This window comes from Zeus faber (genome assembly GCF_960531495.2).
Source record: "Zeus faber genome assembly, chromosome: 8".
Taxonomy (NCBI): Eukaryota; Metazoa; Chordata; class Actinopteri; order Zeiformes; family Zeidae; genus Zeus; species Zeus faber.
Genome location: NC_137195.1, coordinates 28,282,556 through 28,570,913, shown reverse-complemented (window position 1 = coordinate 28,570,913; position 288,358 = coordinate 28,282,556). Strand labels below are relative to the sequence as shown.

General features: G+C 43.7%; 3 protein-coding genes across 3 annotated transcripts in view; all 3 read left to right on the top strand.

Annotated features, from left to right (window-relative positions):
- LOC307233770 (exostosin-1b-like) overlaps positions 1-33,333 on the top strand; it is a gene marked incomplete at its 5' end in the record, with an annotated part of 58,323 nt that extends 24,990 nt beyond the window's left edge. The window contains 10 exons of the mRNA XM_080005183.1: positions 12,477-12,570; positions 20,492-20,599; positions 21,309-21,428; positions 28,384-28,516; positions 30,115-30,233; positions 30,689-30,784; positions 31,372-31,461; positions 31,630-31,790; positions 31,887-32,058; positions 33,083-33,333. Coding sequence (XP_079861309.1) covers positions 12,477-12,570; positions 20,492-20,599; positions 21,309-21,428; positions 28,384-28,516; positions 30,115-30,233; positions 30,689-30,784; positions 31,372-31,461; positions 31,630-31,790; positions 31,887-32,058; positions 33,083-33,268 — 1,279 coding nt within the window. The 3' untranslated portion in view covers positions 33,269-33,333. The remainder of the gene's footprint in view (positions 1-12,476; positions 12,571-20,491; positions 20,600-21,308; positions 21,429-28,383; positions 28,517-30,114; positions 30,234-30,688; positions 30,785-31,371; positions 31,462-31,629; positions 31,791-31,886; positions 32,059-33,082) is intronic.
- A 23,278-nt stretch (positions 33,334-56,611) lies between these two features.
- LOC307234006 (double-strand-break repair protein rad21 homolog A-like) lies at positions 56,612-72,829 on the top strand. The gene is made up of 14 exons (XM_080005537.1): positions 56,612-56,748; positions 58,336-58,519; positions 58,942-59,071; positions 64,615-64,714; positions 64,978-65,084; positions 65,188-65,385; positions 65,550-65,675; positions 66,073-66,198; positions 66,316-66,539; positions 67,933-68,086; positions 68,798-68,943; positions 69,064-69,240; positions 69,383-69,466; positions 72,385-72,829. The coding sequence occupies exons 2-14, from the start codon at positions 58,376-58,378 to the stop codon at positions 72,574-72,576; spliced, it is 1,908 nt and encodes a 635-aa protein (XP_079861663.1). The 5' UTR covers positions 56,612-56,748; positions 58,336-58,375; the 3' UTR covers positions 72,577-72,829.
- An 845-nt stretch (positions 72,830-73,674) lies between these two features.
- Positions 73,675-159,117, top strand: LOC307233746 (eukaryotic translation initiation factor 3 subunit H). The gene is made up of 8 exons (XM_080005154.1): positions 73,675-73,826; positions 106,186-106,342; positions 132,315-132,482; positions 136,731-136,830; positions 140,040-140,189; positions 148,916-149,036; positions 157,086-157,218; positions 158,851-159,117. The coding sequence occupies exons 1-8, from the start codon at positions 73,725-73,727 to the stop codon at positions 158,946-158,948; spliced, it is 1,029 nt and encodes a 342-aa protein (XP_079861280.1). The 5' UTR covers positions 73,675-73,724; the 3' UTR covers positions 158,949-159,117.
- The last annotated feature ends 129,241 nt before the right edge of the window (positions 159,118-288,358 follow it).

The following is a 288,358-nucleotide window of genomic DNA, read 5'->3' as shown; positions in this document are numbered from 1 at the left end:
GGCGCAGGAACGGAGGTAGAGGCTTGGCCCTATCTCTAACAGGAAGTATGCTACTGGCAGTTTCACAGCATTCCTTCTAGCAACGGGGACTTCGCTCTGATTAATCTGCTCAACTCTCCCCTTTGTTCCTGATAGGATCATATCCTTGCTAGCCCTCAATTTTCTGAAGATGTTAAGCTTTCTGCTGCTTTTTTTGAGAGCAGTGTGGATTATAATGGATAGTCAGGACTGGAGGATCCACAGATCCTCTCAAGCCACTTGTTAAACAGGATCCAGAATATTATCTGTAGGAATATTGCCACTCTTGCAAGTGGACAGCAGTATGCCTGAAACAAATCTTGGGTTCGAATATGATTCAACGTCCTTAACAATTTCATTTTTTATTTTTCTTCATGGCTAGCACAAAACCTATTCTAAGGTACAGCCCCCGTGAAACACAACTCAATTCTAATGCAACACGTGATTGGAAACCAAGATTATTTACATCCTTTGCCGTTCACTCTCTATCCCTCAAGAGTCAAATGGTTTGACCTGACCCGAGTGATCTGACATCTTTATGTTTCCTGCATTTTACAGGCTAGCTCTGGCATTCCGACGCTAATGGCCGTTCCATTAACGGCAGCAGCCATTTCATTATCTCCAGGACCCCCCTGTTGTGGTTTATGGCATACACAGAGTGCTTCAAAGAGTCTCCTCTTTGCAACCTCCAGTGTTACTGGTCGATGATTTACCGCCGATTAGGGATGGGAGAGGAAGCGCCCAAACCTTTTCCCGATGCCCCCCAAACCTCTTTGTTCATTCGACTCGAATCAGTGTGAGTTTTATCATCCGAACATCTGTCAGGTGTTACAGTGACGGGTCATACTTTATATATAAAGAATAAAAAAACTGAGCCCTCTGGTGCTCTTCCTTTTTTTTACCGTTGCAACTGGAGGAGGAAGATCAACGGTGATGAAAAGTGGTCTTGAGCATCTTGATTCTCTCTCCGAGAAGGAAGGGGGGTGGAGGTGGTGGGGGGGAGCCACAATGTCAAAGAGAGCGAAAGGTACTGGAAGATCTGTAGCTTCGTAATTAGGTGAGTTAACCTGGGGGGGTCATTCAGAGTGGTAGCGTTGTGGCAGACCCGGCTCCACGTCTGTAAATGTTTTATGTCCTTCCCTTTGAACCGGCTGAGCAGAGATGTGAGAAGGTACGAGCCATTGGTGCGCAGAAGAAACCTGAAAAGGATCTGTATTCTGAGAGGCCGGCCTTTCCACTAAGATCGGATTTGCTCCATTGACTCATAGAATATGATATGATACATGGAAAGTTCGCCTTCATGACAGTGATTTCTTAGGGCTGGGCCTATACAATTAAATGTTTTTGTTTTTTTTGCATTTGAGGAGTTTTACATCATCAAAAAATTTAAGTTGTCGTCAAAAGCAACTATTTGTATTATAAATTAAAAGATTGCTCGTGTGAGATCTGAAATATCAGATTTGGAGAACTAGAGTTCATGAGTAGATATATTGATGCATATGCCTATAGTGTAAAATTCCCTTTGCTGCTTATGGTACTAAATTCCTCCATATTACACTTTTGTGATTTTGAGATCATGATTTTGACGCATACATTTGTTGGCTCTCTACTGCAAAACATTTTTTGGGAAAGTACTGACCTCACATATCCTAGCCATCAGGTCATTCTTGAGTACAAAGGAGGTAGAACGTCATTTGGGGTCTAATTGGTTGTAAAACATCTAAATAAATGCATCCCTTGTTACCAAAAGTTAAATCGGGATTTGCTGCAAATGTGCCCCTTTGTCCAATCGCATGACTCCCTCAGTACTCTCCATAATATGTTAATTATACTTGGTCATGTTGGAGCCCACAGGAGCCGCCAGAGTGTCATTGCAGACGACGGAGGGAGGCCTCTTTCTTTCTTTCTTTCTTTCTTTCTTTCTTTCATTCTGAAACGTCCTTATTTGGCCCCTTCTTTCGGGATGCCGTCTGAAGTCATTCCGTTGTGATTGGCTCGGGATGTTTCCATTACAGGAACTGTTTTGCCAGCAAAGGGCCCACCGTTCAGCCCATTTCCATTTCGATTAAGGAAGGCTGTGGGCACACAGTGCCAGGACACACTGGAACAATGGCTTGAATAAGATTTGTTTTTTCCTCTTCTCCACCAGTAATCCAGTGACCAAAGCTTTCCGCGATGCTCATTCTCACAACAGAATGGCCCCAGCCTCCGCCTTTCAGGCCCATAATGCAACCCAGCCCTAAGACATAAAGGTCAAGTCTATACAGCCAAGCCTATGACACAATGCTGACATATTTTTGATTATACGTATGCCCATGGCCATTTTTTTCTCAACTACATTTTTCTCCTATCCTCAATTAGGACATTGTTGTCCTTCTCGCAGAACTCGAACAATTTGCTCAACCATCATGGCATCTAAGATATAACGGTTTCCCTTTAAGCTCTCAGTCAAGAACAAGCTTGTACTGTTGAAAAACACTGAAGGAAGAAATATATCTGAGGCTTCTACCCTCAAGGGGCCTGGCCCCCACTTTCCCCCATCATGATAAATTTATTTTATTTTTTTTTGCATCTGGTTAAAATTCTTAGTTATTGACTGATGGCCTCAGGAACCACAGTCATATTTAAATCTCGGCTTCACTTTGATTCATTAATTTTCTTTACAGTTTGTGCACACATGCGCACACACACACGCGCGCACACACACACACACACACACAAGCTTGACAAAACCCCAGCTCGGGTCTAACGTTTCCAAATTCCTTTGGGAATCCTGTCCTGTCTGGAATCCGCCTGTCTCGGTTACAGGCTCTCTTAGTGCACTCTCTCTGTACTCTGGAGACTCTGACTCGTCCTGAAACTGTGTGTGTGTGTGTGTGTGTGTGTGTGTGTGTGTGTGTGTGTGTGTGTGTGTGTGTGTGTGTGTGTGTGTGTGTGTGTGTGTGTGTGTGTGTGTGTGTGTGTGTGTTCCAGGGACTCTCATTTCCCCAAATTTACCAGTGATGTATTAAATTGCCCAAGATCATGATTTACAAAGCAGCCATGTAGCGAGGGCTTATATTGGGGAGTAGACCTGTGGTTTTCTATTAGTACAGCTGTGTGCAAACTTGGCTCCCCATCGCCTATGCATGCTTATGCCCAACATACAGTAATCGGGAAGCTCGCCAGGATGAAGATGATGTCACTGTACCTGATCGTGTTCTCTGGTTTGCGTGCGACTTGGAATACAAGAGCGCACCCTTGCTAACCGCTGTCTCCCACCCCCTCACCCTGCCTCCCCCCTCTACGTCCTCTCATATGATGACATTCTCTTTCCCTCGGTGACTTTGAGGCCGAAATTCCTTTGCATTTAACTCACAGCAGCCATGGCAGCAGTCGACTGCCCGTCAGTCCCTTTTCTCTCCCCTACCCATCCACCCCTTTCTGAAGTGGAGCCTGCCTGATGTTTAGGACGCTCGCGCTAAACTTGTAGATACAGCTGATTCACCCTTGTCAGATGTTTCGACTTTTAGGGTGGTAATTTCCTCATTTTGCCGATGTGAAACTGGTCTCCAAAGACAATATTTCCTTCTTTTATGTTCTCCAAAAATAGAGCTGGTCCCTTCTCTCCAACAAGGCTTTCCAACACATTTGAGTAATAAAGCAATTGTTATTTTTCTGGCAAATTGTGCGATTTTTATTTCACTGCTCCGTTGGAGATCCTACTTGAATCCTACTTCGGCGAATTATAAGTTTACAAGGGAATAATAGGTTTGTTATAAATAAATGCAAAAAGCACAAAACATTCTACACAGCGCAACCGCATATACTGTATGTTAGATATATTAACTGATCCTTTCAAAAGAGAGACTCCTTGGTCTGCCTTTTTAAAAATGTGTACAGAGTAATCCACAGAAGAGAACCAAATTATTAAGTAGTTATCCCCCACAATCAAATTCTTTGATCACCGCTCATTTAAAGCTGTGGTGTTAAAGTGATGTTTCTACATCCTTTCAGCTACTGCCTGGTCCTGTTTTTTCTCCACAGTCACACTCCTTTTATAAAAATAAAATACAAAAATAGCTCTTAATTAAGCCAAAATTGTATTTATTTAGTCTTCTCTGTGTACTTTGCTTGGAAAATATAGTTAAGCAGAATTGGAGGTCGAAATTGGATCAAGCAAAAATATTATGTATATTTGGGAATGCATGTCTTAACCTAAATACTAGGGAAAGTAAGGGACAAATATGTCAAAAAATACTTTTACTGTCTTATACTGGAAATACTGAGTTTTCTCCCCTTTGAGAGTTGAAGTTTCAAGTTACCGCCATAAATGCTTGATTGTCCACACTTTAAATTTGATCTTCCCTAGTCACTCAGTCACTCAGGGTTGCTTACTCTGGGCACCATCTTTGCGAATCTCTGGAGCAAGACCGGACTCCGATATCTTTGAATGAGTCGTTTTTTATATCCGTCATACATATCAAAAAACTATATATATATTTAAAAAAAGCATCAAGCGGAAGACAACGTCCTAAAGCTTTGCAATTTTTCCCATTATAATCTGATGGAGTGCTCTGTGTCCATTATAATACAACTATTTCTAATGATTAAAAGCAAAAACATAATAATTAGTCAAAGGATACGGGAAGTCTTCCCAAGTAATGTTTTATTTGGACCATGCGGTCAACAGAATGACCTTCTGGGAGAACAGGAGAGGAACTGGTAGACAGTGGAAGAATGATGATGGTGTCATACCGCCAAGTTCAAACAGCCAAAAACATTTTTTTCCACCAAAAAGAAAAAAAAGTTTAAATCCCACATCTTTAGGGCATCTTGCATGATCAGCACCGAATATTAACATTTTTCACACCCCTGGATTGCGTCTCTGTTTCAAGATTCAGCATATATGTATGAACGTATGTATGTATGTGACAAATATGTACCTGCGGCTGTTGAAGCTGAGAAATGAGAGCGCTTTGAAGTTTTCCAAAATGCTCACTGAGCACTTACAGGTAGTTTCATACACCATTTCCTGTTTACACGGCAAGGTCACTTGGCTCACGATGCAGCTTGGGCAGAAATCTAAATTTCCTGTTTTCCACATGTTCGGACCTCCGAATAAACATATCTATTTTATCTTGCTATTAAGTGGATCGAAGCGAAGTCCCCTCTAAATCCATCCGTCTTGATGTCTATTTGGACAGAGAGCCTTGCTAAAAAGGATTAACATAGTATTAGAATAAGCTGTTAGCCGCCCTTTCTCTGTGTTCTCCTTCGGACTCTCCCTCGGAAGTCAAACGTTAGACGATCGCAAAACTTGACCAGGAGTATCTACAGTATACTGTGTATTTTGAAAGGATACTGGTTGATCTTTTTATCGACCCAGGTCACTTCCTGTTGTTTTAGCTTCTGTCAAACTCTCAGTATAACTCTGCCATTGGTGTCTACGGAATGAAACCAGCTTTGAAAATAAAACTTGTGCCTGTCTTGTGCTTGACAAAATTCTGTGAATATGTGAATTAATACTCAACATTCGAAAGAATATTGAAAGGGGACTTTGTATTTTGCTCTCATAGCGCACAAGGGTGGCTTATGTTTTCTCTTCACTTTCTTTCTTTCTTTATATTTTGTCTTAAAATCTAATCAAGACACCCAGAGACTAAGATTACTGTATCTCGAGCCTTGAGGTCGCTGTGATTAATCGTTGGTCAAAGCTGTGGTGTTAAAGTGATGTTCCTACATCCTTTCAGCTACTGCCCGGTCCTGTTTTTTCTCTACTGTCGCACTCCTTTTATATAAATGAACGGCAAAAATAGCTCTGAATTAAGCCAAGATTGTATTTATTTAGTCTTCTCTGTGTACTTTGCTTGGAAAATATAGTTGAGAAGAATTGGAGGTCGAAATTGGATCAAGCAAAAATATTATGTATATTTGGGAATGCATGTCTTAACCTAAATACGAGAGAAAGTAAGGGACAAATATGTCAAAAAATACTTTTACTGTCTTATACTGGAAATACAGAGTTAAAGGTCATGTTCTACTTTAAAAATAGAAGAATCTTAGCCTGTCTTGCTTAAAAACAAAGAGAAAATGAAATGCCATATTTTTTCTGACTGTAGAAACCTCTTTAGTGTTATTCTCGGCTGATAGTCACTGAAGAGATGTTACTGCTTCAGGTCATGAAATCTGTTTTGAATGCCAAAGAACGTTTAGATACTTGATTCTATGGATGTGGTTCGGTCAATACTGTAAAAGTATAGAATTTCAATACCCAACCCTTAAGGACAATGGTTTAACTGTTGACATAGATATTTACAATGGAAAGCCCAACCTCCACTGCTTGCAGATGACTCACAACCGACATTTCCTCTCCGAGATAAGCCATGACTGCGTTTTAAGTTCAAAATATTGCACATGTCCGTGTTGCTGTGGACAGAACACACATAAGTTTTGCTTTTTTTTTTTTTTCCTATCAAACATTCTCTTCTCTGGATGTTGGGGATTTTAACTGAGTGTGGCTGCATGGTCAGAACGTGTCAACAGTGTGGTTGCACTGATTGAACACTGGTGGACATGAGAATCCCAGTGAATGTGTTGTGCCTTCACCGCAGGCATTCATTCCATACCTCACCCTGCCATCGGGAAGCAGCACCGCATTTTATTTTTTTTTTTTTTTTTACAGAATCCACAATTTTTGTAGTTGATTCCTAAGCGACTTCTTTGACCTTAACTCAACCCTTTAGAGTGTCAGACGGAAATACGATAAAGACTAAATAGTTTAGGGGTTGGCCATACGCTTGGGCAGTATGAAATAATGAATTATAGCAATAATTACACTGAACTTTGCATAACAAAATCTTTGGAATATTTAACACCACATTTTGAATAATCAAACTACGGTTATAGTAAAGTGTAACATCAGACCAGAATTCCAGTTTTCCAATATAACGCCCTCAAATATTGTGCATCGTGGTAATTTTCATGCCAAATCGCCCTATCATCTTTGATTTAGACTACAAAATCGTCATATTACAATGTCTTCTTCATCTCATTCATTACAACTGAAAGACTATAAACCATGATTTTAAATTCTTACCCACCCCTTTGAGGTGTTGCCACTCCTCTGTTCTTGTGAAGGCTTTGCTGAAAAGTCATTAGGCGTTTTCGCACCGAACAGTTCTGTGGACTCCCTGAGTGGAACTTGGGAGGTCCCCCGAGTACTAAATACCTTCAAGGGCTTTTTTTTCTGCTTGTGTTTGCATCGCTAATAAGAGCTCTTGGCGTGACGTCAGCCAACGGGGTTTCAGCGTGGGTTCTGTGTTATATTTACTCCATAACTTTCACTGATTTCACCTTATCAGTCCACTAAAATCTGTTTCAGAACAAATTTTAGGCGAGAAATAAACAATCCAGTCGCTGAATCTTCACTCATATAAGATCTACAAGACGTATTTTAAAAGTTTGTCCCGACTTTTGTAAGGCAAGGGCTCGCATCGGGACAGTGCACGGGGATTAAATGAAATAAATGCATAGACAATAAAAATACAATTGTTATTGTTTTTTATTTTTATTGGTTATTTTTTATTACCTCTGAGTGTAGGTGAGCTGGTCTGCACCCAGAGCGATGCTACTCAACCGCATGGTCTCAGACTGAGGGATCGGCGAGGTACAGTGGACTTAGGTCTGGACCAATCACAGTGTACTTACGTCACTGAAGGTTCCTCTTGTGCCGGTTAGTCCCTGTCCTGGAGTAAGAGCTAAAAAAGGTCCCCAAAATGGAGTTCTAAGAACTAAGATTGTGCCTAGTTCCTGCAGTACGTTAAATAAAAGGGACAGTTCCCCCAAAAAATTCTTAGAACTATGAAAAAGTTCCTGTGATGTGAAAATGGCTGTTAAAAGCAGTTCTCATCCAATAAGAGCACAATTTGTGGAGCAGATTTTAAGCTACATAAATTATATTTCCAACTTTTTAATTATGACGCAGGCAAAAACATAGAAACCTCTGTTCGCTGACAACCAATTGCTACAACGAGACTGCTTTGGCCGTCTGGGATGTTGAAGCACAAAAATGAGGAAGACAGTGAGATCCGCCTCTTACACGGGGAGCTTAAACGGCGACATTTTCGAGAGGAAATGTCTTACAGCTAATTGCTTTCCTGAGACAACTCAGTCGTGCAGCTACAACGGCGTGAGTTTGGGAAAAACCAAGCAAGGAGATCGCTACAGACTATACGCCCAGGCAAGATGCTACTAGGTTTGGCATGGAGTCTTCCAGGAGACTCCCTAGCTACCCACTCGCTGTGAGACCATTCTCCCTACAGGCGGCCATCTGATAGAGAAGGGGAAGCACCGAGGTATGCGGGACAGGAACATCTGGTCTTTTCCGAGCTTTCCCACTAACAGACTTGCATGATGGATGGGACATTCACACCCAGCCAGGCTCAGATATGGACCTATACTTTGGGGTTTTATGGCCCCGCATACAGTGTCATAACCCCTTAGCCTCTGGCTAAATTATTTGCTCGGCTTGGCTAATGATAGGGGCTGGGATATCCGACGGGGGAGTCACACGAATGAATCGAATATTGATGATGATGATGATCATAATAATGCGAGTGCTGATTGGAGCAGAGAGACCCCCTCTGTGATTAATTTCCTGGCTACTTTTTGAGTACATTTTTAACGTTAAGGACGGCTCGAGCCAACCCACGATTTACAGCTCCTGATAAGCATGCGTGTGTAGTACAAAATGAGCAGTAGCAGAAGATTTATTTATTTTTTTCAAATTTCACAGCAGCTTTTGCGCCCTTGGTCCCAGTCCCAGCCTGTGAAATTTCCGGGGAGGTTTTCCAGTCATTAACGGCACCGTGCTGTGAAGTCTTGCCGAAGCAGCGGTTGAATTTAGGCCTTTTGGGGTGGGGGGGGGGGTTGCTTATTGAAGGATTCAGTAGAGTGAAGCGTTTTAGAGTCTTACGGACCACCTCCTGATTAGCGAGTGTAAAAAGATGTATGACGTTCACACCTTTGACATTTAGGCAGGTAGCGATTAAAGCAGTACAATAACAGCAAAAACCAATGAGAGGGATTTCACGAGGCTGTGGCTGTTGTTTTTACATATAATGCATTGAATCAATCTATTCTAAAGGCTGTTTACACTGTATACCTCTCAAGCCCACTTTGCAACAACGCGGCAGCGGGATTGTCTGCATCTACGGAGCCACCCACTCTGTTTTTTAATAATATCACGATTTACATACCTTAACCACAGAGCCGACTCTGGCAGGGGAACTCAATGCCAAACTGCGTTTTGTGCAAGAACAAGCTGTGAGATAAGAAGCTGGAATCAAGGTTGTTTTTTGTTTGTTTTTGTTTTGTTTTTTTGCCATTTTTACAAAAAAAATTTCTGACCATGGTCACAAAAGCGCAGAGAATAATTAACTGCCTACCCCTTGCAATGTCCTGCATAAATAAGTAAATAATGACTTAAGGTTCCCCGCACTTGATTTTTGTGACTCTATTTCCCTTCTGCTTTAGAATCAAGTGGCTTTTGGTACTGTAGTGGGAATCATCATGAGGCTACAGCAGTTCTCCAGGGGTTAGCATGAGCTGCCTCTTCTCACACTCTAGTGACTAATAATGACGAGGGGGGATCTCATCCGTCAGACACAGTGCTGCTATTCCTTTTCTGTTTGTGTTTTTCATTATGAATGATGCTGAGAACGATACCTTGTAAATGGTGAGCCAAGGGCTCAGGGCAACGCAGTTCCCTTCAATCGCCTGGTGTGCTGAAAACTTTCCACACCAGATGAGCATACACGCCCATTGTGCGCTGAGGTTAGAAGAAGAAGAATATTTAATTGTCACGCAACACACCATACTACAACACATGCATAGACACACACACACACACACACACACACACACACACACATGCACATAGTTTTTGGGGTGGTGGCCGGTGAAATGTGGCCTCTGCATTTGACCCATCCTGGCTTGTCCTTCCCCCTGGGGGGCAGCCAGGAGCAGTGGGCAGCATTCGTCGACGCGCCCGGGGAAGGTTAAACTAGTGATAACATTTTGTCGACTGTGTGGCGACCTGCTTACTGGAGATGTTGAGCTCGGGCATAAGGTCTTTCTGAGGTTCCCTAGACATACAGTACGTGAGCCTGCAAGCATAAAAGACAAACAGCCGCAGGTATACAACACCCTTTTATATGTGTCTCATATATATATATATACACACACACACACACACACACACAGGAGAGAGGGTAGAAGAAAGTGTACAAACACTCCCTTCACACTCGCATCTGCATCCCAATTTGCATCTTCATCTTTACGCACTCAAATGTCTGTTTGCACAAATGTGCAGGAACTCCCTCTGACAAAACCACGCGCTCATGAATAAAATATACACACTTGGAAACATTCCGATCCACAAATCCAGCCGTGCGCAGGAACATGCTACACTCACGCCGCCACTCTTTCTCTTCCCTTCATCACAGACTCGCCGACTGTAGTACTGACACCGAAGGAATTCCAAGCAGCTCCCTAATCCGAGCAAGTGCTGACGGAGGCTTAGATTGAAGGCAGGGTGGTGGAGGGACAGGGAGAGAGGGGCGCAGAGAAGATGTTCAGATATGTGGGTTAAAGGGCGAAGAATTTAATAGTGTGGGGTGGGGGGGGGGGGGGGGGGGGGCTAATGACGATACTGAATATCATGTATATATCATGATACTTCCTCTTGTGATACGTTATAGTTACGTGGGGGCCGCAGATTAATTGCAAAATGTATCGATAATAGTGAATTACAGGTTTACTGCCGTCTCGCTGCAGAGTTACCGTGAAAAGAAGAGAGACGAGACAGATGTGTGCAGTGTTTGGTTCACGGTACGCAGCACTATGTCGTTTCTGCTTTACGACATGTCGTGAATGAGTTGTGGATACACCAGTGTCGCCGCTATGCGTCTGCACGTCCGCCATATTGGATCGCTCAAGATCCACGAGTAAACAAATACAATGTGTATTGAGAGATATCTAGAGAGACATGATACTGGTTTCTTATTGGAATTAAATTCAGTTACTGGGGGCGGACCTAATCATATTTTTCATTCACTACCATGTTTAAAGGAAGAATGCGTGCCTCATGTTGCACTTTTATTTAACAGTTGATTAAATATTTTATATATTTAAAGATATTATTTATACAGTGGACAACTTTTGGTTGTACATTGTATCATCTCGGTTGTCAAGTTCTGTGAAACTCACACCACAATGCGATGAATGAATACATAACTCCTGCTTTTTGCCTTTTTAGGGGAAATGTTTCATCTTCAGTTACACAGATATCGTGATGTATCGTAGATTAATTGTCTTGCAATGTATCGAGTGTCGCAGAATCGCTGTATCATGATACCAACGTTGTCATGGGCAACGTATCGCAACAGTATCGTGAGTTACTCTGTGATTCCAACCCCTAGAGAAAAGGGGGAGGAAGAGGGAGCGGCTGAGATGAAAGTAGGTTATTTAATTATTGGGCTCTTCAGGTATGTCATTGTTAAAAATAAAAAGGTAGACAGAGACGGATCTTCTGTTTCAGTGTTAAACAAAGCGAGTTTGGATTTTAAATTGTTTTGCCAAATTTGCCAATTCAAGCCTTTGCCACTGCTTCCTCATCTCTTTGGCTCTACATGTTTGAGTGGGTTCTCAAAAGCCAGCAGTTAATAGTCTGTGGCTAATGATCCCCTCAAGCACATGATTTTACAGCGTTTCTAATGTGGTGGTTAAATTAACATGTTCTAAAGTGCCCTCTGGGTTGCTTTACATTGACCATCGGTAATGTATGTTGCTATTGTTGTCTATTGGCATTTTATTTTATTGACCTCTCGTGTGTGTTTGTCTTAATGACCGTTGTAGCTTTTCTCTATGATGCATCGTATGCAACCCTCACAGCTCATGTGAATTTTGTTATATTGTGACTGATCAATTCTATTTCAGGACAATCGCTGCATGTCAAATCATACACATTTCCATCACTTCTGCACATGTGGACAAAGCATTACAAAGAAGAGCCTTTGTAATGATGTGTTCCGATATTGTGTTTTTCTCTGGGGCAACCATAGGCCATGAAATGGTTGCCATTTGACTCAATCTGGTTGCCAAGAGCAACCTGGCAACCGTTACCGTCGAGCCCTGTATACTGTTGAAAAATAAGTAGTCTGTGACATCACCCATTCGTCTTTGAACGGACAATTTGAAGCCTCAAAACTTGGGTTCACACTCGCCCCCAAAATATAATTGACTGTAAGAAGTTTTTCTATTGATTTCAATTCAGTCAGAGCATTGGCGGAGCTCCTTTGTCATCACCTAACGGCACAAAGTGCTCCAGGCAGCATAGTCAATATTACATAAATGCTTTACATCGACAGATTTAAAGCAAATGTAATGAATGGTCCTCTGCCTCCCTTGTCCTGCAGGTATGACTATAGAGAGATGCTCTACAACTCCACCTTCTGCCTGGTGCCACGGGGTCGACGGCTGGGCTCCTTTCGCTTCCTGGAGGCTCTGCAGGTCAGTCACATAACACACACACATGTGAAAATATTGCTTTGTTATTTAATGTTTTTTTTTATGATATAACATTTGTAGTCTGCATAAAACATGAAACTGTTTAAGAAGCAACTTACCGAGCCACTGGGTATTCAATAAAAAGTAGGTTCTATTTAACTTGTCTGTACTCAATTTCACTTTATAATGCATAGATTTTAATGCTAAGATTGGTATTTCCCAGAGGTTGAGAATGTATTTGTGGTAATGCACAGTAAATTAGGACTTAAATGTAATTTGAAATGTTCGGCCCATTTTAATGCCAAGGCTGTTATTACAGGTTGGAGCACTTAATTTTCCCGTCCTGCCCGTCTATATGGAAAGTCCTCGAGTTTCAGCCCATTAATTGAAATGTTCTCCCTTTAACCGTTTGTCTCAAAGGTCTGTTTGGATCTGAAATGGAGATATAACTTGCTTTAAATCATGCTTATAGCCAAGTACAACAAACAGGCCTAACTGAAACATTGCGCTGGACCCTCCACATGTTTGAAACTGCCCTTTCCCCCTGCAACACCTGGCACCACCACATGAATCACCTTGACTGACTGACTTTCTGTCATTTAAAATATTGGTTTATATTTAAGACATTAAAGTTATGAGTGCCCAATAACTAATAAGCTCATTTCTATTCATGGAAATCACTGTTAGATTATAAGTTCCTTCTGCCAAGTTTCAAAGGTTTCCAAGATGGTGGAATTGGAATTGTAATGCCAGGTGGAATTGTAATGCCAGCCAAAAATGACTTATTCATATCCGAGAATATCCTTAATACAAGGCCGATACCAAGAACCACATCATATGTGCCAGACCTCAAAGAAAAGCAGCTTGATTGTTGTTGTTTTTCTGACATAGAAGCTTCCGATCTTTCTAATAGAGATTGCTGGAGTACATGACTACATGGACCTCATCATCTCCAAAGTGACGTAAAATTAGTTAATTGTAAATTGCACACTGATCGCTCACACAGGGGACACGTAGAGGACCCAAAATGTACTTGATTGTACTTTTTGATCAACGATATATTATTTTCAAGGGCTTTAATGCATGGCTAGAATGACTGATAAATAGATCCAGGGCTGTTTTTTTATTATTCTTATTTTTGTGAAACAAAAATTAAAAAAAAATTAAATTGGGGTTATTTTAGAGTTTTCTTTATGAACTAAACCCTTAAGTCCTTAATTACTCTTCATTTAATTGTATTTATTTTAAATGACTGCTCCAAACGATAATGTTAGTGAAGGTGCGTGTGGCGGTTTCGAAGCACTGGAGGACGGATATTTCAATCGGCAGCTCGGCATGGCACCAGTACCCAACCCTACCCGCGCATGATGATTCAGGGTGTGCACTGAAAGGGGGGGCTATTCACAGATGGGTCCGTTGTCAGTGTGTTTGTGTGTGAACACGAGAGCGAGAACGGGGTCTGCAAGCAGCTCTACAGTGAAATAAGATTTTACCTATTTTAATCAATTAAAATTTTTATCAATATGTTGCAGTCAATGTTGATATCATGGCGGGCCGCCACAAATAAATCAATGTATGGGAAACACTGTATGGTGTCGGTACTCGGTATCGGCCTATACTTAACATTGAGAACTCTACAAAGTCATGCAAAATGTGAACCCAAAGGCCTTGGTGAGAAGACAATAGGCCCATTAATCAGATGTGGCGGATGGATGAAGTGACCGGAGGAGTTCCAACTCAGTCTCTCTTATCCCCTGCCAGTCATATTTTAATTATGCAGCCAGTGTAAATGCAGCTGCCACAGACTTGGTGACTTCCCCTCGACCTCTCTGCTATGTTCTCTCTCATTTGTTGCACCTACTCATCTATTTGTCTCCCACTCCATTCCTCTGTTCCATCTTTTGAATGACAAGTTTCTCTACTTTTTTTTATTTTAGAAATGCTCTCCAAAACTAGCACTAGTCCATTTATCGCTGAAAACCCATTTTCTTGACTAAAATAGGAACCACTTTGCAAAAAATGACTGCACAAAAGGAGCCCGTTTCACATTCATTTTTTGAACGGTTGAGCTCTACGTTCACATTATATTCATTTTTGAATGCCAAAGAGAATCCATTCTTTAGATTAGCCCCGGAGAGAGCCAATCCTTTCCATCCAAAGTAAACCTCCACATTTGAGATGTGTTTAGATATTCCTCCTAATCAGACTTCAAAAAATCCTAATCTCTGGAAGGTGCACACACCTCTTGCATTAATCTTGGCAAACAAGCAGAACAATTTCAGCGACCCAGTACACATCCAGTAAAGTGACAATGCACCGTGTCCCAGCCACACAAATCCTCTGCGTCGACTCCCCCAGTACTTCGAATTAGGTTTCTCAAGAATATATATTTACTGATTTAATTAAAGTGATCCGGGGACGCCATCACTAATCCGAGATCATCAACTTGCAAGCCACTCGAGAGGCTTCACGAGTGCGCTCCCCGGACTGTTAATGAGGCCATGGCCAGAATTTCGTGTTCGCTAAACGTCAGTGGTGTCTCGTCCCAAACTCCAGGCCAAGTTGAGTTAATAAGGATGATGTGGGGTTAACCTCTGTACCGCGGATAGGTGGGATTGACAAAAAAATATTAGGGCTGATAATGACACCTCGAGACTAGCACCTTCAGCGGATCAGCTGTTAATTTTTTTTCCCTCAACCTGTCTAACGCTATTAATAGAATCGCTGTATCTGCACCACAAAGGCTGAAGATGCAGTTGTACCTACTGTTGCACATCATGGTGTTTAATGTATTGGGAATTTTACTTTATTCATATACAGTTAACTTACTTAAATTTGTATAGCGCCTTTCAAAGAACCCAGGGTGGCTTTGCAGGGGAGGGGTGGGGGGGTGGGGGGGGGGCAGATTAAGGGAGAGAGGAACAAAAGAAAAACAAAGGAATAGCTAAACTAACTAACTAATGGGGAAAGGCCACAGTGAAAAGGTGGGTCTTGAGGGTTGTTTTGAAAGTGTCCAGGGTTGGGGCGTTATAGATTAGGGGAGGGAGAGAGTTCGAGAGGGTGGGGGCTGCCACGCTGAAAGCTCTGTCCCCGAAAGTTCGTAATCTGGTACGGGAGATGGACAGCAGACCCATGTTTGAGGACCACAAGTTCCTGGATGAAGTGTGCTGGTAGAGGAGGTCGGACAGGTATTGGGGGGCCAGTGTGTGAAGGGATTTGTATGTGAGGAGGAGGAGTTTGTAGGAGATGCGGAACTTGACCGGGAGCCAGTGGAGGTGGATGAGGGTGGGGGTGATGTGCTGCCAGGGCTTGGTGTGAGTGAGAACCCCGGCAGCTGAGTTCTGCACATACTGGAGCCTGTCCAGGGCTTTGTTGGAAACCCCGGACAGCACTCCGTTACACTAGTCCAAACGGGAGGTGATGTAAGCGTGGATGAGGATTTCAGCCACGGAGTCTGAGAGTGAGGGACGGAGACGGGAGATGTTTTTGAGGTGACAGGAGGCGGACTTGGTGATGGATCTGATGTGTGACTGAAAGGAGAGGGTAGAGTCCAAGATAACACCCAGGTCGTGGACCTCGGGAGAGTTTTGATGGAACAGCTGTCGACAAGGAGGAGGAGATCTCCAACCCTTCCGGAGCAGCGGCTTTGGGGCCACAACCATGAGCTCTGACTTTTTGCTGTTGAGTTGGAGTAGGTTAGTTGTCATCCAGGTTTTTATGGCATGAAGGCAGTTGACCAGAGACTGTGGGGGGAGCAGAGTGGATGGTGAGGTGCTCAGATAAAGCTTGTGTATCATCAGCGTAGCAGTGGAAGTTGAGACCATGGTGATGAATGATCTGGCCGAGAGGGAGCAGGTAGATGGTGAAGAGTGATTCAAGATTCAAGATTCAAGATTTTTATTTGTCACATACATATACATACTTTCATACATATATGCAGTGAAATGTAATGCAACGCACCCGGTGATAGCACGCAATATGTCCTCGGAAAAAAAATAAAAAGTAGAAAATTCCTTTCTAATAGACCGACTAACTGACTCCTAAAACGTAATACAGTAAGTTGAATACTAATAGAATAAGATAAAAATATATAGAATAAAATACAATAAAAATAATTTGAAATAAAATGGAATAGATAGAGGGAATATGCCTATGTTTATACAGATATGTGCATTTAAAGTGGCATGTGAATTAAAGTGGCATGTGATTGTGAATAGAGTGAGGTAGTGTTTGGGATAATACAGCACAGTATACAACAGTACGGCGCAGAAATACGGCATCACGAACAACCCTGAACAGTGACACAGTATGCAGTACAGTATGCTACATATAGTACAGTAGGGAGTGGAGCCTAGTGTATGGCTCAGTTAGGACCCCTGGTGAGGTCAGCATTGACAGTTCTAATGGCTTGCGGGAAAAAACTCTGTCTCAGTCTCTCTGTTCTCGCTGTGTGACTGCGGAGGCGCTTGCCTGACCGCAGCAGCTGAAACAGTCCGTTGTTGGGGTGATGAGGATCCTTCATGATCCTACGGGCTCTGCTACTACACCTCCTGGTGTATAGCTCCTGCAAGGGGGGGAGGGTAGTTCCAGTGGTACGTTCAGCTGAACGCACCACCCTCTGCAGGGCCCGCCTGTCCTGAGCCGTACAGTTCCCAAACCAGGCAGTGATGTTGCCTGTCAGGATGCTCTCCACTGCTCCAGAGTAGAAGGACTTGAGGATCCTCACGAGACCCGGAATTTCCTCAGCTGCCTGAGGTGGTAGAGACGCTGCCTCGCCTTTCTCACCAGAGTGTCTGTGTGAACAGTCCATGTTAAGTCCTCTGTGATGTGGACTCCCAGATATCTGAAGCTGCTCACCCTATCGACAGAAGTCCCATTAATCCACAAGGGCGCGTGCGTCCTCGATTGTGATCCACGCCTAAAGTCCACAATCAGCTCCTTGGTTTTGCTGACGTTCAGGTGTAGGCTGTTGTCCTGGCACCAGAGTGACAGGTCAGCCACCTCCTCGCGGTAGGCCTTCTCATCGCAGTCGGTGATCAGGCCCACGACCACGGTGTCGTCAGCAAACTTGATGATGGTGTTGGAGCTGGCCAGGGCTGAGGACGCAGCCCTGGGGGGATCCTGTATTCAGGGTGAGGGAGCCTGACATGTACTTCCCCACCTTGACCACCTGGGGGCGGCCTGTGAGGAAGTCCAGGATCCAGGTGCACAGCGGGCCATTCAATCCGAGCTCCATCAGCTTGACAGCCAGTCTGGTGGGGACTATGGTGTTGAAAGCTGAACTCTAATCGATGAACAGCATTCTCACATAGGCCCCCTTCTGGCCATCCAGATGCGTGAGCGTGGTGTGCAGTACCTGGGAGACCGCGTCATCTGTGGATCTGTTTTGCCGGTACGCGAATTGCAACGGGTCCAAGGTGCGGGGAAGGGAGGCGCAGATGTAATCCTTAATCAGCCTCTCGAAACACTTCATGACCACCGAGGTGAGGGCCACCGGACGGTAGTCATTCAGGCAGGTTGGAGAGGCGATCTTCGGGACAGGAACGACGGTGGACCTCTTGAAACAGGACGGGACCACTGATTCAGCCAGGGAGATGTTGAATATTGTAGTGAACACCGGAGCTAGCTGGTTAGCACAGGTCTGGGTTGGAGGTTGGAGATCGGCCGGTAGTTTTTAAGATCGTCAGGGGCCAGACCAGGCTTCTGATGGAGGTGATTTTGATACTAGGGGGAACTGTACCAGTTGCTAGGGAGGAGTTGATTATGTCTGTGATGGAGGGGCAGAGGGTAGGAAGGCAGGCTTTCACCAACGCCGTTGGCATCGGGTCCATTACATTACATTACATTTACATTACATTACATTACATTACATTTAGTCATTTAGCAGACGCTTTTATCCAAAGCGACTTACAATTGTTCAAACACCGACTGACGCAGCCATCAGGAGCAATTAGGGGTTAATTGTCTTGCTCAAGGACACTACAGCATGCTAGCAGGAGGAGCCTGGGATCGAACCAGCAACCTTTAGATCACTAGACCACCAGCTCTACCACATCCACTAGGGAGAAGGAAGAGAGAGAGCATTGGGGGCGGAGGGGGGCAGCTTGGTGCAGAGGTCAGGGGCATTGGCAGTGTAGGAGACAGCAAGGGGGCGGAGCAGACGGTTAATGGTGGTGAATAGTGTTCTGGGGTGGTTTTGCTGAGAGCCAATAAGGGTGGAGTAGTAATTGATCTTGGTCCTGGAGAGTTCCTCCTTGTACGACAGTACATGGTCTTCAAAGGCCAGACGGTGGAGGGTGAGGCCAGTTTGCTTGTAGAGCCGCTCCAACCGGCGACTGGTGGCCTTCATGATGCGGAGGTCGGTGGTGAACCAGGGGGCGAGGCGGGTATAGCATACATGTCGGGATTTAAGGGGGGCCAGAGAGTCCAGGCTACTGGATACTATTACAATTTATACTATTACAATATCTGGTCATTAATCTAAAATTTGTATCCTGGATGAGCTGCATCACATTGACCATTTCTTCTCCACATTTTCAAATAAAACTCATTCTAATATTTTGGTGCTAATTTTGGAAGAAATTAAAGATCAACGAACCTACCATTCTACCAATGGTTCAGGTCAACCTGTAATATGGCGTGCCGGGATTTGAGCTTTGGAGTCGGCCTAAATTGCTATTATGAGTCAATCAGGACATTGTCATCCCAGCGGCTGACCGCTCGGTGACTTGTCCCGGCAGCGCTTAAGCCCCTGTCAGCGAGCCTCATTGTTGCGAAGGGAGCCCTCTTGTCCCTCCCAGTGGTCTGGGCGGAGGGCTATCAAGCCGCCGTGCGTAGGTGTACTTTTTAAAAGCTTTCACTCGCGCTGGTGTATTTTTGCTAAATGTGTGTGTCGGTGTGTGGGATGTGTGGGCCTCCAAAATGTAATGTGTATTTTTCTGACAGAAGTGTGTGTGTGTGTGTGTGTGTGTGTGTGTGTGTGTGTGTGTGTGTGTGTGTGTGTGTGTGTGTGTGTGTGTGTGTGTGTGTGTGTGTGTGTGTGTGTGTGTGTGTGTGTGTGACTCTAGAGATGATGGCTCTCTGAGAGCCAATAGCCAGTCAAGGCAGCAAAGGATTTTTGCAGATTGCTGCTTTAGCTACTGACACCGTGAGGGATTAGACCAGAACTGAACCGCCATAATGTCGGAGTGTGTGTGTGTTTGTGCAGGCCAATCAGTGAATGGTACCCAGCTTAACAGATTAGAACGAGTCACAGCACACTCGTAACTATAGCCGGAAACTGTACGTCACACACAAACAAACACATATACGCACGCACTCATACCTTCATACTGACTTTAAAACCCGTTAAGACACATTAGTGAAAATGTATAACCCAAGGATGGCTTCATCGCCTGAATTTCACCTAAACACGTCCTCCTTGCTGTTACAGAATTGTTTATTGTGTTTTCCTTAAGCATCACAGCCCAGTTTGCGAGCTAGTCGAGTGCAAAATGCCTTAGCATTGAGTTAATGGGAATGCCTTAAATCACACCCCGGTTGATTTAGTTGGTTTTGGAGGGGGGGGGGGGGGGAGTGTCTAAACACAGGGGCATTATGGGGGTGTAGTAGAATTTTTACGGCATGAAAAGAAATCACTGCAAGTGCAATGCCTTTGAAATGCTCAAAGCAAAGGCAGCGCTGGCTAACAGGCAGTTTCTCGTAGGTGTCCTCCGTGAGCTTTGTAACGTGACGGCGATTGTCGTTTCCGATTCACCGAGCAGATGTCTCTTAAATGCTTCATCTCATCATCATTAACTGTGTGTGTGTGTGTGTGTGTGTGTGTGTGTGTGTGTGTGTGTGTGTGTGTGTGTGTGTGTGTGTGTGTGTGTGTGTGTGTGTGTGTGTGTGTGTGTGTGTGTGTGTGTGTGTGTGTGTCGTTCAGGCGGCGTGTGTACCGGTGATGCTAAGCAACGGCTGGGAGCTGCCCTTCTCGGAGATCATCGACTGGAATACGGCGGCTGTGATCGGGGATGAAAGACTTCTGCTGCAGGTAAATGGGGGGGTGGTGGTGTAGATATGTTATTATTATCTCCGTCGTAATTCTCATCCCATGTTTTTGTTTTTTTGTTTGCTGCTGCTGTGGCACCTTCATTTAAGTTAAAAGATAAATGTCTTATCTTCGCTAATCTTAAAGACAGAATAGAACAGATTGAACATTTTCCCTAAAATGTTCCCTGATCTTCCCTTAAAGAAGTCATGGACACAGATGTTTTATGTAAAATTGAATGAAAGCATACTATTTGGAGCAACTGCAAAATACTTTCTAAAAACATGGAGCTACCCCACAGTCTGTGGTCTTGCTGATATCATCCCTTTTCTAAATTATTCTGGGCCTCGTTGACTCATTTAATGTAAGATTTTCTCAAAAACTTTAAGTAACAAATAACGCTAAGTAAAGAATGGAATGAAGTGGTGTTTGCTTCATTTAAACTTGTTCCTTTCCAGTGGTAGAGACCAGAATCTTGCCGTTTTCGAGTGAATTTAACGAATGGAAGAATAACTAAATGAATAAATCTTCACTGCCCCAGAGGGAATTGGTTTTGTTTTCTTCCACACACGAAGAGACTCCGTAGAGGGTTTTCTGTTCATGCCCAACATTAGATTGTCTATTCGGCATCATCACTCTCACCCTCGGACATCATCACTCTCACCCTCGGACATCATCACTCTCACCCTCGCAATTCTCCTCCGTGGCCCAGATCCCCTCCACCGTGCGCTCCATCCATCAGGACCAGATCCTGTCTCTCCGGCAGCAGACGCAACTCCTGTGGGAGGCCTACTTCAACTCCGTGGAGCGGATAGTCCTCACCACGCTCGAGGTAAAGACTTGAATCTATTCACACATTATGTCAGCATGTGTCACGACATCCACTTCTAAATTCACCGGACACCATTCAGGTGTCTCAGATTTGTATTTGAAATCATACATATTATGAAAGTATACATGGACCTACCCTGTCCAAATGCGGATATTATAAAGTACTTATGCAATGATGTAATGGTTCTATCCTGTATTAGAATTTGTACTTAAGATGTGCTTCAATGTATTTAAAATATAATTTACATGTATTTTTGGTTTCTTTTGACAACCAAAATAACACACTTTTAACTAAGTATACTGAAGTACAGCTAAGATCAGGTTAATGTTTCAATACTTACTCCAATACTTTTTTAAAAGTGCACTTAAAAGTATACTACACGCTCAAGCTGTGCTTTAAATCAATACATGAAGTAAATAATAAATACTAAAAAATACACTTTAAATATGAGTACAAATGGGTAGAAATACACTGACCAGCCACAACATCAAAACCACCTGCCTAATATTGTGTAGCTCCCCCTCGTGCCGCCAGAACAGCTCTGACCCATTGAGGCATGGACTCCACAAGACCTCTGAAGGTCCTGTAAGTTGTGAGGTTGGGCCTCCATGGATCGAGCTTGTTGTTCCAGCTCATCCCACAGATGCTCGTTAGGATTGAGATCTGGGGAATTTGGAGGCCAAGTCAACACCTTGAACTCTGTGTAATGTTCCTCAAACCATGCCTGAACTATTTTTGCAGTGTGGCAGGATGCATTATCCTGTTGAAAGAGGCCACTACCATCAGGGGATACAGTTGCCATGATGGGGTGTACTTGGTCTGCAACAATGTTTATGTAGGTGCAATGTGTCAAAGTAACTTCCACATGATGCCAGGACCAAAGGTTTCCCAGCAAAACATGGCCCAAAGCATCACACTGCCTCTGCCAGCTTACCTTCTTCCCATAGTGCATCCTGATGCCATCTCTCCCCCAGGTAACAACCGCTGGTGTAACCCCAACAACACCAAGTCCCTGTCCCGCTCCTGCTCGCCGAACCTGGAACAGTTGACAATCTTATGCCGTCCATTTTATCTACCCCGGGAATTCAGCACGGTCATCATTACAGCCGTTTATATTCCACCGTAGGCGGACACCGACACAGCACTGTCGGACCTGTACGATGTGTTGTGCGGATTTTAAGACAAACATCCTGACGTGGCTGTGGTGGTGACTGGGGACTTATGTGTATGTATATGTAACAGGGCGAACCTTAAAAAAGTTCTACCTAATTTCTACCAACACATCACGTGTGCCACCAGGGGAGATAGAACTTTGGACCATTGCTACACACCGTACAAGAACGGATACAAGACCGTCTCGCTAGCCAACGAACTGAACTTTTATGCGCGGTTTGAGTCTGGCAACAACAACACCGCTAGCTCGCTGGCTAATTGGAGTTACACCGCTGGGGATGAGCGCGCACTCTGTCTGAGAATGATGTCAGGAGGGCTCTGATGCGGGTGAACACCAGGAAAGCTGCGGGCCCAGATGGCATATTTGGACGAGTACTAAAGACCTGTGCAAACCAGCTAGCCCCGGTGTTCACTACAATATTCAACATCTCCCTGGCTGAATCAGTGGTCCCGTCCTGCTTCAAGATGTCCACCGTCATTCCTGTCCCGAAGATCGCCTCTCCGGCCTGCCTGAATGACTACTGTCCGGTGGCCCTCACCTCGGTGGTCATGAAGTGTTTCGAGAGGCTGATTAAGGATTACATCTGCCCCTCCCTCCCCTCGACCTTGGAACCGTTGCAGTTTGCGTACCAGCAGAATAGATCCACGGATGACGCGGTCTCCCAGGTACTGCACACCACGCTCACGCACCTGGATGGCCAGAAGGGGGCCTATGTGAGAATGCTGTTCATTGATTATAGTTCAGCTTTCAACACCATAGTCCCCAACAGACTGGCTGTCAAGCTGAAGGAACTTGGACTGAATACTCCGCTGTGTGCCTGGATCCTGGACTTCCTCTCAGCCCGGCCCCAGGTGGTTAGGGTGGAGAAGCACATGTCCAGCTCCCTCACTCTGAACACAGGATCCCCCCAGGGCTGCGTCCTCAGCCCCCTACTGTACTCCCTGTACACATGACTGTGTGGCCAGGTCCAGCTCCAACACCATCATCAAGTTTGCTGACGACACCGTTGTCGTGGGCCTGATCACCGACGGCGATGAGAAGGCCTAATATGAGGAGGTGGCTGACCTGTCATTCTGGTGCCAGGACAACAGCCTACACCTGAACGTCAGCAAAACTAAGGAGCTGATTGTGGACTTTAGGCGTGGATTACAACCGAGGACGCACGCGCTCTTTGTGATTAATGGGACTTCTGTCGACAGGGTGAGCAGCTTCACGTTCCTGGGAGTCCACATCACAGAGGATTTAACATGGACTATACAAACAGACACTCTGGTGAGAAAGGCGAGGCAGCATCTTTACCACCTCAGGCAGCTGAGGAAATTCCGGGTCTCGGTGAGGATCCTCAAGTCCTTCTACTCTGGAGCAGTGGAGAGCATCCTGACAGGCAACATTACTGCCTGGTTTGGGAACTGTACTGCTCAGGACAGACCGTCCCTGCAGAGGGTGGTGTGTTCAGCTGAGCGTACCACAGGAGGTGTAGTAGCAGAGCCCGCAGGATCATAAAGGACCCTCACCTCCCCAACAACAGACTGTTCAGCTTCTGCGGTCAGGCAAGCACCTCCGCAGTCACACAGAGAGACTGAGACAGAGTTTTTTCCTGCAAGCCATTAGAACTGTCAACGCTGACCTCACCAGGGGTCCTCACCGAGCAACACACATAGGCTCCACTACCTTACTGTACTGTATGTAGTATACTGTACCGCATACTGTGTCACTGTTCTGGGTTGTTCGGTGTTACCGTAGTGCTGCGCCGTACTGTTGTATACTGTGCTGTATATCTCACAAACACTACCTCACTTTATTCACATGCCACTTTAATGCACATCTCTGTATATACATAAATAGCCTATCTCATATACATAAGCCTATTCCCTTTATCTATTCTGTACCACACCCTGCAGGGCTAGCCTTCGCTACACACGCGCATCACTGAACCCATGGCACTGTCACCGGTTCACTGGTTGTCCTTCCTTGGACCACTTTTGCTCGGTACTAACCACTACATACTGGGAACACCCCACAAGACCTGGCGTTTTAGAGATGCCCTGACCCAGTCGTCTAGCCATCACAATTTGGCCCTTGTCAAATCACTCAGATCCTTACACTTGCCCATTTTTCCTGCTTCCAACACATCAACTTCAAGAACTGACTGTTCACTTGCTGCCTCATATATCCCACCCCTTGACTGGTGCCACTGGAACGAGATGATCAATGTTATTCACTTCACCAGTCAGTGGTTTTAATGTTGTGGCTGATCGGTGTAAACTTTTTTAACACACATGACCTACTCAAAATAAACTTTCAGCCTGGGAAAATATACCTCTTTCCAGATGGGATAACTGGAATACATGTTTATTTAAGCTTTAAAAGAACATACTATTGTGACAAAATACTACAAAAATACTTGCATGCATACATACAACAGAACTCAGTAGTCTAATATTTCAGAACTTTTATTAAAATATCTATCTAGAAATCGATAACAGAAATCTATAGAGCTATTTTTTCCCCACAACTCAGGTTGGCGGTAAGTGTATTACCTGTTCCGAATGCTCACAGCGTTTCCCTCAGAGTCTTAGCAGAGATCATTTTGAGACTAATTAGATGCTAATACGGCACATTCCCCGGGTTTTGCCTAATGTCAGATTGTCTGCAGCGCACAATGACTCGCCTGGAGTTGGAGTCTCGCTGGAATACTGATTTCTCACACTGTTGTTTGGAGCCTTGGTGACTCAACAGCAGACTTTCAGGAGAATTGAATAGTTGTTTTACGCAGTGTGTTCAACAAAATCATGCCTACATGTACACACACATACTGTATATAAAAGTGTGTGTGTGTGTGTGTGTGTGTGTGTGTATATATATATATATATATATATATATATATATATATATATATATATATATATATTCAGATCCATTCACTTGGAGGAGTTCTGCCCGTGTACTTTCCATCGCTTGCTTTAACCACAACGAAGCCCCTCCGGCACAGAGCAAAAGCCGAGAAGTAGGATACGAAGTGGTGAAACCGCACTGCAAAATGCCTTTTGGGCTGTCATATTTTCCTTCCTGCGGCGGTTCAGGCTATCAATCACGCCGGCGGTTTCTCGCTGTCAGTCTATTTTCCAGTGTTTTCAACGCGGCGAGCGCCAGCCACACACGGAGCTTGTGGATGCAGGGAAGAGAGAGATGTAGAAAAGGGGAATTTTAAAAAGACAGAAAAAAGGCTTTTGTGTGTGTGCTGGATTTGAAAGGTGTAATTCCCGCCGTAGTTGTTTTTTTTTTTTCTTGCCAGGAGTTCTTTCCCCTCGTATTGTCCTCCTACCTTTGTTTTAAGACAGCTTCTGCTGTGGAATGCAGAAGCAGAATTGCACTGCTTTCGCCCGTCTTCTTTAAGCCCATTTACTTCCTGCTTTCCTTCTTCATTTCTCACCCAACAGAGAAAATGCGATTCGTTTTCGAAATCGAACTTGACTTATTTAGCAATACCATGGCAACCCATGATAAATTGAAGCATATTCTGACCAGTGCATAATGGAGAGGGAGCGTGATGTGGAGACAGTTTTTCTTTATGGATGGCCAACTCACTCAGACTCCTCACAGCTTCATTTTACCTTGACGCAGTGTGTAAAATTAGGAACTTTTGGTAATTATCAGATATTTGTCAAAAGTGGATCGCAGGGACTGCTGTGTTGGATGATTTTTCTATGGGAGTTTCACAGGAACACATTTCATAGCTCGAAACTGTAAAAATAAATATATATATATATATATATATATATATATATTTAATACCGGAGGTGCCTTTAAAAGAACATTAGACATAGCCACAGCCAAAAAGTTGCCAATATAAACACAAATACACCAATTACAGAACCAAAATGGCCAATAATATATATAAATATACAAAATGCGATACTATGCACAGGATAAATTGCTGTTATGGGTCTATGTACTTACTAGGTAATTACAGGTTCTACGGTGTTATAACAGTTATTTTAATCTATCGCGTGACTTCACAGCCGATTTAAAAAGCTCAAATTACCTTCCACTGGTTACTAGACGATCCTTTTCAGAAAGTGAACAATGAATCGAGGCGTTGTTTAGTCGAACTCACCGCTGTTTACCCCATTAGTTGCTATTCCTGGTTGCTCTTAACACGGTCTCCGTCCAAGTAGGGGAGAAGTCGTTGCCGGAAGGCCATGGTGGGGGTTTCATTGTCAGCAGGGTGAAGTTACCTGCCCCAAGGAGCTGACCTTCGATCTGTTTAACTCTTATCAGCTTCCTGACCCTGTATCACCAGATGGAAGAGCAGGGAGGACGACTATGAGATCAGCGGTTCATGTTTTGTTTTTTTTGCTGCAGGGAGCATGCAATCTTTCACTGTCAACAAAAGGAGAGCTGTAATAGAAATTAGATCTTAGTAATTACTTTCACTTTGTGAGTCGAAGAATCACTCCATTGACAGAGTGACTCCCAACCCCCGAGTCATTTAAAAGATTTGCAACGAACAACTAGTTTGCCTCTTACGTCACTACTAGTAGGCCATAATTATAAGTACAGTTATACATGTTTCTGACATTTTCACAGAGGTCCAACTGTAGTCATACGTGTATTGTTTTGTTATAATGGTTAATCTTGAATTTTGAATGAATTCCATATCAGGGTCTTCTTGATGTGTGTCTGTCTGATGGACGTTGTTTCTCCATCTCTCACACTCACCGCCTACCATTACACTAGGGATGCAATGGTACACTGTATGTTATTGAACCACTTGGTACGTACCCTACGGTTTCAACGCGTGTACTGCGGTATCACGGTAAAAGGCCACCGGACGTATTGGCGCAGTGTATGGGGCTCAGCACAGCGTGCTGTAAGTGACACCTCCTATTAAATCCACTGCTGCGGCTCCACCGGCAAAGTCATTTGTGCAGGGTCCGCGCGGAACCGCGCAAGATTTCTCTATTTTTGCGCAAGAGGTTTATTTTTTATTTTTTTGTCCAAAATGCGTGGGGCTACGTATAGAAATGTTTTTTGTAAAGAGTACAATCAATCAAGGTGTCCAATCGGAAAATAAACCCCTGAGATGGCAGTGTCCCTCTTCATTACGGACTTCTCTACTTTTGTAGGAATGAAGGGAGCTGGGTGATGAGCTGTTGTTTTTTTTTTAGGTTTTACAGTTTTATGATGTGTTGTTTGTTTAAGTTGCCGTCTCCTGCCGCCAGAAAATGCACAGTCATCCAGACAGCGCTTTACACTAATTATTAATGGCAGACTACTATAAAAAATGTCACCTTTTAACTTCAAACAATTTCTTGCCTTTTTTTCTTAAATTTAAAGATACCAAAACCGTATTGTTACCGTGGCCCCAAAACAGTGATACATGCCGAACCGTGAGCCCACTGTACCATTGCGACGCTACATTACACACTTGGACAGATACAGATGCACATGTGTGTATATATCACTAAATGTTTCGAATTATAATTGCTCTGTAATCTAACAAATACATAAGATGGAATAACAGGCTAGCATGGATACAGTTTAGGAATTATGGGGTTTTAATTGCTCATAAAGCATGTGCATACCAAATTTAGAATACTACATTGTTTTCTTTTTGTGTGTTAAAAATAGTGAAAAGAGAATCGTTTGGAGCTATGGATTCAAACTCGCAAGAGTCTGAGTTTGAGATGATTATGTATGAATCCCTCTTTTATTTTCTTTTGTCACCTCCGTTCTCTCTGTCTCTGTCTCTGTCTCTGTCTCTGTGTGTGTGAGCAGATCATCCAAGACCGGGTGCTGCAGCACACCTCCAGGAGCACTCTCATGTGGAATAGCCTGCCCGGAGGCCTCTTCACCCTGCCTCAGTACTCTACCTACCTGGGGGACTTCCCCTTCTATTACGCCAAGTTGGGTCAGTGCTCAAATGCTACAAACACTATTAAACTTAAAGGACATCTCGTCCAATTCATTGCCTTCCTAGTCACGGCATTCATTTTTGGTGAACAACTCAATTTTGAACACCAAAAGTTCAAGATTTCAGTCTTTACATAGGTATCTGTTTGGCCATCGAGCCAATCAGATACCTACCATCTAAGTCTATTGTTGGTGAGAATCTGCTTAATTTGTCACTTGGCCACGTTGTGACCCCTTCTTTTGCTATTTGAAGAAAACTTTGATGGACAAAAGGGGCTTGAAAACGACTGGAGGTTGTCTTTTTTTGAAGGCATCTGAATTTAAAGTAGTAATGTTTTGTCAAATTCAAATAAAATTCCACACGTGCATCTCTGTGACATTGCCATGAGCTTTTGAACAAATCCGTACTCATTTATTATTTGTAACGGAGCGACACTGCCAATTAGTCCCTCATGTCGCCATGTGTCAGTGTGCAAGGCTAACTGCCTGGATAAGAGCCCTAGTTGTTGACATTGGGACTTTGTTGAGGGCCGCTGTATTCAGAACAAGTCTAATTAGACCTGAGCAGATGCACACTGCGCATAAACAAGTCTTAATGCCGGCGATGACTTGAAAAGCCAACCAAACGAGCTAGTGGCTTCAGCAACAAGATACTTGGGCCAAAGCGCTGCGGTGGCTAAAGTGAGGCCACCGCCGTAGTATTGGTCACCTGATGCAGCAATGTTATCATGTAATCTTATTATGTGAAGAAGCATACACCATGCTGTGTTTCATGATTGGTGGAATTATCATCTTTCTGTGGGCTTTGTATATATACTGTACACCTTCCACTGTCCATGACCACTATGCCGGTTGTGCGTCACAGACTGTGGAAAAAGTTATTTAACTAAATCGCACTTACCAGCCAAGTTCCCTAAAGTACCTCCAAAGTGAAAATACAATTGTGGGTGTTTAAAGGATTGGGTCACAGGCCTTATGGAAATGTCATCTATAAGTGGAAGCGAAAAAGAGTTGTGAATCAGAATGAGTTTACACCAATTTGTCATGATAAGGATTGCCAGTTTCTCGGGAAACAAATAGGCATAAAAAAGCTTAACAATCTGAAAAAGAAAAAATAATAAAATAATATAAAATGATGACAGTGATAATAATAATAATAATAATAATAATAATAATAATAATAACAAAATAAAATGTAAATATAAAATTAAATTAAATAAATAAAGGAACAACAAATACAGAACAGAAACTGACAAATATATAGAAAATATACAGAATATAGTTATAGTTCATCTAATCTCTTTGTAGTTAATATATAGGATTTGATTAATAAGATTGAATAAAAACCAGAAAACCTGATTTTGTTTTGTTTTTTAAGTTTCAACGTTTGCCCCATTGGACTGCATTGAAGCACAGTGAGAAGCTGGAGCGGAAAGGTTTCCATAGCAGTGAGGTCGTGCTACGAACCGTTAGAAATGATGGGGACCAACATTTGAAGTCAAGGCTTGGGTCTTAAAAAAGAAAGAACCTATCCTTTATCATCAGCTGTACGTTTGTTTCTCACGGTTGTTGTTGTTCTCCGGCTGTCTCTCCAAGGCATCAAACCGTACCCCAAATTCACGGCGGTCATCCACGTGGTGACGCCTCTGGTCTCCCAGTCCCAGCCCATCATTAAGCTCCTTGTGGCCGTGGCCAAATCCCAGTACTGTGCTCAGGTAACACAAATCACACAAAATCTTGAAGTTGGCCACTTAATCCAACGTCAACAGGAAGTTGGCTGTTTTATGCAATGTTGTGGTGGAGCAGTGTTTTTTTTGGGGGTTTTTTTTGTCTTTGGTTTAATTTAGAAAGGCCCCTCCTTCCATCCTTTTGTTTGGCAAACAAACAGTGCTGGGAATGTAAATTGAGGAGTCTGAATTGAGGACACCTCCCCACCACTCTGGATTCATTAGTCAGTTCTGAAAATAGGCCAGCCTGCCTGTCGTCTTTATGCATATTCCCACACCAGAGGAAGGCTGGAGTGTCTGATCTTTCTCCAATTGAAGCAGATTTAGGATCACATGACAGCGACAAAGAGAATTTTATTTTGCCACATTTCTGACCGTGTAAATGCATGGTTTTCTAGGTGGGTTTTTGGTTTGCAAGTGTCTCATTTTCCCTGTGCATGCAGGTGATAGTCCTGTGGAACTGTGACAAGCCCCTTCCTGCCAAACACCGCTGGCCTGCCACCACGGTTCCTGTCATTGTCATAGAGGGGGAAAGCAAGGTAAAATAAAACTTGTATAGGATTAAAAAAAAAAAAAGTACTTTGGTTACAGTGGATTGATTTGCATAGTGCATCATCATATTTTCCCACTGTGGAATGCACAAATGTTCATTGCTGCTTGTATTGTGACCCATCTTTAAATTCTTGACCAGAGTGTCTGCAGGTTCATTTAGAAGTCTCAAAATCAGTTTTTGCTAATTCTGTCATGCTAGTCATGGTTTGTCAAAACGAGTCAAGTTCTGCATCAGTGTTGACATTTGTGACGTAAATCCCTCAGATTAGCACTGAACCTAATACTTCATGCTTACCTGCTACACTTACCTCTTCTAGATGAACCCACTGTATACTTACCCGCAGAGAGAGAAATCCAAGAAAATCTTGGAATATGAGATGTACTCCTTTACCTAATGACTTACCTTGCTATCTGACCTATAGTAGCTGATCATAGAGACATCCAGTTCGTAACCTGCCATACTTTTCTACCTAATACTGCAAAGTTTACCTGCAACAAAAGAGAAAGATGACTTGTCCAATAAAAATGACCTCCAAGGCGACCATCTTTGGATAATTGTTTGACGTCCATCCAGGTGATGAGCAGTCGATTCCTGCCCTATGACACCATCCCCACGGACGCCGTCCTCAGTCTGGATGAAGACACCGTGCTCTCCACCACAGAGGTGAGACCAAGCCTCAGTCCTGGACCGGACTCTTATTCTCTTATTACAAAGAGCTGGGCGGGTTGTTTTTTTTTGGGGGGGGCAGGTGTTTTGGTTCGCCTTCATTATTTCCGTTTTAATTTCCTCAAATGAATCGTCCTCGGACCTTTTCCTCCCCGCCACTTTAAGGTGGACTTTGCGTTCACCGTGTGGCAGAGCTTCCCAGACCGGATCGTCGGCTACCCGGCCCGGAGCCACTTCTGGGACGGCAACAAGGAGCGCTGGGGCTACACGTCCAAGTGGACCAACGACTACTCCATGGTGCTGACCGGAGCTGCCATCTACCACCGGTACCGAGTGTCACCGAGCCCCCTGGATCATTTTGTTTTTTTCTTTTACTACCTCTTGTGACACTTGGGTGCTCCTTCTCTCTACCCATTGTCCAGATACTACCACTACCTGTACACCAGCTACCTGCCCGCCAGCCTGAAGAGCATGGTGGACCAGATGTCCAACTGTGAGGACATCCTGATGAACTTCCTGGTGTCGGCCGTCACCAAGCTGCCGCCCATCAAGGTCACGCAGAAAAAGCAGTACAAGGAGACCATGATGGGGCAGGTGAGGCGTTCGGGGAATATCTTCTGGGAAAGCCTTCAGAAGATGTGAAGACGAAAGATCTACTAATACCTGCTGCACTGGAGACATGGGAAAACTTTCTCCTACACTGCTGACTCTAATTGGAGAAGGAAGAAATTATAAATTTGATGATACAGCCGTATAACGTTAAGAAAAATGACTAACACTGGAATTGATATAGATGGATAGATAATTATTCATCCCCAGAGGTAAATTGCAGTGTCACAGCAGCTCACATCAAATTAGGCAACAGTAATAAAACAATAAACACACACAATAAACCTCAAACTTAATGAGGATGATGGAGAAAAATGCAAATATACAACAAACCTTACAATCAACAGTAAAGTAAAATAAAGAATATGGCAATACAATAAACATGTTCATAAACAACAATTATAAACCTAAAAAGTAACAAAGAAACAATAACATTTTATCTCAAGTAATAATAAATAATCATAATAATTTATAATGGTAATAAAAAATGTGCATTAACCTAACAATTTAGCAATAACATAAACCTGAAGATAAACAATGAACCTAAAGAAACAATTGACAGTATAGATTTGGTATTGAACAATAAACCATATGATAAACATTAAATATAATCATTTATTTGTTAATAATACTGACTGTAAATTTAAATTTTTTTTTGATACTTTTCAAAGTATTAATTTGTTTCCTGAATTTCCCTCCTATAGGGTTGAATGATATTATTGAGGTATGATATTATCTCATCCCATAAAATATGTGTTTTTGTTGTTGGAAAGCATTGGGAACACATCAGTTTTGTAGAATAAATAATAACAATAATAATAAATAGAAATGTGTTTTTTCTGGCCGTCAATGAACAACTGGTGAATAATCACAGTAGGCTCTTTCTTTCTTGTTTTCTTTTCTAATCTCTATCTTCTTTCATTCTTCATTCTTAATATCTCCCTTTGATGACTCACTCCTCCTCTCTCTCTTTAATTTAATCTAATATGTCCCCTGCCCCGCCCCCCAGACCTCCAGGGCGTCCCGCTGGGCCGACCCGGACCACTTCGCCCAGCGTCAGACCTGCATGAACCAGTTTGCCGGCTGGTTTGGCAGCATGCCACTGGTGCACTCTCAAATGAGGCTGGACCCGGTGCTGTTCAAGGACCAGGTGTCCATACTGCGCAAGAAGTACAGGGACATCGAGCGGCTATAACCCCCCCGAGCCCCCCTTGGGCTACCGACAGACAGACAGACAGGAGGTGGATGGGGCGGGGGAATGGCAGCACTGGACGGTTGCTAGGACGCTACGGGTCCTCTGCATCTTGGCCGGCCTTTTGCTGCCTTCCGGGGACAACCGTCAAAGGGGTCAAGTGTGACCTTGACCTCTAACCCTGCGAACTACCGAGCACCGCAGACTGATGGACTGTGCTTTAGCTCAAGGGTCATTCCAGATCGGATTAAGGGACTGGCAGCAAGCAGCTGAAACCTGCAGAGAGAAGACGACGACGGCGCTGCCACGTCCCATTCGATCTGTACGCTACGAGCCGGAGAATCACACTACGGCAAATCGTGAATATTTAGGACGCGGCAGGCTCTCTTATTTTTTCTTTTTTTTTTTTTTTTTTCTTTTTTAAACACGCCCACTGTTGATCGCCGTACTGTATTAATCAGAAGAAGAAGAACAAAAAAAACCATGATGGCATGATGGGGAGAGGATTTGTTACCATTGGCAACGACCCCTCATGGTCGATATTGGTCCGATTAGGGTATTCACAGTGCCTCAAGTTGAATCTGACGTCATTGGGATCTGCGATTCCAGGATTGGACCCGGTGTAAAAGAAGCACCTTGATCTTGCTGCTTTCGACTGTTTTTGTTTTGTTTTGTTTTTTTTGGGGTTTTTTTTATGAGAGGTGAAAACGGTGGAAGTCATAGGAAATGGTTTCCGATTTGTGCAAGGTTTTTTTTTTTTTTTTTTTTTTTGCCCCAAGTACAGTACACCAAATTGTTTTGTCATATTTTTTTAATCCAATGAACTAGTGTAATTTTCACCATTTTCACCATACCATTCTGAACAATTTATTATTATTGCTTTTTCCTGACGAGCCCCGTGAACACGTCTCATTATGTCCAGATTCCGCTTAACACGGTACCTTACACGGTGGGTTGAGTCGCCATCCACAAAAACGGGTCATAAATCCAGCGGAAGCTTATATTTCATTTATTACTTCTCATATATTTCAGTTGTTCTATTGATTTTACTCAAGCAGCAAAACTGCATATTGTCTTCAAATCTTTTTTTTGTTTTTTTTTGTATGTTTGAGGCTAAACATGTAGGCTATATGACCGGCCCGAAGCACTACTTGAATGTCTTCTGACCTGAAGATGGGGAAGAAAAAGGATTCTATAAGTTACCTTTTTTTTTTTTTTTTTTTTTTTTTTGAAGGAAGGAAGAAAGATGAACTTGCTTGTTGAGGAACCCACCAGTCCGTCAGGTCTTTAAACACGAGGAAGGGTTTAATTTGGAGCCTCTTAAACTTAAACATAAGAAACGCCAGACATCATTAAAATTGCCATCATTACAATGACATATTGCTTAATTAAACTGCTAAACAGACCGTTTCCCTGAGTAATTGTATAAATACAAATCATACAAATGCATTAACCAATTATGCACAAGTTGGCATTTCCATGCCCATGCGTTCAATTACGAAGGCATTTTAATGCAAATTATACTCATAGCCGGTGTTTCTGGAATATTACATTTGTAATTACATTTTGAACGTGGGCTTTAAAGGCCACGTTCAAAATGCGGGATTTCAGTCCAGTGTTTAAAATGGACCTGCAGTACGTTCCGTCGACTGACCCCAAACAGTTTTGACAACTTGGATCTTTATCGAGGCATTTGGATACATCAGTCTCCTCAACGCGTCTCTCATATCTCATATGCATTGTTTTGTTATTATCGCTATTTCTTTATTTTATATTTTTTGCATGTGGGTTACGGAACTAAATGACTGAATCGCTTGGTCGAAGGATTTCCTCAACATTCAAGCCAAGTTCTCCTTTAATCCTGATACGTTATATCAGTTGTTTGTGCTTTTTTTTAATTATTATTTATTTTATTTTATTTTCAAAACTGGAATGTGAATTAAATTTTTATTTTCATTTTTTTTATTCCTACTCCTTCATCCTGTAGCATTTGCTCAACTGACTGCCAATTCTGCATCGCACCATCACAACACCTGCCGTGGTGTACTTGATGGAAAATGTCATTGAATTCATCTTTTATCCGGTCAGCTTCACTGCCCTCTGCCCCCCCTCCCCTCCTTTATACTGTGCCAATAGATCATTTCGGGGGAGCGGGGTGCTATGCATTTCCATATCAAATAATCAAATATTTTCCACTCATGTTTTGATATGGAAATTGAGAGACTACAAGTGTGAGTGTGTTGGGAATGGGGGGTGTCTGCCCCTGTACAAAAGTGTGTGTGTGTGTGTGTGTGTGTGTGTGTGTGTGTGTGTGTGTGTGTGTGTGTGTGTGTGTGTGTGTGTGTGTGTGTGTGTGTGTGTGTGTGTGTGTGTGTGTGTGTGTGGGGGGCTTTGAAAAGAAATTACACCCAAACTGAATCACACTTTCCCAATAAACCATCCTGGTGCAATAACGCCACAGGTGGCATTTTTCCTCTTTTCTCTATCTATTGCCCTCACGTCACCCTTTCCCTTGGGGGGGGGGGGGTTATGGTAATATATTAACGTGCCTACAAAAGAAAGACACTTAAGAGTTTGTGTTTTGTTTTTCATTTGTCCCGAGCAAGAACTCATTTTCCGTTTTCATATAATGTAGGTTGGTTTTTATTTTATTTTGTGTTTCCTTTATCCGTATCCAGCTACGCTTAACCACACCCCCATCAGACGATGTCTTACACTGGAATGCTACCCAGACTCCACCACATTCCCTGCGTTCTCCGTGGTAGGAAAGTGTTACTGCGCCTCGTGCGCACCAGGTCTTATTACAGTCGTATGATACGAGTCAGGAGGCAGCTTCTAGAATCACAACACACAGACACACACACACATATTCATCAAACTACATTCTATCCTGATTTAATCTCTGCTTGCTTCCTTCACTCTGTAACTACAGACCCTAATTTTATAGTCAGAATGATAGAGGGGGAATCACAGTTTTTAAAGAAAAAAGAGTTTTCTAAAAAACAAAATGAAATAAAACATTTGATATAAATTGTATTGTTTTTGGCTGTATTTTTTTTCTGCTATCCTTACTGGAGCTGATGAATTTACGCAGCAAGCTGCAATACACTCTTAGCCAACACTGACTTTTTCAGCAGCTTGTGCTACAGTAGCTTTTCTGTGGAATCGGACCAGGCGGTCTAGCCTTTGCTCCCTAGGTGCATTACTGAGCCCATGACCCTTCAATGTTGTGGCTGGTCTGTGTATATTTCACCAGTGTGGTGTACCATACTGGTATACTCCACCACTTCAATTTTATCTTTCATTCCTCGTCCTCTTCTTCCCACTGGCAGGTTCTCCAACATATTAGGTTTGCGTGCTGTGCCCGGCAAACAAAATAAGACCCTTACCCCACCCCTTCTCGTGCATTTGCGACAACTGCATCCCATGCCAGCTGGCTGCTGTGATTACGTAAATCTGCGGCTGGGTGATCAGTTTAGGCACACCGAACAACCGCCTCCATCCTGGAATGCTCCCGTGGTGGCTGCGAGCTGCCAAACCTCGGCAGCAGTTGAGATGGCCCTCCACCCCCGCAGTACGCAAGATTTTCAGACCTTGAGTGAGGCCCTTCCCTCGTTCCCAATCCACCTTGGAAGATTTAGTTCCCGATGACTCCCAGTAACAGAGATTTTCTTTTCTGGACTGGACTGGTAATCCGATGTCCAACTACACCTCGCCTAGCTTGTACTTTTCTCCTTAATCTTCCTTTCTAAGGAAAATGAATGATAGAAATGTGAAGAGCATTTGATGTTATTTGGAAGCGGATGAGTTTAATTAAAATTTAAATGTTGGGGGTTAAACCTTTTAGAGACCCCCCATCTTTTGGGCAGACCCAGATAGTTGGGTCGTTTGGCCCAGTTACAATAATACCTATGCCTTGTACCTCCCCTGTCTCAACTTTTTTCTCTCTGAGGCAGTGAGTCTAGGGACGATGTATAAAGCAAATGAAAATAGTTAATGGATTTGAATAATTCTGTCAAGACACCCTTCTGCCAAGCATATACAGTATACTGTATATACCCTGATCAGCCACATAACAACATTAAAACCACTGACAGATGAAATAAATAACATTGGTCATCTAGTTACAATGGCACTTGTGAAGGGGTGGGATATATTGTGCAGCAAAAGAATCGTCAGTTCTTGACGTTGATGTGTTGGAAGCAGGAAAAATTGGCAAGCGTAAGGGTCACAGCTTGCTGCGTATGGGGCTGGGTAATCGTAGACCGATTAGAGTGCCCATGCTGACCCTGGTCCACTGCCGTAAGCGCCTAAATGGCCGTGTGTGAGTCAGAACTGAACCATGGAGCAATGGAAGAAGGTTGCCTGGTCAGATTAATCACATTTTCTTTTAGATCATGTGGATGGCCGAGTGCGTGTGGGTTGTCTCCCTGCCTTCTTCGTCTCCGCTTGCCTTCTTCCCAGACTTTGGGAAGAAGGCAAGTGGGCGGAGGCAGTGTGATGCTCTGGGCAATGTTCTGCAGGGAAACCTTAAATAGCACACCAGCCATTATTAGCAAAGGAAAAAAATAAAACGTGTTTAAATCGGTGAACGATTCCGACGTATTTCCCGTTGCCCTGAGACGGCCTCGGCGGTGCTGTTTCCACCACCGTCCTCTGCAGGATGTAAGACGACGTTCCCCCATCAGATCATGTGGATGTTACTTTAACACGTAGCACCTACCTAATCATTGTTGCAGACCAAGTACACCCCTTCATGGCAACAGTATTCCCTGATGGCAGTGGCCTCTTTCAGCAGGATAATGTGCCCTGATAGACAGCAAAAAATGGTTAATAAATGATTTGAAGAACATGACAAAGTTCAAGGTGTTGACTTGGCCTCCAAATTGCCAAGATCTCAATTCAATCGAGGATCAGTGGGATGTGCCGGAACAACACGCCTGATCCATGGGGACCCCACCTCACAACCTATAGGACTTAAAGGAGCTGCTACTAATCTGTTGGTGCCAGATACCACAGGACACCTTCAGAGGTCTTGTGGAGTCCATGCCTCGATGGGTCAGAGCTGTTTTGGTGGCACGGGGGGGAACTACACAATATTAGGCAGGTGATTTTAATGTTGTGGCTGATCGGTGTATATATATACGGTGTATATATATGTACTGTATATGTGTATGTATGTATATACACTCACACTATGTATATATACTGACAAAAAGTTAGGGATATTCGGCTTTCGGGTGAAATTTCAGGATGAACCTAAAATGCACTATAACCTTTACAGGTGAACTTAAACTGACCTTCTCTAAACTTTTAAATGCACATGTCCAACTGTTCAGTGTTTCAGTACTTTTTGCACAACTTGCTGTTCTCTCACAAGGAGCTGAACGGCAAAATTCACAACAGGTGTTTGATCCATGAATCGACCAATACATTTCCTGGTTCAATTAGAATTGGTATTTAAACAGTCCTCTTCATCATGCTGTTCACATTTTGACATCATGAGACCAAGACTACATCCTACAACTGATCAACACTACCTCGCCATTGTGAGGCTTCAAACAGGATGTTCTCAGAGGGAAGTGGCCACTGAGAGTGTCATCAGCAGGTTCCAACAGAGATATAGAGACTGGAAGAGTCACAGAAAGGCATAGAGGTGGACGTCCTTTGGCCACATCCCACACTGATGACCGCTTCATTGTGAACAGTGCCCTGCCGAACCGGATGATGAATGCCACTCAACTCCAGGCACATTTAAGGGAGGTGAGAGGCACCCAAGTGTCACGTCAGACCATTCCAAACCGTTTACATCAGCGTGGTCTGCGTGCTAGACGACGGTACCCAACCACACCACCAGGCGCAGGGATGGTCTTGCACGGGCCAGGGAGCATTTACGCTGGACGAGGGACCAGTGGGCCTCAGTGCTGTTCTCTGATGAAAGTCGATTCACGTTGAGCAGAAATGATGGACACCAACGATGTTGGAGACGTCAAGGATCGCGCTATGCATCAGCCACTGTTGTCACCAGACAAGCCTTTGGTGGTGGTGGTGTTACAGTGTGGGCAGGTGTGTCTAGTCAATACAGAACTGCCCTACACTTGGTGAATGGTACAGTCACAAGCCCATACTACCTGAATAACATCATTAATGCAGTCAGGCCTCATTTCATCTTCATGGACGACAATGCTCCAGCTCATCGAGGTCGCATCATTAGGGAACGGCTGCTGGAGACTGGGGTACCTCAAATGGAGTGGCCTGCACTTTCTCCAGACCTGAATCCCATAGAAAATCTATGGGATCAGCTGAGTCGCCGTGTAGAGGCTCATAACTCTGTGCCCCAGAACCTCAATGACCTGAGGGCCGCCCTTCAAGAAGAGTGGGGTGCCATGCCTCAGCAGACAATAAGTTGACTTGTGAACAGCATGAGACGTTGTCAAGCTGTAATTGATGCTCAAGGGCACATGACAAGTTATTGAGACATTGACATTTCTTGTTGTGGTAAACCCACCACTGTTGTTGGCTTTTGTTTCAATAAATTGTTTGAGATGAGGAAATCACCATTTGTGAACTTTTTGTGAGTAGTGTATGTATGTATGTATGTATATGTGTATATATATATATATATATATATATGTGTATATACTGTGTATTTCTCATCCAGTCATCCAATGGATGAGTTGCTGAAGCTTCGGATCCCAGCATGCTTCTGTTGTGCCGGGCTTTTCTGTTCTGTTCCATCTGGCTGGATTAAGTGCTGTGGCGACGAGCCAGATTCTAGCAGTGTCCTTCCCTCTCCATTTGCTTTACGCCGCACTTGATGCAGGATCACAGCACACCAAATAAGTTGTAATTTGAGCCATAAAAGACCGTTCTTTTATTTACAAGATTTTAAATCATTCCTATCTCATATCTTTTTCACTTTTATTACCCACCCGCACTGTATTTTGTGTGCTGGCTGTCATCGTGCAGTCTCATGAATGTGTCTGTCGTTTTCAAAATATATTCTAGCAGTCATAGCTCTTAAATGCAGTGATGAATCACTCTCACATTGTACCTGCAGCATCAAAATCACTTCCTTATTACAAAGTACTCATAAAGTCAACACTGGCGATTACAAGCAAATGATTTATAAATCAGTGTCTGTCAAGCCAAGTCAAGTCACCCTTAATTTATAGAGCGCATTTCATACCAGGGCAACACAATGCACTTTACAAAGAAATACAAAAAAGGAAAAGAGAACGTAGTTGTCAGCCGGTCATTACAAAAGAATGCCCCTGAAACAACAGCAATAACAAAAGCAACAACAAGACAAGACAACAAAGACAACAATAAAAGCAACTCCAACCACAGTGGCAGCAACAGCAACAGCCACAGAAACAGCAACAACGGCAGCAGCAACATCGACACCAGCAGCAACAACAACAGCAGTAACGTACACGCAAAGACGTTACCGGAACCGGAAGTGGTAGCTCTCACCAGAACTGGAAAGGTCACTCAGGTTAGAGATGGTTAAGTCGAGATATAAGGTTACGTTAAGTTGAGGTATAAGGTTAGCAAGAGTTAAGTTTAGGTATGAGGTTAGCAGCAGCAACAACAACACCAGTTAAGGTATAAGGTTAGCGACACCTGAGGTGTCTGGAATGTTTGGGGTGAATAAGGTCACTGAGCTCTGATATAAGGTAAGGTCACTGAGAGTTATAGTGCGATATTATTATTAACACATGTTGCTTCGAAAGTTACATGGAGAACGTCACCATTAGATAGTTTATGTTGGGGGCCCTGTGAGGAGAGAAGTGGAAATGTTAGTTTTATGTCATACAGGGGCTGCGCTGAGACCTATGGATTGGAACCAGATGTGTTACGTTATCTCTGTACAAGTATGAAAGCCTGCTGTTCTTACTTGTAATAAACTTATAATTATAATCAAGTCAGCGTCTGCAGAGATTCCTTCTTCATCAACACATCATCGACAACAAAGAAACTACACACCAACAACAGCACCAGCAGCAACGAAAACAGTAACAGCAACAGCGCACAAGCGAAGACGTCACCGGGACTGGAAGTGGTAGCTCTCACTGGAACCAGAAATCTCCTCATCTGTATTGAGTCAACAGTGTGTACCATCTCATCTCAACGAAGTAAAGCACAGCAAAGACGTCAGCGGAATCGGAAGTAGTAGCCCTCACCGGAATCTGAAATTTCAACTGTGTGCACCATCTCATCTTAATCCAGTCACGGTCCTTTAATTAGTGTCCCTAAGTTATGGGTCAAATTTCCAAACAGACCTCGGGAGGGAGATCCTTTTGACTCTCTCTCTCCGAAAACACACCCTTCTTATGATCCTCTAAGTGTAATATCACAACAGTAACAACCACAGCAACAAAAATAGCAGCAACATCAACACCAGCAGCAACAACAGCAAAACCAAAGCAGGAGCAACAACCACAACGCACATGCAAAGGCCTCACCGGAAGCGGATGTGGTAGATCTCACCTGAACCGGAAAAGTCACTCAAGTTAGAGATGTTAGAGATGTTGAGTTGAGGTACAAAGTTAGAGATATTTAAATAAGGCTATAAGGTTAGAGATGGTTAAGTTTAGGTATAAGTCTAGGTATGTTATGTTTCGGTATAATGTTCAGGATGATTAGGTTAAGGAATAAGGTCAGAGATGGTTATGTTTAGGGATAAGGTTAGCAGCACCAACAACACCAATAGCAGCAATTACAACACTTGCGGCTACTGTACCAGCAGCAACAATAGCAGCAGCATAAACAGCGGCAACAGCAGCAGCGACAGCACAAGCGAAGATGTCACCGGAACCGGAAGTGGTAGCTCTCACCGGAACCAGAAATCTCATCTGTATTGAGTCAACAGTTCTCAGGGAAGCAACGCACAGCAAAGACGTCACCGGCAGCCCACACCAGACACTGAGATTTCAACTGTGTGCACCATCTCATCTAATTACAGTCACGGTGGATGGTTAAGTTTAGGTATAAGGTTAGCAGCAGCAACGACAATACCAGCAGAAACAATAGCAGCAACAGAAAACAGCAGCAGCAATAGTAGCAGCAACAGCATACAAGCGAAGACGTCACCGGAACGGGAAGTGGTAGCTCTCACCAGAACCAGAAATCTCCTCATCTGTATTGAGTCAACAGTGTGTACCATCTCATCTCAACGAAGTAGCGCAGCGCAAAGACATCACCAGGACCAGAATTGGTTGCCCTCACCGGAAACGGGAATTTAAACTCTGTGCACCATCTCATCTTAATGCAGTCACGGTCCTTTAATTAGCGTCCCTAAAATACAGGTCAAGTTTTTCATTCTGACCTCGGGAGGGAGATCCTTTTGACTATCTCTCCGAAGACACACCCTTCTTATAGTCCTCCCACCGTAATCTCAAATCAGAAACTACAACAACAGCAACAGAAATAGCAGCAGCCACAAAACATCAACAGCAGCAGCAACAATAAACAACAGCAAAAAAAAAAAGACAACAGCAACGCACACGCAAAGAAGTCACCGGAACCCGAAGTGGTAGCTCTCACCGGAACCGGAGAAGTCACTCAGGTTAGAGACGGTTAAGTTGAGGTATAATGTTAGAGGTGTTTAAGTTTTACAGTCTTACATAAGGTTAGGTTATAGTCTGCTGTATTGACTCATGATGCCAAACATTTTTGGAACAATATCCTCTGAGAAGGGTAACAAAGAGTCATTGAAGCTCTCCAGTTTGGGATTAAATGAAAACTCAAGAGCTGTCTCTTGGTGTATAAACATAGATAGAAATTGCAGTGTCAGCAACAGCTCACGTCAAAAAGTAGGCAATAAAAATAATTATAAAGCAATGAAATAAAAGAACATGGCAATTTATGGAAAATGTGGAAATATACAATGAAACCTAATGGTTTACTGTATGTTATAATTATAACAATAAAATATGACAAACCTAAAGATAAATAACAAAATATATAACCAAAAAACAAACAAACAGGAACAAAATAATAATACACAGGATCCAGTTTAGTCATGTTAGGTAGGTATTACAGGTTTCAGAGGTTCCATAAAACACAGAGTTCTATATTGCCACTAATTCCAAATTTCAAATGTTAGACCAGATGAACATATCTGACATATAAACCAATTAATTGACTAAAAGATTCTAGTTTGTGAACTTAAGTTGGCAACTTAAGTTAGTTTTCAGAGTTTCCCTTAAAGCAGCATCGCTTGGGTTATCTGGCTAGCTGTAGCAAACACTATGCAGTCCACAAGGCGCAAATGACTTGATGTGAGTGACTTCCGAGAAACGAAGCTTGAACTTACGTATCTTCGGATGATAATGTCACAAACCTGGCTCCTCAAACTAATCAAGTTGCCCCAACGACCTTCCACTTCCGATAAATTTGAAAAAATCTTTCACTCATTTCTGCTCCAAATGTAGATCGATGTTGATCAAACTAGAAAGACAAGACATCTGAAACATCCCAGTTCCAACGAACCTCAACCATGTCCTTACCCTAATTATAAACCAGAGAAAATGGTCATATACCATAAGTAATGAAATAAAGGTAGCAGTGAACCAGAGAGCTGAACCTAAGAAAAAGAAGTACATAAAAATAAATAAATAATAAAAACAGAGAGAGGGTGAGGGTCTCCAAAAGAAGACTACAAGCAGCCAGACAGGAGGGAACGCAGCACTAAGAGTGGAACAGGTTGACCAAGATACAGTTTAGTGGAGAACTTTCGTTTGCATCTTTTTGTTTTCGCTTCACCCACACTACGACAACGACCTAGAAGCTCTCCGCCTCTCGAGACCTCACAATATCCAATATATTTAAATTAATAAAAAAATAATTATATATATATATATATATATATATATATATATATATATATATATACACACACACACACACACACACACACACAGACGCACATCTGTACACCTGCTTATTTATGCAATTATCTAATCAGCCAATCATGTGGCAGCAGTGCAATACATAAAATTTAGCAGATACTGGTCAGCATCTTCAGTTAAAGTTCACATCAACCACCCGAATGAAAGAAAAATGTGATCAGTGTTTTCGACCATAGCATGATTGTTAGTGCCCAGTGTTGGGCAGTAACGCGTTACAGTAATAATATTACTTTCCCCTGGAACAGGGGTAATGTAACAAATTATTAATACATTTCAGTCATAATATTACAGTAAGCCCAAAAAAGATTCATTTGTTACAACCTTACTTTTGTTGACTCATTTTCGTAATCATCACGCATGCACGTCACCGAGCATCAAGCTAGATTGGAAGATGGAAATGCTGAGATTCAGGAAATGTTCCTGTTACTTTGTTTTTGCCAGAAGAAAAGATGACAAGAACATCGTTTTGAATTGTAAATTGTGTGCAGGTAGTGGTACTAAGACACAACACTGCACAAAACACGACCTCAAACCTCCTGAAACACTTACTACAACATCACAACAACTTCAAGCTTGTGGAAATACACCCCAACAAAGTTGGGCCCTGGCGGCCGTGGAGGATGGCTGTAGCCCTACAATGGCTAAACAACCAAAACTGGATTTAAATCGTGGACAGCAGGCAGAACTAATGAAGCTTGGGGCTGGATATGTGGTGGATGAAATATTGCTCTGCGATCGGCAGTAATGCAGTAATCTAACCAATTAGTAATACAATATGGGTAATATCAAACGATTACCATGTCAGGTAACACACGTTACTAGGGGTGGGCCACTGATCGGATGAAACGACTATCGGTTTTTTGTCCAATTAGGATTGTCATCTGATCATTTTGAGTTTATATCTGGGGTCGGAAAAATCATGGTCTCACTGGTAACATCTGCTGTATGTCATGAAAAATATGGTGTGTGATCTGATCACCATCATTTGATAGGACAGCGGCATATACTGTCCTGCCCTATGTCGCAAATCAGCGGCAAAACTGCTTCCCGCCAATATTTGATGGTATCTGCACGTGGGAGCATGTGTAAAGACACATGGATGGAGGAACGTGAACTTTGGGCAATCACTCATTGGACAGATCATGGAACATAAGGTGAGAGTTGATGACAGAGCTTGTGGAGAACCTGAGTAGTAGAAAGCTCCTGGTGCCCACCTCCATAAGGTAGAATTATTTCTATGAAGCAGTCTCCCGAATCACCAAGATCCCCATCAGCAACCTGAAGGACCTGTGCGTCATACTGGGAATAAAGGTCTTTACCGACAAGATGTACCAATTCCCAGGAGAATATTGTGTTGTTGTGAAGCCTCTTACTGCTGCATTCAATATCCTACAAGGGCAGGATTACTGTTTTTATAGTACCCTCCTACCGACCCTTGAAGTCCTGATGTCTAAGACACTTGCCCTGAGAGTCAGCCTTTCTAAGATGACAGCTGGCCTCACTGGCATTATTGTCCAGGTAGGTCAAACAATGTGTTATAGACTACTGTAGTAATGTTGTAAATTTTCAGGCAATTCAGGGCCCTACGCTAACATTTTTCCCTTTGGGATGAGTACATGTGCTCCTAAATGAAAAAAAATTAGGAGAAAGATCACACAAAGAAACGCAAAGTCTGAATTTTGAGGAGTAAGGATGCAATTACTGTACAAATTTTGTGGGGTGTAACAGAAAAGTAATATAACGAGTAGTGTATCCAATTACTGTTGGCAGCAGTGTAGTCTATGTTTTATGCAGGTATACACCGTATACCCACTAAGAAAGCTTCACAATTTCCGAATACAGCGGTACCTCGACTTAGGACTGTAATTCGTTCCATAAGAACGGTGGTATGTTAAAACAGTCTATGTACGCAGCAACTTTTCCCATATAAATTATTAAATCATGAAGGGTGAAAATAAACAAAATACACAGCACAAACACAGTAAATATGAAAAAAATATCGATAAGCCGCGAACTACGTGCACACACAATGTAGGTCGCCTGCTGACTGATGGCTGACTGGCTGCCAACGCGCCAACTGCAAATTTCCACGGTTGTATCTTGGAGCAGTCGGTCGCAAGTTGATACAAATTTTTGCGACTATGGCTACTCGTATCTTGGATTAGTCGTAAGCAGATGCAGTCTTAAGTCGAGGTACCACTGTACTCACTTAAAAATGCACAGGGATATGTAACATATAATAATACCGTGGACACTTGGACATTACACTTTATTTATTCATTTATACTCTGTATGACTTAACTTGTTGGTTTCCCATATAGGAAGGAAACTAAAAGGAGAGTAAAATTAAACAAATTAAGTATTTCTGTAACTGCTGATCTCCTGGGATTTTCACGTGCGATGAGAATGCACGTCGAAAACATCTCAGAATACACGTCGAACCCTTGGGGAGTATGGGCCACAAAAGCAGAAGACCATGCCGGGTTCCACTTCTGTCAGCCAAGAACAGAAAAAAAAAAAGCGTAGTCTGGTCTGATGAATCTCAATTTTTGCTGAGGCACACATAATTTGGCGCCAACAGCATGAATCCATAAGCTTAACCTGCCTTGTGCCAACAATCCAAGTTGTTGTTGGTGGTGTAATGGTGTGGGGCACACACCTAGGCACACTTTCGGTCTGTTAATACCAATCAATCATCACTTGAATGCCACAGCCAATTTGAGTATTGTTGCTGACCATGTGTATCCCTTCATGGCCACTGTGGGAGTTTTGCCTGCCACATATTGCAAGAGTGGGCAAGGTGGAACAAGCCCGGAGCAGATGGAAGACATGTCATGACAAGGGCTCCTCTCCTGCGTGTGAGGGGATGGGGGTTTTCCCTGTTGCTCGTTGATTGGACTTATGAGCAACAGGCATACAGCCACCCTGGTCCTGGGCCCAATTACCTAGTCCCACGACAGGTGTGGCTGCTCATACCACACCACCCCCATCCCACAGCCTTCTTCTCATGGCTACTTCCAGCATGATAATGTCAAAATATCAGTAGTCCCAAACTGGTTTCATGACATATCAATGAGTTCAATGCTCTTCAGTGGCCTTCCCAGTCACCTTTGGGATGTGATAGAATGGGACACTCGTGTGCTCGTGGACCCGGGCATCAGGTACGCATCAGATTTTGAACACTCGTTCATCTTTCGATAGTCTACACAGTACCAGACCCATGAGGCTTACCCACCAGAACTATGGGGCTACAGCAGTCACTTGAAGGCTCCTTTTTCACCCCCATGTCCAACATGGCCTTTAGTCTACATTTACATTTACATTTAGTCATTTAGCAGACGCTTTTATCCAAAGCGACTTACAAGGGAGAATAACATTCAAGCTACATTGCGACAGAGATTAGTGTAACAACAACATTCGTGTAACAATAAATACTGCAAGGTGGTGCTAAGTAATTGTAGGTTAGGACAGGAGGTACTCACTGAAGAGCTGGGTCTTCAGGTGCTTCTTAAAGACAAAGAGGGAGGTCCCCGCTCTGGTCATTTTTGGCAGCTCATTCCACCAACGTGGAACTACAAATGAGAATAGCCTGGATTGCCGTGGCTGTATGGCCAGCAGAGCCAGGCGACGCTCATTTGACGAGCGCAGCATCCGGGGGGCAACATGTGCTCTTACAAGAGCATTTAAGTAGGCTGGAGCATTCCCAGCAATCACTCTGTAGGCCAGCATAAGAGACTTGAACTTGATGTGGGCGGCAACAGGTAACCAGTGGAGCGACATGAGCGGAGTGACATGTGCCCTCTTTGGCTGGTTGAACACCAGTCGCGCCGCCGCATTCTGTATCATCTGTAGTGGCTTCACCGCACAGGCCGGCAAGCCTGTTAAGAGGGCGTTGCAGTAGTCGAGACGGGACATCACCAAGGTTTGTACCAGCAGTTGAGTGGCATATTGGGTCAGGTACGGCCTGACTTTTCGGATGTTGAGTAGTGCGAAGCGGCAGGACCGGGAGACGGCGGCAACATGGTCCGAGAATGTCAGTTGGTCATCAATAATGACACTAAGATTCCTTGCAGCCTTGGTAGGAACAAGAGAAAGAGAGTCGATTTTAATATCAATGTTGTGATAAATACCTTGTTTGGCCGGGAAGACCAGCAGTTCCGTTTTCGCCAGATTTAGTTGAAGATGATAATCCTTCATCCGCGTGGATATGTCAGCGAGACAATCCGAGATCCGCGTCGAGACAGTGGGGTCGTCGGGCGGGAAGGACAGATAGAGTTGAGTATCATCCGCATAGCAGTGATATGAAAAGCCATGTGAGCGGATGATCGGGCCCAGTGAGGTGGTGTATATGGCAAAGAGGAGGGGTCCTACCACCGAGCCTTGGGGCACCCCTGTGGTGAGGTTGTGAGGCACAGACAGCTGGCCTCGCCATGTCACACTGAACGAGCGCCCAGTAAGGTAAGATTCGAACCAGGAAAGTGCACTGCCCGTTATGCCCATGCTTGAGAGTATGGACAGGAGTATGCAATGATTGACAGTGTCAAAAGCAGCTGATAAGTCTAGCAGTATGAGAACCGAGGATTTGGCAGCAGCTCTAGCAGTTTTTAAGGCCTCTGTCACAGACAACAGGGCTGTTTCGGTGGAGTGACCACTTTTGAAGCCAGATTGAAGTGTATCAAGAAGGTTGTTTCTTGACAGGTACTCTGTAACCTGTCTAGAGACCGCCCTCTCTAAGGTTTTGGAAAGGAATGGGAGGAGAGAGACCGGCCGATAGTTTTCTACTTGATTGGGATCGAGTGAGGGTTTTTTGAGCAGTGGTGCGACCCGAGCCGCTTTGAAAGCGGAAGGGAAAGTGCCGGAAGTTAGGGAAGAATTAATCACATGTGTGATTGCCGGGGTGATAGTCGGTGATATGGCTTGAAGGAGGTTAGATGGGATCGGATCTAGCGGACAGGTAGTAGGACGGCTACATGTTAGTAGTTTAGATACCTCACTTTCAGCGAGGGGGGTGAAACCAGGGAACGATGAGCCTAGGGCTGGAGAAGACAGGTTGTGATTAAGTCGTTTAGTGAATTGGCTGCTGATGGCTGCCACTTTGTTAGTAAAAAAGGAGGCAAGGCAGTCAGCAGTGAGGTTAGTAGCTGGGGGAGGTGGTGGTGGAGGGTAAAGCAGAGACTTGAAGGTGGCGAATAACTTACGTGTGTCTGTGGCACCGTTGATCCTATCGTTGAAGAAGGCCTTCTTGGCAGCAGTGATGCTGGAAGAGAAGGAGGACAGCAGTGTCTGGTAGCTAGCAAGATCCTCAATTGTTTTGGATTTGTGCCATTTCCTCTCGGCTGCTCTGAGGTCAGTGCGCGTTGTCCAGAGGGTGTCAGTCAGCCAAGGGTGCGACTGGGTTGAACGAGCAGGTCTGGTGGATAGTGGACACAGGCTATCCAGACATGAGCTCAAGGTGGAGCAGAGGGAGTCAGTGGCATCATTAACCGGCAGAGAGGAGAAAGTGCCGTGGGGTTGAAGAGAAAAGGAGAGCACAGAGGAGAAGTGGGTGGGAGACAAGTTGCGGAGATTGCTGCGGATAGTAACCATGGGTGGGGAGGTGGGGGGTTGTTCTGGTAGCTGGACATTGAAGTGGATGAAGAAGTGGTCAGAGAGATGAAGAGGAGTGACCCATAGGTTGTCGGTGGTACAGCTCCGAGCAAGAATGAGATCAAGCTCTTTGCCAGCCTTGTGAGTCGGTGGAGTCGGGATCTGTCTTAGGTCGAACGAGCGAACCAAAGACAGGAAGTCAGCCGAGCTCGCACTGTCCAAGTGGATGTTCATGTCTCCGAGGACGAGCATGGGACACTCATGCTCAGGAATTGATGACAGCAGGGTGTCAAGCTCATGTAGGAAGTCACCTAGTTGTCCTGGTGGACGGTAGATGACGACCACATAGGCTTTCACCGGAGCAGTCACCAAGACGGCGTGATATTCAAAGGAGGCAAAGTTGTTTAAAGGCAGCAGTGGATTAAATTTCCATGTGTTGGTAATTAGCAGGCCAGTCCCACCACCACGGCCAGATGGTCTGGATGTGTGGGAGAATGAGTAGTTAGTGGAGAGTGCAGCCGGGGTTGCGCTATCTTCCGGTTTAATCCATGTCTCAGTGAGAGCAAGGAGCTCCAAGGAGAGGTGGTTGGCATGACCAGAAATGAAGTCTGCCTTGTTAACTGCAGATCGACAATTCCACAAGCCAACAGAGAAGGAGGTCTTTGCAGAAGATGTTTGCTGCAGGGACCTGAGGTTACCCGGATTGCATCGGCGTATGGTATAACGACGCCTGCATGACTTTGCATTTATGCTTGGGCAGGCAATACGGCGGGGAGTGTGCTTACGGGTAAGCCCGATGGGTCAGTTTGGTTCTGTGTAGACTACCGAAAGGTGAACATGCTGTCGAAGTTCGACGCCTACCTGATGCCCCAGGTTGACAAACTTCTCGACCGGTTAAGTGCAGCTTGTTTTTTCACACCGGATTTAACCAAGGGCAAATGGCAGATTCCCTTGTCTCTGGTTGTACCACTTTCTTACACTTCCATTCGGGTTGTTCGGTGCCCCAGCCACCTTTCAGAGACTCAGGGACCTGTGTCCTGTGTCGGCATGTAGCATACGCCACGGCCTACCTAGACGACGGCATCATTCACAGTGACACCTGGCAGGGGCATATGCAGCATGTGGGTGCAGTGCTTGTTTTCCTCAGGTGTGCGGGGCTCACCGCCATTCCAAAGAAGTGTGCTGTTGGGGGGAGGAGGGTACGGTATCTGGGATACCACTTGGGTGAAGGCCTGGTCTGACCCCAGCTTGATAAAACCACTATGGTCGCAAACATGCTAAGACCCAAGACCAAGAAAGAGGTCTGCAGTTGTTGGGGCTGGCTGCTGCTATGGGAGATTTGTACCCAACTTTTCAGTGCTGACCAGCCCCTTGTCTGATCTAACTTGTGATGGTTAATTTAGGCTGGACCGGACAGCTGGACTGAGGAGACAAATACAATGACGAGAAGATCAGTATTTATAAAGTACTGTTACAAAGTTTTAAGAACATGCACCAGGGGTCTTTTCTGGAACAGATCCCCAATCTCTGGGGCCGGCTGGTTAGTCTCTGTGGTGACCTTTACCGGCAGATGTCACAAAAGATGCAGTTACTGTGGATAGTGTAAAAGCTGAACATTGTTTTGTGACACAAGTTGGAAATTTCAACAAACATCATTATGTTCGGGAAATTCCGGGGAACATGAACATGCAATCCTGCAAATAAAGTGTTACATGGAAATATGCTTATATGGTTATATGGTTACATGGAAAGTGAAAAGAAATGGGGTTGAGTGTGATGGCCCATCATTACCAAATAATTGCATCATTTTACATCACTTGGGTGGGTGGGAAAGGCTGTTCCAGATCTGGTCCAGTGGTCTGAAAAGTGCCAGCAGGCAGTTATGTACATGAAGTCAGCTCTCTGTGGAAAGCCATGGCTCTTTAACCCTAAGTTCTCTCTTCCTTTCTGTCTGCAGACCGACACATAGTACAGAGGGCTGGGTGCGGTGTTGTCCCAGGAGGTGGAGGACGTGGACAAGCCTGTGGGAGTCGAGGGACAGCACGGTCGAGAAGGAGTGTCTGGCGATCATGTCGGCCGTCAGCTCCCTCCGGTACTACCTTTTTGGGCACGCCTTCACCCTCTGTTCGGACCACACTGCACTGCAGTGGCTCCACCACATGGGCACCGTGTGGATCACCCGTGGTACCTGGCTCTCCAACCCTTTAACTTCCTGGTGGTCCATAGGTCGGGGGCGCAGATGGTGGTGGCTGACTTTCTCTCCTGTTACGGGGGTCGGCTTATGTAAATATGGCTACAAAGTGGCACTTTGTTAGGTCAAGTGATGGGGTGGGATTTTCTGTGACCGCTTGTTTCTGATGGCTAATCTTAATAGATAGCTAGATAGATAGATAGATAGATAGATCTATATAGATCTATCTATCTATCTATCTATCTAGCTATCTATCTATCTATCTATCTATCTAGCATTCCAGGATTCTCTGTGGCTGTCTAGAATCACACGACAACGGCATTGCATCTGCAATCTGAATGCAATTGTATTTTTAATAGATGGGAGGCTGAAACTGTGTCACCATCCAGAAGCAGATGAGCTGCATTGTATACTGTGTATGTGCTCTACTTAACATGCTGGGGAAAATAATATGTTTCAATAGATACTGGAGGCTCACATAGTTTTATCAAGTGTGGAATTATCATGATAATTTTGCACAATTGAATTTCAGATTTATTTGATTCTATGGTCGGCTACGTATATCCCAGTACCTCCTATTGTCTCTTTTAATATTAAATAAATTAAATATTATATGATTGTGCCACAAATAGTGTGTCTGTAGCCTATACAGAAATTATTTGGATATCAACCCAATTTTCCACCAGTTGTTACTGGCATAGAGGCTTTGTCATAAACCCCTACATTTCTTTCTTGCTACAGATGCTGTGTGGCCTGCGAGACAAATCCGGTTTACAACATATCAATTTGTACAATCTCTGCACGTCCCTACTCATCGGTTCCGCATATTTAAATTTAACAGTACAGTATTTATCTTTTGCATTTTGAGAATGATTAATCGTTTGTATACAACAAAAATACATTAATATATATATGTATTTCATTTTATTTTACAGGTTGGCGATTACTTCTGCTGATAATTATTTTTATATGTTTTTGAAAGTGTAACAGTAACATACTATCGATTTCTAAACAGTGATTTTTATTATTATTAATAGTTTATTATTATAATACTTGTAATAGTTTTTGTAGTAATGACAACACCAACATTGATATTATTAATAATTTTATCGTTGTTATGATTATTTTTTTGTTATTATTAAAAGTAGTAGTATATTAATACATTATTATATTGGGATTTTATAATAACAATACTGTACTGCAAGTTACTGTACCATTGTTCTGGGTTACTGCATACTGCGCTGTATTGCTGTTCTGTTCGGTGTTACTGTATTGCTGTGTCGTACTGTTGTATACTGTACTGTATATCTCCATACACACTTTATTCACATGCACCTTACTGCACATATCTGTATATACAAATAGCCTGTCCCATATACATAACTCTATTCCCTTTACTTATGTTTTGTCCCCCCACTGTGTATTACCTTTTTGAGTCTTATTTTATTTTTATTTTATTTTATTTATATTATTCTATTCACTAACTGCATTACATTTTAGGAATCAGTTAGTTTCAGTTAGTTAGCTAGGTAGAAATTAGGTTAGCTATTACTTTCGGTTTAAAAGCTATTGTGCATAATCTCCGGGTATGTAGCAAAGACATTTCACTGTGTATATGTATGAACATATGTACAGTGGGGCAAAAAAGTATTTAGTCAGCCACCAATTGTGCAAGTTCTCCCACTTAAAAAGATGAGAGAGGCCTGTTATTTTCATCATAGGTAAACCTCAACTATGAGAGACAAAATGAGAAAGAAAAATCCAGAAAATCACATTGTCTGATTTTTAAAGAATTTATTTGCAAATTATGGTGGAAAATAAGTATTTGGTCAACAACAAAAGTTCATCTCAATACTTTGTTATATTCCCTTTGTTTGCAATGACAGAGGTCAAACGTTTTCTGTAAGTCTTCACAAGTTTTTCACACACTGTTGCTGGTATATTGGCCTATTCCTCCATGCAGATCTCCTCTAGAGCAGTGATGTCTTGGGGCTGTCGCTGGGCAACACGGAACTCCCTCCAAAGATTTTCTATGGGGTTGAGATCTGGAGACTGGCTAGGCCCCTCCAGGACCTTGAAATGCTTCTTACGAAGCCACTCCTTCGTTGCCCGGGCGGTGTGTTTGGGATCATTGTCATGCTGAAAGACCCAGCCACGTTTCATCTTCAATGCCCTTGCTGATGGAAGGAGGTTTTCACTCAAAATCTCATGATACATGGCCCCATTCATTCTTTCCTTTACACGGATCAGTCGTCCTGGTCCCTTTGCAGAACACAGCCCCAAAGCATGATGTTTCCACCCCTATGCTTCACAGTAGATATGGTGTTCTTTGGATGCAACTCAGCTTTCTTTCTCCTCCAAACACGACAAGTTGAGTTTTTACCAAAAGTTCTATTTTGGTTTCATCTGACCATATGACATTCTCCCAGTCCTCTTCTGGATCATCCAAATGCTCTCTAGCAAACTTCAGATGGGCCTGGACATGTACTGGCTTAGGCTGGGGGACACGTCTGGCACTGCAGGATTTGAGTCCCTGGCGGCGTAGTGTGTTACTGATGGTAGCCTTTGTTACTTTGGTCCCAGCTCTCTGCAGGTCATTCACTAGGTCCCCCCGTGTGGTTCTGGGATGTTTGCTCACCGTTCTTGTGATCATTTTGACCCCACGGGGTGAGATCTTACGTGGAGCCCCAGATCGAGTGAGATTATCAGTGGTCTTGTATGTCTTCCATTTTCTAATAATTGCTCCCACAGTTGATTTCTTCACAACAAGCTGCTTACCTATTGCAGATTCAGTCTTCCCAGCCTGGTGCAGGTCTACAATTTTGTTTCTGGTGTCCTTTGACAGCTCTTTGGTCTTGGCCATAGTGGAGTTTGGAGTGTGACTGTTTGAGGTTGTGGACAGGTGTCTTTTATACTGATATCCAGTTCAAACAGGTGCCATAAATACAGGTAACGAGTGGAGGACAGAGGAGCCTCTTAAAGAAAAAGTTAGGTCTGTGAAAGCCAGAAATCTTGCTTGTTTGTAGGTGACCAAATACTTATTTTACCGAGGAATTTACCAATTAATTCATTAAAAATCCTACAATGTGATTTCCTGGATTCTTTCCCCCCATTCTGTCTCTCATTGTCGAAGTGTACCTATGATGAAAATTACAGGCCTCTCTCACATGACTGTGTGTCCAGGTCCAGCTCCAACACCATCAAGTTTGCTGACGACACCGTTGTGGTGGGCCTGATCACGGACGACGACGAGAAGGCCTAATGTGAGGGGGTGGCTGACCTGTTGCCCTGGAGCCAGGACAACAGCCTCCTCCTGAACCTCGGTAAAACTAAGGAGCTGATTGTGGACTTTAGGAGAAGATTACAACTGAGGACACACGCGCCACTGGTGATTAATGGAACTTCTGTCAACAGGGTGAGCAGCTTCATATACCTGGGAGTCCACATCACTGAGGACTTAACATGGACTATACACACAGACACTCTGGTGAGAAAGGCGAGGCAGTGTCTTTTCCAACTCAGGCAGCTGAGGAAATTCAGGGTCTCGGTGAGGATCCTCAAGTCCTTCTACTCTGGAGCAGTGGAGAGCATCCTGACAGGCAACATTACTGCCTGGTTTGGGAGCTGTACTGCTCAGGGCAGGCGGGCCCTGCAGAGGGTGGTGCGTCCAGCCCAACGTACCACTGGAACTACCCTCCCCCCCTTGCAGGAGTTATACACCAGGAGGTGTAGTAGCAGAGCCCGCAGGATCATGAAGGATCCTCATCACCCCAACAACAGACTGTTCCAGCTGCTGCGGTCAGGCAAGCGCCTCCGCAGTCACACAGCGAGAACAGAGAGACTGAGACGGAGTTTCTTCCCACAAGCCATAAGGACTGTCAATGCTGAACTCGCCAGGGGTCATCACTAGGAAATATAGGCCCCACTGCCTAACTGTACTGTACTGCATACTGTACCACTGTAGTGGACTAAAGCATACTGTGCTGTATTGTTGAGCCATACTGTTGTATACTGTACTGCGTACCTCCGCACACACTATCTCACTTTATTAACGTGCCACTTTACTGCACATATCTGTATATACATAAGTCTGTTCCTTTATTTATATTTTGTATTCCTACTTAGTATATTAACTTTTTTACTCTTATATTATTGCATTTACTAACTGAATTACGTTTTAGGAATTCGTTTGTTTACTTAGTTTAGTTAGTTAATTGGTTAGTTATTGTACTTGTTGTGCATAAAGTCCGGGTGCGTTGCAATGACATTTCACTGCATGTATGTATAAATAAACATCTTGAACACAAAATCCATGCTCGTATATAAATGCATGTGACAAATAAACATCTTGAATCTTGAATAATAATAATAATAATAATAATAATAATAATAATAATAATAATAATAATAATAATAACAATAATAATAATAGTTTTAATATTAAAAATAATTCTAATAGTTGTATTGTCTTCATTGTTACTGTCATTGTTAATATTGTTATTCAAAAAAGGTTTCCGCGAAACAGCGCAGTCCCCGCATGCAACGCTTCTCCAGTGCGGCCGGGTGCCCCACCGCCCCCTACCGGCACCTGCCGCCTACAGCGGGCCACCAGGCTCCTCCTCCGCCATGTTTTGAGTGTCAACATCCTGCGGGTTGAAAAGGACTCCGCCGAGCGGGAGGAAGAAGGCAGCTGGCGCCATCTTGGCTGTTTTAATGAGTACAACAGGGGGAAACTCGTTGGGAGGAATTACATAGTCGTCTTTATTTCAATCTCAGGGGGGATACGAACGGTGAGTCGATACGCGCTGGAAATATTCCGGCGTCGCCCTGTGGGTTTTTTCGAAGGGGGAATTAAGCGTACGAAGTTGGCGCTTACTTTACCGCGGCCTTCCTGTTGCTAGCCGCCGTTAGCCAGTTAGCGGCTAACGGCTGAGTGGGAGCTGCCCCGGACCCGCGCTTTGTTTTGTTGTTGTTATTATTATTATTATTATAATTTTTTTTTTTTTTTTTTTTTTTAATAAATTTCGTGTTTTGTTTGCGTTTTTTTCCCCCCGTAAAGACCACGTCGCCAGTGTTCGAAATAAAATGCGCTACTATTAATTAACTCGAGGCGCCGACTATTCTCTGGGACTTGTCAGGGCACTAGTCAGTAGTGACTGAGCGCTTGATTTGAACGGGGCCGCTTTAGAAAAACTAGGAGCCATCTGTGTTTACTTGCTGTTTCGTAAATCTCAAAGACCGCTCGTCACTAAGTTGATCTATGTGAGTTTTAGCATCCCCCGCTTTATATTATAGTGTTGAACAACCGAGAATCCAGTCGTGGCCACTTTTTAACTGAATTTGGAATCGAAGAGAAAACTCCATGAACGTATCAATGACTGAAATGGACTCGAGGGTAAATAAAGCCACTGACTTAATCAATGAAGCAAATTGCCAACTTAATCGACTTGATAAGGTTTACAAGTTGGTCAATGGATGCGCTTCCCATAGGTGTAATGTGTGTTTTTAGAACTGCACAGATCACGTTTTAGTTTGTCATGTGTATTTTTTTAATTTTTATTTTTTAAGCTGTTCTCAGACAGGGCATACAACGGAGGATGTTTGTGTGGGTGATTGTATGTCATTGCGTCCAACACAGTTAATCCGCAAGTTGTGTCCAAATTCGCAACCTGCAATGCCAGTCTTAAATAATCATCACAAACCACTTACTATAACTCCATCCTTTGGATGACCTGTGGAATGTGGCTGCCAACCCCCCCTCTTCTGAGGACAACATTACTCTGGTATGATCGACTAAACAACTAATCATTGCTTCTCCGAGTGGGGGACAAGAGCCAAAAGTCAAACATAAGAAACAACAAGCAATTGATAAAACACTTTTTGAAAACATAAATCAGAACAGTTAGGGCACACAATCTCTTCCTGTATCGCAAGAAAACCGAGGCAATTGGGTGGTTGTGCCTCGTGCATCTTTGATCAGCCTTCATTTTGTCCATACGCACAATTGGGTGGCTTCGTTATAATGACTGAATAAACTCATGTACTTATGAATTACATATAAGACTGGTGTGTGCGTGGCCCAACGTGTATCAGATTGAGATTGATCCCTGTTTTGAGAACAGGTTCTGAACCACTGCTGTATTATGTGTCATGCTTTTTATTTTTAGGTCAGAAAGATATTTTCTCAATCCAGACACAGCCCTTTTCTGCTTTTAAACCTATAGCTCTCCATGTCTGTCCTCTGAGAGGCATAAAACTGCACATCTTATCTAAACTGTGGTGATTTTGAGTCATAGTTTTGAGCTCACATTGTGAGTTTTTGTCGGGTGCCGTTCCAAGCGCAGAGATCAATTACATTTTGTTTTTCTCACTTGCAGACCTGCCCCAGTCTGAGTGTGTGAGACAGGAAGTGGGGCAATGTTCTACGCCCACTTTGTCCTGAGCAAACGTGGGCCGCTGGCCAAAATTTGGCTAGCGGCCCACTGGGACAAGAAGCTGACCAAGGCCCATGTCTTCGAATGCAACCTGGAGAGCAGTGTGGAGAGCATCATCTCACCAAAGGTAACGGCACACACACACACACAAGAGGAAACAGAGTGCAAGGAAACTGTTGCCAAAGACAGATTAAATTGTACCGAAGAAAGGTCATACCACTTCAGTTATTTGGAAATGGTTTGACTACCTGAAATCTGACCAAACACAGGCCTGCCTCCAACCTTTCCAGCAGCAATTTAATTTGAATAAATCAGTGTTCAATATACTACCTCTAAAATGTTTTAGAGAAGAAACAAGGCATCTGATGTGATGGCAGTCACAGCAGTTTACATATTTTTTTAAATTTTATTTATTCAGTGTTGTTGCTGTTTAATGTTTGGAACCATGAATATAATGGTGTTGCCACTTAAAGTTTGAAAGGATTCTAACTCATTTTGGTAATTGAAGTATAACTTGAAGTCATTGCATCTGGGGTCCCACTCTTCCAGGTTAAGATGGCGTTGCGGACATCGGGCCACCTTCTCCTGGGAGTGGTGAGGATCTACCACAGGAAGGCCAAGTACCTGCTGGCTGACTGCAATGAGGCCTTCATCAAGATCAAGATGGCGTTCAGGCCAGGTGAGTGGCGACCGCACTGTAAACCAGTATGTGGCTCAGTCCTGCAAGAATGGGGTGCTTTCAAATGATCACCTCCAAGTAATTATGCTATTTGTTAGATGCACAATATGTAATTTCTGCCACTAGAGGACTCTCAATCAAAACAATAACAAAATACAGAGTTTGACGTTGTGAAGTAGCGTGGTATCATGGGAGTTGTCTTCACCTGTACATTTGCGCTTTATGGGGACAGCTTCGGCGACAAAACAGTGTTTCCCCTAGGATGGCGGAGGTGAAGCATGCGTAATGCGTGTGTAGTATGTGCTGTGGCCCTCCTGCTTGTTATTATTATTTTTTATTAGCTGCCGGGCATGAGGAAAAGAGGAAAGCCAAAGAGAAGGTTTATGGATGTGGTGAGGGAGGACATGCAAGTGGTTGGAGTAAGGGAGGAAGATGCGCAGAACAGAAGGTATTTGAGGCAGATGATCCACTGTGGCGACCCCTAACAGCAAGAAGAAGAAGAAGAAGATGATCAGGGGTCAAGCCCACTGCGCAGGGCGTGACTTAATTACTTAAAAGAGCAGGGTGCTTTGTGAAATCATCATCCAAAATCATATAAGTCCAAGCCTCGACCCTCGGAAGTCATTTGCATCCAGGGACCTATTCCCTGGACTGCATGGCGGTGACTACGCGTAGACCAGTGACACTCGCATGCAGCTCTTTTATGACTAGTTGCAGTTAAATAAAAATTCTATAAATCTATTCTATAATTCTATATAAATAAAGTATATTAATACATTTTGTCTGAGGTATTCAAAACTGAATTTCCCATTGGACACATCAACCTATGAAACTTCGAAAGAGAGCGCATCTATACAGATCAGTTTCCTGATATTGACCAATGATCTGTTAACTGAGTGATCAAAGGCTGATCACCTGGTTTCCACTGTCAATTTTATTATTAATTATTCATATTTAATTATATTATTACCGTGTATAAGTAATAACCTGTAGCCGCAACGTATCACCGAACCAACTATGCCACGGGAGACCACCGTGTCCAAATCTCCCACCCCCCACCCCCCAGCCTTTCAAAGTGGTATTATTGTTTGCGACATTGTCGCAAAGACAACTGGCTCACTTTACATTTTCATCAGACCTTAGCTCCATGAAGTAATGCACTGCAAGGAAACGTGTTCTTTATTTAGATAACAAACGGACAATGGATCAGTTGTCTGCTTCTGGCTTAGCAATGTGGCTAACGCTACCGGTAGCAGCCTGGCTACACTCCAAAGCAAGAAACAACCGTAAGAATCCCAATTTGTTCTAGAAACCTCGATGCCAGCGCTACGATAAAGGCAGAGTAAAACATCCGGTAGTATTAATACGTATGCAGGTTGTGTTACCTACTGATCCAGTAGAAAGAATGGAAACTGAAAGTCGGTGAGGAACGCTCGCAAGTCCTCTCTCCATCGAGTGAATGCCCGTCTGAGGTTCACTCTTGTTTTACTTTTGTTTCTATCACTCTCCCTCTTCACCTTCTTTGCCGCTTCTTTTTCTCTTGCCGGTGTAGAGATTCCACTGCCACTTTGGTTGCTCCACCATCGACCATTCTCCACTACTGGTTACGCCACGGTGGCGCACTGCCGTAAATTGCCTCTTCCTTTTCCCGGGAGGTTGTACTAGGTGGCACTCTGAATTGCAGAGTGATTTGGAGGCTTATAGGGAACCAATCTTAACTTAGATGGTGTCATTATTCTATAGCATTACACTGTGCAATCAACATTAACGTCATAAGTTAAAGCAAAAAAGTTGAACTTAATATAAGTGTGATATTCCAAAGAACACAGCATCTCAGGCTGCAGCTAAAAAACCCGGTAGTTGCAATAGAGACGCCTCGTCGCTTTCTCTATTTCATCCATGTGAATGCAGCGAAACCTATTATCGCGCTTTCTTTGCAGTGTGCGAGAAGATCCATGTGACGGTGGGAAAACAATCTTAGCAAGAAGCTGGTAATAAAAAGATCTTAATAATATGGTAATTACATTACATTACATTTAGTCATTTAGCAGACGCTTTTATCCAAAGCGACTTACAATTGTTCAAACACCGACGGACGCAGCCATCAGGAGCAATGAGGGGTTAATTGTCTTGCTCAAGGACACTACAGCATGCTAGCAGGAGGAGCCTGGGATCGAACCAGCGACCTTTAGATCACTATAATGTAATAATAATAATACCTATATGTGACCGCATACTTTAGGGTCATTTGGCGGCATTTGACTTTCCGCATCATTTGAAAGTTGAGAATCAGAGCTTCCAAACAAGGTGTCACTTGTGCAAAGCAAGCAAATGTATTTAAAGCTATGACTTGTTAATGACAAGGGTGTGGTAAACTGTGATTCTGAGATAATCACCTCTGAAGTTTTACCCACACCAGGTTCATTCAGCCAACTCCCAGAATGCAAATGGATTTGGCGTACAAACAAAGCCTCATGGCTAATTAACATACTGCTGAATGGGCCAGTCACAAACCGTGTTGAACATCGTCAACAGCACACAACAATTTTTGTTTTTAAATAAGCTTTTATTTAACAGTAAGAATATACATGTTTTATAATAGTGGAATTATTTTGGAGTTTAAACGTACGAACAACACAAATAATGTGGAGTCTTTCAATAATTAGTCTCAGAAAATATCAAATATGAAAATCACCAACCTCAACGGACTTAATCACGTCATCAACTTCTCCTGTTGTAACAACAACGGGCGTATCGTTGATCTCTGTTGGTTCTTGAAAATATTCTGTTTAATCGTCACATTAAGTTTGAAATCCGCTGTTTGAAATATTCTCCAAGTCCGGGATATTATCAGATTCAGCAGCGCTGTCGTTCTCAGCGTCGCTGTCGGAGAACTGACTATCATCGCGGAAAATGAAGGTCAGGTCAGATTATGGTCCGAAATATGATTCAGAGCTTCCGCCACCCTCTTCCCCTAATCCATAACGATACGGAGAAGAAAGTTTTCACAGACAAGTGAGACCGAACCCCCCCCACCATGCTGCGCTTTACCCGCCTGTTTACGGAAGTGATGTAGGTGTGTGATGCGAAGGGTTCTTCTTCGCTTTTCACAACAATGGCTCCGTGTGTGTAAAAGTAGTAAGATTTAAAGGTTGAACTCTATCAAAACGGTTTCACATTGTCTTAACATCACATGGAATATTGAGGAATGCTCTTCACCCGAACGCTCACATTAAAGGAAACAATAGATCAGCATTATTCAGCGTCCCGGTAAGTGAACTGCGTTTCCTCATGTAATCTAACGGGAATATTTAACCCCACGGTTGAACATTTTTCTACTATTTATAAATCAAAATCGGTTTTGAAAATCCGTTGAGAGATTAAAAAAAAAACAAAAAAAAAAACACAAAGGCACACGAATCTGTAAAAATCTCATTTTCCTTCAAGAAAGGTGTTTTTTTTTTTTTTTTTTTGTGTTTGTTTTTTTTACCTATTTGGCTGCCCCTGGCGCATTTTAGAAATCCGTGAGACGGCGGCCTTTTCTGTGGTGGGTCACATGGTGGTAGTAATTATAAATGCGATTATTGCATACATCATTCTTTTCATTCATTTTTCTTTTCATTCATTAATGTATTACTAGTAACCTTATTTTAAAATGCATCAATGGTTTGATGGAGGAAAGGGATGTTTCAGAAATTTGGCTCTGGTGAAAATAGTTTAATGTGACTCCTGAGCTGGGAAAGGTTGAGGACCACTGGCATAGACAGACAACCCGAGCGGATGCTGCGTATAATGGAGCCTTTGGCGGAGCCGTCATTTTCTTTTGTGTCTGCACTGCATTAACCAGGAACGATCGTAAAACACAGTTCTTTTGGGGCGTCAGTGGTGTAAGTCCGCCGTAATTGCTCGAACGTCTTTATTTATACACAATTAATTCACAAACTATTCAATCTATGTAAAATAATAAAAATAAACAACAAAAATACAACAACGTCCCTCCGCCCAACCTCGCAGTGGACAGGGCGGACTCGGAGTGACCCTCTATCACAACAGGTTTTCCTCAGTGCAATGGAACCACGTAAACGTGTAATACGTACCTGACATGACTAAACTGGACCCTGTGCATTGCTGCCTGCAGCTATTATTATTAGAAACAGCTAACCGAAATGTCTACAGAAGCTTTTCGCAGTTAATACACGTTAATGCCACGAGGTGTCCCAGTCTTGTGAGACTACGAAACTGCACTGCACGTGCTACTGTGTGTTTACACTTTTAGCCGGCAAGCTGCTCAAGCTTAGCACCTGCTTGCACAACTCCCCCACAGCTTGCAGTTTTCGCGTCTGTGTTGGAAGTTTCAGGTTGCAACTAGGCCTGACGCGATAATTACTATAATGGCTTATTTATATATATATTGACTTGATATATGGACATGACCTCGATAAAATGACAAATGTAAAATTAGAATGACAATATTGTTTATCGCAATTATTTCTGAGTCAATATATCGTCCATCAAAAATAGTTATTGTGACAGGCCTAGTTATTACAGGCTTTCTGTTGACTGTCCACTTACTGGTACCGTGTGATCCGCATGCAGTGATACTTACTCACGTGAAGTTACAGGAATGTCTTCCCTTTGGCAAATGATAATCCTGAATGCGTGATCAGCCTTGCTTGCTTGTTATTATAATCGTCCTCCTAGAGAGGAGGGGTCTTAAAAAAATAGCAGCAATGGTCATATTTTTTGCATACCGCCACTGCTAGTTGCATATAGGCGAAACGCTGGAGTAATAGCTGGAGTGATTAGCAATACAAAGATTAGTACAATACCGTGGCTAGCTAACGTTAGCTACTTCATCGAGTCCATTCCTCACTCTCTGACATATCATCCGGGTCGTCCCCGTGTTTCCCTGGAACTTATTACAAGTAGAGGGGGTAAAGGGGATAAGATGCCATTGACAAGCGACCTAAATAAATTGACTGTTACCTATTTAAAAATTACGGATTTCTCTGGGTTTTGAAAGTTGTTGGAAACATTTGAGATAATGTAACTATACAACTCAACTTGGGATGTTATCGGCCATACATTGGTAACGGCCAATAGCCGCCTTGTTGACTACCATCAACCTATCAGCAAATAAGATGACATTAACTGATGGCAATGGCCAATATTTTTCTGTTGTGTCACATCAATTTTGCGCTGGCTAAATGTGTTGGCAGGGCCGGGTCTTCTTATAGGCGGCCTCCTCATCCACTTGAGGGGGTGTTTTGCCAGCGTTTGTCTCTGACAAGAATAACATCCGTTTGTGTATTGTCTGAATGACACCGACTTAACTGAATTGAATAATGTTCTGTGTGCATTTTGCACGATCGCCAAAGCCTAGGGTATAATGTCTCACTGTTTCAATTGTCAAATTATTGCAAAACACCTTTATTTTTTTTCTTCTTCTTATTTTTAATAAAATTAGTCAACACACTAAGAGGGGAATTCAGATCAGCCTTTTATCCTTTCAGTTCCCCATGTGTGTGTGTGTGTGTTTTTAGGTGTGGTGGATCTACCTGAGGAGAACAGAGAGGCAGCCTACAATGCCATCACCTTACCCGAAGAGTTCCATGACTTTGATCAGCCGCTTCCCGATCTAGAGTAAGTCAAATTAATCTTTCTTTTTTTTTTTTGTATATAATTTTCCAGCTTTGATGGCGATGTTGACTGTTTTTGATGTCCCGTGATATTGGAGATTGACACAAAGGGGGGTGTGTGTGTGTGTGTGTGTGTGTGTGTGTGTGTGTGTGTGTGTGTGTGTGTGTGTGTGTGTGTGTGTGTGTGTGTGTGTGTGTGTGTGTGTGTGTGTGTGTGTGTGTGTGTGTGTGTGTGTGTGTGTGTGTGTGTGTGTGTCTCCTTGACAGCGACATAGACGTCGCCCAGCAGTTCACACTGAACCAGAGCAGGGTAGAGGAGATCACCATGAGGGAAGACGTCGGCAACCTCAGTCTCATGCAGGACAATGACTTTGGTAAGGGAGTTCAAAGTGCTTTTCATTGTACTTGCGCACACATTTACACTTTCCTGTCTGAGGTAATACCGCGTCTCCATTTGACGGCCCTTCTTCCCTTCAGCGGACTTCGGCATGGACGACCGCGAGATGATGCGCGACGCTAGCGCGTTTGAGGAGGACATCATGCACGGCGCCACAGCCTCCAACCTTCTGCTGGAGGCCGAGCCAGGCCCTGCGCACCTCCCCAACAAGTCCAACCACATGGAGTATGATGACTTTGGGGACAACACCATGGGCAACAGCGACGGGGGAATGCTGGGTGAGGGGCTTTCTTTTATCTGACCCTTGGTTTGTTGTTCTTATTTTTATTTTTGTCTCCTAAGTCAAATAAAAATCATAATTTGAGACAAAGTGGTCTTGGAGTAAACAAAATCCTTGTTCAAAGGATCTTAAGCTCATTGATGGTTTACTGTGTTTCTCCAGTGGACAAGTTGCTGAGCAACGAGGATGGCGGTGGCATCTTTGATGACCCTCCGGCCATCACAGAGAGCGTCATGATGCCTCCAGACCACAGAGACGATGAGGACGACTTTGACAACCTCCAATCGCGTAAGTGCCGCATGCAGTCTGTCATGGATATTGGATCTGTGCATTGTAACGATTTTGTGTTCATTGCAAAACTACAATATGGAAAATCGAGGCTCCAAACTAGATTGGGATTCAATTTGACTCTACATGAGCTTTAATGTTTTTTCTGTGCCACATTAATTAATTAATGCCTGAAATTATTAAAACAGAAACTACCTTCTACTCCCACATCTTTTTATTTTTTATTTATTTTTTACCTTTTAATGAGGAAGTTGTTTTTATTTAGCTTCTTTAACATAAGATAAATCTTCATTAATACCCAGGGGGAAATTCAAGGAAGTAGTGTGTAACTATAGAATGAAGCGGAATCTAGTGTCTCATCTGGCCATGAAATATGCTTTTGTGTTTTTGTGTCAAGCGGGTCCAGACAGCCCAGACTCAGGCCCTGCAGAGCCCCTGCCAGCCATGGCTGACCAGACAGAACAGACTACCCTGGTGCACAACGAGGAAGAGGCCTTTGCCCTCGAGCCCATCGACATCACCGGTAAGACGCTCCTACCTTCTTATTTAGAACCCCAAAAAGTCCACATCTTGATTCAGCCGTCCATTTAAATCCAATTCAGTGGAGAGAGGGGAAAAACACTTCTCTTCTGATCCACAGTGAAGGAGACAAAGGCCAAGCGGAAGAGGAAGCTGATCGTGGACAGCGTGAAGGAGTTGGACAGCAAGACCATCCGCGCCCAGCTATCCGACTACTCCGACATCGTCACCACGCTGGACCTGGCCCCCCCCACCAAGAAGCTGATGATGTGGAAGGAGACTGGAGGTGTGGATAGGCTTTTCTCCCTCCCAGCGCAGCCCCTCTGGAATGTCAGGCTGCTCAAGGTGAGGGTTCACGACAGGGCTGGACAGCTTGATGAGGGAACAACTTAATACGCAGTCCATTAACTAACATTCTCTGGGATGTCTTCTTGTGAGAAGTCAATCGGTTCATGTGACAGGCGAAAGATCATTGAGGCGCTAGAGAGTGTTTGCTTTCAACAAAGGTCCTCAATTTATTGTTTGCTCTGAATCTGTACGATCCCTAATGCGCAAACAATGCCTTTTTGGGGGGGGGGCTGCAACTTGTCTTACAAATTGCTGACACAAGTGTTAAGTCATTCTGCAAACTAGAATTGTTCAAGTAGGTCACACGCTGTTTTGGAGAGGGTGCAGACGTTTTGCAGCATATTGTTTTATTTTTAATTCTATTCCAGGGCTTTGAAATAAGTGGAACATAGGGAGTCGGGACTCCTGAAAGATGAGATTTGGTCTGTCTGTGCAACTCTATAGAAAGCAGAGCGATGAACCTTCCCCCAATGAATAATTCAGCGCAGAGCACCAAGGACTGGGCGATGTGTTCCATCACAGTGTGTGATTCTTGTATCGCACTAAATCTCCTTTTCCCCAAAGTTCTGGATATTGAATAAATGGTTGGTTTCTAAAATACTGTAATAGGTATATTGCTTCTATTTTTTTCCCCTTTACAAAGTCTGCACATTGTTTTTTGTTTGTTATAAAAAAAAAAAAGTTCTTTATACTAAAGGTGATTTTATTTTTTATTTTATTTTTTATTATTTTATATAAAGACCAGACCTCTCCTCATTGCAGATTTTCAGAATGATTTATATTATTGTATTAAGGCTGGGTATTGTTGTTTTATACATTATTACGTTGCTACCACCACCCCAGTGTGCCAATCTGATATGCATTACAAAAACATTTCATATAATTTCAGTCAAATACAGAAATTAAATATTTCAGTGGAAAATGCAGGTCCAAGTATTTTCAAATTATATTTAATATATTTTTGTATTTATTTTACCCAGCCCATGGCATTATATTAAAAATCCATCGTCACTCTGGCTAAAAAAGGTCAAACATCGAAGTTGTAATTCTAATTTAGAAGCTTTCTCGGTTCCCACTGTTGGTTGGTTTACTTTTTTGGACTATATTATGGGAGCCTGCCTATCCCCATGAATTTGATTCCTGAAAATGTGTTTCTGCGTGTGTGGTGGCAAATTAATGCACAAAAAACAAACACGTGTCATCGTATTGTTTGCGCAGAAGAAGCGTTATCGCTAATTCTCTACAGATGGATACACTGGTACCATTTTCTCACATCCAATCATACGTCCACCCCAAAAAATCTTGGTTTCTGGCGACTTTCTCTCTGGAGGATCCTTTTTATAATAATAATAATAAATTGTTCTAACACTATCATCTGTACCCCTCTCAGATGTTCACACGCTGCCTGACGCCCCTGGTGCCAGACGAGATGAGGAAGAGGAGGAAGGGAGGTGAAGCGGACAGCCTGGACGAGTTCCTCAAAGAGCTGGAGAATCCCGAGGTCCCACGTGAGGAGGTCATGAGTCAGCACAGAGACGTTATCGGTGAGTCCCAAGAGCAGGGTTCTCACCTGGTCCTTGAGGCACTTGAAGGGCTTGAATTTAATTCTCGGAAATCAAAGTATCGGAATACCTTGAAAACTTGCACATTTTGTGCCTTTGGGAAAAAATAAATAAGTGCTTGAAAAGTCCTGGGGGGGACACTATTGAAAACCTGTGATATTCCTCATGGTTTTGTTATTCAACTCGTAACCTAATAATATAAAAAAATCCAGAATTGCTTTTACGACAGATTATTCCAGAGGAATAGATGACAATGAGATAAATACTGTAATATATATATATATATATATATATATATATATATATATATATATATATATATATATATATATATATATATCTCTTAAATAATAGGCAATGGGACAAGATTATATTTTAGTTAATAAAGATCACACTGGAATTTGAATTTGAGTCGTTGAAAATGAAAATATGTTGCTTAAAAAATTCTAAAAAGCCCTTGATTTTAATTTTGTAATACCAGCATAAACCTTGCCCAAAGTTGAACCAATTATCTGTATATCTGAGGACAAAGTTCACATGGTAACATATTTTTTTGTGTTTGTCTTTGATACATTTGGGAGAGTCCAGTATTTAGGCATCTGCAACAGGACAGTATTTAAGAAATGTCGTACTTTCACTTTGAAAACCTTTTTTTTTCCTGAATGTTTTCCTCTTCCGTGCTGTCCGCCTCAGACCAGACCATCATGGAGGAGCCGAGCATCTTGGGAGCGTCGGTGATGGAGGGCAGCAGGACCACCTTGGACGAGACGGCCATGCCCCCTCCCTCCACACCCCGTGGTGTCAAACGCAAGGCAGCTGACAAAGAGGCTTCCCTCCCTGTGAGTGCAGCAGCCACCAAGTGTCGTATAATCAGGAAGAGAACAGAAGTTACATGAGATTTCCCCCAAATGTACTTTTGTCTTGTTTATTTACATTATTTTTTTTCCCCCGCTGATCAGATGGCTCCCTTGGAGCAGACGCAGCAGCAAGCGACTGATCGCTCCCTTCTGTCCCAGAGGTTAGACGTGGCCCAGGTGGACCTGCCGCCCGAAGAGAGCAGCATCAACCTCACGCAGCTCGTCCCCGAGCTCGACCTGCTGGGCGAGAAGGACAAGAAGGGTGACAGCGACGAGGAGGTCAGGAAGACTCCCATCCATTTCTTTTCTTCTGACCGTAGTTTTCTGGAACTGGGAAAGATTAATCGTGTAATGTGGACTGCCACTTTGTCGACTTGCACTGACAAGTTTTTATTTATTTTTTATTTTTTCTGCTCTTCAGGACGAGGACGGCCAGGGAGGAGACCAAGATCAAGAGGAGAAGAGGTGGAACAAGAGGACGCAACAGATGCTCCACGGCCTCCAGGTACTCATGCCCATGCGTGAACTCACGCACACGTACACACAGCCATGGCCTCCCCGTCTCCATGAGACAGTTACAAGCCCTATGTCTTGGTATTTAGTTTTGACACAGCGTGAGATGCGGTTTTTGGAGATATATTGAGCAATGTGGCTTTACTGGTCTGTATGTCAAATCACCATTCGATTTAATGGATGATTTCATACTAATGTAAATATATGTGACCCACATATACACTACTCACAAAAAGTTCGCTATATTTGGCTTTCGGGTGAAATTTATGGAAAATGTAAAAAGTTCACGCTAAAGTTATATTATATCATGAAAGTAGGGCATTAAAGTGGAAGCATGCAATGGTGATTTCCTCATCTCAAACAATTTATTGAAACAAAAGCCAACAACAGTGGTGGGTTTACCACATCAAAAAATGTCAATGTCTCAATAACTTGTCATGTGCCCTTGAGCATCAATTACAGCTTGACAACCACGTCTCATGCTGTTCACAAGTCGACTTATTGTCTGCTGAGGCCTGGCACCCCACTCTTCTTGAAGGGCGGCCCTCAGGTCATTGAGGTTCTGGGGTACAGAGTTACGAGCCTCTACACGGTGACTCAGCTGATCCCAGAGGTTTTCTCTGGGATTCAGGTCTGGAGAAAGTGCAGGCAACTCCATTTGAGGTGCCCCGGTCTCCAACAGCTGTTCCCTAATGATGCGACCTCGATGAGCTGGAGCATTGTCGTCCATGAAGATGAAATTAGGCCTGTGTTGTTCATGCAGGGGCACAATGACTGGATTAATGATGTTATTCAGGTAGTATGGGCTTGTCACTGTACCATTCACAAAGTGTAGGGCAGTTCTGTATTGACTAGACACACCTGCCCACACTGTAACACCACCACCACCAAAGACTCGTCTGGTGACAACAGTGGCTGATACATAGCGCTCTCCTTGATGTCTCCAACATCGTTGGCGGCCATCATTTCTGCTCAATGTGAATCGACTTTCATCAGAGAACAGCACTGAGGCCACTGGTCACTCATCCAGCGTAAATGCTCCCTGGCCCATGCAAGACGAAGATTCCTGTGCCTGGTGGTGTGGTCAGGTACCCTTGCAGGTCGTCTAGCACGCAGACCACGCTGATGTAAATGGTTTTGAATAGTCTGACGTGACACTTGGTGCCTCTCACCTCCCTTAAATGTGCCTGGAGTTGAGTGGCATTCATCATCCGGTTCCGCAGGGCACTGTTCACAATGAGGCGCTCATCAGTGTGGGATGTGGCCAAAGGATGTCCACTTCTAAGCCTTTCTGTGTCTCTTCCAGTCTCTGTATCTCTGTTGCAACCTGCTGATGACACTCTGTGACACTCTAAGCTCAGTGGCCACTTCCCTCTGAGAACATCCTGTTTGAAGCCTCGCAATGGCGAGGTACTGTTGATCAATTGTTAGGTGTCGTCTTGGTCTCATGATGTCAAAATGTGAACAGCATGATGAAGAGAACTGTTAAAATACCAATTCTAATTGAACCAGGAAATGTATTGGTCGATTCATGTATCAAACACCTGTTGTGAATTTTGCCGTTCAGCTCCTTGTGAGAGAACAGCAAGTTGAGCAAAAAGTACTGAAACATTGAACAGTTGGACATGTGCATTTAAAAGTTTAGAGAAGGTCAAATCAAGTTCACCTGTAAAGATTATAGTGCATTTTAGGTTCATCCTGAAATTTCCCCCCTAACTTTTTGTGAGTAGTGTATGTACATTTGCTACCCTTTGACTGTTTTGTTTTGAGATAATCATCCTCACATCCACACTTGGATTCCTTCAGCCAGCTCCAAGAATGCAAGTGGCTTGGAAGACCAACAAAGGGGACATGGCTACTTGTCAAATGGCCACTTGACCCCCTGCTGAATGGGGCAATCTCTGCATTGTTCTTGTGTTTATTGAGAATGTTGAACAGCGTCATTGACACACAAAATCTTTGTTTTTAAAAAAGCTTTTATTTAACAGTAAGAATATACAGTACATGTTTGATAAAAGTGGAATTACCTAAACGTTTAAAAGTGCGGACAAAACACTGGTATCTGGATCCCTCTGAGTGAATGAGTGAACGTAATGTACAGGTTATCAATTAATGCAAGTATGTACAAGACTACATTCTTGCATTCAATAATATTAGTCTCTGTATATCAACCTCGTTGTGTCATTAAATATATAAAAGTGCGTATGCCAAATATCTTAAGTTCTTGGAGTTATGTTTGTTCATCATCTGCATCACCAACCTCAATGGACTTCTTCATGTCATCAACTTCTTCCGTTGTAACAACAATGAGCGTATTGTCAATCGTCTCTGGTGGTTCTTGAAAATATTCTGTTTCATCGTCACATTCAGGTTGAAATCCGCTGTTTGTTATTCTCCATGTCTGGGATAATGCCGGTATCGGATTCAGCATCGCTGTTGTTCTTGGTGTCGCTGTCAAAGAACTTACTATCATCGTGGAAAATGTTGTCCAGTACGCACCGCTTACACTGACTTGGATCTATCGTGCTGGTCAGATTAAGGTTCGCAATATCATTTAGATCCGCCACCCGCTCCTCGTAATCCATAACAACATGGAGGTGAAAGTTTTCACAGACAAGTGAAACCGAAGGATCCTCATCCTGCGCTTTAACCGTGTGTGTGTGTGTGTGACAATTTAAACGTTGAACTCGATTGGCCTTCTCACTGTTCGCTAAATGAACTGTGTTTCCCCATGTAATCTAACGAGAATATTTAGCTAATCTACGGTTTAACATTAATCTACTATTTATAAATCAAACTTTCTTTTGAAAATATTAAGATTTAAAAATAAAAAATCCCCCCCCCCTCCAGGTTTGAGTACAAGCCTGATGCTGATTTTGTTCCTTTCGTTGTGCCCTCCCCCACCACCAGCGTGTCATGGCCAAGACCGGAGCCGACTCTGTCAGCCTGCTGGACCTGTGCTGGAACAACAACCGCAAGCAGGCTGCCGCCAAGTTCTACAGCTTCCTGGTACTGAAAAAGCAGCAAGCCATTGAGATCAGCCAGCGGGAGCCCTACAGTGACATCATCGCCACAGCTGGACCTAGATTCAACCTGGTTTAGATGGAACTGCGACAGGCTGTTGTTCAACTGTTTGTTTATTTTGTAATCATTGAACTTTTGTCTTATTATATGTCTTCTTGTGTTTGTCTTTTTTAGATGGGGGCGGGGTGGGGTTCAGGAACATTTTACAGGATTTTACTATGACTGTACTACTACAAAGGAAACCAATACAATTAAATTCAGTATCCCACATTTTTAGTCTCTGGGTAACTACTAGTTGTGATACATCTGTAAAGATTTGAAATAAAAGTGTTTTAAGTACTTGGTTCCTATTGCTGTCAGTTATTTATTAACCCAGTGTTACGGAGAAGCTCTTACGGGGAAGTATTCAACATTTTAATTAAAGAAAATGTGCTTTTACGTTATGAGTGATAGTTGGGCTACATTACTAAAATTGTTTGATTTTGATCGGGTACAGAATGAATGTTCATGAATCAACTATTCTGTTTTTGAAATTGATGTGACTTAATATTATTTACACTTAAGAGGAGATTAATAGCAAAATGTTTGTATTGGAAATTACCTTTAACTAGTTGATCCAACAATGTTTAAAATGATTTTAAATATATTAAATAATGGTGGCTAAGTATTTAATTTTGATAGAAAATAGTTAATGAATTTGTGTAAGTTGAATTGGAAGTAAAAGTACAAATACCGCTAAACTAAATGACTGCACTGACATTTCTATTTGAGTAAAAGTATATAAATACTCTTAAATGTGCTTTTAAGTTATACAGATGAGTCCTTGTGCATATCCTCATTACAAATGACAATAACTTAGAAATAAAATATAATCGGTAGGAAGGACTCTGCAACCTGATAGGTTCCTGTTGCTTTTGCCATATCAAAGTATACATTTAGATTCGTTTTTTTAAATTAAAGAAACGCGATTGTGTTAGAAATTGAATAATATAAAAACAATAAATTGTAAAACGTGTAGATATCTGCTCTCAAATCGCTCGTCTCTGAAACGCCTCTTGTTACTTCCAACCACTGAATAACTACCAGGAATCCGAAGGGACTTGCCGTCATGCAGAACCTTTCCTTCTGGAGCCCGCGTTTCCACACGGACACGAAAGCTGAAGCACCTTGGTCGGAAAGGTCCGTCGCGGGAGTCATCCCCTCTTTCCGCGTGTGGCGATTCAGAGATGGCAACAAGAAAGGAGACTGGCACGGCGGCGACTGTCGTTGCGTCGTCATCTGGTGGCACACTGGACTCCCCCGTGAAGCAGATCCAAATCGAGGGACTGGTAAGTTCAAGCGGTCGTGATTTTTGAACTTCCGTTGGATTGGGGGCAAGTAACTCGTTCTCGAAATGTGAGCGGGCGGCGATGCTAACGTGCGAGCGTCATCATGGCGGATATGAAACAACGAGGATACATTGTTGTCTTCTCGGTGAGATGAAGCTGGTTTGATGTACAAGCGCTGATATTCGTCGTTGTGGGCGATTTCACATTTCAGTACTTGTCCACAGTGGTCGCATTCCTTCTGGCTGCTATGGAGATTAAGGTTTAAATTTGGCAAATTTAAACTGCTGAAAACGGCCACATTGAACACGCCACCTATCTAATCCGAATTTGAATCTGTTTATTCGGCCCAGTAGACTTTATTAAACCTTACATCCCAGCGGCTAAATAAGGTAAGGGGCGTTACTTTATATTATGAACACAATTAAATATGATTTTGCTCGATGAATGAAGTTGATGAAATATCAGGCTGCTCGATGAAAGGAGTTGATTAACCCTCTGAGGTCCAGGCTGAATTCAGAGAAGTGTGATTTTGGTGTGGTCTGATATTTATCAAAATATAATCAACTTAACACACTAACTCCAAAGTGGTTGATATATATTTTTGAAGGGAAATCACAGCTACATTGATATACCAACAATAGTTTGGTCACTATCATTATGCACTTTTAGATAGATCTAAAACACACAAGATTATAAAGAGTATGTTTTTGTATTTTGTGTTGCAGCCAGAAATGTTGTCATAGCAAACACTGGAATACATTGACAAACTGTTTTGTCAATACAAAAGTTGTTCATCAAGGTCTTGGGTATATAATGAATTCAAAGTAGTTGATGGAATCTGATGTCTAAATAGGTAAAAACAAGGTTTTATCACAACTGTTCACAACTTTCAGTTGACCCAAGGTGTGAGAGGAGTCATTAGCTCATGACCTGAAAATTCATGACCCCTGGTGGGGGCCATGAGAGGTGTCGTTTGCAGCAAGCTGGGCCCTCTCTCTGTCAGACTCTCAGACAAAGGAATGAGGCTGTAGGCTAGTGGGAGTGGGGACAGTGAGCAATGCCAGAAATGGAAGAGATGTTTTTGGTTTTGAAAGATTTATTGAAAACATCACACAAACTATATACAAAAACTCAAATGGTTTTAGCTGATAGGTGAGAAGAGCGACTCTAGAACCAACAATCACATTTGAGTCAATTGAAAATTTTAATTTATGAACACAATGCCTTTTATATATATATATATATATATATATATATATATATATATATATATATATATATACACACACACACACTACTCACAAAAGGTTAGGGATATTTGGCTTTCGGGTGAAATTGATGGAAAATGTAAAAAGTTCACGCGACAGTGATATTATATCATGAAAGTAGGGCATTTAAATAGAAGCATGCAATGGTGATTTCCTCATCTCAAACAATTATTTGAAACAAAAGCCAACAACAGTGGTGGGTTTACCACAACAAAAAATGTCAATGTCTCAATAACTTGTCATGTGCCCTTGAGCATCAATTACAGCTTGACAACCACGTCTCATGCTGTTCACAAGTCGACTTATTGTCTGCCGAGGTATGGCCCCCCACTCTTCTTGAAGGGCGGCCCTCAAGTCATTGAGGAGTCTCCAGCAGCCGTTCCCTAATGATGCGACCTCGATGAGCTGGAGCATTGTCGTCCATGAAGATGAAATTAGGCCTGTGTTGTTCATGCAGGGGCACAATGACTGGATTAATGATGTTATTCAGGTAGAATGGGCTTGTCACTGTACCATTCACAAAGTGTAGGGCAGTTCTGTATTGACTAGACACACCTGCCCACACTGTAACACCACCACCACCAAAGGCTCGTCTGGTGACAACAGTGGCTGATGCATAGCGCCCTCCTTGACGTCTCCAACATCGTTGGCGGCCATCATTTCTTCTCAACGTGAATCGACTTTCATCAGAGAACAGCACTGAGGCCACTGGTCCCTCGTCCAGTGTCAATGCTCCCTGGCCCATGCAAGACAATGATGCCTGTGCCTGGTGGTGTGGTCAGGTAACCTTGCAGGTCGTCTAGCATGTAGACCACGCCAATGGTTTGGAATGGTCTGACCTGACACTTGGGTGCCTCTCACCTCCCTTAAATGTGCCTGGAGTTGAGTGGCATTCATCATCCGGTTCCGCAGGGCACTGTTCACAATGAAGCGGTCATCAGTGTGGGATGTGGCCAAAGGACGTCCACTTCTATGCCTTTCTGTGACTCTTCCAGTCTCTCTGTATCTCTGTTGGAACCTCCTGATGACACTCTGTGACACTCTAAGCTCAGTGGCCACTTCCCTCTGAGAATATCCTGTTTGAAGCCTCACAATGGCGAGGTACTGTTGATCAATTGTTAGGTGTCATCTTGGTCCCACGATGTCAAAATGTGAACAGCATGATGAAGAGGACTGTTTAAATACCAATTCTCGTTCGTTCGTTCGTTCGTTCGTTCGTTCGTTCGTGTAGGGCTACACGGGCAATTGGGACATTAGCCAAGAAGTGGTATCGTCATCCAGTTCAATGAGGCCGCTGACTCCATGTGGTGATTTGAAGATTGGGCATTCATCAATGATGTGTTCAACAGGCTGTGGTTTTCTGCATTCACAGAGATTTGTGGCAGACACTCCAATCATATGCAGATAGGTTTGGGTCTTTGCTACTCCAGAGGTAAGTCTGTTGAGGTTGACCCAGGCATTCTGTGGTAGTTCACACCCAGGTGGATTGGTTGAAGGGGAGTTGATAAACTTCCTCAACGAGGAGGTTGACTCGGACCATTGCTTGTTCCAGCAGTCAAGGATCCATCCAGGGTGTGGAGGGCTTGTGGTAAGGAGTCTCCTAGCTTCGGTGGAGAAGTGTCTCCGTTTGAGTCTCTGGTGGCCATATTCAGCAGGCGGGGGGATCAGGCTTGTTGGCTCATCTGCACTCTTGCAGGCCAGCTTCAAGGTCAGGAAGTTACGACGGAGCTCTGGAGGTGGAATGCCAGACAGTATGGGAAGAAACTCGACAGGGGTTGATGGCAGGGCACCACTAATTAGCCTCATGGCAGTGTTAAGCACAACATCAACACAGGCTGTATGGCTGCTGTGACTCCATGCAGGGGCGGCATAGTCAGCCGTGGAGTATGCGAGGGCAAGGGTAGAGGTGCGCAGGGTGGTGAAGTTTGCACCCCATTCAGTGCCAGCCAGTCTCTTCAGGAGGTTTACACGGGCAGCGGTCTTGGCAGCAACTTGCTGGATGTGTGGCTTGAAGGTGAGGCTATGGTCAAGTGTGACACCGAGATATTTAGGGTTGGGGTCATGCCTGACGATGGTGCCGTCGAGTGTGATGTTCAGCATGGTATTCGCACATCGATTGGCAAGATGGAACACTGAGCAAACTGTCTTGGGCAGGCTAAGCTTGAGATGCCATTTGTGGAAGTACCTGCTCAGTAGCGAGAGATCTTTCTCAAGGGCATTCTCAACCACACTAAAGGCTTTGTCACCAAATCCAATGGCTGAGTCGTCGGCGTAGGTGTATAGTGAGCACTCTCCAACAGGCATGTCAGCGGTGTAAATGTTAAAAAGTGTAGGGGCAAGAACAGAGCCTTGGGGGAGCCCGTTCCTCAGTCTTCTTCTCTTGCTGCGCTGGCCGTTTGAGGTCTCCATTACAAAGGTATGGTCCTGTATAAGCAGCATGATGAAGTTCACGAGCTTAACATCAGGCAAAGTCTTCAGGAGCTTGAGGTAGAGGCCTATGTGCCAAACTGTGTCATATGCTGCAGTGAGGTCGATGGAGACTGTTCCAAACTTTTCTTTCCTCTGGAAGGCGCTTTCGATGTCATGAACTAGCCGGGTCACTTGATCTGTTGTTGATCGACCTTTACGGAAACCAGCTTGAGTGTGGGGAAGACTCTCTTCAATGATGTTGTTTATTCTTGATGAATGACCCTCTCAAGTAGTTTGTAAAGATGTGACAGGAGGGATATTGGGCGGTAGTTCTTTGGTTCATCTGGTGTTTTATTTGGCTTGAGTATGGCCAGCACTTAGCCTGCTTCCATTTCGATGGTATGGTCAGGTTTTCTAGGCAGTTGGAGAGGAAAAGCTGGACCCAGGTCAGTGACTCATGGCTCATGTTCTTCAGGAACTCAGTGTGGATGTTATCGTTTCCAGGAGCCTTATTTACCTTGAGGGATTTCAGAGCTGCAACGATTTCTTCTGACGAAATGGGCTGGGAAAGGGGGCTGGATTGAGGAACTGTCCTGGTGAGTTTCCTGATGTCTGCTACTACTTCTCTGGTGAAGACTTTTGCCTCAGATGAGCGGTCTTTCCATCAGCAGTTATCAGCGAGTACAGAGGCTATTGCATTCGCTGCTATGGGGCATGGTCTAGCTGGGCAACTTCGCCCAGTTAGCCGGTTGATCATATTCCAGGCCCTACGACTAGAATGTGTGAAGTTCATGTTGTTTACTTCCTCCTCCCACCTAACCTTTCTCTTCTGCCCGAGAAGGTCCAGCAGTTGGTCACCACGGAGAGAGCGTTGGTCAGTGTCGGTGGCATTCAGGTACTCCTTGTATAGTTTCTCACAGTCTTTATCCCAGCAAGGTACATGTGGGTCCCTGCAGCCTCTTGGGATGGAGAGCTTGGCAGCCTTGTTGAGCAGGATGCAGAAGGCGTTATAAGCTCCATTCACATTGGATGATGGGTCAGGTAGGCTTGCTGTTAATTTCCTGGTGAGTTCTGAAAACTTTTGCCAGTTGGCCTTCCTGAAATTCCATCTTCTTCTGTTGAGGCTTGAGATGGCTAGCTTGATGTCACTGGAGATGATGATGGGCGAGTGACCAGATCTAGGGAACTTCTGTATAACCATTCTGTTGCAGCGTCTGCTGATGTTGTTGGAGACAAAGGACAGATCAGGGCATGTCCAGGTGCCGTGTCTGCCAGAGTAAAAGGTTCTGGGGTCCTTGTTGTCGAAGAGCAGATGAAGGTTGTTACTTTCTGCCCAGTCGCTAGCAACAGAGCCATTTCTGTCAGTGTTTGAGTACCCCCATTTGATGTTCCTACAGTTAAAATCACGGCAGACAAAAGAGTTCACAGGGATGGTGGGGAGGAAGGATATATCCAACTCAGCAGGTGGTGGTTTGTAGATGTTGCAAGAGGTGGTGCCCAGAGCTTCCATGGTGCACCATTCAATGGCAGAGTTAGCTGGTGATTGCTGGATACCAATTCTAATTGAACCAGGAAATACAGCAATGCACAGGGTCCAGGTTAGTTGTGTTTGATACAAATTACAGTAGCATCAGTTTGTGCTGTTGCTCGTCTTTACATCAGCATTATGTAAAGATGACTTGAAACTAAAACAAGTTAGAATTTTCAGAGTTTCCACTGAATGCAGCAGCGGTTGACGTAATGACGCATTGACTACTCTCTTCCGCTACTTATAACTTTTAGAATCCTGCTGACAGCCAGAATAACTACTACAAGCCGATACACTTTTTGCGTGTTATTACTTAATCCTACAAGTTACGTGACTCCTACCCATAGTCCACGGAGTCCGGCCTCACAGTATCTCTGTGGAAGAAAATCACTCTGTGTGGAAGTTCCCAACAAGGTTCCATTCAAACTGACTAAACACTGCATGCCCCTCAGACATTTCATCAACTATTTGAACCTTTGGGACTAAAAGAAAACTGACACGATTCAGACCTGTTGCTCCGACGCTGCAAGCGAACTCCATGTGTGAGGACACAGACACAGAGTATGTTTTTTTGACTATTTTCAGCAGTTTGTTTATAGTTTGTTTGTTGCAACTGGCTCGAATGCCGCAAAATAAGGAGGGACAATCCCAGCACAGTGCAAGGGCCAGCCCACTGGCTCAACAGCTTGAGTGCAGAGAGTAACACCGGGTCCCGTCAGAAGCCTACAACTAACAGCATGGGGAACGGACTTTGCACCCAGGTGTAGGAATACGATCCGGAGAGTTAGAAGGGCCTGTCCCTCAAGCTGTTGAGCCAGTGGGCTGGCCCTTGCACTGTGTTGGAACAGCTGTCGAGCATTGTGTACAGGGTGTGGCTGGTGAAGCAGAACTGGGTGGTGGACCTTCGCTGGCTCCAACTGAGGAGGTATGTGCTCTGAATCTGTCAGTTAACCATGCCCCCTCTATTTGCATATAAGGATTGGAAATGTGGCATTACAAATTAAAAGTGCCATGAAATTAGTAAAATTTCCCTTTTAACATAAAAAAACAATCTATTGAACTATATTTACTAATTTATATATTTATATTTACTTTTAAATATATACATATACAAAAAAGTCTCTCAAATTAATAAGCAAAAGTGAATAAAAAATATGACTGCCTATATCTTAATATTTTTATTATTCCGCTTTAAAAACCTTATTTGTCATTTACCTGTTGTGGCAGTTCTCCTACCACCCAAGTGGACCTCCGGCACAGAGACGGAAGACTCCTTTCCTGAGTGTGTGTGGGGATGGGGGTTAGAGAGAGAGAGAGAAAGAGAGAGAGAGAGAGAATGTGGAGGAAGACAATGGAAGAAACTTCAATATGTATGTGACCAATAATCTCTTGAAACTGAAGACCAGCTGATTCTTAAAATTTGGAAGGAGCTTCCTGTCACACACCACACAATGCAGCGTGTGAGTATTGCCGTATTGACCATGTTTGGCTCTACATACGCATGTGAGCAGTCTTTCTGGCATCTGAGAAACATTAAGACCAACCTAGGCTCACGTTTAACTGATGGAAGCCTCAACGCAGCATGAAGCTTAACCTCACTACGTATGAACCAGACTACAAGGCCACCAGCAAAACCATGCAGCACCAATAGTCGCATTAATGGTAAAATGTATTTCATTTATTATTGGTTAGCTACAGTATAACAACAATATTATTAAGAAGAATAAAAAATGTATTATATATAGCGCTTTTTTAAGTACTCAGATGTGTTGTACGTTAAATGTATGCCTTACTTAAAAAATGCACACATTAAGTTGAATTCAATTTTATCAAATATTATATGGCTCACAAGGAAATGCATATAGAAATATTTGGCTTTTATGGCTCTCCCAGCCAAAAAGATTCCCGACCTCTGAGAGAGCGAAGCTTACAAAATGCACAAGGATACCATTTCAACGGGGAATTATAAATAAGGGAATCATAAACATATTTTTATGTGTGTGAATCATCCAAACACAGCTCTCTGTGCGCCCCGATCGCCGTGCACTGTTCCTCCAAATAAAACAATGTGGGGGCAGGGCATGGAGGAACGGGGCACGACTCGTAGACTCGTGAAGATTATTTCCTGCGCATAACACATGGAGATGGGGTGATCGGGGAGAGAGTCACCGATAAAGTGTCCCCGTTACGCACATTTTCATTCTAGACCATTTCATATGCACTTGTTTTGTTCCATAAGCAGACGTAAAGTAAAAGAACCTACATATAAAACACAATATTTTGGTGCGCCAATTGCGGGCACCAAATCGCTGGCACGCGCATCGTCGGTGCCGTCAGAAAAAGAAACGTGCGCTTCCTCTCCGCCTATCTCACATACAGGAAGAGCCTGCTAAATGTTTAGTCTCGATTCTGTTTAAAATGTTGTCACATTGATGTACAGATCACCCCAGGACTCAAACAATTCTAAATTTCTCTGTACTGTGATAGATTTTATCCATCTGATAACATTGCTGTGCTGTTAAGCTTGTGGGCAAACACTGTTGCTGTTGTTATGTGGGAGATATGTATTTCCAAATAGCGTAAAATAATACGTCCCTTGTGTCCTTGAAGATGCCCTGTCCCCATGCCACGGTAAGCCAAGTGCACCAAACTGTCTGCTATTATTGTCGGGTTTGACAGCACTCTCTTGGGTCATTATATATCATCATTAATCATTTTGAACAAGCTTTGTTAATATGGCTATAATGAGTTGCTTATTAGGTCTACAAATTAACCTTTACTAAACATTTTGTTAATGAGGTTTGGCACGACAGTTTTTCGTTTTACATGAAGAATAAGACATTATCAATAGGAGCCAAGCCAGCGTAATGTCTCGCACATTCTTCCAAAGATACAAATGAATGTTAAATTTGATGGTACTATAGAACCAATTCAATGTTTGCATGTACACTTTACAGTTGACCCTGACCTTGCGCAAACTCCAACAATGGATGTGGAAAGTAGTTGGAATAGTGTTAGAAGTGACCTATTCTGTCTTTTACCTGGGCTTGACCAATACTGATGGTAGTATTGTATATCGGTTCTAGAGCCACGTCAAGCATGTCACATTAGAAAAGGGACCTCATTTCCTGCTTAACTGCCAGATGGAAACCAGTTTGTTGTCCCTAATGGAGAAAAATTGATTATATGTCAGTCACCAGCTCCAAACAAATTAGTCTGTTCAGTAAAAGTAATGGCTCATGTTGGCACTATCGGTTGAAGATTCAGAATCTGTATTGGTATTGAACAAGCGGCTCCATCTCTGTGTCTAATATTTAATCAGAGGCGCCATGCTGCAATCTATGTTTTGAAACCAACACATCGGTGGTTATGCTTACATTATGCTTGGGCAGATTGACGAGTCAATCGGCGATTGGCTTCATCGATCGCCAGAGGACATTGATGACAGACAATTATTTTTTATCCAGCTGGAAAAATCCTGCCGAGTGTTGAAACGGTGTATGTGCTGTTTACCGTGTTCGATCATAGTCCATGTTTTACAAGTAATTGACACGAGGCGCTCGCCCCTTGCGGCCGCCTGCACGAGCACCTTGTGTTGATTATGCACATTTTAGTACAGTGGTACCTCGACTTACGACTGCATCTACTTACGACTAATCCAAGATACGAGTAGCGATAGTCGCAAAAATTTGTATCAACTTGCGACCGACTGCTCCAAGATACGACCGTGGAAATTCGAAGTTGGCGCGTTGGCGGCCAGTTAGCAGTCAATCAGCGGGCGACCTACATCGTGTGTGGACATAGTTCGTGGCTTATCGATATTGTTTTCATATTTACTGTGTTTGTGCTATGTATTGTTTATTTTCACCCTTCATGATTTAATAATTTATATGGGAAAAATTGCTTTGACATATGACTGTTTTAACATACGACCATTCTTATAGAACGAATTAGTCGTAAGTCGAGGTACCACTGTATTTTTAGAGCTTATTGTGCATAATCACCGGGTGTCATGACATTTCACTGCATATATGTATGACCGTATGTACTGTATATGTACTGTATGTGACAAACAATCCCTTGAACTTGATCTAATCAGGCTCATGTGATAGGACAGCTCAGACAGCATACAGTCCCTCTTGTCTTAAATCAGCGGCAGAACTGCTTTATGGCAATATTTTATGTCACAATGCCTTCCGGTATCTGTACATGGGAGCGAGTGTAAAGAGGAATGTGGCGCATCTTTAGGAAATTGAAATTACTCATTGGATGGATCAGGGATTATTACAACATTTGCCCATCTACTACCGTGCCGCAACAACATAAGGTGAGAGTTGGCGACAAAGCCGGTTGTGTTTTACTACTTGTAGAAGACTCCGGTAGCATCAGACGTACCAACCTGCACGTATTTTGTGAACCAACCACACAATTCTTATTCAAAATACGCAGGTAAGAAATGCCAGCTGAAGCTACGCCAAAAAAAAATCCTTGTGACGTTTAGATTACATTTCCCTCAAGAACGGTTTTTTAACAATTGCAATCCTTCCTGGATCATGCAGTGCAGACACAAAAAGGCACGGTTCAAAGGTTCTTAGAACTTCCTGTGGTGCGAAAATGCCTTCTGTGACTGATTTATACACCGTGTTCCAAATTATTATGCAAATTATATTTTTCTCTGATTTTCCTAAATAGTCGATGCAAATCAGTATAATTTTCAAGTCACCAACCGCCTGACAATATTCCAAAATTGTACAAATTGCATATCTATCGCCGTCACTACAGCGGAGCATCTGCTCTGGTTGGTCCTAGTGCACGAGCTCTGCTCATGATGAAATGTTCGACTCTTTGTTTGAGACTTGGTTCTTGACGAGTCACTAAGCAAAAAGAGTAGTTGGATTTGATTCAGTTGGTTTAATGCATGGTGAGCGAAGGAGAACTTCCAGTGAACAAGAGTAGTGAGAAGAGTCGGCCATTTATATTATTTTTCATTGTTATGCTTGCAATTAATTTCGGAATGCAAGTCCCCTATAAATATTATAAATGTATATTTGCACTTAAAAGTGAACCACTTTCAAGTTTGACCTGGACATTCCCATGTTAGTTACCTGTTGTGCCCTACTAAAACTCAGTGAGATTTACAGGTTGCATTATACTGAAACTTGGTGACCGTCCTATTTTCTAGTTTATTTTTTTGGAACTCAGGGGCAGTTTCGTGTTCTTTTATTGTTCCACTGTGAATAATCAACAATAATAAGCACAGTGTCAAAATCTGCAATCTCACTATTGTGGTAGCTTCAAATTGCAGCAGTAGTCCGTACCGTATGCAGCTGTCCTATCATGTGAGTATTTGTCATTGACGTCGAGCAGATTGTAAATCTGAATTGGCAGGTCAGACTTAAAAAAATAAAATAAAAATAAATCTGAAATTTGAACTGGCCAAGAAAATTGCGATCGGTGCAACTCTGGTTGGTAAACGTGTTTGGTAACTTAACAAGATGATGCATTTGGAAGGATATATCCTAATGAGATGCATTTGTACATATTTAGCCGTAATACCTTGCGTGTGAATGACTGGAGTAATTTGGAGTAATTAAGCTGCAGTAACTCAAATGCCACAGAGACTCTCTGTTACACTATTGTGGTATTCAAAATATTTACCCAAGGTTGGCAGGTCTAGCATCAGCACAACTTAATTTGCCTTCTACTAGCAGCATTTGCCTCTGGCAAAAATAAGATCCTTTCTTTCCCCTTGTAAAAAGCAATTACAATGTTTAAATTAGAGCCTGACTGATACATTGGTTTGGCCAATATCATTGCCATTATCTGTCGTCCGTTATGCAGCCGATGTGTCCCGATTTTTAAATAATTGTAATGAACTATGAACTAATTATACTACATCCTATACTTCCTAACTATATCCAATATCCAGATAATCAGGTCCGGACACTGTCTGGAATTGCCCTTTCACACATGTAGCTCACAAACTGAGATGCGTTTACACCTACCTGGAAATACTCCAATGGTTTAGGCAAGGGGCAGGGCCTGGGTATAGTGTGTGGGAGGCAGGATGTGACTCCATGACGCTACAGAGTTTTAGCACACCCAAGATGGTGGACGAGGCTTGATACTCCATGTATTTGGACATATCCTCAATATAAAAAGAGTGGAAAGAAATATAAAGGAAACCGGAAAGGAGCACAAAGCAGCTACGCTTCGTGCATGAAGATCTTCACCCTCGCCAAGTGAGGGTGATGATGACGTCATCAACAACTGACACGCACCCTGTGAATTCTCCAGACAAATACCTGCTCTGTTCACACATACTGCTCAATCTGACATTACGCAGACTTTGTACTAGGGTGGTGGCTGGGTTAATGTCCAGTCCAACTGATTCAGACATTTGCATTCACACATACAGCTCCTCCGGGTAAAAGTCCAGATAATTTCAGGGTTGCAGTGCATGTGTGAAAGCAACTTAAAAAAAATGTGTTTATTTATCCTGAACTTGTCTGTTTTGACACTACTTTTAAGTTACTCACCAAGTTAAGCCCAGGGACTGGGCAAGCGTAGGCTAGGACTCTCTAGGATCGGCATCTGACCCAAAAATCAGGCATCAGTTCAAACAGACAAGGACAGATATTAAATTGTTTTGTTTATTATACTTTATATCTAGAAATCGGGGCACATCAGCTGTAAGAAGAGAATCTTTATTCGTCACATGACACACCGCACTACAACAACACATGCATATATGCACACATGCAAATGCTTTTTGGGTGATGGCCAGTGAAATGTGGCCTCTGCATTTTTCCCCATCCTGGCTTTGTCCTTCCTCTGGGGGGCCAGCCAGGAGCAGTGGGTAGCATTCGTCGACGTGCCCGGGGACCTGGTACCAAGTGTCCATCGCTGGTCAGACGATGTGTGCATGTTTTTTTTTTTGGTGGGGGTCCTTACTGATGTTAGGTGAAGGAAACCACATGTGAGCACGGGGAGAACATGCAAACTCCACACAGAAAGGCTCCTATTTGGGAGATAACCCGCTGGAGCACGGTTCCAACAGCGCCCCAGGGGGAATCGAACCCAGGACCTTCTTGCTCTGAGAGAGACGGAGCCTGCAGTGTTTGTCTAATCCTCATTGTGAAGTGTATCGTCTGATTAAACTACGACCACAGAAATGGAATGTGACAACGACTTTGCTGTATGACATTACGTTCTATGCACATGTCCCCACCCCATGTCCCCACCTTCATGACAGAATCGGCGATTTTAGGTGGGTGTTGGGACAATTGAAATTTTGCACGATTGCCCAAGCCTACTGTGAATCTGAGGGAGATATACGTGTTATCTTTTTGTTTCTTCATTTCTTTATAGCCAAAGCAACGTTACTTTGGGTAGCCAGACACACGTGCCTCTGGGAACTTTCTTCCCGACTCCCCCACTCAGTCACGGCATACAATGCTGTAGTACCCCGTGTGACCAGCAGAGGGCAAGCTTGTTTCGCTGTCTTAGTACCCACGCTCCTGCCCCAAACTTCATAGGACACAAAGCAGTTAATTTACTCTGTGTGCTCAAATACAGTAGCAAGGTCTCTGCTTGCCAGCTGTTGCCTTTCTTTTTTGTAATCTTTGCTCATTAAAGCAACTCCACAAATCCCTGCACCCCCCCCCCCCCCCCAAACTTGTAATCTAAATTTTTCACCTGAATGTGTATTGTTCAGAACCAAGTTAAAACTAATTCCCTCTGCCTTATCAAACAAACATTTTAATCTCGGCACCTAATTATTCCCAGCTCAGTGTGCCCTTTTTTTTTCCTTCTGTTTTTGCTCTTGTTCGGACTGGTTCCTCGAAAAAAGAGCTGTTTTTTGGGGGGGGCGGTTGTTATGAAAGGTTTGTACACCTGGAAACATTGCTGTTGTGTTGCATCATGACCTGATCTGTCAGATGTTTGGCCTGAAGTTTCCTCTCCCCTCACCGCAAAGAATTTAAAGCCTCCTGCTGGGGCGCACCCTGCTTTAGTTGAGGATCGTACGTGGAGCGGTAATGACAAGGGACGTAAAGCGGTGGTCAGGACGCTCCGAGTGATGTCGACTCGGACATCACTGTTCCAATCAAGTTCCAGTGACGTCAGTGAGTTTACAAACGTTATGAGTTTCATAGCCATGATAGTGGACAATATCCTTCCCACAGTGAAAGTTAGGAGATTTCCTAACCAGAAATTGAGTCGATAAATCCATCCACGGCACTCTGCATGTTCGCACGGCCTTACTACAGTCTTGTATCCGGCAACATGGACAATTGCAAAATGGCGTCCTATAAACTGCGAAGGGCGGTGAAGGACGTTAAACGTGGAGCTACAGATGGAGCAACGAGACAACAGACGCTTGTTGCATGGGCTGCGGACTATTACTAACTACAAGAGCAGGCCCCCTACCTCAGCGACGAGTGCGACGCCTTCCTAGCCAATGAACAGAACTTCTTTTATGCGCAGTTTGAGGCTGGGAAAAACACCGCTAGCTCACCATCTAATTTGAGTTACACCACTGGGGATGAGTGCGCACTCTGTGTCTGAGCATGACGTCAGATTACATCTGGGCCCCCCACCATTGACCCGCTGCAGTTTGCATACCGGCTGAACAGATCCACAGACGTTGCGGTCTCCAAGGTACTGCACACCACACTCACCTTGATTGCCGAAAGGGGGGGCTATGTGAGATTGGTGTTTATTGACTACAGTTAAGCTCTAACACCATAGTCGCAACCAGATTGGCTGTCCAGCTGCTGGAGCTAGGACTGAACACTCCGCTGTGTGTCTGGATCCTGGACTTCCTCACAGCCAGGCCCCAAGTGGTTACGATGGGGAGTCACACGTCCGGAAGACTCACTCTGAACACAGGATTCTTCCCAGGGCCGCGTCCTCAGCCCCCTACTGTTCTCCCTGTACACATGATTGTGTGGCCAGCTCCAACACCAAGTTTGCTGACGACACAGTCGTGGTAGCCCTGATCACTGATGACGACGAGAAGGCCCACCGTGAGGAGGTGGCTGACCTGTCACTCAGGTTCCAGCACAACTGCCCCCTCCTGAATGTCAGCAAAAATAAAGAGCTGATTGTGGACTTTAAGAGAGGATGCACGGGCCGTCTATGATTAATGGGACTTCTATCGACAGGGTGAGCAGCTTCAAGTACCTAGGTGTCCACATCACAGAAAACATAACATGAACTCCACATACTGTCACTTTGGTGAAAAGGCGAGGCAGCGTCTTTACCACCTCAGGCAGTTGATGAAATTCAGGGTCTCTGTGAGGATCCTCAAGTCCTTCTACTCCGGAGCAGTGGAGAGCATCCTGACCGACATCATCACTGCCTGGTTTGGGGACTTTACTGCTCAGGACAGGCGGGCCCTGAAGAGGGTGGTGTGTTCAGCCCAACGTACCACTGGAACTACTCTCCCCTCCCTGCAGGACTTATACACCAGGAGGTGTAGTAGCAGAGCCTGAAGGATCCTCACCACCCCAACAACGGACTGTTCCAGCTGCTGCGGTCGGGCAAGCACCTCAGCAGTCACACAGCGAGGACAGAGAGACTGAGACGGAGTTTCTCACCACAAGCCATTAGAACTGTCAGCACTGAACTCACCAGGGGCCCTCACTGAGACACACAGATAGGCCCCACTGCCTTACTATCACTACTGGGCGATAGCATACTGTGCTGTATTGCTGAGCCGTACTGGGTACCTCCACACACACTACGTCACTTTATTAACATGCCACTTTACTGAACATATCTGTATATTCACAAGTCTGTTCCTTTATTTATATTTTGTATTCCTACTTTATATATTACCCTTTTTTTGTTTTATTTACTAATTGAATTGTGTTTAGGAATTTGTTAGTTAATTAGTTAACTATTGTGCCACTTAGTTATTGACCAGTAAGTACTTATTGTGCATAATCTCTGGGTTCGTTGCAATGACATTTCACTACATATGTATGCTTGTATGTATATGTATGTGACCAAACAAAAAAAAAACATCTTGAAGTGATGTTTGCATCAGAGCAGATGCTACAGAGAGCTTGAGAGCATTCTAAAGGACTGTACTGGTGTCAAATGAAGTTAAAGCCCTTTACTAGTCAGCGCTCACATTTGACCATTTTCCTGATAATAGCTATTGTACATAATATCTCTTGGTCCCGCTGACCAATTACAGTAACACATGTTCATCCAAGTTCATCTCGGCATGTTTTGTATTTGTAAGGGTTGCATATCTATCCCCCTCAGCTGATCTGATGCCCATCTAAATTAAATCAAACTTTTTCAAGACCAATATTTCGTTTTATTGTTTTAAGTTCCTTATCTACTGTATTATTCACTAAACACAAGCAATAAATCATTCTATCGTATGACCAATACTACATTGGATACAGTCAACTACTGTATCCAATATACCTACTGTATAAACTACTATATACTGTACTAGTCAAAAACTGCTCTTTCCTGTCAGGCCTGCATGTTATTCAAATTAATTAATCTCATTTCATCATAACCTCTTTAACTATAGAATTGGGAAAATAAAACCTTCAATCACAGAACAATATTGACTGATTTAACATCAAGCCTTTTCATTGTTTGAATCTGATAATTAACACTCTAAAAAAAATATGCAGTTTTTCAGCAGAAATGTATCTGTCATAAAAAATGTTGCACGCATACGTCCTCATAGAAGGAGCGCTGCTTTGTGTGCTCAGGAACAGCTTTATGGCCATTAAAAATTACAAAACAAAAAAAACACGCATTGTTCTGGAAGAGGCTCCGCCTGGACTCTAAAGGTGTTCTGGGCTATGCCAGCAACACGCAGCACACCGCGGCCCGGGCCGGAGAAAGTGTCCCCATTACACACCAGACCCGCCAACCTGTACGCATTTTTTGTACCAAATACACCAATTCTTAGTCAAAATACGCAGGTGCCAAATGCCAGCGGAAACTATGCCAGCAAAACGAAATAAAAACATAGTAATTTAATGATGGAAATCAATCAATACAAAAGAATACCGTACATTTATTGTGTATTTAATGAAATACTTTAATTTAAAGTTTGAACTGGACATCTTCATGTTATTTATCTTGTGTCAACTACAAGTCAGTGTGAGTGAGAGTAACATGTTACAGGAATTACACTGAAATTGGTGAGTCCCATATTCAATTTTATTGGAACTCAGTGACAGTTTCGTGTTCTATCATTGTTCCATAGTGAATAATGAACAATAATAAACTGTGTCAAAATCAGCAATTTCATTGTTCATTATTGTGGTAACTGAATTGCAGTGTAGTCCGTATGTGCAGCTGTCCAATCACGTGAGCATGATCAGATCACATGATGTACTTGTCGTTGACTTCCAGCAGACTGGAAATCAGAATCTGTGGGTCAGAAATAGGAATTGGCCAAGAAAATTTCAATGTGTGCGTCTCTAGTTGGGTAACTTTACGAGATGATGCATTTCAAGGGGTATATCCTAATGAGATTTATTCATTTCATGTAGTTAGTAGCTCGCATCAATGTGATGAGCCTTGTTACGAGACTCCCTGTTACACTATTGTGGTACTCAAAATATTTTCCCAAGGCTGGCACGTCTGACTCACTGTTTCGCGCCCCCCCTCCATGGGAAGAGCCGCACCTGGATAGCCCTATCAGTTCGATTGTGTAACATAAAACACACTTTTTAATCGCAGCATTTGTGATTTGTAATTTGCATTCTATTTAATTGCGATGTTAGTTTGAATTTGGTTAATCGTTCAGCCATACAGGGTCTGCAATATAATACAAAAATTATACAGTATAATCCAATAGCGAAATTCAAAGCTAATGTGATGCAATTTGATTCAGCTCCAATTTAATTCAGTTTAATCTTTTAATTTAAAATGTATGAGTTAAGTGTTTTCACATAATATGTGAGTTAAAGTTAAAGCTAAAGTGTAGAATGAGAGCTTCAAAACAAGGTGTCGCTTGTCGCTACTGTATGACTTATTAAGGATTAATGTTTTGAAAACCGAAATTCTGAGAAATCAGGCTTTACATTTGTAGAAGCATTTTAATCGTTGATTTAAAAAAATATATATGTATTTGAAAATCCACAAGTCAGGTTATTCCTTTAATTTTAAGTTAACATTTTTTCATGCTCACTCTACTAGCATGACCGCTCTATTATTGTCACTTCTAAACATTCCCATTTCCTTCCTTTATTGTTTTATTACAATGATAGTTTTTAAGCAAGTGGCCCATATCAGATCGCACACATGAAACCACACAGTCTTGCTTCTGGTGCAGGGTTTCTCCCAGTGTAATGCAAGCCTGGTGGCGCACTGGGCCCAAGCATTTTATTAAGTTGTATTTTTCACATTTTTTGTTTTTTTATTAAAATATCAACTGACTGCCGCATTGATTTAATATAATGTATTTTTTTACTTTTCAAATGGATAAAATCTTATTTCATTGTAGTGCGCAGCACATTGATTCTCTTACTCACTCACTCTCACAACAGAACCGTCTGAGAATAGCCTGTGTGCCCAAACGTCCCGTTGGGTACTATAGTACAGGTTCCTATATGATCGGTAGCCTCCGATCGCGACGCAGATTTCAGTGCTGTGCCCTTGCTGCTGATTGATATGTCTCCACATGCACCTTCACTAAACATTAACGTTTGGAGCACGCTGCTGTATTGCTCTGCCACCGCTTTCCTCTCCCATGCGACTCGAGCCAAACAGCGGCGGCGGTCGTCAATGTAACATTATGGTTGCTTAGCCAATCAGTGACCATATTTTCACTACATGTAGCATCCGGTTCATACAAACTGTCAGTCATTTTTTGTATATGAAAAGTAACGAAGGACAGATGGTTCATAAGAAATCTCAAAAATAGCCCCGATCTAAACATTTTTTTTTTTTTTATATTTTATTTTACTGAATTTTTTTATTGAACGAAACAAAGCACTGTGCATAACGGGGACGCTCTCAGCATCATTCCAAGCCCCGCTCCCCTGCAATATTTGACGACACGGTGCTTTGTTACTTTTTATGTTACTACTTATTTTGCCTCTCCTGTGAATTTGAGATCCCCGACATGCGCCTTCCCGTGCTGCGTCGTGTCAGGGGCTTTACCATATTTTTCTTTAACTTTTTTTTTTTTTAATTTAATATACAGAAAATGAAGGGGGAAATGGATACTGTATACAGTGCTGTGAAATTGCTGTTACATACTGTTAAATCTCTAACGTTATCACACAAAGGTGTGTGTGTGTGTGTGTGTGTGTGTGTGTGTGTGTGTGTGTGTGTGTGTGTGTGTGTGTGTGTGTGTGTGTGTGTGTGTGTGTGTGTGTGTGTGTGTGTGTGTGTGTGTGTGTGTGTTAAATCAGTTTGACACCGCTGTGGTCCTCTAGGCACGCTGCAAAATGTTTGCTATGGCTAAAATATTTTAATTCTTATATCCTGATGTGAAGTTGATTAGTGATGGATCTAACCCAGTCAGAATGCGGCCCCAGCAAAGATACGATTTTCCTGAACACATTTTGCTGTGATGTGTGAGGTTCTCGAGGGGAAGGGGGGCTGTCAGCGCTGGCTTCACTCCTCCATTTTTATTGAGCAGCAGAGGATACTTTCTGGCAGCTCTGTGCCCCGCCAGTGGAGGGCTCTGAATACATGAATGATTACAGGTAAAAAAAAAAAAACACACAAGGGGTGGGGGGGGGGGTGACAACCTGATGCACACTCTCTCCCCCTCCACTGGCGCTGAGGGCTTTCCAGTTGACTAAGTTGTCTTCAGGCTGTCTCCTAGTAAAGGCTCCCCACCCCCATATCCACTCTGGAGACTGCCGAGTGAAGACGCCCTTTGCAGCACCTCCATCAAGCTCAGGGGTTTGTGCGTTCTCTCAACAGTCATTCAGAATTAAGCTTTTTGTCTCGTCGGCCACAGATCCCCCCCCCCACACACACACACACACACACACACTCCATGTTTCACCATAGTCAGGTAACATCGCCGCGCAACGTGGGGGTGTGATGTTTATATTAACAGAAGCTCATCGCGCCGTTGTCTTATCTCCACTTACCACTCGAGCTCCATGGCGCAGGAGAATACTGTGTGAATTTTTGATAGAGAAGGTGCCAACGGGGGATTTGCGCCACAATTTTTAAACCCGTTGATTTACAATTTTCTGTCCGTCTATCAGTCTTGGCTCTCCACACAATGCAATCTGACTGCCGGATACAGACGCACTTCAATCAAAATGAGGTACCGCATGCACACTTAGGTTAAAGCTTTTTTTAAGAGTGGACCTAAGCATAGCGGCCTGTGTGTGCGTGCACATGAATTGAGAAGCATCAATTTAAGCCTTGTGTCCAATGCCTGATGGCCTTAAATCGCCAACGGGGCCTTATAGCATGACAGATTCACCTCACCCCCGCCACACGTTTTCCTCCCTTTCATCACTTTCCTGATTCTGTAAATTTCAGAGTTTATTTATTTTATAGTTAAGCGCTCTTGAAACCGCAGCCCACACTTGTCTCCTCAGTTTGTTTGAAATTCCCGAAGTTGTTTTAAGCTAGTTGGCTCTCTCTCTGTCTCTCACCCTGTTCCAGACAGGACAGTATTTAAGTGTGTGATGAATGGATTGCTTGGATCTATTGTGGATAGACCATGTGTCTGCGCTCCCCGACCCCACACTGATTGAGGGAGAGTGAAAGTAGACTCTTATTGGCTGGGTTGGTGTCGAAAAGTGCCCAACGATCCTTTGGAATTGCACCCGAACTGCCCCCCCCCCCCCCCCACACACAACCCTACCAGATTGCCCTCGGTCTGCGTTCGCTTCCGCTTCGCTGGAAATGCAAAAAATTCCCGTTCCATGTGTTATTCATAACATTGAATTATAATTCTGTTGGCATGTCTTTTGGAATCCAATGATTTAGAAAAAATATATATAGATATATTGGGGTATCCAGTAGATTCAGCCTTGTTTTTCATCTCCATTATTTAGACAATAGTAGACAGTAGGTTTGGTCTCTTTATAACGTCTCTATTACCCTTGTGAAGCTCATTGGTGGCAATAATAGTCATTGCTGATTTAGAAGAGAGCATACATTTATTTTTAAGTAAAAACAAAAAAGATCTCGTATTTATTTAGGTCTTTCCATTGTTGGTGGCATGCGACTCTGTCACATTATGTTGGCACCTAGTTCAGGTATTACAACATCTCCCATGAGCAAACATAATTGTCCCTCCTGCTGTCTGAGCTCAATGCAATGTTTTCAAATTCGGAAGATTTTTAACAAGGGTTAGGGTTAGGGTTAGCCCTAACCCTAACCCTAACCCCTAACCCTCTGTCTCTAATAACAGTGGGAATGTGGCTAACAGCCAGCTGGTTGCTGAGAAAATTTGCGTCAACCAACATGTTTGAGTTTATAATAGATATGTTTTCAATATTTTGTCATTGGTCATTATTATTTTCCCTACAGCCCGAATGAGCTTGCCTCCTGCGTTTCCCTCAGTGGAGCTCCTCTGCTCCGTTTGCCGTTCTCTCTCCCATCTTCTCGCTTCACATTCTTGGGGATCTACTTTCCTTTCTCACGCCCTCAACTATATTGAGTTGTCACTGTTTCCTTTTTAACCCCCCCCCCCCCCCCCCGAAGCACTCACAACACTGCTCTCTCTCGTACTTACTGGGACGTTTTTGTCTTGTCTCCACCCGCCCACTGCTCTGACTTGCTGATCATGCAGTGCACAGCGTCTGAATGAGATTTGTTTTCCTCCACTCACTCCGGACCATATCATCTTCCTTCCCTCCTCGCCTCCTGGCTTTTTACTTGTTGCGTGACAGTCCAGCAGTCTTTTGAAATAAATCATTCCGCTGTCTGGATAGGTCACTATCCCTGCTGCCATCGGTGTGTGTGTGTATGTTTTTGTGTTATTAATGCCTGTGGCTGTGACCTGCCCTCACTCGTAACATTTTGATTTATGCTCTGTACCCCCACACCTACACAGGTATCTATCTGTCCGTCATTAGGAAATATATACCATGGTATCGATGGAGTGGGCATGCGAGTGTCTGTTTATGTTTTTTTGTTCGTCGCAAAATATGGAAGTGCTTTGGTTACAAAGCCAATGAAAAAGGCAATAAAAAAAAGAAAGAATACACTGCATGCCCAGTGATTTCTGCTGTCATAATCTCATAAGAATCCACTGGGGCTCTCCAAAATAAATATTGTTCTGCAACCTTTCCTCACAAGGTGGCTTGCATACAATTCCAGCGCCTTCCAGGTCACACTCCTGAGAGGCTGTCTGAGCCTGTGTTTGTCTATGTAAATGACTGAGCCCTGGCATATACAGTTCATTGTGTTAAACCAGACACCGACTCTCCTTGATGCTCTTGGCTAATGAAACGAAAGTACTATTTACCAGCAACGTGGATTATAAAGATACCGCCATACCTTTCGTGGCTTTGCAATATAGTGAATAGGCGTGTCACGATTCGGATTTGCGGCGGGGTCACTGTCCCCTGGAAGAAAAAAAAGAAAAAGATAAATATACTTTTTTTTGTAATTGACAGTCCATTTCTTCTATTTAAACACATGTACAAACTAGGGATGTCAAAATGTGCCAACTAAACAACCGACTGTCTCTGTGTTCACCGTGTAACAGTAAAATCGAAAAACCTTTTTTGTAATAGCCTATTAGGAACGTACTAAAATTTTTACTGCTTTCCAAAATAGCCTATTTAAAACCACCTGAATAAATAAAAACGGTACTGTACTATTTTCCAAATGGGAGGGGGAGTGTCCGTGGTAGTGACGCCACCCCTGGCTTGTGCGCTGCCGCTTCGGTGTGCGCTGCAGGAGTTTGGCTTTCTCATTTTGCATGCTTAAAAATGGCAACTTCGGAGAAGATTCGCACTTGGAGGATCTCACAAAACTCTGCAGCGCAATGAAAGTGATAAAGGATCCCACCTCGGCCGGCGTGCAAAAATTCCTGACCTTAAAATCAAAAGTTCAATCAAATCGTGGATTTGGAAAATAGTGACACCTCTAATAGTGAGTAGATCTGCACAGCATTTCTGTGCAGTTGCTTTGTCTTGGGAACTCCGCGACGGCAACCATTTCTCTTCTATCTGATTTTGCTTGAACAAACGGTGATAATCATTGAAAATGAGAAATAAGTAGGGTTATTATGACTAATTTGTACCAGCAACCATCCAAACCTGATGTCGTACTAATGGTGTTGATGCATCTCTAATGGCAAAGCCTTCTGAGTAAAGCTTTGATATTTTTATGTTTGACAGATAAACCCTACTCAGGACAGACTGGTTATGATTGAAGTTTGGCTTCTTTCAAATGGGGTGTTTTTTTTCTCTATTGCTTTGAGTCATCTCTTTTGGTCACACCATTTGTATTCTACTGACAACCTATTAATTTGTGGATCAAAATCTTCCTCAATTAAATGGTATTTGAGGCAAATGTAAGTATTTTAGTTGGATACTAAAACCGTGTGCTGATGAGCTTTTAATTGCTGTTCTATAGGTTTCAGTGCAGGGTCAGACTGACTTGTGTATATTGTATTCAATATTATTAATAAATATTATGATTTGTTGTACAATGGTAAAATGCAATGGTGGGAATTATCCTAAAAGACAAACAAACACAATCAATCCTGAGTAGAAATGAATTTTATTATTAAAGATTAAAGAGGGGGCTACCCATTAAAGAAATTTAATGGGTAGCCAAAATAAATTGGAATAAAAGACCAAAACAAAGATGATAACTGATTCCCCAGAAGCCAAACTTTAATATTAAATTAAATAACAATTAAAAACCAACCTAATAACTCAGTTCGTAGTGCCATAAATAATTCAAAATAAGAAGAGCTTCAGCGCCTGTGCATATGTGAACGCCTCTGGTGCTGGTCAATTTATCGATATTGGCATGGACATGCAACCAGGTGCTCCCCTTTCAGTCTGTTTCTCAGGTCAGTTTTGACCTAAAAAGACAGACATTTGGCTTTAAATTAACTATAGAAACTATCTTAACTATAGAAATTAGATACTGTATATATTTAGTGCTAGCACAAAGATAAAATTCACTCACCCTGTTCATCATTGAAAAATGTCTCTCGCAAGTGGTGCCGTCATCTTGGGTTTGCTGTGTGATTCACCTTGTCTCTTTGGTTACTCTGCAGGTGGGTCATTGGCATAACCTAGAACCTGAGGGCCTCAGTGGATTCCCAGGTTATTAAGTCCTGGTTGCAGCATAAACACTCTGTCTGCTCCTCCCCACAGGCCTGGTTCTGGTTTGGTTCTGTTGCTTTAGTTTCCTTTTCTACACCTTACAACATCCACACATTTTACACTCAACCACCACTTACACTACTGACATTACTGACACCCACAGTGATGTAGTAATTGGTTTCCTTTGGTTGAATGAAGTATCTATTCTGTTTTAACCTCAACCTTGGTGTGTCTCCTATTTGTTGTGGCCAATGAGCCGGGTCACAACAAACTGGGGGCTTCATCCATTGAGGTTATTTTGTCTGGAGGTTTGGATGTGCCTCAGAAAGCAGCAGGCGTATGGTGCTGATTGTACACGCTGATTAGGTGATTTGGTCCAGATGGGCGCTGGTGTTGGCTGCACGTTTTGTTTGCCAGAGCTGCTCTGGCCTCTGTTTTTTGGGAGATACACTAGAAAGATTATTTTTTTTCCTCTGGAAGCGTTGGTTTCTGACCCGGTGTCGGATTGTCTGGTGACGAACATAATGTAAATGTTACTGACCTGATACTGTATAGAGATTTTTTTAATTAAAACAAAAAAAAAAAAAAAGCTGAGGCGATGCTGCTAGTGTTGGTTCTTTTTAGACAACTGTGTCAGGGCACATCCACAGGATTTTGTGGGGTTGCCTGCTTTCAGGTTGCTTTACAAATCCGTTGGGTTTCAGTGCGTAAGTACCCGCAGAACCGCATGAAGACTAGGGGAAAGTTGTTTGTAAGTTGGGGTTAGGGGGAAATTCTCTGTGTTAACTTGTTCCCCGAGTGCATGTCCTGTGGTAAACACATTCCTTTCTGTATGGTTAGGTATGCCACGGTTATCGGTGTTACCAGTGTTACACGGTGTTCAGGCATACACTGATTACCGCCTTTTTTTTTTTTTATTTAATATTGAAATAAAACCCATTTTGTTAATTGTGGCGTATCAGTGCCAACATTCATCAACTAAAAAAACTCAGATTTGTAAGATACTAAGTGTGTTATGAATATTTAGTTGGACGCTTCAAAAGTGAAACACAGTATAGTCTGCAGTCAGGTTTCACTTATCACTGGAGGAGCGAAAGAAGGCTCTAGACCTTAGATCGGGTCTAGATCAGGACCTGTTTCCCTCCATGTATTATCTCCATGTGTAATTTGCGCCCACCTTAAATGCGGTGGGCACACACTACTTATTTTATTTTACATCTCCATATGGAAAGAAACAGTGCGCAGTGGGGACACTTTCTCCGTGCCCCCCCCCCCCCCCCGATTGTTTTAACTGAACCTCCACGTTGCCCCCTGGTGAGACCCGGTGCTCCGGCCAGGGCCACGGTGCGCTTTGCTGGGCGAGTGCTGCTGGCAGAGCCTGGAACACCTGTGGAGCCTGGACGTGCCTCTTCCAGAAAACTGTATTATTTTTTTTTCTATTTAATAAGCATAAAGCTGTTCCTGAGCACATGGAGCGGCGCTCGGTCTATGGGGACTTGTGTGGACTTTTGCGCGCAACACAAAAAAAACAACTTTCTGATGAATTATATTTTTTTCATGTCAATTTTCAGATTCAGACAATTTCAAGGCTTGACGTTAATATAATCAATCAATATTCTTCTGTCATTGAAGCTTTTAATAGTTAGTTAAATAAGGTTATTCATATCAATTCATTCATCAAGTCATCTAATTTCATCATAACACGTAGGCCTGGCCTACAGGAAAGCGCAGTTTATATGTTTACTGTATCCAATGTTGTGTTGGTCATACTATAGAATCACTGATTGCCTGTGTTGAATAATACAGACGATAAAGAACTTGAAAGAAATCGGATACTAAATTGCAATCGCAATATTGGTCTTAAAAAAATCGCAATGAGATTATTTTCTCAAATCGTTCAGCGCTACTGATGGTATGCTGCTTGTAGGAGGTCCACTCCTGCAGAACTCTAGCTTCCAGTCCTGGGATGAATTGCTTTGTTAGGGTGTTCATTTGATTTCATTTGATGACCTCTTTTTGATCCAGGACACAGAGGGCCCTAACACTTCAATGTAGTGGTCGACAGATCTGGGTTTTTCAATTGCTGATATTTCGAGACCATGGTGGCCAATGGCCGATATATAATGCTGACATCATGCTTGTTTTTTTGCATCTGATAAAATTCGACAATTTAATAACAACCAATGAGACACAAAATTGCAGTTTTCATCTACATTTATTTAACACTGTTATTGTCTGCATTGTTGCTGTTTGCTTAAGTAAATCTGTATTCTGTCTGCAATGCACTTATTTAAAATAAAAATCATTCAGTAGGCACTTTTGTGGAAAGCGGCTTAACAATACATTACATTTGTAACCCAAGTACAATTTAATAGGTAGTTAATTTATTTTTGTTCGAAATGTCACCAAATCCTGATAAATGTGAAATGACCTGTAAGAGTCGCCACTTGATGAAGTCATCTCCCTGCTGCATTCAGTCTGCACTGTCAGTGATTGAAAGGAGGCGAGGCTATGTGGCTGCTGCAGTGGTGTGTGGTAAGGTTTGAGGACCTGGAATGACATATATTGTACATTTTTCAATTCAAGGAAAAAATAATCGTAGCATTTTAAAGTAAGAAGACATGGATGTATTTACATCTCTGCGAATCTGGCCCACAGCTCTTCCCGGCTGGTTTCCATGTCCTCTCCTCACTGGCAGTGCTGAAGGCCCCGAGTCCTTCTTGGTCATCCAGGTCTTGGTGAAGGCGAGAAAGGAACGATCTGAGGAGTGGGGTCTCGCCTGCCTCCAGAATGCTCCGGAGGGTAGCAAGTGTGATTAGAGTCTAAATGTGCAAAATTACATTGTAGATCACACAATGCAAGTATCTGGGAGCATCATTCTTTATCAAATGAATCCCTTTGTAAACAACCTGCTCCTTTATGTGGAGAAAGTTCAGATCTCAAAGTTTAAGTATTTTATTTACCAAATGATCAGTATAACAGTCATTCTGAACAGTGAAATTCTTGTGACAATGCAAGCGACAACTATGTAGAAGGTATTGAAAGATGATATAACATTTTTATATAGGGCAAAAATGTCTAATAGTTAAAATATACATAGTAAAAAAATATTAAATATAACGAGCAGCAATTCCAGGTAATGTAAAAATGGGCAATATTGCATTGATGGTTGTTGACAGAGGGAGCATGTGACTGGGCAATAAGAATATAAATATTATATAAAGTGGTGTGCTGATGAATATGTACATAAAATTAGGTAATTTACATTGAATGTACAAGTGACCAGAGCATATGTAGAATAGTTCATGTCATCAATATGATCAGTAGCTTAGTATGGCTTGTTAAGAATCCTGATGGCCTGGATATAAAAACTGTTTGTTAGTCTGGTAGTCCTTGCCCAAATGCTCCCGTAGCGTCTGCTACATGGCATGAATGTCAACAGTTAATAGTCTGGGTGGCTTTAGTCTTTTATGCTTTTTCCTTAGCTTTCCTATGCTTTCCTAAGGCATCATGTGTGGTATATGCCTTGTACGGAGGGGAGATGGCAGCCTATCATGTGCTTCGCTGTCTTCACCACCCTCTGGGGGGCCTTGCAATCAGCAGCGGAGCCGCTGCTGTACCTGGCAGTAATGCAGCCAGAGGATGCCCTCAGTGTTGTACCTGTTAAAATTTGTGAGAGCTCTGGCAGACAAGCCAGTCCGCTTGCCTGGACCGGGTGAGGTCATCTTTGATTAATACCCAGAGGAATTTGAATCAGTAGACTCTCTCCACTTCAGCTCCATCGACATGTATGGGGGCATGACCCCTCCCCTGCTGTTTCCTGATGTCCACGGTTATCTCATTAGTCTTGCAGATGTTGAGAGAGAGGTTGTTGTTCTGATCTCTCTGTAGGCGGCTCACCTCTGTTGGAGCTGAGACCCAACATGGTGGTGTCGTCTGCAAACTTGAGGATGACGTTGGCGTTGGGTGTGGCCACACAGTCATGCGTGAATAGGGCATACAGAAGGGGACAGAGTCTGCAGCCCTGAGGGGCGCAGGGTCAGTGCGGAGGTTTTAAGACCCAGGATCCTGAGCTTGGGACCAAGCTTAGTGGGCACAATTGTGTGAACGCTGTGCTGTAATATACAAACAGCATGTATATACTCATGTATGTCTTTCCCATATCCAGCTGGGAGAGGGCCGTGTGTATTGTCAGTGTAATGGCGTCATCCATAGATCTGTTGGGGCGGTATGCAAAGTGAAGGGGGTCCAAGGTGCCAGGAAGGGTGGAGCAGATGTGATTTCTGTTTCAGTTTCTGCTCTCTGTAACACATTTGACTTCATTGATATGTGGGGCAGCCAGAAAATGGTACGTGGCACAAAAGGTGTAAGGGCCTTTGGCCACCGAGCACTTCCTTGTGCTTGCCTCATCTGCAAGAGCAGCCAGCACAGCTGGAAGGCTCCTGGAGATTTTGAATGGCTAAATGCTGAGACAACCAACTTGTATCTTTCACTTCCTACCAACAAGTAGAACCCTGGTAAGTATATAAAATAAATATCACACCACAATAGTAATGGGAAAATTGGTGAAAATGCACCCTAACTAAACTAAACTAATCAAAGTCTCTCCGACCGAGAGTGGTGGTGGTGGTGGCGTATCAGTGTGGCTGATCTATCTGTACTGTTTCTAAAGAACAGGTGCAGTTCTTGTAGATGGTCTCTGAAGGTAGCCATATATCTGATGGCATTTGAGGCATCTTTGCACGCCAGTGCTAGTCTGAGCAGCACACGTTACAGAAGGCAGCTTTGGAAAACTTTTGTTTCCTCCGTAGAGCCTGTCTACTTGGAGCTACTTCTTCTGTAATACACTCTTGATGGCAGCAACAATGCTGTCAGCTTTCCCTTCTTCCAGAGTTACCAGGTCAAGGAAATGGTTAAAAACACACCCATCTTTATCCAGATGTCTTAAATAAAATGTATGGTTTTTCGCGCCTATTAATGAGTATGAACTAGGCCTAAATCTTGATTTAAATGCACAGCATTGCTTCAAAAATACCCCACCTAACATCTAAATCCAGCAGGCAGCTGGCAGACACATCTGTCGTTTCATCATCCTCTAGACTGATAGCGTGAGATGATCTTATCTCTTACAATATGCAACTCTGCTACAGTATCTGTGCAAGGATCTCCAGCATTTCATCCACTATATTGTGTGGTTGGTAATGGTTTCCTTCATCCACCTGATAAAGGAGGTAATTAAACATTTTGCTAGACCTGTTGTTGAAGTTCTTAGTTTCACAAACATCAATTTGTAATAGGTTTACCTTCAGCTTGTCAAAGTATTCACAACTCAAAAGCTGAACTAGACTTAACAGCTTCGGGTCTGTTTGGTGTGGTGAGCAATCTCGTTCTCTACTAGCCGGTAAAGGCATTTGAATCCCCCTATGATGGCCTCGTGCTCGATAGTAACGGTGGGCTCAAAAGCCTGCATCACTGAGTATCCTCAACCAAGGGCAAAGACATAATCCAAAGGCCAAACATGGTTAATAGCTTGCAGAAATTAGCTTTAGAGAAAAGATACACTGACTGCAATTTTAATTTCACGACAAATGAACTGACACGTAATTATTGAAGCATATGCATTTTTTTATTGCCGTTTCGCGCTAAATGTTTATGTTGGCTAAGTTACCTTGTGGTGCTGTGCATCTCTTCCGTATCCTCACGCCGTATTCTGAACAAATATTTTTGAATACTCATATCTGCTGACTTAATGCATAAAAAAATAAATTGTCTAACCTTAGCTAAAGTTAGTCCGTCCTTCTAACTTTTGAACAATTACACAATAAGATGAAAAGGAGTTGCTTTACCTTGTCTGTGTTTGTAAAACATCCTCTGTCTTCTAAAGTAATGCCATAGTGTGTCTCTCTCTGGTTTGCTTCTTTGTAGAGACTGTGTGATTGTCAGTAGACCCTTCTCGCGATAGCACAACAATAAGATACGAGACGGGTAGAGCAAGGGGCGATTATCCACTAAATAAATCAAGGATGGCGTCACTCTTGGACGGATTAAAAAAATCAAATGCCAAAATGGGTCGCCAAATATACTTTGCTTACTGTTAATATACCTGGGTGACCCACCCAAGTAAAGTCTGTGTGGGAAACACTATTATTGCACTCTCTGCCCATCTTCCCTCATAGCCATTCCATGGACAAGTACATGGCCGACTAGAATAGTACGGATCTCATCAGAAGCCAACCACATGAACTGACCTGCAGCCCGGCATATTCATCCTGAGCCGCTGATTGGAACATTAACAACATTTATTCTTTGTGCTTGCACCTGAAGAATTGTGCACTAATTATGTTCAAGTGATAATGATCAGATAACGTGATTGAACTAGACACTAGTTGTGTTTTGCAACAAAATCTGCAACACATTTAAAGTCCTGAGAAATAAGTTTATTATGGGAGCTGATGTTATGCTTGGAGTTTTTGTTCATGGAACCAGTTTGTATTTGTTGGTGTCTATCAGTGGGAGTTAGCCGAGGGGTTAGAGATAAGATGCAACAGAAACATTTTGACTGTCTTGTGTGGTATGGGGATGGTGTGGTTTGAGTAGCCACACCTGACCTGGATCTGGGTAATTGGAATCAGTGGCTGCATACCTGTTGCTTTTTGGTTGGTCTAACAAGCAGCAGGTAAAACCCCCATCCCCACACACTCAGGATAGGAGCCCGTGTCATGACACATGCTATACGCTCCTGGGCTAATCGCAGCTGGCCCACTCTCCACAATAAACTGGTGTCTACATGCCCTGGTCTTCTGTGTTTGAGGTCCCTGAACACGCCTCTTGGGTGGCGTGTGGTAGGCGAAACTGCCACATCTTGCCCGCCAACCATTTTCTGTAGTCGAGTATGCAGGGTTTACCCACTCAGTTTATGTACTCAGACCACTCAGAGTTGCCAAGTAGACCCCATTTAGCAGTAACATTTGTATAAGTGCTATAATGAAGCAAAAGACAAAGCCGTTGCAAGAATTAGTAGAGCTAAATTACTGACTTGTGGAGGGCAACACAGTTGCATCACTATGATGGCACACGACACTAATCCAGGCTGCAAAATTAATGCTGTCATCAAACAAACTAAAGTTTATGACTTTGAAAAGTAGAAATGGAGCCTAGTGTTTTTTTTATTTTTTATTTTTTTATATATAACCTGTGCTGTCAGCATGCTCGGCATACAACACAGAGTATTTGTATGCCATTTGCATCCAGGACAGAGTTAGTCTGCAAGTGGAGTTAAAGTTCTCAACCTGCAATGCAACTCTTTATCAGGACCTCATCATCATAACATAAACATAAATCATCAGGAACTGCTGCAATAACTCTGTCCTGTTTGATGCCCTGTAGAATGACAAGAGCACAGTTTTTGATTATGGAGAGCCACCACCAACCCCCCTCTTTGGAGAACTATTTATCATGTTTGGGTCTATAAACAATGGATCATGACTCCAAGATGGGGAGAATCACCACGGTGAGACAAATAAACATAGAAACAAACAACATTACACAAAAACATGAACTTTGGATGACATGTATTGAAAAACTGAATTAGGTCCAGGAAAACTGGAACTACAACTTGTCCCGTGGCCTCTTCCTGTCAAAGTTATGGCAGTAAATGAGGGAGGAAGGGAGAGGAAAGCACCCCAGGTTGCGTGCGTGCGTGTGGTCCACCAGCGAGTGTACATGACTTATCCCCATTGGTACTGGTGTAGAAGGTCGGTATTATGTTGCAGCGCAAGGGGCCCCACAGCCCCGCGGACAACCCCTGGCTGCAGGAGATCCCCGGGTACCCCGCCCTGTGGCCACGGAAGAGCCCCGGGCCCCCAGAGGGCCCTGGAGCAACTCCCGCGCCCAGAATGAGGAGCATGACCAAGTCCCAGGGAGCACGAGGAGACCCTGCACCCCAGGGGCGCACACATACAACCAACCCCTGGGCGCGGGCACAGGACGCAGCCCCCGGCACAGAACCCGGGCCTAGAAATGGAGCCTAGTAATGAGAAAGTACAATAGTGTTATGTAATTTATTTGAACTTGCCGCTCAACAGTTACTGTGCCAATAACGAATGCACAGTGCTGTGTGTTTTCTGTGGCATTATTAAATGCCTATGGAAAAACTTCATAGCTTCCTGTAATGTGCCAGACAATAGTCTTACACAAACAGGCTGCAGTTAAGGTTACAGTACTGGATTATCAAATCTTGAGATGTTTGTTTCTGACAAAGATCCATGTGTCGGATTTATGTTTATGGATCATACTGTGAGTAAATAATGTAGGAGTTTCATGTTTCTTTCCAGCAGAGTTGCAATGAATCCCGTAGGTTGACTGGGGAACGTTTTTCATGAATATTATTTAATGTTTCGGCCCTTCTGGTTTCAGATAAAGGAGGTTTTACTATAAACATGACATCTATACAGCTTTGCCTGTAAACAGTTACATTGTTAATTTAATTTCAAGATTGAGTGTTTTGACAATTAAGGAATTGAGAATGGAATTTTAATACTGAAGGAATATTCTTTTTGTTGTACTGCCTACTTCAAATAAATGAGCTGATGTTTTGTACATGTTTTATCTTTTTCATCTGAGTTAGTGTAGTACAGCTCTTCCTGGCTAACATAAGCCATCATATCTATGTAGATCCCCAATTCAAAAATAAAATATTATGAGCGCTTTTTGAACATTGCCTTTTGAGCCATTTCCAACCGTAGAAGGCTGTTCTGTATCTCATGGACAAAAATTGATTATGTCAATCATCGTGGTAGGATACCATTCCAAGAATATACTGGGCAGAAAAAGTAACCGAGCCACTCTCTATATTGGATCAACTCCTCTAACACTGCCTTCTGCCCTCCCAGGTGGTGTTGAAGATCATCAAGCACTATCAGGAGGAGGGCCAGGGCAGCGAGGTGGTGCAGGGAGTGCTGCTGGGCCTGGTGGTGGAGGACCGCCTGGAGATCACCAACTGCTTCCCCTTCCCCCAGCACACCGAGGACGACGCAGACTTTGACGAAGGTAACAGGCCGTACCTGGGATGTTAGGGGTACCACACACACCCACAAAGCTTGGACAATGTGGAGAACAATTCCATTGCCTCCAATCCTCCCAAACAGTCGTGCAGATTTGTGCCTTGTTTTGTACATGTGGAATTTGTTTGTTTTTGAGTGCATGTATGAGAGAGCTTTTGATTTAAGCTAACTAGTATGAGTATGACCTATGTTGTCCATGGTTGGTTCGGCACGTGCGTGTAATGATAGAATTGTAGTTCGTAAGGGCTGGTAGGTAGATGGCATGCGATTATTTATCCCTGTCTGATCCCATGCCACCCACCCACTGTCAGATTACCTATCAAAGTATCTACAGTCCCACTGACCTCTTCCCCACCACCCTACCAAACCCACCCAGCCAACCTTTATCATACTCATTCTTGACCCACACCTTTTTAGCTCAGCTAGTGAGCCAGTCAGAGAGTGCTGGAATCCAGGTCCAGCAGGCCTCTACTGCTAACAAGCAGCTGTCTGAAATTCTCATGGATACACAAGCTCCTATGGTGTGTAAGGGTTGTTCGTGTCAGAAAAAACTGTGTGTTTTAAAATGTATGTCTGCGCCACACGTTGGGGACTTGACTTGACACTTTATTTGAGCTACCTTCTTGTCAAACCTTTTCAAAGTTAATAAGGGCCTCCAACACGTGGAAATCCTCCAATGCCACAACCTTTTGGAAACCCTACACAATGGAAGTCCTGCCATTATGGCTCCTGATCAAGCTGCACTGTATGGCAAGCTGTAGGTCATGTCTCGTCAGTTCAGGACAACATACAAAATGAGTGCAGTCTTGTTAGAAAATCTAAGATGGATGCCCTTTATGATGTTTGTGTGTGTCACCAATAATGCTAAATTCGGTTTTATAAGATTTGAAACAGCTAGCAGCTAGCAGGCCAGACATTTCCAAATAAGCAAATTCTATTTATCGATCTAATCCACTTTCTAATACACATTTGTGTAGTTGGAGGAATAAGACCACATTTACAGCTTTTTAATAATCAAATCTAATTAACCATTGACATTAATCATAAAAAACGAATGATTAATGACTCTGAGATGATAAAGAAAACATGGTGGTATCAGAATCCACATGTCAGAATGTGCATATTTGCTGACTTCTTGCTTTAACAAACTTTTAGAACATAGTTGTTGAGAATGCATGCATTTATTTCCTTTGTGGATTCAGTAATTCCAATTCCTAACAGGGACTCATTTAGAAACCACTAACTCTCCAAAAGAAATTGGATGTGCACCCTCTCTTGGCCAGAGAAAGTTAAAGCACTGTTTACAAATTAGTGCTGGTATGTCTTGAGGCTTGCCTCGTTCATTAACTTTCAGTGCGTTTACATGCGCTTGAATAAGCAATGGACAATGTTCAAAATATTGCAATTTTCATGGAAATGCCTTACCCTCACCTTGCTTCATCTAATCTCAGGTTTTCAGTAATCGCAATTACCTTAACCCGACTATTGAGCTCAATCGGTGAATTGCCTTTCCATACTCAAATCCAATGAATTACACTGTGTAATTAATTGGGTGTCCAAGAGTGTTACATTTTTCAAAGAGCCAGTTCATCCAAATTTGAGGGGCTGAATGATTCCTTTTCTGGTTATCCTTGCAATCAGTGTCATTCATCCCTAGCAATTTTGTGTGGTTTAATCTTAGAAGCAAAAGTGCGCCACACTTAACCTGCAGTTGCTGCAGACCGCCTTTTGATTCCCCCCCCACACACACACACACACACACACACACACACTTCCTTGTGTATACAGTTCAACGTTGGCTCAAAACAGTTCAACTTTAAAGTAAAAGGGAAAGTTTGCTTTTCCCCTGACCCCAAAAGATCAGGCTTGCACTAGGCCCTCTGCAGGTTGAAGACACGCGCGCGCACGCGCGCGCGCGCGCGCGCGCGCACACACACACACACACACACACACACACACGGTGCAGTGACCAGTTTATGAGGACTTGCCATCCACCTCCTTAGCCCCCAAGCCCTTCCCCCACCCACTCTGTGTGAGATATGAGTGTATATTGTGACGCTGCACTGTCTGCATAATCTACAGATTGCTATTCTTCAGTTGCTACGAGGCAAGATGTGAAGTGAATGATATGAGAGCTCCAAATTCGAGCGTGAGGAGGCAGACGGTGCACCGGTGCACATTGACCATGCTGCCACTGCAGCTGTGTGTTATGTCTGAGTGTGACAGGATGGCCACTTCCGAATGTTCCAGTCTGTGTTTTGTATGTGGATATGTATGTTTGCCCCATCCATTTTGTGTAAATTTTGGTCTTTTATTTTTTTCAAATGTCTCTCTTAGACTTCACGCATTTTCTTGCCTCTTGCCCCCTTGTGACTCTTCTGGTATATCTCTGCGATGGCCAGGTTTGAGGAGGTTTCCCTTCAGTTGAAACAGATGTGTGCTATGTTATTTCCCTATCAATAGGTGCCAGTGTGGAGCTGTTCTTTGCCGAAAGGCTGGGGAGGGAGGGAGGGAGGGGGAGGGAGAGAGAGGGAGAGAGAGGGAGAGAGAGAGGGAGAGGGAGAGGGAGAGAGAATAAGCAGCCCTTGATGGGGGGGGGCCTAGCCACTCTCATCTCTCCCGTCCTTGCATAGACTCTCTGTCCTTGTACTGTTGATAAAATGTATAGAGAAATGTGTGTCGATGGGACTTAAAGCAAAAGCCCCTTGTTCTCCAGGCACATTATGCACTGGCAGCCAGTACCTTTTTAATAACGTGCTATGGTCTTCTTTGGTGTCTAGCACATCAGATGTATTGAATCAGCAAATATCGTTATATCATCTCACCAAAGTGCTTGACATTTAGATTTTTTTTGCCATTGTTCACTTGCAGTGTCTGGTTCAAGGGGAATAAACAATTTGAAAATAACAACCTTCTCTGGGATAATGAACTAGCCTTGTCGATCCCACCGGTCACATTTCTGAATACATTTGCTGTCTTAATTTATATCTGGGGGAGGGAAACGCATCATTGTGATGCCCATCTGTCCAGTCGGTGGGCTTGGACTGAGCAAGAGAAATTCAATCTGGCCTTCTCTCTTCTTTCCTTCTCCCTCGACTCTGTCCCCTCATCCATTTTGTCATCTCTCCCTTGTGCACCCGTATGAGGATTAATTAAGCGGTCTAGTGTTCCAAGCAGAAGAGTGATAGGAAGGATGTAAGACGACTAACAAATGTCCTGTCGGGATAATTATGTCCTGGAAATGAAGCGTTCTGTTTTTATGAAGTTCTATGTACTAAAACCTGAGTTTTTTTCTTCCCTCCCACTTTGCACTAATGCCAGATGGAGAGAGGAGTATATTTTGAGGGTAATTACAGTCTCTGCTGCAGAGAAATACCCTTGTAGCGGGGAAGATAGGCACTTGTGAAAAAGGTGCTACTTTAGCTACTTGGCTAAAACAGAATTTGCTTTTAAAAGTTCTGTGACGTATGCTGCTTCGTGGCATTGCATCTTCAACCGAAAGGCGCTGATACCTAAATAAATATATATATGTGTGTATATATATGTGTGTATATATCTATATGTATATATCGATATGTATGTTTTTTTTTTCCCGGCAACAATTATATGAAATGCAACGTTTCCAAAGTTGTTCAACACAAAGGTGCTGTAGTGTGTATTCCCCTTAATGATTATGTATATATTCTATACTTTTTTTTTTTTTTTTTTAATCTTTTTATTTTTATTTATTTTGGCCTGGCAGCCCATTCCTCGTGGCTTAGCCCTCTGCCCAGTGCAGGTGAAAACATCAGGCTTGCCGTTGGCTCGGCTCATGTCAGGCTTTAATTGCCCCCAAATATGATAAACAGTTATCGCCTTGGTGGCCAGCCTTTATTTTAGCGCAAGATTTTCCTCTTTGAGATGCAGCCTGTTGCCATTATTGGAGATCAGCTTCCACGGGTTTAGGGAGCTGTGAAACAAAAAGGAAAGCCTTCCTTTGGCCGATGTGCTTGGCACTCCGACATGTGACGGGCACAACGCGGTGAGAGGCAATCAGATAAAGTGTTGTGGTCATAACGCCACCCGTTTGCAGTTTGAATTAATTGGCGGAGTTTGAAAATGTCCTTTGATCTGGAGTCTTTAATGAGGAGATTGATTTCGCTGACTGGCACCCTCTCCTTTTTTCCTCCTCGGTTCACGTCTCTTGTTTGTCTCACTCCCGCCGAGTGGACCAGACACCCAACTGCTAGTGTTTGAATGACAATTAGTTACTCAGCAATTAGTCACAGCACTTCAGCCTGTAGTAAATGTAATGGCTCCTAATAAAGGATCAAATGCCCCTCTGCAAGTGAACCCCTCACCCGCTAGGCTTGGACTAAGGAATGGTCTACGGCTCTGTACTCTTAGCTAGCGCACCGTTGTAATATCGTGCCCTACATTATCTAGTTCCCTGCTTGGATAGTAAAGACTTTATGCGACCGTTAAACCAAACCTTCATCTGACGGGTGGTACACCTGGCTGGGGACATTTATCTAATTAGGCAGGTTCCCTCATCTGCATGTGAGTCTCCCTTTGACCCAGGTGTCTGTTGGGTGTTTTTTGTTTTTTTTGTGACAAAGGACATAGGTTAGGAAACTGTTTAATCACCGGAAGCTATATTCCTCAATGCCTTTGTGTGTGTGTGCGTGTGCTCACCCAGGCATGGCACACGCTTCAGCTGCAGGCTGCTCTGGCCCCTCTCCATCACTAAATGGGGTCTGATTTATTAATGATCCTTGACACCTCCACTGAATACTGTCCTCCTCAGATTTTAGTGGATTGCACTCTCTTCGCCTTCTTCCCCCCCCCCCCCCCCCTCTCTCTCCTCCCTTCCTCACTCCTGCTTCTCTCTTTTCTGCAGCAGAACACGTCATTATTTATGAACTAGCGGGCCTGCTCATTGTAATGTTGAAGAGACCAAGCAGAGAAAGTGACCTAAAGCCAGCCTGGACGGAACAGTGCAACACGCCAAGTTGCGTCTCCTTTCCTTGTATGCCCCCCTCTCCATGTTGAGTATTTTAAAATGTGTACTACCGGTCAAAAGTTTTAGAACATCTCTATTTTTCCAGTTTTTATGGAAATGTATACAGTTTAATGTCTCAATGTACATTGAAATTAAAACATAGAACAAATAAACAATTGGAGATAAAAAAATAAATGATGGAATCGTGTTTAACAAAATTGTATCTACATTTTTGACTAAGCTACCTTTTGCAGATATAACAGCAAAACACACTTGTGACATTCTTTCTACAATGGAAATCAAATTTTGTTCGGAACGTTCTTCCCAACACTGTTGCGGAAGCTCCCACAAATGTGTTGCACTTGTAGGTTTCTTTCCTTTCACCCTTCTGTCCAGTTCATCCCAAACCGGCTCCATGGGGTTTCAAGTTTGTAGACTGTGCTGGCCATTCCATTTGAAGCCTACCATCTTGTTATTTTCTTCTAAGGTACTTCTGACATAGCTTTGAGCTATGTTTTGGGTCATTAGCTTGCTGTAGGACAAACCCCTGACCATCTAGGCGTAGACCAGAGGGTATTCCTTGGTGCTGCAAAATGCTGTGGTAGCTTTTGGTTTGGGATGCCAGTCACTCTGTTAGTCGCAATCTCTGGATCCAGCAAAAGAGCCCATGACCATCACACTTCCTCCTCCATGTTTGACAGTTGGTGTCACAAACTGAGGAACCATCCTTTCACATACGATGAGTGGAATATTTCAAGTTTTGATTCATTGGTCCTTAGGGCCCTTTTCCAGTCTTCAGTCGTCCACTGGCAGTGCTGCATGGCCCAGGCAAGCCTCTTTTTCTTATTTTGCCATCCTAGCAATGGGTTTCTCAAACCTGTAGCTCCTAGTCTTCTCTTTACAGCTGAAACTAAGACTTTGCTTACTTCGACCAGTGTTAAGCTGTGCTTGAAACTCTTGTTACGTGAGCCGCCCTTCACACAAGCTGTTTACTCTCAGAAACTTGTCCTCTGATTCGGTTGTGGCTTTGGGTCTGCCATCCCTCTTCCTGTCAGAGTTTCCTCCCGTTTCCAAGTGCCTTTGATGGCATTGGAAACTGTAGTCACAGACACCTTGGCTAAATTTGCAATTTCTGTAAAGGGATGACTTACACTTTTAAGGGCTATTATGGTCTGTCTTCCTTTGTTAATTGCCGGGGGGCTAGTTTGAGTGGTAGTTAGGGCTGAACGATTTGGGGAAAGTCAAATTGTGATTATTTTTTTTATACCAATATTGCGATTAAGTATGCAAGTTTTTTAAAGTTCTTTATCTTCTGTATTATTCACTAAATACAGGCAATAAATCTTTCTATATTGCAGTCAACATATAAACTGCTCTTTCCTTGAGGCCAGGCCTACGTGTTATGATGAAATTAGATTAATTGATGAATGAGTTGATATGATTAACTTATTAATCATGATATTAACATATCATTATTTAGTTATTGAATCATAAAAAATAAAAACCTTCAATCACAGTTACTTATTAACTGATTGATTTAACTTCAGAATCTGAAAATGAACATTTGAAAAATATTCAGTGTTTCAGCAGGGTTATTTTTTTCTAAAGATGTTGTGTGCATACGTCCACGTATGCACACAACACGGAGTGCCGCTGCTTGTGCTCAGGGACAGCTTTATGCTCATTAAATTAAAAAAGGTTCAAAAAATACAAACAAACGCAGTGTTCTGGAAAAAGAAAGGGAGGGGGTAGTCGGCGCTGGACTGCCCTATTGGTTAGAATGTGCAACCTAAAACACTTGTTTTTTTAATCTTTTTTTATTCCCAGCCTCGCAATTTTAAAATTGCGATGTCTGTTTGAATTTGATTCAATCGTTTAGCCCTACTGGTAGTGTATATTTATATGCAATTTTGATACCAAGAAACGTGTTGGATCTGTCTAATTGAGAAAAATATGCCTTATTAAGCATATTGGGGTTTAGCACTCTTGTAATGTCCCTGAATTTCCAAGATGGGACTGGAAAAGCAAACACAGACCAAGCTGATTTAAGCCTCCGAGATCAGCATTTCTTCCCCTGGTGGGGTTTGGGGTCAGCGTTGGGAGCTCGGGGCTTTAATTGTCTAGCGGTGGCAGATATTTTAACGGCGGGTTAATTGAAGTCAGCGGGATTAAAATAACGCCACAGCCATGACTGCCCCATCCCCCCTCCCCAGTGGCTGTAAAGTGTGTGTGTGTGTGTGTGTGTGTGTGTGTGTGTGTGTGTGTGTGTGTGTGTGTGTGTGTGTGTGTGTGTGTGTGTGTGTGTGTGTGTGTGTGTGTGTGTGTGTGTGTGTGTGTGTGTGTGTGTGTGTGCTACCTTTCTGATAAGGTCTTCCCCAGGGTTGGACCTTGAATAGATCACTCTGCCTGTCCCAAATGTGAAATTGATTGTCTCTCTTCTTCCACACTCACTTTGTCTCACGACAGCTAATTAGAAAGTCACTTGACATCCCACCCCCAAATGTACAAACCTAAAGAGAGACCATGGGTGTTTACTGTCTTTAAACCGAGATGTGATTTGAACACTCATTAGACATTTCCTCGATCTGGATGTTGCTCTGAAATGTTTTTCCTCAACGTAGGCAATGGCTGACGATTCACAGCTATTATGAAAAACATACTTTTTCAGTGCTTGTGCACATACATTTGGGTCTCTGATGGGCCTACAAATTTTTTTTTTTTTTACAAACCAGTTGCAGAAACATGTTGTAAAACAGGCCGTTTAGATTTGCAGCACCTTACTACACCAAGTTGGGCTTCATTAGAATTAGAACCGAACAGAACCGCTGGAGAATAACAAGTGCCGCTGGGACCTGCTCTGTTGGCTTATAGACCAGCACAAATCTTTTCAAAGAAAGTGGAATCAATACCACCTGTCCGTGAAGAAACTGCAGACGATGGAACTGTAAGTACTTAATATCTCTGCTGTGTGTTTTTCTCCAAACAAAACCAAGAGTGTGTGTTCATGTAGAAGAGTTTATTTTATTTTCTGACGTTAGCTGACTGAAACAAAAAGGCCTGTGTAGTATTCTGGTGCGTTGTCCCGTGCGGCGCAACCAACAGTGCAGCAGCGCCCTTTCCTTACGAAAGTCCTCACTTTTAAATTAGGCCAAGTGAAGATTTAGGAACTGGTTTGCTTATTTCTCCACTCAAACTGATAAGATGAAATTGGTGAAAGTTTACGGACTAAATTCAACAGAACCCTGAAGTCAAGGTCAAACCCCATTGGCTCTCAGAACACGGAACTTGTGCTCAAGCCCCATTTGCTCACTGAACTAGGGGCTACAGGAGGGTGGTGCCACCCCACAGACAAAGAGCGTCCTAGAACAGGACAGTTCAATATAAAGCGCTCCAGTGCAGACGTAATAATAAATTATAAAATAAAGGAGGCACAGAAACATTGGAGTCTTTTCCCGATGGCAGTTGTGGAGCGCTCGGTTCAGGAGCGCACCCTCATGATCCCTGCCCGTAGGTCTCTCTCGCTCTGACAGGCACATAAAAAAAACTTCACAGTTGGCCAGTCAGCTCAACTAGACACAGCTGATAGGAAGCGGGGAGCATCAGTCTACCACTCATACCTTCCCTCACCGGCTCGACCACGCCCCCAAGTGTGCCACAATAATTATCAACACATATTTCTTAAGACAGAACAAAGATTTAACATTTCCACATGTTTTCGAGTACATCTTTTATTTTTATTTTTACAGTGCTAAACAAAGTAGGCTATGTTAAAACAAAATAAAACAGACTGGCATGGCCTGTCCAGGGCATCTTCCCACTGCGACGGTTGAATTAAGTCAAATACAATTAAATAGCCCTAACATTCTTTATTAAATGTGAAGCAATATAATATTTAAGTATGGTAGTGTTAAATAAATAAAACAAAATCAAATAGATCAGCATTTCCTGAAGGGATTAGGCCAAAATATGTCCCCGTTAATTCTACTTGTTCCTGTTAAATAAATAAACGAACAATAAAAGAACATGTCTGGCCTGTTCGATTTTCCCATTTCCAGCTCTGCCAAAAACCAGTTTAGATGCATTATGTATATTGTTATTAGTAGCGTAGTTGTTCACTTAATTATTAGGCTATTATTATGAGGTTATGAAAAAAAAAGAATAGGAAATAGTCCTTGAAATGTCGACTGAGCATTCGTCAAAAACTAATGTGCAACTCAATGAGGGGTTCAAAATCCTCGGTGGCGCCGGAAAAATAGAAGCCGTGTAATGGTAATTGCCCACAGAAGTATCACTGAAAATCAAAGACAATAAAGAAGCCATTGTCCAAAAGTCCAGTCGTCAAGGTCAGTCACAAAAAAAAGTAGTGTTGGCAAGTTCTTCCATAATAACTAACACTTCACCCTGTGTGTTGCTGCCTGCAGCTTAATAATATTTATACAGTGGTACCTCGACTTACGACTGTAATTCGTTCTATAAGACTGGTCGCATGTTAAAACAGTCGTATGTCGACGCCATTTTTCCCATATAAATTATGAAATCATGAAGGGTGAAAGTAAACAAAATACACAACACAAACACAGTAAATATGAAAAAAAATCGATAAGCCACGAACTACGTGCACACACGATGTAGGTCGCCCGTTGACTGACTGCTGACTGCAATTTTCCACGGTCGTATCTTAGAGCAGTCGGTCGCAAGTCGATTTTCGCGACTATCGCTACTCGTATCTTGGATTAGTCGTAAGTAGATGCAGTCATAAGTCGAGGTACCACTGTACTATTATTATTATTCCATAGTCTACTGCAAAGGGGAGATAAAAAAACACTGCTTGCCTTGCAATGTTGCCCAACCCCCCCTCAGATTAGCAGAGTAGCACGGTAAAAGTCTTGTCGTTTTTGTTTTAGAGAGATCGTGTGGTGTTTAAGTATACATGAAATGATTTATGTATATTTAGGGGAAAGGAAGATTATTTTATACATCTCAGAAAATACATTAACTTGTGTTTATGCAGTTTGTTGGTGTGTCGATGACCGTCAAACGCCAGATTATGAAATAACCGACGCAGTCCTAGGTGTAGAGTGGTGGTGTGAATGCGTAATGGAGAGGGAGTGATCTCTGCTCTGCTGTGTCCCCGTTTCTCCAAAAAAACCTCATTATTTTTAATTTATTACTTCTCCATTTCCTAATTGAACAAAACAAAAAAAGCCCTGTGCATCCCGTGTCAGGCGCCGCAGAACCATTGATACCATTAGATGCTTATCTGCATGAGAAATAAAGAAAACCGAAAAAAAATCTGGTTATAATAATCATGCGCTTATAGTGATCAATATGACCCGGACAGACGTGATCACATAAGAGGTTCCCACTGTATTTTCTTAACCTTGGTCTCAAAATGATTCCTCTCTATTTAACTTTTTGTATATCATAATCAATATCTAACTCTGAAAAACAGTAAATTTGGAGACAAAACTGAATAAAACTGGTCAGCAAAATAATTATTCACAGGCCTTTTTAAATAAATGGCATTTAACCCTTCAAATAGTTGATGAGGTTCCACAGATGAGGGGCAGATGAGCAAAATGCTCTATTTCCCAACGGTGGCCGGCTCGACCGAAGCTCCCCCCCCAGGGGTTCGGAGGATCCGGCGGCTGCTGGAATTGGAGAGTGCCGATAAAGGCTTTGCTGTGTGTGAGCAGGACAATTTTTGTAGTCAGCCCTTACCGGAAGGCAGGAAACCAAAAAACAAAATGAGTGTTTTTGACCTTGGTATACACTCTCTATCCCTGTCGCACCCTCAACCCTCAGTCTGTATCTCTTGCTCTCTATCCATGTCGATGCAAAACCGTCTGTTAGCAGGAGGTAGCCTCTCTGAGCTCCTGTTGTAAATCATAGCATGGGTCCCCCGGGGGCCATCGGCATCAGGCGGGACCATCAGCGTGCCATCAGTTCCACCCTTCATTCTCCCAGCTCCTTCATCTCATTGCCAATTCAGCCACCCCTGGCGGGGGGGCTGTATTGTCACTTCAGACCATTGTAAAGTTGGCTGTACACCTACGATGAAGGGAGCACTCGAAAAAGAACCATAGGCGAAGTGTCCTCCCGAGCAGAGGTAACGGAGAGGGGCACTGATATACAAAGCTATCAGGAGCAAAATATCTTTTTTTCCTGAGTACCCTCTGCAGTACCCCAAAGTACCTCTAGGGTACGAGTACCCTCATTTGAGAAACACTGCTCTACACAAATAGATAATACGTAGATGAGGAGATGCAAATGGGAGAAGGAAATGAGACACACTCTCTCTCTCACACCTCATTTCCCCTCATCATTTCCTCACTTCCCCCTTATAAAAACAGATCTCTGTGACAAGCTGGCTTGTCAGATGTGCATATTGTGAACTAGTCAAAGTGTGTCATGCACACAAAGCAGTTGCTTCTGTCTTTGTAGCGTGCGTGCATGCGTTTGCGTGCAGTGACAAGGTGTGTGTGTGTCAGTCAGACAGGCAGTTGTCTGCAGGCCTTGCTTAACTGAGATTAATTGCACCTAATCCACTGTGCCAGGTGGAACATGGTGCGTGCATGCACCGCTCTTGCACACTCGCAGGACTACACACGCTTCGCCATTATGGCAGCACTGCTGAAAATTAGCCCCACACGCCTGGTCCAGACATCCCGGACCAGTCCAGGAACTCGATAATGCTATTTACTCCCCAAAAGCCCACACATTTATCACCGCTGTGGCCTGACAGACCAACATGCCGACGGACAGAATGCTGCGACCGGAAAGCAAGATGCACGGCAAGCACGTGCACACACACACACACACACACACACACACACACACACACAGTCTGCTGCCATCTTGATGAATTTGAGAAAACGTGTATGTCGTTTTTCTTTCTAGAGAGGGAACCGCAGAAATCCTACTTTAATTCAGCCCTCATTGAAGCATTTTTCAGAGATTGGGTTTCTGTATGCGGACGTGAAACGCCTACACACACACACACACACACATTAGTTGCTGGGGGCACAAATGGCGTGTGTGTGTGTGTGTGTTTCGGAGGAGAACATGCTTAATTACTCATCAGTTTCTCATTTCCACTGACATCCCCCCGCTACATTGCTATGTGCTCCGGAGACCAATGTCCCGACAGTGATGCTTCTCAGCCCCCTTTCTCTCCCTGCCTTGCATGCCCACTTAACAAATTGCAGTCCTTGATGCGACATAGTCCAATGTATGCCAAGCCCCAAAATTGTTTTGTCCCCCCACCTTCACTTCTTTGTCTCTGCCCTCTGAATTTATTAGATCGCTCTCGTCACTGTCTGTTTGATTTCTCATGAATATCGCAGTGGTGATGAGTGACAGAACTTGCGGCTCCTTTTGGCTGCGGCCGTGTTGATAGCTGCACTCTAATTGACACCCCGTCTAAACACCGGTGGTTCTTCTAGTCTATGCAAGAATCATTTTTTCTTCCCCCTGAACTGCATTTTCTTTCTCTCATTTCTTACTTTCATACTTTCTCTCATCATTCTTCTCATTTGGAAACTCTTTGCCTGCACACAAACTCTCACACACAAATAGAACTTCATATAGAAACACCATTGCTCATCTCAACCGCAATGATCACAAAACACATGCGCCTTTGGCAGATTAACGATTAGACTGTTTTTTAATTATTTTTATTTGCCAGGAAAAATCTGAGCATTGAAACAGTGTAAGTGTCCCCCACTCTGAATTGAGCGGAGAGGGGGCAGAGGGAGAGAGCGGAGAAGCTCTCCGTTTTCTCCCTTGCCCTCTACGCTCAGAGCTGTTTTGGATTTATTATTGATTATTTGTAATGGTCATTGTGTAAAAGTGTACTTAGTGTGATGTTTTCTCTCTCATTGTTGTGACTCCAACCCTCATTGTGAAGTGTATTCTACTTTGTGTATCCTCTTGTACTTGTATGGAAAATAAAAAACGTTAACCTGTGTGTACACATAAGCCCGGTCCTTCGGCGGCAGAGAGCAGAGACGCTTCCCCCATTCGGAGGCCGTCTTGGGATGGTGTTGGACTGGCGCCTGGCAGGGTGTGTCGGGGTTCTCCACTCAGTACACACTGAGTCCCCACACTGGAAACATTTTATTGTCCCACTTGCAGGAAAAAAAAAAGTCAATAACTTCTGATTTTGACTTTGGATTCCAAATAGGATATGAAATGATCAGATGGTCCATGGATATTCCTGTCTCTTTACGCGCCAATGTCCGCTTTTAACAGAAGAGACATCGCTCCTCCCTCTCCAGGGCCAGAGAAATGCAAGAGGAGTGTGGGGCTGGCTCCCTCTGCCTGGTCCTCACACACGCAGTCGGAGACGAAGGCACAGATTCTAACTCTCCATGCGTAATGCACAGAATATGAAGCAGTGTTAATTCTGCTCTTAATTTGATTTCGTTCTTATCCCAAAAAATAAAGATTAGTGTGAAAGTTCCGGATTGATAAGCAGTATCGGTAAGCGTAGTGGTACCATTAAAATCTTAACAAAACCCATCCCTACGGAGCCCCGTTCCTCCGTGCTCCATCCCCACTCTATTTTTAGTTGTTTTATTTGGAGGAACAGGGCACAGAGAGCCGTGTTCACACACATAAAAATCTATTTATGATTCCTCCTATTATAATTCCCCCACAAATTTTATCGCTGTGTTTTTTTCTAAGCTTTTATCCTGTTACATACGAATGTACAAGGCTAGACACATGAAACAATTAGCCTACACTTTTTAAAAAGAGAATGAGATCAGGCGTTTTTGCACCGCAGGAACCTTCTCATAGTTCAAAGAACTTTTTGGAGGAACGCTCCCTTTTTTTTTTTTTGTGAACGTACTGCAGGAACTAGGAGTGGTCGTAGTTCTTAGAACTCCATGTGAGGAACTTTTTTAGCTCCTACTCCAGGACAGGGTCTAACCAGCACAAGAGGAACCTTTCTTGACTTGAAACCATTTGCATGGTATTTAATTTGCAACTAGTCACATTCAAGTCAACCCAGGGCGACCTGATCCCTTGGGTGATGTTTACCATATAAATATGTACATGATGGTCTGCTTGGTGTGAAACGGAACACAGTCATAGACTGCATGTGTTGGTGTCCAGGAATTGTATTCGTTGGCACAGTATGAACGGATGCGGTCATTGCGATATCCTGTGTTCTCTCTCCATGTGCATGGACTCAATTTAATAAAACTTCGCTTAAGCACAAGAATAACTATTCTTCCACATCAGTTAATGTCCTTCATCAAATACCTTATAGAATGCCGTTAACAAAAAACCAAAGGGAGAGTAGCCATTATTACTTACAGCCAAAAGACTGATTCATTTTCCATTTTGTGCTCAGAGGTTGGTCTCTGATCCACTGACTTGCATGCCAGAAGGTTTTAAACGGTTCTGTGAAAAGCAAGGAGAGGTGCATAAGGTGACTTGGGGACTAAACCCACACCATCAAGAACAGTTCCTCCTCTGCGGTTCTACTGCACTCAAACTATTTCCACTTAGTTTGTTTTCTGCGTAGAGAATTTCCAGTAGACACAAAAAAATTAAAGGGAGAATAAAGAATGCTATATCGTAGGGCTGAACAACTGTAATAGAAGAATGGAATTATGTAATAGAACTTAAATTGCAAAGGCTGCAATTAAAAGTGTGTGTATGTAAAGTTTTTTTTTTTTTGTTTTTGTTTTTTTCTTTCAATGTGACACAATCCAACCGATAGGGCTGTCAACATTGGCCAAAAAAAATCACAATTGAATAGTCCTTCTGAACAAAACACAGGTTTGAATATCTTATATCTATTACAATTTTAAAAAGTTACAATTTCACCAAATTTCGGGCTGTGGCCCCTGCAGCCTTATCTCCCTCTGGTGAGCAGAGATGGGGCGGTGGGACGGCTCCTTTCTCCAGGATAATTTCATGATTGGATCCTTTTATTTATCTACACTGCTCTTTAGACTTTGTTGTGAAATTTCAAAGATGGAAAGGGGGGGGGGGGGGTGCCTAATAAAATGATGGTTTTAACCAAACCTCCGCGGTGAGACCCGGTGCTCCATCCCAGGCAGTGGTGCGCTGTGCTGAGCCCAAAACACCTGTAGAGTCGGGACGGAGCGTCTTCCAGAACACTGAGTCAGTTTGTTTTTGTTTCGTCTTTTGTTTTTTTATTTAATGAGCCTAACCCTGCAACTTTGGGGACAAAAAATATATAGGCGCACCAACAAACCTCATTCCCTTGCATGCACAAAGAGGATGTAGGTGGACGTATGCGCGCGATAGTTAAATAAGAGATGTTAATCAATCTCAATTCATCATAACACATAGGCCTGGCCTCCAGGAAAGCACTTTATACTGTATGTTGACTATATCCAGTGTTGTGTTGGTCATACAATAGAATAACTTTTTGCTTGTGTTAAGTGAATAATACAGAAGATAGGGAACTTAAAAAAAATACTAAATTGCAATCTCAATATTGGTCTAAAAAATTGCAATTCCATTATTTTCCCAATTGTTCAGCCTTACTATATCTGGTAACAAAGACAAGACTTTACAAAGACAAGGGTTGTTCATCTTTTGCCACTTATATCACTTGATCCCTGGAAATTTGTTCTGCCCAAAGTACAAAATTATAAACTTAACACAAAAAACAGACAAAGAAAGCAAATGTCGACTGCTGCTGACTGCGATTCAGCATTTCAAATTTAAGACGCCTGACAATCAGGGGGCGTGGAGTCTCTGCGACTCTGCTGTGAGAAAAAGCAGTTACTTTTCACTTTTGTAGCGTCAGACATTGGTATTTTACCTTTTTTTCCCCCATTTGATGAACATTGGTGCTGATACATGAAAATGAACTAAATGTTTATTTTGGTTTTATTTCGCTTTAATAAATAAATAAATAAAAAAACGGCGATGCGGGTGGTGGGCAGCTAATGTAATCGATCTACACTCGAACACCGTGTAACACAGATGACCACGGCAACTGCATTACGTTTTGGAAAAAAAACAGCAAATTGAAAAATTGACACTTCTGACACTAGGAATAGTCCTAATATTGTTCCTGTTCCAGTGGCTACGGTCAAGCAGAAGCCTCCGCAGCCACAAGACCAGAACAGAGACTCAGAGAGCTTCTTCCCCTAAGCCATAAGGACACTGATCTGTCACAAACTAGGCCTCATAAATACTGTGTCCACCTCATTGCTGTTATACATGTACACATTTTATTTTATATTCCTTGACATTTATTATATTATTCGCAGTTTGCAAACATTGCACAATGTACATAGTTTCTGTTGATTGTTGGTATATCTCGCACATCTGTGCTGGTAATGATTGATATTAATTTTCTAGTTCTCAAAAATTGCACAATGTACATTCACATATACATAGTTTCTGTGGTTGATTATTGGTATTTTATAAATGCTGAATATATATATTTATTTTTAAATTTTTATTTCATCTTACTCATACTTTAAAGAAAAATGTATTCCGATTTGTATTTTTTCTATTTGTAATGGTCTACCCTGCACAATCTCTGGAGTTGCTTAAAAACATTTCACTACATTCTGTGAACCGTGCAATATGTACGTGACAAATCTTTAGAATTTTGAAGTGAACTTGAAATATTGATTTTTGTTTTTGTTTCACAAGTACTCTTAAGAGTGTCAAGATAAACCCCATGCACTGCTAAAACATGTAGGAATTAGTCATATGAGACAGCCAACAACTCAGGCAACACCATCGCTCATCGGTAATGGCTTTATTTTGTGGTTTTCAGCAGTGAGAAATGGGTTGATGTCGACCTTCAGAAGATACTGTTGGCCAGACTAAAGAAAACAAAAGGCATAATACAGCGGCTTTTGTTCAGCACTGCATGCGTCATATCCTCGGTATGCGACTTGTGTGTTTTGTTTTCGTCAGTTGCAGCTGTATGGCAGCTTTTTAATTTTATCAACTATTTCTGTCCAAAAGCCAGCTACAGTGGAAGTTTACTTTTAAGTTCCTAACAAAATAAACTGTATGAGATGTTTGCATTTCTGGACAATGCTCTACATCAATGTACATCTTAATGCTCTACATTGTTGCAATGCTCTACATCAAAGCCACACGTTTATGAAGCTGTGTTTTTGTTTGAGAATTACTGACTGAGAAGAGAGAGAACAGAGGAAATATTCCTATAAAATTTCTTTCATTCAGAGAGAACCCAATGGAACAGGGGAGGGCAGCAGAGGGCAAGACAACAGCATGTCCCAGACATTTTACACCATTTTTATTCAATTATACATCCACTCTACTCAATTTGACCAAAGTTACTATGAATTCAGTTTGTGGGTGTGTGTCTGTCTGACTTAATGTAAGAAAGCATCAAGCCTACCAGGAAGCCCTGCTGCCCCAGCCGGACACGTCATGGTTGTCATTAAAATGCGGGCTGACAGACACGCAAATAAGTGCTTATGCTCAGAGACACATAGCAACACCAATGCACGTCCCAACACACACTCATACACACATGTGCACCATTCACCGGCCACGTTGAGTAGTGGTGGCCTACAGCAGTTTGCAAGGTCTGTTGTACCTCACCTCTAGTGTCATGGACTATCTGACCGGTTCACTGCCGACATACCCATATATACACACACATACAACTGTGGGAGCTGGTTCATCATTATACTGTTTACTACGCAAGGTGAAGTGTTAAGCTCCAGGCTGCAGCTCTTAGCTGGCAATAAAACACACACACACCTGCTTGGAAGTATGTAATGCATTTTCGCATCAAACCGGTTCTCGTTCTCCTCGTACTTTATTTTATCATTTTGTTTGCTGTCTGCACACACATACCTCCAGCATTCACCGAACCAAAAGCCCTGTTTCTCTTTCTCATTCATGAACAGTGGAAAAAGATCCAACTCATTACACATTAAGTTAGGTATAAAAAAACAAACTTATTACACATTAAGTTAGGTATAAATTTAGAGTTGATTACCCACAGCTACGATGGACAAATTAACAGTGTTGGGTGTGTAAAACGTGATTTACCAACACACAAGACATAATGTTGCTATAATCTTAAAAGTCGGTTAAGTACACTTTTGTGCTTAGACTGTAATTCCACATGAGCTGTTCATAGGTTCACTATTTTTAAACCCAGGCCTTATTAAAATGTAACCTCCCTGAACGCTTGAGAATACTTGAGAAACCTACAGTGCTGATGCTGATTCTCACTGTGCTTAAATGTAGTCCCAACGGGGCGAATGTTTAGGGCTTAACATTAAATCACCTTTCTGAAAAACAGGAAAACTTGTCAGACCTTGCAAGTCACACATTTCTTTGTGTATTTTTCTGACATTTTGAATAAGAGCAATATCACTTTTATTTTTACTACACTCTGAATTTGCTGCAGCATGTCCAAAGCATAATGTTTGCTAGAGAAGGTTGCCAGTAGGAAGTGGTGCAACTTCGTGTTTCTAGTTTTCTCTTATTGTGGATATAGGCAAAAAAGCTGATTTGCGGCGGTGTAAAACCATTTGCACCTTTTTGCAACCATTTTTTCTTTCTTGGTAGAACATATAAACACTGACAATATTGTGAGGAGAAAATAATTAAGGCTTAAAACCTTGCCCCAGTGGACTGTATTTCAGCACGGCAAGAAGCTGCAGCAGAGCGGGAAGTTTTTCAATCGTAAAATGTTCAGTGAGGATGTGCTACGAAGTTATAAATGACACATCACACCTCACATCCTCAAAAAAGACATTTTCACAACCATTCCTATAAACACTCATTCCATCTTTTTTTTTTTTTATCACGGCCATACACACAATCAGCCCTGTCACTCAGGGTATGGACGGACTCATTCTCCGTCTTGCCCCGGGGCTCCGATTGATTGATAGGAAAGCCGGCCGCTCTGCAGAAATGAGGAATAGCAAACGGTGGGCGGCAGGCGCTCCCGACACCCGCACCTTGATGATATTCTTAAATTGGCTATTCTCTGACTAATGCTGCGCTAGAATTGGAGACAATGGCCACTATTGTGTAGTACCTTTCGTGCTGTCTGGAAACCTTGCCATGTGTTTGGCTTCTGACCTGGAAATGTAGATACTCTTGAGTTGGAAAACATGCACAAGGGAGAAAAGCAAAAAACACACCCTGCAAGATAAGAACACAGGAAAGTGCCTTGTGATGTTAGCTCAGGCACGGCTCTTGAACTCTTGTACATGGCATGTAGCGTAGCCTCTTACTCCCGTTTCTCACACACTTTTCTATCTGAAATGTTCCTCTCCCATGCACCTTTATTTTTTAATTGCATATCTAATGCAGGACTCCAGACTATTTCCACTAGTAGCAATGGTGCTCCCTCCTGAAAATTTTAGGAGCACCAGCACAAAATATTGGAGCATCACTGAAATCGACATGCAACTCAACACATTCATATTTTTTCCATCTTAACTGTATTCCTGATAAATGCTTTGGTAATGGACAATTTACAGAAATAACAATGTTTTATTTTAAAAGAAAAAGGTAAAAAAGTGAAGTCGTGCTTCAACAGAAAAAAATCACTAAGTTAAATATTGCATTTTGAAACAGACGGGGGCCGCGATTGGACGATTGAAATTTTGCACTATTGCGGCTGTAAAATCCCAAAACCAATCACACTATCGGACCCCCCCCGCCGGGTGCCGTTGGAGTGCATGTGTGCTTCAGCGTAGAGATACTGCACACTGCGCTGCAGCTGGCAGGCTTCCAACTCGTCATAGCCGACCGCAACACGGAGCTTTCCAGCAAGACGAAAAGTAGAGTCATCTGTTTTTATACCAACAATGGCTGGTGTAACAACGTGACCGTGATTCCACAACACTGTTCTCCTGATCTGTAATATTTTTTGATTAACTGTAAACACTTCTACTCACCCCGTGAGTTAATTTCACTCATAGTGGCCGGCGCCTACATTCCACCGCAGGCCAACGTGCAGGAGGCACAGCGCATGCTCGCCGCCTAGATACTGTGTGCGGAGCGGACAAACCATGACTCTGTAGTTATTGTCCTAAGCGACTTCCTACACATGAACTCCCCAAATAGACAGTTAATTAAATTCCCCATCAGAGAGGAAAATATTCTGGGTCACTGTTACACCACAGTAAGCAGTGCATCACGCCGAGCCCCGAGCTGCACTCAGACACAATGACCATGTCTTTGTCCAGCTGATTCCTGCCTACATGCAGAAATGAAAGCTCTCTAAACCTGTTGTGAGGGCAAAGCAGTTGACCAGTGAAATTGTGGAGGGTCTTTAGGCCTGCTTGCACTGTACCAACTGGGATGTTTTCAGAACTGCTACAAACAGTCTGGATGAAATCAGAGGCTGTGACATCCTACATCAGCATTTATTAGGACAGCTGTCCTATATAGCTGTCCTGGTATATAGCTGTGTTACAACAACGACAAACTCTGGTTCACAGCCTAACTCGGACTGCTAATGTTGGAGAAGGAAGAGGTGTTTAGGAGTGGGGACAGACAGGTTTAGCAAGGCGCTGAGAGAAGCAAAATCACTGTACTCTGAGAAACTGCCGTTCTCAGCAAATGACTCCCCTTCTGTCTGGAATGGGCTTGGACAGATCACAAACAGCAAACATAGTCCACTAATGACTCACGCCTGGCCCACAGTCTGAATGACTTTTTTTACACATGTTTTTACACCAAAATTAGCTTGTATATGCAGGTTTTTTAAACCCTCTCTGAAAACACTGAATCCCACACTGAAAAGATTTCATCCAACATCAGAAACTTCAACGCATAGCATCGCACCGGAAAATGGGTGAAAATTAGTGTCTACCCGGGTGTCATGTTTTCATCACTGCCGATCGGAGCTGGAACCGATGAATACCTGTGACTACTGAGACATATGACTACAAAGTCAATTGTCCCAGGAATGAATGGCGAATGTAACCTTTCCCACTAAAGTCGTGTACCGGTGCGTACCGGCACTTCTCACAAGCCGCCGCTCTCTGTTCTCCCATTTTATTGAATCTGAGCACACATTTTCTTAAAATTATTAGAACGCACAAGCTGCGAACTCCAGCGCCTGTGGCTCGGGCTTGTGTCCCCACCCCAAAGTTCTGCTTCAAGCGATATAGTATGCAGTTTGATTTCAGATAACATTAAATTAGAGATCCCCTTTATTTTGTAAGATCCATGACAAACAATACTACCCACAAAAATATGGGGAGAAACGTGCACCAGCTTGTGATTACAAAGTTTGAAATTGAATGATCATCTAGATCGGTTTTTGGGTATTATGACACCTCTAATAAATAAAGGTATGTTGAATCAAGCGCCTTTTTTTTATCCGTTTACACAGGTTTTTAAATATAACGGTTGCCAGTGCTGCATTGGCTATTGGTTTGACGAATCACTGCTTCTACGTCTGGACCAATAACTGTGCACCTACGTCACTTAAGGTTCCTCTTGTGCCGTTACATCCCTGCCCTTGAGTAGGGCAGGGATGTAACAAATATGATCATTCCTAGTTCCTGCAGTGTGGATGCAAAAAAAGGGAGAAAAGGGTTCCTCCAAAAGTTCTTAGAACTCTGAAACGGTTCCTGTGGCGCGGCAATGCCTAATGGGACAGTCCTGACACCATCCTCATGCCACCTTCCACCAGCTCCGCCTCCCCCACCATAGCAGGGGCCTGGGCCTCTCCACAGCTGCTCAACTCAGAGGCCCCCTCCTCCCACACCATATTGACTCTCACCGTCCTGGAGAGAGACATGAACAGACTCTTCAAGAGACAGAACCCCTGCAAAGCAGCCGGCCCAGACTCTCTTCATCCGCCTTGAAGAACTGTGCTGATCAGCTGTCTCCGGTGTTCAGACAGATTAAACAGTTCATTGGAGACATGTCATGTGCCAGCCTGCTTCAAGACTCCCGCCATCATCCCCGTCCCCAAAAAGCCAAGTACCACAGCACTTAATGACTGTAGCCTGTCACCCTGACCTCTGTGGTAATGAAGCCATTTGAGTGCCTTGGGCTGTCCCACCTCAAAGCCATCACTGACCCACTTCTGGACCCCCTGCACTTTGCCTACAGAGTCAACAGGTCTGTAGACAATGCAGTAAACTTAGCCCTCCACTTCATCCTCCAACACCTGGACTGCCCAGGAATCTATGCCAGGCCTTATCACCCCGTGTGATTCTCCAGTCAACACTGAGGAGCCGCTTCCTGGGAACCATAATACCTAGGACCTCAAGTGGGAGCTGAACATCAGCTCCCTTGCCAAAGAAGATCAGCAGAGGATGTACTTCCTGCGGAAGCTGAGGAAGTTCAACCTCCCAGACAATGATGCACTTCCACACTGCCATCATTGAGTCTATCCTCACCTCCTCCATCACAATCTGTTATCCTGCTGCCACTGCCAAGGACAAGGGCAGACTGCAGCATGTCATACTTTCTGCTGAGAAGGTGAAGGTAAGGACCTGTACACCTCCAGGACCCTGAGGTGAGCAGGAAAGATTTTGGCCGACCCCTCCCACCCTTGACACTGAGTCACTCCCCCTCCGGCAGGAGGCTGCCAAAACCTCATGCGATAAGAACAGTTTCTTCCCATCTGGCCTGATCAACAACACAAGGGACCCCACCTGACGCTTATCCTGCCCCCATAGACACTACTCGTTACATTAACATAAAGTCTCCACATCTGTCTCAATGCGTTATATTAACACATGTTCTTCTGGACGATTAATTCGCACATAGCAAATATTTTTTAACTTCATACTATGAACCTTTTTCACATTCAATGGTTCATATTTTTCACATTCCTGCAAAAACTGTATAGATCTTTTAACTTTAAAACCAGCCATATTTTACATATTTTCTCATTCATAATGTCTCTGTAATTTCAAATGTCTTGTTTACATTTGTTTCTACGCACCAAACACCAAGACATTCCTTGTACGTGTAAACTTACTTGAAAACAAAGACGATTCTTATTCTGACGGGTCTAGATTTCACATTACAAAATATGTCACTGTCATTTAAGAAAATGGGAGAGCTCGATCTTCTCCATCACAGCAGTGTGTAATTGTGAAGCTGGACATAAACCATTTTCCATCAATGAGAGTTTAAAACTTCCTTAATATAGTGTGAACAAAAATACTCTACTGTCCCTGCACACACACATCCTAGATGCACTCTTCCAAACACCCTAACCCCTGTAAAAAAAAAAAAAAAAAAGCAGCTCCAGCCTTTTTGGTTGGTTGTATTGCGGCGCAACTACTCAAGCTATGAACAAACACGCTAGTGATCCCTGTGGAATTGACAAGGCCCTGTGTTCTATATTAGATTGGGAGTCTTCCTTGCTTGGGCTGGCTTTCGTTGGTGATCTGTTGTGTGACCGGGCGCTCTCAAAGTGTCTGGCTATCAGGACGACATGTTTTCTGCTGTGGTCTGCATGTCTTGTCTTTGAAATCCCCTGACCTGAGCTCAAGCTTGTATGGTGTTTTTTTCTCTTGTGTTTCTTGTTTTATCTATCTGCCAGTGTGTTTGGAAGTCTTCCTGTCTGCTTCGTTCTTACCGGGCCTGAAGGCAAGAGACAAGCAGCTGGGCATGAGGCCAGGCCATCTAGTTGTGTGATGGACAGGTGGTCGTGTGAGCACCGCTTGGCAATAGCAGGTGTAGGGCGGATGGGGATATTTGAATACGACAGAGGTGCCCTCAAGTATGATGGACAGAAGGGGAGAGGGCCGAGGGCGAGAGAAGGGTGCACAGTATGGTACTTTTAAGAGAGAACTTGAGTCGGATTGTCGGCGAGTTGGCGGAACCTGGCAGACTACCAGAAATGTTTCAAAAGGGCCCGAGTCCTAGATCCTTCTCCACTGAAGGTTTGTGTGTCCTGGAGTGTGCTCCTAACCTCCCCCTGGGCAGGGCCCTTCTCACTCCCTTTCCTTTCTCATTCTTTCCCTAGTTCTTGTTGTTTTTCTGCCTGTCCTCAGTATGTACACACAAGGCGAGACAGTGCTTATGTACAATCCAGTGCCGTATCCTTTCTCTTCCTCCTCACATGTGCCACTTAATCAATTTTATCGTCAACTGGATCTTGAATCTCTGGTCTGTCCCCCTCCTCCCTCCCTCCCTGTCTCTCTCTGTTGCACCAGACATAACGAAGCATCCAGTGCTTTCCTCCCAGTGGGTGGATTGCTGGCGCTGTGTTCTCGGGCTTGGGCACCGAAAGACGGCGGAATCATCAAACAAGCTATGTTCAAAGGAAAAGTGGGAGCCCTTTTGTGTCATTATTGTAGTCAGGAAATTCTGACCATAGCCAAGGAGCAGCAGAAAAAATCAACACGATCAGATATTGGTTTGATTCATGGTTAAAAAAAAAAAAAAAAAAAAAAAAAAAAAAAAAAGCATCCATGATACATACATTTGAAGAGCTTAATCAAACGTGTCAGATATTAAATTTGACATTTAGAAGTATTTCAAGGAGAAATGTCTCCAAAAGAGGCTAAATGAATTGTCTCCTAATGATAGAAATCAAAGCGTCAAAGGGATAATAATTACTAATTCTCTTGAACCTACCCCCACACCTTTCCGCTTTTTTTTAATTTTTTTATTTATAAACTCCTTTTCTCTTAACCTCACATCTTCCTTCCATCACCAGATCACAGGTCTTCAGGGTTCAGGTTTTTTGTTTTGTAATTTTTTTGTCGTTTTTCTTTTTTGATATCCTTCCCGCCAGAGACCCTCCCTCTTGTTGAGAAGGAGGGATAAGAGTCCACATCTGCCCAGTCACACCCTGGTTTATAAAGTCCCCCTTTGCTGCTCTACGAGGAGATGCTATGTGACTAAAATTGATCATCTCATTACAATGGCAGCTGTCAACGGGTGGGATGCATTAGGCAGCAAGTGAACAGTCAGTTCTTGAAGTCAATGTGTTGGAAGCAGGAAAAATGGGCAAACGTAAGGGTCTGAGTGACTTTGACCAAGGGAAGGGCCAAACTGTGATGGCTAGACAAGTGGGTCAGAACATCTTTCAAACCAGCATGTCATTTGGGGTTTTCTTAGTATGCAGTGGTTAATACCTACAAAAGTGGTCCAAGGAAGGGCAACAGGTGAACCGGCGACAGGGTCATAGGCACCCATGGGCTCATTGACACACATGGGGAACGGAGTCCAGCCCGTCTGGTCCGATCCCACAGAAGAGCTACTGGAGCACAGATTGCTGCAAAAGTTCATGCGGTCTATGATCGAAAGGTGTCAGAACACAGTGCATCACAGCTTGCTATGTAGCCGCTGAGTGGCCTTGCTGACCCCCTGTCCATTGCTGAAAGCGCCTACAATGGGCACGTGAGTATCAAAACTGAGCCATGGAGCAATGAAAGAAGGTGGCCTGGTCTGATCAGACACATTTTGTTCTACATCCTGTGGATGGAGTCCATGTCTCATCAGGGCGGTTTTGGTGGCACATGGGGACTGTGTGTGTGTGTGTGTGTGTCTGTGTGTCTGTGTGTGTGCGCATTTTTATTTGCCTCTTACTTGCAGCCAGCCGAGACGAAGCGGTTTGTATTTTCTGGCTCTGCGTAATGAAATGTCTCTGCTCGTAATGTATCCGTGCCTCTGCTACAGCCAGGGCCTGTCTTTGTATCTATTCAGGCCTCTACTCATTCTCCCACTTTCCCTTTTGTGTTTACCGAGCGAGGGAATGAAAGGGTTGTCTGAGATTTAGGCCGAGGACGTATGTTTATAGATCACCACCACCACCCTCACCCCACCTAATTGTGGACGATAAAACCTGTGTTTGTCTCCTTTCTCACCCCTTTCCTAAACATTCTTAGCTCAATTTCATCTCATCTGTCTCTCTGCTCCCATTTCTGTCTTTGTACATAATTTTCCCGTCCAGAAGGAGATGAGATTGCATGTGATTTCAATGGAATTTCATTTAATGTTACTTCTCCCTTATATGCCCCCCCCCCCCCCCCCCTTCCAGTTCAATACCAGATGGAGATGATGCGTTCCCTGCGCCACGTCAACATTGACCATCTGCACGTAGGCTGGTACCAGTCCACCTACTACGGCTCCTTTGTCAGCCGGGCGCTTCTGGACTCTCAATTCAGCTACCAGCACGCCATCGAGGAGTCGGTGGTGCTCATCTATGGTATGCAACTGACCAAGCCCCTTACCAGCCTCAACTTTTGAAACACCCAAGTGGATTTGAATGAATGCTGACCAATCTGGTGTGGCCATTTGGGAACTTAACCCCCACAGAAGCCAGCTGGCAGATCCAGTTATTACAGCTTTTTGAGATTTGATGCATGTTTAGCTACCAGCAAGCCTGTTATTACCTTTATTACCCAAAAAGTTAATTATGTCTCCATAGAAAAAAGGCTGGCCCTGACTAAGTATTTAAACGTTTACTTGCTATTAAATAAAAGAGAAGTCTCTGTTACCCCAGTGAAATTAATATGGCTCAGTAATGGCTCGTTGGATAACTATGTTTACCTTAGCATTTAAGCAGAATATGCTTGTTTTTGCCCAATTGATCCCCTGCATTAATCTTTCAAAGACATGGTTTCGAAAGAATATGGTTGGTGAGAGCCATTCCATCCCAACATTATTTTCACCAGTCAGAGCAAGCCATTAAAGCCATTCAGTGGTACTCACTAATGATACAGATCCGTGTCATTTAAATTGCCTTGTTAAAACATAGCTCAGATTTGGCCAGGAATTGGAAAGCTTTTCAAATGTTTGTGTTTGCTTTGTAGTTAATAATTACAGATTCCCTTAAGGCTTTTAGCGCGAGGAGCGCTAAAAGCCTAAGAAACAATAGAAAAGTTGAAATAGTTGCTGACTTTGGTGTTGAGGCTACACAAAAGGCTTCATTAGGTTGTCCAGCCTAGCAAGCACAGGATACACAGACTATGTGCTACTAATTTAATATATGAATACCGTCCGTCTAAACTATAGTGGATAGAGCAGGGGTTCTCAGACCTTTTTCAACCAAGGACCCCTTATATGAGAAAAAATAAACAGTGGACATCATATACAGTGTGTCCCAAAAGATTTGATATTGGGCCTATTCTCACACTTGAACATAGGTTATGTGGAAAAACAAACACAAATCAAGGGAAATGTATGAGAAATATAGGATTTAAAAATACAGAATATAGAAAGAGAAGAGAATAAATACAATGGATCGCTTCTGTAGCAATATCTTTAGCTTATTTCCTCCTCTTTTTTAACTTGGTATGGTTTGAGAGTGGAGAGTACAGATGGTGTGTTCATGTTAATCAACCTTCATCAGTCTGGACACCATGATGAAAGCTGAGGCAGCCACAAAACATAGAACACCAGCTAATTAAAGATTCATTTAATTGTAATGTTTTAGCCCAACAATATGCCTTGTGGTTCCTTTGCCTCTGCTGTGGTTATGGTTCTGTCAAAAACAAAATATCAGGAAATATATATATATTTTCCCCCACAGCCGTGCACTACAAATCCCAGCACAGCCATCAAAAGCAGAATCGTGGCAATCAACCGAACCCAACCAATAAAGGGTGCGCTGTGATTAAACAATGACATGTCAAATCCAAGCACCTCAACATAAGGGTATCCAAGAATAGGACTGTCATCGAGGCGTCAAGTCATCCGCAGACCTTACTCATTCCTGCAGAAAGACTCTAGAGTTTCAGTGCTGTGACAGATCTAGGGGGAAGATTGGTTTGTAAATTGTGTATCAAGATATTTGTGGAAGGGGAAAAAAAGACTGCACCCAGACAAATCAAGACGGCTTGATTTAGCTTTACCTTTCGTCTTTGAGACTCTCCAGCCGGTGAAGAAACATCAAGCATGTCCGGGCTTTGCTAGATTTGTTCAAAGGAGTTTTGATTTTGCTCAGGTCTGCAATTTCATCTCGCCTGAAGTTCAGTTAATGTTTTAAGACGGTGTCTCTGAAGGAACAGCTGGAGTCATTTGTGGCGTGCGGCTGAATTTTCTTCACACACAGACACTGGTACACGCTCGACCCCGTTGGGGTCATCAAGCGATAGCCTCAGCTTCCTAAAAATATCTCCACTATTACATCTCCGGGCTGCACCTTGGGGACGCAGAAGCTTGCTGACCTGAAATCGGAAATCTTTTATTTAAGTGTCTCATATGTTTATCCGCTCATTTTGCGCTCGAGGGGTGAAGACGACATCCAAAAGTATAACGAGTATCAAATAATGATGAAAAGGGGTTTTAATTACATTAATTTTTTAGTGCTGCTGAGTGTCAGAGGACCCAGACTCCCCTTGGGCTTCTCGGCTCCCCTATGAAACTGTAATTTCATGTTTTGTTTTGTTTTATCACAGACTTTGGTAATGGATAGATATTAATTATTACCGGTTGAATTATGAACCCCAGTGATTTAATCTTGCCAAGCAGCCAGACCCTCCCCTCTCTGTCAGCCGGCCCTTTCTCAGCTTCAACGAGAGCCCCTGTTAACATCAATCAATAAGGCAGTGCTTAATGGATCAAAGCGCTTTAAAGAAATTGACATTATCTCTGTTTAAAGTCCGAGTTTTTTCTCTCCCTTCTTGCATCGTCATTGGCCTATTGGTAAGTTAATGGCTTCCTTCCAATGACAGCTGGGAATTAGTGGAGTTGATTGTTAAACAAATTGGTTAAATTGGTTTGCCATGGCACCGGGTTTCCTTAGGAGAGGTTCAGGTGTTAAAACCATTCTGCCAGAAGACGCAAGTGCTAACCTGTATCAGCCTTTCCCCAGCCCAGAGCCTTCATCTGAAAAACAACTCCCCCTTCACATTAACGATGCATTTTGTTTTGTTTTTTCTCAAGTCACTTCACACAGGCAGCTCCAGCTGTGCACAGCATAATCTATAGACCTGGGCCTCTTGCGAGTTAAGGACTTGTGAGGATCAACGGTTTCAAGCTTGACAGTTTAATAAACGGCGCATTGAGCTCGCCGCTGTGCATCCCGGCCAGTTGTATTAATATGCTTGACTGACGATGAGATGCAGAGCTATTTACACACACACGCTATTTACACTAGCTCAGTTTTTACTTTGTGCCATTTTGTCATTCCCTGTGGTTAATTTAGTTTGACTCATAATACTGAACACATGCAAAAAGAGAAATAGCAAGCAAGTCTCATTATATTGATCGACTGAGCAGTTGTGCTGGTGCATATGTAATAGTGGGAGGCAACACATCGTGAAAGAGCCTAGTGTTTCCTGGAAAGTTAAGATTAAGTACCAGGGCCTAGATTCAGTAAATGGTGTTAATACTGATTTAGGGCCGCTGAGTGGAACACCATAGCTATGGTCACTTCAAAATAACATCGTCTTATACCTATCAGCACCCTTATGCAAGTGCTGATGTCAAAAGAGCATGATTGATTGTGAATATTTTATATATTTATTGTATTTATATTGTTGCAATATAAAACATTTTTAAACAATTATTTCATTCCCCAGTTAGAATAAGAGTGAGAATAGCATTAGAATTTTAAGTACCCTTGATTTCTTATTTAAATTTACCACTCACAGCATAGCATTTAAAGGATAGCTTTTTTATTTTTCAACCCAGGCCTTAAAATGTTGGTTCCCAACATTAAAAATTGTTTATAAAACAACCCGGCCAATTGCTTTACTGTTGAGATAAATTTGTACCACATCTGGAAAGCTCACCAAGGGCCGAGCAACTTCTGCTACATGTAAATTGATGCCTCGGCTGCCAGAATTGAGCCAAAACTGACTAAATTGCTGGCAGCTGATGATGTTAAATTGGCTATCCTTGGTATCTCAGTTGTTCAGTGTATTTATTTATTTATTATTTTTTTTCTTTTCAATATGAATTTTTCAATCCAAACTGAACCAATCAAATTTGAGCAACTAAAATTTTTTTAGTCTTGAGATTTTTGATCCAAATTTGACAGCTACCAAATTTGAGCTAACCAGTGAACAGTTGTTTGAATATCTGAAACTTGAGGTTCTGGAGCTGAATTCTGAACATTAAAGAAAAAAATTGATTCAACATTGCAGGTGACTGCAAGGGCCCCATTATGCAATGATGAAAAATCATGAGACGTCTAAACCGTAATGATTTCTGGCTGCATGCTTGAAATTAAAAACGGGATTAATTAATTTCTTTACATGAAAGGCAAAAACTGCTCTTTAATACCGAAGTTCCCAGACAGAGTTGCTTGTGATTTAAACTATAAAGTAAAGTGCGTCGAGCATTTTAACAAGACCCAATAGTGTTAAGAGAGCCAAGAGTGCCAAGGGAACCAACAAATTAAATAATGAATATTTTCTTCTTATCTTTTCAGACTTGATCTGGGCTCAAGCTTGTCTTTGCTTCACCTTTTCTAAGTTCATCTCTCATCTCCTTGCTTCTGTCCTAGACCCAATAAAGACAGCCCAGGGTTCTCTGTCCCTCAAGGCCTACAGACTCACTCCCAAACTCATGGAAATCTGCAAGGAGAAAGACTTCACACCTGAGGGGTAAGTCACCTTTAACCACACTTTACTCATTGGAGACACCCACATGGACATTCACATGGGTAGAGGGCGCTGTGAGCACACACAACTGCGGGTCCTTTTGTATATAAGCATAAGTACATATGCGCACGCACGTGGGTACGGAAAGCCTGAATATGCACACTAACGTAGACACACAGACCAGCATAGCCTATAGGAATTTGAACATTGAAACACCTCCATCTTTGTGTGACTTTGCTTCTACATATTCAAAGGATGCAAATGATTGCCTGTCTGTCCAAGGGAAAGGTAGTAGTGGTTGTGGGAGGATAGATGGTGATTTAGCAGTGCGTCCTTGCCCGTTCATGCTCTCTCTGACCCAGAGGCTTCATGTAACTGCAACTAAAAAATGAGCATAATTAGAGCATTTTCCAAACAGTTAAGAGTAATCCAACTGTTTCAACAATCCACACATTGCTACGCACACCCACCGTCTATACAGTGGCTTGCAAAAGTATTCATACCCATTGAATTTTTTCACATTTTGTCACGTTACAACCACAAACATAAATGTATTTTATTGCGATTTTATGTGATAGACCAACACAAAGTGGCGCATAATTGTGGAGTGGAAGGAAAATTATACATGGTTCTCAAAAAGTGTGGTGTGCAAAAGTATTTAGCCCCCCTGAGTCAATACTTTGTAGAACCACCTTTCGCTGCAATTATAGCTAACATCGACGTTTGTGGTTGTAACGAGACAAAATGTGGAAAAGTTCAAGGGGTATGAATACCTTTGTAATACCACTGTATCTAATCTCGAGAACACCATAAGGCATACACAAATACAAAAGAAACTAATCAGGAAAGGGCCAACGGTATCAAATTACTATCCATTCAGAGCATCTTATGTACAATTTTAGATCTTAAAAGCCTCGCTATTTGCAGTACAGGAACATTTTGTAAATTCACTTTCTATCTTTGCGATTTCCTTTCGATTTTCATATGTCTCGCTCTCTCTCTACACATGTGTGTTGGCTTGGCCAGCCACTCAATTATTGATCCAGTGTGTTTTGGCCTGGAGTCAGGATCCTACTCATTGCTGCTGCTTTCCATTAGCCCCTATGAGCAACTCCAACTGTAGCTATCAGTCTTCCCAATAAGGCCATTATTGAGAGCTCTGCAACCAGAGAAGACGACAGTCCCGTTAACCTTGTTGCCACCCCATTATTTCGGGAAATCTGAATATCAATAGTTTTTGTTTTTTTTAAGTCCTCAATGAGTGAAACTTGAAAAGTGCTCGAGGTTACAATGTTTAAAATATGGGGACCCCTTTCATGTGCTTGTATTTGATGTTGAGTAACATCGTGTATTGTGAGCTTTAAAAAAATAAATAAAAAAACTACAATGAAAGGCATGGAAAGATGAGCTCTTCCTTTGAACTACCTCCCCCCGGTCGGGCTATGGATGCGCCAGTCAATAGCATCCACTCCAACAGACAATCTGAAGCATCAAATTAGCCGGCCTGCGGAGTCGACCTTCGGCTTTGTCCAGCAGGGCCCAGCTTGGAAAGAGCATGGCATTAACTGTGCCAATGTCCAATACATCGGAGTGATTTGTCCAGCCCTGTGCTGTGATGACGTCTTTGTGTTGACTTGTTGATCCCTTTTTCTTTTTTTATCTAGATAAATCCAGGCACGGTAAAGGTCGTAAAACACTCATACCTTTTTAAAGCAATGTGGATGTATAATTGTGCCTATATGTATGACCGATGGTTATTTTATATATTATAGATTTTCCTCATTGTGCACTATTTCCTGCAGAAATGCTAATCCTCACCCACTCATTGACATTTGTATTCCCTTTGCACAGCAGACAGTTTTGTCTCAAATACGAACACGGCATGCAAAATAACTCTAAGGAACAACTGATCATTTTTACGCGCTGCTCCTTTTTACCACATGGAAAGTAGCATCTAAAAGCCTGCCGTTCAGGCACCATGCACACGGTATATTGACCCAAGGGGCCTATTGATCCCATAACAAGGGCAACATATCCACCAAGACAGCGCAAAGCTTATATAAACATAAGTTTGTCGCTCATGCACTGCGCTTAAGAGGCAAGGCTAATCCATTTTATTTTTTTGTCAAAAGGCAAGTGCATAAAACAAAATGATATTCACTCCCATCAGTGTGCCGTCACAGTCTCAGTCATCAGTCTGCAGTCACTCCCATCAGGCACGTTTGCAGTCTGCAAACGTTAATGGCCTTCGCACGGCTTGCCATATCAGCAATAGTTGAACTTGTTATACAAACTGTCGAGGCTGTGTTGGCCATGGTAAAAGGATATAACAAATCTTTACCATCAACTGAAATTCTACCACAGGGAGTTTCAATAGCTGTGTGTGTGTGTGTGTGTGTGTGTGTGTGTGTGTGTGTGTGTGTGTGTGTGTGTGTGTGTGTGTGTGTGTGTGTGTGTGTGTGTGTGTGTGTGTGTGTGTGTGTGTGTGTGTGTGTGTGACCACTGTGGTCATAGAACATATATATATATATATATAATTTTTTATTTTATTTTTATTTTTTTCAGGTTGCCATTCACACAATGTAGGAGAAATGTCAGACTTCTGTGTAATCAGAAGTGTAGGACAACAAAACCTTGCCGTGGTCTCAATATTCACATTATCCACAACTTACAAATGACAAGTCAGTCTTTACTGATGGATCTTCTTTCCCAGAAAACAGGGTTAGGGCAATGTAAGATTTGCTTGAGAGAGGCTTTTCAAACTGGACTTGATGAAGAGCAATTTGTATAATATCCAACACTGCAGAGGCCATTGAATTCTATGACCGGCCAGTAATGACCTGTTTGATTTAATTTCTTGCCATTTTCATTTTCAAGGACCATTGCAGCGCACCTTATAATGAAATACATACTATACACTTGATATGCTGTTATATACTACAGTATATTCAATATTTAGAATGGCCAAAGTTTAAATGTTGTTCCTGACAGTTTTTTGACATTACATTGCACAATGTAACAAATTTATTGCTAACAGCATATTTTTGCCTAAATTATTTTTTCCACAACATGGATCACTCGCACCAGTCGGGTCCAGCTGGTGTATTATGATCGCATACATCTTCATTTCTGTTTATTGTTGATGTTCTGCCTGTAAAACCAAAGATTGTAGTATAACCCTGCACTACCTATTCCCTTGCTCCCTCCTCCAGCTTGAAGAAGGCCAACATAGGCTTTGAGCACATGTTCGAGGAGGTGCCCATTGTGATCAAGAACTCCCACCTCATCAATGTGCTGATGTGGGAGCTGGAAGACAAGTCGACGGTCGCTGACAAGCACGAGCTGCTCAACCTCTCCAGCAGGTCAGTTGCCAAATAAGAAATATGTAGAAAGAGGACATTTTTCTACATACAGTGTACAGAGACAAACAAGGTTGTATTTCGTTTTTTGTAAGGATCATGGAATACCATATTGTTAATGGTTATTACATGCTGTTTGCATGGCTTAATCAGTGTGTGAAAAAGTATATGCAACACCAAGGTTTGCTAATGGTGTACAGGGGAATCGCTCGCAACACTTAAAGTAATGTTAACTTTTTTTTAAGTAATGTAGCTTATAAAATGAATACTGATTCACTGTATACAATAGTATTGAATCTGCTACTGTGTTCTGAGATACATAAATGGAGTAGACCCATAATTATTGATCAAATTTGCCAAATCTGGCTATATTTGTACTTTACTATGAGAGGGAAGTTGTCTGCACAGTGCCATTGCATTGACATTAAATGTTTGATTGTTTTCTCTTGTTGACTCGAAGAGCAAGTAGAATGTCATCATCTTGGCGTCCTCCCAAATGAAACTATTTTGATAATTCAATAGCTGGGTATGTGCTTGTAGCATTTCTAGTGTGTGAAACTATCCGATTTGTACAGATTTTAAACTAATGTCACTGCATTCCATTTCAACCCACAGGCTAGTTTCACCAAAGGATTAAAATGGGTTCTAAATTAAAAATAGATTTTTATAGTCAAATCTTGGGAGTTCATCAATTTTAGCTGGTCAAACCCTATTTCTAGGTTTCAAAAATGGGGAAATAAAAAGCCTGATTACTTTATTCTGCCCCCCTCTTTACCCACCAACTGCAGGTACTAAGGGCTTTTAAACATGTGTCTAAACCTATTTGAAGTGTTGCATGTGGGTAGGGATGAATGCAGCGGGGCATCTCAGAGCGTATCATTTGTCTGTCACTCTGTGGTCCATGGTGACAACATAGCCCTACTCGTCTAGCTTTCTGGAAGGATTGAATAAAACAAAACACACAAATAATGTTGTTGGAAGGCCCAGGTCTGTTCCCCACGCCGAGTCAACCAACCAAAACTGTTGCATTTGCTTACTGATACCAATGTCCATGAGTGAACCTAGCCTGAGGAATCCAGTCTAAGGAAGAGGAAATGTCACATCTAAAGGTCAAAGCCTCTGACAAAAATGCGATTAAAAAAATAGATAAATACTGGACCTGCCATCAAACTGTTTTTTGTCAGCAATAATGTGACCACCCAAGTCATGTTACACCACTGCGAGACTCATGAGTTTAGAGTCAGTCTCTTTAATAGTCTCAATGAGGTCTCAGAGGGGCTGCTGGTGTCTGTCCCAGGAGAACACATCAGCAATAATTTATGAAGATAAACCGCAGAAAGAGAAACATCTGTGAAGCTGCTAATCATATGGCTTATGGGGCAGGTGGGAGAAATTTAGCCCCCGGCATCTCAAGGTGCCGAAATACACACTCAACTGTGTATTTGTGACAGAATCTACACTTCCTCGTAACTAAAGTGTAGCATCATCACGTTGATGCGTTCCCCCCTGCTTTGTTATTTGGAACAAGCAGCATAGAGTCATTAATTTGTGTCCATATTGACACCTATGCAAGCGAGCTGATGAACATCAAATAACGGACCAGATTTTATATGGTAATATGTCTTTATAGACAAATTAAATAATTGAATTAAATGGGGTGTGTTTGCCATGAGGTTGATGACAGTCTTTAACATCAGTTCACTGCAGAGTTGAGGTAGTGCTACACTCTAGTCCCACTCTTAATCACTTTATTTTGGAGCAAATCCGCCCAGGGTGCCGGCAGTGGCCCTTTTTTTCTTTTGTCAGTCAGTGTGCATTACAATAATAATAAGATAAAACAAAAACTTACAAAAATGCACAGGGATGACATTTCAATGAGGAATTATAAATAAGGGGAATCATAAATATATTTTTATATGCATGAATCGTCGCGGTCACAGCTCACGTGCGCCATGATCGCGGAGAGCTGTGCCCCGTTCATATTTGCACTGAACAGCTGAATCCAATTCGACTGACAAATTCTGATTCGGGTACAGCCCTAGAAATCATTAATAATATTGGACACAAACAAAAGAGATCCCCCATATGTTAAATGGACTGTCCCTCCCCCTCACACGCATCGAGCAAAGCTGAAGTGACGAAATGGGAGCGGACTTGGCAAAGCAACTAAAACCTTTTTATTCTCCAGAACTCCTTGACCATAGTATGGAAGACAGTCAATGATGATAGCTCAAGCAAAAAAATAGAATACAAAAAACATACATTGATCAACCACAACATTAAAACCACCTGCCTAATAAAGCCCTCTCCCACCGCACCAAAAACTTGCTATCATCCGGCATTTGTCATCAGTGGAAAAGATAACACCCGGGTTTCATTCCCGGGTCAAATGACCCTGCAATAGACACAGGTTTTAATCAGCTCCGCCTCCAATCGGCTCTGATGTGAACAGGACCCCTCGGTCCATATGTGCAGCTGCCCAATCATGTGAGCATGATCAGATCACTGTATGGATTTGTCATCGACCTCCAGCAGATTGGAAATCGGAATCTGCATGTCACACTTGAAAAAAAAAAAATCCGAAATAGGAATCGAAATCTGTGCATCTCTAGTTGGTAAACATTTTCGATAACTTGACGAGATGATGCATTTCAATGGGTATATCCTAATGAGGTCAATTTGTATACTGTTTATAGTTAGCAGTAGTAGATTGCATACAATGTGATTAGCCTTGTTAAGAGACGACTACGGTGTAAAAAACTGATGGAGACATTTAGCTGCAGTAACTCAAACGCTGCAGAGTCTCCCTGTTACACTATTGCGGTACTCAAGATATTTTCCCAAGGGTGGCAGGTCTGCAGCTCTGTCCCGCCCAACAATGTTTAGGTGGTTAAAAGTAACATCCACATGAATGCCACGACCCAAGGTTTCCCAGCAGACCATTTCCCAGAGCATCACACTGGCTCTGCCAGCTTGCCTTTTTCTCATAGTGCATCCTGGTGCCATCTCTTCTCCAAGTCAATGACACACACGCACCCAGCCATCCCATGACGTAGAAGAAAAGGTGATTGATCAGACCAGGCAACCTTCTTCCTTTGCTCATTGGTCCAGTTCTGAAGCTCAGGTGCCCATTGTAGGCGCTTTTGGCAGTGGACAGGGGTCAGCATGGGCACTCTGACCGGTCTGTGGCTACCCCACCCCATACACAGCAAGCTGTGATGCACTGTGGGTTCTGACACCTTTCTATCATAACCAGCATGACCCTTTTCAGCAATATGTGCTGCAGAAGCTCTTCTGTGGGATCAGACCAGATGGGCTGGACTTGGCTCCCCACACGCATCATTGAGCCTTGGGCACCCATGACCCTGTTGCCGATTCATGCCATTCAGTGGCGTGTGTGTGTATTATTTGAGGTGATGATGGTAATGAGCTCAGTACCACTGTGACATCACCTAATCGCGGTGATCGTCACAGCCCTACACATGCCCCTGCCACTTTTTTTCTGCCTAGAATCCAAAGCACAAGGCAGTTTTGAATGCACCCCAAAATGGGAGAAGAGGAGAGCCCAGCCTCTAGGTTTTCCCCACATCACTGCCAAAAATGTATGGCTGGAATGAAATTGTTTCCCTGAAGTTGTCAGATTGCAGTGCAACTCTACCCTCATATTGGATGACACTACTGTCTTTCTCTCGTCATCTCAGACTCCTCAGAAAAAAAAAACAGAGGGACAGATAATGGGTTTTATTTAATGTTTTTTCCCTTTTGTCTCGTTTTCCAATCTGTGGCCTCATTTGTCAGTGTCACCCATCTCTCAGGCTGAACGAATGCAGTTCCACTCCAGAAAACAGGATTTTTCTTACCCTAGATGATGATGTTGATCGTGATGATGGATTGCATGTGTGCAAATTTGTATATTCAGCTTCCCCCCCAAAAGCCCTTGGTGTGGCTCTACATATCTTAATTGTACAAACAACCTTGTGGTCATGTCTGACTCACACGGTGCACAACGCATCAATATGCCAGAGTCCCTTTTCAAAAGTGGCTGACAATGTGAAATGGATAGAGGATAGAATCCTATCAGCTCAAAAGGAAGGCCTACTAATTTCTCCCGAGAGTGTGAATTGCACTATCTGCAAAGTAGATTACCTGCGAACTGATCAGCATGGTTGGCCCTCTGTAGAGATGCGGCACAATGGAATACTATGATTAATCCTTTTTGTTGATAGGAACTTGACCACAAAGAGCTGGGGCAAAGGGGGAGGTGGATGGATGTCGTTGTGAGATGACAAGAGTTGTAAAAGCATGAGAATGGACCTGCAGAATGGAGGGGAAAGAGGGGTGGCTGTAGATTGGGTCATAAAGCGAGTGATGACAGCTGTGTGAGAAGAGAATAAAGACAGAGAAAATGGAAGGACAAAAAGACCTACAGTTTTGTGCAGGAAACCTTCCTCTTGCAATGCAGTGATCATGTTCAAGGCAACTCGTGTTATGCTCATTAAGCCTCCTTTTGTACCATTTGTAAGGTAGGAATTTTCCATTATGTGCTTAATGTATGTTTTGGGGAGCAGATGAAAGGTAAAAGCGTGGCATCATTTTATTAAAGGCATATTTAAACAATGTTTCAAATGACAATAGTATACTAATAGAACAGAGTAGAGATGCTCACATTAATCAATTAATTACTAATAATAATTTTATCGTTCAGATTTTATCTTGTCAATAAGAACTGAACAATGTACGTTCTTGTTATTGTATCAATGGGAGACTTTGGTGCGCAGGATATTTTGAGAATAAAAATACCCAGCCAGGAAGTTATAGTACTCCCCAAAACCAAACAAGCGAAATGTTGCTATGGTGATGACTCCAGTAAAATATATTAAACAAAATTAATGCATGTCTGTTTATATATAAGAATTTAAGAATTTTTTTCGGAATTTTATTAGCCTCCTGTTGTCTGCACCGGATTTGATCTGCTACGTAACATCCTGTTCATTCCGTCACAGAGGACGGCAAAAATTTAAAATATTTATTCCGCGCCAAGATGGGTCATAAATATTCCCGTATGCACAAACCAGCTTGCAAATCTTGCCTAGAACTTCTCCATTTTGGAATTAGATGAGGAGAAACGTGCCCCATCACAAAATCTTGGAGATGCGCGACATCCCATAGGTCCCATTAGCTTTTATGTTATCAATTAATCAACAATTGTTTGTTAAGGTTGATAGCTATCGATTAAGGAAATTACTTTCAATTTGCATCCCTTGTTCAGAGATGCTGACCGTTACACTGGCAAGGCACCCCGGCGTTAAAACGGAATCAGCGATGATAGCATAATTCCCCAGGACAGACTTTGATTTGTAATTCAGGATTGATTGCATGGCCAAACCGCTGACCTCTTTGAATAATTTAACTCTTAATTTTAAGAATGTGCAGCATGTGGCATGAGATGCATTATTCAAAGTGCATTTCTTTCCTGCTCGCATCTAAGAGATACATTTCCCTGTTGTTTTTTTTTTTCTTTTAAAAAAAAGATATACTCAGAGTTGTAGCATCTACCTAGTAGTATCTAGAGATATACCTCATATCTACATATTATAGAATTGTTCGCTTGTTCATTTCCCTCACACCGACATCTCACAGATCTCTCTCTCTCCACTGATTTCTTACATCTGGCTCAGGCAGATAGCGTTCTCGCTGTCTGATATGCGTAGAGGTGTATAGGTATTCCATGCGAGGGGCAACCCGTCCTTCTCGTTTCCTTCTCCCAGTTCCTATTCAAAACAGAAGATGCCAGCTGCCTAGATCCCACACAATTTTTATCACATCCACAATGCATGAGAGAGATACGAAAAGAACCGGCCTGTTGTTAAGCTTTCCACCTATTGTATAATATCTGCCCTATGCTGAGTAAAGCATTTGGAAGCGCTCTTGTGTTGCACTTGCAAGTGTGGTTGTATAGGGTTTTTTGTTGTTCTTTATGTGGACTGGTAGTTCTCCTCAGCAACACCTATTTAAAAGAATAAAATAAAATGCAAAAAAGACATGCTCACATACCGGTTTATTTGATTGATTGCATTCCACAGCACAGCTCCTCACTGCCACTACTACTTGGGAGGTAACGGTGAGCACAGCCGCGTGAACACGACGTGCACATTCAGCACGCCTCATTTATCAGTAAGGCCCTCTGTGTAAAACAATGGGAGTTGCTAAAATTGGCCTTGCTGCAATTCATCAAAGCCGCATGAAAATCACTAAATGGCTTGGTTCCATGTTCATGTTGCAAAGAAGACTGCAGTTTTTGGGGGTTTTTTTGCGATGATGCGCTTCAAGACGGCCTGTAAATTGGCACCTTTGGGTGGCCGCCACTTGTCCCGTGCCTGCAAAACGTCGTTCACAAACACGCAGAGTGAATCTCTTTGATTCTGTAGACCAACCAGACTCTACTTGTTAATTAAACTGTGTTTCCCCCTATGGCGGTACAATTCCAGAACGGTGGGTTTTTTTGGGGTTTTTTTTTTTTAGACTAAATAAATAAAGAATTTGCCTCATGGTGAATCCCAAGCTAGAATACTTATTTGATGAAACAAAGGCAACAGATGTTTCAAAAGATTGGCTTCTGTCTAATTTGCAGATGCAATGTTTTCCCTGCCTTTACTAAAAATTATTTTCACACCAAATTGACAGCATATTGCTTGATAGATGACCGCCAACCATCCCGATCCCCACCCTGGACAGAAATAGTAGGCACAGGTTGCTGCTTCTGCAAGTTAGACTCTCACAGCCTTCAGGAAAGCCAAGGTGATAAACTCGCCACAGTTGATGTTTCAGTACAAGACTCGAGTGACCGGGAAGACTGTGATTAGAAGAGTCTTCTTCAGGGTCAAAATCCTGCACGAGGAACGGCATTATATTGCCGGAACGGAGAGCACAAAAAAGATGAAAACGACAATAAAAAAACGTGTAGCACTAATATCGTTTTTAAATACTGTGTTTTTTGGGGTCAATTGTCCCTTCTGCGTCAATGTGTGTGTGGGAGGGGGAGACTTCACACAGGTGTGAGCATGATGTCAACCCTGCTATACAACTAACGGCGGACAGATTTTAAACCTGTCTGACATGTCAAAAGCAGGTCTGAGGGACCTGCGTGTGGAGACGAATGCCTGGTTCGCAGGGCCGCGTGTTGTGTAACAGAACATATGTTTCAGAGCACGGGTGAAATTATTCATCAGACACATTCATGGCCACTGTCGTTTTAATGAACGAACGTATTGTGACATGAAGATCAGATTCATCAGCGAGGGTGGCCGAAGGTGTATATCGTGTTTGCAAACGGATGCATATGTGCGCAGTCATATCAGTACAGCTCTAGGCGAGTTCACAGAGGACCTGTAATCATCAGTGGGTTCTGCACGCATGTATGATGTGACAAGAATACTAATAATGAAGTCTGTGGTGATGGCAGGCCAGCTGAGACGCTCCAATAGTATCGTAAGCGCGATCTCTTTACGTGCTGTTGCGTGAATACATGAAGCTGGGCTTTATCTGTACCCGTCAGGGTTAAACAAGACTCTTGGTTTTTCAAGTCATGCAAGCCAATACAAGGAAGGTGCAAACCATACACCATCATCCTGGAGAAACATTTTCACTTAAAAGTACATTTGAGAGAAAAATGCACTAAACAGATGGTATTGTCCATAAGCATTTCAACATTTTGATACTTCTAGGGAAATGGAACATAAGGTGGTAAGAGCAACTTAATCTACTGTAATAAAAAGCTACAGAAAGCACTACAGTCTGTGGTTTCTAAAACGCTGCAGCGTACCAATTGCCACTGATGTGTTTCTGACCCAGCCACACACAGTACTTGCTGGCTTGTATACTCCAGTGATGTATGATAATTATGTGAGAAAGTTAGGTTCCTACGCTAGTGCTCACTACTTCAGTTCATGTTGTATAATCTGTGCCGAGCCACGTTTTCTTCCATTGCGTTCTCTGGCTGAAAGGTTCGCAGTTTTTCAAACTCGGCCCTGCTGAACTATTAAGGAACTTACTGCTCTCCTGCCTCTCACTGTATGCAGTCCAATGGGGGCAGACGTTTAAGCCTAAAAAAAGAAAAAAAAAACATTAACTCCTTTTTGAAAATGGTTAAAAAAAAGGGATCCATTCCAGTTGAACAATCAAGGACAGAACACATGCATGAAACAGAACATTGGGTTCTGTTCAAAGTGCCTTTTGACACAAGTATAACACGGTTGAAATGCATTCTAAACCACACAATCTCCCACCCAGATTACCTTTCGATGTATTGCATCAATGTAACACGACAACGTCGCCACTTACTTATGTTTAATTAAAATGTGGCTATAATAATTGGATGAAAAGGAGGAACTGAAGCTAACTAACACGCTTGCAAAAACTTGACGAAATTGGCTCAGGTGCTCTGGCCACTTCAAAGCATGGTGTGCAGCATTAAAAACATTTACCCGATGGGAGTGGGGGGTTGGTTACCATTCCAGGAATAGCCCTTACCTTGTTCTCTAGAGAGAAACAGGGAAAGTGAGTCTTTTGTGGAAAAAGCGTTTTTAATGATCACCCAAAGAAACGGGGTGAATTGTAAAGGTTAAGGTGACCTATGGCCGTCGGGACTAAAGGAGTGAAGTCTGACTCGAGTGTGTGTAAATGACACACTGACATTTTTCATTTTTATCTATATATTTTGTTTTCCACAGTAACCACTTGGAGAAGAGCCTGCAGCTGCTAATGGACAGAGTAGACGACATGAGTCAGGACATTGTCAAATACAACACCTACAGCCGCAACCTGAGTAAGCAGCAACAGCAGAAACACCAGGTAATTCAAACAAACACTGTTTCACCCTCAGATGCACACACACTTCCCACAGCTATAACTACAGCAAGCAACAGCACTAACATGAGGTTATTGACCTGCCTGCAGAGGCATGGTTGTGTGCGCGCGCACACACAGACACACACACACACGCACACACACACGCGCGCGCACTCGAGCATACATTGATACGCGCAGGATGTTCACACACACACATTCACCTGAAGCTCCGGTCTCTGCAGGAAACAGCAAAAAGGCTGCACGTAGCTCTCGCTCTCTCTCGCTCGCTCGCTCACTCACTCCACACTACACCCCCCCCCCCCACACACACACACACACACACACAAAAGAACGCACACCTACAGCGCCGAACCAACCTTAGCACACAAAAGCCAGCATATAGTGACACAAACCAACCTTATGTACCTACTGAAGTAACCTTGGTGAGTTGCAACATCAAGGGCACTGTCATAAGCACGCACACACAAATACACACAGGGGTGAGCCTAGAGCCAAATCCCTTCATCAGAGGCACCCTAGCAATGACTTGGAACCAAGTAATGAATAATAACAAAAATATTCTCATTACAAACACCATTATTACATTGCTGAATAATTGGCGTGACTGTGTTCCCAAATCCGAAAAAGGTGTGCGTGCGCGTGCGTGCGTGTGCGTGCGTGCGTGTGTGTGTGTGTGTGTGTGTGTGTGTGTCTGTGTGTGTGTGTGTGTGTGTGTGCACACAAGGGAGCAGCTTGCACTGTTTACATTCCTGTCTGATTAAGTACTTTATAAGCACGTCACCCGAGTGGGCATAATGTATCCATAATCTCAACAAATTATGTTGAATCTATAATCTGGAGTGATGTTGGGAGCTATCAAAGTGTCAAACTTTCAGTTTGACATGTTGATATGTTATGTCCTCGAAGTGTAGTACTGTACAAGATGGTAGCAGTGTTCTTGGGATGGTTTGATAAGCCTTAAGTGGGATAATTAGTACAAAATGTAAAGTTAAAATATTATTTTAAATCATTGTTATTTTTGGTCCTTTAAATAAAATGTTTTTTATATTAAAAGCATTAAGTAATTATTTATTTTTAACTTTAAAAAGTGTTCGCATATGTGATCCACCGCTTTCGGGTCATTTGGTGAGTTTTTTTTGTTTTTTTGGGTTGTTTTTGCATCATTTGAAAGTTAAGAATCACAGCTTCCAAACAAGTTGTCACTTGTGCAAATCAAGCAAATATTTTTAAAGCTATGACTTAATGACAAGGGTGTGCCAAACCGTGTTTCTGAGATAATCGCCTCCAAAGTTTCCCTCACACCAGGTTCACTCAGCCAGTTCCCAGAATGCAAATGGGGTTGGCGGACAAACAAAGCCTCATGGCTATTTAACATACTGCTGAATGGGCCAATCACGAACAGCGTCAACAACACACAACAAATTTTGTTTTTAAAAAGCTTTTATTTAACAGTAAGAATATACATGTTTTATAAAAGTGGAATGATTTTTGAATCTTAAAAGTACGACAACACAAAAAAAATCGGTCACCAACCTCAACGGACTTCATCACATCACCGACTTCTTCCGGAATTGTCGGTCTCTTCTGGTGGTTCTTGAAAATATTCCGTTTCATCGTCACATTATGTTTGAAATCCGCTGTTTGAAATGTTCTCGAAGTCCGGAGTAATGGCAGATTCAGCAGCGCTGTCGTTCTCCGTGCCGCTGTCGGAGAACTGACTATTATCATAGAAAATTAAGTCCAGTGCGCGCTGCTAACACTGACTTGGATCCATCGCACTGGACAGATTATGGTCCGAAATATGATTCAGAGCCTCCGCCACCCGTTTCGCATAATCCATAATGATACGGAGAAGAAAGTTTTCACAGACAAGTGAGACCGAAACACCCCCGTTCTACGCTTTAACCGTCTGTTTACGGTTGTGACGTAAGTGCGTGACGCGACGGGTTCTTCTTCACGTTTCACAACAATTGTGTAAAAGTAGTAAGATTTAAAGTTTGAACTCTATCAAAACGGTTTCACATTGTGACTTCATGTCACGTGGAATATGGAGGAATGATCTTCCCCCCGCTTTAAAGGAAACAATCGATCTGCGTCGTTCAGCGTTGTTTAGTGCCTTGGTAAGTGAACTGCTTTCCCAATGTAATCGAATGGGAATATTTAACTCCTCGGTTTAACATTTTTCAACTATTTTTAAATTAAACTCTGTTTTGAAAAATGCGTTAAGAGATAAAAAAAAAAACCACAAAGGAACACAAATCTGGAAAAATCAATTTTTTTTTCGAGAAAGGTTTTTTTTTTCAACTTATTTGGCTGCTCCTGGTGATTTTAGAAATGCGTGAGATGGCAGCTTTTGCTGTGGTGGGACACATTAGAATTCTAAGTGGCCATTTTTCTAAAAAGCACATAATAGTCATCTGAAACAGGAGTGTAGCATTGGTCACTCATTAATGGCTTTACTGTAACACACGTTGATTGACTTGCACTGAGCACAGAAATCCCAAATGTTTAGCTCTGATGTCAGTGTTGTATGGAAAAAGTGGAAAAAGAATTAAACTTGTGCAGAGGACCTCTGCACCAATGTTCCAAGGTGAGTTTGGCAGTTTTGGATCAGCCTTTTTTTCTAATGTTTTTTAACAGATTTGTTTGTTTTTATTAATTACCATTTTCTTTATCACAGCCTTTTTCACAAATAAGTGTGAATGTTAATGTACACCGATCAGCCACAACATTAAAACCACTTCCCTTATATTGTGTAGGTCCCCCTCGTGCCACAAAACAGTTCTGACCCGTCAAGGCATAGACACCACAAGACCTCTGATGGTGTCCTGTAGTATCTGGCACCAAGATATTAGCAGCAGATCCTTTAAGTCCTGTTAGTTGTGAGGTGGAGGCCCCGTGGATCAGACTTGTTGTTCCAGCACATCCCACAGATGCTCGATCGGATTGAGATCTGGGGCATTTGAAGGCCAAGTCAACACCTTGAACTCTGTGGCATGTTCCTGCCACCATTCCTGAACTATTTTTGCAGTGTGGCAGGATGCATTATCCTGTTGAAAGAGGCCACTGCCATCAGTGAATATCGTTGCCTTGAAGGGGTGTACTTGGTCTGCAACAATGTTTAGGTAGGTGGAACGTGTCAAAGTAACTTCCACAAGAATGTCAGGGCCTATGTTTTCGCTGCAGAACATTGCCCAGAGCATCACACTGCCTCTGCCAGCTTGCCTTTTACCTGTAGTGCATCCTGGTGCCATCTCTTCCCCAGGAAAATGATGCACACGCACCTGGCCATCCAAATGATGTAAAAGAAAACGTAATTCATCAGACCAGGCAACGTTCTTCCATTGCTCCGTGGTCTAGTTCTGACACTCACGTGCCCATTGTAGGCCATTCGGCTGTGGACAGGGGTCAGCATGGGCGCTCTGACCTGTTTGCGTTTATGCAGCCCCCTACACAACAAGCTGCGATTCACTGTGTGTTCTGACACCTTTCTATCATAGCCAGCAATTACTTTTTCAGCAATTTGTGCTACAGTAGCTCCTCTGTGGGATCGGACCAGATAGGCTAGCCTTCGCTCCCCATGTACATCATTGAGCCGTGGGCACCCATGACCCGGTCACCGGTTCACCCGTTATCCTTCCTTGCACCACTTTTGGAGGTAATAACCACTGCATATACCGGGAACACCCCACAATACCTGACCCAGTCATCTAGCCATCACAATTTGGCCCTTGTCAAAGTCGCTCAGATCCTTAAGCTTGCCTATTTTTCCTTCTTCCAACACATCAACTTCAAAAACAGACTTTTCACCTGCTGCCTAACATATCTCACCACTTGACTGGTGCCATTGGATTGAGATGAACAACGATATTCACTTCACCTGTCAGTGGTTTTAATGTTGTGGCAGATCAGTGAATTCCATCAATCTTAGATTCAAGAGATGCAAGAGGTTTATTCTTCACATACATATACATACTTTCATACATATATGCAGTGAAATGTCCTTGCAACGCACCCAGAGATTATGCACAATAGTCACTAAACCAAACATAATAGGCTAACCTAATTCCTACCTAACTAACTGAAACTGATTCCTAATACGTAATGCATTTAGGTTATAGAATAATATTAATAAAATAAGACTCAAAAAAGATAATACAAAGTGGGAGTACAAAATAGAAGGGAATATAGTTATGTTTATGGGATAGGCATCACAAGCGGGTTATCACAAGCGGGTTTCGTCCTGGTTTGGGTTTATATTTCAATGTCTGCGAAATCGATCAACTGATAAATGGTGGATAGCCTGTCGACTAAGGCCTTCTACTATGGTATTAATAGCATTATTTAAAATAATATACAATTGAGGACTCGAACTATAGTCTTACGGTTTCACTGGCATTCTGTTTATTTACCTTTGATATTCACGGCCAATCGTCAAATCTTTTCAAAAGTTTCAAAATGTATTGCCAGTACATCATAATGGAATATGTTTGATTGTCAGAGTTGACTGCAGTCTCAGGATTCCCATGAGAGGAGTTGTCATCGTGCTATACGGCCCAACAACTGAGGCAACAGCTATTCCTCATGTGTATCGGTATCTCTTAGGCATGCAGACCTCCACCCACATACCCTGAGAAAGCAACAGCATCAGAAAGCCCAGGCACAGGCTTTAAAACTAATTTTGGATGGCTTTCGAGCAGGCAACGCTGAGATAAAAACTGACTAATGCCGACCTCCTCAAATATCTGTCATAGCCTTATAAGCTTAACCTCATCCATTGCATCAGTGGGGGCAGCTGTCATTTTCTCCCCCATCGCATCAAATCTTTGTTGTGTCAGTTTCTCACTGCCCTGCATCTGAGTATTCTGCTGTGCGAGAATTTGTCCATCTTCACTACCAGGGGTAGTGACGTTAATAGTGTTGAAACTTGATCATTACCGAAGCAAAGAAAGATATGATATTACGTGTGTTTTTACAGCCTCAAATTCGGTAGTGGCACTTGTGGAGAAGGGGGATTGAATGGGAAGATGGATGCCAGCAAGGCTTGAAATAAACCCCTGCCAGACAATAAGTTAGGATTTGCTGTAAATTCCACCTGCCACTTGGACTGGTGAGGATTTATCTACTAATAATTTCTGCATTCAGGTGGAAATCTAGGGATGTAGGTACATCATATTGGATGGATAAATGGATTAATTGATTTAGTAAATTTATAAAATTCAGGTGGTGAAAGCTAATGAAGTTATGAAAATGACATTACCTAAACTTGGTTCAATTTACGTTGGCTTTTTGGAAAGTTCCCAATATTCTTCCCAAATATTCTTCTGTCGCAACAGAACAGTTACTGCTGGAGGAAATACACTGCGTCTTCAACACAGACCAGTCAGCCATGGTATTCACATCAAAGCAAATACACCTTTATATTGATGTTGAAAACAGAAATAGCACCAGTAAAGTTTTACTGCAAGGACTTTCCATAAATTCTCCCTTTTTCAGCGTCTTTGTCCCCAGCTTGAATGCCAGCTACAGCCACAAACTTACACACATGCTCTTATCGAGGGACTGGAACACACATTGGCTGAAACTGCATCCGTCAGCTAGTAGCAGAATAGGGGGCACACGCACTGCCTGCATGTCCAACCCAAAATAGTGGCAGAAACTAAACAGAATGGAACAAAACCTGTAAGCATAGCCACACACACACACACACACACTCCATCAGCCCACCCAATTCGTCAACAAAAAAAGGAAAGTACAACGATACAAGGAGAAACATTTATTTGTGCCCTGGGCATGTAAAAAACTCCCACAAATACCCAACCCGACTCTTTGTGAGTAACAAATTAGGAAATACCTACTGTGTTGGGATTGATCATCTGAGGTGAGTCAGTGTTGTATTAGGACAGCTGACAGCCATGGAAGGGTGCATCCGGAATCACAGCTGCTATATATACATTGATAGGCCAACTCCATAGCCGACAGAAATGTACATCTCCAGGCCAACTGGCCTACACCTCCAAACGGTATATACAGTATCCCTCCAATCCAAGCACCAACCCAGCCTTCTTAACCTCTCAGTCCCAGCCCCAGTGCCTCCTAGTGAGTCTTAATGGGCAGAGACACACGCAAGATGAACAAAGCACCCAAACACGTTCCAGACCAGAGGGAACAAGCCCTCATCGCATGCTGTCAGCTCCACGCAATCATCAGTTGACCCCTCAACAGTGTCCACATGGAACCTTGCTAATCATCATTACCGCCCCCTCCCAAAAGAGCAGCAGTGTGGTATCAGGAGTGGCTCGGTCTTCTTCCCTTTCAGCCCAGCCGAGCGTGGTAAATGGCATTCTAGCGCCCGGGCAAGCGACGCAGTCGGGCTATGCGTTAGCAGCGCCATTTATAGAATCTGATTTGCATTGATTTATTCCATGATGTAATTCTTTGTTTTGGCGTGTGTTTGCCGTGTGTTTAACCTCCTCACCTCTGGGTAGATGAGGCAGTGCCGGCGGTATGGTTTATTCATTCATATCGCCCGCCCTTAGAGAGTTCCATACATTTACAGGTGATCTTGGTCCCTCAGTAACTGTGCTCGAGTGCAGGTTCGTGTTTTCTGTTGTTGGTTTCGGTCAGTCGGTCGTTGGCCTCTCAAATTTGCATCGTAGTGCCACAGTTTTTGTTTTTTTTTGGTTTTTTTTTTGTTTTGTTTTTGAACCAACGTTTGGTTCAGTTGGTTATATGCAGTGGGAGGAAAAGCATTAACAGGGAGGCAAAGTCACTTGAAAAGCTGCTTGTTTGTTTTTGTGCCTGCCTTTTCCGGGTTTGTTCTTGAAACTCCATTCCTCCGTCATTGGCACTATAGGATTTGCACCAGTCCACCTGGACCAGGTGCATTGTGCGGTCTTGAGTTGCTCCCATATTATTATTGCTATTATTATTCCCCCCCCTCCATTCTACCTACGTGGCTGCCCTCCATCTATGCAAACAAAGGCTTTTACAATCTACAGGGAGACCCCCACCCGGGCATCTCACTGATTTACTTACTGTCAGCCCTCCCCCACAAATCAGTTCAGCCCCTTCCAGCGCTTCAACTGTCCCCTCTCTCACCCACCACTCTTAACATTTACCACCTCTGCATATCTCCATCCTGTCTGAGCTTCACTCTTATTCTCCTCCTGCTCCTCTTCAGTCATTCTTCATTCCCCCTTTATCTCTGGCCCGCTTTTCCGACGCCCATATTTTTCCTGTTTACTACCCTCCTTTTTCCAAACCGGTCTTCTCTGTCTTATCTCGTCTCTCCATTGTTCCAGACAACATCCTTCCCTCGTTGTTCAGTTTTGTTTCTCGATGCCTCTGCTCGTCTCGTCTACCCCCCCCCCCCCCCCCAATCCAAAATCCATCCATTTCCTTGAGTAGCCACATGTCTCACCACGTATCCTCACGTCGTCTTCAAACAATGCACGGCACCGAGTTTTGTCACGACACCTCGTAGAACACAGACATTCGTAGAACGATGAAGCGGCCTACATGTTCGGGAACTGTAGGTTTCCAACACAACGCTGGCACTAACGCTCATGTGCCATACCCTTGGTTGTGCGAGGCCACACTGTGGACTTCAAACCAAGGTGGGAAAACAGTCAGTGTATTTTGTACACTTCACATACAATAATACAGCAATACAGGCATTTCAGTTTGCACAGCATTTTTCCAAAAGCATTCAAGCAGATATTGCTGGCTATGGAATTCTTAGACATAGCACAGCTGCAACATTGTAAAACAAATTAGTAACAAAAATAGAACAAACAAAACAAAGCATATTTTTGCCTTAAAGAAGTTCTGTTTGGCCGTAGGTTCTTAGCACGTTTTCTTTATCTTTACATGAACACCCCACAGTGGTCAAAGCCAGAATGAACGCTTCATTAATGGAAATGGAGTGGGGGCGGGGGCAAAATTAGAAATAACCTTGACATGTTTTCCCTCTTTATTTCCTCTTCTTTTTTTTTGTTCTCCTCTACCCTCCTCCCTCCCCCCATGTAGTATGTCCAGAGGCGGCAGCAGGAGAACGTCCAGCGTCAGAGCAGGGGGGAGCCGTCGCTGCCTGAGGAGGACATCAACAAAATGTTCAAGCCTCCGCAGCCTCCGCCGCGTATGGACACGCTGCTCATTGCAGGTAGGCACACACACACACACACACTTGTAGGTAGGCTGCACACTGTCAACAATACAGAGACCGCTACACACACCTTCCCCACTGCCTCTAAATCTCTCGCTGTGGTTACAGTTCTACGATTACCTCCAATATTATCTTGAAATGACATTAATCTTAAATTCATTGACTCAAGCTTTGAGATTCCTACCACACCTCGTTATGTCCCACCGTTCAGCTGCTCTACACCTGTTGACAACATCCTTCCAGACCTGCCAACCTGCAGGCATTGTGTACATTTGTGTACTGACCACGCAATTCTTGGTCAAAATACGCAGGTACGAAATACCAGCTGAAATTGTGGGCAAAAAAAAAGAATTAACGTGAGACGCATCAGCCCATTTTCAGCTTAATCAGCCATGACTGGTTATCCGACAATCAATGTCATATATTTTCAGATTCTGTGCCAGTCAAATTTACATGCCAGATACTGCGCTCAGGTACTGTACTGGTAAAAATGTTCAGATACCAGAACCCGTTGCACATAGTTGACGCTCAAAAAAGAGTGAAAGAAATTTAATTGTCAGTTGTTTGGAGGTACCTCTACCGCTGTCACAGGGGACGGTAGCTCAGGCGGTAGAGCTGGTGGTCTAGTGATCTAAAGGTTGCTGGTTCGATCCCAGGCTCCTCCTGCTAGCATGCTGTAGTGTCCTTGAGCAAGACACTTAACCCCTCATTGCTCCTGATGGCTGCGTCCGTCGGTGTTTGAATAATTGTCGCTTTGGATAAAAGCGTCTGCTAAATGTAATGTAAATCACAGCGGAGCTCCGCTCGGTTCTTGACGAGTCCCTCAGTAAAACGAGTCATTTGATTCAGTTGGTTTAATGCACAGTGAGGGAAAGAGGACTTCCGGTGACGACAGTGAGAAGAGTTGATCTTTTATTTAATTGTTTAATTTTTGGTAATGGTTGCAATTCATTTCAGAATGCCAGTACCACATAAATATAATAGAAAGTTATATTTGCACTTAAACTGAAAGACGTTCATTTGAACTTTGAACTGGACATTTCCATGTTAGTTAGAGTATATTTTGTCCTAACGCTGTGAGAATTACAGGTTAAATTAGTCCATATGTGCAGCTGTCTGATCACATCACGCAATGTATTCGTCAGCGACGTACAGCAGATCAGAAATCGGAATCTGCAGGTCAGACTTAAAAAAGAAAAAACAGGAATCTGAATTGTCCAAGAAAATTGCAATCGGTGCATCTCTAGTTGGTAAACATGTTCGGTGACTTTACGAGATGATGCATTTCAAGGGAAATATCCTAATGAGATGAATTTGTGTATTGTATATAGTTAGCCGTAGTAGTAGCTCGTATACGATGTGATTGGCCTTGTTACGAGACGACTACGATGTCAATAACTGATGGAGTAATTTAGTTGCAGTAACTCAAATGCCACAGAAACTCCCATTACACTATCCCTGTTCCGCTATGGCGCTTGATAAATATTTTCCCAAGGTTGGCAAGTCTGTCCTTCCCTTCATACAGTTCGGCGCTAATTCTCTCTCTCTCTCTCTCGCTGTGTGTGTGTGTGTGTGTGTGTGTGTGTGTGTGTGTGTGTGTGTGTGTGTGTGTGTGTGTCACCCCTACAGGGCAAATTAACACCTACTGCCAGAACGTGAAAGAATTCACCTCTCAGAACCTCGGGAAGCTGTTCATGGCGGAAGCTCTCCAAGGCCACAACAGCTAAAGCGTCAGAGTGCAGCCGGTCCCACCAAGGCCCCTGCAAGCAGCAATGGGTCCATTTATTTTTCTCTGCAGTTGTTACTCACATTGCTAAATGAAATCCCCAGCACCTACACTGAGATGTGGAGGAGTCATTTGTTTTCGGTCAATTAAATAAAGATTTTCCATCTCAACTGTTTGTATTTTTTTTATTTAATTATTTTTTCTTAAAATGCTTAATTGGCAGAGGTGGGTTGAAAAGGACTGTTACTTTTTAAAATGAGTTTCGTTGAGTAAGTACTAGTAGTTCTCCAATTAATTATTTGCGTTTCAAAATATGCTATTTCAATTAAATGTAATGATGTGGCCATTTTGTAATGAACGTCAACTATCGTTGTAGTTGAAGCAGCAAGGAGGGGATTCTTAGGATTCTGAGAATAATCTGTGAACGCAAATCGTTTTTATTAATGTGGCCCTATTCCTCTGAGACGTGTAACCGAGCAACATTACGTTTATTAATAGCTTCACAAATATACTTGAGTAAATGCAAAATGAATCGTTTCTAAAATCCACTCTGAAGTACATTTTCAGTACATAGGAGTTACTGCTTATATGAAATACACGCTCTCTGATTTGAAGAAATAAAATATTTTGTTTGCCAACAGGGACAGACTTGCAAGAAAAAAACACAAATGACTTAAAGGGGCGTTAAGCAATATTTCGGCTGATGAAATTGAATGGGAAGACTCCCTTTAAGGTGAGGGATTGCTACACACTGCCGATCGCCCTGTGTATAGGTAAAGACAAAGGCTTTCGTAGCACCCCACTAGACATGACACGTTACACCTCCTTTCGCTTGTGCAAGTGTCAAGATGACATTGACCTGCCTGGGTTAGCTGCTCCGTTTAGCTTGTACTCAAGCCGTACGGGTTAAAAGAAGGGTCCCGTTAGACTGTTTAAAAAGCAACCTGCCATTGTGTGGTTCATTGCATGATAATCACGTCACCTCAATATACGCAGCGCTAGCTCACCTCTGTAATTCCTTGACTGTTGTTTTAATGGTGTCGTTACGAGAAAAGGTGATGTTATACAACTTGTCATCAGCGCAATCCAGCTGAGTAATAGCCTGCGTGTGCTATCTGCACAATGTGACTTACAATAACAGGCTCGCTGAGGTGATCTATGGTTATTGAAATGACAAGGACCACAGAGTCAATCATTTTTAGAATGAAGTGTATCCACAGTGTGCTTGTCATGCTTTTGTACTCATGAGACAGTCCTAAAGAGTCGGTCCTCACAAGAAGACTGTCACGATAGTCCTCAGGAGGCAGCCCTCACGAGACAGTCCTCTTGATATAGTCCTCACGAGATGGTCTTCATGAGACTTTCGTTACAAGATAATATGCATAGGAGGGTCCTCACGAGACAGCCCAGTCACAAGATAGTCCTCACGAGACTGTCCTCCCAAGAGAGCCTTATTTGAAATTCCAAATCAGCACTAGAAGCGGTTTCTGCTGATTCGGACTGCACCCTTGGAGACACTCGTCCGCTGGCCTCCATTGCATAATGTAACTCTGTTTCCCCCTGTATTTAAAGTGACAGAATTTAGATTGCACTGTGTAACAATTTGGACCGAATCAGGGAGTCGAGGCAGCACTCGAACAACGAGCTGTGGTTTTTGTCCATAATGAAGACAGACAGTGGGGGTAATCGAGTTATTTATTTTCATACCCACAGCTCTGGCTTAGGGGTCGCCGAGATGGACCCGGGCCAAAGTGGAGGCCAATGAGTATTATTTTACATTCCCGACTGCATAGTACTGTGCTTGGTCCCCCGAAAACAAATACGATTTGTGATTTCTTCTTCATTAGTTTGAAATAGGTTGTCGTAAATGCGTGGGTTTACTGGGGTTACTCAGAGTGTAGCACTTCACACAAACACACTCCCACACGTGTTGCTGATAATGCAATTTTGTGGATTGTTTTTTAGTCCACACTTGCTTGCTTAATTGAACATGGGACTGCTGTGTGCAATCAAGGGACACCTTTTATTTTGGGAATTTTAAGACTGAATTTGAGATGCTTTCAAATTCACCGTCGCGTTTCCTATTTCTGCGAATGTGACTTCATCCCGCTGTCCCAATTATCTTTTATCACTTTCCTGGATCGCCGCGCCTCATGTTTATATTTTATTAAAACATTTTTTGTGGAGATTACAGTTAAAACAAAAACCCCACGTGTTTTTTTGACTTGTGCCTGGGAAAGCTACACTGCACGCACACACACACACAGCTGGGTATTTTTTTCAAGGCGCAATAGGAGGCAATATTTTAATTAGGATTATGGGATTTGTCTGTGCACCTTCAGATTCCAGAGGAGAGGCGGCTGGGAGATTTCAGAGGGATATAAGTTTGGTCTCATTTAATCAGCGAGTACCCCTCCGCAGCCCTGACCCCGGCGGTAATTTATTACCCCTCAAACCTAAACAGGAGCTCTTTCATTGCATCTGCCACCGACCTGTCACGGGTGATAGAGGGAGTCGGCTGGCTGAATAAAATGAAAATAGTTATTTCCCTGTCAAGTTACAACACTTCCATCTTTTCTCTTTGCCTTCCTTTGTTTTTTATTTTTTTCCTCAAATTTTTTCAGGATATTGCCATGGCAACGGTGCAGATAGATCCTTGTATGGATTATAGCAGTTGCAGGTATAAAGTATATCTGATGGAAACTAATCTCCCAGATCCCACAAAGCAAAAAACGGTGGTGGGGGGGAAATGCAGAAACCGTTTTGGGAGCAGGTGTTAGCGACAATGTACCTGTTATGGGATTTACGCTCTAAAGTTCCCAAGATGCGCCTGCCTTGAAATCTCATCCCTTCGAATAAGCACAAGCTGGACCTGGTACCACATTGCCTGAAGCGCTGAGCTCTTATGTTCTGACTGACCGTTCAATTAATCGATCGATCGACCAATCTGCCGCGCCGATTGGTGATGTTGAAAGAAAGACCAAAATCACATCAAGTCCCCAAGATGCACCTGTGTTTAAACCGTACCATTTAGAACGAGCATGAGCACGACCTGTTGCCTGACCTGTCATGTTTTAATCGACTGATCGATCAATTAATCGATCAATCGGTCTGCCGCAGTGATTGATGACAGACCAAAATCAAATCAAGGTGCCCGGCATTCTCGGCGCAATTCTGGTCTCGTCCGCCCGCCTGCCACCCAATTTGAGGGCTGTCACCCGGCAGCCACACAAATCCCCAAGGGCCATTATGAGGCTGATTTAATCCCCCCTGCACGAGAGCCTTTCCCGGGGGCTTCGGAGCATGATACCGCCGCTGTCACATGCATCTGCAGACTCTTGAAGCATCAGCGACGGCACTGTTGGTTTGTGATCCCCGCTCCATCACTAATGTCTTCTCTCACCCTCCCCCACCATTTGCATTGGGATCATCAACCCCTAAGGCCCACTGCTGGACCCTCCATCGCTCCAATGGGTGGATTGAGCCGCTCTGTTTTCCATTGTTTTTTGGGGTTTTTTTCGGCTCCACTGATATTTCCTGAATGTACGTTAAGAGCATGGCGTCTGGGCCCTTCAATTTGTGTACACTAGTGTATAAGACATTACTGAATAAAATCCTCATTGATAAACATTACTACCCGCCAAATACACAGTCGCATGGAGTCACCATGTCAACGTGTGGGCGGCACCACCGGGGAGAGAGACCTGATGACAGAGTGGATGCTGAATTCAAATTTGGTAAAAAAAAGAATAATGTGAAAATAAAATCCCTGGTTACCAGCTGTGCACCACACAGATAAGTGTAATGGACATCATCTGGTTGAAAACAACTCTCTTTTTCATTTACCGCTTTTGCAACTATGCTTTTCGGGGGGGGGGGGGGGGGGGGGACAGGAACAGTGTATCACAAGTCGTCAGTGTTCCAATGCTCTATTCCGAAAGATTTTGGAGATGCAGTGTTTAGGCCACTGTCATGTTGATTTAAGTATATCCATGAGTCCATACATGGGCGCATTGACTGACTGGCTGCCCCTGACCTCATAACAGAAACCCACCTCACCCCATAATTATAGTGTGCCTCATCTCGAGGCTCCGACCTACAAGTTAAATGGCTCTCCCGCTAAAGCCCACACGCAGTCACAAACACCATTCCCTGGTCTCCCTGCGTCTGCCCCACTGTATAATTAGTGGAAAAATGTTCTTGTTTTATTTTCTTTTATGGGTAGATTTTTCATTGCAGAAACAGTGAGGGACTATTCAGTAACTTTCTTACCCGTTCTCGCTCATTTATCTCCTCTTACACAAACATGCACTATAATTACTGACATATCAAGCAAATGAAGCGTATATCCCCTTGCTTAATTGTAGCATGATACAGGAAGTCAGCTTAACTGACTCCTCCCAGGTAGAAAAAACAATAAAATATTGCCAAAGGTTTTTTTTTTTGGATCCTGCAATGTGTTGAATAGTCGTTGAATTTTTCATAGTTGTACTGTTGAGATGAGAGAATATTCATTGAACTTATTTTTGAAATTGAATATTCAATTAAACCCTGCTCTCAAATAGAGATCAACACATTTTAATCTGGAAGGTTTTACCTTCAATTATAATAATAATTCAATAATAATAATAATTATTATAATAATAATAATAATAATATAATATAATATAATAATTAACTCTGTATGAGCATTTTGTCAATAGGATATTGCTTGGCACATGAATCCCGTCCAAGGCTGTCCATTTTTTGGTGAGGGCAAACAGCAAGTGTGCTGACATTCAATCTCATTATTTTCCAACGTGCTTCACTGGCTCCACCTGTGACCTACAGTGTGACGAGCACAGTATAAATCAGGACACTGTGATGGACACACACACACACACACAAAAACACGCCGTAGGTGGACAAAGAAACAATCAGCCCAGCGACATATTAACGCCAAGAAGCTACAGCGACGATTTTGTCTCCAGAAAAGCTGCAATCCTATCCAGAATGCTGTCATACAAGCCCTGAACTGTGTGTAGTTGGATATTGCAGCGTTCTTCAAAAAGAAAAACCTCCAGTTATTTGAGGGCTGGAGGTGGAAATCGACTTCCCACTCTTCACTCCAGAACATCATTAAACTCAAGGTACAATGATGTTCAGATCAGGTGATTGAGGAGGCCATGGTACCCATGAATGTTGAATGCATCCTGGAGGGCCTCTCGGGAATTTAGTAAGTGGTGTGTTGGGAAGATGATGAGGAACAATGTTCCGGTCTTCAAAAATGTCCTCGCAATCCATGGCCATGCAGATCAATTATTGAACCCGATGACTTCCAAGTCTGGCACGTATGGATGCCCATACCATTACTGATTCTCCACCATGTTTAACATTTGACAACAGGCAGTGGGTTGAGGGCTTCTGGAAGAGTCTTCTTGATCGATGAATCTTCAGATCATATTAATGGTCCAGGTTTTGTGCTCTTTACATACACTGTGCATTCACCTTTGCTACAATTGATCTCTGAATGGCAGCCCTGCCATAAATTCCAGCTTTGTGAAGCTCACAGTGTGTGTTTTTTGTTGGGACTGGCTCATAAAGTAGTTGATTCAATTTAATTATTATTATTTATTTTAATGGTCCAGGTTAAGGGACAACATTTTTACGTTCAGCGGTGGCGTAGGGGGGCATGGTACTGGACCTCCGCCGGCTTTGACTGGGTGCCGTGGCCCGGCCCTGGGGTCTAGACCCTCCAGACTTGGGGCAGGCAGAGGCCCGGGCATGGTCCTGGACCGCCACCGGAAAATGTAGTTGTCAACTTTAATACTTTGGGGTTCTTTCTAAAGATTTGTGTTTCTCTGAAGTGATATTTAATTAAATTGTGTATATAGTAGTGTAATAGCGGCATATTTAATTAAACAGTATAACGTCAATAATTTGGGAGTGGAATGAAAGTGAAAATGGCACATCATTGGCTGAAGCCTTGTTTGATTCTATTGGCTGTGAAAGATATAGCCTCCACCGACTTCTCAGTCGTCTTCATTTTGTCCCCTAGCCTATGGCATAATTTTTGAGGCTTTAATTTTGTGGCTTTATCCATCGTCCGTCTATCGCTTTTGGTGAACATCAACTTGCAACCATCTTTTGAACCTCTTTGCTGATGCACTTTGTCCATGTTTGGCAGATGCTGTCAAGAATTTAGATTTTTGACTGTTTCTCTCAACACATTAAATTTCTCTGCACTTTTCGGGACCGATGCACCAGCAATTTAATCTCTTTGGAACTCTGTTAGTTCGTTCATTTTGCTTTGAGAAGTGTCAAAGTGCTGATATTGTATGTACTCCATTCATATTGCTCAGTGATCTTCTGAAGAAGTTTAAAATTCTCTGTAGAAATTGTGTTTTCAGAATAGATTTTTAGAAATAATATTAATAGACTTAATATAGCCTTTATGAAGCAAGTAATTTTCTGTTTACTCAGTTACATTTCATTTATCTCTTTTCACTAGGCTTTATATATATATAAAGGGTGTGTGTGTGTCTATGTGTGTGTGTGACATCTGTAAACAAAGTGGCCACTGGGTGACATGCAAAACTGCACTTTTAAGCCTCTTCCATTGATTGAAAGCCACCTACAGGGTGACACTTGAGAGAGTGCACTTATAGCAGCCGTAACAGGCTTTTTTCATATATATATATATATATATATATGGAAAATGCATGATGGCTTGCAGGTAAGTAATTTAGATTCAATCAGGTTTGCCTGAGAGAGGCCTGGGTGAAGGCCAGACAGTTGTAAATTCTCTCCCCTGAAAATGTCAGCATTTTCTGAATTGTCACATCGCAGCATTTCGGCGGAATACTTTCCCACACCATTCTCAGAGTTTGAAATTGTTCATTCCCCGCACGTCTCTCATTTTGGGACGGCTGAAATTGCATGTGAGGGTGCCATTTGTCGGCTTGTCTCAACGTATTTGACCTCGAAACCGGATCTATATATACGGTAAGAGAAATTTCTGAATCATTCACCCAATTTAGTAGGAATTGGTTATGCCGCGCAGAGTTCATTCTACATGGTCTGCGTGCAATTGGTCGCCATTTATTTTTTTTCCTCCGTAAACTCATATGCACACCAAGCTTCACACACAGCGTAGTTTATTTGGCCTATTTTCCCCTAATTTAACTATGTTTCAAATTGCGCAAATACCTCTATTCATGAAAGGTCAATTCTCAGCGTGGGTTACTTAATCTCTGTCAAATGTCACATTAGGTTTTTAATTCCAATGTGGACTGTGGTCTTGCCTGTTTTTTTTCTTTTTGCCATACTGTTTTTCTGAGATATTACAGGCAATAGTCAATTTGCCGTTTCATTTGCTTGACATCAATTTGTCCCAATTCCACCCCGAGCTTAAGTCAAGGTAGTGCAACCTTGAATTTTCCATTTTACCAACTTGTCAACAGGGCCAAAGGTTATAGAAAAAGATGAATTGTAGCATTATATAACCATCAACCAAACCTTGCACCGTTTACTCCTGTCTCCTGTTATTTAAGTGTGGGGAGAGGAGCGGGCTCCACACAATGAAGAATAATGCACTAAGTGTCACAGGTTTAGTATGGATTCTAGAGTCAGCCTCACATCTTGTCACCATCTGACGCGAGTGTGCTTGGACTATGTGAACACGTATCTGTCCGTGTTAGCGCCCATCTTGGCTGTATGTTGAAGTGATGACAGAGTAAGTAAACAATAGTTTTTGGAGGGTATTTCCAGTCTTGCTCAGCCGGTTACATACTGTAGGAGAATAAAATATTGCAGTAGTCGTATTTTGTATTAGTCTTAGTGATCTGTTCCCTGTTCAGGGGTTTCTCCAGTTGGGACTGATTCATAATCTCTAGGGGTACTTCAGACATGCCATAGTTGGCAATTGAGAGAAAATGGAAATAATTTACTTAAATATGAATCTATTATTGATATTTGATCAAAAAAATAATCTTACTCTCACTCAGCTGGTTCTAGAGGTGGCTCACTAAATGGCTTAATCAAAGTCAAGAAGCGATTTCTCGCATCGATGGTCTTTTGTGGTACTGCTGAGTAATACCACAGTATCTTTTTAATAACAGTTTTTTCTCCACTGACGTTTGACCCCCCCCCCCCCCCCCGACCCCCTTCCTTTTCGCCAGTGGTAGTTTAGGATTTGCCGTTCCTTCGATAAGCCGCTTTTCCAAAAGTCACCTCAAACTAAAAGCCCCCCCCTCTTTTTTTCCGTAGCTGATGGCTGAGGTGAAAATCCATCCATAGAATCCATCGACTGATATGACTGATACTGATCTGGGCCAGTTATTTCCCCTCCAGCGAGCTGTCATTCGGCCCAGCTGAGTGAATCCCGCCCGAACACCAGCCTATTCTTTCCCAACAAGACAGACGGGTGATTAGTGTTGCCGGAGTCTGTAGTCGACAGCTCCGGGCTGAAGCCCTGATAAAGGGGTCAGGCTCGGCCATGCACCCACCGTCCACTCACCCACCCACCTTACGTATACTCCAGCTCCTCCAGTTCTCCTCAGATTGACAGCGGCGGCTCAACATGGCACCTTCTTCGACCGCACCAACCACTCCGTGGTCCCCCCCCCCGACCCCCACCCCACCCCACCCCACCCACTCGCATAGGTGTAGTAAATTCCTCTCACTTCTGCCCTGGTCACAAACACATCTCTACATCAACCGAAGCAAATCCCCCAATTTATCTTCCACAGACGGAGAGTGTTAGGGCAAGGCAGTGAGATGGAAGCGAGCGGGAGTTGGTTAATATACTGGAGGGGTGTGGGAGGGAGGATGTATAGACGATGGGGAGAGCGAGTTAATTGGATATTATATTGAGCAGAAAAGAAACTTTACGACCGCAAAAGAAAAAAAGGAGAAAAGAACATTGTTGGCGCTTTGCGCTGTTTGTGGTTTGAGGGGAGAAATTGGAAAAAGAGACGGGACTTTTTCATCATTTAGCAAGATTGATTTGCCGGATTAGCAGTGGAGAGCCCGTTATTCGATTTCTTTGGTTTGAGGTGCCCTTTTCGCCGGCACCGACATCCTTCTGACATGGAGGGGGGGCTTCGTTTGCCTCAGAGAATGTAGAGTTAGCAGGGGAAAACATAAAAAAAAAAAAAAGATAAAAATTTCATTAAACCCCCTTCAGCTTAAAGACCCAGTGAGTACGTCAGGAGAGTTTCTCTGTCTTCAAAAGTTTTTTGTTCAAAGATCCTGCGGCAACAATGTGCTACGAGGGCAGGATTATTATTGTGTATATGACGTCTCGATTTCAGTGAATCAATGCAATGGACTCGTTTTCTCGAGTCCATTGCATTGATTCACTTTCGTTGAGAGCCCGTCTGCAGGACTTTTGATATAGACGCCTGCGTCAATATTTGAAAGGCCTACAACAACCTTTTGTTTTCTTTTGTAATAATTCCAGGGAAGTTGCTATTTGCTCCTCTCGGCCGCCCATTAAATTTAGAGAACTCGAGCTCCGTATTATGTGTAGGTGTAGTTTCCACTGTGGAAACTTTAAAAACTTTGAATTGATAAAAGGCACAGAGGGGCAAATCCATTACTCTCAGACTAAGCTCTTTATGTTGAAACGTCAACATTTTCCATCACTTATATTCATATATTTACACATAATACATGTTACCCATTTAAAAATAAAAAACTAAGGTCGACACCTTGTGCCCATTTTAAATTTTGAATGTGAGGGTGCACGATTTGGCCAGCCTTTGGATCTAGCTTTCTCAGAATGCAATGCATCCACATATGAATGAGTCAATGTTTTAAAAATAAAATAATAACTTTATATATATATATATATATATATATTCACTCAAAGGTACTGAATTTTGGTAATCGATTTCGCCTTTGTTCCCATTTGGTTCATTGTTTTAAAAACGGGTTGGTCTATTCTTATTTCTGAGAAGTTGTTGTTTCCTATTTCTTGATAACTTATTTCTGACAGACAATTTTAGCTTATTCTATCTGAAATGATTTAATAAAACGAAAAAAAAAAAAGATTTAGTATACACTACGTACATGCGCTTTGTCAGATTCTTGTCTGTAGGCGGTACTAGTGAGAAGTTAGTTATTAATTAGGTTTTTATTTGTAAATAACCTTGATTTCTATGAATTTATTCAACAGAGAGGGTGATGCACTCCTACTGGGGAGGGTTTTCAATTTGTAAATTCCGATTTGCTTTACAGGGTATGTGGCATACTTTCATTTGTAAGTCTCCCGATCTTGGATTTGTAAGCGATGCCTAAACCTCGCTTATGCTTCCTTTTTTTTCGGAAGGGTTTCTTATGAGGAGCATAGCGGCGGCGGATTAAGGAAATCTATCAATTAATGTGTCGACCCCTCAAAGAGGGGCCGAGAGAGAAGGGAGAGCTAACTATGAAGTGAAGTGGGATAGTTTAATCTCGTTATTGGGACACACACACACACACACACACACGCGCACACGCAGACGCATATGCATTATCTGTGACTGCCTCTTTGCTAAGCGCCAACTGATGTTGCAGGGAGTTCATTATGCGCGCTCTGTCATGGTCACTCAGAAAAAGGAGTAATTACTAATTCCTTACATTAGAAATAGGGTTTTTTACAGGAGGAAGCAACACTCTATCAATGGACAAGGGGCGGTGTTTTAACCAATGAGCAATTTAGCCAATGGCGCCGAACAAGATAATCAATGAGTTGATGAGTTGGTCGCGACGTATACGGGTGAGGGCTAAGGATGGAGGCGGGGAGCTTGGACCGTGCTGCCCCGTAGGAGGACATAATGTAATTTGGAGGCTGTAAGGAAACCCCACGCAAGGGACCCCCCCCTCCTTGACCCTAGTGCAGATCCAGCTAGGGAAGACAGAGTGGCAGAGTGACCTTATCGCTGAAGTACATCATGTGTATTGGCGCAGCTAGGGGTATGCCACTGAGTGTGGTTTTTCACCCGCTACGTGGTGGAGCCGTCCCAGACATGATTTTGTGTAGATTTCAAGAGGAAATTGAAAACAAAAGAGATATTAATCTTTTTTGATAATATGGTTTTTGTCTGAAATACCACCAATGCTTTTATTAGTTGTTATATATATATAAAACAATCTTTGTGATTTCTGCTTATTACCTGTTAAGAAATTACAGGAGAAGGAAATGGCAGAAGAAGTGAAGTGGAAAGTAAAGTAGAAATGCAGTTGGTCCAGATGACATACTTGGGGAAGCATGGAAATGTTTAGGTGAGATGGCAGTGGCGTTCCTAACGAGACTGTTTAACACCATCCTGGAAAGCGAGAGGATGCCAGAGGAGTGGAAAAGAAATGTACTGGTACCCATCTTCAAGAATAAGGGAGACGTAACTACAGGGTAATAAAGTTGATCAGCCACAGCATGAAGCTATGGGAAAGGGTAGTGGAGGATGGGGATCAGCGAGCAGCAGTATGGTTTCATGCCAGGAAAGAGTCCTACAGATGCAATGTTTAATTTAAGAATGCTGATGAAAAAGTACAGGGAAGGCCAGAGGGAGTTGCACTGCGTGTTTGCGCATTTAGAGAAAGCATATGATAGGGTGCCGAGAGAGGAAGTGTGGTATGAGGAAGTCGGACTGGCAGAGAAGTATGTAAGAGTGGTACAGGATATGTATGAGGGCTGTCAGACAGTAGTAAGGTGTGCAGTAGGCATGATGAAGGCATTCAAAGTGAAGGTGGGATTGCATCAAAGATCAGCTCTGAGCCTTTTCTTGTTTGCAATGGTGATGGACAGGTTAACAGAAGAAATCAGGCAGGAGTCTCCGCGGACTATGATGTTCGTGGATTACATTGTGATCTGTAGCGAGAGTAGGGAGCAGGTTGAGGAGAGCGAGGCATGCATTAGAGAGAAGAGGAATGAAAGTCTAGCAGGAGTAAGACAGAATACATGAGCCTGAATGGGAGGGAGGGCAGGGAAAAGCTGAGAATGCAAGGAGTGGAGGTGGAGAAGGCAGTACTTGGGGTCGACCATTCAAAGCAGCAGATAGTGCGGGAAAAAGTTGAAGAAGAGAGTACAGGCAGGGTGGGGTGTGTGGAGAAGGGTGTCCGGAGTGAACTGTGACAGAAGGGTTCCAGCAAGTGTGAAAGGGAAGGTCAACAGGACAGTAGTGAGACCAGCTATGTGGTACAGTTTAGAGGCGGTGGCACTGACAAAAAGGCAGGTGGCTGAACTGGAGGTGGCAGAGTTGAGGATGTTTAGATTTTCATTGAGAGTGACAAGGATGGACATGATTAAGAATGAGTACATTAGAAGGACAGCTCAGGTTGGACAGTTTGGTGGAAAAGAGGCGAGATTGAGATGGTTTGGACACGTGTGTAGGAGAGATGACAGTTACATTGGGAGAAGGATGCTGAGGATGGAGCTGCCAGGCAAGAGGAAAAGAGGAAGGCAAAAGACAAGGTTTATGGATGTGGTGAGGGAGGACATGCAGGCGGTTGGTGTAAGGTAGGAAGATGCACAGAACAGAAGGTATTGGAGGCAGATGATCCGCTGTGGCGACCCCTAAAGGAAGCAGCCGAAGAAAAAGAAGAAGACCTGTTAAGAAATTACATTACAACATGTTCAGCTTGTTGAGACTCACAATACATCCTATGATCTCTGCAGACACTTGAAGTTAAACCAAGTCTTGCGGTTATCTAGTTAAAAGATCGGTAGTTATTCGTCAGCGATAAATAGCTTTTCATATAATTAAAGTGCGAGCTACAACTGTGTGGGGGTCCGCCCACAGGCAGATGCGCCAACATGGTAAGAATTTTTATTGGACAGAGGAACAAAAAGGCTCACTGGCCAGAAGTATAAATAATAACAATGATGATGATAACAATAACAATAATTTTGGGCACAGGAGGAATGGCGTTCCGCTCCGTCTCCTGGTTGACTGACGAGCCTGTATGCCGATCCCCTCTGCAAGACAAACATTAAGAAAGCTCCCTGCCTCAAGTCAGACCAATGGGGTGTGGGCGCAGATTCGGCCGATTCAAGGCAGCTTGGCGGCCGCAGGAAAGGGAACCTTGCTGTCATTTGCAGCCGGTACTTGACCACTACCCTTGGTCTGCCACATACCCCCCCCGTCCGACTTAGGCCAGGGAGCTGTCAGCGGCCCCCAGAGAGTGGGGAGAGGGGGGGGGGGGGGGTTGTCAGCTATGGCGTATGGACCACCCGGAAGTTAGAGGGCTGGAGAGCCAGGGTGATTCAGGCGTTTGTGTCCCTCATGCGGTGGAGCCACTGCAGTGAGGGCTGGTCCAAACAGAGGATGAAAGCTTGTCTCAGGAGGTAATAGCGGAGGGAACAGACTGCCCACTTGATCGCTAAACACTCCTTCTTCACTGTGCTGTACGTCAACTCCCGCTCTGAGAGCTTGCGGCTGAGGTACAGCACCCGTCGCTCCGTCCCCTCCACCTCCTGGTACAAGACCGCGCCCGGCCGGTCAGTCTGCAGACAGAAAGGGAGAGAAAAGTTAGGGTTAAACAGCACTAAACAGCACTTGCAGGGAGTTCATTATGCGCGCTCTGTCATGGTCACTCAGAAAAAGGAGTAATTACTAATTCCTTACATTAGAAATAGGGGTTTTTACAGGAGGAAGCAACGCTCTATCAATTGACAAGGGGCGGTGTTTTAACCAATGAGCAATTTAGCAATTACGAGTCAACAGGTACAGCAGGGACACTTCCTGATGGGTTATTTTTTGGCCAAATCCAAAATGGTAAAATGACAACAGCGAGGGTAAGATTGATTGGAAATGCCCATGGCAACAAGTTGCTTGTGCCGGTGAGAGAAAATTGTGTCATCACAGCGAGGTAATTGTGAGCTTCCAGGATTTCTGGCCGCTAAATTTGACGTGACGTGTTGCCATGAGGAGCCGGGGATTGAACCAGGAACCCTCTGATTACTGGACAATCCGCTCTACCTCCTGCACCACTACACCGCAAAAATGTGGGCTTAATCACCGCGGAACAAGAACATGCTTCAGCCCTCTGTGGCTTCCCACAGAGTGCTTACTTTTCCATCGCAAATGCCTGCTGGCACTTCTCTGACCACTGGACCGGATCTGGAGCACCCTTTGACCCTTTGGAGACCGCATTGGTTTTATCAAGCTGGGGTCAGACCATGCCTTCACCCAAGTGGAATCCCTAGAAACTGTACCTCCCTCCATCCCACGGCACAATTCTTTGAGTTAGCGGTGAGCCCAGCCCACCTCAGAGCCTCAATGACTGCGCCCACATGCTGCACATGCCGCTCCCAGGTGTCACTGTGAATTATAATGCGGTCTAGGTAGGCCATGGTGTATGCTACATGTGGACGTAGTCCATGAGTCTCTGAAAGGTGGCTGGGGCACCAAACAACTTGAATGGAAGTGTGCGAAAGTGGTACAAGCCGAACGGAGTGGAGAATAACGATTTTTCCTTGGACTCCTGAGACAAGGGAATCTACCAGTAACCATTGGTTGAATCTAGTGTTGTGAAAAAATTTGCCGTACCTAACCGGTCGAGAATTTCACTGACCCAGGGCATCGGGTAGGCGTCGAACTTTGACACCACGTTCACCCTTTGGTAGCTACGCAGAACCGGACCGACACATTGGGCTTACCCACCAGCACGACGGGACTAGACCAATCACCCGTGGATTCCTTTATTACGCCCATGTCCAGCATGGCATCTAATTACGACTGAACGATCTTACACAAGACCGACAAACATTAAGAAAGCTCCCTGCCTCGAGTAGGACCAATCAGCGCTGCACGGGTGCTGATTTGTCTGACTCGAGTAGCTTTGCGGCCGCAAGACTGTGAACCATGCTGTCGTCTGCCCCTTGGTGAACCACAAACTATAATTGCAAATTGGACAGCAGCTCTTGGTCTGTGGTACAATGTCGGCTCAAATAAAACACATTTAAATTGCAATCAATTCAAATTTTAAATTCAATGCACTCTTTACAAAAAAACATTTCTATGTCGTTTTATCTTGTGTTTCAATGGAAAAGGCTTCACTTAGTTTAATTTTTTTTTATTACCTGTCACACAAAAATAGAGAAATTTGCATGGGCCCTGTGCGGCTAACGTGGCCAGTGGAGCTGCAACAGTTGATTAACATGGATTTAATAGGAAATGTGCACTTGTGGCACTTGTGTCTGATGGACTTCTATCATAAGAGAGGCAGCAAGCCGTTAGCCACAGTGCTGTCCATTCCAGCCTCCCCTCCACATCATTCCCCACTTTCCTTTCAGGTAGTAACACTGCAGAGCTACAGTGATGCACTTTACTGGGGGGGGGGGGAGGGCGCCCTCTCTTTGAAATAAACTATTTTGATTCATCCGGGGGATTGTTTCAAAACCTCGGCTGTCTCCCTTCTCTTTCTTTTGCCCGCTTTGTCACGGTCCAGAGTGCGGTGTCGCCGCATCGTAATCCCTTTGCCTCAAATCTGTCTTTTCTCTCTCATGCACAGTCAGCCTAAGTCGCCAAATCTCCGCTGATTACCTGGGTAGGCCTTCCCACCGCCCCTCCCCGCCCCGTCACCAAATCCCTGTGGAGGAGCCCCCTCCTAACATTTTTGCAGCTATCTTCCGTTTCTAAAAGCAAATTAATTGAGAAATGAGGGCGTGGAGCACCATGGGTAGCTGCCATTCAAAAAAAACAAACAAACAACAACAACAAAAATGCAATTGGATCGTAAAATGTTTACTTTTTGGCATGTTTGGCGATCCAATAAAATTTCTGCTTCACTTTGCAATGCTCCTGAGATATGGTAACTAAGTACAGAGCCTGATGGGCCTGCACGCTTCATCTGTCAAAGCACGATGGGAGCGGGGGCAGCTCATCTCTGTTTTCAGGTTTTCAAATCTGATGCTGCTGCTGATGATGGAAGGTAGGGGAATAGGAGGGGTGGATGAAGGGACGGGCTGACGCAAAGGTAGAGCGCTGAAGTGTCCTCTTGGTCCCAGACACAGATGGACTGGATAAGAGGCGCAGCTGAGGCCTGGCGGTTCAAGAGCTCATAAGACCGGGAATCAGGGTGCTCTGATGACGCTTGCTTAACTGCTACCCCCTCTATCTCTCTCTCTCTCTCAAAAACCCCCCTCCCTTCCCTTCCCCCCAGAGGCCGTGCCCTGCCAAGCACCTTCATGGCTGTTGTGTGGGATCAGCTGAAAGCCCTGCAGTGACAATGGAAAGAGTGTCTGGAGCTGTATCTACGGTGCTTTGAAGCGCAGATGTCGACTTCAAGGTCAGCAGCAAATTAGCCAAACCGGGTGAACACAGAAAGACGAGTAAGTCTTGAGTGAGTCCACCAGGGGCGTTAGTCATCGAGTTATGACTCAGATATAATTGTACATTTGAACCTTGTTTATTCTTTCCACAAAATTAATGCCTACAGTAGGCCACAATGCTTTTGTGCACTAGTTATCTTTAATGTGGAAAGCTTGAATGTATCAAGACATGATCACGCCACTGTTGGAAAGAGTGTTTCAACATAAGAGCACAGTATCAGTAATTTGGTGCACTTGAAGAAATACTTCTCGACTTCTAAAGAAGTGGCCATATACACCCAGCTTTCCATTGTAAATGCAAACTAGTTTAGGATCTGAGACATCATAGTGTGCCGTGGGTGCCCACCAGGTGTGCTGGGAAATATTTTCAAATTACACTTAATAAAAATAAATAATGGAAGTTAGCTTTTGTGTTGCAAGATAAAAATTACAAGGCTGAACTGAATCTATCGAATTCATTCAAGCTCTGTGTTCATCAGAACAAGTTTTGCTGTGAATGTGACAATACAATGTGCCGCGATGAAAGCTTTGAGTCTGTTTTTTGAGATTCAGTTCTATTTAACACAGTGGTGTGTGTGCATGCGTACTTGGGTGGGTGGTCACCAGATGCCGGTGAGGTGATTAAAGTGGGTTTGACGTTTTCGCACTTAAAAACCAGCATAGAGTGTGTTGGGTCTTTCATTCGTCCTGTATTTCACGCCCTGTGCTGAAGAAGATTATATACTCTTAAACATGAACTTCGATCTTATTCGGGTACATTGGCCTCTTCCTTCAGAAGCTAAGAATGAATGTGCTGTGGATGAAGCATTGAAGAGAACAAAATGTAGAGGGGAGACCCGTTTAACCGTTATAGCCAGACATATTGGAAAATATGTTATTCAGTTGGGGATACGTGGAGTGTTAGTAGAAATAGCCCAAAAAATAGTCTCGTAAAAAAGGGTTTTTATGGTTAATATATCATTCTTATTAGTCTTATGTCTAATAATAATGTGTTCTCTCTAACTAATGTTTCAACTCTCCTATTATTATAAAGATCTGATCAATGGATCTCTGCTCGTACCTGATGATTGATGAAGCTACATGATATGGATATGATGAAGACAGCTCGTTGGACATGTATGGGTCATGTACATGGACAACGAAGGGCTGAAGGACTTTGGTACAACATTGAGATGTTGACATGTATACCACCTTTCTGACTAGCGGTGACAAGGGTGGACTGCAGCTCAACGAGAACAGTGAACTGCAAAAGTTCGATGAACTGCAATGTTGATGCATCGACAGCTGTCCTGCTGAGCTGGAGGATTCCCTACTAACGGGTCGTTTATCTGAAGAAGCTCTCAAGATTATAAGAGCTACTATTAGGGGTTGTATTTATGCTGCGGTTACCAAAAACTATACCAGCTTGTTTTGGTTGTCAGGTTAATCATCCGAGTCAGAAGCACCACCACTGTTTATATGCTGATAGTGTATCTATAGTTGTGTCTATAGGAGAGATTATGACAATATATGTGAAGGGGTTTTCACTAATGCCGAGTTCGGAGTGCATGATTCTGGGCTTGCATTTTGGTTTTTGGAGATCACCGAGCAAAGGCCCAGATCGGAGGCAAATCATAGCGTGCTCCTGTAAACGACCAGAGTGTGGTGTGAACTGCTCACAACGTGATCCGACTGCTCACCGAGCGCTCGCAGGATGGCTGGCAGACACCGGTAAGATATCAAGAAGGTTAAATATCTGGTCATTTCGGGCTCAACTCGGAAGTGACGCAACAAGCTACAGCCAACGAAAGCAGACACGGGATCGGGTGGGGTCCAGCGGGAGGGATGGGAGTTCAGCGGAGCAGCAGTTAGAATCCTAACCCTTTAACCTGGGCTGTCAGCATGCTGGGCATACAACACAGAGTATTTGTATGGCATTGCATTCAGGACAGAGTAAGTCTGTAGGTGGAGTTCAGATCTCAACCTGCAATGCAACTCTTTATTAATTCTTAAATCATCAAGAAATGCTGCATTAACTCTGTCCTGTGGATGACCTGACCTGTAGAGACCTGAAGATTTGGTTATTGAGAGCCACCACTAACCCCCCTCTTTGGAGAACTATTTATCATGTTTTGGTCTATAAACAACTGATCACTACTCCAAGAGGGGGAGAATTAACACTGTGAGACAAATAAACATAAAAACAAACAACATTACACAAAAACATGAACATTGGACGACAACATGTATTGAAAAACAATGAATTAGGTCCAGGAAAACTGGAACTACAACTGGTCACGTGGCCTCTTCCTGTCATAATTATGGCAGTAAATGAGGGAGGAAAGGAGAGGAATGCAACCAGGAGGATGCTGGGGTGCACTTGAAGCAGGTGTGATGGTGTGTGCATGTGTGATGGGACCGTGTGTGTGTGTGTGTGTGTGTGTGTGTGTGTGTGCCTGTGTGTGCCTGTGTGTGTTTGTGTGCCTGTGTACCTGTGTGCCTGTGTGTGTGTGTAAGATGTCCACCAGTGAGTGTACATGACTTATCCCCATTGGTACTGGTGTAGAAGGTCGGTATTATGTCGCAGCGGAAGGGACATAATACCGACTGACTGTGGACATCCTACAGCTGCAGGAAAGCCCCGAGGACCCTGCCCTGAGGCCACAGAAGACCTCCGGGCCCCCAGAGAAGCCAGAGGGAATGGAGAAACCCCCACGCCCAGCCCTGAGGAGCATGACCCAGTCCAGGGAGCACGAGGAGACCAGGCACCCCAGGGGCGCACACATACAACCAACCCCCGGGTGCAGGCAAAAGACGCAGCCGCTGGCATAGAACCCAGGGCCACGGGCGCAAGGCACGGACCGCAGGCTCGGATCCTGGCCCCATGGCGACAGACGGACACCCCGCCCAAGCCGCCCGCTCCATGGCCGAGCCAGCGGGACCTCCATGCCCACCCACACCCCGCACAAGGGGGAGGCCCGCTCCACCGCAGCCGACCAGGCCGGAGAGCAACCACGCAGACCCCCTCCCCTCAGGAGCGCCAGAGGACAGGTACCCCGGCAGCCCAGTGTGATGACAGGAGACAGCCCCCGACCAAAGGAGGCCACATGGTGAGCCCCGCGCCTAGCACAGCCAGCCAGGTTCAGGACCCAGGCTGACAGGACCAGACGGAACGCCTGACCAGCCCTGGCACAACAAATTACATACCTATTTTACTTTTGTTCTCTAGGTTCTTTTGTATATTTCTTATTAAATTCAGCTTTTATTCTTTTTTTTTACAGTGATCAAGGGTATAATAAAAAATGTAATATCCTGTCCGCGTGCATGGCATCGCGTCATTTCCAGTGTAAATTCTCGCTTGTGTTTTCATGACAAAACATAATTTGGGGACCCAACAGACTCGTCTGGGTTTCATCCTAGTGAATCATCTTGTAAAGTGTGACCCCCTGTCGCCGATCAGTCATGTAGTGTGCAAACCACAAGAATGCAAGATGCCCAATCACAAGACAGAAAGTCGTGTAGTGTGACCATGGCATAAACCGTTTATATATATACTCGAGGTGGTTCTGCCTAAATTATTGATGTATCTATATTGTGAAAAGCTATTCTGGGTAGTTGAGGCAGACATGAGTAATTTATATGCTGAACAAGGTGCCACTGATGTAATATTAGAAGAACAGTCTGGATGTGTGGATGATGCCACACAGGACTGAATATGATGGGCTTTTCACATTTGGACACGTACAGTTTGCTGTGAATCCTAATTGTTGATCTTGTTTTACTGTTGATCTTAATTATACTGTCTAATAGTATAATGTGCTTCAAATATAAAAGTGTCTTCAGTTGTATGTTTGTCACGACAATGGAACATAATAATAATAGCTTTATTTATATAGCACCTTTAAAAACAGAGTTTACAAAGTGCTTTGACAGAGAAATAAAAGGAAAAAATATAAATATATAAGAAAAAAATAAAATAGATAAAGAAAGGGGGCGACATCACCTAAAAGCAGATCTATAAAAATGAGTTTTGAGAATTGACTTAAAATTTATTACATTACATTTCACTACATATATGTGTGAAAGTATGCATATGTATGTGACGAATAAACCTCTTGAACATAAAAGAAGTGACTGACTCTGCTAGCCGAATCTCCTCATGCAGGTCGTTCCAAAGTCGAGGGGCCCTGACAGAAAAGGCGTGGTCACCTTTAGTTTTAAGTCTAGACTTTGGAACAACCAGAAAGGCCCCGCCTGAGGATCTGAGGCTGTGCACTGGCTCATATGGGGTCAACATATCTGTTATGTAGCTTGGAGTCAGACCCAGACATTCTTTAAAAGTGATTAGTAAAATCTTAAAATCCATTTTGGCCCGAACAGGTAGCCAATGGAGAGAAGCCAGGATTGGGGTGATGTGATGTAATCTTTTGAAACTGAACACTAGCTGCTGCGTTCTGAGCTAGTTGAAGGCGAGAGAGTGACTTTTGTTTGATGCCAGAAAGGAGGGAGTTACAGTGTCATCATGAGAAAATTAGCGCATGGATTACTTTTTCCAGGTAGTTGTGTGATAGTATTGGTTTGATTCTTGAAATGATTCTCAGTTGAAGGAAGCAGAACTGGACATTTTATTTTTATATATATAATTTTTTTTTTTTTTCAAAGTTTAGGTCAGAGTCAAACAGTACTCCCAAGTTTCTGGCAACAGACTATTACTGGACAGAGTGACAAGGCCACTCTCAATATGACTGAACTAGGTGGAGTGAACAGTATGATTTCTGATTTTGAATTATTGAGTTGAAGAAAATTCTGTGCCATCCAATGGTTGATATCATTAAGACAATCAACAACAGCAGCTAGGCTGTTTGGTTCACCAGGTCTCAGAGGAAGGTAAATCTGTGTGTTGTCTGCATAGCAATAAAAAGAGACATTGTGTCTTTGGATAATGTGGCCAAGAGGCAGCACATAGATTGAAAATAAAATCGGACCCTTAATGGAACCTTGTGGTTCACCACAGGTAATTTGAGCTGTCGAGGATGAGTAAAGGTTCAGTCTATGGACCGTGAAGGTTCTTTCTGAAAGGTAGGAATAAAACCAGGCAAGTTGAGTGTTCCTTGATGCCAACCCGGGTGTTAAGACTTTAATTTAAAATGGCGTCATCTACGGTGTCAAAGGCTGCACTTAGATCTAAAATAATTTAAATTGCACTATCCCCCTATCAGCTGCTAAAAAGATATCGTTGGTTACTTTGAGGAGGACAGTTTCTGTGCTATGTAAAGCTCTAAAACCAGACTGGAATTTCTCAAAGAAGTTATTATGACACATAAAAGCCAAAAGCTGGGTTGATACCACCTTCTCTAAAACCTTTGAAAGAAATGGAAGTTTATAAATGGGCCAGATGGATCTAAGGTTTGGTTTCTTTAAAAGAGGATGGATCACATGTTTAAAAGCAGAAGAAAAAATGCCTTTTTACAGCGAGTTGTTTATAATAGATCATAAACTGGGTCCAACCTTGTTAATAACCTCTTTAAGAAATGTGGTGGGGATAATATCAAGGCTGCCCCTGGTTGATTTCATGTGGGATAGAGTTTCATGTAAAAATGATGGTGACATAGTTCCAAAATTGCGAAAATAACTGACAATGACCAGTATAGCAGTATAAAACGAACTTTAAAACGAAGAGTTTAAAAACTCCTCACACATCTCTGGTGAGGCCTGAGTAAGATGACAGGGGGCCGGGGTGATGACGGAGTCGATTACCTTAAATAAAATTCTGGGATTGGAATGGTTTGCAACAATCAGGTTAGAGAAGAAAGCTGCTCTTGCTTCTTTGACTGCCCTTCGATAATTGTGAATAGTGTCTTTCTAGATCTCATAAAATACATTTAAACCACTCTTTTTCCATTTCCGTTCCTTTCTCCTACAGTCTCTCTTCGGGTCCTGGGTGGATTCATTTTGCAAGGGCTGCGATGTTTTATTTGACTTTTTGTCCTTGTTTGGGGCGACAGAGTGCAGGATAGTCCGACATGTGTCATTAAAATGGGAGAAAAGCGCCCCTTTGTTAAAATCTGGATAAAAGGCAGTTAGAGGCGAAGCAGCAGCATTGAAAAGCTCAGAAAACTTACTTGCTGACATAGTTAAAAACACAGCCGCGGACAGGTGAGTGATAAAAAAAAATTGTGATGAGAACACAATGAATATAACCGCTTTGTGAATGGACACAGATATCCTTTGTCTCAATGTTTTCAGGGCTGAGACCACTGCACAGTTCTAATTTATGGGTGTGTAGGAGAATGTGTAGGTTCTCGTACTGCTTGAGTGAGGTTAAAAGAATCAAGAACATCCATAAAATCAGTAATAAAAGTGTGGCTAGGGCCTCATACATGTATGTTAAAATTACCTTAAATCGTAATTTTGTCATAATTTGACACAAAATTAGATAACAACTCAGCAAATTCTTGTTTAAAAGTGTTATTTGATCTTGCCTGTCTATAAATTATGAAATTATCACCGGGTCCTTAAAATTAAGCATAGTACCAAGATGTTCAAATTATGTAAAACTGCTATGGAATATGAAATGGGAGTGCTTTTAAAATCCTTTCTATAGATAACGTCATAATGAACGTTCTATCATAGATCTATGAAAGGAAATGATGGTGGTTATGGTGGAAGGCACAACAGTCCCTTTTAGGAGAGCTGAGTAGGCTGCTGGAGTAGGGGATGGTGGAGTTGACTGTATAGTGTAAGGGTGTGTGGGACTCACTGACCGTCAGAAGGTGAATGCATTGTAGGAGAGCAGTGTGAGTACAATGTTTATGGAAAGTAGACGGGATTCCTCATGGTTTGGATGGAGGCCATCGTCCTTAAGTAGTTCCAGTCTATTGTAGAAAGTGTTGAAGTTGTCCACGTCGGGGATGCCTCTGTTGCAGCAGTGACCCTTCAGCCAGATGTGCAGTTGCTGCAATCAGCTAAACTTTATGTCGCGGAAATGGGGGGAGGGCAGTGGGCCAGACACAATGCACTGCTTGTTTGTATTTAAAAGACTGTTTATGAGGCTGACAAAATCTTCTTTAAGTTTCTCTGATGGATGCGTTTTAAGGTTGTTGGTGCTCACATGAACCACAACAGCAGACACTTACGGGTGATGGTTAATCAGCTGCAGGATGGTGATGTTAATAATGTCGACGCTTGCACCTGGGTCACAGGAACTGCCAGGAACTGTGGGCTCCAAGGCTCGAAATCTGTTCTCCAGCCAGAGAGTCTGCGGCATAGAGCAGCGCAAGGAGCATTTGCATTGCCGGCCATCGCTTGCCACGGCTAGTCGAGCGCTAGTCAAGCAAAGGTCCCTGTTCCAAAATCCGAAAAAACAGTTCAGGCGATGGTCAAAGCCAAGAAGTTATCAGGTAAAGTTGGACGCGATTAAAAGGAGTAACACACTGACAGCCGGAAGTGACGTGTGGTAGCGATTAGTGAAAGTGTATTATGACCCTACTAATCCTGGTAGTTTTGGCAGTGATGATAAGCTGAACACTGCTGTTAAAAATCTGACTGATTGAAAAACATTGCTGAAAGACGTGCAGAACTGGTTGTTAAAACAAGACATTTTTACCCTCCATGTAAATGCTGCCAGACATTTTCAGAAAAATCAAGTCCTAGTTAGCATTATAGACAGCAAGTGTCAGGCAGATCTGGTGGATAGGAATGAGTAAGCAGATGAAAATAACAAAATTGTTAACAAAATATGTGTGGGTTCGGTGTTTAACTTCTAGTTAAACATAGTGTACTGAAGAAGCTTCAGACTGATGCTGGGAAAGAATTTTATAATAAATGCCTTATGACATCTTCTAAGTTTATACACCTTTTAACGGGTAATGAGACAAAAAACGAGACAAAAAGTATAGTGGAGCGTTTCAACAGGACGCTAAAAACACGCATGTGGAGATACTTAATGTTTGTAAATATGAGACGCTATGTTGATGACATCCAGGACATGGTCAACGCTTACGTTAATAACCATACGTGCCATTTACTGTATCGATAAAAATGATGCCCTCTGAGGTGGATAAAGAAAACAAAACGGTAGTGTTTAACAATCTGTATAAATATGGAAATATGAAACAAAACATGGAATTATTGGCCAAAATTAGCAAAACCAATCCATCTCGAGAAGTCTTTTGAGGTTGAAATAATCAAGCTACAATATCCACACACAGAAAGGTTTAACCAATGACTGATGGCATAATAACTGTAGAAGATTTCAACACGTAACAGCAAGAGGATATAATGCTGACATGGCTCCATATCCTGTAGAACCCTCTGTAACATTTACGGAGGGTACTACAACATGTATGTGCACAGTGACATAGTAGATTATCTATTTGTCTGTGATCGCTACGTGCCTCTCTTATGATGTGTTGTAGTACTATAACCAACACAAGCACAAGATACCCCATTCTGTTTTTTGACAAGCCACACCACGTACTTCTGGGGAAAACAATAATTGATGATACAGAAATGTCTTTAAAGACAGATCAAAATCAGCCTATGTCCTTGACATAATGAAAATTACTCACTTTAGACCCGTAAGACAATGCTATTAGAAGATCGCCATGTCTGTCAAACCAAGCTATAACGAGGGAAAACATATGGATTATAATCTAAATCACCTGTTTCTCGTTGGTTTGGCCAACGAGCAACAGGTAAAACCGCCATCCTCACACTCACTCAGGATAGGAGCCCTGTCATGACATGTTCTATCTGCTCCTGGCTAATTCCACCTAGCCTCCTCTCTACAATAAACTGATGCCTACAACCTATTGTCTTCTGTTTCTCTGTGCCGGAGGGCCCTGGAGAACCACTTGGGTGGCGTGTGGCAGGCAGAACTGCCACAACAACCTACCTGTTTTTTGTTTTTTTGTTTTTTTTAACCTGTGCTGTCAGCATGCTGGGCATACAACACAGACTATTTGTATGCCATTGCATCCAGGACAGAGTTAGTCTGCAAGTGGAGTTCAAGTTTTCAACCTGCAATGCAATGCTTTATTAATTCTTAAATTCTCAAGAACTGCTGCAATAACTCTGTCCTGTGGATGACCTGTAGAATGACAAGAGCACGGTTTTTGAATATAGAGAACCACCACCAACCCCTCTTTGGAGAAATATTTATGATGTTTGAGTCTACAAACAACTGATCACTACTCCAAGAGACGGAGAATCACCACAGGTGAGACAAATAAACAAAGAAACAAACAACATTTATACAAAAACATAACGAGGACCTACCTGTTTAATGACCGTTCGGACTTCCGACCAGCTCTTTGTCTGTATTGTGTGCTTACAATACATTCAATACCACGACGTATACGCCGTCTCAGCGTCAAGCATCTCATCGCCATTCTCAGTCTCAGTCTCATTCCTGCAGTCTGTCAGTGTTCACTACACTTGCGTTCGCAATTGCCACGCCCCCTTACTGTGAAATAACAGGAGTCCTTGCTTATCGACCAATTCGCTTAACGACCTGGTCCTAGGAATGGAACTCGGTGGTTAAGTGAGGAGTACCTTTATTCAGAAAACAGCCACCAGTGGATTTATAGGGTATGTGATCAGTAATGTTCCGAGTGCCATTACAATTCGACAACAGCAAGGAGCGGGATCTGTGGTAGTGCTAAAAACACCTTCAACATATCCACCCATAGGACATGGGTGGAAGGGTCATCAAGGGTGTTTCAAAGCATCTTAAGGCTGCATCGCACAATATTTTTTTAAATGGCATTGGTCCATAGAATGTCGGAGGAGTGCATTAAGCGCGAGCTTGACCTCTTTACACTGCCTCTAACTCAGAAATCAATAAAAAAATTAACATTTCTAGAGATACTGTCTGGGATAACGAACACAGGATCTTTGGAGTTTTACAAATCGGCAAGTAGCGAAGATTATATCGATTTAAACAACACTTACATGTATCTACGCCTGAAAATTGTCAATCCTTATAATACACCTATAGCCACGGATGCCGAGGTGGGATTAATCAGCTACCCGGGTTGTATGCTTTTCTCATTAGTAGACATTATATTGGGAGACAGACTCATCACACAATCGTCAAATACATATCCATATAGAGGCATGATAGAATGATTGCTAAACTATTGGAGTGACACATTCGCAACACAGTTTGCTTGTGGATTATTTTCTAAAGATACCACTGGACATATGGATGAAACAGCCCCTTCAGTGGATAATGTGGGCTTAAAACATAGGGCTAGATATACAGCATCGAGTGGTGTTGTAGAACTAATAATACCAACCCTTTCAGATTTATTTTGTCAGGAAAAACTCTTGCTCATGGAGTTGATCTGAAAATGAAATTAATTAAGGGGATAGATGAATTCTGTCTCATGTCGCAGACAAACCCATGCAAAGGCTCTAACACAAATTAAATATCCAATCAATTGTGTGTGTCTCAAAACATGTTCAATCCCTGGCGGTACCAGGGTAAGAGAAAGCCAGGAGAATCTTTTTCCTGGATAGATGCCTAAATTTATAGTTATAGCCGTTGTTGACAATGAAGCATTTACTGTACATGGCAAGCGCAATCCGTTAAGATTTCAGCATTATAACACTGAATTTTTGGCTATATCTGCTGATGGACAATCATTTCCAGCTATGCCCTTTCAACCACATTTTGAAAATGAATCATACAACCGTGAATATCACCATCTAATTAAAGCAGCCGGACATCATCTTAAAGACGGAGGACTAGTCTTGATCATAATGACTTTTGAGATGGTTATACATTTTTTTGTTTTAATTTAGAGGCTGGTTATGGTTGTGGACAGCATTTTTCATTAATTACAACAGGGAACCTACTTCTGAAGGCAACGTTCCCTAGAATCGTAAATCTCATCTGTTATGCAGTTTTCGACTCAGTTATTGAAATATCCAACTATTCCGGGTGTCCTGTGCCATGTGCACTCGGCTATGTGGGTGGACGTTCAAGGCCTGTGGCCAGGTGGGGTAGCTGGCTGGTTGCGGCCTTGCGAGCCTCTGGCGAGCCCCTTGCAAGGGGTGTGTTGGTGGGGGCATGGGGATGCTACTGGCTTGCCTGCGGGGCGGGCAGTTCTGGCAGGATGTCGGTCTGTTGTATGTGGGTTGCACGGTCTCCTCAAGCTCTCTGGGACTGGTTTATGCTCCTTGTGAGTTTCTATATGGCTGCAGGACTCAGGGGTGGCTCTTGGGGCATTTTCCACTGCTTGGGACTCTATGATATAATTCCGACACCAGAACTAATTGGGACAAGTCCCGTACACTCACCAGTCGACACATCACACACACACACACACACACACACACACACACACACACACCTACCGCGGTTGGGTGGATGCCTGGGCGGCTCTGGGGACATCCGTGGTTTGTGGGCTGGTGTTCCTTGGGAATCCCGGGGCCCCACGGAGAAGTTGGGTAGTCTGGGTGGTGGCGCCCACTCCTTTACCTGAGTTAAGCTGGCTTGTCTCCGGGGGGGGGTACGTGCTCCCGGGGAGATCCGCAGCTGGCGTCCGTGTGTAGGTTCCGGGCGTGGTTGTCGGTTCTGGGGCTCGGGTTCGGGGCCGGGGGTGTGGGACGCTGGTTCGGGTCTCAGGCCCAGTGGTTGGCGGGTCGGCGCATGCATTGTTTTTCAATACATGTTGTCATCCAGTGTTCATGTTTTTGTGTAAATGCTGTTTGTTTCTATGTTTATTTGTCTCAACGTGGTGATTCTCCCCCTCTTGGAGTCGTGATCAGTTGTTTATAGACCCAAACATGATAAATAGTTCTCCAAAGGGGGGGGTTGGTGGTGCTCTCCATAAACAAAAACTGTGCTCTTGTCATTCTACAGGTCATCCACAGGACAGAGTTATTGCAGCAGTTCTTGAGAATTTAAGAATTAATAAAGAGTTGCATTGCAGGTTGAGAACTCCACTTGCAGACTAACTCTGTCCTGAATGCAATGGCGTAGAAATACTCTGTGCTGTATGCCCAGCATGCTGACAGGACAGGTTAAAAAAATAAAAAATGAAACACACACACACTCACGCACGCACACACATACACATACATTCAGGCGGATTCATCACAGGAACACACACCACCAGCACCTGCTTTGAACACCCCCCCCAACACCCTCCTGGTTACATCCCTCTCCTTTCCTCCCTCATTTACTATGACAGGAATAGGCCACCAAATTGCTGTTCCAGTTTTCCTTGACTTAATAAACTCTAAAACTGTTTTGCCAATACATGTTGTCATCTGATGTTTCTATGTTTACGTTTCTCCATGTACATGTTTGGTTCTGTGTCTCATTCATGTTGATTCTCCCTCTCTTGGAGTAGTAATGATGATTATTTGTTTATAGACCAAAACATGGTCAGATTGTTGTCCACAGAGGGGGATTCATGGCGGTTCTGTGTAACAAAAAGCTGTGCTCTTGTCATCCCACAGTTTGTCCACAGGACAGAGTTGTTGCAGCAGTTCTTGATGATTAAAGAATGAATAAAGAGTGGCATTGCAGGTTGAGAAGTTGAACTCCATTTGCAGAGTAACTTTGTCCTGGATTCAATGGCATACACGTACTCTGTGCATGCTTGCATACTGACAGCACAGGTATAATCAGCTCTTTCCCAAATAATAAATGTTAGATCCACACACCCATTAACAACAAGTTCCCCCTGACCCATCCAGGATACTTCGTCCTTTGATTTTGTAACAATTTAGTGATAAAATCAGGATTTCTTCTATTTCTTGGTGGTATGTGTGTCAGAACCTCATCAACGTCTTTTGGCTGTTCTATGTCATTGTTAGGAATTATCAGTGTTAGTTGTCCCTTTTCTTGTTCACCTCATCTAACCATAGATACATACTGATGTAAAACGTTGTGTATTTCTTTTCCTTTTCATGCATATCTTTATTAGACAGATTCAGTAATTCCTCTATTCTCCTATCCAGGTCGTTTTCTGCAAACTGTCTAATAGGGACAGAATCAGAATCAGAATCAGAATAGTCTTTATTGCCAAGTAAGTTTCCATGAACAAGAAATTTGTCTTGGTGTTCGGTGCATACATGAAACATAAATGTGAAACAATAAGTAAAATATTCGTGAAATATATAAGCATATGTAAAATGTAGACTGTAGAAGTTGTTCAGGTCGTTGGCCAGGCGTAAGTTGTGCAAGGAGTGAGGTTCATGATTTGTCTGAACCCTTTCCAGACAGAGGCGGAGTTATTGGCGAAAAACTGGTGTTGCAGTCTCTTTGAGTACAGTCATTTAGCAACTCCCACCTCTTTGCTAAACCGGTACTTAGCCACATTAAAAATGTCTCTGTCCCCACTCCTAAACGCCTCTTACTTCTCTAACCTTAGCTGTCTGAGTTAAGCTGTGAACCAGGGCTTGTCATTGTTATAACTCACCCTGGTACGTGATGGTACACAGCTCTCCTCACAGAAGCTGATGCATGATGTCACAGCCTCTGTGTACTCATCCAGACTATTCACAGGGAGAATAAAAGGGTTTGCAGTTAATGAAGAAAGATTCCAGATCAGGAGAACAGTGCTGTAGGATCACTGTCACGTAATTACACCAGCTACTGTTAGTGTAAAAACACAAACCTCCACTTTTTGTTTTGCCGCCGGAGAGTTCTATTTCCCGATCCACTCTGAAGGAAGCCTACCAGCTGCAGCGCAGAGTCCGGTATCGTTCCACTCAGTCACGTCTCCGTGAAGCACAAAACAGAAGATGAAGATAAGTCTCTGTTCTTCCCCAACAGTAGTTGAAGTTTGACCAGTTTGTTTCCCAGTGAACGCACGTTAGAGAGAAATATTCCAGGTAACGGTGTGCGATGGCCGTGTCGGCAGAGGCGCACAAGCGCACTGACACATCTCCCTCTCCTCCGGCGTTTCACTGCCTGCACAAAGGTGAGCGCACCTTTGACCAGAATGTTCAGTAATTCCACGGATGTGGCGATGAAAGTGGGAAATAAATCCACAGGGGTTGTAGCCTTGATGTTCATGAGCTCTTCTCTAGTGTACAAGCTCCCGGAATTGTCACAAAAACTGAATTTAACAAACAAAATGAGACATAGCAACACACACCAAGGCGACCGTACGAGACGCCATCTTGGTGATACACTACTCACAAAAAGTTAGGGATATTTGGCTTTCGGGTGAAATTTATGGAAAATGTAAAAAGTTCACGCTACAGTGATATTATATCATGAAAGAAGGGCATTTAAGTAGAAGCATGCAATGGTGATTTCCTCATCTCAAACAATTTATTGAGACAAAAGCCAACAACAGTGGTGGGTTTACCACAACAAAAAATGTCAATGTCTCAATAACTTGTCATGTGCCCTTGAGGATCAATTACAGCTTGACAACCACGTCTCATGCTGTTCACAAGTCAACTTATTGTCTGCTCAGGTATGGCACCCCACTCTTCTTGAAGGGCGGCCCTCAGGTCATTGAGGTTCTGGGGCACAGAGTTACGAGCCTCTACACGGCGACTCAGCTGATCCCATAGGTTTTCTCTGGGATTCAGGTCTGGAGAAAGTGCAGGCAACTCCATTTGAGGTACCCCAGTCTCCAGCAGCCGTTCCCTAATGATGCGACCTCGATGAGCTGGAGCATTGTCGTCCATGAAGATGAAATTAGGCCTGTTTTGTTCATGCAGCGGCACAATGACTGGATTAATGATGTTATTCAGGTAGTATGGGCTTGTGACTGTACCGTTCACAAAGTGTAAGGCAGTTCTGTATTGGCTAGACACACCTGCCCACACTGTAACACCACCACCACCAAAGGCTCGTCTGGTGACAACAGTGGCTCATGCATAGCGCTCTCCTTGACGTCTCCAACATCGTTGGCGGCCATCAATTCTGCTCAATGTGAATCGACTTTCATCAGAGAACAGCACTGAGGCCACTGGTCCCTCGTCCAGCGTCAATGCTCCCTGGCCCGTGCACGACGATAATGCCTGTGCCTGGTGGTGTGGTCAGGTACCCTTGCAGGTTGTCTAGCATTCAGACCACGCTGATGTAAACGGTTTCGAATGGTCTGACGTGACACTTGGGTGCCTCTCACCTCCCTTAAATGTGCCTGGAGTTGAGTGGCATTCATCATCCGGTTCCACAGGGCACTGTTCACAATGAAGCGCTCATCAGTGTGGGATGTGGCCAAAGGACGTCCACTTCTAAGCCTTTCTGTGACTCTTCCGGTCTCTGTATCTCTGTTGCAACCTGCTGATGACACTCTGTGACACTCTAAGCTCAGTGGCCATTTCCCTCTGAGAACATCCTGTTTGAAGCCTCGCAATGGCGAGGTACTGTTGATCAGTTGTTAGGTGTCGTCTTGGTCTCATGATGTCAAAATGTAAACAGCATGATGAAGAGGACTGTTTAAATACCAATTCTAATTGAACCAGGAAATGTATTGGTCGATTCATGGATCAAACACCTGTTGTGAATTTCGCCATTCAGCTCCTTGTTAGAGAACAGCAAGTTGTGCAAAAAGTACTCAAACATTGAACAGTTGGACATGTGCATTTAAAAGTTTAGAGAAGGTCAAATTAAGTTCACCTGTAAAGGTTATAGTGCATTTTAGGTTATCCTGAAATTTCACCCGAAAGCCGAATATCCCTAACTTTTTGTGAGTAGTGTAAGTACTTGTAAATATTGCTATTATAACTGTAAAATAAGTTGTGTCTGTAATTTAGCTAGAATATTATACATGAACCACCTGGAGTGAGTGGAGGGTCAGGGAAAAACATGCAGTAATAATTAGAACAACCAACACAGGAGTAAAGGGATTGCTGGTGTTATTTGGGTTAATATTGTTCACACAGTGGACTGCAGCAATGCACCTGTTACTGAGGGGAAAAAAGGGGATTGTGGGCGCCGCCCCTCTCAAGATAGTTGGGAAAAGTATCAATAAAAGGTTGGCATAAGTAAGATTATTCCTTAATCAGAGTGGCTGTCTAACTTACAAGTTGAAAAATTGTTCATGGACAAATAGCACTTTAGCAAGGACAAGGTCTTTGCACCAGAACACTATAACAGGGAGGGGGATCCAAAGCTGAGTGCAGTAGCCACCATCCCAATAAACCCAATATTCAGGGTACCGGAGTGGTCTGCTATGGAGGATCGTGACAGAGAGACTCCAAATCCACAACTGAGTATCACCGTTGTAACGGGTGTGGTTAGGACCCAATTGCAGCACAAAGTCAGGCAGGGATATTTGGTAATGTCTTTTATTTGTAGAGCGGACAGAAGACAGGCGGAGTGGCAGGCAGGATACGTGGTCGGAGCGAGGCAGAGTCGGGAGCGGGGAATCAGTCCGGAGAACGCTGGAGAGTCTGGTGCAAGCATCGAAGACAATCTGGCAATGGGTGATTGGTGAGAGAGGCATATATAGTGGTTAGATTACAGATCGGGAACAGCTGTGTGTGCGGGTGAATGGAGTTGGATTAATGAGACAGGTAAGGAGGATGTCATGCAGCGAAGGGCCGTCTCCATCGCCTGTTTCCTCCGCTCCGTTTGGTCATTGGACTGGGGGTGGTGCCCTGAGGACAGGCTGACGGTGGCCCCCAGGAGCGCACAGAACTCCCTCCAGAAGAACGAGGCGAACTGGGGACCCCGGTCGGATACAACATCTACCGGGATGCCATGGAGGCGGACGACGTGGTACAATAATAGCTCGGCGGTGCCCTTGGCCGACGGGAGCTTCGGTAGAGGCATGAAGCGAGCCATCTTGCTAAACCGGACCACCACGGTCAGGAAGGTAGTGTTGCCGCTAGACGGTGGCAGACCGGTGACGAAGTCCACGGAGATGTGAGACCAGGGGCGATGAGGGACCGGCAGTGGGTGTAGGAGACCAGCAGGAACAAGAAGAGAGGGTTTGTGCTGTTTACAGGTGGGGCAGGCATTGACGAACCCTCGGACGTCCTCACCCAGGGAGGACCACCAGAAGCGACGCTGGACGACCTCCTTCGTCCGCTGGATTCCTGGGTGGCAGGTGAGTCGGGAGTTGTGGGCCCACTGGAGAACCTCGGACCGGAGCTCAGGCAGGACGAACAGACGGTCGGGCGGACATGCGCTGGGTCCAGGTTGGTCCTGGGCGGCGGCTCTGGCCTTCTCTTCCACCTCCCAGGTGAGTGTGGCAACTAGACGGGAGGACAGTAGAATCGTGGATGTGCTCAGCTTGGGATCGGGAGAAGATCAGGATGTCGTCGAGGTACACGAAGACGAATTTGTTGAGGATGTCCCTGAGAACGTCATTGACCAGGGCCTGGAAGACGACGGGAGCGTTGGTGAGACCAAGGAGCATCACCAAATATTCGTAGTCACCGGAGGGAGTGTTGAACGCCGTCTTCCATTCGTCCCCCTCTCGAACCCGGACCAGATGGTAGGCGTTGCGTAGGTCGAGCTTGGTGAACACCGTGGCCCCCTCCAGGAGTTCGAAGGCTGATGAGATGAGGGGCAGGGGATAGCGGTCCTTGACCGTAATGTCGTTGAGACCGCGATAGTTAATACAGGGGCGAAGCGACTTCTTCTCCACAAAAAAGAAGCCCGCCCCCACCGGGGATGAGGAGGGACGGATGATGCCCGCCGCCAGGGCATCGTTAATATAGGTGTCCATGGCCTGTCTCTCCTCGTGGACAGGGAGTACAGGTGGCCTCTGGGGGGGGTGGAGCCGGGCTGGAGGTCGATGGCAATATCGTACGGCCTGTGCGGGGGAAGGGATGTCGCCTTGACCTCCCTGAAGTCGAGGTACTCGGCAGGGACCCCCAACATGTCGGGTACAGAGCTGGAGCTGGTGGGTGGCTGAGGTGCGGCGGCTTGCTTCAGGCAGACCTGATGGCACGCAGGACTCCATCCCAGAATAGCCCCTGTGGTCCAGTCGAGGTGTGGGTTGTGATGCCAGCGCCAGGGGGAACCCCCGGAGGAGAGGGTGATGAGGTGAGTGCAGGATGCAGAACTGTATCGTCTCTTGGTGGTTGCAGGACAGGAGCATGCGGATGGGCACTGTCTGATGGGTGACTGGCCCCAGGAGGCGGCCATCCAGGGCAGTGGCAGGTACCGGAGAAGGCAGGAGAACTCGACCAACACCCGGCTGCCGTGCTAGGTTATCGTCGATGATGTTAACATCGGAACCAGAGTCAATAAGTATGGCGAGGGAATGTGAGCCTTGGGGCAGGAGCAGCCAAGCCTGGCACAGGGGGCGTAGGTTGGAGGGGGATTTGGAGGTGTGGCTCACCAGGACCTCCTCCCTCACTGGCGAGCCCGGCCCCTTTACCGGACACCTGGAAATGTAGTGTCCAGCTAGACCGCAGTAAAGGCAAAGGTTCCCCACCCGGCGTCTCTCCTTCTCCTCTGGGGTGAGGCTGGCCCGGCCAACCCGCATGGGAGAGGCCTCACTTGTGGGTTGACGGGCCGGAGGAGCTGGCGGCCTGGAGGAACCTGGAAGACGGGTTGCTGGGCGGCGCTCCACTTGCCTCGGACGCCTCTCTCGCTGCCGGGCCTGGATGCGTCGGTCGATACGGGAAGCAAGCTCAATGATGCCATCGAGAGAGGTGGGCAGGTCGTGGGAAACTAGATCATCCTTCACGTACTCTGCTAATCCCATCAGGAACGCGTCAATCTGGGCTGCCGGGTTCCACTCGCTCAGTCGAGCCTGGGTGCGGAAGTCGATCGCGTAATTGACCACGGAGCGGGACTCTTGAGTTAGACCCAGGAGACCACCAGCAGCATCGGGACCTCGTAATGTCACCCCGAACACCTTATGGAGCTCGGCGGCGAAGGCATGGAAGGAGGAGCAGGCTGGTGTGCGTCGTTCCCACTCGGCCGTTCCCCACAGCCGAGCCCGGCCCGTCAGGTGATTTATGGTGAACGCCACCCTGGCTTCCTCGGAGGTGAAGGTGTGGGGCTGCAGAGCGAAGAGGATGGAACAGTTCATAATGAACGGACTACAGCGTTCCGCTACCGGCGTAGCGTTCTGGAACCCCCACCCGGGGCTCCAGGGAGTACCCAGGCTGGGCCGGTGCTGGTGCAGGTGGGTCCGGGGAAGCAGGCGGCGGGATGAACTGACCGAGAGCGATGGCGAGCTGCTGGACCTGGGCAGCTAGCGTGGCGAGCCCTTGCTCCTGGCTAGCCACTGCTAGCCGAACGTCGGCTGAGGTGGAGGCTCGGACAGCCTCCTGGTGTTGGAGCTGTGACTCCACCCTTTCCAGGCGTGCCAGCAACTCGGGGTTGTGTGCTGGGTCCATTGTTGGCCAGATTGTACTGTAACGGGTGTGGTTAGGATTGCAGCACAAAGACAGCACAAAGACAGGCAGGGATATTTGGTAATGTCTTTTATTTGTAGAGCGGACGGAAGACAGGCAGGGGGCAGGCAGGATACATCGTTGGGGACAGGTAGATTCGATAACGAGGAGTGCAGACAGAAGACAGGCGGGGGGCAGGCAGGATACGTGGTCGGAACGAGGCAGAGTCGGTAGCGGGGAATCAGTCCGGAGAACGCTGGAGAGTCTGGTGCAAGCATCGAAGACAATCTGGCAATGGGTGACTGGTGGAGAGAGGCATATATAGTGGTTAGATTACAGATCGGGAACAGCTGTGTGCGCAGGTGAATGGAGTTGGATTAATGAGACAGGTAAGGAGGGGGAGGGGAAGGTAGATGAAGGCGGAGCTCATGACAACCGTCAGTCCCAGGTGAGTTAGGCGGGAGATGGACACACATGGTCAGACACCCCAAAGGAGACGGGTCAGTAAGGTTAGAATATAAGCCCACGGGAAGGAATATATTCAAAGCCGGAGTCACGGCAGGGAAAATAATTGTACTAATTAGAACAAGGGAGCTAGAAATACTTAGGTCTCTATCAAGCAGTGCACGACAAGGATATATGGGGGCCCGCCAAGGGAGGAGCAAAGTGGGGTCAACAGACAGCAGGGGGAAGGGGTCCCAAGCGGAGCTTAATAAGATGGATACTAACATAAAACATCCTAAAGCCAAAGCCATGGGTTACAAGGGGGCAGAGAAAAAAGCTAAAGAAAGGGAAGTGCTAGGTTGGTTCAGACAAGAGGGAAGCAATCACCAACACACGGTTAGAGCAATACAAAAGATAGTGATAGAGGATAATAAAGAGTCAGGGAAAGAAGACAAAGGAAAAGGGAAAGAAATAGAAGGTCAAAGGCCCCACCCCATAGCTCCCACTTATTCAACTGACCCGCCGCCTTCCCCATATCATAAAACCCTGTTTAGAAAGAAAACAAAAAAAAAAAACCTGTTTAGAATTGGACAATACCCACTGAGCCAGGACAAAAAAGGAGAAGTGACCGGCAAGTTACAGGGGGACTAAGGGAGACCTAACACTCAGGGAGGGACAGACAGACCAAAGAAGGATATACAAGAAAGAGAATGGAAGACAGCCTCACCCTGGAACACAACACAGACCAATGCTCCCAATTCAACCCAAACCTACACGACAGCTACCAACCAAATAACGGGTGCTGGGCATGTGGGCAAACCAGCCCCCTAAGAAGGGATTGCCCTGAGCGTTGGAAAATTGGTAATTCTAAATTAAAGGATAGGATAAATAAGTAAAGAGTATAGATTAGATACTATAAATTAAATTGTATTATTGCATGAGTGAATTGTCAGTTCTGGTATAAAATACAGTATTGTTTGTGTGTTCAAATCCTTACCGGTTACCTTTTTCAGTAAGACTGGTAGTTGTTTAAGTATGAACAGCATTATTTTTTTAGATTTTACTCTACAAGTAATCTCAACTTGACATTGACTAAGGTTGCTGTTGATAAACAGTGTAAAACTTGGCAAGTGGGTTAACATAGAGGGATTTGTTTTGTTATGTACACTTGGAGAGGTGATAGAATGTGTGCGTTCGCTTACAAAAAATTGAAACACGAAAATTTTAAGTTTAAATTTGAAAATATCTTGTGAATCAATTAATCTTGTAATTGTGTATTGATGAATATTAATCAACCTGTCTATTCAGTGTTTTATTTCTGCAGTTTAAAGCATTTGAACTGGAATCCACTGGGCTGCAGTTTGACCTTTGACCAGTATAGATGTGACTGCATTTGATTGGGAAGACTTGAAAGATTTACGACAGGGTAAATCTACAATCAGTAAGGCCATAACATGTCCAGCATTAAAAGGTCATGGTAAATTATTGATATTATTGCTATTTGTATTTAACTGATCTGCAAATATGATTATTTAATAGGCTCAATTGGAAAAAATGTTATTTGTTTAAGTTAATATTGTAATTATTTAAAATTATGTTCATTTTTATTTATATATATATATATTTTTTTTTTAATTCATTTTTATTTTTATATTTACTTTTTACATTAATAAACGCTTCGATTTGTTCAAATTCTTGAACATGTTCAAGTTAAATGTTAATATATATTTTTATATATTATACAACAATAAAATTGTTATTTACACCATGTTATTATTTATTTTTTACTAATATTTGTGGAATTTAATAAAAAAAAAATATTGTACATAGTTAGTTATTGAATAAAGCTTTATAAGATGGCCGAAGTTTTAGAGTGTAACTCATTTACCATGTAATTTCCTGGAATTTACAGACTAACTTCTTTGGGGATTAAACGTGTAACGTCCCGACATGTTCAGTGTAACTTCCCGACATGTACCATGTTATTTCCCAAAACTTACAGTGTAACTCCTTCGTATGAATCAAAAATGTATATGGATGTTCAATAAAAACATATGCTTTTGCCCTCTTATGGCTGTTGTGACAATAATTTTTTATTCATGTGAGTTGGGCAGGCAAGCTTCACCCACAATCTCTGCTTATGTCTTCTACTACATTGTATGATTTCTGAAAAAGAACAAGTCAAGAAATGGGTCTATACTTTGGAAAATTAGCTCCTAGTAGGCATCTTTGTCCAGCACTGCAGCAACTCATTACGGGTAGGCTGGAGTATAAAGCTTAACATACCTTTCTAGAAGGCTTGATTGTATTGTCATCCAAGGATGAAATACTAACAATACAGTAATGTATGTGTGATATAAATATGATTATGAACTTTCCACTGTTATCCTATTCTTACTCTGTAAGTACAGAGTAACAACACGGTGTGAGCCAGATTATGAGGTTTCCACTGTTCTCCCCTTCTTATTCTGTAAGTACAGAGTAACAACAGGGGGTAGGCCGGATTATGACGTTTCCACTGTGCTCCCCTTCTTACTGAGTAAGAAGGGGAGCACTTACTGAGTATTACTCTGCAAGTACTCAGAACCAACAATCTATGTGCTGTTCTACCGTTCTGACTGTATAATTATCCAGAAAAAACAAATTATCACAGTAAACGCGGTCAAACATTAAAGGACCTATTCCCATCTTATGTTACAATAAGGGACCCAAGACATAGCTGTTTGGTTTATTTACCTTTTATGTCACAAGCTAATACCATGCAACATGTCATTGTAGCGTTATGACCACATTAAGAATTAAAATTGCACTTGTTTAAAGGGGATCAATTTACGTAGTGGTATGGTTTATTTATTATAGAGTTATCACATTATATTATATTTTTTTATATGACATCAATCTTGTTTATTACCAAGAGAAAGTCATACAAAGTCATACAAACCAAATTATATTTGTTTATATGACATCAATCTTGTTTATTACCAAGAGAAAGTCATACAAACCAAATTAATTATAATTGATCAATCTCAAAAGGATTGGAACTTTCGTCCGATACATTGACTACTGCATTCACCTCCTAAGGAACACCAACAGGCAAACTTCTTTCCAATAAATGGATTTATTTTATCATGTTAATCTACTTGAATAAATAAAATAATAGTAAACATATGAAAAATGAAAAGAAATAAAATAAATGGTAAGGAAAATTTAATGGTAAAGAAAATTAATTATAAAGAAACTAAACAAATGAATGCAGGATTTTAGTCAAGTCAACTCAAGTCAGACTTTATTTATAGAGCACATTTCATACCAGGGCAACACAATGCGCTTTACAAAGAAATACAAAAAGGAAAGAGAGAACGTAGTTGTCAGCCGGTCATTACAAAAGAATGCCCCTGAAACAACAGCAACAACAAAAGCAAAAGCAATAACAAAGACAACAAAAACAACAATAAAAGCGTCACTGCAAGCGTCAGTGGCAGCAACAGAAAACAACAACAGCAGCAACAAAAGCCACAGAAACAGAAACAGCAAAAACGGCAGCAGCAACATTGACACTAGCAGCTGCAGCTCTCACCGGAACCAGAAATCTCATCTGTATTGAGTCAACAGTTCTCAGGGAAGCAACGCACAGCAAAGTGGAAGTGGAAAGTGGCAGCCCTCACCAGACACTGAGATTTCAACTGTGTGCACCATCTCATCTAAATCCAGTCACGGTGGATGGTTAGGTTTAGGTATAAGGTTAGCAGCAGCAACAACAATACCAGCAGAAACAATAGCAGCAACAGAAAACAGCAGTAGCAATAGTAGCAGCAACAGCGCACAAGCGAAGACGTCACCGGAACCGTAAGTGGTAGCTCTCACCGGAACCAGAAATCTCCTTATCTTTATTGAGTCAACACTGTGTCATATCTCATCTCAACGAAGTAACGCAGAGCAAAGACGTTGCCGGAACCGGAAGTGGTAGCCCTCACCGGAAACGTGAATTTCAACTCTGTGCACCGTCTCATCTCAATCCAGTCACAATCCTTTAATTAGCGTCCCTAAATTACACGTCAAGTTTTTCATTCTGACCTCGGGAGGGAGATCGTTTTGACTATCTCTCCGAAGACACACCCTTGTTATAGTCCAGCAACAGCAACAGCAACAGAAATAGCAGCAGGAGCAGCAACAGCCACAAAACAACAACAGCAGCAGCAACATCAACTCCAGCAGCAGCAACAAAAAAACAACAGCAAAAAAAAAGAGAACAGCAACGCACATGCAAAGAAGTCAGCGGAACCGGAAGTGGTAGCTTTCACCAGAACCGGAGAAGTCACTCAGGTTAGAGACGCTTAAGTTGAGGTATAAGGTTAGAGTTGTTTAAATTAGGGTATAGGGTTAGAGCTGCTTAATTTTAGCAGCTTTTAGGTAAGCATAGATACAGAAAGCTGCTTCTCTTGATTTAGAGTTGGTACGAGGGATAGTACAAAGACCACTGCCTGTGGACCTGAGAGTTCTCTCTAGTTCGTGTATAGGCCATTTATAGCTTTATATACAAGTAGCAGAATCCTAAAATCAATTCTAGTTTTGACAGGGAGCCAATGTAGAGATCTAAGAACAGGTGTGATATGTTCAAACTTTTTTGTCCCAGTGAGAAGCGTGCAGCCGCATTTTGGATTAACTGTAGCTGCTGCACAGCTGATTTTGGGAGGCCGGTGAATAGGCCATTACAGCAGTCCAATCTACTCTTTATGAATGCATGGATACATTTTGTGGAGTCTGCTTTTGAAAGGAAGCCTCTTAATTTTTAAATGTTTTTTAGATGGTAGGAGGCTGATTTTGTGATTTGATTTATATGGCTGTTAAAATTTAGACACCCATCTATGATTACACCCAGATTTTTGGCTTCATTCTTGCTCTCCAGGGACGGAGAACTAAGATGAGCTGCAATTTTCTGTCTTGGAGCCTTTGCACCAAAGATGAGTATTTCTGGTTTGTCTTTGTTCAGTCGTAAAAAGTTCTTTGACATCCATGCATTAATATCATTAATACACTGAGTGAGTGAGTGTATGGGGAGTAGGTCATCAGGAGATAGGATTATGTACAGTTGTGAATCATCTGCATAATTATAGTAATTTATTTTGTGTTTCTTTACAATATGTGCCAGTGGAAGCATATAGAGATTAAACAATAATGGTCCCAGAATCAAACCTTGGGGCACTCCACATACAATATCCACCTTGTTTGACACAAAATCTCCAATGGACGCGAAGAACTGCCTGTGCTGTAGTTAGCTTTTGAACCAATTTAGAACTGGGCCAGATAGGCCAACCCATTTTTGTAATCTCGCTAATAAAATCTGATGGTCAGCAGTGTCGAAGGCAGCACTGTGATTCAGGAGCAGAAGAACAGATTGTTTTTTTGCATCAGTGTTTATGTGTAGATTGCTCAGAACTTTAATAAGTGCTCTTTCTGTGCTATGGTGAGGTCGAAAGCCAGATTGACAGCTGTTTTAAATGCTGCAGGGAATATACCTGATTGACGAGAGCTGATTAAAATCTCTAATACCTCATGTGCTAGGCAGTTAAAAACTGTTTTAAAAATGTAGTAGGGAGGGGGTCCAGGCAGCAGGTGGAGGACCTGAGCTGACCAACAATATCATCTTAAAATGGTGACAAATTTTAGATCAAAGACAATAGTGAGGTAGGAAGCTATTTGACATTCATCAAAATCATAAAACGAGACACGCAAAAGGGTAGTTCACTTCTCTCAAGGGGAAATGTATTAAATTCAAAACATCAACCCGTATCATAAGCAGGTTTGGAAACCTTTCGCCTTACAGATCATTGAGCAGCAATGGGAAGTTTCCGCAGCGAAGAGCTGATAGACTGAGTGGAGTCAGTGGGTCGTCGTGGCCACTCTTTTTGTCAGTGGGGTGATCGGAGCGGGGTGATCCGTGGACACATGCTACTTAGACACAAGCTTGGACCTGATCACCCCGGCTGGGTCACCTGGGGGAAGGTGTTTGATGTTGAAAGACCCAAAACACCCGATGATCCCAGGTCACATCACTAATGGTCCTGGGTTCAATTCCTGCTTGGGGCGTTGTTGGCACCGTGCTCCGGCGGGTTATTTCCCAAATAGGAGCCTTTCTGTGTGAAGTTTGCATGTTCTCCCCGTGCTCACATGAGGTTTCCTCCATCTAACATCAGTAAAGACCCCTACCAAAAACATGCACATATCACCATCGTATGACCAGCGATGGACACCTGGTACCAGGTCACTGGGCACGTCGACGAATGCTGCCCACTTCTCCTGGCTTCCCCCTCCAGAGGAAGGACAAGCCAGGATGGGAGAAATGCAGAGGCCACATTTCACTGGCCACCACCCAAAAGGCATGTGTGTGTGTATATATACTGTATATGTGTATGTATATATATGCATATATACATATATTACATTACATTGCATTTAGCAGACGCTTTTATCCAAAGCGACTTACAATTATTCAAGCACTGACGGACACAGCCATCAGGAGCAATTAGGGGTTAGTAAGTGTAAGTGTAAGTGTCTTACTCAAGGACACTACAGCATGCCACTAGGAGGAGCCTGGGATCGAACCAGCAACCTTTAGATTACTAGAGGACCAGCTCTACCTAATGCGGTGTGTCATGTGACGAATAAAGATTCTTCTTCTTCTGATGATGTATCTAAGTTGAACCAAGCGGTGTCTTTTAGAACTGTTGAATCTGGCTAAGCCAGTGACTTCCGGGAACAGGCTAACTACCATGAACAGAATGGCAACAGCTGGAGAGACAGCGGACGACTGGAAAGACAGTAACCGGGGCAGGGAGGGTTAGTAGCCCAAACTGCTGCCGAGAGGGAGCACCCACAAACAAGCTACGTAAAACCCTAATGAAGTATAATCCCAGGGGTGAGGAGGGGAGGATGAGCACCCCAATAGGACTGATATTCAGGCAACAACCCATGCTAACGGAACAAGAACGAGTGCAGTTTGTATATGTATGTGGCAAAGTCTGCAAGAACCAGCATGGCCTGAAGATCAACCAGGCCAAAATGAAATGCTTGATAGGGAAGCAGGTGGTGCAACGCACAGGTCCAGCACCTGGTGAGACGCAGGAGGAGCCAGGCTCGGAGTCACCCCACAGTGCCCAGATGCTCCATGCCCCACTAATCCTACCCCAAGTTAAGCACTCAGAACAACGCCGGGTCGAGTGCCTGCCGCCAAAAAGGAGAGTGGTTCCAGTTTCATGAGGACGTCCACCAAGTTCTTGAATCTACTGCGAAGGGGGATTCAGACCAGAAGTTGTGGACAATGTCTACAATGATTGTCAACATTGGTGCTGAAAGGTTCGGCACAAAGGAACAACGGTCAACCAAAGGTTCAGGCGAACCAAACCTCAGGGAAGCCAAGACCAGCCAGCTACGGTGTGAGCTCAGACTCCTCGGACGGCAGTTCAAGCAGGCAGGAGAGGAGGAAAAGGCTGGTCTGGCTGAACTCCGTAATATCCCCCGGAAGAAGCTTACTATCCTCCGCTGCGCTGAGTGGAATAGGAGAAGGGGCAAGGAGAGAGCAAGGAGACGTGTTGCATTCCTCACGAATCCCTTTGGATTCACCGAGAAGATCCTCGGGCAGAAGAGAAGTGGCCAACTTGCCTGCACTAAAGATGAGGTAAGCAACTACCTCAGTGCCACCTACAGTGACACAGTGCAAGAGAACAAGATCTTGGGCCATGTAGGACTTTGATAAGCCGGAACCCAGCTTGGCATTTAACATCAAGGAACCAACTTTGAAAGAAGTCGAGGAGGTTGTCAAAGCTGCTCGAACCAGCTCAGCGCCAGGCCTTAGTGGAGTGCCATACGTCATGTACAAAAGGTGCCCCAGACTCTTGAAGCGACTGTGGAAGCTCATCGAGGCCATCTGGAGGAGGGGAGAGGTTACACAGCAGTGGCGACATGCAGAGGGTGTATGGATTCCAAAGGAGGAGAGCTCAAGCACCATCGAGCAGTTCAGGGTCATCTCACTCCTTAGTGTCGAGGGCAAGGTATTCTTCAGTATTGTTGCCTGACGCATGATGGAGTTCATCCTGATAAATACCTACATCGACACCTCTGTGCAGAAGGGAGGAATCCATAAGGTGCCAGGATGCATCGAGCATACAGGGGTCGTCACCCAGCTGGTCCGAGAATCATGTGGAGGCAAAGGAGATCTAGCAGTCCTCTGGCTTGTCCTCCCTCACAAGCTGGTGGAAACCTTACTTGACCGACACCACCTTCCAGGCAAGATCAAGGACCTCATACTGGACTATAACAGCTGCTTCAGTTTGAGAGTCACCTCCAGAGCAAAAATATCTGCATTTTATTGGCTCGAGAAGGGCATTATCACCGGATACACCATCTCTGTGATACTGTTCGCCTCTGCCATGAACATGCTGGTGAAGTCAGCAGAGGTGGAGTGCAGAGGCCCAATCACCAAGTCAGGTATGTGGCAGCCCCCCGTCAGAGGTCTGATCTGACGGTGACCACAACATCTGTCCCGGGCTGTAGATGGATCCTCCAAAGGCTTGAGAGTCTCATCAGCTGGGGCCAGATGGACTTCATGCCAGCCAAGTCCAGGTCACTGATCGGTTCCACTTCTTCATAGGAGACACCCAGAACCCATCGGTCGGCGAGGAGCCAGTCAAGAACTTGGGTAAGATCTATGACTGCACCTTGAGGGACACAGCGGCACTCAGAGAAACCACTGATCATTTGGGAACATGGCTGACGGCAGTGGACAAGTCAGGTCTGCCAGGAAGGTTTAAAGCCTGGATCCACCAGCATGGCATCTTGCCACGACTTCTCTTGCCACTGCTGGTCTATGATCTGCCACTGACCACTGTTGAGGACTTCGAGAGGAAGGTCAGCCGTTTTCTGCAGAAGTGGTTGGGCCCTTCCACGAAGCCTCAGCAGCATCGCCTTGTACAGGAGGAGAAACAAGCTGAAACTGCCCTTCAGTAGTCTGGCAGAAGAGTTTATGGTGACCCAGGCAAGAGGGGTGCTGCTATACAGAGACTCCAATGACAGCAAAGTCTCCTCAGCTGGCATCGAAGAGAGAACCGGTAGGAAGTGGAAGGCTCATGAGGCTGTCAACCAGGCTGAGTCACAACAGTGACACAACAAGCTTGTTGGAGCAGTGGCATCCGGATGAGCAGGGCTCGGCAGACAACCCGAGTCCTCGATACAACAAGGTCCAGGGGAAAAAGAGATGCCAGATGATCCAGGAGGAGGTCCTAGCAGGGGTGAAGGAAGCTCGCTGCAATAGGACAGTAGGGGGCCTGGACCCGATGGGAGCAGGCAGCGGACCGGAAGATCTCGTGGTTAGACCTCTGGAAGTCTGAGCCACACCGCATAAAGTTCCTTGTCCAGTCGGTCTTTCGATGTCCTGCCCAGCCCGTCCAATCTCTTCTGTTGAGGCTTGGCAGATACTCCACTGTGTCCACTCTACCAGAGAGGAGGATCGCTGGCGCACATCTTGAGCTGCTGCCCAAGAGCCCTGGGAGAGGGGCACTATCGATGACGCCATTACCAGGTGTTGAGGGTCATCGCAGAGGTCATCAGCACGGCCATTTTGTGTGGCAGGCAGCAGAAACCAGATAGGCGTGCTATCGCCTTTGTTAAAGCTGGGGAGAAGCCGCAGCAGAGCCCCAGCCAAGCTGGAGGTCTGCTGGCAACAGCACGGACTGGACCCTGAAGGTTGACCTAGGGAGACAGCTCAAGTTCCTGGAAAACATTGCAGCGACCACACTCAGGCCAGACATGGTCCTGGTGTCAGAAACCACAAGGCAAGTGGTCCTGCTGAAGTTGACTGTCCCCTGGGAACACCTGATGGAAGAGGCCTTTGAGAGGAAGAGGGCCAAGAATGAGGAGCAGGCAGGCGAGTGCCGAAGCAGGGGATGGCGGACACTCTGGGTTGGTTGGGTGCAGAGGTTTCGTCGGCCAGTTACTCATCAGAGCACTGAAGATGCTGGGAGTGAAGGGACTGCACAACAGAAGAGCCATCAGAAACATCACAGAAACTGCACAAAAGGCGTCCAGATGGCTGTGGATCAAGCGGGGTGATCCGTGGACACATGCTGCTTAGACACAAGCCTGGACCTGATCACCTTGGCTGGGTCGCCTGGAAGACCCGAAACACCCGATGATCCCAGGCCACATCACTGTTTATGTGTCTAAGTTGCACAAAGCGGTGTCTGTTAGAATTGTCTGTGGGTGATTTTCAGCTCCGTCGTGTGGGAGATAGCCTTTGGCGGTTTCAACGATGCCGGGGGAAAGTCCCAAAGTTTCCGGGCGGACCGGAACAGTTTGTGAGGGTGGGGATGCTTTGAGGCTGAACGCTTCAAGGGCCGGGATTTCACTCTCGCGGAGTTGGTCCGAGCGAACTGGTTCGACTCTCCGGTTGGCGATGACTTCCGTGTGCTTCTCTGGTTGTGGTTGTTCGTCGAACCAAGTGAATCTGACTATACCAACTTAATCAGTTAGGCTTGAATATTTTGTGGATCAGTTGAAAACAGAAACAAGAAAAATAATGTGTCATTGCAGAAATCGCAAGGTTATAACAATTAAAGAAAGAAAATAAAAAAACACAATTCTTCAACTGAGTGGCTGGAGCAGGCTTGTTTGATAAAATATAAATTGGAAGCAAACTTTAGCAGAAACAAAAACTTAAAGAAAATACATTTAAAACTTAAAAATCAGATATACTCAAGGAGGGCCAGCTGGAAGACACAGTAGTCAACGGCTTCTTTTAAACACACGCCAGGGGAGGAAGAGTTTGGATGTCTCTCCTGCTCCTAAAATGGCGGAGGAGGCATAGTTTTAATGCCACCTTTCTTTCAACTGGCTACTAATAAGTTCTAACTAGGGAACGTAACTCCTTACACACAAAATTAACATATCTTTGCTGTCTACAGGTGCCGGCAGGGCACTTGGGGTGGGTTGTATGTGTATGCTTTGGGGGTGCGGGATTTTTTTTTTTATTATTACATTTTCCATTTTTATACATATTATTATTTCTACATTCCCAGCACCCTTTCTAACCCTCCCTCCCTCCGTAACGTACACAGAACATACCCCACCCACCCCAACAATCCTTGGGTAAAAAAAAAAAAAGTTAAATAAAAAAATAAAAAATAAAAATAAAAAACACATCAACAAAGATAATGACAAACTGAATACAAATAGCTTACAAGGAATAACTTGAATTAAATAGCCATTGGCAAAATTGACTTGCGTTAATATAACAAAAACAGAGCGATAGACAAGAGATATGTCAAATAAAAGTAAAAATTGAAATAAATAAGTCAGTGCACAAACACAGGCCCATTCTCAATTAGTTTACATGTAGGATACAACCATTTTGCACACAAGCATATTCCCGGTCTTTATATGACTTGATAGATGGGCATAAATAAAATAAAGAATAAAATAAATTAAAATAAAAACAGGGGGAATAAGTAAGTGAATAAGTTGCTTGGAGTAAAATGTAATCCTTGGGACATTTAGAGGAAAAAAATTAATACATTAAAGAAAGGTAAATATGGCTGATCAAGCGGAAGCCTTTTCAACTCGCTGAAATGTGATATTGGTGGTTACCATCTGACATTATATTTCTCGACTTAACCTCTCAGTGTAAACTCTCAAGTTTGAGAAAAAACATCATGACCCCCAACTAGTAAGACAATGATTAAGGGGTAGAGATTTCCATGAGAGTAGAATCCTCCTTCGTGCTGTAGTTTCTGGATGATTTTGATGTGTTGATGAAGAAGGAGTGACCGCTGACGCTGACTTGATTAAAATAATAGTTTTATTACACAAATCAGCATCAAACCAGACTTGCCTAGGACGTCCAGGAGAGAACCGAGCTGGATGGATTCTCTGGCAAGCGGCGCTCGGCACTCGCTTAAAAAGCTGTACAGAGATAACATACCACATCTGGTTAAAACCCATAGGTGTCCGCTCAGCCTCTGTCTTGCCATAAATCTAAACATTTCCTCCTCTGGCCAAGCTGGAGGAATCAACACAATTCCTCTCCCATAGGGCCTCTGAATAGACCCGTTGTTAATTTCGTTCTCCGTATGACATGGAAACAATAAATCTACAGTAACATACGTTAATAATATTACCGCACTATATCTCAGCTTTGGGAGCTCAGTGACCCATTCACCTCAAACCTTCCAGACACCTCATATTCCTCCCTTCGAGACTATACAAAGTCTCAACAGAGAGAAGAGTAATTGAACATACAATGTTAATTGGCTTAATAGAATTCACTAAATAACAAACAAAATTGATTATAATATATCCTTCTGACCATGCTTAGTCGTAGCAATACAGCAAATTTGTGGAGTGTGAGAGCGAAAAACCCATCCGGCAGCTTCCTTTCTGAGTACGTCCAGCAATCAATCAAGACAGGAAAATTCTCTCACGGTCCCTCTGCCCCAGGCAACCACCTAAGGTACTCCAAATCAATTAAGAGAAAAAGAAGAGGGGGTTTGGAAAACTGTATAGGATGTTACATATAAATGCATACATTTAGAACCTCAGAAATAAATCAAAGAAATTGTCCAAAGTCAGGTCGACCTGGTCGACCCATCGGACCTTCCAGTGGACCTTTCCCTGCCTATCACCTATGTCCTTCAAAAACCGCAAAAAAAGAAAATACCTGAGGTCTTCATGTATTCACTTCATCCTATTACAGACAACTCAAAGAAACCAATAGCAAATCAAAGTAATATGTCTTGTTAAAAATATCTAGTGTAGAGTACAGGATATTCATCAATAATACAGGTTACATTGTAATAAACAAACTCCAATATTATAAAAACATTCAGGACACATATGTATGTATTGAACTGTTGCTTTTTTAACACCATCAACTTTTAATGATATTTCCCTCGACACTTCTGATCATGATGTCCTCATCCAGGGTCCGCCGTCCATTTTCATCCTCCATTTTCGAGTGTCCATGTTTGAGTGTTCAAGTCCATCAGGCTGTAAGGATCTCTTGTCACAGCCACCCTTTGATGGCCCTGAAAGAAAGAATCACCAGCCAGTATCTTGCGCAAACATCAAATACAGTATAATTATTTCACTTTTGCATTATACTTTAACATTATTCCAATATATGATTAACCAGTTCAGACCTGTGTGCTGACAGATTTTAATAATGAGATTTTTCAGCATACCATTCATTTTTCAACACCTTGGCTTTACAGATGATAAACAGCTCCTAAACGTTGTTTGATTCCCAATGTCTGCAGAATTAATTTTACTGTTCTATCCATAAACTCTTTCCCATTATCTGAAGATATGCGATCTGGAAGTCCCCACCTGCCGTGAAATTCTATCCACGACGACTAACATGTATCTTTTACCTCCTATTGGTCTTATCATGTCAACAAAATCCACAACCAACTCACGCATAGGACCTTTTGGAGTTGGAATGTGACCGTGTGGACTCATAAGACCCCTCCAAACATTATTTTCAAGACAGATTGTGCATCTGCCTATGACATAATCAGTTTGCTCAAGCAAGTACGGCGCCCAAAAACCATACTCTTTCGTGATTTTTCTCCTTACCTCCCCCCTTGCAACATGGGCTAACCCATGTGCTTCCTGAATCATCAGACCTGGTAGGTCAGGAGGTGATACCATCAGTCCTTCATGATTTCTCCACAGACCAGCAGAATCTTGTGTGGCCCCTCGGTCCAACCATTATTGTTTATCTATGGCTGACGCCGCTTCTTGCATCGTGATCACGTCTCTGAGCATGATTTTATCTTCCAAGTCCACTTCATGAGTGACCAGAGGAACCTTGCCTGCTTTGTTTGCTCCTGTAACTGCTTTAGCAGCCTCATCAGCCGCTTTGTTACCTTGTGTGACCCTTGACGTGTTCATTTTGTGTGCTGCACACTTAGCTACAGCTATTTCCTTTGGTTTCATCATTGCATGCAACAATTTCATTATCTGGGCATGATGCTGCATCGGAGAACCATCGGTTTTCTTTAATCCTCGATTTTTCCACACCGATCCAAATAAATGACATTATGTGCAAGTGCAGAATCAGTAAATATTGTCACTCGCTTGCCTTCGGCCAATAGACAAGCTTCAGTCAGGCCCACGAGCTCAACAAGCTGTGCAGAAGCAGGTTGTGGTATTACTTCTGCTTTCTCAACGATAAATTCAGTTCCCTGGGCTTTGACTACTGCGTAACCAGCACTCAATGTGTCTCCTATTCGATAGCAGGACCCATCAGTCCAATACTCCACATCTGACACATGCAGTGGGAAAGCTTGCAAGTCTGATCTGAGCTTTGCATATCTCTCTTCTTCCTGAACACAATCATGTGGCTCTCCATCCTCTGGTGTTGGCAAATTCTCAGCGGGATTTACCGTGATGCACCTTACTAAGGTGACATCTTTCTGTTCTAAGAGCCTATGATAGTCTCTTAGCCTAGACATAGTCAATGTACATTTACCAAAGGTCAAAAGATTTCTGAGACTATGATGGGTAAGAATTGTCACTGGGTAACCCATAGTTACTGATAATGCTTTCTCATACATTAGATTAACTCCCACCATTGCTCTGTAGCATTGTGGTAGCCCCAATTCTACTTCTGAATAGGCAGTAGAATAATATGAAACAGGTTGAGGACTTGTCCCTGTACCTGTGGGCTGACAAAGAACTGCACATGCATATTTGCCTCCAGTGGACTTAGCCACATACAGCAAAAAGTTCTTAGAGTAGTCTGGCAGCGCTAGCGCTGGAGCTTCTTGTAGCCTCTGTTTGATTGCTTCAAATGCCATAAGACCTTCCTGTGTCCAGGTGAGGTTACAATGGATTTGAGCATTCCCAGTCTCTTTTACCATGGCTCTCAAAGGCCCTGTTAGGCAGGCATAATCTTCTACCCAGGCTGAAGAATATCCCGCAATGCCAAGAAATGTCATCATCTCTCTGACTGTTCTAGGCTTTGGTGCCGTTCGAATGGCTCCAAATGACTCTCAGAGATGCGTCTGTGTCCATGGGTTATTGTTTGACCCAAATAAATGACTTTTTCTTGACAATGCCGTAGCTTCCTCTGAGAGGCCTTGTGTTCTTTGTCTGCCAGTAGCTGTAACAGTTTGTTTGACTCCTCATGGGACGTTTCCTTATCTGGTGAACAGATGACGATGTCGTCCACATACTGAATGACAGTACTTTTCAAGATCTGATCAATCCCAGCCAATACATCCTGCAACACTTTATTGAAAAAGTCGGGCTATGTTTGAATCTTTGAGGGAGCCTCTTGTACTTAAAGGTTTGTCGAATCAATGTGAATCAAAACAACCCTTGACTTTCTCCGCTCAGTGGAACACTGAAAAATGCTCAACACAAATCCAACACTGTGAAGTGTGTAGCCTCTGGAGGAATTTGAACTAGCAAGGTATGTGGATCTGGTACATCTGCTGGAAAATCCTGCACCACTTAATTTATCGCTCATAAATCATGTACCAAGCGATACGACTCATCTGGTTTCTTTAAAGGCAATATAGGTGTATTGCTCTGATGATCCAAACATATTTCCACTACAACTGCTTTTAACAGTCCTTCAATTTGTGGTTCAATCCCTTTGATTGCCTCCTCCTTTAGTGGGTATTGGTTCTTCCAATGAGGTTTGGTTCCTGGTCTCAGTTCAACTCTCACCGGTTGGGCTGACTTCACAAGTCCAATGTCAGTACTATGTTGTGACCACAAACATTCTGGAATTTGTTGCAGCATCTCCTCTCTCATACTGTCTGAGTCCAATTTAGCGCTGAACATTGACTCATGTGTCATCTGTATCACTTGTGGTTGTCCTTGTCCTTGAGCTGAAATCATGATTTTCATGAACTTCTGATCTTCACTTATCCAGATAGCAAGATTCTCCTTTATCGGTGAAAAAATGGCTTCCTCAGCTTCTGCCATCATTTCTCCTATATGCTTCTGCTCAAATCCTTCAGCCACCATTAAAGTCACATGTGGCACACTTTTCTCAATGTCATTCTCTTTCTCAAGATACTCATTCATGTTTATCTTATCGGGGATGGTAGCTCAGGAGGTAGAGCTGGTCGTCCAGTAATCTAAAGGTTGCTGGTTTGATCCCAGGCTCTTCCTGCTAGCATGCTGTAGTGTCCTTGAGCAAGACACTTAACCCCTAATTGCTCCTCATGGCTGCATCCATTGGTGTTTGAAAAATTGTAAGTCGCTTTGGATAAAAGCATCTGCTAAATGTAATCTTCATAGCTGCTCCTTGTGGTCCCACAATTATGCAGCATGGGGTCAGCTGAACATGCTTGGGTTGACTACTCAACCATTATTCCAGATCCAGTTGGCCAGCTTTCTTGAAATATTCCAGCGTGCAGCGATATGGATACTCAGGGGAGCATCAGGCCTAAGATTTCCAATCCAATATACTGAAAAAGTCTCGGTCTCTGGTGCGATAAATAATTGGTGGTAGACATCAGGCTGTCCTCTGAAGCCTCCTCTGAACCTGTAGCAGTCACGTGCAAAATGACCTCGTTGTCCACAATTATGACATGTTCCTTGAAACTGTTGGAAATTTCCTCCTCTTCCTCTTCCTAAATTTCCTTGACCTCTTCCTCGCCATGTTTGTGGTTGGTCAAAAACTGGCTGTGGAAAGAAGACAGTGGGGACCACAGGTGGTAGAACTTGAATCTGTCCTTGCTGTGGTTGTGGTGGTAATTGATTTGGTTGTGACTGGCTCTGCATAACCACAGGTTGTTTCTTTTCCTTCTTCTTACTATCCACCAACTGTATTTGGTTGAGTTTTCTGAGAGTCTCCTGGTCCTGTTCCTTCTGGTCATGCTCCTTTTTCCGATATAGCTCCACTTGATGCGCTATGTGGTCCATATAAACACCTTTGGTCATGCTTCCAAGACCAACCACTTCTGCCAATTTGCTCCTCACTTGTAGAGGCAGCCCCTTCTGTATTTTGGCTCAGAGAATTGATTTCGCCATTTGATTCAAATCTGGATATTTTCCTGTGACATTTCTCCACACTTGATGAGTTCTTGACACAAGCTCTTGGATTTTCCTGTGGGCCCAATGTCTCGAAAAAGATGTTGTCCGGGTGTACGTTTGTTGGAAATGGATCTTTCAATGCTCTCCACATCCCACCTCTACTTGCTGGTCTTACTACCCTGGTCACTGTCATCCGTGTCGTCCGTTCCTGGTGCCATTTTCCTCACGGGTCGATCTCCTTTTTTCTTCGCTTTAGCCAACATCCGTCTGACTGCTGGGTCGTATCCTCCAATAGCTTCGTCAGAGTCACTTCCAATCTCTTCTCCTATTTCCAGACTTCTGACTTGTTGTCTACTTCCCAGATGGTTCTTCTCTTGGTACTGTTGGAGCTCGGATACATCTTGATGGTTGTTTTATCCTTGCCCATCTCTATTATTTGCTCATCTTCATCTTTGAAGAGATAGTTGCCCTCCTGTGTAATCACTGAGAGCTGGGGATAAACATCAGTGAACTTCAGCTCCTTCTCATAAGGTGGGGGCTTCTTTACAGATGCTGTATGTGAGAAGGTTGCGGTCATCAATTTTTCTGTTTCCTTTTCATTTTTCTTTATTTCTTGTCTACTTTGTTCTCTTTTTTCCTTTGCAGCTTCGAACCATATCTGTCCCTCCTTTGCGAACAGCTGCAGAATGCGAGGTTCTGTTTGTCTTTTCTCCTTGCGTCCTTTCTTGCCTTTCTTTTGATTTACTTTATATGTGGACACAAGCACCTGCATTGTTTTGATCACAGCCAGGTTGGGAGTTCCTTCAACTGGCCACGGTTGTTCAATGTCAGGCCAACACTTGCTCTATTTTCCTGATATTTTTGCAATATCTTTAATAAAGGGATTATTCTTTTGCACTACATCAATAGGAGTGATTACTTTTGTAATTTTAGTATCCATTTTTGACATCCTAATGATCCTCTAATTTTTATTTTATTGTAAATTGAATTGAATTATTTTTAAATTAGTTTATAAAGCACTGTGTAATCACACTTAACCACCTGTACACACTTGAGAAAGCCAATTCACTTTCTGATGCATCTGATCACACTCATTTATGTTAAATTATCAAAATTATATCAGTGTTCATTCTCAAAACAGCATAGATAAACCATACTCAGATAATGAAACCAATATTCACAGAACTCAACAGTATTTAAATCAAATCAGCTTTTCCACATGTGATCAATCGATCAATAATACTCCATTAATTAGACAAATGCCTTAATTAGTCAGTCCGTTCCCAAGTCTCTCACTACATAATTGCAAATGCAATATATGAAAAAGAACTACTACAAACCTATATGTGAAAACAAGCTAAACACGTATATTATAACTAAATGTATAGACATATAGGTAAATGCAGGTGAGGTCTGTTGAAAGAGTTTGTGGTTAAAACCGTACTTGGCTTTAACTGGTTTAGATGGATTCAGGATTCCAAAACATTGTCATCCCCAAGCCTCAGTGTCTGTGAAGATCTACCAGATGTCTTGTCATCTGCCCTTTGGAAGATCCAATTCAGACTCATTCCATCTTCTCTGTCTTTCCCCCAGCTTTCACTCAGCATAGTAAAAGAGAGGAAGAAAGAAAAAGGAAAAAGAACAACAGAAGAGTTCAGTGTCTTTGGCTCACTCTAAATTCTTATACACACTGTAATAAAATTCAGTGTGACATACATTATCAGCTTTTTTATTTCGCGCGCACTTGAAATAAAGCAATGGTTACTTTTAATCATGCAATGCATTTAAAGTCCAAAGAGTATATTAGTCAATCTGATATCATCTTTAATTAGTTATTTTTATTCTATTTATCTATTTATTTGTATTTTATTTTATTATTTTTATTCTATTTATCTATTTAATTTTATTTTATCTTATTATTTTTTCTTCTAACTACTGAGAGAAAAGAGAAGAGGGGGGGCTCAACCCAGCCCCTCTTGTCAAGAGGAGTTAACTAAGTTCCACTCTGTGTGAAGCACCACCCCTTGCTCCCCCTCTTAAATTTAGCAAAGATTTCCAGTATGGACTGGTCGTTAGCGAGTGAACATCCTGTTTTGGCTCCCGTAGGAACAGCCCAGCTCAATGCAGTTACGCACAGTCGTAAATCAAAGCTGTTTTCTCTCAGCAGTCGAAACACAAAACCTCTTTTCTTGCATCAAGAACCAGCGTCTCCCTTCACCCCAACAAGACCATCCGCTTTTTTAACTAGACAGGACTCACAGAAATTACCGCTACACACACCCCAAGCATAAAAAGAAAAAGAAAAAACCCACAACTAATCAAACAATTAACAAATCCTACTTCCAACTCAGAGCAGGAGATTTTCTTTTCTTTCCTGAATGTGTACATGCATGTGGAGGCAGACTGTTGCTCTAGTCCTTCAGAAGGCTCATTTTTTTAAATCAAATATATAAAGTCCTACAAAGGTTCATATCCTTTATCAAATGTACAAATGTCCTTGGAAAAAAGGCTCATATATTTATCAAACGTCCTTAAAGAAAAAGGCTCATAGATATTTATGAAACGTCCTTAAAGAAAGGCTCATATATTTTTATCAACTTTACAAAGTCCGTATACAGGCTCATATATGTTTATCACTAAAGGGGCAAGAAATGTTACTCTTTATGTATTATTCAAATGCTCACCACATATGTATACCTATATAGTAACACATATATTCTATATATCACTTACACATACACAAAACTTACACAAAGCTCTTCACACATCTCTAGCCAAGGCACTTTCACACTCACACACCCACAAAAGAAAAAAAAGAAAAAGACATGTCTGTCCAGCAGCACATCTGATCCTCCAAAAACTTCAACACGGTTAGCTTTATGTTTTAACGTCAACTCATTTATACTTTTGTAATTTGTTCAAAATTTTCACTTTGGCCAAACATTTAACAAATTATCTTTTTAATCAGATTCTCTCGTCGTGCATGTTCACTAGTTCTAGGTTTTAGCCCTGTTTTTCCACTTTTCTTTTCAAACTTTATTTTTCATCTTTTAAGCCTTTAACTTGTAACTCTTTATTTCACTTTTCATCTTTTTCCTCTTTTAAGCTTATTTCTTCTTTTAAGCTTTTAACTTTTAACTCTTTTTCACTTTTCATCTTTTTCATCTTACTTTAGGCTTTTAACTTTTATCTCTTTTTCACTTTTCATCTTTTTCATCTTACTCTAGGCTTTTAATTTTTTATCTCTTTTTCACTTTTCATCTTTACTCGCACTCGCTTTAAAAGCTGTACAGAGATAACATACCACATCTGGTTCCAACCCATAGGTGTTCGCTCAGCCTCTGTCTTGCCATAAATCGAAACATTTCCTCCCTGGCCAAGCTGGAGGAATCAACACAATTCCTCTCCCATAGGGCCTCTGAATAGACCCGTTGTTATTTTCATTCTCCGTATGACATGGAAGCAATAAATCTACAGTAACATACGTTAATATTATTGATGCACTATATCTCAGCTTTGGGAGCTCAGTGACCTATTCCCCTCAAACCTTCCAGACACCTCAGTGCCAAGAGGGAAGACAATGAGATTACATCTGCCTGTTTGGCAGGCATGCTTGGCATGTCTAAAGGGACCCCAAAGATGGCGATTAGGGGACATGGTTGCAGATCCATTTCTGGAACATCTGATAGAGTTTTGAAAATGATGCCCCAAAATTTTCTTTAGTTTGGGCAAAAATATAACATATGGCTAAGGTTGGCAGGGACGTGGTTACACCGGTCACATCTGTTGTCCAAAATTGGGTATATTTCTGCTAATTTGGCTTTGGAATAGTGGATCCTGTAAAGGACTTTAAACTGAATGAGACCCAGTTGTGCACATGATGTGGTAGAGCTTACCCATTCAATTGCCTTATCCCACCAGTCGTCTGAAAGCTAACATTAATTCCTTTCTCCCAAGCAGCTTTAGCTTTGACAACAGATTTATTATTTAATGACATAAGACAAAGATAAATCAGAAATATGAGCAATTTCTGATCGGGATTAAGTTTAAGTAGTTCCTCCCAAGGCAACAGAGTTGGTGGTGAAGTGGATGCATAATGTCGTACTTGAAAGTAACGGAGAGATGAGAGTGTGGCAAGTCATATTTGCTCAATAGGGAGACAAAGCTAGAGAAATAATTGTCATGATAAAGTTCTTGGAAGCAAAAAAAAGAGTCCAAAGCAGGAGGGGGGAATAAGTGATTATTAGCGATGGGACATAAAGTTGAGGCAGAAGTGAATTTGAAGTGGTGGCGAAATTGATTCCAGATTTTCAGAGAAGCCAACACAACTGGATTTCTTGTGTAATGGGATAGAGAAATTGGGTAAGAAGAGCAAAGTAGAGCGATGAGAGATGGTGATGTGCATGACTTGGCTTCGATTGAACACCAGGGGGTGTCAACTGCATGGAACCAGAATAGCAACTTTTGGATATTTGCTGCCTTGTAAAAGTACAATGGATCGATTAACCCCAAAAATTTGAAGTTGTTTGGCTTATATGGAATGGCAAATTTGATTGTTGGAGCTGTGAAGCAGTTATATTAATGGAAAACATGGGCTTTTCTGAAAGTTCAACTTATAACCAGAAAAAGAGCCAAATTACTCTAAAAATGTAAAATGTAAAAGTATTATGGGGATAGCAGCAGTTTGTACCATAAAGTAACAGGTCGTCTGCATATAATGACATCTGATGTTCTATATACTCCCGGCAAATTTCATGGAATAGGGTGGTGAAATGCAGGGCTACTGAAAGGGGCTCTCTTGCCAAAGGGTGCTTAAAGGGCAGTAGTGACAGTAGGTGACAGTACAAAATAATCAGATCGCATATCATTAGTGCAGATACTCGCATGTGGATTAGTACACAGAAGGCAAATCCATGAAATGAAGCGGTCACCAAAGCCAAATTTCCTCAGAGCAGCAATCAGATATTCCGACCCTATTCTATCGAACGCCTTCACTGCGTCTAATGATATCACAACTTCAGGGTGTTTTGAGATTTGCTTGAAGTAAATGATATTCATAAGGGTGCGTATGTTAAAGAAAGAGTAGCGACCTCTGATAAATCCCGTCTGTTCCTCCGATACAATGTCGGAGAGAATCACCTCCAGACGACCTGCCAATAATTTTGCTAACATCTTGACATCGACATCTAGAAGACACAAGGGTCTATAGGATATACAAGAAGTGGGGTCCTTCTCTTTTTTAAGTAATAGAGAGGTTGATGCTTGGGTGAGAGTAGGTGGTAAAATACCACGTTCTATTGACTCATTGTACACCTCCAACAGAAGTGGGGCTAGTTTATCACAAAATTTCTTAAAAAACTCAGTCGGGAGCCATCCAGGCCTCGGACTTAATTACTTTGCATTAATTTAATTGCTGTTATTACTTCATCTAGCTTCAATGATGAGTCGAAATCACCTGCAGTGGCAGGGTCAATAGTGGGTGTTTCCAAATTGTCGAGAAATCGATCCATATTAGTGGTGTCAGTAGGAAATCTGATTTGTAAAAAGTAGAGTAGAATGATTTAAATGTTGCATTGACATCAGCAGGGTCAGAGAGCAGGTTACCAGAGGTGTCTCTAATTTTAGGAATCAGATATGAGGCAGCTTGACGCTTCAACTGGTGGGCAAACGACGACCAACCTTCTCGCCATATTCCTAAAAGTTCCCATGAGACTGTAAAAGTATTTGCTCAGCTCGTGTAGTTGAGTGCAAATCAAATTCAGTTTGCAAAATGATGTGTTCCTTAAATGGCTTGGGGCTAGGATTTGTGGCGTATCGGTGGGCTACAATAAGAATAGAGTCAGCGAGCCAGATTTTTTATACACTCACTTATATCAGTGAGTGTGATATTGAATCAGTTTTGTTGATGTTAAGAAATGTGTCAATAGAGTAGGAAATATAATCACAAAAGGCTTTGTCTGAAAGGAGGAGAGAGTGGAACCTCCAAGGGGACCGAATTTTACTATGAGCGGCAAAGGATATATCAAGAGCCAGGGGCGTGATCACTTATGACTTAGAATATCTAGATATTCTGTGGAGGTGACCCTGGGAAGAAGACTGCTCTTAACAAAAAAATAATCAATACAGTAGTAGAAGTGGTGTACATGTGAGAAAAAAGGAGAACCCTTTTCCATGTGGATTGTGAAATCTCCATGGGCCGGCACAGCCATTCTGTAACATAAAATCTGAAAATGACCTCGACATCGCTGAGGGAGATGCTGTCTTCGGGTTAGAATGGTCTAACTGTGGATCTTTGACACAATTAAGGTCACCTCCAATAATTAAGAGATTAGTATTCAGACAGGGAAGGCTACTCAGTAGTTTGTTTGCAAAACCCACATCATCAAAATTTGGGGCGTACACATTCACTATTAAAATTGATGTCTGAAACAACAAACTTGCACTAATTAAATACCTCAGAATAGACAGAAACAGAGAGAATATAAAAATGAAATGTCCCAAGGAAGTAGAAAAGATACAAAAGAAAATAAAGAAGTGGGTAAACCAATCACTGAGTGAAAACACATACATACAAGCAAAAACAAAACAGCAAGAATATAAACCCCCACCCCAATGGCTCCATCCCCAAATGATCAAGACCGCAGATTAATCTGCGGTCTTGATCATTTGGGGACGAATCGTTTTCTGTAGCAGAGAGGCTCCCAAGTTGAGTCACAACTAGCCCCGCACAGCCCCCACTCCCATCGGGATCAACACAAAGCCCGCTTTGCATAGAACCCAATGAGGACAACAACAGGGGACCAATTGGGGCCACCCCACAATATGTGTTATGGCACTTTTAACAGAACAATCAAGGCGGTATCGTGGAATCACTTTCGAACTAAAACTTCAACAAAGAGAAAAACATTTGAATACAGAGGCAAAAATAAAATAAAAAAACATTTGCATTTTCAGTGACCATCCCTGATCTACCCGTCCAGGGCTGGAGCCATTGTTCTGCAACATATGGCATGGCATGGACTATTAAAGTGGCTAGCCTAGCAACTAGCTTCTGCCCAGGAATACGGTTTGGAGTTAATCCAGGAATAAAATTAGTAGCCCGGGAATGGAGCCATGTAGGCCGTGGTCCTGCGATGGCCTTGTATAAAGAGCACTGTTTGTAACATAGGCCATGCCATAATAAACACAGTCCTGTTCTGGTCAAACTCCAATGAGGGTGATCAGCCTGGCCATGCTCTGGTCTGACCAACAGCTGTGTTCCGAGTTTAGCCGCGTTTTGCTGAGAAGTCAGAGAAGTGGAGGTTGTAGAACTTCTGTTTGGGCAGTCGAAAACCCTCCTCAACCCATTGTAGTCCACATGCAGGTGAGCGGGGAAAAGGAGAGAAAACTTGACGTGCTTCTCATACAAACTGCGTTTCACAGCCGCAAAGGAAGCTTGTTTCTTCGCAACACTGGTAGTCATATCAGGGAAAAAAAAATGTTGTGCCTGTGCTTTTGGAGATGGCATTGGTCCCTCTCTCATCTTAGAACATGCTCTTTTTCACAGAAATAGTGAAACCTGACAATGAGCATCTTGGACTGACTTCGGTCTCTCCGCTTGTAACATGGAGTGGGGCAATGCAGTGTGCTCTGTCGAGGGTTGAGGGAAAGGCGAAAAAGTTAGGGCCTAGGACCTCCGTAACAAAGTCACTCATGAATGTGACTGTGTCTGCTCCTTCCATTTTCTCAGAAATTTCAAAAACCAGCACTTTGTTATGCCTTGAACGGGATTCCAAATCCTCTGCCTTGGCCTTAAGCTGCGTGTTGTCTGACTGCAGGCGAGCACAAAAATCCTCTAGGGCTACAATCTGGTCACTGTGATCCAACATCGCTGCATCCATGTCGGCCAGCCATTAATCTCCTCCAAAATGGCGAAAATGGGTTTCAGCACCTCGTCGATATTTGTTTTAAGTGTGAAATTTTGAGTATTAGTCAGGTCGACAATCAATATTGAGCAGAGTTTGTCCAGGTCCAGATCGGCGCCATCACAGTCCGGTGGCGTGGCTCCTTCTTCGCCAGCCAAACTTTCCCCAGACTCGTGTTTGGAACTGCTCATCATGGTGGTCAAGAGCAGAAATATACACCTGCGTCCAAAGTCAGCAAAGTTCAGAAAATTAGGTGATATTTAGAATAAAATGAAGGTCTGATATAGTCAAAAAAGTAGAAAAAGTCTTGGGAGCCTCTCAGGCCATGTCCTCGCCGCTCACATGCTTACCTGGAAGTCGGTGCAGGATCTCATCGCGCTCTCTGGATTATGCTCCTTGGGGCTGTGCATGGGTGTTGCTTCACAGGCTACCGGCTTCTCTGGGGGCTGGGAGTGTGTGTGTGGGGGGGTCTTCTTTGGCTGTATGGCATGGTGCTTTCCTGCAGTCGTGGTATTTTTCTACAGCTGCGGGGCCTTTTCCGCAGCTTGGATGCACTACAATATAATTCCACCAGAACTAAATGGGAGAAGTCCTGTGCACTCAACTGTGGACACACACACAAGCACACACACACACACACACACACACACACACACACACACACACACACACACACACACACACACACACACACACACACACACACACACACACACACACACACACACACAGGTGGAACCATCACAGGCACACACACACAACCAGCATCTGCATTGAACCCATCCCCAAGTACCCTCCTGATTTCATCCCTCTCCTTTTCTCCCTCATTCAACATTGTAATTTACCATTGCTATCACAGGAAGAGGCTACGTGCCAAATTGCCGTTCCAATTTCCCTGGATCTAATTAACTTTTTTTTTTTTTTTTTTTTTCGATACATGTTGTCGTCTGATGTTTCTATGTTTACTACGTACATGTTTTTCCTTGTACATGTTTTTGTTTCTATTATTTGTCTCACCCATGGTGATTCTCCCCTTCTTGGACTAGTAATGATAATTTGATGAAAAGTGAAAAGTGTTATCTTCTTATCCAAGGCGGGGTTTCCGAGCCCACCCTGTGACTCTGAAGAAGAAAGTCCTACACAGACAGTCCTGCCTTTGTACACTACATAATTAACAACAGACCGGAACTACATTTGGAACAGACAGATAAATATTATAGTCAACACTTAATTTATTACCTTAACTGAGAAAACAAGGGTCTACAATTTTTACAGCAATCAAAATCAAAATGTAGTTATAAAATGATTAATCATAGAAAATAAAAACAAATAAAAAAACAGGAAAGCATGCTTAAATTGTAAATGTTCCAAACCCACAAAAAAATATAACAATTTTTAGGAACTTTGTTTTTGAGTTCTAAATCACCACTTCAGTGGGAGTGTAGCTCCCCTCTGGTTAGAATGAAAAACACAAAGGCATTCTGTTTGTTTTGGGCATTTATTTTGCACATCCATGCCATCAAACATGCCATGAGAACTAAATAAAACAAAATACAGAAAATCATGAAATGAGTCCATTGCATGACAGAGCATTTTCATAGAGAATAACCATGAAAACACATATCTTACAAACACAAAATATAGCTTGCACAGTCCATTGACCTTGAAGGTTTTAAGCTGTTTAACTTACAGAGGAATTTTCTAAACATTCACTGAAGCGTAGCTATTACATTGCTATCATGTGATCTCTGCTAGCATATTAGCCGTCAGCTAGCCAATTAGAATATCCAGTGTCATAGAGAAAAAAAATGGTTCTTTCATGAAAAGGCACCACTTGAGGAAAAGTTGACTTCATAGATAAGACTTTCATAAAAATTAAAAAAAGTCTCAGTGAGGTCTGCAGAATACATTAAAGAAAATCTTTGGCTTGCAAAGAAATATATTATTTTCAAAGCATTCGACTCCTCCTAGTTTTCATAATGACTTTGACATCTGTACCTCTCATTTTGTGTTATTCACTCCTATTTTTCTGACCTTACGACCCAACAAATGGAGACAATTACTTCCAGGTTCAAAATATTTTGATAGAAGCCTGTCCACCTCTGAGAAAGGCTTCAGGTCACCCAAAGTGACCCACACGCCTCCGGCTTCTAAGAGGCCCCTCTGGGGAGACATGCTTTCACTCTTATTCATATTGTTTGAATACGTTGTTCATTCTAAATACATTTTATCTTATTCATATTATGTCTTAATAAGATATATCTTGTTTTCATGCAAATATATAGTTCATGATGTTGACTTTATAGCACAAACCCCCAGCATCCTTTCTATTGGTGATTGATGGTGGGGCCCCTTCTGAGAGCCTTCCATATCTGCTTCTAATTGTGGCATACCCAACGCAAAAACATGTTTACTTATCGGTTGATTCTCCTTAAAATTATAAGCTTAAAATCACTCGATATATCCCCCTTTGGTGCTACAAAGCCCCAAACACAAAATTAGTGCAAGCAATTGAGTAAACATCTCCTATGGCTAATCTATTAGGGGCCATGTGCTTACATGCATTGCACACAAAAAAAAAATCCATTGTCCTGCATGGTTGTATTTGAATATCAAAATAATCTGTTTATACTCAATGATATTCACAATGGATAAAAATATGCAAAACCTCTACTCTGTGGCATATACAGAAAAAGATTACCAAATATGTGACCCACCGCGTACTTTAGGATCATTTGGTGGCTTTTGAGTTGTTTTCTTTTGCATCATTTGAAAGTGGAGAATTAGAGCTTCCAAACAAGGTGTCACTTGTGCAAATCAAGCAAATATTTTTTAAAGCTATGACTTGTTAATGACAAGGGTGTGGCAAACCGTGTTTCTGAGATAATCACCTCCAAAGTTTTCCCCACACCAGGTTCATTCAGCCACTTCCTAGAATGCAAATGGTTTGGTGGACAAACAAAGCCTCATGGCTAGATAACATTAACAACGGGGATGGTAGCTCAGGCGGTAGAGCTGGTGGTCTAGTGATCTAAAGGTTGCTGGTTCCATCCCAGGCTCCTCCTGCTAGCATGCTGTAGTGTCCTTGAGCGAGATACTTAGCTCCTGAAGGCTGCGTCCGTCGGTGATTGAACAATTGTAAGTCGCTTTGGATAAAAGCGTCTGCTAAATGTAATGTATGTAAACATACTGCTGAATGAGCAGACAAAAAAGCATTTAACAGTGAGAATATTCATGTTTTGTGGAATTATTTTGGAGTTTAAAAGTACAGACAACACAACAAAATGTATAGTCTATGAGTCTCTGTCTATGAAAATCAGAAATCGGAAAATCCGTCACCAACTTCAACGGACTTCATCACGTCATCGTCTTCTTCCATTGTAAAAACAACGGACGTATCGTCGGTCTTCTCCGGTGGTTCTTGAAAATAACAATGCACTATGCCACTTACCATTCTGGGATATACTACCTGCTGCGTCTGTGATCCCCTGAACCTTCTCTACATCGATTGTTATTTTACATTTATTGAAACAACCCACTGCGATCTGTCCTTTTTGCGAATAGCATTCATGCAGTCCATAGACTTTCATGTTCTTTATCAGAGGAATTGTCCTATCTGACATTTCCATAGATATAATAAACCTATTATCCGCACACCATTCCTTCATAGTCTTTTAGCCCACCTGGACAGTCTCCATAAGTCGTGCCCTGTCCTGCTGTCATCATCTATACATTCCAAATCACAGGGTGATTTAACCCATGCCCTGTGACTTCAGGGGGTAGGCTAGCCACAATGTCCGACCTGTTCAGCTTCTGGCGCCAGGCTTGACATTTATGACATCGGCTCCAACTGTATTTAATTGGTCTATCTTAGTTGATTGATCACCCAATAGCAACGTTTATCTTCTGTGTGTCTGTCTTCTGTCTCCTTGTGCACTGGAGGTGGAGTTGGTATAAGAATACTAACCACCGTCGACTCTACAGTCCTTTTTATCTCTAACAAAGTCAGTTTCCAAATTGGAGGTGATCACTTGTTGTGTTAAAATAACTGGAACCACAATCCATTCTCCTGAAACAACTGGAATCCTAACTCGTCCTACCACACCTGCTGGAACCTCAACCTGTTCGACCGGGCCCACTGGCACTTCAACCTTTTCAACCGGATCCGCTGGAATTTTGTGTGTGTGCTCTGTATGCTGTGAGATCTGTTTATTCTGCACTGTTCTTATGATTACACAGACATTTTATATATTTTCTTTGATTGTATTTCTCTGTAAAGTGGAGAGACTTTTATGATAACCTATATCACTCAGAAAAATAATCTAATATATTAGACATTCACTCATTCCTTGATGATATTGACCTTCCTAAACCTTCGACGGAGCAGGCTACCACCTTAGATCAACCACTTACTCTAGAAGAACTCAGGAAAGCTCTCTTCTCTATGCCCAACAATAAATCCACCCATATCGGTCACTTGAAAAATCCCTTTTCCAGAATATACAAACTATTATTAAAAACAGATGACACCTTATCTTTACCGACATTGGAATGGGAAAGAGACCTTGCTGTTCCCACCAATATCAACCTGTGGAAGCTTATTTGCAACAACACCTCTCCGATGACCCGGAAAGTCCAAAATGCAACTCATCCAATATAAGATTTTGCACAGAGCCCATATCACGGAACACAAAATGTTCAAAATGGGTTTTGTGGATGAAGATATTTGCTCTCAATGTTCCCTTGATACCAGAGATGACTACTTTCATGCCTTTTGGCTCTGCCCACCTATCCTAGCATTCTGGACCAATTTCACCAAGAAGCTATCAACCCTTCTTGTTTGCAGCATTTCAGTCTCCCCAACTATATGTCTCCTCGGTGACCTCTCCTCATTTGACCCACCACTTAAACACCACCAACCCATTTTGATCGCCTAAACAATTGCCAAGAAAAAAATATTACTCAATTGAAAAAAGAGGGATAATCTCACCACATCCCAATGGTTGCAGTTATTAATAGATTACATCTCAATGGAAAAATGATTGGCAATATCCAAAAACAATGTTGATTCATTTGATGATATATGGGCTACTTTTACCCCTAACACTACTCCATCATTTAGTACTTGAGTCTTCAAAAGTCATGGCAATGTTGTGGTTCTTTGGGGCATGTGGGGGTCCTCCTGGTCTGCCGAGGCTCTGCGGTTGGGTGGATGCCACGGGGCCCCCCCGGGGGAGTTGGGGGGTCTGGGTGGTGGCATCCGCTACTTTACCTGAGTTGAGCTGGCCTGTCTCCAGGGGTGGGGGGGGGGGGGGGGGCGTGACCCTCGGGAGTACCTGCAGCTGGTGTCTGTGTGTTGGTTTGGGGCGGGGTTGTGCGTTCTGGAGCTCGGGTTGGGGGCAGGGGGTGTGGGTCGCTGGTTCTGGTCTCGGCCCCGTGGTCGGTGGGTCTGTGCACTGCTGGGGTTGCCAGGTGGCTGGGCTTGTGTGTTCTTCTGCATCCCTTGGGGGGGTTGGTGCCCTGTCGTGCCGGGGCTATTTAGGCGTTCCGCCTGTCAACCAGGGTCCTGAACCTTGCTGGCTGTGCTAGGCGCGGGGCTCACCATGTGGCCTCCTTCAGTGGGGGCCGGTCTCCTGTCATCCCACTGGGCTGCCCGGGAACCTGTCCTCTGGCGCTGTTGGTACACGGGATGCTCGTCGCTTGGGGCTCGGGCTGTGGGTGGGGGTGCCGTCTGCCAGCCTCTGTTCTGTGGTCCACATGCTCGATGGCTGGGAGCTGACCTGGCAGAGGAGCATGGCAGATTGCTCTGCGCCTGTGGCTGATCCCTGTAGGTTGGCTGCCACCTAGGGCACGGCCAGGGGTGGGGGGCAGGTCCGAATGGTCGGCTCCCGGCCTGCTGCGCCCCTGGATCAATCCGGTCGTGATTCACCTATCTCCCCCAGTGCCAAGACTCATACTCAGCACATACACCACACAATAGGCCGAGGGCTTGCGCGATGGGCAGGGTGCAAGCTATGTGGGTAGGGATGCGGCGGGCGGCTGCCAGCTTGCCTGTCACGCTTCTGCCCAAGCGTGCTTCTCGTCCGTCCCGAAATTTGAATCCCACTCATATTAGCTTGGAACACATACACTTGCACACCAATCCTACTCTAAACAACACTCCATTGGACCAGGGTCTGTGGGGCAGGAGGGGTGCGAATGATTCGGGGTCAACTTGCCTGAAGGACTCGCTCCAACAGCACACATTGAGCACTGGGTTTTTCTGGGTCCATGGCGGGTCGGTGTGGGGGCGTGGTTAGCCGGGGGGTGGTCGGGTGGGCCCCCCTGCCGGCTGGGCTGGAGTCCTGGTGGCTTGCGCCTGGTGGCTTAAGACGTGCTGCGACCTGGTGGGGCTGTGGAGAGCGCCGCTGGGTGCCTTCAGGGGGGGGCTGCTTGCCATTGTGGGTGTGGGTTGTTGTGTGGGGGGCGGCTGTTGGCCTTTCGTTTCTCTGGGCAGCTTCTCTGCTGCTTCTCTCCGCTGCGTCCCAGTGCTGGGGGTGGTGGAGGGCCTGTATATCTGGCAGCCTTCTGGAATCGGCGCGGGGGGGGGGGGGGGGGGTAACATCGATGTACCCCACACTGAGCACATGCTGCTATGTGTATGGGCACTTGGTGCTCACGCCGGTTGGAGTTGGTTGGCTGCGGTGGGGCGGGCCTCCCCCCTTGCGCGGGGCATGGGTGGGTATTGGAGTCCCGCCGGCCTGCCCACAGGGCTGGCGGCTCGGGCGGGGTGTTGATCTATTGCAGTGGGCTTGGGATCCGAGCCTGCAGTCCGTGCCTTGTGCCCGCGGCCTGGGTTCTGTGCCTGCGGCTGCGTCTTGTGCCTGCACCTGGGTCTTGGTTGTATGTGTGAGCCCCTAGGGTGCAGGGTCTTCTTGTGCTCCCTGGGACTGGGTAATGCTCCTCGGGGATAGGCGTGGGGGTTTCTCCACAGCCCTCACACACGCACACACCACCACACCTGCTTCGAGTGCACCACAGCACTCCTGGTTGCATTCCTCTCCTTTCCAGCCTCATTTACTGCCATAACTATGAGAGGAAGAGGCCACGTGACCAGTTGTAGTTCCAGTTTTCCTGGACCTAATTAACTATTTTTCAATACATGTTTTTTTGTCTCACCCGTGGTGATTCTCCCCCTCTTGGAGTAGTGACCAGACGTTATGGACCCAAACATGATTAATAGTTCTCCAGAGAGGGGGGTTGGTGGTGGTTCTCTATAACCGAAAACTAGGCTCTTGTCATTCTACAGGTCATCCTCAGGACAGAGTTATTGCAGCCGTTCTTGATGATTTAAGAATTTAAGAAAAGAACTGTACAGTAGTCTCAGACCTGACAACATTGGGACAAAGGATATCTGTGTGCAATCATAAAGTGGTTTTATTCACTCTGGTCTTATCACAATTTACTCTTACTCACAACGATCCCTTCAGCTGCCGCGTTTTTAACTCTATGTCAGCGAGCACATTTTCTGAGCTTTTCAGTCGTGCTGCTTTCTCTCTCTTGGGCGTCCTCAGACGAGCTTCCATCAGAGTCTCCAATCCTTCCAGTTCTCCATACACCCGGCCAGCTCCGAAGAGTTTTCAGCTCCCACATCCTTCTTCAAGACGTCCACATATGTTAGCGCTGAACGTCCTCGCGATCGATGCCCGTGCGTTGGTTCCCATAGGACCAGCCTGCTGGCCGGGAGCTCCCGATGTCTGTGGCAGTGGCCGGCCAGCCTCATCCTCCTTAAATGCTACCTTCTTGTTGAGCCTTGGCAGTTGCCCGTACAGGTCCTTGTTGGTAATGTGGATGTTCTGGTCCACATTCAGAACAGCTCGTAGCATTCTGGTGTAGCACCCATCCAGGGACTTCTGCAGGGTGGGTGTCAGGGTCCAGCTTTCGCAGCCATACAGGAGGACAGACTCCACAGTGGCGTGGAATAGGTTCAGCTTTATGTGTCGAGGGAGATTCGAGCCCCACACTCTTGACATACCGTTCAGGGCCCTCCACGCTAGTGCCTTCCTGACCTTAAGGTCCTGTTCTGTGGAGTTCACCCAGGAACCCAAGTATTTGAAGTCATTGACCTCTCGCAGAGCGTTGCCATCTGATGTTGTAATCGGTGGATGGTCCATGTGGAAGTTATAGGTGATTACCTCAGTCTTCTTTGCATTCAGTCTGAGGCCAACCTTAGCACATTCCACCTCCACTCTGTTTAGGAGTTCCTGTGCCTGCTCCACGCGGTCAGACACCAGGCAGATGTCATCTGCGTAGTCTAGGTCTGTCAAGGCTACAGCAGAGCTTCTTCTAGACTTTCTTGGTGTAATTGTGAAGCCAAGCTCCTGCTCCCACCCGTTGATGGCTTTCCTGAGTGCGTAGTCCAGAGCTATGATAAGAGGAAGGGGGCAAGAGTGTCTCCCTGCTGCACCCCTGCTAGGATTTCGAACTCCTCGCTGATGCCATCTGGGGTTACCACCTTGGCTCTTGTGCCCTTGTACATGGCCTCTATGGCCCGGAGTAGATTCGGGGGACCCCATAAGCCTTGAGGATTTTCAGCATTATGCCTCTGTCTATTGAATCAAACGCCTTTTTGAAGTCAATAAAACACAGTACTGCTGTCAAGTTGTTCTTCTTCACCTCCTCAATGATTCTCCTTAAGGCCAGGATCTGGCCTACGGTGGTCCTTCCGTTCTGAAGCCATTTTGGTTGTACCTCATGTGTGGGTCAATGGCGTCCCTAATCCGGTTTAGTATAATGCGGTGGTACATCTTCGCTATGACACAGTTCAGGCTAAAGCCACGATAATTGTCTGGCTTAGACAGATCTCCAGATTTGGGAACCGGGATGATGTTAGACAGGGACCGTATGTCGGGCTTGATATTATGTCGAGATCACAGTTTTTAGGGGCTTCTGGGGGGATACCGTCCGGCCCAGCACTTTTTCCTTGCTTCAGGGTGGACTTCACTGTGGCAAACTCCGTAGCTGTAAAGGGGCCATCGTCAATTTCGAGATTTGTGAGGACTGCAGGTATCTCTTTCTCAGCTCTGTCCACTGCTGGGTGGGTGCCCAGGAGATCCCTGAAGTGGGTGAACCAGGAGGTTACTCTCTCTTCTGGGCTGCAGCCTGCCAGCTGTCCCTCACTCGCCCTCTTGCGCCCACTCATCTCGTTTATGACCTTCCATGACTCCTTTTATCTCTGTTCGCCATGTTCTGCCTCCACCCTCTTCACCTTCTCCAACATCTCCTCCCCTTTGATCCTGTCGTAGGTGTTGAACAGCTGTTGTTTGGTGCTGTTCAGCTCCTCCCGACTCTCTGCGGTCCCCTCTCTCTCATAGTTTCTGGGTGCCTCTGCCACCTGCGCCCGCGCTCGGACAACTTCTAGGTGTTAAGATCTAGTGGAGGCTCTGAGTCTCCCCTTTGTCGGCACCCATTTCCTGGTTGCCTCTTCGTTAGCAGAGAGGAACAGCTCGTAGGTTGTTGGCTCCCCCTCCTTGGCCAGCAGATGTAGGTGGGCTCTCACCTCCGCTGTGTAGTTGGCCTGGAGTTCAGGACTTCCCGCAAAGGCCTCCTAGTCGGGCCGGGTCCTTGGGGAGCTCTTAGGGACCCTCAAGCTCAGGTGCAGCCTTGTAGTGACCACACGATGATCAGAGCATACAGAGTCGAATGTGCTGTAGGACTCTGCGTTCAAGATGGACTTCCTCCACTTCCTCCTTACCAGTTTATAGTCCAGTTGGCGCCGCATACTGGTGGCTCGGTCCTGGAACGTCCATCTCTTGCCCATCCTCTTACGGAACAGGGTGTTCGCGGCCAGTAGGTCATGTTCCGTGAGGAGGGCAGCTAGATGTTCTCCGTTGCGATTGGTATTGCCGTGGTACGTGAAGGGTGCGTCTTCCGGTCAAAGTCTCGCATTGAAGTCCCCCAGGATTATTAGGAAGTTGTGAGCAGGCACATGGTGGATCGCTGTTGTTAGGTCATCGTAGAGCCTTTCCACTTCTTCAATCAGTGCCACGTTGGTGGGAGAGTACACACTCATGACCGTTGTTACCGGATTTCCCTCGAAATCGGCACTAAGGATCCTGTTGGTGTGTGGTTGCACTCTACGGAGGACCTTTCGTGCTCGGGGGCTCACCATGAGTTCCACGCCACCTGTTGCTGCTTGGGCATCATTACGCCATGCAAATGAGGTGATGAACGTGCACCCCCCCACTTGTAGGTTGCCATAATACATGGCCTCCTACAGCGCAAGAGTCCATTGGACAGTGGGCTGTGGTCAGACTGAACCCTCCCTCCCCGAAGGAGAGGGTTTGGGGTCCAGTCGTCATAGTGCCCTCCCGAGGGAGGACCAGCACCACCGTCCGCTGTGTGGCTCCTGCGGACTCCCGCCGCTGGAAGTATAGGATTATCGGTGTCTTGTGTCTCATATACATTGCGCATTAATAATGACTGTGGGGTGCAGCTCCACGTAGCCATACTCTGGCTGTTTCAGGCTTAAAGCCTTCATCCGCCCTTGCTGCACACCTTCAGATGGTATACGGTGCGGAGCCAGGCGCGAGCAACGCCTGTGGTTTTTGTTCGGAGTGACCTTCTCCTAGATAGGTTGCCTACCATGGCGGAGCCCCATCTGCCCACTATTTTACCCATAGCTGGGACAGTGTTTGACGGGCACCAGGGCGTGTCCACTCGCCGGTGGGCCTGTGCACCGCATCTATGGGGCCCACTGCTGCTCCCCGATCCCCTGCAGTTTAGCCTGGGACTGCATAGTCCCAGTTACCGTGTGTGGCCGCTGGGAGGCACTGCATGGGTCTTGGTGGTGGAGAGGCTGTATACCAGCAGGAGGAGGCTTATGCACTCGGCTCCTCTTTTCGCCCCCCGTAAGGAGGGCTAGCCGGCGGCAGTAGTTGAAAGCAAAGCACAGCAAGCAGAAGCGACATGCAGCATGCACAAACACATGCACAAGCTACAGACACTACTACTACTACGCATGCACTACTGCACAAGACGCATCACACGCACCCTGTGTGCAAGCACACACACACACACACCTGGAAAAAGTAATCCATACCCTAATTTTCTCACGACTAGACTGTAACTCCCTGTCCTCCTGGCTTCTCTCCATTGGCTCCCTGTTTGCTTCAGAATCGATTTTATTATTTATTTTAGCCCCAATCTATTTTAAAACATGTCTCGGTGTGACTCCAAGCTACAAAAAGTTTATTTTTTGATAAGTATGAAAAAAAATATATTTTTATTTTTATTTAATTATTTTAATTTTTTCATTTTTTTGGTTTTTAATTTATATTTCTTATTATCTAATTCTATTTTTTTATTAGTTTTTCAATTTTTTCTTTATCCACTTTTTCAATTAAATTAATTAATTTTATTGCTGTTTATTGATGTTCCTTTGCGTTTTAAATTCATGATCTGAGCACTCTGCTTTTATTTAATCTGTCAAAGCACTTTGTAAGCTACAATTTAAAAGATGCAATATAAATAAATCAATTATTATTATATCTCCATTACAGTGGATTGGATAATTACTTTTTTTCTATTCTTTAAGATAACCATACAGAAGAGCTAATGACTAATTTCTACACCTGTAACCTCAAAGCTGTGTTCTCACATTTGAACAATGTTTTACATGTTTTATATAGGAGAATAGCCTTTTGTATGTTATGTAGCTTTTAAAACACATTGCCTCTGGGTTTTCATGAAGAGACTGTTCTTTCTGAAAAATGTCTATTTTAGTATTGAAAAATCAGATCACATTTCATCCTCACTCAACCTCGTGTGGAGATTAGGATAACCTCAGGGTGCTTGAAAGAGCATTGTGTGTTTTTTTATGGCATAGTAAGATTGTATCTGTGACAAGAATTTGACTGTTAAATCACTGTATGAGGGTAACGCCCCGGGATATGATTGAGGGGCACAGTCTTGTGAATGACACCTGACCAATGACACACAACCTCTCATCGGTATAAAGCCCTCTTCGTCAGAAGCGGAAATAGACTGATCAGAACACTGCTTTGAAGCATGATTGTATCTTACTCTTTATTCTGCTGAGTAAATATCTTTAATACGCTCAGTTTTTTTTTGTTGTTCCCCCAGCTATGTGGTAGAACTCTCAAGCAGAGAAAAGCTATCAGTATGTATTGCATTTATATTGCTATTTTTTACCCCTACGGTTGACTCAAAGCACTTGACGACTAAGGCCTTCTTCTTCTTCTGGCGTATGTCCTTAGACCTTCAGCTCCGTTGAGGTGAGCCAGTCCGGTGTCCTAGCATCAAGGTCCATTAGACCACGTATGCCGTTCGGGGGCGGGTGCTTGGGGCAGCTAGTTAGAATGTGTTCCACAGTTTGTAGTGGGTCTCCGCACTCGCATTGTGCACTGTCCGTGATGCCCCACTTCTGCATTGCTGCCCGAAGCGTCCCACACCTGTCCTCAGGCGGTTGAGGGTTGTCCACTGCTTTCGGGACAGGTGCTGGCCAGGAACGTCCGTGGGATCTTCAATGTCGTGGTGAAGCCTAGATGGTTCTGCTGACTTCCACTGGTCCCTCCATCTTGCCTTGACCCATGAGGCCTTGGTGTTGTGCGCAGCAGTTCTTGGGCATGTATGGCAAAGGGGCGCCGGGACTTGAGGCGCATGCGCTGTGGTGTCTCCATGGCAATTTTGTGGATGAGGTGGGATTCACTCGCCTGTGCCTTTCGAGCAAGAGCCAGCATGGCTCCTTCTCGCCTGACCTCTGCTGGAGAGATTCCTCCGAGGACGGGCAGTTGGTTTGTTGGAGTGGCTCATAGGCACTCCACTTGTAGGGTGGTGTTAAGGGCAGTGTCCAGCTTGTTGACGTGGGGGCTACGGCACCAGATCGGAGAGCACAGTACTCAGTACTGGAGAACACCAGGGACTCGGTGGAAATGCGCAGTGTCTTTGTGGAGGCTCCCTATGTGGTGCCGGCTAGACGACGTATCAGCGCGGTGCGGGAGGTTGTCTTTGCTTTCACCTTATCCAGGTGTTTTGTGAATGACAGTGTTCTGTCAAGCTTCACGCCAAAGTATGTGGGGGAGGGCTGGTACTGTAGCCGGGTGTTGTCAACCAGATGTTCATTTCATGGGACGCTTCTTTGTTGTAGAAGTGGAACATTGATGATACGGTCTTGTCAGCACTGAGCTTGAGGCACAAGTTGTTCAGGTATAAAGACAGGATATTCATGTCTTCAGAGAAGCCCTCCTCTACTGCTTCCCAGGATGGCTTGCTCAGTAGGATGGCCAGGTCATATGCATAGCCGTACTTCTTGATAGTGTGGCAGGTAGGTCGTGGATGTATATGTTAAACAGCATAGGTGCCAGCACTGAGCCTTGTGGGACACTGTTCTTGAGCTTTCTCACCCTACTGCTTTGGCCGTTGCTGGTGTGTAGCCGGAAGCTGCGGTTGCTCAGCATCTCCATTACGAAGCTCACAATGTGCTTGTCTGGGATGGTTTCCAGAAGCTTCATGTGTAGTTCACATAGCCAGACAGTGTCATATGCGGCTGTGAGGTCCAGGAAAGCGGTGCCGGCCTTCTCTCCTGCCTGGAAGCTGTCCTCTATGTCTTGGCACAGGAGGGTCACCTGGTCTGCCGTTGACCTACCGCTTCGAAAGCCAGCTTGTTCTTTGGGCAGCTGGGGGTCGATCACTGGGTTGAGACGCGCCAGGATAAGACATTTGAGGAGCTTTTAAGGAACATAGAGCAATGAGATGGGCCAGTATCCCTTTGGGTTGTCGCTTGGCTTGTTTGGCTTCAGCAGGGCGATCACCTTGGCATGGTGCCATATCTTTGGCAGCTTTGAATTTTGGAGACATGTATAGAGGAAGGAGCGCAGCAAGTTGGTTGCCTTCTTGCCTCGATGTTTTATGTACTCTGGGTGGATGCTGTCTACACCTGGTGCCTTACCGGTCTTCAGGCATTGGATGGCCTGTTTGATTTCTGGTGTTGTGAAATCAGTGGATAGGTTGGAATTGCATCCTGGGGCCCTGGACGGCTCATGGACTCTCGCTGATCTTGTTCTGGCGAAGTCCTTGTCTGCATTAGGGAAGCGACCATTACTTAGCACGAGCAACGCGATGAAATTTGCGGTGATGGGGCACTGTGGTGGGGTTGTTGACCTTCCGGTCAGCTTGTTCGTGGTCTGCCATGCCCAGCGGCTGGAGTGTGTGAAGTTGATTGCAAAATAACAACCAGCCACTCCCTGTTCGACACATCCTGGACATGTTCACCCGGTCACACCATCGACCATCGTTCATCACCATCCCATCCCATCCCACACACACACACACACACAGACTCGCTGCGCTGCGCACACTCAGTTATGTGGATGGGCGCTTGGGGCTGATGGCTGGATGGGGTGTCTGGCTGATTGTGGTGGGGTGGGCTTCACCCTTGCGCATGGCGTGGGTGGCCTCAGGGGCGGGCAGTTTTGGATGGGTTGTCGGTCTGTTGGCGCAAGACCTGGCTCCAGGCCTGTGGTCCGTGCCTGGAGTCCGGCCTGGGTTCTGCGCTTGCGGATGCGTCTTGTACTTGCACATGGGGGTGCGTTGTCTGTGTGTGCCTCAGGGGTGCTGGTTCTCCAAGCATGCCCTGGGACTGGGTTACGTTCCTCGGGAACGGGTGTAGGTGATGCTCCGTGGGCTTCTGGGTTCTCTGGGGGCTGGGGGGTCTTCTGTGGCTGCACTCAGGTTCCATGCCTTCCTGCGGCCGTCTGTATGGCCACGGGCTTCAGGGGTGGCTTTGGGGCCTTTTCCGCTGCTTGGAGGCGCTACGATATAATACCGACCTTATACACTAAAACCAATTGGGACAAGTCCCAATTGGTTCACACACACACAGACACACACACACACCCACACACACACACACACACACACACACACACCATTCCTCTCCTTGCCTCCCTCATTTATTGCCATAACTATGACAGGAAGAGGCCACGTGCCCAATTGGTGTTCCAGTTTTCCTGGACTTAATTAACTCTGTTTTTTTGATATTTTATGTTTTTCCATGGACATGTTTGTTGTTTGGTTTTATGTTTATTTGTCGAAATCTGTCCCACACATGGTGATTTTCCCCCTCTTGGAGGAGTGATTAGTTGTTTATAGACAAAAACACGGTGTGGGAGTTTGTGTCTATAGGTAGGGATTTAGGCAGGGAGACAGAGTCTTTGGTGCTGTGGGTTGCCGACAAGGCGAGAACACGCTGAACAAAAAGGCTCACTGGTCAAAATGACAAACAATAAACAAAAATTATTTTGGGCGCAGGAGGAATGGCATTTCGCTCTGGTTCCTGGTCGGGCTTGTGGGCTGATCTCCTTTGCAAGACAGACAAACATTAAGAAAGCTCCATGCGCTGATTCGGCTGACTCGGGCAGCTGTGCGGTCGCAGAGAAAAAAACCATGCTGACGTCTGCAGCCGGGGCTTAACCGTGCCCCTTGGTCCGCCATACATGGTAAGATAGTTGAGGGGGATTGGTGGTGGTTCTGTGTAACAAAAAACTGTGCTCTGTGTCATCCGACAGGTCGTCCACAGGACAGAGTTATTGCAGCAGGTCTTGACGATTATAGAATGAATATAGAGTTACATCGCAGGTTGAGAAGTTGAAATCCACTGGCAGACTGCGACTGATGCAATGGCATACAAATACTCTGTGTTGTGTGCCCAGCATGCTGACAGCGCAGGTTAAAAACCGAAATAACTTGAATCACCTTTCCTCACACGCTGCATCACCTTGTCCCCCATGACCTGTGAAAAATGAATTTCCTCTCATCTACGTGCTCACTCACTCACTCAATCAATCACTTACTCACTTACTCACTCACTCACTCACACTCTCACAGAGACATACATCTTCAACAAAACATGCACAGGAATATAGATAGTCCCCGTAGCACTTGCAGCTGCAACAGACGACTGTGTGTTGTGTGTGTGTACACACACACACTCACACACTCACACACTCACACACTCACACAACCACACACACACACACACACACACACACACACACACACACACACACACACACACACGCACACACACACACACACAAAATAAACATGCATTGGGGCGGATGAGAGGGAGTACTTTGTATTGCACTGCTGCTTTGTGGTCAACGGTATTCTTTGACAACAATACTATTAAACCAACAATCAAATTACAAGCGTAAATATGAAAGGCTTTATATTGCCTTGGATATAAGCCTTTTTATATCCAAGGAATTTCAATTCGGAGGTGCGAGGCCCCTTGGGGTCCCCCTAAGAATTGCAGGGGGTCTGCATCAAAAATATTATTATTATTGTATTTTATTTGGTATATTTTATTCTTTTTCACATTTTAAAACAGGTTCTGTTTGTCTTAGCTACTGGTTCAGTGGAAAGTAAATGGAGAACGATAAGCGGCTTGATTCTGGTGAAAATGACATTCAATACATTTTGATAACGATAATTTTATGTTTCTGTTCTAAATAATCAAATCATAGTGTTACTATAACTCAATGCACTGCTTTTTAAATAGAAAAACTTTCTTTGGGGCCAAATTTGTATAAATTGAATAATTGTGATTGCACAACTATCATGCGATTAATCGGGATTCATTTTTTTAATTGTTTGACAGCCCTTTTTCATCTGTGGTATCCAGTGTGACTATGAAACAATTATTTACACAGCTCAGGTAGGTTACATGATTATTACATTGCATTATATCTCTTTTCACTCCATCTCTGCCCTCCTTCCAAACCCTAAACCAGATCCTGGCATGGCCTTGTGCAGCGTGATTGACGAGTTGTGAATTAATTGCTTTTATCTCCTCAGATGAGGATGTCAGTCAAGTCGATGCAAAATCAGCCTGAGTTCGACAAACAAGTCACTCCGCCACACCTCTGGGAACCGCACCAAAGTATGTGATTGCAATGGTTTCAAATTAAAACAGACTTAGGAATGTTGTCCTCAAAAGTACACTGTTGCTATTGAGCAGGGTCTTTTACCACGTTTCAAATGGTAGAATTCTCTTGACAAACAGAACTAATTCAAAATGTGTCTCCGTTCCATGACATGGTTAAGAGCTGTGTGGACTTTAATGCAACAATAACAGCATAACCCTATCGAGACATTATCGTTTAACTTTTGTCAGCCCCTTTCCTTGATTGCGACACTTCCACCTTGCATTATTTCAAAGCCCAGCACGCTACTGTATAGTGCTGTAAATTGGTGACAACACAAGAGGCAAATCAAATCTTCACCACAAGACCTGTTCTCCTTATAGCTCTGCCTCTAATGTGCTTTAATCCTTTCACCAAAGGAAGTCAATAGCCTATGTCAGGTAGCAGCAATTTTTACATGAAAAGGTAGCTAATGTTAGTGAAATTGTGGTCCACGTTGCTCTCTGAAAGATGTACTAAAGGCCTCTGTAGCGGGTGTATTTTGCTCATGCCCGTTGTGGAAAAAAAAATCCCTCACCAATCTTAACAGATTAATTGGCGGCTTCGCCACATGTAGCCCTGCTTGATTTTACCGTCGTGAAGGAAAAAGAGGCAGGAACAGAGAAAAACGGAGGCGACCGAGAGAAGGAGAAATGGCAACGAGAGGCAAGGACAACAGAGGGAGAACGATGAAAATTGGCAAGAAAGATGTGGAGAAGGAAAGAGGGAGAGAGGGAGAGGAATGGTTGGCCGTGGCGGTGGTGGTGGTGGTGGGGGGGTGGAAGACAGACGGTTAGAGCAAACGAACAAGGACAATGGAGATTGAGTGTGAGAGTGAGTGAGAGAGAGAGAGAGAGAGAGAGAGTGTGTTAGCAGTACCTTTGAAAATCAAGCAGCCACAGTCCCCCCGAGGAGGAGGCAGCATGGCTGGCTGGCTGGCTGTGGCCGGCTGGATCCACCGTGGTCCGCGTGAAAGGGGCCAATAATGGCCTGAGTAATGGGATTGTGCCGACCAGATTGTGTGTAAGCAGGTTGGGTCCTCGGGTGTTTTCCCGCGTGTCAGGTTAGCGCCGGCCCCCGCAAAAGACCTGACCAGACCAGGGGAGGAGGAGGCATCTGGCCGAGCCAAGCGCGCTCACAAACCTTTAACTCAAACATTTTGGGGGGGATTTAAGGTGATCAGCGCCCCCCCCCCCACCCCCCCAGTCTGTCGGTCTGTGTCCGCCTGCTGCCAAAGAATAGAATAGAATGCTTCAGAGTGAGTGAGAGTCTATTGGCTCCATATTGATGTGTGCTTTAGTTAGTTCACACCGCGTCAGTCTCTATTACACGCCTTGTGCTCGGTGCTTTCTTGGTACAGAGCTTCCTGCGCCGCATTCTGCCTCGTGCTTTAGCTTGCATTTAGCATGTCTCATTGCATCAGCCTCACTCTGTCCCTCACCTTGTGGCTAACCTACAAGCCCACCAAGCAAACGTTTGTGTGAATAGTTGCACGTGTGATGCGATTACAGAATGCATTTGCTCGTGAGAAGGTCGCATTCCGTCGCAAGCGTTAAGAAAGAGAGGTCGCTTATGTACATGTGTTCAATTTAACTTTATTTTGTTTACAAATTGAAACTGTTCAAGTTATTTTGACCAGGATTTTTTAATTTTATTATTCAAAGGCTGCCTCCAACCTATTTTACCACTCTCGCCTTTCATCTTTTCCCTCCAGATAGAAAATAAAGGTGTAGTTAATAATCAGTTGTTTGACTGACCTCACTGGCGTAACATGATTATAGGCCCCGGTCCAAATATTTTTTTGTATTATTTATTGGACCTCCCCCTCCCCTCCCCAGTGCAGCTGCACTGGTTGCACTGTCGGTAGTCACGCCACTGACTGACATAGCAATCCATTCACAACATAATTTTAAAGTGACCACTTTGCGGTTTTTGAGAGAGAATGTTGTCTATCAAGTTAAAACTGACTCACTAAAAAATAAAAAAAGGCTGTAGTCCGTATGCAGAGATGGTTATATTTCACAGTGAGTTGGCGTGCCAGATTGGATGATTATATGTCCCTTTGTTTTGCCAAGTCACCATTTTGACGAGAGCTCAAAATTTTAATTGAGTTTTCTTTGTCGAAAAAGTATCACAGGGACTGTATAATCGATGTATTGCTGCAGGGAGTACCATAGGAATATATCAAATAGCTCAAAAATGCCAAAATAAATAGAGGTATCCTTTAGGTGGTGGAAGTGTCCTTTAAATTCTCTGTAGTTCTGGCTTGTTAACACTTGATTTCGCAATGATACACATTCTCATGCATTTGCTACCCAATGTTTTTTTTTGCAGTTTCAAATATGACAGGAAGCAGGCTTGAGGCCTCTAATGACGATGCTGATGAGGATGTGGATTGAGGGAGGTGACATAGGAAAACCTTTGAGAGTAAAACAAAAAGTATGGCATTTTTCCACTCATGACCACTCAGTGGGCATATTAAACAGAGGGAAATGATTCACCAGTCTTACTTTTTACTTCCCTTACGTGTAAAATATACTGTACTCAATCACACCACTGCTTGTAAAGCACCTTGTGTTTTGCTGCCAATGTATGGATTAAGGAGTCATGATTGCCCCTGCTGACAGCTCTGAGGGGGACATTACATTAATCCTTAATCCATCTTAATCCTCTCCTTACCAACAACCCAGAGAGGCTAAACAGGTTGACAACCAGTAGCTCAAACTGGATTGAGAGCTGTCTTTCTTCTATCACCTAAACATTTGTTTCCAGTTGAAATGTCAGGGGTATTTTTTGTTATTTTATTGCAGTTTCCCCCCTGCAACATCTGATCAGACTTGACATTTGATACTATTCTCAGAGAGCCCGAAAGGTTATGCTGTCAGGGTTTTAACATCTTATTTTGGTAACAACACTAGACCTTTGTCTATAAATACTTACTTTCGCCTGGGAGCTCTGCAATGACGGAGAAAAGACAAATGTATAGATTTGGGCCTGATCCATACACAATGGAGCAAATATCTTACAATACAGTGACAAGTTTCACTGTATTTTCAGTAACAACAATTTCAATTAAGAGGTAATGGTAGGAATGTAGGAAGCTAAATGTCTGTACGCGCCAGGTAATTTCAAATATTTCCCCACGTGCATTTGTGAAATTTCACACCAAATTAAATTCATTTCAATGCATTTGTTGCGATCTGTACATTCACTTCTGGTAGTGTCGTGAATTTGGAACAATCCCAGTGAACTTTGACATGCGAAGTTGAGCAATAGCTATTGCTCGACTTTGCTATAGCAATGCAGTTTTTGCCATGTTGACATCTTGCCGGCTGTGGTGTGGCGGGCCTCGCCTTTACATGGGCAGGTATTGGGTTCCGCCTGCTCTACCTCTGGGCCAGCAGTTCTGTTGGTTGTGGCCTGTGGTCTGTGCCTGCCATCTGTGTCCTGGGTTCTGTACTTACGGGCTTCTCTTATGCCTACTCATGGGCGAGGGTGGGGGTTGTGTGTGGCCTTTGGGATGCAGGGTCATCTCATGCATTTGAGGACTGGTTTGGTTCCGTCTGGTGTCACTGCAGCCAGGTCCCAGAACAGCCAGGCGCCTCAAGCATTCTGACACTGGAGCCAACTGAAGCCACTTTAGCAATGAAAGTTTTCTTCCTCCACTCAGGTTGAATTGGGCTGGAGGGAGCACCATTTAGTTCCCCTTGTTTAAAGATAAGATAAGGCTAACAACTGTAATGGCTCCACCGGGAAATGTCTGCTCAGGATAGTGAAGATCCAGTGTTTGTATCGACGCTCTACTGTGCTCTGCCCGGCCTCTGCAGTCGTGTACGCCAGGAGGGGGAGAACTAAAAAGAAAGTATCTTTTTGCATTAGGCGGCTGACACAAATGTTAATGATAAAAAACCCAGCCAGTTCAATTATAATGTGTTCCACCATTAGTCATTCTTTGTCTGTTGAGGAAAAAAAAAAAAATGAAGTACTTAAGTACATGAGTATTGTTGTGTGTGAGAGACTCCATAACCCCTTTGTTTTTTTCTCTCAATGAATCTTTCATGGAGTATGGAGTTCATTCTGCAACATCCGATTTGAGCGCTTTCTTCCCAGAGAGTTGTACAGGGACTGAGCGGTATATGTGAACAGAGCAGGTTATTGAACAGAGCAGAGAATTCACAGCAAGAGAGTGGGTGTGTCAGGTCTTGATGACGTCTCTATCATGCTGTGCTGTGTATGTGTATGCGATTTCCTGTAATTGTCGAAGCTATCCTTTAATGTATTTATCTCTATCCCGCATTGCCAATACAATGCAAGAAGAGGATATCTGTTTTTTAATGGTCAACATCAAAAACATAATTGATCCAAATGAGAATGTGCTCCCACATGCAAGGCAGGTCCTCTGGTGCTTCTTGTAGACCTCTTCTCCTCTACATGAGCAGTGGGGAAATCTTTGGTAGCATCCAGTGAAGCCACAATCCCTGTGGATGGGCTTGATGAAGATGCCTCATTCGGCATCATCCTCGACTTCATCAGATCTGGGGAATTAAATACTATAATACTATAATTACTATCTATTCAGGTGTCATATCATACTTGTCTATACACCTGGTTTCAAGATTAAACTGTTCTCACCACATCCCAGAGGCGTGCTCCTGGGGAGTACCTGCAGCTGGCATCCGTGTGTTGGTTTGGGGCGTGGTTGTGGGCTTTGGGGCTCGGGTTGGGGTGGGGGGTGCGGGTCGCAGGTTCGGGTCTCCGCCCCATGGCATCGCCTGCCCCGTGGGCGGGGTGGCTTGGCTTGTGTGTCCTTCTGCGTCTCGTGGGGGGCTGGTTAGGCGTTTCGTCTGGTTGTGCTCGGTACAGGGCTCACCATGTGGCCTCCTTCGGTGGGAGGTGGTCTCCTGTAGTCACACTGTGCTGGCGGGGTACCTGTCCTCTGGCGCTTTCGGTGCGCAGGACGCTTGTCGCTGGGGGGTCGGGCTGTGGGTGGGGGTGCCGTCTGCCTGCGGGCTGACCAGGGGCCTGATGGGGGCGCGGAGCTGCATAGGGGAGGCACATGGCGGACCGCTCTGCGCCTGTGGCTGATCGCTCGGCACGGTCTGGTCTGGGGGGAGGGTATCCGCGTGGTTGCTCCCCGGCCTGCTGCGCTGCCCTGCATCGATCTGGTAGCGATTCGCCTATCTCTCCCAGTGCCAAAACTCATACTCAGCACATACACGACACAATAGGCCAAGGGACTGCGGGATGGGTTGGGTGCAAGCTATGTGGATGGTGATGCGGCGGGCAGCTGCCATCTTGCCTGTCACGCTCCTGCCCCAGAATGTTTCTAGTCCATCCTGAAATTTTAATCCCACTTATATTAGCTTAGAACACATACACTCGCACACCAATCCTACTTCGAACAACACTCCAACGGACCAGAGTCTGCGGGCAAAAGGGGTGCAAGTGATTTGGGTTCAACTTGTCTGAAGGACCCGCACCCGCACTGAAGGACACCGCAATTTTATCTGCAACTGCCAACAGCACAGATTGAGCATTGGGGTTTTCCGGGGTGGCCACTCGCTGGCAGGTCTGTGAGGGGGTGTGGTTGGCCGGGGGGCGGCCAGGTGGGCAACCTTCACTGTTTTTCAATACATGTTGTCATCCAATGTTCATGTTTTTGTGTAAATGTTGTTGGGTTCTAGGTTTATTTGTCTCACCCGTGGTGATTCTCCCCCTCTTGGAGAAGTGATCAGTTGCTTATAGACCCAAACATGATAAATAATTCTCCAAAGAGGGGGGTTCGTGGTGGTTCTCTGTAACCAAAAACTGTGCTCTTGTCATTCTACAGGTCATCTACAGGAAACAGTTATTTCAGCAGTTCTTGATGATTTAAGAATGAAAAAAGTGTTGCATTGCAGGTTGAGAACGTGAACTACACTTGCAGACTAACTCCGTCCTAGATGCAATGGCATACAAATACTCTTTGTTGTATGCCCAGCATGCTGACAGCACAGATAGAAAAAATAAAAATAAACTGTTCCACCAGGGGTTGTTTTGTCATCAGTCTCATCTAGAGTCAGATGGCTTCTCCTTTCCTAAGCTGAGGAGAGAATTCTCCACTTCCGAAGAACTCACCTAATTTGTCATATATTGTCGTAATCCAAGAACGGGGCCATCGTGCAATTTGAGATTTCCTTATCAAACACAAGTTGATGTTGAGAAAGTGGTAAGTTGTCAACAAGGGACGATTTTTTTCTCTTCCGTGGTAAGCTCCTTGCGCCGTGATTAGTCCACGTGCTACACTCCTTCAGGTTTGTTTACATTCGCTCCCACGTGCAAATAACATAAAGCATGGTGACACAAAGGGATTTCACATGGTGCCGTATAGCATTTCTCCCGCTGATTTGCAATAGTGATAGAAACTGTATAAAAGCCTGACCGATATCAGTCATTATTTACTTTTTTGAGCACATTGGCATCGGCAGTCAATGTCAATGTCAATGTGTGATTTTTGAATAAATATAATAAACCAAAAAACATTGATTATTTATCCTTTCCAGTTTTACACTACTTTTAAGTTACTCACCAAAATAAGCAAAGAAATATGACTAGGCATTATAAAACCATACTTGTTTGTTTACACTCGCATCTAGACATTGACATGGCTCTCCAAGCAGTGTGCCATGCTGCGTTCATGGGCAACTCTGAAAATGAGCAGTTCAGAAGTGATGATGTGGTCACTGGAACTCGGACAAAATAAAATAAAAAAATAATCTTCTTTTACATGTATTTATTATTATTTATTTATTTTTTAATTATTACAAGTTAAATGTTCTCAAATATCGAAAAGTTCATCAAATTGATTAAAGATTTTTGCGCTGTTTGACAAAATATCAACAAAAGTATCAACAAAAGGGACTTAATTTGGAACTTTACTTGCCATCTCTAAGGGCTCGACTTAACTTGACATGACATAAGGTGTGACTTGACTTGACTTGCCCAAGGAAAAATGACTTTGGACTTGCTTGAGACTTGAATAAGACGGACTTGGTCACAGGTCTGATGGACATTAATTACTTTAGTTATTTGAGGTTCCTGGTTATGGCCACTGAGCTTTTCGTTTGTGATCCACAATATACTCATGCCATGTCGGTGCCCCACCGCCAGAACTACTGTCTCCCTCCATAAACCCGTGCATGTGGGCAGAGATTCCCACAGTTATATACATAAATGATCTAAAATGTTACCGGGCAACAGAATATTTTTTTATTAAATAATCTTTTTTAGCACCAGAGGACAGTAATATGTTTCGAATGACATTTCAGCAGCAGCGTGCAAGATGATTTTGGAGCAGACCTTAAAAAGTTCACTGGAAATATAAAACCCAAGAAAAGACGGTTTCATTTTGTACTAGTGTGCAGATATATAAAACAATATTCTCTGGGTGATGTACACCTATGGTCAATTGAAGAAAATAAATCCCTTTGTATACTGCTGTTGCTTCTGATGTTGACATCAAATAAAACTAGTGCACACTGCTCACTGTGGTGTGGGGATGGTCTGGTTTGAGCAGCCACACCTGACCTGGATCTAGGTGATTGGAAACAGAGTGGCTGCATACCTGTTGCTCGTTGGTCTAACTAGCAGCAGGTAAAAACCGCCATCACCACACACACTCAGGATATGTGCCCGTGTCATGACATGTGGCTATCTGCTCTTGGGCATATTCCAGCTGGCCCACTCTTTAAAATAAACTGGTGTTTACAACCCCCGTCACTTAAGTGGCGTGTGGTAGAAGAAACTGCCACACACACCGTTCCACAACGTTGAAATCCAAAGTGCTGGATGTCCATTAAAGTAAAGTACTTCAACAGTTTTCTGGAAGGTTTTACATTCGACATCAGTGGGTCTGCGCTGGAGTGTTCTCGCATTAAACCTTTCCCTTTGTGTCTTCAGGCTTTACAGCTACCAGCCACACCGTGCCAGGCTTCTTACGGGTGCTCCTCTGGGAGGTGGGTGTGATTTTGGTCACAAGCTCTTCAAAGCCTGTTTGATTCCGTGATGAAACCCAGTTTACTTCTGATTTCTTCCTTGGTTTGGTCCTCTCTCATATTTTCATCAGCGGAGAGGGAGGAAGGCTGAAAAGCCGTCCTTCCGTTCCTTTGTTTCACTGGACGTTTAAATAAAAAAAACATCGGCTTTAGGATGCCTTATGTTCCTCTCAATCTTGCTCTTCATTGGGGCACTTGTAAGGTTTTTGGCAGCCCATATCGGGAGCAGCCGAAAGAAGAAGAAGAAGTTGAGGAGAGGTTGTAATTTTTACTGCCACTACGTATACAAGCCAGAAAGAGAGGGCCGCCATGGGATGTATTTCTATGCAGTTCTTTGTAAATAAATGACTATGTCACAATTACTGACTCAATTCATCAGCTGCTCAGTTAAACAATCAGCCAATTAATGCCACCCGGACAGGTAATCATATAAGGAGGGGTTTTGTCTTTCTTTTGTTAAGTTCTTTTTGCAGAATCCTGGCAGCCTTTTTTTAAATTCTTGTTTTTATTTTTGTTTATTTTTTCTATTTGTACTATATGACCAGCACAGTTTCTGGAGTTTGCCCAAAAAAAGCATTTCACTACATGCTGTACATGACAAATGTATGTATGTATGTGACAAATAAATCATTTGAATCTTTGAATCTTGGCATAGTGGTCAAACAATAGCTGCAGGAGTGTTTTGTTTTGTTGGTTTGCGTTGTCACTAAGCACAGTAACCTTTCGCTTTTGTAGCCCGGTGTAAATTAAAAGGATTAAAATAAGTTCCTAAAAAGTTAGTTCCTTAAAGTTAAATGGCATTTTAACTGAAATTAATTTTGTTTAATAAAGATAGAAAAATGGTTAAATGAAAGAGTAAGATAACTGAATCATAAATAGGGTGGAATGTAAACAGGTGAATAAGTAGTTAAAATAAACAGTTCGAAGCAATATTGTTTAATTGGTTACTGGAGGTATCTGTCAGTGCCACCTGTGGTAATTGGCCGGAGGTTAAGGACGGAGAACGAGAGTTGGGGGCGTAAAGGGAAGCCAGGGTGAGAACGGGAGAGAGACGAGAGGATGGAGAGGTAGCGGGGTGAATGATTAAAGAAAGCTTGAGATCACGTACATTTCTGGCTTAATCGCAGTGTATTAGGGTGAATGTGTAGAGCGAGTGTCTGCTAAACAAATGTCGGTCAATCGCTATAGCAGCGGACGCCTCTGTCGACTGACTTTTTTCAAGGGATTCCTAACGAGGATTTCGCCTCTGCCACACTGTTTTAATTTTTCGGACCACAACCTGTTTTACAGGGTTTACTTTGGACTTGTGGGTTGGACTTGTTTTTTCCCCCCTGTCGACGACTGTATTTTGGCAGTACTGCACCCGAGCGACTCACTGGCCTGCAACGGTATCCATCTACACGTGTGTGGGAATGAGTGTGTGTGTGTGGGGGGGGGGCACGGTTAATGTCGTGCTAGGTAGTTAAATTGACCTGTTTGATATTGGGGAAATAGGTGTAAAGAAAAGGGATTTAAGTTTTTTTTTGTTTTGTTTGTTTTTTCCCCTAAATTAAAAGGGTACTTATTTTCATTCAAAAGACTTGTCTGGGTCAGTTATTTAAAAGAAAAAGTCTAGCCAACGTGAATAGAGACTGAAGTTTTGCTTTCGCTTTTTATATTAGTAGGGTATTATAAGTTTTACCAAACACAGGTAAACCTTTGTGGTACCTACCTGAGAAACCGAACCCAAACACCCCAAACATCATTAAAGCGCCATTCATGGAGAGCAAAAGTCAAAGATTTGAAGTGCAAGAGGTATATTTCATTATTAAATTTTTATGGCTATATTTTATTATACTCAAAGTTCGGACACTGAAAGGGTGCTTAACTCTTGTTTTGACAATTATTTGTTAATTGCTCTGAGTAGTTAAAAATGTAAAAGTCGAGACCAATAATTACAGAGAAATAATAATTGAAAATCATTCGTTGACCAATGATCGGGATCTTTTCATCATCAGGGTCTAAATTGATAACCCAAAATGTAAATTTATTTTAACATTTACTTATTTTTATTAAATGCATTTTGCCTGTTTTCAGTGTGTGCTATACAAACACTAATGCGGGAAATTATATTTACTTTGTGTTCTCTGACATGACTCAAATTCACTCAACTGTTTGAGGGTCCTTATCACGCAAGTACTGAACACATTTGAGAAAATTAAATTGACTCAATTAAATTTGGCTGCTAAGTACAAATAGAAGTATGAATATTAATAATTTAGAGAACCATCTTAACACATTTTGAGATTGATATAAGGATTAAAATCACTGAACAATTTCACAAACTTGTAAAATGTTATGAAAATTATATAAATTCTATATATAAACTGTATATAAATGGTATATAAATTCTGGTGGTTTTCAATAAACCTTTTATAATACAGTGGGCAACAGCACTTGGTTGCGGGTGGATTGGTATATTCTGCCTCATGCTCAGTCTGGTGCTTTCAGTAAACCACTGATGTTAATGTAAATAAGGCGTTCGTAAAACATGCAACAAAAAACACCATGCATAAAACATCCGGGGGAAAAAAAGCCATGGAATGGAGTGATGGGCATCACAGGAATTCTTACATCTGGTGAAGGATCCTTCCACTATTATTATTTTTTTTTAATCTGAACTTCCTTCCATCTTTCACCAGACATGGCTTCCAAGAATTGCGGGACTCCCTTTTGGCTTGTATATTCATGATCGCACATTTTGTTTTGGTTTTCTCGCCCAAAGAAACACAGAGAAAGCTGACCTGAGTAATGCTGCACTCTGCCAGGTTTCTTGTTCGTCCTCGTCAGAAACAATTCTTTGGCTCGGCGAAGCCGTGCACACGACCACGCAGAGCTCCTGCAAGAGCTACGACTGGTAAATGAGAGCGTGAACTGAGGGGTTAAATGCCAAACACGCCTTTCCAAAAAACAAAAAAACAAGCTGTGTAAAAATAAAACAAACATCTTTGCTTTATCAATATCAAGAGTCATATGAGAGCTATTTCACAACCAGTTTTTTTGGCAAGCGTGTCGGTGTAATTCCTATGGGGTACAGAATTGCACTGAAATCTAATTATAACATAATAGTGCTTTCTACATCTAAATAGCCTTTCTCTTTACATTAAATCAGCTAATTCACAGAGAAGCAAGCAAAAACTGTAAATTATTGCTTGGGAGTATAGAAGCCATCTCCTTCAAGAGTCCCAGATTCTAACAATGACATTCATGTCATATGCTGACTATTGTAGCGCCACCTGTGTCTGAATTGTTACCGGGTTTTGTGGACTCAAGCATATTTTACTGTCACTGTTCAAAAAAATAAAAAATTTAATTAAATCCAGGCCTAAAATATAACCGGTTAGCTGGCTGGATAAGAATAGCAATAAAAAAATATAGCCGCAGGCTGCTATATCCAGTTCAGCCAGGTCCAGTTTAATCAAGTCCAAGTTCAAGTTCAGTTCAAGAGATAATTTTTCACATACATATACATAAGATCATACATACTGTATATGCAGTGAAATGTCATGACACCCGGTGATTATGCACAATAAGCTCTAAAAATACTAAAATGTGCGTAATCGACATAGTACATATTACATGTTTCTGATATTCCGTAAAACACATCGTATTGCACATACGTCACTTGATGTTCCTCTTATGTCATTTAGTTTAAATGTCCCTCAAGAACGGTGTTGACAATTATGAATGCTCCTCGATCCTTAAAACTTCCTGCGGTGCAAACCGCTTTCTGTGACCGAATATAGTTATGGGTTTTTTGTGAAACGCATCACGAGTTATAGTTTTCTAAGTTTCCTTTAAATGCAGTGTCAACTCGGGTTGTTTTTCTACGTGGGTTGTCTGTGAACACTATACAGATCACAGGGCGTAAGTGGCTTGATGCCAATGACTTCCGAGAGCCGAAGCTTGGACTAATATAACTTCTGATGATGTCACAAATCGCCTGTTAAGAACAAGGTCAGGTGAACCCAAACGCAGGACACAAAAACGTTTTTGGGAGTATGTGCAAGGTTTAATGAGGAGACAGGCAAAGGATCAGGGTCCAGAAGCAGACAGGGAATCAGGTTCCAGGGAAGTAAAGGGAGTAAAGCACCCATCAGGCGGATGGAAAGGGAGCTGGAACCCTGCCCAAGGCCACAGGGCAGGTAGGTGGAGGGCAACCAGGGGGCCGAGTCTGGGGAACTGGCCGCTTGAGGGGTCGACCCAACCCCCAGGCAGATGAGTGGGTCTGCTCCAAAGGTTGACCCTGTAGGCGGGGCCACTTAGGAGGGCGGCAGTGAGGCCGGGTGTTGGCGGGAGCAACCCATCGTTTGGGACTAGGAGTGGACCGAGCCTTGGTAGAAGTGGAGGGCCGCTCAGGAACGGGCTGGACATCGGGAGAGGCAGCAGATTGCTCAGGAACTGGAACAGACTGGACCTCGGGAGAGGCGGCCAACGGCTCTGGAACTGGGATGGACTGGGCCTCCAGAGAGGTGGCCAACACCTCGGGGACCGGGACAGACTGGGCCTCGGAAGAGGCGACCGACAGCTCCGGAACTAGGACGGACTGGGTCTTGGGAGGGGCGGCCGATGGCTCAGGAACTGGAACGGACTGGACCTCGGGAGAGGTGGCCGACGGCTCTGTAACTGTGACGGACTGGGCCTTGGGGGGGGGGGGGGGGGGGTCTGACAGCTCCAGGAAACAGGAACAGGACGAGCCTCAGCAGGATCGGCCAACAACTCAGGAAAGTGCTGAGCCTCGGCTGGGAAGACTGACTGCTCTGGAACAGGAACGGGGTGTGGCTCGGGAACGGGCTGTGTCTTGGGAGAGGAGGCTGATGGCTCGGGAACCCAGGAACAGGGCAAGCCTCAGCAGGACCGGCCAACAACTCAGGAAAGTGCTGGACCTCGGCAGGGGAGACCAACAGCTCGGGAACAGGAACACGGTGAGCCTCAGCAGGACCGGCAATTGACTCAGGAAGAGGTTGAACCTCAGCAGGGTCAAGCTGAGGGGGGGGGGTCTGACAGCTCCAGGAAACAGGAACAGGACGAGCCTCAGCAGGATCGGCCAACAACTCAGGAAAGTGCTGAGCCTCGGCTGGGAAGACTGACTGCTCTGGAACAGGAACGGGGTGTGGCTCGGGAACGGGCTGTGTCTTGGGAGAGGAGGCTGATGGCTCGGGAACCCAGGAACAGGGCGAGCCTCAGCAGGACCGGCCAACAACTCAGGAAAGTGCTGGACCTCGGCAGGGGAGACCAACAGCTCGGGAACAGGAACACGGTGAGCCTCAGCAGGACCGGCAATTGACTCAGGAAGAGGTTGAACCTCAGCAGGGTCGGCCAACGACTCAGGAAAGTGCTGAGCCTTGGGAGAGGGGTCTTATGGCTTGGGAACAGGAACAGGGCGAGCCTCAGCAGGACCGGCCATTGACTCAGGAAGGTGTTGAGCCTCGGCAGGGAGGGCCAACGGCTTGGAAAATGGGACAGACTGGGCCTCGGTAGAGGAGGCCGACGGCCTACGCACCTGGGACAGACTGGGCCTTGGGAGAGGCGGCCCACGGCTCGGGGACTGGGATGGATTAGGCCTCAGGAGAGGCGGCCGACGGCTCCAGAACCGAGACGACTGAGCCTTGGGAGAGGCGGCCCACGACTCTGGAACTGGGATGAACTGGGCCTTGGGAGAGGTGGCCGACGGCTCGAGGACTGGGACGAACTGGGCCTCTGGAGAAGCGGCCGACAGCTTGGGGACCAGGACGGACTGGGCCTCGGGAGAGGCGGCCGACGGCTCTGCAACTGGGATGGACTGGGCCTCGGGAGAGGGGGCTGATGGCTCGGAAACAGGAACAGGGCGAGCCTCAGCAGGATTGGCCAACGACTCAGGAAAGTGCTGAGCCTCGGGTGGTGAGACTGATAGCTCTGGAACAGGAATGGGGTCTGGCTTAGGAACGGGCAGGACCTTGGGGGCGGGGCTGACAGCTCGGGAACAGGAACAGGAACGCCTCAGCAGGACTGGCCAACGACTCAGGAAGGTGTTGAGCCTCGGCAGAGGAGTCCAACTGCTCGGAAACTGGGACGGACTTCGGGAGAGGAGGCGGACGGCCTACGGAACTGGGACGGACTGGGCCTCGGGAGAGGCAGCCGACAGCTCCAAAACTGGGACTGACTGGGCCTTGGGAGAGGGAGCTGACGCCTCCTGAACAGAAATAGGTGAACCTCAGCAGTACCAGCCAACGACTCAGGAAGGTGTTGAGCCTCGGCAGGGGAGGCTGACAGCTCTGGAACAGGAACCGGGTGTGGCTCCGGAACGGGCTGGATCTTGGGAGAGGGCGCTGATGGCTCTGGAATAGGGACGGGTTGAGGATCGGCCAATGACTCAGGAATGTGCAGAGCCTCAGAAGGGGAGTCTGAAATTACAGGCTTTGGAGAAAAGGGAGGCAGAGAGGGGTGGGCATATAACTTTCACCTGTTGAACACTAACATCTGGCAAAATTCAGGATCCTGCTTCCGGGAGATAGCGAGTAGCCTGGGAAAGCCCGCTCTTCCCCTTCAAACACCTCCTTAGTAACTCCAAAGTCCTGCCAGGAGAAAGGCAAGCAGGGCAGCGGAGACTCTGTGGCACTGGGCAATGGAGACTCGGGGGTGCTGGACCACGGAGACTGGGGAGTGCCGGGCCGTCCAGGGTGCCTGAAGGGGACGTCCCAGCCGGGAAGCATGCTGACAACTAGCAGGCCTACTGCTCTTAGGCCAGTGGCTAGCAGGTGATTCTCCAGGTTGGTCCCTGATGAGGAACCCCCTAAACGCGACAAAAACCTTGTCCGCTTGGTTCATGTTTGGTCAGATCGTATTGTTAGGGATACGGAAAGCCCAAACGCAGAACACAAAACAGTTAAAACAGTTTTGGGAGAAGGTGCAAGGTTTAATAAGGAGACAGGCAAATGATCAGAGTCCAGGGTCAGACAGAGAATCAGGGTCCAGGAACAGGCAGGGAATCTGGAACAGGAACCAGACAAGGAATCAGGAACAGGAACTAGGCAGGGAATCAGGAACAAGAACCAGGCAAGGAATGAGGAACGGAAACTAGGCAGGGAATCAGGGACAGGAACCAGGATCAGGGAACAGGCTGGGAATCAGGACAAGGATCAGGTAGGGCAGGATCCTGACAGCGCCTCACTTCTGAAACAAATTAAATCGTGTCAGTGTTATTTTACTTCTGGCAAAATAACAACAGTTTTTTGCAAGTTTCTGCTCTAAATGAAGATCGAGAGATAAGATAGCTGGACCCCTAATAATCCTAGCAATAGTAAATGTGACTTACTGCAGCAAAACCCGCATTATCTTGCATTTCTAAAATTGCCAGGATCAGCCAAATAAGTTTGTTAAACCTTTCTAGAAGAAAAATTAGATTTTTCCAGATTTGTGTTCCTTTATGTTTTGTTTTTTTTAATCTCTCAACGTATTTTCAAAAAAAATTTTGATTTATAAAGAGTAGATTAATGTTAAACCGTGGAGTTAAATATTCCCGTTGTATTACATGGGCAAACACAGTTCACTTACCGAGACGCCAATCCATCGCTTCCTTTGTAGCAACAGTCCAGGTGAAGATCATTCCTCCATATTCCATGTGATATGAAGTCACAATGTGAAACCGTTTTGATCGAGTTCAACTTTTAAATCTTACTACTTTTACACACACACACAGAGACATCATTGTGAAGGGGGCGCATCCCCAGGGTATACCACCGAAGAAGTCATGCTGACGTCACTTCCGTTAACAAGACGAGGATCCGGTTCCACTTGTCTGTGAAAACTTTAGTCTCTGTGTTGTTATGGATTACAAGAAGCGGGTGGCGGAAGATCTAAATCATATTATTGATAGACTTTACATTTTGCTGTGTTGTCCACACTTTTGAACTCCTAAATAATTCCACTTTTATAAAACATGTATATTATGTTATATACATAATATACATGTACACATACATATTATGTATGTTATATTATATATTCTTACTGTTAAATAAAAGCCTTTTTATTAACAAAAGATGTGTGATGATGACGCTGTTCAACAGTCCCTCAAAACACAAGAATGCAGAGATTTCCCCATTCAGCAGAGTGTCAAGTCCGCATTCAGCAGGGTGCCAAGTAGCCATGTGACAAGTAGCTAGGCTGTGTTGGTCCTCAAACCATTTGTACATTACATTTACATTTACATTTACATTTAGTCATTTAGCAGACGCTTTTATCCAAAGCGACTTACAAGGGAGAATAACATTCAAGCTACATTGCGACAGAGACATTAGTGTAACAATAAATACTGCTAGGTAGTGCTAAGTAATTGTAAGTTAGGAGAGGAGGTACTCTCTGAAGAGCTGGGTCTTCAAGTGCTTCTTAAAGACAGAGAGGGAGGTCCCTGCTCTGGTCATTTTTGGCAGCTCGTTCCACCAACGTGGAACTACAAATAAGAATAACCTGGATTGCCGTGGTTGTACGGCCGGCAGAGCCAGGCGACGCTCATTTGACGAGCGCAGCATCCGGGGGGTAACGTGCTTTTACAAGAGCATTTAAGTAGGTGGGAGCATTCCCAACAATCACTCTGTAGGCAAGCGTAAGAGACTTGAACTTGATGCGAGCGGCTACAGGTAACCAGTGGAGCTTGATGAGCAGCGGAGTGACATATGCCCTCTTTGGCTGGTTGAACACCAGTCGCGCCGCCGCATTCTGTATCATCTGCAGTGGCTTCACCGCACAGGCCAGCAAGCCTGTTAAGAGAGCGTTGCAGTAGTCGAGACGGGACATCACCAAGGTTTGTACCAGCAGTTGAGTGGCATATTGGGTCAGGTACGGCCTGACTTTTCGGATGTTGAGTAGTGCGAAGCGGCAGGACCGGGAGACTTGCGGCAACATGGTCCGATAATGTCAGTTGGTCATCAATAATGACACCAAGATTCCTTGCAGCCTTGGTAGGAACAAGAGCTAGAGAGTCAATTTTAATATCAATGTTCTGATAAATACCTTGTTTGGCCGGGAAGACCAGCAGTTCTGTTTTCGCCAGGTTTAGTTGAAGATGATAATCCTTCATCCATGTGGATATGTCAGCGAGACAATCCGAGATCCGCGTCGAGACAGTGGGGTCGTCGGGCAGGAAGGACAGATAGAGTTGAGTATCATCCGCATAGCAGTGATATGAAAAGCCATGCGAGCGGATGATCGGGCCCAGTGAGGTGGTGTATATGGCAAAGAGGAGGGGTCCCAGCACCGAGCCTTGGGGCACCCCTGTGGTGAGGTTGTGAGGCACAGACAGCTGGCCTTGCCATGTCACACTGAACGAGTGCCCAGTAAGGTAAGATTCGAACCAGGAAAGTGCACTGCCCGTTATGCCCATGCTTGAGAGTATGGACAGGAGTATGCTGTGATTGACAGTGTCAAAAGCAGCTGATAAGTCTAGCAGAATGAAACCGAGGATTTGGCAGCAGCTCTAGCAGTTTTTAAGGCCTCTGTCACAGACAACAGGGCTGTTTCAGTGGAGTGATCACTTTTGAAGCCAGATTGAAGTGTATCGAGTAGGTTGTTTCTTGACAGGTATTTTGTTACCTGTCTAGAGACCGCCCTCTCTATGGTTTTGGAAAGGAATGGGAGGAGAGAGACCGGCCTATAGTTTTCTACTTGAGTGGGATCAAGTGAGGGTTTTTTGAGCAGTGGTGCGACCCTAGCCACTTTGAAAGCGGAGGGGAAAGTGCCAGAAGTTAGGGAAGAATTAATCATATGTGTGATTGCCGGGGTGATAGTCGGTGATATGGCTTGAAGGAGGTTAGATGGGATCGGATCTAGCGGACAGGTAGTAGGACGGCTACATGTTAGTAGTTTAGATACCTCACTTTCAGCGAAGGGGCTGAAACCAGGGAACGATGAGCCTTGGGCTGGAGAAGACAGGTTGTGAGTAAGTTCTTTAGTGAATTGGCTGCTAATGGCTGCCACTTTGTTAGTAAAAAAGGAGGGAAGGCAGTCAGCAGTGAGGTTAGTAGCTGGGGGAGGTGGTGGAGGGTAAAGCAGAGACTTGAAGGTGGCGAATAACTTACGTGTGTCTGTGGCACCGTTGATCCTATCGTTGAAGAAGGCCTTCTTTGCAGTATAAATGCTGGAAGAGAAGGAGGACAGCAGTGTCAGCAGTGGTAGCTTACAAGATCTTCAATTGTTTTGGATTTGTGCCATTTCCTCTCGGCTGCTCTGAGGTCAGTGTGCATTGTCCGGAGGGTGTCAGTCAGCCAAGGGTGCGACTGGGTTGATCGAGCAGGTCTGGTGGATAGTGGACACAGGACAATTTGTATTCTGGCAGCTGGCTGAATGAAACTAAGTGTTGGGAAAACTTTGAAGGTGATTATTTCAGAATCACAGTTTGCCACACCCTTGTCATTAACAAGTCATAGCTTTAAAAATATTTGCTTGATTTGCACAAGTGACACCTTGTTTTGAAGCTCCGACTCTTCACTTTCAAAGGATGTGAAAAAGTTAAAAGCCACCAAATGTACCTAAAGTCTGTGGTGAGTCCAAATCTGCAAGCAGCCTTTAAAGCTATTCACAGGAAATGTGAAAAAATATAGATTAGATATTGCAACCTGAAATCAGAATTTCTTTGTCTAATAATATTGTCTTTTTCCCTTAGTTTTTTGGTAAATTTGTTCAGGCAAGTCCATGGAACTTGCATACCAAATGTGTTATTTTGACTTATGGTTCATGAGAAGAAGATTTTTGATGATTTATATTAATTTCCAATATGGCGGAAAATCTATCCATGTGGACTTTGAACCAAATTTGTTCAGCATGAAAAATGACAGCTATATATGAAGTTTCTCATGATACTGAGCTTAACCCTGATTTTGGCAGTTACAGCCAAATAACCTCTACAATCCATCTCTTTACTGAAGGGGTTTCTTGAAATAAGCTTATCTAGTCAGATCCTAGTAAGTCCCACTAAATCTTGTTTTAACCCACCGTTATACGTTCAGAAAAAAAAAAAAAAAAGTAATTCGATTCACTTTGCAAAATGACCAGACTCGCATAGGAATCATGTCATTCTTTTCCATCTTTTGCCCAAAACAGTACCTGGTTTTATCATTGTTTTTGCCATTTCTGTTTCTGTTGTCATTTGCCTACCTAGGAGCCAAATGTGTTTCCATTTGTGAATGTTGTTTGGCTTTTACATTTAAAAACATACATTAAAAAGGGATATTCATAGTTTCTCTTCTATCATGATGCTTCCCCTCTTCCTGTAATGATCCCTACCTTTTTTTACACAGCGTGTTCAGAGAAACCCAGACTTCAAACTTAACCCCCACTATTTTTGTATTTTTTTGGTGCTAGTCGGTTACTTTATCCCCCCTTTTTTCAGGCTCGCAGAAGGAACAATCATCCTGTAAAATAGCAGGTAAGAAGTTCTTCTAAGTCTGGTAGGGGCCAACACCCGGGGAATTTCTCCAAGTTCGCCCACTGTGCAGGGAAGCTTTGATCCCAGTCAGCGCCTGTGCCCTGTACCTTACCTCCACTCACCCTGACGCCACAGGAACACATTAGTGCATTTGGCCCTAAAGAGCTGTCACTTGCAATCGCATTGCTCTAGGGTGACAATATCTTTAAGCGTCCCACACAACCCACCCACCCCACTAACCCACTGCCACCACCCACAGCCACCAGTGTGGAAACATCACCCACCGGTTTGGCCTTGAAAGATTTGACAGCCGGCGTTGTTGTCTGCAGTGCCGAAGCAGCTTACTGACTTTACAGCATTTGTCATGGTGCGATGCACCAGCTCAGCCAGTAATGAAGACCTTGTGACATTTGGCAGACATTTTTGTTGCTTCTTACAACAAATTCCTGCAGTCTATACAATGCACGCATACCTTGTCAGAAGATACAATTAATATCTAAACGGTCCATTGAATGTGTGAATGTGTCACCCCTTGGTCGAGGCTAGAAGGTGAAACAGGCAATGGCAAGATTTAACCTTGAGATTGAGTGGTTCTTTCCACAAGCCTGGTAATGATATTTAGTGTATCACGGCATCTTTGAAAAGCATATTCCCATTATGATCCTATTCAGGTCATTATAATTCTTCCATTCTCTCTTTTGACCAGTGATCCTTGCAGCCACCCAAGCTGATAATCTTGTAGAGCTGCAACTCACGCACATTTATTTTGCCAGAGCAGATGAGGTCGAAGAGAGTGAAGCATCAGAATTTCGATAGATGGATAGGTCCTGGAATGATTGATAGATGGATAGATCTTGGAACGCTTTTAAAACATAATGGAGTTCCAACCCTTGTCCAATATTAATCGTTCCAGCATGAGTCTTCCCACAGCTCATGTCAATTGACTCCTGAACGTCCTTATGCTATTTTCAAGGTGTCAATACCCATTTGGACATAGACTTGAGTCGAAACAAAATATTTACTTGCGGGAAACGTAAAAGCATTTAAAGCCATGTTATTCACTGATTTATTCATCTTTTCTATCCAAATTTTCACTCCACATTGTTTTTTAGCACTCTGCTTAGTCAGGAGATGATGCAATTGGTGATACAGCCGAGGGCCGACAACTGTAATCGTATGAAGGGGGGGGGGGGGTCAGTCGCATTGACAGTCGTGATAACACGGTTGGACCCCAGCACCTGGAAGATAGCGGCTGATTGCTCCTTGTCGGGAAGATTGAGTTGGGCCTTCATAAATAGAGCTGTCTCCCGTAGATAGCGATGGCACTATTCACAGGGGCAATCCTGGTAGGTCAAGATGCGTCCCCACTGCTGGCGCTCAGCGGACGCAGGCGGGACAATTTGAGCAAATGAAGATATTGAGGTGAGCTCCATTTATACAGCGGTTAGAATGCAGACTGCTGCCGCGTTCAAGATAGAGGTGTATGACACAGTAACAGCGGTTTAAAAAGTTTCACTATGATGAGTTCTCTTTACTGTGCTATATATTGTGCTTGATAAATGTTATTACCACACTGCTATACAGCATTTCCACAGCTGTTGCGTTTTATAATGAATGAACGAATGAATGAATAAATAAATAGACTAAACAGATAAATAAAATAAATAAATAAATAAATAAATAGATAGCTAAAAAGATAAATAAATAAATAGCCAAACAAACAAACAAACAAACAAACAAATAACTAAATAAATAATTTTAAACGGAAATATATAGCTGCAGGCACCAATACACAGGGTCCAGTTTAGTCATTTTAGGTACGTATTACAGTTTTCCGGGTTCTGTGAAACACAGCACAAGTTACAAAAAGCAGTCTCTGTGTGGCTGTACACCAGAGTTTGTCGTTGCTATAACTCACCGTGATGCTTGTGTCAATACAGCCGAACTCTTGGAGGCTGTTATATGAGTCTGAGCGCCGATTTTCTGGACTGTGATGTGAGGTCTGTACAGTGCTGTAACGGTTATCCACTGTGTTCTCCTCTTCCTCATTCTCCCTTCCTGAAACAATTCATTTTACGACAGCTTTTCACTAATTTCTGCTCCAAATGTAGATCGATATTGATCAAACTCAAACGACAAGACGTCTGAAACGTCCCGGTTCTAACAAGACTACAACCATGTCTGTGCGTACTGCCATTGTCATGTTTCAGATACTTTTAGACCGAAAAACGCCAAGATTTACAAAAAAAAGCAATACATGTGGTCCGTTTAGTCATTGAGGTGCGTATTACAGTTTTTCTGGTTATGTGAAATGCAGCACAAATTACCAAAGTTATGAACACCTTGCACGTTTGGACCAATCAACGTGCACTTATTGCATGTTGTTCTTCTGGTTTTACTACCAGAATTACGACTACAAGTTGATACACTTGGTGTGTGTTATGACTTTAAATATTTATGTTTATAGCGACATATATACTATATATATATATATATATATATCTAAATATATATCAAAATGTGACTTGTTTACAAAGTTGAAGGTGTAAAATTGAATTCACTCACCTCACGTTGACCCTGCGCGGTAACAGACGGGCAAATTGGCACGTTCTGCCATGTTTGTTAACACTTGCTCCCATGTGCACATACATACGTTCATACATATACACAGTGAAATGCCTTTACAACGCACCCGGAGATTATGTACAATAGTTACTAAACCGAACATAATAGCTAACCTAATTTCTACCTAGCTAACTAACTGAAACTAACTGATTCCTAAAACGTAATGCAGTTAGTTAATAGAATCATATCAATAAAATAAAATAAAAATAAAACAAGACTCAAAAAGATAATACAAAGCGGGTGTACAAAATTGAAGGGAAGAGTTATGTACGGGCCAACTATAGATTCCTATCTGTCAGTGATTATGCACTTTTGAAGATTTTAATGAAAAAATACCATGAAATTATCTATTTATTTATTTTTTACATTTAAAAACGTTTTTGTAATTAATAATAATTATTATTTTTTCACTAAAATCTATGTGTTTTGCCCTAGATTTGGCGGCCCACTTGCAATACCCTCACGGCCCACCAGTGGGCCGCGGCCCATAGGTTGGGAATCGAATGGGCTTTTTCTTCCATAGAGGGGGAAACATTTGCCGGGAGCAGGAGACAGCAACTCAAACAAACAACACGACATAAAACTGTAAAACATCACCTGGTGATGCCCGTTCGTTCTTTTTTTCCCCTTCATTCCTACAATAGAGCTGTTCAAAAGAACCTGATAGTTTCGTGTTTCTATGTAGTTTTATCTCATGTTTCTATGGAAAAGGACACATTGTTGAAAGTTGCGGTTGAAAAAAAAAAAAAATAGACCTCTTGCAGAAAAAAAGAGAAATGCTGCACGGCTCCTCACGACTGATGTGGCCGATGGAGCCGCAGCAGTGGATTCAATAGGAAGCAGCATTTACAGCACGCTGCGCCGCGCAGCCACTGTATGCTGTGCCAACGCGTTCGGTGGACTTCTACAGTGATACCGTACAGTAATACCGCGGTTTAAGTGTGCGTATTGAACCGTAGGGGGCGTACCGAACGGTTCGATAACATACCGTGTACCGTTGCATTCCTAGTAGGTGTAAGTATGATTTTTAGGTATCTACTTATATAATTCTCATTAGTAATCATAATAAGAGTAATTATATAAGAATAATAATGTAAAGCAATTTTCCCCTCTGGGACATTAAAGAGTCACTCTACTCTCAACTATGAAAAAAATATTGGTCAAAAACTGTACACACATACTGGACAATTTGTATTTATAGCTTGTATATAAATCCAATGTAATGAAAAAGTAATATTTCATTACATTTTACACTTTTACATTAAGTGCATTTAGTGGGGAAAAAAAACGGGCCTTTGAGAAATGCAAAGATTCTCTCCATTTCGCCGGCATATGGACTGAAAAGAAAGACGCAAATAATGGCCGACTGATCATGAAAGTTGTTGCAACCACAACGTCTTCCTTGCAACAAGCCGCTGGAATCCCAGAGTGGGCAGCCCAGGTGTGGGTGGGCTGCCGTACCTGTCCAGCTGTAGCCTCCTATGCAGAATGAGTCATAAGGATGGCCACTGCGCTTTTCATCAGTGTCAACTCCACTCCAATTATTCCCCAACAAGTGCATGCACAAAGGGCTTAACATAACGTGGCGGACCCTTCATCCCCCACCGTCAGCCCGAGAGCTGTGCTGCTTAGTGCCGGCGGCCCTTGTGGGCTAGAGTAGTACCATTCCCGTTCCTGTTTGCGTGGCTCTTTTCCTATTGGGTAATCACCAGTAAAGACGAGACCATCGCAAATAACACAGTGTGTACGATAACTCTAGCTAAGATTTCTGTGATTGTTACAGTGCTTAATGTTAGCACACATTCACGTGAAACCGTTGGCACAGCTGAAACTGAGAGAATTCCAGGTACACAGAAAAACAGGGCCGAAAGTCCTAATGCTATTCTTCGTAGCAGAGGGTAAATTTTTATATTGTAGAGGCCAAAGAAATATGACATAAGGGTCAAATCATGGTGGTCTTCGTTGGATGGATCTTAATGGTTCCTGTAAATTGATAACTTTTTTTTGTATTTCTGGTAGCGGGTTATCACTGTATTCTTTAAATCTTTACGTATGCTCCTGGTACAGATAACTCAACTTTTCCTCCATTGTCCATTCGTCCACAGCACGATCCAAACTGGTACCCTTGTTTACATATTTATGTGCTTGACTCAAACACGTTAGCGTAAGTTTAAGTTGTGTTGGGCCAGCAAATAATCTTTCCCCTTTGACCGTCCGACAATATTTACCACTTACTGTCAGTAGTCCTCAATTATGGATTGTGTGATGCGTGTGATATTCAATGACATGGTTCACCACCCCTGCAATGCCAAAAGTCCAATGGGAGGCTGAAGAAAAAAATTGCCAAATTCAGAGTAACAAGGCGATCCAGGGTCTCTGGGTTGACAAATTGCTGATAAATTAGGAGTCTAAGTTTAGCCTTCTAACAGCCGCCTGGGCTCAGAAAGAACTACAGCCAAGGGGTGAGGAAGCTTTGTTTGTTAAACTAGAAAGCCCTTCGACGTTTCCAGATTTTGCTAGAGGCATCCACAATTGGTTGATCTTCTCAACAAACAAATGAGGACAAATGATTTCCTCAAGACGTAACGGATTTTGTTTTGGTGTAGACAGGCAGTGAAATGTCACCCGGCAAACATGTGCAATTTAGCGATATCAGCACTGATTCATTAGCTACTTGTGGAGACAGGTTGCAAAAAAACATTCCACTGCCCATTAGTGGTGTTAAACACCCCTAAAAGTGGTTCATCAAATTGGTGCTAACAAGATTTCTGTGAACGCCCCCTCCCCAGCCTGGCGTGCCAAACCCTAATGTCGCACTCGCTAGGGAATACTCGTTGGCATGAAACCAGGATGAGTAGCACTTTTGGAAATTGCTCAAATTTCCATGACTGGCACTTATTTGTCATTTGTTTTTAACCCCCCCGAAGACAGTTATATTCTATCATTGTTTACAATGGCTTTGGGAAAACCCTGACTATTTCTCTGATGAGCTTAGAACCGCGCAAAGACGTATCCGGTTGTCAGAGGGCTCGGTTGTTTCTCTTGGGGGCCCCCCCGCCCCCCCAAGAGAAACAAGGGGGTGTAAGATGTATCTCCTTTGACCCGTGCGCAAGTCTGTCTTTACCTGGGGGATATTTGTGTCGAAGAACGATTTCACAGAGTCAGCCTTTGTCTGTATGCAGTTCAGCAACCTTTTTTCGGGGGTTTCTCAGGTCAGGAGAGGTGATGCCGTTTCCACGTTTCCACCCTGCATTCGCTTCGCTGGGAGAGGGGTAAATAGAAAAAATATATTTAAAAATATATATTATGTGTGTTCTCCTGCGTGCTGGTGGATATGAGTAATGCTCTTTTCCATGGGCAGGAAGTCGGAGGAGAAAGTCCACTTGTGAACATATTCTCGCGATAATAAAAATACCTCAGGAGAAAACTTTCCCTCCATTATAATATACACTGATAAGCCACAACATTAAAACCACTGACAGGTGGAGTGAATAACAACGATCATCTCGTTGAGTCCTGGATGTTGCTTTGACATGTACCACCTACCTAAACATCGTTGCAGACAAAGTACATCTCTTCACGGCAATGGTATTCCGTGAAGGTAGCGGCCTCTTTCAACAGGATAATGCATCTGCCACACTGCAAAAATAGTCGAGAAATGGTTTGGGGAACATGACAACATTTCAAGGTATTAACTTCACTCAATCAACCTCAATCCGATCGAGAATCTGTAGGATGTGCTACAGCTACACAATATAAGGTAGGTGGTTTTATTGTTGTGGCTAATCAGTGTGTGTATATATATATATCAGATACTTACTTACTACATATATGATATATTATTTTTTTCTAATATATATATATATATATTTTATATATATATATATATATATATATATATATATATATATATATATATACTTACTATATATACAATATATTCTTTTTTTACTGTATATATATATATACTGTATATATATACTGTAGGTGGATAGATGATCAATCATTTATCTATCTATCGATCTATCTATCTATCTATCTATCTATCTATCTATCTATCTATCTATCTATCTATCTATCTATCTATCTATCTATCTATCTATCTATCTATCTATCTATCCATCTATCTATCTATCTATCTATCTATCTATCTATCTATCTATCTATCTATCCATCTATCTATCTATCTATCTATCTATCTATCATATATTGTAACAGTAGACAGATATGGGGTTCAATCCTGCTGCGTCGCGATACATAAAAACAGCCGAAGGTAGAGTTTCTGAGGAATTTCGCATCAGCTTTTTCAATATATACTCAAGATTCAAGAGGTTTATTTATCACATACATATACATACGTTCATACATATATGCAGTGAAATGTCATTGCAACACTCCCGGAGATTATGCACAATAAGCTCCAAAAATACTAAAATGTGCATAATCAACACTTAAATCATTCTAAATGAAACTTACCTTATCTTAATTTAACACAGCAGAATTGTTTTTTTAATACTTACGGGAGCTCCCCTTCCCCATTGGAGGAACCAAGCTTTTCTTTTGTGTCCACACTGCATCATACAGGAACAATCGTAATTCTTAAAAACATCGTTCTTCAGGAATATTTAAACAAAACCTCAGGAAAGCAAATGGAGTGATGTCAGTGCACGTTGATTTGTCCAGACGTAAGCCCACAGTGTTTGTAACTTTTGTAACTTGTGCTGCGTTTCATAGAACCTGGAAAACTGCAATCTGTATGTATATATATACTGTATTTTGGGTAGTTTCAGCTTGCATTTCCTACCTGCGTATTTTGACTAAGAATTGCGTAGTTGGTACACAAAATGCCTGCAGGTTGGCAGGTTTGCCAAGATATGTCAGCCAAATAGATAATGTTGTGATTTTTTATATTTTTAGCTATTTTGGTTATTTATTTGTTATGGCACATTGTGTATATATATATATATTATTATTATTTCTTTTTTAATATATATTACAATAAAACAAAATCTCCGCCAAGCACAGTGAAATGCAACTGGCCAGGAAGGTGTCTTGAAAAGGAAAGCTCTGCTCTGCGGGACTCCCGGCTGAGTGCAAACAAGGACAAATTGTGAAGGCAACGCAGCAACAGCTCTCCCTTGCCCCCCGCCATTCCTCCATCTCTCTGTCCTCCCTCCATCTCTCTCGCTGTCTGTCTCCTTGTATCTCATTTCCCAATCCACACATCCTCTTTACATCCATTTTCCCCCCAATACCTCTCTCTCTCTTTCTCTCTCTATTATCTCTTTCCCACTGCGGCAAAAACCCAGTAACACCTGCTAACCTTCAGCATTTGTCATAAGTGGGAAAGATTACACCCACATTTCAGTCCTGGGTCAAATGACCTTACAGTAGACACAGGTTTTTATCATCTCCAGCTCAGATCGGCTCTGATGTAAACACGACACCCTTGGTCGCCATGCAAATTTCTTCCCCTTTACATGCGCGATGCGACACCTGTTGAAGTTCCAGGCGTTGGTGCGTAAATAGACAGGAATACCGCATGTATCATTCAATCATGTCATATCTGATTTAGAATCCAAAATCAAAATCAGAAGTTACTGACTTTTTCATGGGGAAACATGAAATTTTGTTTTCCAATCTGAGGAGTGTCTCCATTCCCTGCTACCAAAGGACCAGTGCACGGGTGTGGACATGGATACTCTACGGCTACTGCATGCTGCTTCTACTGCGGTGTTGGGTCGTTCACGATCCGATTCTTTTAAATGGCTCTTTTTTAGGGATGAAGGGAACTGAGATGAGACGTTTTTTTTCTCCAAGTTTTACAGTTTTATGTCGTGGTTCGTTTCCCCCAATAACACTGGAACCATGACACGCCCCTTTTCCGGCGTGTTTGTGACATCGAGCATGACACACCAAAAAAAAAAGGGCCAAATTTGTCCTAGCAATAGTTTAAAAAACCCAGGTATACTCGCTAATTTGTGTGTAAAAACGGTATATCTCTCAGCCCCACCCCCCACCTCTCTGACTCTCTCTCCATCCCATTTGCCTGACTTCTCTGGGCATGTGTTCACTCCATGTTGTGAAGCATATCGTTGTTTTTGCTGAGGCAAATTTGTGTTGAAACATATTTGAACTGGCGAGTGTGTGCGCTTGAAATCAACACACACACACACACACACACACACACACACACACACACACACACACACACACACACACACACACACACACACACACACACACACACATACACACATGCACACACACCCACAGAGACACACACACACACACACACACACACACACTTACACACATGCACACACACCCACAGAGACACACACACACACACACACACACACACACACACACACACACATACACACATGCACAAACACCCACAGAGACACACACACACACACACACACACACACACACACACACACACACACATACACACACATGGCTAACAGGTTCAGAGGTGCGAATTATTTAAAAATAAAATAGAGGCTGCCCATCGCAAAATATCCTTACTTCCGCAAAAAGGTCCTCACTTTAAAGGTCTAAAACGCAAAGCTGGTCCTCGAGTATAGCAATACAAACACACACACAAAGGTCTGCCAGCACCAGCATAACTTTGGAGGCGAAAAAAATGGATTCAATGCTGTTGAAATTAATATAATATACCCATACACACCACAAAAACAAACAGGCACTTTATGGAAGCCTGTTTTTTTCTGTTGAGATAAAATGGATATAATGATGGTGTGGCTGAAATCAAAGGATAATGACGGTAATGGTAATTATAATTGGTGATGGCGGTGAAGACCACAGCGAGGCTGATGGCCTATTATTAAAGATGGCATGTGGCTGTGCCTGAAGATATTTTTGGTGACGGATCATCCGAAGTCGCCGAATGCTGTGGGCACGAGGATGAATCCCAAGTAAACTCAATCACAGGATTGCACTTCGAGTTCAAGTGTGTGAGCTAAGTAAATGGTGTAATTACTGTTTTGTTAAGGTTGTGTTTTTTCTCAATGCTGGATCCCTTCTGGGTGCTTTACACTCGCCAACAGAACTCTTATGAAATAAGTGGTGATTCATTTGAATAATAATAATAATAATAATAATAATAATAATAATTATAATATATGATTATATTTATAAATATAATTAATCAATAATAATATTATTAAAATGAATCATCACTTATTTCGTAAGATCTTTCTTTTTATTATCCAGTTGAAACTGTAAAGCAATACAGTGAGTGACTGTGGTGGATCAATGGGCGTGGTCAAGCACCAGCTGCAGACGTCAGCAGGGATCCCTCTCCGTGGCCGCCAAGCTGCCTTGAAACGGGCCAATCAGTGCCCCCGCAGCGCTGGTCGGTCTGACCCCGGGCAGGGAATTTTCTTAATGTTTGTCTGTCTTGCAGAGGGGATGGGCGCACAGGCTCGTCAGCCAACTAGGAGCCAGATCAGATTACATTCCTCCTGCGCCTGAAATCATCCTCATATTTATACTTCTGGCCAGCGAACCTTTTTTGTTCCTCTGTCCAATAAAACTATCACCATGTTGGTGCACCAGGGCGAGAAAGACTCAGATTCCCTCCCTAAAACCCTACCTGTGGGCAGAGACTCCTACAGTGACCGATTCAGTAAAGCTTATATTTTTTTTAGTTTTCTGCAGGGTATGAAACCTAGGTTATTTATTTATTTGGCCGATTTATTTGCAGTAATTCACATCGAAACGGCGACAAGAGTATTTAAGTAGTTAACAACTGCCCAGGGGCAGAAATCATAGTTGGGTTTGGACCCCCACTTCCTGGGAAAAAAAAAAAGATGTCACCCTCAATAATAATATACGATGATGCCCAATTTGCATACCGGTTTCCCTATGGAGCTAACAAGAACTGCGTAATGGGGATGTCATGGAAATTCCAGCCACTCAGGTGGTGGTCGCTGCGTTGGGTGAGATGGGGGTTAAACAGAAAATACAACAACTGTCACTTACTCTAATGTTATTGTATAGAAGATTGATCAGCGGGAAGCACTTTACATGTCACACAGAGTAACAAAGAGCATCTCCCCCGAACCAACTCCCCTGAACTAGACCTTGGCAGACAATTTGTTTCTCCAGGGTCCGGCTGATGAGGTTATGTAACACAAGAGTATTACAGCAAAACATTAACCCAAAAACTATGAGAATGGCTACACATATCATAGCGTATCTGGCTATCATCGCTCTGGAACTACCAAACAGATTCTCCAACCACCCAGTCCCTTCAAACTGCCTGTGGCCTGCATTGTCCTTCATCTCAACGGCCAGAGAACTAAACTCCCCATCGGGGGACGTGTTGTTGGGGATGATGGTGCAGCAGGAGCCACGGCCAGGCTGCCACGATCGTCAGGACGGTGACCATTGGCCACATCCCTCCTGCTTAGCATAGTGGATTCCACGGCTACATTGTCTAATGCCGGTTCGCTAAGGGCACTCAGGGATAGGTTTCTGCTGACTGCAGGTGACAAGAGTCCCTATTGGATATCATTTAGTCATTTAGCAGACTAAATGGATATGGATATTGGATATCTCTTGGATATCTCCTCGCCTTTCTAGACTTCCCCCTTCCACCTGAACCTTCCTTATACTGCTGTCCAGTCAGGCACTGCGGCCTATGGCTGGCTCTTCTCCCCCTCCCCCTGGGGTCCTGGGGCCCTCCGACAGTGGCTAGTGTGGATTCAGGTGGCCTCTCTGCGGCCTTCACTGCTGATGCAGTGACAAGCAGGATCTTGTATGGGCCTCTCCACCTGGGGGCGCTCCATATTTTCCTCCAGAAGTCCTTGACCACTATCCAGTCTCTGGCTTGGAGGTCATGGATTTGTCCCTCTGCAGCAGATGGAAGGGCAGCTTTGACCTGTAGGTGGTTTTGTCTAAGCACAGTGAGAGGGTGATGATAGTAAGTCATCATTACATCATCTATCCCTTCTAGTATTTGGGGACCAGTGGGTGCAGCCAGGACCGTGTTCATGGGCCGGGCCATGCAGGATCTCATACGGTGATAATCCTGTGGAGGGGTTAGTGCGGCTGCGCATGGCGTTTAGTACAAATGGTAGACACGTCACTCAGTCCATGTCCGTGTCCTCCATTGCCTTTGTCAGTTTGTAGTTTAAAGTACCATTAGCCCGTTCTACCATTCCTCTGCTCTAGGGGTGGTAGGTGCAGTGTATTTTGAGATTTACATGTGGGCAGGCCGCTAATTTTTTGATGGCCCCATTCACGATATGTGGGCCATTATCTAAGGAGATCTCCATAATCAGGGCCATAGCTACTGGTGCCGCATCGGCCTTGGCCGTCGGGAATATTTCTATCCATTTTGAAAACACGTCAATCGCTACTAGGCAATGTTGCCTCGAACCGCATCCAGGACTGGTGTCGTGAACAGCTCGTTCGTTAGCTGCGACCAAGGTTGTTATCAGAATCAGAATCAGAAATACTAGTGGTACAAATTAAACATTTTTTACAAAGAATTGTAGAGTAATTTGTAAATCCCCTTCCTGTTACGTCCCAATACTTCTGTATTTCACTCACCATTCCCCCCTTGACACATAATCCTTCCCATGTGTCAATTTTGCATAATAAGGGTACAATGATTTTTGGGCGTAGGGCTTGCCAATTTGCCCCTCCCCATATCCTGTTAACCCGAGTGCCATTTTTCTTCCATGTGGCTCGCTCTTGTTTCCCTGCATTTTGCTGGAATTCGTTGAGGTTTTCCCACGAGGGGGTAGTTTCTACAGCTGGGGCCTGCAGTGTGTGTGGTTGATTTTTCTGTGCAGCATGTTTTGCTGCTACTTTTTCTGTCATTCCCTTGCGCAATTGGATCAGTTGTCCTGGTGTGCGGCGCGCATTTGCATTTGGCCAATCGGGTCGACAAAGCTTTGGCGTCCAGGAGACCTTTGACCTGTTCTTTGTTAAGTATTGGGTTAGTGTTGGATTTCAAAAAGCCCCTTAACTTCCACAGGGCACCGCCACAGGGCAAGTCGTGAACGACCCCGAAGATGTATCGGCTGTCGACAGTGGACAGTAAGAGAGTGTCCTGCTGCCATAGTGCAGGTTCGCTTCAGGTCATACAGTTCTGCCTGTTGGGCAGAGAAGTGAGGTGGGAGTGTGCTTGATTCTACTTGGCCGTTATCATGGACTATCGCATAGCCTACTTCCGCCATCCCTGTGTCTGGGTTTCGGGAGGCCAAGCCATCCACATACCAGATATGATCGCTGTTGGGGAGGGCTGTTTCCAGGAAGTCTGGCCAGGGCGTTGTTTGCTCTGATATCACCGCGGCACAGTCATGTGTCCATCCTCCTCTGTAGGCGGGAGGGTGGCTGGATTTAACACAATGCAGTGTTCCACGGTCATATGAGGAAGTCAAAATATGCAAGAAAAGTGTAGCTGTCTGGCCGGATGCAGATGGGCTGTTTTTTGCTGAAGTAGTATGGTTGCTACCGCATGCGAAACAAATAGCCGCAGAGGGTTGTAAGCCACAAGGCTAGCAGATATTGTAACCACTTCTGCTGTAGTGGCTACCGACCGCATGCAGAGAGGTTGAGCCCGTGCTACTGCATCCATTCATTGAGAGTAATAGGCCATCCGCCTTAATTTGCCTCCATGGTGTTGCATAAGGGCCGCTGACATAAACCCCCCTTCTCATCCACAGTCATAGTATATGGTTGGTCTGGTTTTGGCCCCGTGGTGGAGCCAAAATCCTGTTTACTTGGCACCAGGCGAGGAACACCCAGTTCATGGGTTCTCGGTAGGCCCTGCCCCTGGGTGACCACGAGGATCCGCCCAGGGCCGTGGGCTTCCAATCCCCCAGTTTGTCCAGCAGATGCATCCATCTCCCCAAGTCCTCCCTGGGCATGGTCTTTTCATAATGACACATGGGGCATGCTTCCTAGTACATTGAGAAACTTTAACTCTTCCTCATCCAATCCAGCCCTTGCCTCTCATGTCTCATCCCAATAGAGATATTTAGCCCTAGCCAGGGTTGTCTCTTTCCCTTTCTCAAACCGTTTATGCTCAATCTCGGGGGCTGCTTTGGCAGCTTTAAAATGCTGTCACATATAAATCTTCTGCGGGGATGACATCTCCTCCTGGACATGGCCATGTCGTAATAACTCTGTCGTAACTGACCTTGGACCTTCGATTTCTTATTTCGACGGTTGGCTGACCTGATATCGGTCCAAGGTGCGGACGTAGCGGAGCATATTCAACCCATAGCAGTAGTTTGGACCAGGATGTGGGATTTCTAGAAACCATGCAGCGCGGTCTCCATCTCCTGGTTCATTCTCTCCATCTGGCCATTGGACTGGGGGTGGAACCCCGAAGAGAGGCTGACTGTGGCCCCCAGTAGTCTGCAAAACTCAGTCAAAAAACAAAAAGTAAATTGTGGCCCCCCTATCTGAGACGATGTCTCTAGGAAGGCCGTGCAACCTGAAAACCTGGTTTAACATGACCTTGGCAGTCTCTCTGGCAGTGGGCAGTTTAGGCAGGGGTATAAAGTGAGCAGCCTTGGAGAATTATCCACCACTGTCAGAATCGTAGTGTTACGTTCAGACGGCGAAGAATGGGCAGAGGCTGAAGCAGACCCGCTGTGGCTTGATGGGGGTTCTTGTTCTGTGAACATAACAAAAAAATGCGGCCACAAACTTCCGGGTGTCCTGATCCATAGACTGCCACCAGAAGCGTTGTCGGAGAAGAGACAGGGTTCTGGCTACTCCCGGGTGGGAGGCTAGCAGGGAGGAATGCCCCCATGGCAGGACCTGGGAACGTCCAATGGCTGGTACAAACAGGCGGTTATCAGGATAATTGCTTGGGGATGGGTTACTAGAAAGGGCGTCTTTTACCCTCCGCTCCACTTCCCAGGCCACCACGTCGACGATACAGGATCGCGGCAAAATCTCCTCTGGCTGTGAAGGGTGGTCCTCCGCTTGGTAGACGCGTGACAGAGTGTCGGGTTTGGTGTTTTTTGACCCCGGGGGGATGAGAGAGAAAAGTCAAACTGGTTGAAAAAAAGCACCCACCTGGCCTGCCTGGGGCTCAGGCGCTTGGCTGACCGAATGTATTCCAGGTTCTTATGGTCCGTCCAGACAATAAACAGGTGCTCCGCTCCCTACAGCCAGAGAGAAAAGCACAAGGATGAAGCTTCCGATCAACGGCCGCTCTCTGAGAGAGTACTGGCCCCATGCCCAAATCTGAGTCAGCCACCTCCACCACAAACTGACAGAAGGGGACCGGCAGGTTAAGGATGGGTGCGGATGTGAACCGACTCTTTAACTCACCGCCTTGTCCGCCACCGGTGACCAGATGAAGGGCGCATTAATGGAGGTCAATGCCAGGAGGAGCACTGCTACCTGGTTGTAGTTACTGATGAACCTCCTGTAGAAGTTAGCAAACCCCAAAAACTGCTACAGCTTCTTCCTGGAGGCCGGGGCTGGCCAGTCGACGACTGCCCGAACCTTGCCTAGGTCCATCTGTATGCTCCCCTTCTCAACCACAAACCCCAAAGGACCCTGGGAACATGAATCTCACATTTCTCGGCTTTCACATATAGTTTATTCTCCAGAAGCCTCTGGAGAATGCACTTGACATGGTGGACATGTTCCTGCTCAGATCTGGAGAAAATCTAAATATCATCCAGGTAAACAAGCACAAACACATTAATAAAGTCTCTTAGAACGTCATTCACCATGGCATCATGGCACCATGGAAGACAGCAGGGGCATTGGTGAGACTAAATGGCCTGACTAGGTACTCACAATGTCCCCTGAGAGTGTTAAAGGCTGTCTTCCATTCGGCTCCCTCCTTAATGTGGACCAGGTGATAGGCGTTCCGGATGTCCAGCTTGGTGAACACAGTGGCCCCCTGCAAGAGGTCAAACGCTGAAGAAATGAGTGGAAGGGGGACCCGTTCTTAACCGTAATGTCATTCAGGCCCCGGTAGTCGATGCACGGTCACAGTGACTTGTCCTTCTTCCCCACAAAGAAGAAGCCTGCTCCGGCTGGAGGGGAAGAGGGCCGGATGATACCCGCCGCCAGCGACTCCTGGATATAGAACTCCATGGCTTTCATCTCAGGGATGGACAGGGAGTATAGTCCACCCTTCGGGGGCATGGAACCAGGGCGAAGTTTGATACCACAGTCACAGGGCTGGTGAGGTGGAAGCGGGGCGGCCCAGGTCTTTTTGAATACCTCCCTCAGTGGCATGTATTCCGGGGGCACCTTGGAGAGAGAAACTGAACTACAGACAGAAGGCAGAGCCGGTCTAAGGCATACAGATTACAGTACAAACTCGACTGTACAATGCACCCCCTTCCCCAGTCAATCTGTGGATTATGTGTCTCCCACCAGGGAAAACCCAGGATCACCGGGTGTTGGGGCGAATGCATGAGGTGGAAGGAAAGAGTCTCGTGTTGGTTATTTGATTTGCCAAGGTGAACCGGGACAGTTCGATGAGTGACGAAGAAGAGAAGGTGACCATCGAGTGCTCTGGCGTCAATGGGTTCTGACAATAGCTCCCGGGGAATGCCCAGTTGTTCTGCCAGGTGGGAGCCAGAAAATTGGTGTCAATTCGAGAGTAAATAAGTACTGCAACAGTGTGAAACTCCTGGTTAAACCCAGCTGGGCTTGTAGTAACGGACGAGAAGGTCTTTTGGAACTGATAGCACGGCTCACCAGCGCCCTCTGTCTGACTGGTGAATCCCTCCTTTTAACGGCAGCTTGACACGTTGCGTCCCCCTTGGCCACAGTACAGACAGCAGTTCTCCCTCTGACGGCGCTGTCGATTCGCTGACGACAGGCTGGTCCTGCCGAGCTGCATGGGTTCCACCGTGTTGCTAGGGGTGCTCAAGGAAGGTGCTGACACAGACGAAGAAGGCGACGTTGGTAGTCGTGGATCTGGTAGTCGCAATCCTGAGCCCGTTCCGAGAACTGGGTGACCTTAAATGCCACTCGGGACCTCTCGGTGGGAAATGAGAGGGGCTGTAACTCAATGAACAGAGAGTGAGGAAGGACCGAACAGTACCTGGGGTTCCCGGAAACCGATCGGGAGGGTTGAGGCGAGGTTTGGGACTGAAACCAGCACAAGCAGGAGGGCTGGTAGAGGCTGTGCCAGCGGACGCCTGACTGACCTTGGTGAGCTACTGAATCCAGTCACTGAGAGCCTCCAGGTGTTGATCATGACGGAAGGAGAATTCCTGGACAGCCACGTCCATGGCGCTGAGCTGTTTTTCATGTTGGCACAGGGCCCTCGCCTGGGCGTCAATCTGCCATCTGAGTGACTCTGAGTCGGCTGGGTCCATTTCTGGCCAGATTGTACTGTTAGGTTCACTGACTCAGACCAGAGGTGAACCCAAGAGCATGGCGCAGGAGAGTAGGTGAAAGTTCACAAAGCAGGGGTTTATTAGAACAAACAGACCAGGGTCAGGAAAGCCAGGATATCCGTCAGCGAGGGCAACCAAGTCAGACAAGTAACAGGCAGAGAATCAGAATCTGTAAGACAGGCAGAGGATCAAAAACCTGGGAATCAACAAGGTATTAGAGAGATCACTGGACAGCATGCTGGAGAGCTCAGCCTAAGCAAAGACAATCTGGCACGGAACAGATGAAGTAGACTAGTATAAGTTCTGAGTGACTGATGAGGAAATGAGCTGCAGGTGAAAAGAGTGGGAAACCTAGGTGATGTCAAAGCAAAAGGGAGTGGCTGGATCTGAAATGACAGGAGAGTTACTGACAAGGCTAAAGGCAAAACTAGATTTACTTTGAATGAGTAGACAAAAGAATACTCGATCCCAGTGAGGATTCATGACACTCTGTCCTGGTCCCTGGCCCCTCACAGGTCCTCGGTCTCGCTTGTCCCTTTAGTGTCTGTCCTTGTCTTGTCCTCTGCCTTTCCCCTGACGGTATTGCAGCTGGGTCATTTGGAGCTATTCCTTTGAGCTGTTCATTCCTTCCCATCGGTTCTGTCCTTCTCCCTCTGTTTTTTTTCAGTGTGTATGGCATGTGCACACATTCTGTCCGGCCGGGCTGTTTTGCACCCGATGCAGGTGGCTTTAGCCATTCGGCTGATTTCAGGTTTTAGTCCATCTAGGAATAAAACACTTAAATTGTTATTCATAGTGAGAGTCCCCCTTAGGGAGTCATCATTCCACTGGCCTGCCTGAAGACGACTTCCAGCCGACTGAGATATGCTCCCGTCAGTTCATCGTCTCTCTGTGTGCAGTCAAGTATGGTGGACCAGTTCATGGTCCGACAGAATGGGCCATTGTTGCGGTCTTCCAGGTCCCGATACTGGTTGCATCGGGCTTGGTTGTTTGCACCCGGTCCTTCCTCATCGACCCACGGACGTCCTCCATAAATCCCCGGGCAACGGTCCCAGTCTGTGCCAAATTTGCAGCACAGAACCAGATTCACTTCTGTGAGGTTAGGTCGATGCATACGGATCAGGGCACAAAAGTCTTGGATGAAGTCTTCTGGGTGGTCTTTTTTGGTTCTGGGAGGCTATTAATGATCGCTCCCACCTCCACTATCTTGTATGGGCAGAATATGTCTAAAACGGCCCCGGCTGGGCCAGTGGGATCAGGGCAGGAGACCATGGGCATCTGGATGGTGATTGGGGTGCCCGGGTCATCCGGATCAGCCGTCTGGTATCTCCAGGCTGTATGGTTTCGAGTAGGACGGGTTCACGGACGTAGGTGTTGTAGGACGGGGCCGGGGACGGCTGTGTGGTCATCAATGGCGGATCCAGCACCAGAGTGTTGGGTATAGGGGCTGGTGGGGCCAGCACTACAGCCTGCGGGGGCAACGGCAACGGCCCATCTTAACTTGGGTCAACCTTGGGAAACTGGCTGGAGCCAGGGTTATTTTGCTCTGCAGATTTATTCACACATTTCTTCTCTCTTGTTATTGCTTCTTTCCCCGACATTCCAAAAATCCTCCAATCAGGGCATGGTTTCTTGTGCCCTTTTACCTTATCATATTCCTCTAGTTTCGTTCTCAACTAGTCTGTTTGTCTTGTGCTAAAACTATCATTTGCGGGGAAACCAAGTTTTTCCCAGAAGCACAATTGGAATACCACTGTCACACCATGATTATCAACCTTAATATTTGTCCATTCAGATGGGTCCTTTAATTTCGACCCAGACATTCTCATACCACGTTTACTGTTTAGCACTTACAGCGCTTCCCTGTATTGATTATAATTGCAACCTAAATAAGTACATTTAGGACCCTGACAGGGGGAAGTTTAACTTGTCCACAACTGATGTAGAACAACCTTTTAGCCGTTTTATGTCCCAGACACAGAAACCTTAATTACATCCCAGACGTATATTAAATTGGTGTACTTTCGCCTTTACCGGTGTAGTTTGTTTGTAGATCTTGTATCCTAGATTCTGTCCAATCGGCTTGACTCAGGCGCCTGCTTCACTTCTCGTTTCAATTAGGACATGGGCGTGGGTTTAGGACATGGGTTTAGCCTTCCTTGGTCCCAGACCAAGGCCATGCGATAGGCCATCCGATATCTGGAGTTAGAGATCCTGTTTGTGACGCCAAAGAATTGTGGTGGAAATTTAAGCCACTCAGGTGATGGTTGATACGTGGGGTGAGATAGTTCAGGGTAAACAGGAAGTACAACAACTGTCACTTACTCTAAGTTTATTGTATAGAAGATCAATCAGAAACACTTTACATGTCACACAGAATAACAAAGAGCATCTCCCCTGAACAAACTTGCTTGCTCGAGGGTTCACATCAATGACGTGACATGGGCTGTTACTTAGAAGAGAGAACATTGTATAGATCACAAAGCAGCGGGTATAGTCTTGTTTCCTGTCCAGAGATGTGGGGTGCATAAGTCAGACAAGTGAAAGGCAACTTCCCCTTTGGTCACAAGGTGGTTACAACATTTTCAACTGTGACCTGCAGTACAAAATGTTCTTGTTGTCAGTTAAGTAGATATGGGGTTACAAGCAGGCATAGGGTAAGTTCAGTATTTTTCAATTACAGGGACACTTTTGCCTTGACTCTCTAACCCCCTCCCCTCGACAGTTTGCTCAAACCAAAGTTACGCCCTTGCAGCCGTTGCTTATTGCACTGACAATTTGTGTGACCGGGGCCTCAAATAGAATATGCAGGCCAAGCTATTTTCAATGGAAGGAGGAGGAATTAACTGCAAACAATATGGTGAAAAACATGATTAGATGGTGAGGCAAAGAGTAAAATAAATAAATAAAAGCTACTGCCGCAATTCTGGAAGGAACCTTCAACACCTAAGCATAAAGCATAAAATAACACAACTGTTTATACAAAACAGAGTTAGTCTGTGGAGGAACCACAGACTGCTCCTAAGATAATGAGCTTTTCAGGTGCGATAAAATAAAGAAAAAAATAATAGGATGGAGATTGTCCTCAAGAAATAAATGCAAATTATTCTTTTGTTCCAATGCACTGGGAGGGGAAAATGATCTTACTCCCTTTTCAAAATGTAACCTATATTCCAACAAAAGAATCTTGTTCATCCATTGTTCAAAAGATGATTGAAGTCTCACTGGAAACGTAGGAGATTGCGTGTTAGCTGCAAAGCCTTGGGGCTCTTTTGTTTTCCCGGAAGAGGAAGGTTTTTTGTGCTTTCTTTACCCAGCTCATTCTTCGACAAATTCCAGGACATGTCATACACCTGCTTTCGGTGTGACCTTGTGTTTTACTTGTATAGTTAATCGCTTGCAGTGCATCAATAACCACAGTCCCCAATAATATATACATACATTAGAAAACAATGATTATACCAGAGATGATTATACCAAATATAATCACAACTCGATAATTACTTGTGTGAACTACATGCTTTGTGCTTGCATACTGTATATACAGTATATATATATATATATATATATATATATATATATATATATATATATATAACACAACTGTGCTTGTATAATTGGATGCCCATAGATTTTCATTTCTCTTTGTGACCTTGTGCGCAGGACATTGTGTTGCACGTAATGGACGGATTTGCATCGTTTCTTTTTTTTAGGCATTGGCGAAAGTGTCTCTCGGTGTCCCTAGTCGAGGTTTGCTGGACTCCTCGTTTCGCAAGCTCCTCATCTCCAAAATGGGATGAATGAGGAGCTTAAGGTTAAAGCTGCATTAAGCATTATTTCTGCTAATGAAATTGAATCAGAGGACTCCCTCTTATGGGAGGGTTTTCTGCACACTACATATCGCCCGGAGAATCATCTCTCCAATCGAGGGCGCTACATGGGCTTTTCTTCGAACAGGTTTGCTTTTGGCCTGAATTTTGTTTCCTGCGGCTTCAAGGAATTCCTGTAATATAATGATCAGCATAGTTTTAATTTAAATTTTATTTTTGGTTGTTATTTTTATTTTACCCCAATAACCTTACTTCCAAAAAGGAATCCAAACTCTATTTGTAAATTTTCACAGTTTCACTGTGGAGGATTGCCAGCCTCTACTGAACCCGTATTGTGTTGGTGGTCTCCAGCAAAGCCTCTTAACTCATACAACATGTGTAGCACATTCATTATTGATGCTTTTTGTTGGGCAACCTTACCGTCACCTTCCTCCATATCATATGATGGGATTGCTTGCCTTTTATGTTGAGGCCTTAGGAGGTTTGCATTGCATTGCGTCATGTCTCGGGAAATGTCGTATAAGAAGAGCAAGCCTTAATGAGTCTAGCAACAAGTTTATCCTGAAAGCAAAACAACCTATTCTCCAACGCTGGAGTGTGTCAGGAGAAAATAGATCATATGAGATTAAACTCCCCCAGGCAGCAGTATAGTAATCAAAATAATGTAGTATTATAATAATAACAGCAATCCTAACAATTATAGCACAATATACTAGTATAATCTACTACTATAATTATTACTTATACCATTAGTAGTAATAGGGGTAGTACAACTACTACTACTAATAAGAATGATATATAATTATATATACAAAGAAAAATACTTTAACAGAAGCTAAAGGGAATGTTCAATATTCTGAAGAGGAGGGGAGCGAAGGAATGGCGCAATGGACCAATTACTTCCCTGAGTTTGACCATAGATTGCGAGACATGAACTAGCTTTACCATTCCCTTTACCTACCAGTCCTTCCTACCCCCTCCTTTATATTTATTGAAATGTGTATTGTGTGTGCGAAATGTGTAATGTGCATTTGTGTTTGTCTATGTGCAAAATATAATCCAGATTTATCATCCAAAGTGGTAGTGCATTGGTCCAAATGTCCAAGGCAACATCGATGCTGTTGAAGAGTCTGAGTCTGTCTTGTACTGTGGAGGGATGAGCTTGTGGCTGAAGGTGCTCCCGTCAGCCTCACCAAGGGGTTGATCTTTGTCCTCACCCTCCTCTCTGCCACTACTGGTCTAGTTCAAGCCCAACAACAGAGCTGGCCTTCCCCATTTGTTTATTGCCATTATCATCAGCCTTGATGCTGCCTCTTCAACACACAGTAGTAATAGTAGATCATCTGCAGTAGCCTACTGCACATGACTGCAGGCTCGTCATAAAGAACAGCAGGTTCTGGTCTTTCCTCTAGAGCAGGAGTTCCCAACATTTTTATTATCATGGACCGGACTGCACCTCATCGCACAAAATGTTTAAGGACCTGATCGCGCAGTGGAGCGGAGATAGATTCTGAAAAAAATCCCGCCTGCCTTCTCATAGCCCGGTGGCAAAAGTCTATTGTTTATCTGCACACCCAGGAGTCCACCATCTCTACCACTTCCCTCTGAATGGTAACGGGGGTTAGACAGAAGTCCACCACCAGCTCTCTTGTTTTCCTGATGTTGAGCTGCAGGTGGTTGTTGTCACATGACAAAGCTCTCTACCAGACCTCTCTATCCTCTTCCTATGTGATGCAACTGATGATGGAAAATTATTGGACAACTTCTGGAGGTGGCATGTCCACTGATTCCACTGCTCCATTGTAAAGTTCTCCTTCAGCTTGTCTTCTATCCTCTCCCTGTCGAGATTTCTTGCTACCCTCAGCTCCCACTGTACCGATTCGGCCTCCTCCCTGTCTACTGCTTTGAAAGCCTTAATTTTCTTGTTGAGGAAGGCTTTCCTTGTTGATTTGTGGTTTATTGTTGGGATGCAGCGGACCTTCTTACGTACCAAAGCAAGGAGTTTTCTTTTTGCCAGCGATCTTACCATTCCCATGACGATCAATAAAAAGTACGATTTAAATATTCTGTTCCTCTCCTTCTTTTCCCTTGCCATTGTCATTGTTGTAGTCAAGTCCAATGGTTTTGAACATTATTTTAGCTAGCGTAAACTAAGTTAAAAAATGAAACAAACAGCTGAACTCGGAAAGGAAGCTGAAAATTTCAATTCAAATTGTGAAAAAGTCAAATGTGAGGAGAAAGCGGTGGCACTCAGCATAGACTTGCGAACACACAGACTGTCTATTGTGTGGAGGTTCTTCTCCCATAAGGGAAACCTCTGATACTATTCTTTTTCAATTTCTGCAATGAACAGCGAATAAAACGTTATTTAAGAAAAAGAAGAAGAATCTTTAATTGTCACACAACACACCACACTACAACACATGCATACACACACACACACACACACACACACACACACACGCACATGCTTTGGATGGTGGCCAGTGAAATGAGGCCTCTGCATTTAACCCATCCTGGCTTGTCCTTCCTTCAGGTGGGCAGCCAGGAGCAGTGGGCAGCATTTGTCGATGCGCCCATGGACCTGGTACCAAGTGTCCATCGCTGGTCAGATGATGATGTGTGCATGTTTTTGGTGGGGGTCCTTACTGATGGTAAGTGGAGGAAACCCCATGTGAGCACGGGGAGAACAAATTTGGGAGATAACCCGCAGGAGCACGGAGCCAACAGCGCCCCATGTAGGAATCGAACCCAGGACAGAGGCAGCAGTGCAATGCATATTTATCGTGGCTGCATAAAATTACAGACTTATAAAAATACTTACGCAATAGCATAGAGTTGATTAAAACATAGGAAATATATGTTGGCTATTCCTGTATAATAACAGGGTTTTAGTAGGTAAGATACACCATAAGTCTACATTTTCTTGAGACACTCTCTTGGGCTGATATAAGTAGAGGTGTAAGGAAATATTATCCCTTAACATTATGGGGTGTGTTACATAATTTGTCTTAACAAGACAAATGCTTCCACTATCCAAAACCTCTGCCACTTTATTTAGTAGCCTCCTTTAAATCACCTCTGATATATGGCTAACGCACACAAAGGGCGGATTTACAGCCATGGAAAATGAATGGCTGCCACTTGTTGGAGTGAAATCATGTTAATCATTTCCCGGAATTGGCCCCCACCCATTTTGCATGAACTTTGGTGAACTACTTTGGGAAAAATCCAGCTCCATTCAATTGGCTCTCACGTCCCCTTTCATGCTGCGCATCAGTGCAAAGCTATCACATCCAATTTCCACCCGGATGATTATTATATAGCAGATAGTAATAGAATAATACAATACGAGAGTGCGGAGGTCATTTGACTGAAGCAGGTCATCTGCCTTGCTCAGAGGAAGAGGCAGGAGGGAATTACCCGGTCTGTAGAGGAGGAGAAGGAGGGCAGGGGGGAGATTGGGAGGAAGAGAGGTAAGGTGCTGAGATAGACAAAGGGAGAGAATTTAAAAGATCTGGAACAAATCAGAAAACAAGAAGAGGGAAAAGTCATGGAGGTTCAGACAGAGACAGAGAGAGAGAAAGAAAGGGAGGTGAAATGGAGGGAGCTTGTTTCATTTTGAAATGAGCGAATATCTTCCCGCCCCACAGGGCTGTTCAATAAGTCATCTCCTGCTAAGCAGTACTGTCGAGAGGTGGGAAGGGGGAGGAGAGGAAACATGATGTGTGTGTGTGTGTGTGTGTGTGTGTGTGTGTGTGTGTGTGTGTGTGTGTGTGTGTGTGTGTGTGTGTGTGTGTGTGTGTGTGTGTGTGTGTGTGTGTGTGCGTGTGTGTGTGTGTGTGTGTGCGTGCACTGTGTGTGCGGCTAAGTGGTTTGGATACATTTTAAACAAGCATCAAAAACATACCAAACCACCACTGCAAATCTTTAAAGGACCTGTTCTTCTCTATAAACTATGATTGATAGTAATCACCCACTGCCACAGCCACTACTTACGACCCCCCCCCCCCCCACCCCACCCCACCCCACCCCACCCACCCCACCCAGATGAGCTTCTGTTACCCACCAGCACCAGCCTCTATTGATGCGACACATTCTTTGGCTTTGGTTTATGTGTGTGTGTGTGTGTGTGTGTGTGTGTGTGTGTTTCTTCCAGCAGTGGTAATCAAAAGCCATTTTAAGCACTGTAATAGGTGGCATGGTCATTGCACTCACTGTCACCAATCCTCCCATCTAACCCAACCCCACGCACACACACACACACACACACACACACACACACACACACACACACACACACACACACACACACACACACACACACACACACACACACACACTTGTCTTGGTTCATCTCCGCACACATCAACAAATCTTTACTGACAGTACTGGCCTGGCACACGTTGCTTCTGACACAGCAGCCGCGATCCCCTGTCCTGGGGTCGGGAAATCTGATTTCGGGGAGTAAGGGGTACACTAGCTGCCGTTAGATGCTCCTGCCGACGTCCCTGAGCAAGGCATCGATCAAGATCTGGAGTCCCACGGCTCCTTGATACCTAAGATACTAGGATGGGTCAAATGTAGAGAATCCATTTTCCCCAGAGGGATGAATTAATTATATATAAAAAAATATATATACAAATAAATAAAATGCCTCTACATGGAAACTTATTTCTTAATTGGTTTAGAATGCTATTTGTATGGGAAACACCAACAAAATAGCAAATTAAAGCTGCAAGCAGTAGTGACTATGTATTTGACATGCGAGAATCGGTGGAATGCAAGTTTTAAGACGAACCAATACATCTCCTAGGAGGAGTTCGCAAAAGTACCGAGCATGAAAATGACCAAAAAGTGACAAAAAAGTCGCAAAAAAAACCTATCTTTTTAGGAAAATGAAATTCATTGGTTTGCTAGGCCCACAACATGTGACGAAAACTCAATCTTTTAACAAATTTTAACCGTGAATATCTCTTTTAGACACTTGCCAAGTTTGAAGTCGATCCGATAAATTGCCTAAGAGTAGTTTGTGAAAATACAAAGCATAAAAATGACCAAAAAGTGACTAAAATGGCATTTTTAATTAAATATGGCCGACTTCCTGTTGGATTTAGGGCATGGTGCCAACATATATATATATTTTAAGTCTAGTGACAGTATGTGTACTGAATTTCGTGAGTTTTCATGAGAAAAAGTGAATAGGTTTGATTTTGAAGTTATTTTGAAACAATTCTAAAGGGCGCTAGCGAGCCATTTTGCCACTCCCATGCACGGGACCCATAGAACTTCAAATGCCAGAAAATTGGAGTGTGCAAAGTTTTGTGAGTTTTCCAGTATCTTAAGGCCCCCAATAAGCCGATTCAAAAAGGCAAAAAAAGAACGTGAAGAATAAACGGAGCAATAACCGTGGGCTTGGATCCTAAAATGGCAGCAAAAAGACAAAGGAAGCATTTGGATCGCACATTTATGAAAATATACATAAAAAAAAAGAAAAGACAGAAGAGCAAATGAAAAAAATAATAAATAAATCAAACCTAGAACAACCAAAATAGAGATGGATATGAAGGCTTTACCAAGTGGAATCAGTGGCAGGTATCTGTGAGATTGCAGGGCTATTTGATAGAGTACAAAGATCCAAGTAAATCAGGGAAACATTAATTGACATTTTGTGGCTCACTGTCTTGATTGACCACAGTCAAATACACGAGGGTGCGTTGGATTTTCTTTTGTTTTTCACAAACCCACAATCCCAAAACTTAATATGAAGCACATCACTAACCTCATTCTGGCCACAAAAAGTGGCTAAATCGTACCATTTTCACGTGACACTCAAGGCAGCTTTCGCGTCTCCATAGAGAAACAAGGGGAACCAACAGCTCACAGTATGTTGAGCAGATGGTCACTTACTACTGGCATTTCTGGCACTTTGGGATGAGTTTACATCAAGGAGCCATGACTGCAACTTAGTTTCCACTTTGTTAGGTGAACGGTACCTTATATTTCATCAGTGTGGACTCCCTTAACAGTTGGACCCCCCCAAAAGAGATAAAAACAACAGTCATCAAACGCCAAAGTATCTACAACAGGGCTAAAATTATTTGAAACACAACAATGACAGAGTTCTGACCACGGTTGAGTTTTGTTTGAAGTCCACAAAGCTAGTCCACAAAAATCGATCACATCGAGTTGAGTCCACACAACTGTGCGAGTGAGTGATGTGTTCAAGATCCAGGAAGGAAAATAGAAAAATAGAAGCCGTCATATTGTAATTACTCACAGATGTACTTACACATGAGGTGTCTGGAGGGTTTGAGGTGAATAGGTCACTGAGCTCCCAAAGCTGAGAAAAAGTGCGGTCATAATATTAACTATGTTACTATTAGATTTATTGCTTGAGAACGAGAACAACAACGGGTCTGTTTAGAGGCCCTATGGGAGAGGAATTTTGTTTATTCCTCCAGCTTGACCAGAGGAGGAAATGTTTCGATTTATGACAAGACAGAGGCTGAGCGGGCACCTATAGGTCGGGACCAGAGATGGTATGTTATCTCTGGACAGCTTTAAAAGCGAGTGCAGGGCGTAACTTGGCAGATCCCATCCGGCTCGGTTCTCTCCTGGACGTCCATGGCAAGTCTGGTTTGATGCTGATTTGTGTAATAAAACTATTATTTTAATCAAGTCAGCGTCAGCGGTCACTCCTTCATTCTTCAACACATCACACCCATCAAGAAACTACAAAGTGGCGTCACGAATCAGGATCTGTTGGGCCTCATCTGCCGATGCTGCCTGCTCCAGCGAACTGCCGCTCTCAGGGTGAGTGACCTCTCACAAAACTGAGCTGTTATGTGGTCTGGAGTAGTTGTGTTTTTGGCAAAGAGACTGCACTGAGATTATGCGGAGATGGAGATGATGTGTTGATGTGTAAAGTGAGTTTCCATCTAAATTGGGGTAATTAAGATGTAAAAGACGTAAATAAGGGGAATAAGAGAATAAGAAATGAAGAAAAAGAGAATTAAGTTGAAATAGAGAATAGAGACACGAGAAATGAAAAATTAAGTTAAAAGTAAAAGTTTAAGGCTTAAAAGATGTGGAGAAAGTAGAAATAAAAAGTAATTGTAGAATGGCAGAACTAGTAACCAAAAGTTATTTAAATAACCATGCAAGATTAACAAAGACAGGGGCCGTATCTCGTTAATCAGTAAGACATGTGTACATTAAATGCTGCGTGAAAGTTGGCCGAATGAAAATATAATATAGTCAAATCTAGGTAGGAAAAACAAGAGGAAATAACCCTGGCCAGGGGAATTGACTCAAAATAAAATTATATAAATAAAGATGAAAAAGGTGAAAGTAAAGTGAAAAAGAGATAAAAGTTAAAAGCCTAAAGTAAGATGAAAAAGGATGAAAAGTGAAAAAGAGATAAAAGTTAAAAGCCTAAAGTAAGACGAAAAACGATGAAAAGTGAAAAAGAGATAAAAGTTAAAAGCCTAAAGTAAGATGAAAAATATGAAAAGTGAAAAAGAGATAAAAGTTAAAAGTCTAAAGTAAGATGAAAAGTGAAAAAGAGATAAAAGTCAAAAGTCTAAAGTCAGATGAAAAAGATAAAGTGAAATAAAAAGCGTTACAAGTTAAAGGCTCAAAAGATGAAAAATAAAGTTTGAGAAGAAAAGTGGGGAAAAAACAGGCCTGGAGAACTAGTGAACATGCATGATGAGAGAATCTGATTCTTGTGCAAGCTTGAGCAAATTGATTATGTCATAGGCAGATGCACAATCTGTCTTAAAAATAATGTTCGGAGGGGTGTGTTGAGTCCACCTGGTCACATTCCAACTCCGACAGGTCCTATGCGTGAGTTGGTTGTGGATTTTGTTGACATGATAAGACCAATAGGTTGAAAAGATACATGTTAGTTGACGTGGATAGATTTTCACGGGGAACTGAGGCATGTCCAACCAAGCGTAAAGATGCTCAGTCAGTAGCCAAGCCACGTTCTTGTGTCGTGAGGTCATAAGCAGGTGGGGACTTCCAGATTGGATATCCTCAGATAATGGGAAAGAGTTCGTGGATAGAACAGTAAAATTAGTTCTGCAAAAATTGGGAATTAAACAACGTTTTGGAGCTGTTTATCATCCGCAAAGCCAAGGAGTTTGTGAAAAAATGAATGGTGTGCTGAAAAATCGCATTGTTAAAATCTGTCAGCATACAGGTCTGAATTGGGTAGAGGTGTGTGGTTAGGAGCTACCACTAGTAGAGAAAGATCTATTCTGAATATCTGATTCCATGATATACTCAACACTATTGTTAACAAGGAAAATGCATGGACAAAGGGGGGAAAAGGAAAATGTTAATCATATATTGGAATAATGTTAAAGTAAAATGCAAAAGTGAAATTACTATACTGTATTTGATGTTTGTGCAAGATACTGGCTGGTGATTCTTTCTTTCAGGACCAGTCAGAGGGTGGCTGTGTCCAGAGATCCATACAATCTAATGGACTTGAACACTCAACATGGACGCTCGAAAATGGAGGATGGAAATGGACGGCGGACCCTGAATGAGGACATCATGATCAGGAGTGTCGAGTGAAATATCATTAAAAGTTGATGGTGTTTAAAAAGCGACAGTTCAATACATACATATGTGTCCTGAATGTTTTCATAATATTGGAGTTTGTCTACTACAATGTAACCTGTATTATTGATGAATATCCTGTACTCTATACTAGATATTTTTAGCAAGACATATTACTTTGATTTGCTATTGTTTTCTTTGAGTTGTCTGTAGAAGGATGAAGTGAATACATTGGGACCTCAGGTATTTTCTTTTTTTGCGGTTTTTGACGGACATTTGTGCTAGGCAGGGAAAGGTCCACTGGAAGGTCCGATGGGTCGACCAGCCTGACTTTGGACAAATTTTTTGATTTATTTCTGAGGCTCTAAATGTATTCATTTATATGTAACATCCTACACAGTTTTCTAAACCCTTCGTCTTTTTCTGTTAATTGGTTTGGAGGTGGTGGTTTAGGTGGTTGCCTGGGGCAGTGGGACCGTGAGAGAATTTTCCTGTCTTGATTGATTGATGGATGTTCTCAGAAAGGAAGCTGCCAGATGGGTTTTTCGCTCTCACACTCCAAAAATTTGCTGTATTGCTACGACTAAGCATGGTCAGAAGGATATATTATAACCAATTGTGTTTGTTATTAAGTGATTTCTATTAAGCCAATTAACATTGTATGTTCAATTACCTTTCTCTCTGTCGAGACTTTGTATAGTCTCGAAGGGGGAAATATGAGGTGTCTGGAAGGTTTGAGGTGAATAGGTCACTGAGCTCCCAAAGCTGAGCTATAGTGGGGTCATAATATTAACTATGTTACTATTAGATTTATTGCTTTAGAACGAGAACAACGGGTCTGTTTAGAGGCCCTATGGGAGAGGAATTTTGTTTATTCCTCCAGCTCGACCAGAGGAGGAAATGTTTAGATTTATGACAAGACAGAGGCTGAGCGGGCACCTATAGGTCGGGACAGCTTTAAAAGCGAGTGCAGAGGGTCACTTGGCAGAGATCCCATCCGGCTCGGGTCTCTCCTGGACGTCCATGGCAAGTCTGGTTTGATGCTGATTTGTGTAATAAAACTATTATTTTAATCAAGTCAGCGTCAGCGTTCACTCCTTCATTCTTCAACACATCACACCCATCAAGAAACTACACACACAACAAGGTTAGTTATAACAGTGACAAGGTTTGGTTTAAAGTAAAAAATAAACGGTTGTTTTAAGGAAACTTCATGTACAGTATATACAGTTTCCTACAGCTAAATGTAGAAAACTTAAATGAAAAGGCAGAAAGTGTTAAGTATTGACAAGTACTTCCACAATAATTATAATGCCAAGTTAATGTTAAAGTTCCATAAATGTTGTCTGCATTACAATATGGACAAGTACTCTATTAAACAGAATTTTCCAATTCCTATAATAAAGTACTAATTAAAACAAACACTTATTTATTATGTTTATGAAATAACATGTATTAATTATTATTGTTATGTAAATTAATTACAAAGTTGTTTTTGTTATTGTTCCAAATGTTGAAAAATAGCCAATAGACAATAAAGAAGCAATTGTCCAAAAATCCAGTCCTCAGTCAGTCCAGTCACAATATTCTAAAAAAAGTACAAAAAACAAAATGAATGTGAAAAAAACACAAATGAGAAGACTTTCAATATAGGTGTTAATTCGCCATACATGTCAGTGTTAAGACCTTCATTTCATCAGGATTATTCACAGTTTGAAGACTCAAGGAACAAACAGTGTGCTGCTATTAGTTTAACAGCAGTCCTAAAATCAAATCCGGAATGTCTGCACATGGAGAGAAAAAAATGACCTAGACAATGCTTTCATTAAATTGCATTCCATTAAATAATAATTTAATAATCTTTACCAGGATATGAAAAAGTCTGGTTCAATAAATGATAATGTTGTAGGAAGGCATTATATTGCAATAACATAATTTCCAACAAGAGGAACAATTTTTGATACAACATTTCAAATAACGTATGCTGAGCTGTTTACTGGCTGCATTGATGTAGATAACTTTGACTCTGGGTTGTAGTGCATAATATAGCTATGCCAACTGATTAATCGCGGATGGTAGCTCAGGAGGTAGAGCTGGTGGTCTAGTGATCCAAAGGTTGCTGGTTCGATCCCAGGCTCCTCCTGCTAGCATGCTGTAGTGTCCTTGAGCAAGACACTTAACCCCTAATTGCTCCTGATGGCTGCGTCCGTCGGTGTTTGAACAATTGTAAGTCGCTTTGGATAAAAGCGTCTGCTAAATGACTAAATGTAAATGTAAATTAATCACTTCTGATAGTACATGTGTAATTATCAAGCAGGGATCAGGGTATACAATGGTTGGTTCACATGCAAACAACTGATTTGGGCTGCATGAGTATGACTCACCCTGTAGCTCCTACAACATCATAGAATCTGTCTTTAGTCATTTCTGTGATAGTAATAATTCATCCAGTCAAAATCAACCGATATTTGAAATCACAGGACTACAGACATGTTATTGACACCCAGCGACAACACAGAATATGTGAGTACCACTAACAATCCAATGCAAAAAAATAAAAGAAAGACATGAATTCCAATCCACAGAATTGAAAGATACACGTGATATTTATGTTTTGTGCAA

What these genes read in the sequence shown, in the direction of transcription:
- LOC307234006 (XM_080005537.1), top strand. Translation starts at nt 58,376, where the DNA reads ATGTTCTACGCCCACTTTGTCCTGAGCAAACGTGGGCCGCTGGCCAAA. An exon ending in TCAGCACAGAGACGTTATCG is followed by an intron (nt 68,087 to 68,797) that starts GTGAGTCCCAAG and finishes TGTCCGCCTCAG; the next exon opens with ACCAGACCATCATGGAGGAG. An exon ending in AGATGCTCCACGGCCTCCAG is followed by an intron (nt 69,467 to 72,384) that starts GTACTCATGCCC and finishes CCCCACCACCAG; the next exon opens with CGTGTCATGGCCAAGACCGG.
- LOC307233746 (XM_080005154.1), top strand. Translation starts at nt 73,725, where the DNA reads ATGGCAACAAGAAAGGAGACTGGCACGGCGGCGACTGTCGTTGCGTCG. An exon ending in CGACGCAGACTTTGACGAAG is followed by an intron (nt 106,343 to 132,314) that starts GTAACAGGCCGT and finishes CCCCCCTTCCAG; the next exon opens with TTCAATACCAGATGGAGATG. An exon ending in CTGCTCAACCTCTCCAGCAG is followed by an intron (nt 140,190 to 148,915) that starts GTCAGTTGCCAA and finishes TGTTTTCCACAG; the next exon opens with TAACCACTTGGAGAAGAGCC.